The sequence below is a fragment of the Crinia signifera genome, chromosome 2 (genome assembly GCF_055691185.1).
Source record: "Crinia signifera chromosome 2, ASM5569118v1, whole genome shotgun sequence".
Taxonomy (NCBI): domain Eukaryota; kingdom Metazoa; phylum Chordata; class Amphibia; order Anura; family Myobatrachidae; genus Crinia; species Crinia signifera.
Genome location: NC_139218.1, coordinates 15,883,809 through 16,150,097, shown reverse-complemented (window position 1 = coordinate 16,150,097; position 266,289 = coordinate 15,883,809). Strand labels below are relative to the sequence as shown.

The 266,289-nt window shown below is 47.8% G+C and overlaps 7 protein-coding genes across 12 annotated transcripts; 5 read left to right on the top strand and 2 right to left on the bottom strand.

Moving 5' to 3' along the window:
* The first annotated feature begins 25,836 nt into the window (after positions 1-25,836).
* GJA8 (gap junction protein alpha 8) lies at positions 25,837-33,726 on the top strand. The gene is made up of 3 exons (XM_083170655.1): positions 25,837-27,033; positions 27,160-27,471; positions 33,700-33,726. Exons 1-3 carry the CDS (start codon positions 25,837-25,839, stop codon positions 33,724-33,726), a joined length of 1,536 nt encoding a protein of 511 aa, XP_083026781.1.
* A 5,657-nt stretch (positions 33,727-39,383) lies between these two features.
* Positions 39,384-51,878, top strand: LOC146059417 (aquaporin-3-like). Of its 3 annotated transcripts, none has more exons than XM_083171628.1 (6): positions 39,384-39,547; positions 41,382-41,508; positions 43,447-43,584; positions 48,092-48,210; positions 48,579-48,796; positions 50,939-51,878. In XM_083171628.1, the coding sequence occupies exons 1-6, from the start codon at positions 39,455-39,457 to the stop codon at positions 51,120-51,122; spliced, it is 879 nt and encodes a 292-aa protein (XP_083027754.1). In that variant the 5' UTR covers positions 39,384-39,454; the 3' UTR covers positions 51,123-51,878. The 3 variants fall into 3 exon arrangements, with proteins under 3 accessions (XP_083027754.1, XP_083027756.1, XP_083027755.1); XM_083171629.1 differs by having other exon boundaries at positions 39,415-39,547; positions 41,353-41,508; XM_083171630.1 differs by lacking the exon at positions 43,447-43,584.
* GTPBP8 (GTP binding protein 8) lies at positions 51,762-62,401 on the bottom strand. The gene is made up of 7 exons (XM_083171631.1): positions 62,271-62,401; positions 60,507-60,855; positions 58,192-58,290; positions 56,427-56,557; positions 56,249-56,348; positions 54,041-54,159; positions 51,762-52,300 (listed from the first exon to the last, which is right to left on the bottom strand). Exons 2-7 carry the CDS (start codon positions 60,828-60,830, stop codon positions 52,225-52,227), a joined length of 849 nt encoding a protein of 282 aa, XP_083027757.1. The 5' UTR covers positions 60,831-60,855; positions 62,271-62,401; the 3' UTR covers positions 51,762-52,224.
* Positions 62,402-62,573: 172 nt separating this feature from the next.
* GPHRB (golgi pH regulator B) lies at positions 62,574-92,140 on the top strand. Of its 2 annotated transcripts, none has more exons than XM_083171625.1 (15): positions 62,574-62,713; positions 63,048-63,210; positions 65,434-65,493; positions 66,100-66,203; positions 68,146-68,252; positions 71,351-71,452; positions 75,666-75,786; positions 77,503-77,583; positions 83,500-83,609; positions 83,827-83,915; positions 84,248-84,340; positions 85,417-85,512; positions 86,388-86,477; positions 87,820-87,885; positions 91,083-92,140. In XM_083171625.1, exons 2-15 carry the CDS (start codon positions 63,169-63,171, stop codon positions 91,293-91,295), a joined length of 1,374 nt encoding a protein of 457 aa, XP_083027751.1. In that variant the 5' UTR covers positions 62,574-62,713; positions 63,048-63,168; the 3' UTR covers positions 91,296-92,140. The 2 variants fall into 2 exon arrangements, with proteins under 2 accessions (XP_083027751.1, XP_083027753.1); XM_083171627.1 differs by having other exon boundaries at positions 62,630-62,739.
* Positions 92,141-93,210: 1,070 nt separating this feature from the next.
* Positions 93,211-148,509, bottom strand: PDZK1 (PDZ domain containing 1). 2 transcript variants are annotated; one of them, XM_083171621.1, is made up of 9 exons: positions 148,397-148,509; positions 117,990-118,201; positions 108,944-109,166; positions 107,185-107,318; positions 103,911-104,106; positions 101,009-101,205; positions 97,598-97,873; positions 94,515-95,006; positions 93,211-93,816 (listed from the first exon to the last, which is right to left on the bottom strand). In XM_083171621.1, exons 1-9 carry the CDS (start codon positions 148,398-148,400, stop codon positions 93,754-93,756), a joined length of 1,797 nt encoding a protein of 598 aa, XP_083027747.1. In that variant the 5' UTR covers positions 148,401-148,509; the 3' UTR covers positions 93,211-93,753. The 2 variants fall into 2 exon arrangements, with proteins under 2 accessions (XP_083027747.1, XP_083027748.1); XM_083171622.1 differs by lacking the exon at positions 148,397-148,509 and adding an exon at positions 119,525-120,146.
* A 14,608-nt stretch (positions 148,510-163,117) lies between these two features.
* Positions 163,118-238,900, top strand: BTLA (B and T lymphocyte associated). Of its 2 annotated transcripts, XM_083171623.1 has the most exons (6): positions 204,712-205,064; positions 225,889-226,221; positions 231,468-231,512; positions 232,830-232,976; positions 235,147-235,187; positions 236,910-238,900. In XM_083171623.1, the coding sequence occupies exons 1-6, from the start codon at positions 204,977-204,979 to the stop codon at positions 237,186-237,188; spliced, it is 933 nt and encodes a 310-aa protein (XP_083027749.1). In that variant the 5' UTR covers positions 204,712-204,976; the 3' UTR covers positions 237,189-238,900. The 2 variants fall into 2 exon arrangements, with proteins under 2 accessions (XP_083027750.1, XP_083027749.1); XM_083171624.1 differs by lacking the exons at positions 204,712-205,064; positions 225,889-226,221 and adding an exon at positions 163,118-163,535.
* Positions 183,280-197,209, top strand: LOC146059278 (uncharacterized). The gene is made up of 4 exons (XM_083171388.1): positions 183,280-183,319; positions 188,694-188,810; positions 190,998-191,038; positions 197,012-197,209. The coding sequence occupies exons 1-4, from the start codon at positions 183,286-183,288 to the stop codon at positions 197,207-197,209; spliced, it is 390 nt and encodes a 129-aa protein (XP_083027514.1). The 5' UTR covers positions 183,280-183,285.
* Positions 238,901-266,289: the final 27,389 nt, after the last annotated feature.

The following is a 266,289-nucleotide window of genomic DNA, read 5'->3' as shown; positions in this document are numbered from 1 at the left end:
TGGTGGGTTGTTGGCAGTAAAGTGACAGGGGGAGGGTGTAATGCATCGGCAGCCGACGAGGTTGCTGGCGGTGGCGGGGAGCCACTTAGCTGCTCATCCAATCCAGGGGGGTTCCCAGCTCCGGACTACCGCCCTCTAGTGGCCGGCGCCCTAGGCAAATGCCTAGAGCTGCCTAGTGGTGGCGCCGGCCCTGGGTATTTCAGTTTCATCTGCTATGAGAACATAACACAGTATGGGCAGTATGTACTAAGCAACCGCGGTACATCCCATCGCAGAGTCTCCTGCTGTGCCCGGCAGCCTCCTGCTCAAATGGCTGCAGAGACTGCCGGGCTCATCCTCCCTGCTCCCTGAAGGGGGATGTTCTGGTGCTAGGGAGGAGGAGGTCACAGGTGGGGGGGGGGGGGCGTCGCGAGTAGTGGGGGGTGGTAGGGGTCGGTGCGGGGCAGTCGGGTAAAGAAAAGAAGCCCATAGGCTCTAGCTGGCATAACCCCGCGCAGCGAAACCCCGGCGGTGGGGCTTTGGTGCATCTGAACATGCGGTAAAAACCCAGATAACAGGGGTTTTTTATACAGCGTTTCCAGTTTAGTACATCACGCCCTGTTTGTTTGTTTGTTTTATAATTAAATTTTGGAAATAATGTTAAAACACATATACTCTATAATGACTAACGTCTACAATTATAAATAACTAAGTAAGCATCATTAAGTGTAATTGTTCTACTGGAAGAACTTTCAAGTGTTCTTTATGATGATTGTGCCCAGTACAGTGGGCGGGATGTATTAATATACATCGCCGCCCTTTGCCACGCCCTGCCGCGATGCCAGTGCATATGTACTAACAGATGCAGCTGGCATCGCGGTGCGGTGACGGAGGCCCCCGTGATACCTGTACTCCTTCATCTCCCTGCCACCTACTCAGGGGCATAACTAACTATTCAGCGCCCCCCCACCGCACGTTTATTCGGCGCCCCCCACCTAACCTGCCCCCCTTCTTACCCGCGGTCTGCGTCGTCTCGCCCGGCTCTCTGTCGGGACCTTCCTGACGTCACGGTCCCGGCCGGCTCCTGCTGCTACAATGAAAACGACTCTTAGAAAATGGCTGCCCCCATACTGCAGACAGAAAACTGTCTGCAGTATGGGGGCAGCCATTTTCTAATTGTCAGTTTTCATTGCAGCAGGAGCCGGTCGGGGACCGTGACGTCAGGAAGGTCCCGACAGAGAGCCGGGCGAGACGCAGACCGCGGGTAACTATAGCCCCGCAGCCCCCCCGGAGGCGCCCCCAATTTCTCTGCCCCCCCCCCCCCGCCACCGCGGGGCTGCGGAGCTATAGTTACGCCACTGCACCTACTGCTCCCCTGCAGCTGGGACAACTCAGCGTGGCTGTCCCCGGCGCCTCCTCCTCCCCCCTGCAGCTGGAAGGACGTCCGGCTGCGTTGCTAGGGGGAGGAGTGGTTTACCTTCTGTAGTAGTAGTAGTACGTTTATTTATAAGGCGCCGCAAAGTGTCCGCAGCGCTTCTGGGGTCCAGGAGGACCTGCAAGAAGGTAAGCTGGAGGGAGGGGGAGAGGGGGGACGGCGAGGTGGTGGGGTTGCAGCGGAGGCGGCAAAAAGAAGCCCATAGGGTTCTATAGGGTATCGCCACCTATGCGGTATCGGTGCGGCCGGGTTTTAATACATAGGAAATTGCGGTAAAACAGGGGTTTTACTGCATTTTCAGCTTAATACATCTCGCCCAGTACATGGATGGAGGGATGTGGGGTGGAGGGGGATTGGGGTAACATATTTTAGATGGATTCCTCCGTACTAAATAAAGTTGTTGTTTTCTCGTTGTTATCCCAGGCTTGTGCAATGCTGACTTCCCGGGAATAGGCCTGCTGTGCTATAGACAGAAGAAATCATTTATACTATCTGTATATGGAGATGCTGACAGTTCTCATGAAGTTAAAAGACATTTTTGCATGATTAAGCTCTGTATATGCCAAGGCCTCCCAAGCACAGAATGGCTGCCATCCACGGGCACCACTATAGAAGAACACGCAACTGGCATTAGCCCCAGCAGCCAGCGCGGCCGCGTGGGAACAGACCAACATGGAAGAACAACCCCATCAAGCTGCCATAGGGGATCAAAGGGAATTTACCACAGTTCCGATGTTACTGATGGGTTTATTCACTAAGATGGGAGTTCTGTTGAAGTTGGGCTGTTGCTAAGGGCAACCAATAAGAACCTATTATCTTCCAGATGGTGTTAAATAAATATGAAGTAGATTCTGAAACTCCCATAATAGTATATAAATCCCGTAGAATTTTGCAGTCAGTTCTAAATCCACCCAAATTTTGTGGATCTGGACCAAAAACCCAGCCCGAATCTCCTTGGGGGATCCTATACTAAAATATTCCAGCTTCTGATCCTCCTGTGGTTGGGAATTTGGATTTTATATTGAATTTCAGGCCCTGAACTGTAACAAATACATGGTTTTAGCTGTTTTTATAGATTTGTATGAAGGATTATTGATTGCTTTCATTGATTTTTTTTTTTTGTTTAACCAAACCAGAAACCGAATCGAAACCAAAACCCGCGGGACACACAGTATATAATAGGGTCTGAGTTTGCCGTCGGTGCGGAACCAGCGCTCGGCATCCCGCACCACTGGTCACCTCAGACCCTATTACTTATGCACCTTGATAATGAATTAGAACCAAAACAAATAGATTTCTATTATCAGTGCCGAGATATAATAGTTTTTATTATTATATTTGGCTGGGGCAGGTTATGTGGCAGCTGCTATGCCAGCATTACTAGGGGCAAAGAGGTTTAAGGAATGCATCGCTTTGCTGAGTGTGTTCCTCCCTAGACCATCTACTTTTTGGGAGTCTAGAACACAAATGACTTGAACTAAGCCTAAGACGGTATGATTCCTTTGTAACTGTGGCTGCAGTGCTGCCAATGGGAGCGCATGCCAATTCACGCCTATGGCACTGCCATAACACGCCCCTTGCTGCCCCATGACACGCCCATAACACGCACACGATGCGGATCGTTGAAGCCATCACATCTAATAGTGATGTTGTACGCATTGAAAAACCACAGACATCAGAACCATCGATGTCCTGGAACCGATGTTTAAGTCTAAATTATGTTTTGTGTTGCTGTGCCAGAGTTTTCCTACAATGCCCCTACTACATGACAGAATTGACGGTTGTTTAGGTTTAGGCAGGGACTTCAGGATGGAGAATAGGGGCTTGTACTGCTGCTTTCTCTACAGCTTCCCTGCTGGCACATTTTCACTAGCCCCAGTGCTAAATTTTTCACACGGGTTACAAAGTAAGAAATAACACATCCTGTATTAATACTGCAAAGCAAGATCTTATTGGCTATCAGCTGTCACATGTTTTGGATAGCCAATAAGAACGGTAGGAACCAAGTAAATCCACACATCTCTAATTTATGTATATCCTATAATCATGTAGCATAACGATAAGTCATACTTGCCTACTTTTCCATTCTCCTCTCCGGGAGACGCCCGGAGAGGAGACCAGACTGCAGCATGTCAGGGGGGCGGGACGAGGTGGGCGTCACCAAGCGGGTGGGGGCGGGTCTAAAATGATGCAAAATGATGCAATTCGTGTCCTTTTAGCCCTGCCCCTCGTCGTGGACGCCGCAAAAATCACTATGTAGCGCAGCAGGGAAGGGGGGCTGCGGCTACAGCGTGGCTGATGAGGGAGACTTGCCCACCATCCCGGGAGGCCGCGAGGGGAACCCGAATTCTCTGAGCCTCCCGGCCATTCCGGGAGGGTAGGCAAACCTGCGATAAGCTATATCTTTGTAAATCTTTGTAAATGTGTGCAACATCTCTAAATTCTATTATCATGTAGAGTTGTTGTTAATATTATTGTTATTATTATTATTATACTGTAGTTATTTTTGCTGATACACTTGGATGAAATAACTTTGCTGGATACTGGGAAAATAAGGCCGTCCCAATGTTCATGAATAAGGCCCCCATTGAGGTGTGTGTTCATGCTGGGAGGGATCCGTGACGAATCCCTCACACAGCGCTGCGGTAAGAACCCCATAGGCTTTTGCTGGCCATTCCCTCCGCAGCGCTGACACTCTGGAGGGGCAACAGAGAATACAGAAATGCGGTAAAATTCCTGATAAGGTTTTTTTTTTTACCGCACTTCTGCTTTAGAGAATCCCGTCCAAAATCTGATTGTTTGCCATCTTCAACAGAACTCCCATGTCCATGTCCATGTGCTCCTACCTGTCATTTTTTAAACCCAGTCTGTAACATGACAGGCAGGAGCTGATTGGCTGGCTGTTTATCACTCTCCATTTTACCACTTTTTGAAGCTTGGTACATCTGTCTCTAGCATTCGGATGCCCCAAAACTTTTATGCATTTCTCTCGTTACTATATCACATTATAGAGCGCACATTCCCCGCGCCCTTACTATTTATGTCCTAACATCTTTCTTGCGCGCACTCTAAGCCCCCACAACAGGTGCTGGAGGTAATCTGCTATCTGGCGGATACCTGCTTTATGCGTCTGCTCAGATACCAGCTATTTCCTAACGCTGAGCTGCGTTCTTATCTCCCCCTGTAAATCCGCAGCGCAGACTGCCAAGCAGGTGCCCACTTTATGTCGTTTTATATAATCCTTCCAGGAAGAGAGGCCAGCAGTCCGCATCCGATGCCTCCCGGCGGGCGAATGTCTTTTCTCTGCTGTACTATATGACAGATAACGAGCTGGCACGGGGCTGGCGGTGGTATGCAGCGTGCTGAAATTATACCGCCGCCATTCATTCTGGTAACACTAATCCCAGTTACACAGCCAAGCTGATAAAGTCTTTAGGAGCTGAGGTTATTGCAGAGCACCCTGGGGCCCTTATTACTGGTCTGTAACCTTTGGAAACAAAAAAATAAATAAAATATATATATAAAAAAAGTTTGCCGTCTGGAAGTTTGTTGTTAACACTTGAGACTGGGAAGTGAATGTGTTCTGCCGGCTGGTGATAACATTGTGTACCGCGGAACGGTAGCCGCCGGCAGGTGAAATTGACTTTGAAGCATTTCCTTTGCATCTTGAGAAAGCATTTACGAGTTCGCCCACTTGGCTTCCTCCTGGGGGGATACCCGCAGGGCCACATATCCCAGGCGCAGTGTTCCGGAACGATGATGGCTCGGAATGGGGTGATGGCATGGGTACGGACTGTTACTCAGAATGGACGTAGGGCTTCCTGGATGGTAGATGCCTTCGCTGAGTCTCTTATTGTTCAAATGATTTCTGGCAAACAATTCCCACAGGCCATGGGACTTGTGATTCCTATAAGCTGCACACGCTGCCCCTAACAGACAATGGCCTGTGAGGTTATTGGGCGCGGGCGCGAAGAATGGCATTCCTGGCCATCGGAAATAAGATTAGGCGCAAGAATGCTGTTAGGGCTGTCACCCAAAAGGGCTCTGATCTTCTAGTAGGCAGTGTCATATCTATGGGTCATTGAGTCGACATGGCTTAGGTCGAAACATGGAATAAGTCGACATAAACAATGTTTAGGTCGACATGGCCTTTTCACAGGTTTTTTCCCCCAAATGTCGGCATGGTGATTATGTGCACCGTCAAAGTGTCTCACGTTCCCTCACATAGCTTGCTGCGCTTGCCATGCTTCGGGCACGGTGCCACGTTACGCTTGGCACACTATTCTATGCCCTAGAGTGGATGCCAGGGCATTAAGTACCGTCTGTCGGCACATGTAGGCTAAAAAAACACACAAAAAACTCATGTCGACCATTTTAGTGTCAACCCACCGACCATCGAATGATTTCTAAGGTGCATGTAGACGTAAGACACCTCTCTGGCGTCTTACATCTGCCAGCGCCCTGTGCAGGAAGCGGGCAGTCAGCTGCCCGCCCCCCCCCCCCCCCCCGCGTCATGGGTGCATTTACATGGGCGCTCCATGGGCACAGTTACTCGCTGCCACAACATCCCCTCCCCCCACCCGCACTGCTAGGTGCTAACGGTATGGCGAACAAGCAGTTGTCTGACACCAAGGATATAGGGCCTTATTCTGATTACATTGCTCCCCTTGTGGGGACACGTGGGGGAACGATGAAATCAGAAAAAAGGCCCTATATCCTATTACCCAACACTCCATAGCCTGCTCTAGATTTCTGCTGTTGTTGTCTATCCAATTTATTTTCCAATATAGGCTTAGAATTCTACACCCCCTGGGGGAGATGTGCTAAACTTTTGAGAATGATAAAGTGGGTGAGAGATAAAACAGCAGCCAATCAGCTCCTAGCTGCCACGTTACAGGTTGTGTTTTTTAAAAAATGACAGTAGGGGAGCTGATTGGTCGGTTGGTTGTTTATCTCTCTCTCCACTTTATTGCTCTCCTAAGCTTATTACATCGCCCCCTCTATAACACAAGGGTGCCTACAAGTGCATTATGGGGCAGGATAATACAGCGCTGAGTCACAATCACCTCTTCCTCTTCTTACATTGATTTTCCCTTGATAGGATCTTATTGCTGTGCGACTTCCTGAATGAGTTATTGAAAGTCATTTTTCATGTCTATTAGGGCGAGAGATATGGGGCGAGGTGGGTTTCCTTCCACTCTGCAACAATGCTTGTACTTGGACGCTATCGCTTGCTTTGTGGCAGGCCGGTTATACGGCCGTACAGAACATCCTTACTATTGGGGTTATGTAACGAACAGATATGGAATTAACCTTCGTTACAGTATTGTGCCCAGAGGGACTGACCTCACTCTCAGAAGGTCCCTGATGAGCTGAACCGTGCGCCCCAAGTACGTGTTGCCATAAAAGACTCATGTTGGTATTGCATGGCTCGCTATCCTCGACACACATTTCCATTCATAGCCTTGGGGGGGTTTGTTTACCTGTGGTATATCTATAATGGGTGCAAGGAGCACCACACACCCTGCATCCAGAGGCGTACCTAGATAATCGTGGGCCCATTGCAAAATTTTGTAAAGGCCCCCTATTTAGCAACTGATGGTGATAAATGTATGTAAAAACATATACTTAGACAGCAAATATGGGCCCCCTTCAGCTCTGGGCCCCATAGCAGCTGCACCCCTTGCACCTATGGTAGTTACGCCCTTGCCTGCATCCATATAATTATACTCAGTCGGTTCGGCACAAAAAAAAATGGGGAACGTGACCACTGCAGCTATTTTCCAGTAACTCGTGCATAGCGCCATGTTCCCGGAGACCTGCACATGCACAGTAGACACTGGAGCCTACAGCACTGCCTGAGAGGAGGGGGGACCATTCGGGGCTTGGACACGGGTCTCCACCTCTCTTAAAGCACCTCTGGGTAGGATTCAGTGCTGAGCTGCTGCCTGTGATCTCTCTCCCTCTCATTTTTTTTTTCAGGAGGTGAGATTGTCACAGCGCGGGCTGTACCTTTAGATATGTGGGGCGTACATCGCCCGTGTTATAAGTTGGGGCGTTTTAATCGCCGCCATTATTAACACCCATTGACCGGAGCTGGTCTCCAAGCGCTTTCCTGGCCATCCCTTCACAAATAGGGTCATACCGTTTAATAAATACCCGTGACCTTTTAACTTATGCAGTCGTTGTCCGTGTCGTTATTTTTAGGATAAGATGTGTCCGTATGATTTATTTCTGGGGGTATTATATAGAGTTAAGTTAAAGGAATGTATGGGGGCCTAAAGATTGCCGTACAGTAAGTACACACACGAGCTGGATATTAGGTTGTATCACATAGCCGGGAGTGGATCATAATGTCGACAGTAACTACGTCCACTATGGTCGACAGTGAAAAGGACCACGCATAAAAAAGGTCGACATGGACAAGCAAAAGGTCGACATCAGAATGGTTGTCACATGAAAAGGGAGAGAGCAGCCAGTTCTGTGAGGAAGGGGGGAGGGGCTGCCGAAGGGACCAGAAAGGGGCGGGATGAGCGAGGAGCGACAGAGAACATCCTGTTTGGGGGCATGGCCAGCAAAATTGCATCATCGTGGCTACGTCTCCCGCCGTGCAATGCTGGAATTTTCATGGAGGAGGTTTTGCGGGAGAATGCCTGCATTCCGAGAGACTTGCCTCGATTTCCATGGGGGGGGGGGGGGGGGCAAGAGGAGGATCCGATTTCCAGTACCCTCCCGGCCATTCCGGGAGTTCAGGCAACCCCAGCATGGAGTTTTGGTGTGCAGCTCAATCAGAAAACTACTTCTTATTTATTTAGCACATTCTAGAAGATACTAGTATTGGATTTCGTTGCCCATAGCAACATCCCATGTGAAATAGAACTCCCATCTTAGTAAAATCCCCCCCTCCCCAGGGTCACCTACAAGCAGTGTCGCCCTCCTACCCATGTTCTTCGGATGCGGGGCTGCCATTAGCTTCTGCTGCACGATCCCCGCAACAAGCTCCGCCTGTTGCGCCGCTGCCTTACCGTCACCATTGGTTTGCATGCGCACTGGCCACAATGATGGGAAAAAAATCTTGACATCGGCGGCCCACAAGCACACTGAGTTCTATGGGCTGCATCCTGCGCAGCCCATGGAGGACCCTTACGGGCTGGCGGGAATGAAATTGCACATATGCAATTGTGCCCCCATCTCTTACCTGTGGCTTATAAGGACTGCGTCTTCTGCAGCCCTAGAAGCAGAGTTGAGCTAGCAGAAAGGATTCCCATTGGAAGTTGTACCTGCCGATCAGCTGTCAGCGAAGAACGATGTCTGTGAGGGACAAGAGTAACCGTAAATCATACGTAGGCCGACAGAAGGATTTCGGGAAACGTGTGGCTGCCTTATCGGGGAGGCACGAGGTCTGAGCTGCGGAGGAAGACAAACAATATGAGGCTTTGATGACTAAATGACATTTCTCAGTAGAATATTTTGTATTTCCTTGGCCTGCTGGCATCTCTTGCTCCTTGCCCGGGCCGAGAACAATGCTATCTGCCTCAGGAAGATAAATTGCTGAGCTGTGGGGAAACAGGAACCGTACACTGGGTTAGACTCTCGTTAAACTGGGCTTGTGGGAAGCTGGGAGAGAACTCGGTTCCCACAGCCCATGGGGAGACCTGTCCCTGTACAGGGCAGCAAGGTGCGGGTGACGGGAGCAGACGTATAATGGGGCTCATTCAGTGGCAACTGCAGATTGAAATTTGTTTTAGCAAATGGCTGTGAGGGTTTCGTTTCCTCCTCCCTGCACCCGGAAGCAGTGCAGGGAGGAGGAGGTCACTGGTCCGGGCAGCACAGCAGGAGGCTGCATGGACCACAGGTGAGGAGGATGCGACGCTGATCGGCGGGGGGCGCGTGGGGCGGCAGGGGACGCGAAGGGAACCCCATAGGTTTCCATGGGGTTACGCCATCTAGAACTGGCGTAACCCCCCCGCAGCAAAGCCCCGGCCATATAAAAATGCGGTAAATACCCGAAAACTGGGGTTTTACAGCATTTTTAGATCTATATCGCAGTGTAAAAATAAAGCAGTCAGTATTTTACCTGCACAGAAAGAAAATAACTCACCCAAATCTAATTCTCTCTGCACCTGTTACATCTGCCCCACCTGCAGTGCACATGGTTTTTTCCATTTGAGAAGGGATTTGCCTTTGCGACTGAACCAGAATAAGGGCCAATGTACGCTGGTGGTGCTGCACCTACTCACACCACAGTGGCCTTAGCCTCTTACACTAGGACCCCATCTGCTTATCGAAGAGGCTGCTACATTGTGACATCAGTGTCAACATCATCTGACACCTTCCACACAAAGGATTGATATGGGAATGGTCGACGCACGAAAATGTCGACATGAGTGAAAGTGCAACTAATCCCCTTGCGGGCTCGCTACCTATTATATTCTCCCTCTATGGGGGTCGTGGGGGAGAATAGCCAGTGGCCGTTGGTATCAATTCCGGCATGAAAATGCGTGTAAGTGTAATATATATAAATGCATATAATCTGAACTAGAATGTCCTCTCCTTTGGCCCTGATGACCATGGAGTTAGATTGATAAATGACGAGCCAATCAGCCCATAACTGTCATTTATCATACAGGGTTTGAAAATAACAGTTGGGGGTTGGTTGGCTGGTTGTTTATCTCTCTTTATCACCCTCCACTTTACAATTTGCTAGGCCTTAATACTAGGGATGCCAATCCCGGGGCATTTTTTTCAATCCCGGGAATTCGAGATTGAAAATACTCAATCCCAGGATCACCAGGATTGAGTTTGTCAATGTACTTTAATCTCCCCTTGTGTCACTTACCTACAGGCCAGGCGGCGCAGAGGCCGAGAGCCAGGCACTGCTGTGGACCGGAGCCGGGCGGTGCTGTGCGCCGGAGCCAGGTGGTGCTGCATGCCGGAGCAGTGTAGCAGTTGTGAGCCGGGAAGAGCAGTTCTGTGATCCAGATCCCAGCGGAGCGGTACTTGAGAGCCTGACAGTGTGGCGAGTGGGAGCCGGCTGATGTTAGCGAAGCGGAAGGTGGGCTGCGCAGCGTGACCTGTGACATCACATCACGCTGTGCACTGCCGCAGAGCAGCACCGCCGGTGTCAGGAGCAGCTCGGCACTGCCCGGCTTTAGATTTGCGCATACGCAGGCTAAACACATAATTGGAAGGTCCAATCCCAGGATTCAAATCCTAGCAGTTTTGGGGCCAAATCCCGTGATCCCAATCCCAGTATTGGCCACCTTACTTAATACATCTGGCCCACAATAATACCCACAATAATACCCCTTTCACACCCGCAGAGCCGGGTCATACCCGGGATGCTTCCTGGGACACTACCGGGAATGTACCCTTTCACACTGCACTCACACCTGGGATCGACCTGGGACAGCCCCATTCCCACTGATCACGGGAAATCCCTGCAAACAGGGTCGGCGCCACCACTAGGCAGCTGTACTCATTTGCCACTGGAGGGCGGTACTGAGCCACCAGGCGGGTACCATAGAAAGTTTAAACAGTGCAGAAGCTGAAAGGGCCGCCTGGAACTCATCCCAGCAGGGTCAGGGAGCGGGGAGCAGGTGAGTGATACGATGCCCCTCCCTCCCCCCCAGCAATCCCCGTGCGGTACCCACTTGCAATCCCAAGGCACCCCACGACCCTCTCCCCCCGGAGCGCGGTAGTGCCACGCTGAACCTCTCGGAGCGCGGGCGGCGGGATTTGCCTTGGGCGCAGACGGTGCTTGCACCGGCCCTGCCTGCAAATACATATGCATGTCATTAGAAATGGACTCCAGGGCTCTGAAAGATGACATCAGCATTTGTGAGCCCAAGAAGGCTCCAATCAGCAGCTTTTTTAAAGTCCTGTGTACCCAATCCCGGGACCATTCACACTGACCGCATCCCGTGTCGATTCCGGAATCTACCCAGGTCAGGAGTCGGACCTGGGTAGAAATCCCGGAATGCTCATCCCGGGATATTCTTTCAAGACCCTTTCACACTGAGCTGAATCCCGGGTTCATGTGCAAAAACCCGGGATAAATTGTCAGTGTGAAAGGGGTATGACTTATCCAACTAAGCTTTTGCAGAGGAATATCAGTGTAACCTGAGTTGAGCGTAACAGGCCATACTGTAGGGATGCGCAGTCTGCAGTGTAATGTAAGTTTGCATTCAGTGGAATTTATGATCTAGGAATAGACCCAGGATCAGATCAGATAGTTAATTCTGCTGTAATGTGGCTGGGGCACGCCCAGGTACACATGAGGGTAAATCCTGCCAGCAAAACAAGCAACGTCTCTTGGTTAAATGGGATCCTAGATGAAGCTATTTAAAAAAAAATTCTGTTAGGTTACATTGGGGGAATTGGAATCTGTAAAACGTGTAGGTTGCGCCACCTGGTGTTCATTCTGATTTCTACACTATCACCAAATCCATATAGTTAATGATCTCATATAAAACATAAGGATACATCCTTATGGCTTATATCTAGAGATGGGCGTCGGGGCCGAAGTATTGGATTTGTCATCAGGATTTGGATTTTGCAAGCGGCGGTGAAAAGCTTTGGATTTTTGACAAAAATCACGTAATTTTGGCATTTTTTTTTTGTCCCTAGAGTAATATTAACCTCAATAACATTAATTTCCAGCCCTTTCCAGACAAGGTTGACCACTTTACATGTTGTTTTCATTCAATTTAGGCCAAGGTCTGCAGCAAGCTGGCTGGTTATTAACACACGGAATTTCTGACAGTATAGTATATGGTGTATACCACAGGTCTTCAACCTGTGGCCCTCCAGATGTTGTGGAACTACATTTCCCAGCATGCCCTGACAGTTTTGGCATGCTCTTATAGGAAAAAATGTGGCAATGCATGTTGGAACATGTAGTTTCAAAACATCTGGAGGGCCATAGGTTGAAGACCCATAGATTGGGGTGCAGTACACACAAAAAATAAAGAAAAGCAAAATGTATTCTTTTACTTTATTTTTTTTATGGACGGGGCTTGTATAACGCTGCGTGGAGGCAGAACAATCACACACAGAACGTCTGACAGTATAGTATATGGTGTATTGGATTGCAGTGCAGCACACCACACACCACAATGAAAAGCTGACTGACAATCTGTCTGTGTACTGCGGTTATGATATCCATCATAGACTGTCATATGGTCGACCACTAATGGTCGACAGTCACAAGATTGACAGGGTCAAAAGGTCGACAGGGGCTAAAGATCGACAGGTAAAAGAGGGACATGGTCAAAAGGTCGACATGGAAAAAGGTCCACATGAGTTTTTAATGATTTTTAGGGTGTCTATGTCGACATGGACACTGTCTAAGTGTACCGCGTCCCCTCGCTGCTCTTGCTGTGCTCACCATGCTTCGGGCACGGTACCTCACTGCGCTCGGCCCTAGTGGATGGTAGGGCATGAAATACCGCCTGTCGGCACATGTCGGCTGAAAATTTAGCAAAAAAAGCATGTCGACCTTTTCCATGTCAACCTTTTCACCATGTCGACCTTTTGACTGTCGACCATTATTGGTCGACCATATGACTGTCTATCATGAGTCAGTCTATGATCAGTCCGGATACTGTGTACTGTGCCGCACTACACTGACTGACAGCCTCTGCCCTCTGCGCACTGACACAGCCTGTCTAACACATGACCACTGACCAGTGCAATACCCAGCACACACCCCTCTGCACTCTACAACACCCCTCCGCACTGCACAACACAACACCCCTCTTCACTGCACAACACCCCTCTGCACTGCACAACAACACCCCTCCGCACTGCACAACAACACCCCTCTGCACAACAACACACCCCTCTGCACAATAACACACCCCTCTGCACAACAACACCCCTCCGCACTGCACAACCACACCCCTCCGCACTGCACAACACACCCCTCTGCACAACACACCCCTCTGCACTGCACAACAACACCCCTCCGCACTGCACAACAACACACCCCTCTGCACAACAACACACCCCTCTGCACAACCACACCCCTCCGCACTGCACAACACACCCCTCTGCACAACACACCCCTCTGCACTGCACAACAACACCCCTCCGCACTGCACAACAACACACCCCTCTGCACAACAACACCCCTCCGCACTGCACAACACACCCCTCTGCACAACACACCCCTCTGCACTGCACAACAACACCCCTCCGCACTGCACAACACAACACCCCTCTTCACTGCACAACACCCTCTTCACTGCACAACACCCCTCTGCACTGCACAACAACACCCCTCCGCACTGCACAACAACACCCCTCTGCACAACAACACACCCCTCTGCACAACAACACACCCCTCTGCACAACCAACCCCTCCGCACTGCACAACACACCCCTCTGCACAACACACCCCTCTGCACTGCACAACAACACCCTTCCGCACTGCACAACAACACACCCCTCTGCACAACAACACCCCTCCGCACTGCACAACACACCCCTCTGCACAACACACCCCTCTGCACTGCACAACAACACCCCTCCGCACTGCACAACAACACACCCCTCTGCACAACAACACCCCTCCGCACTGCACAACAACACACCCCTCTGCACAACAACACCCCTCCGCACTGCACAACAACACACCCCTCTGCACAACAACACCCCTCCGCACTGCACAACAACACACCCCTCTGCACAACAACACCCCTCCGCACTGCACAACACACCCCTCTGCACTGCACAACAACACCCCTCCGCACTGCACAACAACACACCCCTCTGCACAACAACACCCCTCCACACTGCACAACAACACACCCCTCTGCACAACAACACACCCCTCTGCACAACAACACCCCTCCGCACTGCACAACACACCCCTCTGCACAACACACCCCTCTGCACAACAACACCCCTCCGCACTGCACAACAACACCCCTCCGCACTGCACAACAACACACCCCTCTGCACAACACACCCCTCTGCACTGCACAGACCCCTCTGCCACAGACCACTGCCAGCCCAGTACACCCCCAACTGACCCAGACCCCTGCCAGGCAGGTAACACACCCCACTTACTACATGGCAGAGCTGTGCGCAGCTTGGAAGCAGGGTGCCGAATTCTGTGGACGCTGAGCCTTTAAAGACTTGTGAGAATGCGACGTGAGACTTCACCGTTCGGCCGCGCTAGTGTTTCCGAGTTAAGCCGGAACCTTGTGAGCGCGGCTGTCAGCGGGCTCGAAGGGAGGGGTTCGGAGCTGTTTGGATTCCACGGAATCTCTACTTATATCCAGTGGTTACAGCCAGAAGGGGGCAGAACTGCGTTCCGTCACTTCCATTTTGGAGGCAGAATGGTTCCTTCTCCGTCCGCTCGCCTCGCCCCGCTGTCTGTCCACCTGGTATGGTGATTATTCACCAGTCCGTTCGCATGGAGCAGTGCAGGCAGGGCGCATAAGGTGGGGCATGGCCTCGTACCGCCCATGGGAACATCTGATGCGGCTTTGACGTGGGTGCGGGGGGTGGGCAGCTGGCATCAGCGGATGTCAGCTGCTTGCCCTCTTCCGGTACAGGGGCACTGCAGATCTGAAGTGTCTTACATCTGCGAGCACTGGAGGAATCACCCGATAGTCAGCGACCATCGAACGACTTCTGCCCGGCACGCAATCTGCAAATGGATGTTCATGCAAAAGTCCATTCGTATGGGTGTAGGGAGATTCGCGGTGCGTGCGGCGGGCGGACCTTCGTGTGGGTGGCATTTACATGACGCGCATAGCTGCAAATGTCACAGCTTTGTGGGTCAACCAGAATGATGGCCAATGTGTAATAGACGTTACGGTGTGCCACGAAGCCGTGCCCGCGCCGAGGTCCATTTCTTTTAGGTGTTGGGCTGTTTTACACTCTGGGGCATAATTCAGGGTTGCCGACTTTTAGATTAGGGAGAAGCCCGGAGAGGAGACTTTCAGAAGCCGTTAGGTGGGCGGGGCTTGAGCGTGACATCATTAAGCCCCACCCCCAGGATGTAAAATAGTCTAATTCATGGATCTCTGTGATTGTGACATTTTAGCTCCGCCCTCCTCCTCTGAGACCCGCGGATTGCGGCATTTAAATGCCACGATAGGTGGGGGCGCAGTGGGGGTCCCCCTGAATCCGGGAGGGTTGCCCACCTTTCCGAGGGGCCGGGAGGGGGACCTGATTTTCGGGAGACTCCCGGCCATTCCGGGAGGGTAGGCAACCCTGGCATAATTTGAATTAGGGGTGGTATTATTATTCTTTTCATGGGTATGTGGGATACGCCATAAATGTAAAGCTTGTAGGGGCGCTGAACACCCCAGCGCCCACCCTGGCTGTGACATATGGGGAATGGAGGGAGGAAGAGGCGGGGCTACTTGTGGGTTATCACGGCTCCCATCGCATGCCATCGCATGACATATATAGTGGCATGCGATGGCATGCGATTTTTGCATTTATTTTACCATTTTTTACAAAATCGCATGCGATCGCATGCGTTTTTTAACAGAAAAGCATCCAAATGCATTGAAATTAGTATCAAACATGTTCAATGGCCCCCAAATGTCATTTTTTAGGCTGTACCACCCCCACTATCAACGCGAACCCGAAGCGTGGCGAGCGCAGCGAGCCCGCGAGGGGCGGCGGTACGCGTCCTACGACCTTTTCATACCCCCACTATCCACGTCGGCGTGGAGTTGAGAATAGAAAGTGTGGCGAGCACAGCGAGCCACCCAGCCCGAAGCGTGGCGAGCGGACACGGACACCTATGAAGCCCACGAGGGGACGCGTATACCTGTGAAGGTATCAGTGTCCGCTCGCCACACTTCGTGCTCGGTGGCTCGCTGCGCTCGCCACACTTTCTATTCTCAACTCCACGCCGACGTGGATAGTGGGGGTATGAAAAGGTCGTAGGACGCGTACCGCCGCCCCTCGCGGGCTCGCTGCTTCAGGTTCGCGTTGATAGTGGGGGTGGTACAGCCTCAAAAATGCCATTTGGGGGCCATTGAACATGTTTGATACTAATTTCAATGCATTTGGATGCTTTTCTGTTAAAAAACGCATGCGATCACATGCGATGCGATCGCATGCAATGCGATTTTTTGCTATGCGATGCACATCGTGGGAGCCGTGATTATCCACAAGTACCGAGGCGGGAAAAGTGAGTTCCGTCACCTCTCATGACCACATTAAGCACTGCCCATATCCACCTGCAAAACCCTCCGCACCCTTTTTCAACGTAAATCCTTTCACGGCAAAACACTTTTCCCAACATTTCTTTATACCCTCTAAAAAATAAGATTTGTCAAACTCACATAGGCTTCTGTGTCAGTGATGACCTAGTCGTTTCAGCTGAATGTTTGCCCCGTGAGCCACGTTTTCAGGTTCGGGAACAGAAAGAAGTCGCAGGGAGCCAAGTCGGGCGAGTACAGTGGATGCGGCTACAATTCATAGCGCAATTCATGCAATTTGGCCGCAACATTCCGGATGAGGGAGCTGAGGCATTGTCGTGGTGGAAGAAAAAACTAACCTATGAATCAATCTGAAATTTGGTATGGCGTTGTGTGAAAGATGGTAGTACATGATAGTAATGCCACCTTTCCTCAGCGACGCCACCTGTCTTCAAACACAGGTACTTATTGATCCACCCTCGTATATCCTACTATATAAAAGGCTCACAACTGTGAGGTGAAGTACCACCAGTAACCACTAGAGGCCACTCAACAGACTTAAGCTGGCCATACATCAACATGAACAGCTTGTGATTCTGATTGTGAACTCCCCTGCAGCCCTGAACTCACGAGTTGGTGCATTTTTGACACACGATGTGCATATGATAGATCATATGGGAGTGTCCGGGAAACTGGCAGTCAAATGAGGCCGGTCGTATGAGCCATCGAACGGCCGATCGCATGTGCAATAACCGACTTACAATCTGCACCCAATCGCGACTGATTAGACGTGCATCATGTGTGATCTGAGGATTGACCTCTGGACCCGCAGGGCTGTGCAAGGAACCGATATACCTCACGATGTGCACATAACTGGTCGCACGACCCATCAAAATCGTGCATTCGTACACAATATCTCAATGGCAAATTCCTTCTTAAATGGACAAAACCATGTGCACTGCAGGTGGGGTAGATGTAACATGTGCAAAATTTTTAAAGGGCTAAATGCGCCCTGCGCCTCTCGCAGCACCCCACTAAAACAGCCTCACGCGACGGCGATGGCCGGGCCCGCCCCCTTTGATGACGTCGGCGGCCCGGGACTGCCCCCAGCTGTGCCCGGTCCGCCCCCCGGCACCCTGCCCGATGCAAAGCCTAGAGTGAACACTAGACACCTGAAATACATCGACAGAAAAAATGTTGACAATGTCGACACAAGCATTAGGTCAATGGGAAGGTTGACAGTCAAAAGGTTGACATGAGTTTTTAAAAAAAATTTGGGGAGCCAACGCGCAGTACCTCATGCCCTACCTGCCAATACAGTATGGTGGGACAACTAAGCAGACATTCGGGACAGAAATGGTGAAAATCATTTTGACTGTCGACCTTGCCATTGTCAACCTAATTGCTTGTGTCTACCGTAGCCATATTTCAGGTGTCGACCTTCAGTGGTCTACCTAATGTATCCGATGATCCATACCCACACTTATACGATATGGCGTATTTCCACACAATTCCAGCCTAGCGGGTCAACAAATCGTGTGAAACGCGCCATACTGTGTGTTACCCCCGGATCTGATCCACCGTGCGGCCCTGTGCGCATCGGACTGGATCTGGAGATCGCTGCGGCTGCCACAAGGATTTGTCGGAACCTGCGGCAGTCAATGACATTGTGGGCCAGATGTACTAAGCTTGAAAAGTGATAAAATGGAGAGTGATAAACTATCAGCCAATCAGCTCCTATCTGCCATGATACAGCTTGAAAAAGCTGCTACAGACAGCGAAACGCGTAGGTGCATTATAAAAGGGACCTCTGATTACTAGCACCATTGCTACACCACTATACTCTATCCTGAGTTGGGGACCAGCACAAGTGATATTTGCCTCCTTATTCGGGACACTCACTCATAGGACAAGTGGACTGGCCCACTTTCCACCATCCGTGGCACAGTGCCATCTTGGAGGCACGCCACCTCCTAAAGAAGCCCGGTTTCAACCCTGTGGAAACAAGTGGCAACAGCACTCGAGTGTTCCCCAATCGTTTGGATTACAAATAACTTATCCAGGATCCTCTACAAAATTTGGGATAATTCCCTAAAGGACTGGCACATACATTTCTACAAATTGGGTGACTATTGATTCATTTGTCCATCCTTTTAATTCCTACCTTCTTTTACATTTCATATAATATTTTACATGCTATAATTAAATTCTTATTTTATTATTCACACCTGACCATTTCTGCTTAATTTATGTTTCATTTGTTTGTTTAAAATACTATTAGCGCAATCGCCCGCCTCTTTCTTTTTCTGTTTCAAAAATGTCAGTTGTGAGCTGATTGGTTGGTGGCTTATCACTCTCCATTTTACCACTTTTCAAGGCTTAGTACATCTCTCCCTGTATATGATACTTTGTCCGCAGTAGTGTATGGGGGCCTTGAGTTGAATGTTCCCTGCGGTCCTGTAACGCTGGAAATGATCCCCTGGTTACTGGGAGCGAGTCCTGCCGGATACCAATGATGCCAGGCTATCTGTTATTACAAGAGTCCGAGTTCTGCCCGCTCAGCACAGGCGCCAAGGACAGGAAGTGGGATATCTTTGTGGATAAGCAGATTGACAGACGATAACTTTGTTGAAGGGTGAAAGTGAATTATGCCGGGTTGCGCTTTACATAATTGGCCCGAAACTTGTCTTTATGCATGAGCTCCTCCACTCAATGGAAAGATCATGTCCCCCCCTGACATCATGTCTGTCCTGGAAATCCTCTCTGTATTCATCGTTCTACGTTCCAGCGGGACCTCTGGGCCTCGTACTATAATGACAGGCCCTGTGGCACTGCACATGGCACCCGGCACCCGGCACTCGCCCCACCTCTGACCGCTTCTCCCTCATCACAAGTAAATCCACCCTACGCCTGTGGCTTTCACAGTGCAAGCTACAGAAGAAGGGGGATTCACTGTGCGGCTCCAGGACATTAACGTTACTATTCATCGCCACGCAGGGTTAATCTCAAGTCGCACTTTGGTGAATGGGCCGCGGCCGGGTCGTTCATTTGATTTGACTGATGCAAGACAAATGACAAAAGTTTGGAGAGAGTTAAAGTGGAGAAAGCTAAAGCGCCAGCCAATCACGATGCCAGGTCCCCCCCTCCGCTAGCGCCGCTGCTGGTCCCCGCTACCGGTTCCTGCTTGTCCCCGCCGCTGATCTTGAACCCTGCTTCGGTCACATGACCGGCACATGTGCAGTTGCTTCTTTGGTATTATACATATTCCACACATAGTGATGCCCATTATACATATGCCACACATAGTGATGCCCATTATACATATGCCACACACCATGATGTCCATTATACATATGCCACATGCCGTGATGCCCATTATACATATGCCTCACACCGTGATGCTCCATTATACATATGCCACACACCATGATGCTCATTATATATATGCCACACACAGTGATGCCCATTATACATATGCCACACACCGTGATGCCCATTATACATATGCCACACGCCGTGATGTCCATTATACATATGCCACACACATGATGCCCATTATACATATGCCACACACCATGATGCCCATTATACATATGCCACACACCGTGATGCTCCATTATACATATGCCACACACCGTGATGCTCCATTATACATATGCCGCACACCGTGATGCTCCATTATACATATGCCACACCGTGATGCCCAATATACATATGCCACACACCGTGATGCCCATTATACATATGCCACACCGTGATGCTCCATTATACATATGCCACACACCGTGATGCTCCATTATACATATGCCACACACCGTGATGTCCATTATACATATCCCACACACCATGATGTCCATTATACATATACCACACGCTGTGATGCCCATTATACATATGTCACACACCGTGATGCTCCATTATACATATGCCACACACCATGATGTCCATTATACATATACCACACGCTGTGATGCCCATTATACATATGTCACACACCGTGATGCTCCATTATACATATGCCACACACTGTGATGTCCATTATACATGTGCCACACACTGTGATGCCCATTATAAATATGGAAGTCAATGTGAAAGAGCAATATATAATTTAAGAAGGCTGCACTTATACAGTGTCTGTCAAAAAGGCAGCTGCCAGTGCCAATAGAAGCACTGAAAAGTGTGGCGTTCGGATCCTGCAGAGTTTTCAACAGAGCCCAAATGTGGGAAAGGCGTCTCACCTCGCCTAAAGCTCCTCTGGTAGCCTCTGTCGATCAGGTGCCAGGAGTCAGCATCAGGAGGCGGGTCTGTAGTCCCAACACAGGCCCCACTACAGCAGCGGGGGTGGACAATAGAGAGCGGGAGCTGCACAGGCCCGACTACAGCAGCGGGGGTGCACAATAGAGAGCGGGAGCAGCACAGGCCCGACTACAGCAGCGGGGGTGGACTAGAGCGGAAGCTAGCTCTGCTCCCTTCAGCGGACAGGTGACGCCCCCTTCCAGGCGGTGGCGTAGAATGCGTGCTGACTTAGCCGCTTCACTTCCTCTCCGTACACCGGTTGGTCAGCAAGCGTGTAACTCAAAGTGTCTTGGCATGCCACGAGTGACACGCGTGTCATAGGTTAGCCATCACGGCTGTAGATCATGGTGACTTTCATTTTTCAGGACTACAGGAGGTACATTTCTTTAAGGCACAAGCATAATTTATAATAAAGTAATATTTTTGTAAAGTATCTGGGAGTGTTTATGTTATTTATGTTTAAAGTATTTGTTTTCATTTTCCTGTTTACATTATTTATATTTCCATATTTATGTTTCCGGTATTTGTTGTAATGTTTATGTATGCATGATGTATGTTTAAATGTTTACAGGATTTATGTTTTATTTTTATGTTAACATATTGTTACATTTTATGTTTACAGTATTTGTTTTAATGATTGTTTACAGTATTTATGTTTATGTTTGCATTTTATGTTTACAGTACAGGTGTATACACACTGTACACTTTTTTTGACCAACTTTTTTTTGACCAATTTCGTTCATTTCGGCCATTCTGAACGAAATTGGTCAAAATATCTTTCAGTGCGTTTGCGACGAAAGACGAATGATGATACGCATACCCGCCACATGTTCATCAAGATTGTTTGTCAACTGTGCATGCAGCTCAATTTGGATATCTTTCCAAAAGAGCCTATAAACTGTAGCTAGATCTTTCATCTTTCGTCTGTCGTCACTATCTTTCATCAACATCTTTCGTCCAGGACACTGGGTTGATACCCCTTTCACATCGCCGACACGTTTTAAAAACCGGTATTTTAAAACGGTAATTAAAACGGGTCAGAGCCTTAACATTGCCGCAGATTACCGTTTTAAATACCGGTTAAGTCTCATTCAACATAGCAGTCAAACCGTTTCAACCCGAACACGTTTCAAGCCAGAGTGTCAACATTGCCTGTCATTTTAAAGGGGACAGCCTATCACTGCTCTGTAGCTTGTGTTGTTTGCCTGAAATACCGTTTCAGACACATTGTACACATTCACATTGCTCAAAAAACGGCAAGGAACCGTGTAGGACTCTGCTTTTTTACACGGTTCGAAATACCAGTTAACTTTAAACGGTAAATCGGCTCTGGTGCATTCACAGTGCAGGCTTAAACGTTTTAAAATGAAAAAAAAATCGGCAATTTACCGTTTTAAAAGTGCGATGTGAAAGGGGTATAAGGGAAATATCTTTCAATGAAATTGGTCAAAAAAATTTGTACAGTGTGTTTACAGTATGTATGTTTATGTTTGCATTTTATGTTTACAGTATGTTTTCATGTTTATGTTTACAGTATGTGTTGTAACGTTAATTTTTACAGTATGTTTAAATCTTAATGTTTATAGTATTAGTTTTATTTTTGTTTGCATATTGTTTCATTTTTTATGTTTATAGTATTTGTTTTAATGGTTGTTTACAGTATTTATGTTTTCCTTTTATGTTTACAGTATTTATTTTTAAATGTTTATGTTTAGGATATTTATGTTGAAATTATGGAACAGTTTTAAAAAAACACGTCATGTGACGCACCGCAGCTCACTAAATAAAAAAAATATATAATTTTACAGGAAGAAATTGAACTGGTTAGAGGAAAACTAAAGTATGTTATCCAAGCACCAACCTGGAAGTAATTCTTTTCATTTTACCCTGGAATTTTCTGACCGTGGCCTTTAACAGATCAGTGTCTAACATTCCTATAAAACATGTTAACTGGCCACCAGCAGCCCTGTCTAAAGCTGTGTGCCCGCGCGGTCAGCAAAAGCATTGTCACAGCGCATCAGCCGAAAGGGAGTTAGCACAAAGCTCGCTCTCTGGATTACAAGGAACGCTGCTGTTTGTAAGTAAAGGTGGCCATACACAGGCAGATTTATCTTCAGATCTGGCTGGTTGGAGCAAAAACATGGTTATGGATGAGAGCAAATGACAGTTGACCATTTGCTTGGAAATGATGGAAAACTGACAAACGGTCACTCATCCATAACCATGTTTTTGTTCCAACCAGCCAGATCTGAAGATAAATCTTACTAGTGTATGGCCACCTTAAGAGGAAATGATCGGGGAACTTTTTTTTTTTTAGTGCACAAAATGCTAATTCTTCTACATAAAACACATAAAATATCAGCCGCGCAATTCAAGATGAGGGTCCGGATTCAGATATGTTAGCAAAGCAAAAAAGTGTGCAAATGGGCAAAACCATTCTGCACTGCAGGTGGTGCAGATGTAACATTTGCAGAGTTAAGGTGCCCATACACTAGTAAGATTTATCTTCAGATCTGGCTGGTTGTAACAAAAACATGGTTATGGATCAGTGACAGTTTGTCAGTTTTCCAGCATTTCCAAGCAAATGGTCAACTGTCATTTGCTCTCATCCATAACCATGTTTTTGTTCCAACCAGACAGATCTGCAGATAAATCTGCGTGTGTATGGCCACCTTTAGATCTGGAAAACCTGTGATCTTAATAAAGGGGTTTGTGGTGCGTTATTGTATGTATGTACAATAATAACAGATACGTACATATAATGATGCAGTAACATCATTAGGACCAGTTGTAATGGTTCAGCGACTACTAAAGGGTATATTCTGTAGGTTATGGTTGCTCTCACCTAACTGTTGAGTATATGAGAATTGACAGCCAGTCAGCAGCCACACGATGAGATAAGAAATATTATGTATGCACTGCTAACTACAGGTTTTTCTGACTCCAAGACTTCAGTCATTGCAGCAGCTCATGTTTTCAGGATTTCTCTTTGGAAACAAGTTACAAAATAACTGACCTTTTAGGGCTAAAGGCTGGTGCATCATATATACTTAGAATGTTAGCAGTTAGGAGAAAACCTGAACTGCTATATGCTCAACATTGACAGATATATATATATATATATATATATATATATATATATAGATAGATAGATAGATAGATAGATAGATAGATAGATGAAATTGCAAATATAAAATTAGGCACAGTTTTGTCCTTCTTATACGATTTATATCATATTTAAATGTGTTCCTATTACATATATTACAATTTTATTTTTTACATTTTGTTTAATCCTGTGACACGCGTGTTGCCTTCGTTGTCATGTGAAAGGTTAACACACAGCACTCTGTGACCTTTACGTATGGCCATAAGTCCACACCTTTACCTCCTCCCTCCCGTATCCCATACATTCCTACATCCCGCTGCAATCTCTACCCCGGCCTTGCCTATTGTCCACCACGTCACCGATTGTCACTCTTTCATAAAGGCAGTCTAGCTCCCGGCTTAAATATCGCAGGACACTAAAACCCACCCATCAGGGTAGATTGAGTCACATCTGCTCAGTCGTGCGGTAAGTTTGGGACTTTAGGTAGGAAAGGGCAGAGACAAAGGTTCAGTTTTGCCAGCCGAGTGCCAAGAGAGGGGACGGAGTCTTCACTGGAGTTCTCACTGTGGCAAGTTGCCCACATTATACATATTTGCAGTAATTTCATATGACTTCTTGTGTTCTCTAGTCTTTGTTTTGTTGACTTTAGGTTTTGGACTACATAGATAATCTATAGGATTGCACATGTGTCTCGGACTGAAACTGTTGTACATGTGGTTTTGTATGCACTTGTTCCTCGTCGAAGTTGGTTTAGGTTTATAATTAGATTTTATTTAAATCAATTTTAAATTGAGACACCCCATGAAGATTTACTTGAATCTATCTATTTTTGGTGTATACTTATTTGTGAATGGTGCTTTGATATTCTATGGCAAAACTGGATATTTTTGATTGGAATTTCATGCTGTTGTATAATTAATATGTTAATATGACACAGCTTTACAATTTTTTTTTTTTTATTTGGGTTTAAATGACTTGTTTAAATGCAAATTAAAAAAAAAATAGAAACTTGAGACGAGTCAGTATTTCGACCCAGGCACTGAGAATATTCAATTATCTTAAGAATGTGGAACCTCTGAATGCAAAAAATATGTTGGTGATAACTATAGATATATGTAAATTGGATATGCTGTATTAGGTATGGTATGTTTATAGTCTACTAGTTGTGGAAAGTATTAATTCTGTAATATTTACTTTTACTTTGCTGCCATTAAACTATGTGTATATGTACGTAAATATATTTCCACATGTACTGGCACTCCAATACATCAGCATCTTCAGTGCCATTAAATTATTATACATGTATATAAATACATGTGTGTATGTATGTATATATAATCCAAAGGGGATAACAGCACATCAGAGGCATAATTATTTATATATATATAATATATATGTGTTTGTGTAAAAAAAAAAATAGGAGTGTATTACACAAGCTTTTGGAGTTTAACCCCGTCATTGGGACACAATCCTAAAGCTCTATACCCAAAAGCTTGTATAATACCCTTCCATTATTTGCATCCAAATATACATCTCTGGAGTGCCGTCATTCCCTTTGGATTCAGCATGTTTCTTCAGGCACCAGGGCCGGATGTCTGATTATGTGTGAGTGCCAGCAGTTTTGGAACTGTATATGAATATATCTATAAATTATATATTATATATGTAAAATAATCATTCTGAGAGGCTGATATTTAGTTAAATTAGACTTTGTTTAAAAAAAAAAAAAAATTGCAGTGTAAATTTTTTTAGTATGTTTGTGGTTTTCTCTGAAATAATTCACTAACATTTTGTTTATGTTTGTATGTTTTTTTTTGTGTGTGTTTTTTCCTTACAGCCGCTAGATAATGGGAGACTGGAGTTTTTTGGGGAATATTTTGGAGGAGGTGAATGAACACTCCACCGTAATTGGTAGAGTCTGGCTGACGGTCCTGTTCATTTTTCGGATCCTTATTTTGGGAACTGCTGCTGAGTTTGTGTGGGGGGATGAACAGTCTGATTTTGTATGCAACACTCAGCAGCCTGGCTGTGAAAATGTCTGCTATGATGAGGCCTTCCCCCTATCCCACATCCGGCTGTGGGTCCTGCAGATCATCTTTGTCTCCACACCATCCCTAGTGTACGTAGGGCATGCTGTGCACCATGTTCGGATGGAGGAGAAACGGAAGGAGCGTGAGGATGCGGAAATGAGTAGGCAGCAGGAAATGAATGAAGAGAGGCTGCCATTGGCTCCTGATCAAGGGAGTATACGAACCACTAAGGAAACCAGTACTAAAGGGATGAAGAAGTTTCGCTTGGAGGGAACCCTTTTGAGAACCTATATCTGCCACATTATCTTCAAAACTCTTTTTGAGGTTGGCTTTGTGGTGGGCCAATACTTCCTTTATGGCTTCAGGATCCTTCCTCTCTACCGTTGTAGTCGGTGGCCTTGCCCAAACACAGTTGACTGCTTCGTCTCCAGGCCAACAGAAAAAACGGTGTTTATTATGTTCATGTTAGCTGTGGCTGCACTATCTCTCTTTCTCAATGTGATAGAGATCAGTCACTTGGGCTGGAAAAAGATCCGTCTTGCATTCCGCAGGACCACGGACCAACAGCCTCACCAGCTGCTGGGAGAAGTTTCTCAGAAGCCTCTGCACTCCATCACCATATCCTCCATTCCAAAGTCCAAAGGATACAAGTTATTAGAGGAAGAAAAGGTTTCCTCCCATTTCTACCCAATGACAGAGGTCGGATTAGAAGCGAGCTCCCTCCCAGCTCATTTTAACAGTTATGAAAAAGGCAGCACAGGCCTACTAGAAGACATCTCCAAAGCCTATGATGAAACTCTTCCCTCCTATCGTCAGTCTGAAGAACAAGAGGTGGTGAAAGTTCAAGTGGCTGAGACCTTAGAGCAAACTCCTTCTGAGCGTACCCATTCAGTGCGTGCCCCCTCTGAGCGCGCACTATCAGAAAGAGCACCATCCTGCATGGCTTCTGAGCATGCAGCTTCCGAACGGGCTCCTTCTGAGTGTGCAGCTTCTGCTAGAATACCTTCTAACAGCGCACTCTCTGAGAGAGCCCCTTCTGAGCATGCACTTTCAGAGCGAGCATTTTCCCGCGCTGCTTACAGAATTGCCCCTTATGAGCGCGCTCACTCTCGGGCAATGTCTGAGACTGCTGCCTCTGAGCGCGCACCCACAGACCGTGCTCCTTCTCGAGCAACTTCCGAGCATGCCCCTACTGAGCGTGCATCCTCGGTACGAGCTCTTTCAAGAGCAGGTTCTGAGAATGCTCCCTTTGAACGAGCGCCCTCAGAGCGAGCTCTGTCCCGAGCGACGTCTGAGCACGCACCTTCAGACCGTGCTCCCTCTCAAGCTGGTTCTGAGCCTATGTCCTCTGAGCAAACACCTTCCCAAGCAAACACTAATCACACACAGTTAGATAATCCATACTTTGAACCCCCAGCAGACACTGTTGCCCCACTTGCAGCCTCTGAAGAAGTACAAAATGAACAAGCCACTTCCCAAACACATTTTGAACAGGCCCCATATGAGTGTCCTTCATCAAGGGCTTTCTCAGATGATGCTGGCTCAGAACATACCCCCTTGCAACATGGGTTTCTTGAACCTATACCTCTGAGATCAATTGTTTGTGAACCAGAAGACCCATGCCCAAACCTGCCTTTGCTGAGTTTTGAATTGATTCCCGACTCTAGGTCCCTAAGTAGGTTAAGTAAAGCGAGCAGCAGGGCGCGCTCAGACGACTTAACTGTATGAGCATAAAGAACAAACAAAACTATAACTACAAGGAGGTACTAGGTACACAAAACAGTCAAAGCAAATTGGATGTTGAGTTGACACAGGTTGTTTTAGAAGAACGTATGGAATGTTTTAGAGAAAGGTTCTACCCAGATGGATGTGTACCAAGTGTTTATCAGACTTCTGTGCAGAATTAAATTAATGGTCATTTTAACAGCATGGATAGACACGAAAGACTGATCTAATAAGACTGATATGATAGACTGAACCATAACTAATTATAAGCACAATTAAAAAAAAAAAAACCCTATTAGCATTAAGTAAGTGCCTTGAGAACGTTGTATTTGCTCTGTGCTTTGTGAGGATTTATTTGTAGCTACACATCGCCAGTGTCGTCTGCACCACAACAAAGTTGACCGTTTAACAATTACCTCATTTAATAATGTCAGAAATCTGGGACAAGTTACAGCAGGGAGAAGTTCAATAACATAAAAACTGCAAAGCTACGGAAGAGTAGACTCTTAAAATTTAAATACGTATACCCCATAAATAAGAAGGTTTTTTTGCATGGAAACCGTTTCGGGGCTTATTAATACATTGTCCATTTCCCACATTCTGTTACACTCCATTGTGACACTCCGCATTGTTACTCCAGAGGGACATGTGTTCTGTTCACATAGATTACTGTATGGTTTTCTTTTTTTATTTACGTTATAGTCACAAAAACATTTCTTTCTTCTCAGTGGCTGTAACTTTCCTCTGGATATCAGATGTACAGTAACTTCCAGTTGCGTTCAATGTCAGTGTTTTGCAGCACAAAAGGAAGAGACAAATAGAAGAGGTAGAGGCAGACACATTCAATATTTATACACGTTAAAATGATCACAACAGGATATAAGCCGTCTACTTTTTTTCGCACAAAGAGTCAGGGAATTAAACATTTTTTTATATGTGTACAGCCCAGTGTGTAATTACAATAGGTGTAGGGAGTGCAGCTGCTATGGGGCCCAGAGCTGAGAGGGGCCACCTTCCCTGTCACATTTACATGTGTTATATACAGGGGTGTAGCTACCATAGGCGCAGGGAGTGCAGCTGCTATGGGGCCTACAGCTGAGAGGGGCCACCTTCCCTGTCACATTTACATGTGTTATATACAGGGGTGTAGCTACCATAGGTGCAGGGAGTACAGCTGCTATGGGGCCTACAGTTCAGAGGGGCCACCTTCCCTCTCAAAGTAGTATGTGCCATATACCCTTTTATATACCATTGGGTGGTACATAGGGGCCCTTTTCAAAACTTTTGCTATGGGGCCTACAAATATATACTAATACAACTGTGTACCGCTCAACTCACGAAATTGCTTCTTTGAACTGTTTTTTTTTTTACATTATAAAAAGGACATAATTTTATAGGCAAGTTTTTCCCAGTTGGAAGATGAAAGTTTTTTTTTTTGTTAAACAGCATGCTTCACAAAGTTATTCTAGAAAGATTTTGCAAGTGTCAGAACTGCCGGGGTCAAAGTTGCTTCAATAAAGGGTAGAAAATTACCAGTTTTTCAATAAGTAAGATGCTAGAGAGACACAATGGTTTAACATGCACATCTGGGAGACACAATATTTTTATAAAATAGATTTGGGTGTGCTTGAGGAATTTAATACAATAATAATTGGTAAATTAGATGTAAAAAGTCATTAAATTATATAAAATAAAAAAATAAAAATAATTAAAAAAAACATAAAAAAATATGATGTGTGGGCATAGTTAATATGGTGTTAGTACTGACTGAGATAGCGCCTCTCTGTCCATACTATGCCTGTTCTGGACTTGTAATATTTAAAAAGCATTGAGAAGCAATGAACACAATGAAATTCTTTGTTTCACACTACGTTTCTGCAAGTACCGCCTTCGATGCTAAAGATTATTTTCTTACGGTATGTTTGAAAATGGGACTACAGCTCTATATTAGAGGACTTGTTAGACACCGAGGTCCGATGCCAGTTTGAGCTTGGCAGGGTAGAAATGACTGGAAATAATAAAACACAGCACAGACTAAACATACTACAGTATAAAATATGATGGGATTGCAATGAGAAGGGCATGCCGGCTTGGTAGTCACCCACCCATATAAATGTTTTTAAAGCCCTTTGTTGTGTGGACAATAAGCTGTAGTTGGGTTGAAATACATTTGCTTGGTATGTCAGTTGTACAGTAGAGATCATGTTATATGTCACCACAATTTATAACTGATCTAATCATTATAAACTTGTTTGTTTTCCATTGTCCGAATTATACTCCTGGTGAATTATCTCGTCCTCTCCTGTGGACGGCTGTGAGCTTTATTCTTAGGTGAGTAAAACTATAACTATTTATTTTACAGTTATAAAATCTAAAATAACTTAGTTCTTTCTTAAAGTACAATGTTATTTTTTGGTTTAAGCATGTTGTAATTTATTTTTTTCCCTTAATTTCATAAAGATATAATATATAAATCAGTCAAGATGATAATGTTGAAATTAGTATATGACCTTTTTAAATTGTCTGGTAATTTCTTAGTAATAATTTTCACCAAAATGATTTTTACTAACATGATGGCTTGTTTTAAAAATATCTTACTGATTTCATTGTTACAATTTTTTTTTTTTTTTTTCAAATATTTTTTTTTTTTTTTGGGGTAAAGACAGAATACAGAACTTCAGTGAATCAATTGCTGACAATGTTAAAAAAAATAGCAATTTAAGTAGAAAGTATAGGTTTAAAAAAAGTATGTAAACTATTTCAAAGAATTAACCTTTATGTAGATAAATATAGATCAAATTTGAATATACTTATTGATATTTATGTTTACTAGTTAAATGGTGAGGTATTTATATAAAAAGTGTAGGCAACAACCAAAAAAGTAATGGTATATTACTGAAGGTAAAAGGTAAAACCACTTTGTACAAAAATGTAAAAAATTAATTTGCACTTCCATTTTTTATTTAAGGCAGAATGTTTAGTTACATATTTAAAATAAATAAAAATATTATTTAGTAGAATTAGATATAAAATTTACAAAACCAGATCATTTGAGAAACATTCTATAATTGAGAGAATATTTTTTTAATTAACATATTTACTTATAGCTATTGTACAGTGGCAATAAAAGCTTTTTCACAGTGCGTTGAGAACTTTATAAAGTGCCAAAACAATTTTAATCCAAATAGTTGTAAATCGCCCCCCCCCAAAAAAACAAACAAAAAAAAAACAAATAAAAAATAAAATAAACCCTTAAAATAACTGACTGCGTGAGCAATCAACCACCGACAGTTAACACTTGGTGGAACTAACTTTAACAATTATAGCTCAGAATCAATTTAATAAGTGTCTATCAGTATTGTAGATCTAGACATTGGCATTTGAGTCCAGTCTTCTTGCCAAAATTGCCACTACCACCAAATCTCAGAAGACATTGAGAATTTATTGTGACTGATCCAGGCCTAGTGCTTAGCATTGTGGTGGCTGGAGAGTTCAATTTTAATCTTATTAGGCCAGCGGTTCTCAAAATCAGTGCACAGATCCACAAACTGTTTGTTTTTCAGGTAATCTGTGTGCGGCATCCATTCACCTCGCGGACGGGGGCTAGAGGGGGTGCGCGGAGACTGGGGGCAGCCCAGCAGCTTAACCCAGCCTGGCAGTCCGGGTTCCGGCGCTCACATCTCCAAGCGCCGCACCCGTTTACACTGCGGGTCGGCACCGCAGTGTAAACGGTGCAAATCCCGGATCCAACCTGGCTTAGAACCACGTTCCAAATACCGGCTCGGATCAGGGATTTTGTTGTAAAAAGGGGTATAATGCAATAAGCTTTTTTTAGTTTCTTGTTCCAGATTCATTTTGACAGATGGTTGGCTTCATTTGTTTATTTTTTTTTATTTTGGACAAATTATTGAGTACTTTGTGTTAAATAAATTTCAATTAATTCCATCATGGTCCCATGTTGTAGCATAGTAAATGGCAGGATATTCAAATGGGGTTAATAAATAGCTATTCTAGTCACTGAGATTATGAATATAGGATTATTGCCTTAAAATTGGTTGATACAATGTGATTTGTGAGAAATTAATTAGTTTGTATTTTCTTTTCTTACAAATGATTAACAGATATATTACTATTTAGATTATACAACCAATTCTTGCATTTGTTTGTTTTTATTTTATTTTTTGTATAATAAGATAAAAAAAAATGTGGAAATAGTTATTTAAAATGTTATTTAAATAATAAATTAGCAGTAAAAAAAATATTAGAACATCAAACCGAATATATTGGGCTGATTCCCAGTAGCACACAAAGAGGATGCATTTACGGGCCTGGTTTATTACTTATTTACAGGTTCTTATATAGAGCAGCATATTCCATTGTGCTTTACAATTGAAAACAACAGTGACTAAATAAACTGGGTAGTAACAAACCGCGGTAGTGGTAGGAGGGCCCTGCTCGCAAGCTTACAATCTATATGATTTAGTACCTTATGTGAGAAACCATTTGCATGTGAGCATGTGGGAAACCTGTGCTGCCCATACATTTTCTCACTGGTCACATCATTAGTAAAGACGGGCACCATCCCTGTGCAAGAGATCAATCACAGACTCCCTTTCCCCGGACACTCGCACGGACTATTCGATTTATGCTCTTTGACAGTGACACTCTCACAAGTCACGGTGGTTACATGTGATCACATTGTCACTGCCCACTTCCAATCCCGTAAAACCCCTTTTCGTGGAAAGAGAGATACAGCCAAGTTCCGTCAGACTCAGAATGGGACAGACATACACAACGAGATGCTTCTGCATATGCACTGTATTCAAAAATACGCGGTATGGGTCCGTGCTAAGACATCAGTCCGACTGTATGCAACCCCACAGAGAGTATGTACAGTATTTTGTGCTAGGGATCACTGTACTCAGGGCTTAAAGTGGTCCTAGAGAGGTGGTAGAACTGATTTCCCCTGACACTGACTCCCCCCCCCCCCCAATTTGGCAGAGCCCAGGCCAGTGCCAAGGTTTTCAGCACCCTCTGCAAACTATACATTTGTGCCCTGCCTCCAATACTTTATCAAATGCCCCTTATTCATATTATACCACAAAGTAGTGCCGCTTATTCACGTTACAACACACAGTAGCGCCCATCATTCACGCTGCACAGTAGTACTCCTTATACATGTTTGCAACACAGTAGTGTCGCTTATACACAAGGGCCACACTAGTAATGCCCTTACACATAATGCCCACAGCAGTAGTAACCCACAGTAGTGCCCCTTATACACATATCTGTCTCTGTTATTCGAGTAGCTCACTGACGGTGCTCCTTCAGCAACTCCATGCCCTGTGTCCCTCAAGCATCTTCAACTCCTCTCTGTATCCCTCCAGGCCCCTCTCACCTTGTCTTAAGCATGCACAGAGCCTGCTTCTGAGTTTACACATTTCAACTAATGTGTCCCAGAAATAGAAAAACATACACAAAAAATTGTGTTGTCCATTTTCATGTTGACCATTTTTCTGGCCACTGTTGGATGACAGGCAACACATGAAAAAGGTTGACATGGTCACCGCCGCGCGCCAGCCGACAGAAGGGGGTGCGCGCATGAGATGCTCGTGAACCCCGTTCTGTCCGAGCCCTCCGCCGACCTCCAGTGCTCCCCCACAGCTCTCCCAGTCTACCGCCACTCTCCCTAAAGTGGAGACGGCCAGGGAAGCCGTTTCCCTCCGCCTTGCTGACGGGGACGCGCAAGCAAGTTTATGCAAAACTTATATGTCATATCATTTTTAAGTTTTAAGGGTATTATTCAAATAATATATATTTTCTAAGGAGCCAGGGAGGAGAGATATGGACAGGAATTGAGCAGCTTAAATAATATAACATAAATCACACCAGAGGTTATATGTTCCCTTTATTTTCCTATAATATTTTTTATTCTTGTGTCTTTTTTCCCAACAGATGTCTCAAGTTTACATCTTCTTGTAGCCTTATCCTTCCCCAGCCCAGGTGGTCAGCCCTCCCACCCCATGAAGCCTGCTCAGGGGCCGGCATGTGCTCCCCCCTTTCTCAGAACATCACCAGAACCTCGGGGGCGGGGCATATCTACACACAAGTCAGGCCCTCTCTGAAATGGGCCGATGCTAAGTGAAAGCAGAAAATGACCGTTTAAAAGACTGATAGAAACATTTCAAGTAGAACTCTGAGAGCAAACTCTGTTGTGGGATCATGTTAGCTAATCCCGGTTCTTTAGGGATCTCATTACATTATCAAAGTTTAAAAAGAGAACATTACTGTCCCGCCTCTTCCGGATGAGTAGAACAGCGCTGAGGGTGGCGTAACTGCGGAATCGTGCACGTTGTTATCCATTCCTCGATGATGTCCCTAAATTATAGTGATGTCATAGGCTGCATTATCATCAATATTAATTCACGATGAGAATACATTTACTGTACCTCTGCGAAAGCTCCTGTGTACTATATACACTGTCAGACCCATATGAAGGGCCTATCGGAATGTGACGTTTTCAGGGGTTGTTGGGATATTTTAGGACCAGGCTTTTTAACTTGAATACACACACAAAAAAATAATGTGTTTGTAAATGTTTATTAATAAACGTTATTGTTTTCAAAATTGCTTGTCCGAATCACACCTGTGCCGCCGTGATCCTTTTTATATAGGGTCCTAAGAAGTCTTGGGTTCCAGTCGATGGAAAGGCCGCGTCAAGCTAGTCAAAAGATCAACCCTAATGTATATGGCTAACATACAAATAGGTCCGAATGGTGACAATGGTCCACCTTTATCCACATGGACTACTACTGGGAAGAGTAACCTTGCCTGAAGTGTGGTTTAACTCCACCGGTGGTTCTAGGTAGTCAACCATCGGTGTACCATCATGACCACCATCCGCACTTGCATCAGCCAATCGCAGGTGTAGTGTCTTCGTTTGAACATGGCTTCTGTGGAAGAGCGGAGCCTGACTTTCACTGCAGTCCTGTGGTACTCACATAAGACGCCAACATGGCAGGGATTGTTGCCTTCACTTCGGGGGCCACCTTTCCAGCTCACAAGGTGTCGGAGAAATAAGGAGGGTCTAGTACCTCAACAGTAATAAAACAGAATCTGGGCCTGGCTCACGTGTGTAATCAGGCTCCCCCAAGCCGGTGGCTGGTGGCCTTGGGCAGCTGCCTAATGGTAGAACCAGCCCTGGCACCAGTAAGTAAAAGTTTGTCTATGCCACACATGGACAATGGCCCATACACGGTGTGCCGTGGTACAGCGTCTTCTGCCAGATTCCTCTCTGTTAATTATCAGGAACTTGGCATAATCATCAGGAACTTGGCAGAGAGTTTGCAAACCCTACACATCTGATAACAGTGAACAGTAGCTTGTGGTTGGATAAGATGACAATCAACAAGTTCTACAACATTGAGTTCTATCATTGTAAAGTATTAATATTAAATGTTTTTCATACTGAACTATCCACTTGGACATAGAGGAAGAATAAAATAGTGTGGCGAGGCCCCGTGCCTGAAGCATAGTGAGCCATGCAGACACTTATACGGTGACCATGTCGACTTATGTTGACATAGACACCCCAAAAAAGCCATGAAAAACTCAGGGTGACCTTTTTTCATTTTGACCTATTGCTTGTGTCGACTTCTTTTTTTATTCAATTTTATGCATGTCAACCTTTTTCATGTGTCATCATTTTGACTGTCGACCAATAGTGGTCCACCCTATGGTCCATACTCATACTAACATCGAGCCATTCTTGACTCCATCATACACGTCGAGTAAAAATGACAGTTCTATTATATGTATATAGGGGGTTATTCTGGTTGCGAATTTGCAGCCTTGCGAGTCCACCAAACCCCGCCTTGCGAAAGGTGGCCTGGGGCGCCACCTATTTGCAGCGTGTGTTCGCACACACTGGCCGCGAACGGATGTTTAACATAAACATCCATTGGCAGGCTGCTGGGGGACACCCACATCTTTTCATGGTCACGACCATCGAAAGATATGGTGCGTGCACACGTATATATAAAGTGACGGTACTCTTTACCTAGAAGGGCGCCCACGATTTTGATCGTGGGCATCGTTAGTAAAAAAAAAATCGCGTCGGTCGCATCGCATGCGACCAAAAAATCGCACGCGATGCGACCGACGCGATGCCCGCGATTTCCCATAGGGAACAATGTTAAATGTCCCAATTGATCCGATTTTCCTGTTCAATGTCTCAATTGACCCGATTTTCCATAGGAAACAATGTTAAATGGGCCACAGAGGCCAAATAGGCACCCTGAAGTGCGAGGGGACGCGGACAGCTGTGAAGCCCACGAGGGGACGCGTATACCTGTGAAGGTGTCCGCGTCCCCTCGCGGGGCTCGCCACGCTTCGGGCTCGGTGGCTCACTGCGCTCGCCACACTTTCTATTCTCAACTCCACGCCGACGTGGATAGTGGGGGTATGAAAAGGTCGTAGGACGCGTACCGCCGCCCCTCGCGGGCTCGCTGCGCTCGCCATGCTTCGGGTTCACGTTGATCGTGGGGTGGCGTTAACAATTGTGGGGGCCATTTCACACTTCAGGTTGCCTATTTGGCCTCTGTGGGTCACTTAACATTATTTCCTATGGAAAATAGGGTCAATTGAGACATTGAACAGGAAAATCGGGTCAATTGGGGCATTTAACATTGTTCCCTATGGGAAATCGCGGGCATCGCGTTGGTCGCATCGCATGCGATTTTTTAGTGCATGCGATGCCCGCGATGGGCGCCCTTCTAGGTAAAGAGTACCAAAGTGACTGTCAGGTCTCATATATGCGTGCCCTTTCGGATTGAAATGGGTGGGCAGCCGACATCCGGTGATTTCAGCTGGCCGCGTCACCTGGCGATTACCATGGAAACACCCAGCGTTAAATGTTCCCATGGGCGAGTCCCCCGGGCCCGCCATCCCACCACGCCCACAACGTTGGGTGCGTGACTCCGGTGAACAGTTTGTTTGCGTGGCTGCACACACCTGGCATATGCGCAGAAATGCGGCAACGCACGCGCAGTTGCAAATATCGCATGCGATTTCGCATGGAAGCATACAGACCTGAATAAGGTCCATAGTGTATGCTATATAGGCTTTATATTGTAGTATGTGTTACGTATGGCGCCTCCAGTCCAGTAGCATACTAACCCATTAGAACCATACTGTTAGAGTGGCACTATGTGCTGCACGGAGAATCCGGGTGGCTGACCGTGTGAAGGAGGACAGTCAATAGGTCATCAACCTATGGTGAACATACATATGGCTGACGTAGCCAAAAAGGTTGACAAGCATAATGTTGACATGGATTTGAAAAGTTTTTTTGGACTTTTTCATAATTTACGGCCCCAAGTGGATTATGAATGGGAATAGTAACCGGTGACTGACTGCGGTGCCACAGGAGATGGGTTCGAATCCTGGGTATATGTCAGCATCTTGAAATGGAATATAGGACAGTGTCACTCAATAAAGAGCTATCAAGTTACGTTCATGAATGTTGGCTAGGTATTATCACCAGAAGGGGTAGGGGGAAGGAGACCTGGGCTGTCAGTCGAGGCTAGGCCTCAAAGAAGAGGGTGACAGTAATTCAAACACCCTGCACCTACAGATTACATATCGCTACTGGCAGAGCATGCGCGGTCGTTTGATAAACGAGAATTACATTTATTTCATGTTATTTATATAGTGCACGTGTTTTACACATCACCTTACAGAGAATATTTCATCAGTCCCTGCTCAAACAGAGCTTACAATCTATATCCCCTTATCAGATGAGTAGGCAACCTGTGGCACTACAGATCTCAGCATGACCTTCCTCACTTTTATCATGGATTAAAAGCAAAACTGTGTCAAGAAATGCTGGTATGTGTAGTTCCACAGCATCTGGTGTCCCTACACCTGCCATATCCCATGGACACAGACACACCCTGAGTTTACACTTCATCAGAAGTCATTATGGTTGTGGATCATGGGAGAAAACCATTGGACAAAACCATGCTGCACTGCAGGTGCGGCAGATGTAACATGTGCAGAGAGAGTTAGATTTGGGTTTTTAATTGTTTCTGTGCAGGGTAAATACTGGTTGCTTTATTTTTATACTGTAAAGGTGCGTACACACGGGGGGCGATTTTGTCCCAAATCGCGGGAAATATGGTCGCTGAGCGACCATATTGCCCGCAATGGGAGTGTGCTCCGGCGATATATCGCCGGGTGCACGCTCCCGTTTTTGCCCCTGTGGTGATCGCTGGTCGCAGGAACATGCTCCTGCGACCAGCTGATTACCACTGCCGGGCTCCCCCCGCAGTTTCTTTTTCATCAGCGACCATCTCTGGTCCCTGATGTAAAGTAGAAACTGAGCAATATTATCTCCCCCGTGTGTACGGGGCTTAATATAGATATCAGTTTGAAGTACACCCCACCCAAATATAACTCTCTCTGCACAAGTTACTTCCGCCCCACCTGCAGTGCACGTGGTTGTGTCCAATAGCAAACCAAATATGCTTTGCATGCCAACCCGGATCGCCCCCCCCCCCCCCCTCCCTCCTCCATCCATGTCACTTGGGGTAAAGTCAGGAACGTTGGAAGAACGTACAAACTCTACATCCATAGGGCCTTGGTTGGAATTGAACACATAACCTCAGAGCTGTGAGGCAGCAAAACTAGCCACTGAGCCACCGTGCTTTACATTAAAGTGTAACATGGCCCCAAATGTGCATGTGTAAGTGAGGCGTTTCTGGAGACCCCTAACCTCCCAACCTGACCCTCTACTAGGGTTACCACCTAGTCCCTTTAATTCCGGACACATATTAATTACACAGGTTCTGTGGCTGGCTGACTTCAAGACTCCACTTCACCTGATTTTAAACTGCCACAGAACCTGTGTAATTAACATGTGTCCGGAATTAAAGGTCCTAGGTGGTAACCCTACCCTCTACAGCAGTGGTTCCCAACCCTGGTCCTCAAGTACCCCCAACAGTGCACGTTTTCCAGGTCACCCGGCAGGTGCACTCATTATTCAGACACATTTTGAAAGATCCACAGGTGGAGCTAATTATGTCACTTGTGATTCTGTGTGGAGACCTAGAAAACGTGCACTGTTGGGGGTACTTGAGGACCAGGGTTGGGAACCACTGCTCTACAGGAGGGACACATTGCTCTGTATCTAGACTTAACTTATGATTAACATTACCTGTGTTGAAGCACCTTTCTTATCAATTAACCTGGGACACACATGAATTACACAGGTTATGGGGCAGACTGACTCCAAGCCTGCATGTCACCTGGATTTACTCAGCCACCGAACCTGTGTAATCCATAAATGTCCCGGTTTAAAGGTATGGTAATCTTACCTGTAAAGAATATAACCTCTGTAAGGAGAAGCTGCAAAGCATTTCCAAAACTGGGTGCAAGGAAGCCCCACTGCTGCCCGTCACAAAACAAGCAGCGGTATAAATCGTGGAGCCCTATTGATCTGACCGGCATGTAAGTGGTTAATCTTATCCCAATCAGTTGGAATCTGGACTGAAGGAAGCAGCCAGTGGATCAGCTGGCCTTAATATTCCCAATTGGCTATAATGTCCAGCTGTGCCCCTGCTCTCTTCCCATGGCTACATACATCACATTGAGCTGCAGCATGAGAGAAGCCTGGACGGAGTAATCCGATGCGAGGGGCCCTGCACGAAACATGCTCCTGACAAGGCTCAGGATAAAGATGAGGACTGATAATCATTATGTGCGCTGCGGACTGGCTGAGTTTCTGGGTAGCCTCATATTAGTTGTAAGTAACTGTTGGGGCTTTAGTACATGGGGGCTGTGTTTATTGTCCTCAAATAAAACTTTGGGTGAATCTATTGCATCTATTGTTCGAGGTTGATGTGAAAATGACTGGGGTCCCAAATTTAGGATTAAACCGAAGTATATAACAGTGGCTTGCACTAAATACAATTGAATAGCGCACATCGGATGAACCGATTTTATATTTTTCCGGTTTATGTTGCTGAATAACAATCTTGCTGCATCTGACCGAATATAGAGGCTCTTGTGATAATGGCCCTTATTCTGATCGGTGCGGATATTCCCGAATTCTTACGGTGCGGTCCGCACGCCACGCTGTGCTGCCGCGTGCGGCTATCGTCCGTAGAAACGCCCACGTGTCCTCCGCATTCGGACGGACTCACTCTTTAAGAACAGGGCGTGTTTACGGACGACATACAAACCATGCGTGTGCGGGGGAAACACTCAGATTCTGCACGGTATTACAGAGTATGCACGGGAATACCGCATCCGAACGGATGGCAAGCGGTCCGTCCGCACGGAAGCGGTGTATTTACGCCAAACTACCCACTATTATGTCTATTCTGCAATACATCACATGACCCACTTATTCAATTACCTATCCTCATAAAAAAATGTTTATTTGGAATCAATTATATGCCAATATATCCTTACAACCATGCCTAACACATGCATTACACACATTAACCCTTACAGCAATTGAAGTGCAATGGTTTCAATTAAAGCACTGACAAGCGTCCTATTAGTGAGTAATGAGTAAAGGAGTCGATTGTATTGGGTTCAGGTGTTAATGCTTGTAGTCATTAGGCGTTCCGTTCGCCTACCGCAAGACCGAGTGGTTTCCGCAAAGCAATACTTGACTTATGGACACCGCACATTTCTATCGGTTTTGTTCGCGTGCATTCGGAGTGCTATCCGAATGCACGCCCCCCAACATAAGTGTACTCCCCCGTGTCCGCCCATGTTTCCTCCCAGTTTTGCCCACTTTTAAACTACGCCCATGTGTCATTCCGCATGACGCCCATAATACGCCCATATTTCCCGAATGATTGCGGTGACCAGTTTTGTACGGGATTTGGCCGAACAGGTACGGAGTCAATGCGTGGCACATGCGCGTTGCGTTCTCCACGCATGCGCAGACGCCGTAAAGACGCTATCCGAAAGTATGCGGAAAAGTACGCATCAATCAGAATAAGGGCCAATGTTACTATTGTCCTGTTTAGGTTATGGTATAGGGCAGGGGTGGGCAATTATTTCAGCTGGGGGGGCCACTTAATACTTCTAGCAGATATTCGAAGGCCGCACTCCAGAAATAGGGGGTGTGGTCACGCAATAGGGGGGGGGGGTGTCTTTGAATGTATTGTAGCACACCATATACCCCTTTTACACATTATGCAACACAATAGTATGCCCCTTATGCTTGCCCTTTACATTAGTAATGCCACACACCTGCCCCCATTAGTAATGCCACACACCAGCCCCTCTTTAGATATTCCAAACACCTGCACGCCACCCTTAAAAAATTGCGCCGATTGCAGTTGCGGCGACTCGCCCATCCTCAGCTGCGGCTGTAATGACATGCGGGGGGGGGGGGGGGGCGGTTTGTGTCCGGGATGCGCCTGCTATGCACAGGCTGAGCGTCGGCTACACAGAACTGCGCCATGGGCACACTCAGCCGCCATCTGACACACACACACAGCAGCACAGAGTGTTAATTAATGCTGGTTGTCATACTGTAATCCTTCCACTTTATTGATGCTGGTTGTCATACTGTAATCCTTCCACTAGGGGGCTGTAACGTTCCGTTTCCTTTCTAGCTGTTTGGCTGCGGTTCCGTGGCTCAGATGGAGCTAAGCGGTTTTGCCAAAGCGCAGTTCCTAAGTGTCAATATGGCGTTTGGTTTTGCAGTCACTGCCGGGGCTTATGTGTGTGCTGGCGTGTCAGGTAAGAGCTTGATATTCGATATCTGGGCGAGTTACTGTATCCGTATTCTTATTACCCAGCTTTAACCTCTATTAAGCACCAACCTATTCACTGTGATCTCATTTCTGTGCATGCAAATACATTTTATCTCTGCAGGGTAAATACCGGCGGCTTTTGCATGAAGCCCACAAACGCAGAACTGCTTTATTCTGGGTACACACTGGGCGATAAATCTGGATGGATGTGGCCATGTTGATGACAACTTTTGCTTCTGCTGACATTGTCACTGTTGACATAATCACCTAGTGTTGACCTGGACGTGGTCTACCATTTATCCCAGAACCCTATCTATTTTATAGAAGGTGCTAAATAAATAAGTATATTCTTATTGGTTGCTATGGGCAACCTCACATTTTCAGTAGAACCCCCATCTTAGTAAATGTACCCCATGGTCCCCTCTACAGACTTGTCCCACAGAGCAGCACAATTGCAGGTTCCCTAGTAACCGATCCTTAGAGGTTAATGATCCCATAGGCGTATATAAGATACAATAAGTGAATGCGCGTGTTCATTCGCTGTATACAGTAATGATGGTTTCTCCTGCTGTGGGCACATGCGAGGGAGGTGTTTACATAACACATCCCCTTGATCTTCGCAACTTAAGCCCTGTTACGCAGTGCGATTTTAGCCATTATCCATGTGTATAGGGGAACTGTCCCCGGGAGCGCACTCCTGCGACCAGCCCTGGGGTGGTCGGTGGTCACAGGAGCGTGCTGCTGCGGCCATGTCTGCTTTTCATCAGCGACCATCTCTGGTCGCTGATGGAAAAAGGGACACAGCAATATATTACATATACATGTGTAGGGAGCTTTACTGAGTCACCCAGAATCAGACTCTTAGTAATAACCCCGTTCTCACTGCAGCCAAATTCCTGGGTCTAGCACGTCGACCCGGGAATTTGCCCTTTAACACAGGATTTTTGGCAATGTGAACGGGTCGCATATCCGGATCTCATATGAGGGTAAAACCCTTCTTAGTACTTGTGTAGTATCACGGCTCCCATTGCATGCTATATGTAGTGGCATGCGATGAGATTTCTCCGGGATTTTTATGCATTTGTGTTAAACATCGCATCGCACGGCATGCGATGCCATGCCATGCGATTTTGATGACAAATGCATCCCAATGCATTTAAATTAGTAGCAAACATGTTAAATGCACCCCAAATGTCATTTTTCACACTGTACCACCCCCACTATCAATGCCAACCCGAAGCATGGCGAGCACAGCGGTACGCGTCCTACGACCTTTTCATACCCCCCACTATCCACGTCGGCGTGGAGTTGAGAATAGAAAGTGTGGCGAGCCCCGCAAGGGGACGCTGATACTTTCACAGGTATCCGTGTCCCCTCGCCACGCTTCGGGTTGGCGTTCATAGTGGGGGTGGTACAGTTTTTTTTTGTGGGAGCCGTGATACTACACAAGTACCCCCTTCTTTTTACCCGTGTCTGAGATCCGGGTATGCAGACACGGGTTGACCCGTTCACACTGCCGAAAAACCCATGTTTAAAGGCAAATTCCTGGGTAGAACTTCTTCACCCGGGAATTTGCCTTGCAGTGAGAATGGAGGTCCAGCGAAATGCCGGGTAAAAGCCGTGTCTTTCTCACTCGCAGTGAGAACACGGCATAAGTAAGCTCACAGCCAGCCAGGGCCCTCCTTCCTCATGTCAGACCCCAAGCATTACCCTTCCTGATGGTTACCGATGGGCTTGCCAGAACGAATTCTGAAGCAGAAATTTCAAGAAGGAAAATTTTAAGTGTAAAACGATTTGCCTCGATTGCCTTGGAGATGTATTTGTTGGACTTAATAGAACAAAGGCTGTACAGTAAGTAGCTTGGATCCTGCTATTCTCTACTCACAACTGTGTAATGCAATGGTCGACTTGTCCTCCTCTGCAGGTGCCCATCTAAATCCAGCGGTCTCCCTCTCCATGTACCTCCTCCAGAAGATCACGTGCCAGCTATTTCTAGTCTACTGCTTGGCACAATTCCTTGGATCTTTTGTTGGGGCCGCCCTGGTGTTTGCGCTGTATTTTGGTAAGGCCGCCCGTGTGGTTTTCAGTTCTTGTAACCAGTGTGTGATGGGGTGTCGCTCTTGTGAGTGAGATCTGGTGTCCACCTTTACCTGTCCTCACCAGGTGCCTCCTGAGAGAATCAGCTCTATAACTAACAATGGATCACAAACTCTGAAAGAATATGCCAGCACCTTAGGTCTTTCTGAATGAATTCTATTGACGGTTCCCTTATGTTCCTTGGCACAGTTGGTGATCTGGTTACCCGGCTGCTGAATTACAGGGGGTCCCTCTCTCCCAGCACCCTGTAAGACCTGCAGGTGGTCTAGAACAGCGGTTCTCAAACTGTGGGTCCTAACCTTCTCAGCATGGGGTCGCGACTCCATGTTGCTGGCCATCAGGCTAAAGGTGCCCATACACGGTATACCGATAGCACCATGCGATGTGTGCTCCCGCGGGCTTCGCACAGTATATAAAGTATGTGCTGCAAGTATGTGCTTTTTTTTTACTGCCCTTGGATCGCATTGCAATCCAGTCCATGAAGGGTGCGATCATTGCACCGTGTATGGGCACCTTAATAACTAATCTCAGTCAGTGATTCAAGGAGTTTGAAAAATCTGTTGGACTGTTATTTTAAAATCTACACATGTGATGGGTTATGGTATATTAGACTCCTCCCATCACTCTGTGCCCCCACAATGCTGCCATGTATGTGCTGTCTGCTGACTACACATGTGATGTGATGGGTTATGGTATATTAGACTCCACCCATCACTCTGTGCCCCCACAATGCTGCCATTTATGTGCTGTCTGCTGACTACACGTGTGATGTGATGGGTTATGGTATATCAGACTCCTCCCATCACTCTGTGCCCCCACAATGCTGCCATGTATGTGCTGTCTGCTGACCACACATGTGATGTGATGGGTTATGGTATATTAGGCTCCTCCCATCACTCTGTGCCCCCACAATGCTGCCATGTATGTGCTGTCTGCTGACTACACCTGTGATGTGATGGGTTATGGTATATTAAACTCCTCCCATCACTCTGTGCCTCCACAATGCTGCCATGTATGTGCTGACTACACATGTGATGTGATGGGTTATGGTATATTAGACTCCTCCCATCACTCTGTGCCCCCACAATGCTGCCATGTATGTGCGGTCTGCTGACCACACATGTGATGGGTTATGGTATATTAGACTCCACCCATCACTCTGTGCCCCCACAATGCTGCCATGTATGTGCTGTCTGCTGACTGCACGTGTGATGTGATGGGTTATGGTATATTAGACTCCTCCCATCACTCTGTGCCCCCACAATGCTGCCATGTATGTGCTGTCTGCTGACTGCACGTGTGATGTGATGGGTTATGGTATATTAGACTCCTCCCATCACTCTGTGCCCCCACAATGCTGCCATGTATGTGCTGTCTGCTGACTACACGTGTGATGTGATGGGTTATGGTATATTAGACTCCACCCATCACTCTGTGCCCCCACAATGCTGCCATGTATGTGCTGTCTGCTGACTGCACGTGTGATGTGAAGGGTTATGGTATATTAGACTCCACCCATCACTCTGTGCCCCCACAATGCTGCCATGTATGTGCTGTCTGCTGACTGCACGTGTGATGTGATGGGTTATGGTATATCAGACTCCTCCCATCACTCTGTGCCTGCACAATGCTGCCATGTATGTGCTGTCTGCTGACTGCACGTGTGATGTGATGGGTTATGGTATATTAGACTCCTCTTATCACTCTGTGCCCCCACAATGCTACCATGTATGTGCTGTCTGCTGACCACACATGTGATGTGATGGGTTATGGTATATTAGACTCCACCCATCACTCTGTGCCCCCACAATGCTGCCATGTATGTGCTGTCTGCTGACTGCACGTGTGATGGGCTATGGTAAATTAGACTCCTCCCATCACTCTGTGCCTCCACAATGCTGCCATGTCTGTGCTGTCTGCTGACCACACATGTGATGTGATGGGTTATGGTATATTAGACTCCTCCCATCACTCTGTGCCCCCACAATGCTGCCATGTATGTGCTGTCTGCTGACCACACATGTGATGTGATGGGTTATGGTATATTAGACTCCACCCATCACTCTGTGCCCCCACAATGCTGCCATGTGTGTGCTGTCTGCTGACTACACGTGTGATGTGATGGGTTATGGTATATTAGACTCCTCCCATCACTCTGTGCCTCCACAATGCTGCCATGTATGCGCCGTCTGCTGACTACACGTGTGATGGATGGGTTATGGTATATTAGACTCCTCCCATCACTCTGTGCCTCCACAATGCTGCCATGTATGCGCCGTCTGCTGACTACACATGTGATGTGATGGGTTATGGTATATTAGGCTCCTCCCATCACTCTGTGCCTTCACAATGCTGCCATGTATGTGCTGTCTGCTGATTACACATGTGATGTGATGGGTTATGGTATGACTCCTCCAATCACTCTGTGCCCCCACAATGCTGCCATGTATGTGCTGTCTGCTGACTACACGTGTGATGGGAGGAGTCTGATTTACCATAACCCATCACATCACATGTGTAGTCAGCAGACAGCACATACATGGCAGCATTGTGGGGGCACAGAGCGATTGGAGGAGTCTGATATACCATAACGAATCACATCACTCTGTGCCCCCACAATGCTGCCATGTATGTGCTGACTACACATGTGATGTGATGGGTTATGGTATATTAGGCTCCCCCCATCACTCTGTGCCCCCACAATGCTGCCATGTATGTGCTGTCTGCTGACTACACATGTGATGTGATGGGTTATGGTATATCAGACTCCTCCCATCACACTGTGCCTCCACAATGCTGCCATGTATGTGCTGTCTGCTGACTACATATGTGATGGGTTATGGTATATTAGACTCCTCCCATCACTTTGTGCCTCCACAATGCTGCCATGTAGGTGCTGTCTGCTGACTACATATGTGATGTGATGGTTTATGGTATATTAGACTCCTCCCATCACTCTGTGCCTCCACAATGCTGCCATGTATGTGCTGTCTACACGTGTGATGTGATGGGTTATGGTATATTAGACTCCTCCCATCACTCTGTGCCTCCACAATGCTGCCATGTAGGTGCTGTCTGCTGACTACACGTGTGATGTGATGGGTTATGGTATATTAGGCTCCTCCCATCACTCTGTGCCCCCACAATGCTGCCATGTATGTGCTGTCTGCTGACTACATATGTGATGTGATGGTTTATGGTATATTAGACTCCTCCCATCACTCTGTGCCCCAACAATGCTGCCATGTATGTGCTGTCTGCTGACTACACTTTTGATGTGATGGGTTATGGTATATTAGGCTCCTCCCATCACTCTGTGCCCCACAATGCTGCCATGTATGTGTTGTCTGCTGACTACACATGTGATGTGATCACCTTCTGCAGTAACGTGCTGGGGTCCTCTAATTATTTTTATTGTCTGATGGGGTCACAGAACAAAATAGTTTGAGGACCCCTGGTCTAGAACATAGGTTATGAAGGCTGAAATTTTGGCACTCCTGATGGCTCAGTATCTAGCATTGTAAATATTCTCTATTGCACATAATTCTGGTTCTTATTTATTTACAGTTTCTTATATAGCGCAGCAGATTCCGTTGCGCTTTACAATAGTAGACCGTGATAAAATAAACTGGGTAACGACAGACAGACCTGGAGGTTAGAGGGCCCTGCTGCAAGCTTACAATCTATAGGGATATAGGAGGGAAACGCAAGGACAGGCACCAGTAATAGCATAGCAGTCCCACCAAGTTAGAACTTAAATATGATAGGCTTGCCTGAAGACGTGAGTTTTCAGGGAACGCTTGAAAGTTTGGAGACTCTTATTGTGCATGGAAGGGCATTCCATAGGGTGGGAGCAGCCCGATGAAAGTCCTGTAATAGTGAATGGGAGCTAGTGATCCGTGCAGAAGAGAGACACAGATCTTGTGTAGAGCGTAGTGGTCGAGATGGGAGATATTTTGTGATAAGTGCAGAGATATATGCTGGTGCAGTATGGTTAATAGCTTTATATGTGAGTAAAAGTGTTTTATATTGAATACGGTAATATACATGCAACCAATGGAGGGACTGGCAGAGCGGATCAGCAGACGATGAGCGTCTTACAAGGAAGATCAGCCTAGCAGCAGCAATTAGAATGGATTGTAGTGGTGAGAGTCTGTTCTTGGGAAGACCAGTTAGGAGACTATTTCAATAATCAATGTGGGATATAATGAGTGCATGGATAAGAGATTTGGTAGTGTTTTATAACCCCAATTATAATTTCAATCCCAAGTACTGTCTCTGAGCATGATTTCAGGTGGGGTTGGGAGTGAGGTTACACGAGGGACACAGCACACGGCCCTCGCACCCTTAAGGGAGCGCAGGCAGCCACGATGGCGCCCGGAGCGGCATAGGGGGGCGGGGCAGTGGCGGACAGAGGTCCGAACGGCGGAAAGCACTTAATAATTATAATTGGGGTTCTCATTCTAATCCAGATGCCCTGCATGTCTACAGCGGTGGGAACTTTACCGTATCCGGACCCCAGGCAACGGCAGGAATATTTGCATCATATCCGTCAGAACATCTGAGTATCATCAATGGATTTACTGATCAGGTAAGGCACCTGAAGGTTGTCTCTATGTCCTGGGAGCATCTTAGGTAGGACCAGGTCTTCAGGATTGCTGCTTGGACCATTGGTCCAGGTTTTGAAGTATGGATCCTGTGCATTGGGCACTGTACATAAGACCAAGCATTGCTGCTAAATTATCTGTATCTCATGGCTAATGTCCCTTGTCTGGTCAGCCTGGCCACACTAGTTCTCCAGCTGTCCCATCAACATTTGCTTACAAACACAAGTCGCTTCTGCTGTACGCAGTTGATGGTTGGAAGAAGGGACAACTGATTCCAAATCTTATCCACTTGGTGCAGGTACCATAGTGTTTCTGTGATAACTACTGACCCTTGCTATATGATCTGCCCCAGGTGATTGCTACAGCGGCCTTGATGATCTGCATCCTGGCCATCATCGATGAAGCCAACAACGCTGCTCCTCGTGGTCTTCAGCCTTTTGTGATCGGCCTTGTTGTCCTACTAGTTGGTCTGTCTATGGGCTTCAACTGTGGGTACCCCATTAACCCAGCCCGGGACCTGGCTCCTCGTATCTTCACAGCCATTGCTGGTTGGGGCCTTGATGTCTTTAGGTAACATCTCCTGTCTCTTGTGAGCTTCTTTTGGGCTAAGCTAAGGGGAGATCGATCAAAGGATGGGGAGGGATCAAGTATAAACCAATCTGCTTCTGCCGCTCAATTAACAGGCTGTGTTTTAGAAATGAGTGACCAGTCCTTTCAGCCTGAAGCCTGAGCTACTGAACACGGGTTATCTGTGGCTTGTTTTTACTATGGGATGTTAGATGTCATTTCCAAATGCTTTTGAGCTAGCCAAATAGCAGCCTTTTAGGAGTATGGGTCAAAAGGTTGACCAATATTGGTCGACAGTCAAAATGTTGACATGAAAAAGGTAATCCTGCATTAGGAAGACATAATCAAATGGTCAACATAGGAAAAGATCAACATAAGTTTTCCACTTTTTTGGGGGTGACAGTCGACATAGATCATAAGTGTACTGCGCCCCCTTGCAGGCCTGCTGCACTTGACACACTATTACCGATGGCGCCACCATCATTCAGCTAGCCAGCGATGCGCTTGTGCATCCATTGCCGCGAAAGGGGCGTGCAAGCGTCACAGATGAATGGCGTGGCCAGCGCCGGCTGGACGACGGATATATATATATATATATATATATATATATATACACACACACACACGCTGGAATGTCAAAGTATGAACAAGTCTGTTCTGAAATAAAGAAAAGTTGACCTTTTTTACTGTCGACCAATAGCGAAGAACCTCACTTTTAGGAATGACCAATGACTCGGATCTGCACAGCCAGGAATAATATTGGTGGAGAAGAAAAAACAGAGAAAGCAGCGCTGTACAATTGTATCTAATAGGTAACAAGTGATTCCAATTTGCTAGAAAAGTATAACAAATTTATTGGCACATATAAATAAAATGATGATCTGGATAGGGATAAAAAAAACACACAATAAAAAAAAAACGAATTGATAAAATAAGGTGTGGTGGAATAACAACAATATAACCTGCACTGGAGCGGGTGTGATTCCTTTGAATGAGAGTCCTTGGATAAACCAATGCGAGTTCCTTCTTTTAGAAGCCGCTGGAGGTTTGAAAGCCTTTTAGGAATTAGGGTAAGGAATACCCACACTTGAAGCCACCTCAACGATATATGCGGAAGAGAAGAGTGTCCCAATTGTGGATAGGTTCTTCCAGGTTTAGGTACTCAGGTCCAGAAAAATCAGCAGGTGACAAAGTCCGATGGACGGATTAGAAGGATATGGTTCCACACAACACCACAGCACCTACGAGTATCCACAATTTGGACACTCTTCTCTTCCGCATATATCGTTGAGGTGGCTTCAAGTGTGGGTATTCCTTACCCTAATTCCTAAAAGGCTTTCAAACCTCCAGCGGCTTCTAAAAGAAGGAACTCCCATTGGTTTATCCAAGGACTCTCATTCAAAGGAATCACACCCGCTCCAGTGCAGGTTATATTGTTGTTATTCCACCACACCTTATTTTATCAATTTGTTTTTTATTGTGTTTTTTTTATCCCTATCCAGATCATCATTTTATTTATATGTGCCAATAAATTTGTTATACTTTTCTAGCAAATTGGAATCACTTGTTACCTATTAGATACAATTGTACAGCGCTGCTTTCTCTGTTTTTTCTTGTGTATCTTTATGTGGGAGCTGACTACTCCCTTTTTAGCAGCTGCTTAGCTATTGAGGAAACAGCCGGCTTCAAGCGCTCCTAATCAACTTCGGTTGAAAATTTCTTTGCATAATATTGGTGGAGACCCAGATAGTAGACCATGGTGGGATCTGGGTGCGTCTGCTTGCCCTGGCAGTAAGCTGGGTTCTGTGCTTGGTGTGACAGGTTTGTAAGGCTTCACACTCTCCCCTCCACATCACTTTGTGTGCAGGGTAAATATTGTATGCTCTGTACAGAATCTTGGGGTCCCTACCCATATGCAAATACGGGGTTTAGCACAAAATTTAACTTGGAACAATCCCCCTTAGTGATCCCATAAGCTGTGAGAGTTGCATCATATAAAACGGACAACTCGTGTCCCTTACATAGTGATCATTTCAAAGATCGATCTCCTCCACTGCAGCCGCTTTGTGACCTCCCCGACGCTGCTCCAGGTAATACGCTAACTGTGTCATTTCTGTATGCTAATAACTGTTTTGTCTCTGGCAGGGCCGGTGGGTATTGGTGGTGGGTGCCGGTATTGGGGCCGATGATAGGAGGACTGGTGGGGACGCTGGTCTATGAACTTCTCATTGGAATCCACCACCCAGATGTCCCGCATAAGGGCGGAACTGAAGAGGAGTGTGAGGACCATCACCCCCCACAGTATAAATTGGTTCAGACTACAGCATGATGTCGCTCTGGGTATTTTGTCAATGATTGGATGACCTATCCTTATCAGCAGCACCCCCCAATTGCAAAAGCTCTACAATGACTATTACCCCAGCGATGTCTGTACCAGTCACCGGATCTGTACGTGACCAGCAGACCTGAGCCCTGCACAGAATCTGTTTATTGACCCAATTATTGCACAATTGCCCACTTCAATCTTCCATATTTGGTGGCAGAACGGTGCCATCTAGTGGCCATAGCTAGAACTACTGGGCTCCAGTCACATTTCTTCATTTCAAAGTGAGCTTTTAAGATATAGAAACTGAATTTGCAGAGAAGTGAACACGTGCGATGTTCTTTATGGACTGAGGACATATTCATGCTGTCCAAACCAATGTGCCCCAGTACCACAACACACAAGCGCACCCCCAGCAATCACTTCAGCTGCTGTTTCCTAGTCATGCTTCTGAGATACTCAAGTTAATTAAATAACCTATTTTAATTCACAAATGTTTTAGATTGAAGATTATTTAGTTAGGTGCAGGGCAGCTTTCCCATGATTCACTAGTGCTAGCTCTGAGCTTGCAGATTTTGGTTCCTAGCCCCTGCAAGCCTGTGTAATACCATATCAATGCCTCTGGGGTGAAATGAACTGATGCACTTAATTGAATGGATAGTTTAATGCGGCTTTAAACCAATGTCATGTTTTTAATTTGGCAGAAGCCTCTTACAGTGTTTGTAATACAAAATTTGAATAAAGTAAAAACTTAACACAATATTTTATTTGGAGAGAAGAATCCTTATTGGTGTTCAGTCCTGGGTGTAGAACAGGTAGTTCTGGGAAGTCCAGCAGACCAGTTGGTGCACCGAGATGTGTTACCTATGAGACTACAAATGATCTGTCACGTTGCACCACAAAGGTCCCCTCTCAATCCCCGTGTAGTGTCTTGTAGAGCGCGCCGCAAGCGGTCTCAGTCCTGACTGATTCCCATCCAGCCTGCCGTCTGGTATAATAGACATTGCTGTACACGGTGAATGTACCTTTTATGCTACTCGACAAACACGTGGTCCCTGAAACGCCTCTGCTGATGGGACGGGCTCTTCATCTTCACAGCCAGGGATAATTATTTATTGTGGAAGTTTCCTGTTATATGAGCGATGAAACATCGGAGAAGGTGAACGCCTGAGAAATGCAGAGAGCTAGAAGGGGAGAAATGTGTCCCTGTCACACACATGGTACGGGTCTTACTATACACAGATAGCAGAGGGCGATACTTTCATTCCGCTCTGATCAGTGCAGGCGGGATATAATAGAGGATATTGGAAGGGGAAGAACTTAAGGCCCTAATGCAAATCTGCAGAATCTCCTATATAATTGCACAGATCTGTCACACTGTGTGTATAACGCTGGGCGGAGTCAGTGACAGATCTGGGCACATAGCCTATCAGTGCAGTAGGTACTTGTGTATTATCACGGCGCCCGACATATCGCATGCCACTAATTAAGGCATGCCATGCGATGGGACCCGATTTGAGCCTTTCCCCGAGCAGAGTAGACAATTTTAATATTGCATCGCATCGCATGCGATTATACCCGATATTACATTGTACAGGCACCCTGATGCCTGATTCCAATGTTAAATGCACCACCAGACCCGATTTTTAATTGTACACCCACCCTGATGGGAGATTACTATGTGAAATGCCGCCCCCCCCCCCATTGTTAACGCCACCCCACTATCAACACCAACCCGAAGCGGTTCGCGTCCTCCGACCTTTTCATACCCCCACTATCCACGTCGGCGTGGAGTTGATTTTATATAGCGTGGCGAGCGGACGCGGATTACTTCACATATATTCCGCGTCCTCTCGCCACACTTCGGGCTCGGTAAGTAATCACCCATCAGGGTGGGTGTACAATTAAAAATCGGGTCCAATCGCATGCAATATGATTGCATGCAATGCGATTTTTTTCCCTGCGATGAAAATATCGGGCACCCAGATAATACACAAGTACCGTGCAGTACTAGCAGAGATCGCCCCTCCCCAATCTCTCATCAGGAAAAAAGCATCACTCAGAGACTTGCAATTGATAAAGCAGTGTAAGTAAGCACCATCGGACCCCCCCACCCTGCATCCGTCACACCCCCCCCCCCCTGCAGGACTAATGCACTCACACCCGGACCTCCTAAACCCACAGTACCCCCACACCCAGCCACCCCAACACTCCACCTACCTATTCCCTCACCCGCAGTACCCACTCACCCCTCCCCCACCCACACCGCAACTACCCGTCACTCAACCGGTGCACCCCCGCACCTGACCAACCCACACAGGCCACCTACGCACGTGTACCTCCACCACCCGCAGTATCCTCAAACCTGCCACTGCCCCCCCCACCCTACCCTCACACATGCCACACCCACCCGCAACACCACCGAACCTGCCCCACCACCACCCCCGCATCCACTTGCGGTAACACCACAACCACCCCTCCCCCAACGCAGTACACCCAGATCCCCACCCATGGCACACTGGCCTCTCCCACATACACAGCATGCCCAGACCAACTGCAGCACCTCCCTCCACCCACATGTGGCACCCCCGCACCTGCAATTCCTCCACCCACAGCACACCCGACCCTCCCCACTCACAGTAACCCCGCACCTAGACCACCTCAATCCACAGTACCCTTGCACCCAGCCACGGCAACACCGGACCCTCTTGTCCCCCACCTGTAGTATCCACGCACCCATCCCTACCCACACCAGGGAATCCTCCATATAATTCTAACCATATTTCTTGCAATAAAGGCATTCACAGCTTAAGGGGGCGGAGCCCCTTACAACAGTGTGAAGAGCGCCTGCAGGGTCTGACCAATCACCTTGTGGCATGGAGACCAGAGACTGCTTTATACTGTAATCTTCCCCCTACGGTTACCTGACTAAAAAGGGCTGGGGGAAGCAGCCTTGTGTCTGGGTCCTTATGAACTCCGACGTTTTCAGTAACTCTGTGAGCAGGACGGCTGGTCGCGACCGGTCACTCTTCGTCATCACAATCTGCAGCAGAAGATCCCAGTGTTAAAGCCTGAATTGCTGAACAAAAGGATAGGAGCGTGGAGCCAAAACCTTACATCCCCCTGCAAGCCTGGTATATGGGCCGATGGTTAGCAAATCCCCCGTACACACGGGTTGATATTTTAAAAGATATTGTTTAGAAAGAAACTTCTGAACGATATATTTTAAAATATCACCTACTGTGTACACTCAATATAATCATTACTGATGAGAAAATCCTGTGAATCGTTAATGACTCCTCCCATCTACTGATCATGTGGGTCAATTCTGGCTAAAGGTCCTGTGACATCACTGAATACTGTTTAGTGTGTACATTCAATTCAATGACATCGTCCACAGCCAGGGTCCTCTAGTGTGTATGGGGAACAGACTGCAACCCATTGTTGAGGACTCAACAGAATCGGGGCTTATCTTATGTAGTAACTTATTACCATTTCACCATGTATAGCAGGGGTGGGCAATAAGCGGCCCTCCAGTTGTTGATGAACTACACATCCCAGTATGCCTTGTCTTGGTTTTGCTATTTGGCCATGCTGAAACTGATGCAAGGCATGCTGGGATTTGTAGTTCATCAACAGCTGGAGGACCACTTATTGCCCACCCCTGATGTATAGCCATAATAACTATTTGTGGACAGCGGCCTCAGATGAAGCCACCGCTTATGCAACAAAACGCGTCTGATAAACTCCGCACCATCACTGTATCTTCTCTACCCAAAGTCTGGTTCAAAGGGGTCCCCATAAAGGATACCCTTAAGCCTCAGCCCCAAGGCCACGCAGAGTGATACCCTGCTGGCCTATTCCTGTGAGATAAGCAGGACTGCACATATATATCGCACGTAGCATTTGTATTCTATTAGAATAAATTAGTTTTACACACACTTCTGTCTCATCTCTACATTCCATACTTATCACCTCTCATGTACTACGCCCAATAGGTGAGCGCTTTGTATTCCCATTTCTCTACATCTGTCCACTCAGACGGACTGAACCCCATGTAACCACGGGGCAAAGAGTCATTAAGATACAGACATGCATGTTGGCGTATGAAGTTCCTGCTCATCTATGTTCATGGCTCTCTACTAATACCGATGTGCACATCGCACAATACAAATCCTAACGAGAACATCCGAGTAATGCTGCTAATGATATATTCCCACCTGTATGTCGCTGGCTCAGGAGGTGACATATATAGCTATACATGGAGATGCAGGTATGGCCAGCAATACATATTCTGAATATGTATCCATCTGGTATTACTGAATACAGAATACACAGACTATCTAGGTCATGTGCCCACGTCCTAACCCCTCCATTCATTCTCCGTGCTGTCTAGTCGCTTAAACTGCTACAACCATAAGGTCTGTTATAGCTTTTTAAATAGCCCATTGTTGTGTTTACATTGATATATGGCCAGTGACTTTATTTACCTCTTAATGTTAGTTATTTATAAAGATGCTTTTTTCAAATCAGTTTTACCCTGACGTCAGAGGTACCAGTGACTCCTCCCATATCCGAGACAGGAAGTGTGACATTGCAAGCAGCTATGGCTCCTCCCACATCAGAGATGGGAAGCCTGACATTACAGACAGCTATAGCTCCTCCCACATCATACGGGAAGCCTGATGTTGTAGGTTGCTATGGCTCAGCCCACATCAGAGACGGAAAGCCTTATAGTGCAGGCAGCTATGGCTCCTCCCACATCAGAGACGGCAGTAAGGCCCCATCCACTAGTGCGATATGGCCACTTTTAGCCAATTCAGAGCTTCCAGAATGAGGGAGAGCGGATGAAAAGTGGCCATATCGCATGTTATTTTCCCCTAACTCCGATCCCAGGTGCGTTCCCGTGCACCTAAGATCGGAATCACAGAACGTCATGGCTTCCATGAATATCTGAGGTATAACACAGCCATAACTGGGATCACATACGATACACTGTATGGAAAAGTACCGCAAACAATGTATCATATGAGGACCAGCAGGGTGAGTTGGCGGGGTATCGCATACAATACCTTGCGCTAGTGGATGGGGGCCTGCAGACTCCCAGAATCCTGGGCTTTCTAATAACTTACAGCATAGGGAATCCCAAACTCTTCACACATCTCCACCGCGATCAAATCCGCATTCTGGATTCCGATGGAACCGTCCACCAGCAGAAACGTCCTTTTCAAACTGTAAGCGGCATAAAACAATGATAGTGAGCTTACGCGCAGCGCAAATGCGGAGCTATAACTGATCTGCGCATCGTACTTGCGTCTCTCCTGGATGTACGCTTCCACCATCTCCTCAAAGTCTTCAGGCGCTCGGTAACCGTAACCAGGCATATCCACCAGCGTGAAGGCTTTCCCCACTTTGAAAAAGTTCATTTTTTTTGTATGACCCTTAGAACGAGAGAGCAGGGGCCCAGTTATGTACTAAGGTTACCAATTCAGATATTTACATACAATTGGTACCAATGTCACATTTACTATCCGTTGTGCTTTGTGCAACTATGTTAGCTGGGAACTCAACTGTCGGTGCATCCGTAGCCTGGGGGCTCAGATCAGGGGGCACAGAATGTAGTGTTCACATTAGGCTGTTTTAGCCCTGCCCCTTTAGCAGCGCCCTACTAAAACAGCCAATGTCGGGCGCATGGCATCTATTCACATCAACCAGAGCATTCAGTGGAAGCCCAGCACCCACGGAGGTGCTGGGCATGCCCCCACGGAGGTGCTGGGCATGCCCCCACGGAGGTGCTGGGCATGCCCCCACGGAGGTGCTGGGCATGCCCCCACGGAGGTGCTGGGCATGCCCCCACGGAGGTGCTGGGCATGCCCCCACGGAGGTGCTGGGCATGCCCCCACGGAGGTGCTGGGCATGCCCCCACGGAGGTGCTGGGCATGCCCCCACGGAGGTGCTGATGGTGGCAACCAGGCCTTCCCGCCACACTCATGCTGCCCCCCGTGCCCTGCCCTGATCCTAAAACTATCACTAACAATGATAGTTGCTCAAATCAATGAATTGGTCCATCACAGGTACATGTAAGGAAGGGGTTAATCTGGGCAGTTGGAGGGTATTCTGATCCTTGTAGTACCATGTAATGCTATTACCATATAGTATAGGACCAGAGCAGAGACGCCTTTTAGTGGCTGGGGGCTGACCATACAGACGCGTCCTTCTAAATCTCACCTCAATACGCCATGCAGCGCAAGATGCCTTCCATGAGTACAGTTCTGCTAATATTGGGCGGTTTTTTTTTGCCAAAAATGGCATACCCTCCAACATGACCCATTCCATTAGGGACAAAATGCTCTGTTTCTGGACTTCCCTGCCAGTGGTAGTTACAGAGGTGGGACTGCACCACTGTCCAATATTCAAACAGGGGAGCCATACCTACTGACACCTCAAACATCACTATCCTGGACTCACTGGCAGTTGATGAGACCCCCCCCCCTTTGAATTTTGGACTGTGCTGGAGTCCAACCTCTGTAACTGCCACTGGCAGGGAAGTCCAGGAATAGAGCAGTTTGTACCTAATGGAATGGGTCATGTTGGAGGGTATGAAATGCAACTAAAGGTGGCCATACACACGCAGATTTATCTTCAGATCTGGCTGGTTGGAACAAAAACATGGTTATGGATGAGAGCAAATGACAGTTGACCATTTGCTTAGAAATGCTGGAAAACTGACAAACTGTCACTCATCCATAACCATGTTTTTGTTCCAACCAGCCAGATCTGAAGATAAATCTTACTAGTGTATGGGCACCTTTAGTCACAACGCAGTATGACTAGGATGCACCAGGAGACTGTGCTGATTAACGTGATATCGGACACTTGTATTGCAGCCTATCAATGTGTTCACTACTAGTGACATCACTGAGACACGTCCTGACTCACACAGGATGTGACATCGCAGTGTTTGCATTGACGTAGGACATTAAACTTTATTCCACAAGGGGACAATGCCACAAAATATATATATATATATATATATATATATATATAAAAAACAACATGACATATAGTGACCTACCGGAGTTTTGGAGACTCGCACTTCAAGGTCCGGTACCAGGGCGAATAAGGACTTTATCAAAGAGGACTTTCCCACATTGCTTCTTCCTATGAAACAGACCTGGAATGAAATACGTACACTGATTGACTCACTAGGATTGCTGCCCTGTGCCACCCACTGAATACCAGCAGGGGGCTCCACAGAGCCATTAGACATATATAATGTACACTGAATACAAGAGTAGCACCCTCTGGGCTCATATCCATGATACAATGTCAGTAAGGATGCAGAACCGGACGTATGGTCTTACCCACCACCGCTCTTTTCTACCCCCGGAGTTTTGTTCTATAAAGAAATCACAATCTGGCTTGTTGCTATGGGTAACCAATCAGATCCTATCTATTATCTTCTAGAAAGTGCTAAATAAATAAGTAGATTCTGATTGGTTGCCCTTAGCAACATCCCATCTGAAATAGAACTTAGTACATTTCCCCCCTTGCCTCAAACTTGCAGCATAATATATTCGGCTTCACAAGGACAGGGTGGTAACACTGATGCCTGTGCCAATGACCCTGTATAAAGATTTATCCGTTTGGCAACATTGAGGGCATTTGCAGTAACCAAAAGCAACTGGAAACTTTTTTTTATTTCACTCAAAGCAAATCTGATGAGTTGATATTGGTCAATGCACATGTGAATGTACTCAGTAGGGTTATGGTATAGCCGATCGGTGCTGTCTAGATTGACCATGTTATGGTGGAACCCATCTAGTTAGACGCCGTAAGATAGCCGACAGAGCCTAGATCGACAATGACGGAAGTTAGACACCGGCATTAGAGTGACGGGGCGCGGTCGGCGGTCACATGGTCGACATTAGTGTCCCCTCGCATGGCACAGTACTACAATCTCACTCCATGTCCATCTGGATAGGAAAGTAGCAACCAAGTCGACCTTTGACATTCGGCACCAAAAAAAAACATGAAAAACTCGACCACACTCCCGTCGCTCTAATGCTGGCCTTTAACGTCCATTACTGTCCATCTAGATGTGGATGACTATCTTTTGGCATCTAACTATAGTGTTCATTCTACCATCCACTATCTTTGAAAACCCATGCAGTTTCTCTTCCCTGCCTGGGGTGTCGCTGTCTGCTGTAGTGCTTCTAGCACAGTGTGGTCTGTATATCAGCACTGATATGCAAATCAGACCTGTGCTAAAAACACCACAGAAGACAGCGACACCCCAGGCAGGGAACAGGAACTGCATGGGTTTTGAAAGATGGCGGGTGCTAGAATGAACACTAGTTTAACTAGACTGGTTCAACAGCGTCGATCCGTGTACCGGGTACCATTCAGTAGATCCCCAGAGAAGCTGTTGCTGTGTACTTGCTGCATTACATGTAATAACGAGTCCTGTGATATCTGCAGGAAAGGACGGGAGACGCAGAGTCCCAGAACATATTTAGATACTCAGCAGCAGAACCATGTGTGGAGATGTTACGTGTTATGAGAGCGTTGCTTAGAAAGACATCCAATGACTCACACAGAGCTGGCACAGCTGACGGTAATGCAGCATCTATAGATGTTGCCAGCGGGTGTGTTGGCGCTGGCACATTCGGATGCTCGGATGGGTTTGGTAGAAACAGAGGACATGGCTGCAGTAAAACATGTCCCTGATTGAGATAAATGATCGTGCAGGGCACCATTACCTGGACAGAATCTTGGGCAATTAGCCCTGTGATGTGCATAAAGGTACTGCAACCGACAGCGACCAATCACAGTAAGGTGCTCACTCTCCTGCTGCAGCTTATACAATGAATGTCTGACATCACCAGTAGTGTCGAGAGGGGTCCAGGTACATTTCATCTGGGCCCGCGTCCCCCTCCGCAGAGAGCCAGGCAGTGGGAGTAGAGAGGACAGGCTGTCGCTGCAGCACAGCCTCTCTCCCCAGCCCAGCACACACTGCTCAGTGCCGTGTTCTAAGCAGGGGAGAAACTGCTGCAGAGGCAGCCTGTCCTCTCTCTCTCCCTGAGAAAGTGTCTCAAACACCAGACGGTCAGCCACCCGCATATCGCCAAGGGTTCCAGCATGTTCCACTACACAATACCTGATGAGGGTTATTTACTAACACTATGGGCCCGATTCAGACCTGTACGCTGTGTTGCAAATTTGCAGAACGAGCGATCGGATGACTGCGTATGTGCATGGTACACTGGGAGCTGCATTTCATTAAGAAGGAACAGAACACTTGGCTGACAGTGCCTGGCAGAAATACCCAATATCTTTCAAATAAGACCTTCTTGGAGCGGAATCCCCCTTTCAGTAGCAATCCCTAACCTCCGGTAGCTGCAGTCCAGGCGCATGATCCATCCTGACGGCCGAGGCGACATAATCTATCACGTGTTTCGCAGACGGCCGAAACAATTGCTCAGCTGCAGTGATGTCCTCGATCATGGGGTCAAAAAGTCTAAAATTGCTCCAATCAACGTCCGAGCTCATCAGCTTCTCCAGGTCCTTCAGGGGGTACACAACACTGTTCCTCTTCTTCTGCTGCAGCTTGGACACCTCCAGCATGGATGCGAGACTCGCAGCATTTCTGCGCAGTGCGCATGCTGGGAGATGGATGCGGAACAGCTGGTTGGCACGTAACACTGCCCTCATGTCTCATCCGGTTATAGGACTGTGTCTGAAAAGGAAGTGACAACAGGGGTTAAAATACGACAAATAAGATCACATATTGGCAAAAGTCATCAAGATCTGCAGTGTGGCGCAAAACGGGCAAGTCTAGGAAACAAGATGCCACAGTAGGCGGAGCACTGACACTTGCAGCCAGGGGTGCCAGCAGGTCAGCCGGGCCCCAGTAAAATGGAAAGAGCTGGGCCTCTGGGAGGGTGTGACTACACCCTGGTGAAAAGCCAGGAGGCAGCCTGTCATCTCTCTCCCCACTGCCCGGCACCCTGCAATGGGGGAGCAGACCCCAGGCCCTCCAGCAGAAAAAGTACACCCCCCCCTTCCCTTGAGTCTCGACACCACTGCTTGCAGCATCTCTACAGAACGTGATGTTACCATGGGACTCGGCCTTCACAGCTCACTCTTTCCATATCCATCAAGTTACCACTAACCCTACTATCCGGCAGCATAAATCTAACCCTTCCGTCCCACAGCCTAACCCTAGCCCTCCCCCTAGTGCCTAACGATGTATAAAAGTGATTCAGATATTTATTGTAGAGGGTTTTATTTTGCATTCTGTAAAATTTTCTGTGATTTAACAGTTTTAATGACCTGCTTAATGGTTTGTAGATTGCTAGAATAAACCTTTAAACACGATACATACAAGAAATATCCCCGCAGTAAGCAACCCCCAGCCCCACAGGCGCTCCAAAGGCACCCTAAAAGGTGGCCATACACTTGTACAGTTTGGCTCTGTTCTACACAATTTAAATGGCCAATAACGATGCGAAAAGCATCAAATCGTTTGTCGTTTACTTCTGATTCTGATCTAGGACCTTATTCTAATCTAATCGGTCTCCGCGCGTTCACGTGGGGAACCAATGTTTTATTTCTGCGCATGTGCAGATGATGCAGGGTGCGAACGGACACCCTCACACCCTGTTCACCGTTTCGTGGGCGTTCCCATGCAAAAAGCCCGGTGGTGTGGGGGGAGGGCAGCTGGCATATGGTCGTTTTAGTCATCCTTTTAAGAACATCAAGTCGACCACTGATGGCCGACACCTGAAATAGGTCAACAAAGTCGGAAGGTTGACACAAGCGTTAAGTCAACAGCAAAAGGTCAACATGATTTTTTTACATCTTTTTTTGATCCGACAGGCGGTATTTCACGCCCTACCATCCTCTACCGCGTGGTGGGAGAATAAAATAGTGTGCCAAGCACACCCAGGAGATGTGATGTGGTACACTTGTCCACCATATGCTTGTGTCAACCTTCTGTCCCTGTCCACCTATTTCAGGTGTCAACCTATCCTCCCACCCCTGCAGAGAACTGTACCCTCGGTACTACTGCTCCGCCACACATTTTCCCTCTCCCTGCCTGAGGCCGCCCTTCAGCATCAGCCGTACCCCAATAATAGTGACTTGACTTACACTGCGCCCTGCACATGGCTGCGTTCCAAGCCTCGCTATGGACTGGAGCAGGCTACTCCTAGACCAGCCAATCCCTGTCCTCTTAGTGACAGTGCGCGCACTGATTGGCCACCTCTACAACAACAGCCACAATCCGGGTACAGTAGGCGTTTCACGCAACGCGCCAATCACATCGCGCGTCACTGTGGCCTGAAGAGAACGAACACTTACTTGCATTGTGTCCCTTCTTTCGGAGCCATTTTTTCTGAGGCCAGTCTCTATTAAATGTATTGAAATGTGTCTTCACAAACATGGCCGCAGCGTGAAACTCGCCGTGCGTATTGAGGACATTTTCCAGTGCTACTGTCTGCTGTGCTGATATGACACTAGTGAGCGACTGCTGCTGTGTGTATGTGGAAGGGAAGAAGTGACAGCAGCCTGGAGATCTGCACTCTCTGTGTGATGTGAGCGAGCCCTGGTTTCCTATCTGGTACTTTGTAATAACTGCATTACTGACTGACACATTGTAATCTCTGTATGTGCAGCTGAGCTAGGGCACCTGCCTGCTGGGACTTGTAGTTCCTCAAAAACTGGAAATCCCCACAGTATGCCTAAAAAGCATGTATAATAACCTTCTGCTGCTGGGGTACCCCCATCGCCTTCGCCCTGTCAGTCTGATGAGAGTCGTAGTTGCAGCACCGGCCACTGTCTTTTAGGGTTATGTTGATACGCTAGGATCCCCAGGGCAGCATCCATTGTTCTCTGTATAATGTTTTTATATTATTTTGGATATTGTAGTGTTTACCAAGAAGCGTATCCGACATGTGAAGACGTTCTACAGCACTGACCCGATAAAGGAGAGGCCGAGGGCCGCAGAACAAGTGTTATACCGACTCGTTTATCGCTGCGACAATCAGTCATGAGCTTCCTCATCGACTCCATCCTCATGGTCATATCCCAGGTGAGGAGAACCTTTATTTTAAACATATCCAATGCCATTTTATTTCTTATCCCGATGGCCAATACTTTGGTCCACCAATGACCGTGACTTAAGAACCGTCGAGGCTTTTTTCCAACAGGAGCAGCCGCTAGGGAAGGTGAGGGCTGCTGTTTCACATATCTCCAAGTGGTTGCTAATCTCTTTAGCCACGGGGTGAAGCTGTCACTCCCATCCCGCGATCAGCAATGATTGGCTGCACAGCAAACACTGCGGGAGGGAACCAGGATGCAGTGGGGATGAGAGAGAGCTGCAGCTACATGAAGATTCTCTTCCAGTAACAGCCCAACGACTGGTTGCTTTAGATGCCACCATGTCAGGGAGCCTTGCGTCACGCAAGTGGTTAAAGCCTGACGCTTGTAGTACTCTTGCCGCACATCTGCATTGCCTCCTGTCAGAACAGCGATACCTGCTGACATAGCAAAAGCACCATGGGATGAAGGGCATCACAAATAGCTGTTATGTGTATTCATACTTATAGCATGGTTTAACTTTTTTTTTAGTGGAGTTTAGTTGATTTGCAGACCACACAATCTTCATTCATATCATGTCCAGCTATGGCTTTCTCATACATGGAATAACTTACATAATAATGTCTGTTTCTCTGAGAGAGCATCCGCGCAGTGAGCCTTTTGGAAGACATAGAAAACAGAAAATAATACAAAACAACTGTGTAAAATAAAGAAGGGACAGCTCCCACCAGACCCCTATATCACCAGTGTCCTGTATCACCAGTGCCCTATAAATAATTAAATCAAATAAGAGCATCATTAGAAGCCCACAATGTAAGTCAAGCGTCAAGGCCTTGGGGGACCCTCTGCACACAGATGATCCGATTACACCACCATGGGAACATACTGTAGCAGCAAGTATATCTTCTTTTTGTAATTATCTTTATTGCTAGCAGCATTTTCATCAGGATCCGGGCAGAGGGACACCCTGCAATGCTTTGCATCAGTATATGTGCTGCTAGTGTATCCTGACAGCAGAGGCCACTCTGCTGTATCTGCCACCAAGTCTGGACTGGAGACTCCATCTCCTGCTTCACTGCTACTGCACAGCGCCAGAAAGCAGATTGTCAGGCATAGAGGTCCTCAGGTTCTGCCTATACATACCGTCATCTACAACAGTGGATACTATAGGGGATTTTCAGTCCCAATCCACTTATCGTCAAATATATTTTCCCGTACAAATAGTTCTCCACAATGAGACACTACAGGGGGGCCTTGTAGCTGCATCACAGCCACCATGAGAAAAGAAGAAAGAGCAGGGTGTCTGGGAAAGAGAGCGTGAAAAAGAGAGTGGAGGGAGAATGAGGGGTGGTCAGGGAGAGAGGGCTTCATGAAAAAAGAGGAATGAGACAAACAGAGGTGCGAGTGAGGGTATCAGATAGAGAGGGGGAGGAGTAAGAGAGAGGGAGTTGTGCGAGCAGGAGTAAAAGAGACTCTCAAGGAGGGAGAGAGAGAAAGATGGGAGCAAGGGAAGGTGAGAGTGTCAAGGAAAGAGAGAGAGAGAGTGTGTCAGGGAAAGAGGTTAGAGACAGAGCAAGATAGGGTGTCCTAGAGAGAGAGACTGTGCCAAGTAGAGAGAGAGGAGGGGTGAAAAATAGATAGAGGGAGAGACATTTAAAGAGAAGGAAGAGAGAGAGAGAGGGGAAAGAGTCTAAATCAGGCTTGTCCAAACTATGGCCCTCCAGATGTTGTGAAACTACAAGTCCCATCATGCCTTGCCACAGTTTGCTATTAGGGAATGCTAAAATGATTGCAAGGCGTGCTGGGATGTGTAGTTTCACAACAGCTGGAGGGCCGCAGTTTGGACATGCCTGGTCTAGAGGCAGAAAGAGATAAATAGAGGTGAGACAGAGGGGTAGTGAGTGATGGTTGAGAGAAAGAAAGGGGGCAGGGTGAACAGAGCAGGGGAGAGAAGACGGTGCAAGGGGGGAGAGAAAGGAGAGACAGCAGGTGGGAGAGAAAGAGGGGCAGACATAGGGTGAGGGAGAGAGAGAGGGGGTGAGGTGACGGTAGTGGGAGAGAGGGAGTGAGGCGAGCGGGAGTTAAGTGTCGGGGTGAGGCGGGGGTGAGGAGAGAAGGGGTAGAGAGTGGGCGATGTTGCTGGGTTTATAGAGATCTGTGATATTATATCTCCATCAGATAATGTCACGGTGCCTTCTTATCTTTCTCCTCCCAGCTGCTGTTCTTCGGCTGCGGTTGGCTGTTCTTCATGCGCCAGTTATTTAAAGACTATGAGGTGAGTTTTAGTTTGATTCTCTGTATTTAAAATCTACAACAAAGAATAATTTGTGGCCTTGTTCATGAGAAGGAGGAAGTGTGTCCGGTCCCCCAGCATGGGCTGGGCGCACCGTACTGTGTCAGCAGGGGAACTATGGGGCCGATTCAGACCTCATTTAGGTCCGAATTTAACAGCGTCCCCCCTCAGTGAACGCCTTTGGCGAGTAAGGGGAAGCAAGGGGGCAGGCAGGGGGAGGAAGCAGGAACGTCCAGGGTTTTATGGGCATCCCCATTAAAAAATGCTGGGCCTACCCTTGCATATGCAGGCGCGCCGGTGCCTTCTGGAAGCGGATGACTGACTTTTATCTATGAACGAGAAAAAAAAATCATTCGATGGTCAGCGACTATTGAATGATTTTTCGCACGTGCAGCCGCATGCGAGGGGATGTTTAAGCATACATATCCCCTCACATGTAAATGTGGGGATTCGCGCTGGGGGTGGACAGGCGCCGTTTACAACCCAACGAACACGTCTGAGCCAGGCCCTATATGATATAGGCAGGTATGAGTGGTGGGAGCACGGAACCTCCGGGATATGATCACGTGACCTTGTGCTTTATTCCAGGTGCGGCAGTACGTCATCCAGGTGGTGTTCTCGGTCACCTTCGCCTTCTCCTGCACTATGTTCGAACTCATCATATTCGAGATCCTGGGACTGTTAAATAGCAGGTGGGTGAGGTTATTGTTCTATACACACGCTTAATGTAATCACCTGTCCATATATAATACCGGTCCAGTAACCGCATATTACAGCTGGGCCACATATCATGGTTTAGTGTAGATTATTGTGTTAGCGATTGGCTGGATGCACAGTAGAGGATTACATAAGATTTGTATATTTATGGCCATATAGATTGGCAGACACAGGTGCCCTCATTCATGTGGGTGGAGGCGCTATCTCTGCTGCTTCTATGGTAACAACCTACACTAATATGATAATGCCGGAGGGACTTCCAGCATCAGATCATTTCCAACACCTTCAGCCAATGCCAGACCCATGGGGTTGTGCAAGCCGCCCACTGCAGCTGCCCCTAGAGGGCTTGATATATCCATTCTCTGACCATATCTCTGAGATATTGAGGCCGTCACCACCCCACATCTTAGACACATAGATGGCAGTTAAGAACCACTTGGCCCATCTAGTACGCCATTACCACAAGCATAGACACAACCCTGCTCCGCACAGATCATTGCTCACCACGGAGGCTCCGTCACCCCATGTGTGCGGGTATATTTTTGGATTGTGGTGGAAAGTACCCAGAGGAATCCCTGATCACTGCTGTGAGGCATAAATGCTAACCCGGCCCTTATTCTGGTCTGCTTAGGTCCCCGACATGTTCGCACCGGAGTCCAATGTTTCTCTCCTGCGCAGGCGCATATTGCACGTGCAGGGCTTCTGTGCGGGCACCTTCACGACTTGCATAGTCGGCGTGGTACTCGCACTGGGCGGGGTGGGGGGATGTCCTGCGTTTCCTGGCCATACCCTGGAAACCGCTGAGTGCGCCCAGGAAAACACTGTGCGTCCTTATGCAAACGGCGGCGGGCACCTGGCTTCTGGGGGCGGGTGGCTGTCCTCATAGGATGTCAGCCACCCACCCAGTTCTCATATCAGGACCAAGTTTAAGTAGGCAGAGACTGCGTGCATGGTAGAATTAATTCGGTCCCGCGCGCTAGCAGGTGAATTTGACAGAACCGTGCACAGATCATTGAGATCTGTGCATGGTTCTGTCTTAAAAAATGTGTAAAACTTTAAATTTATTAGAAAAAAATGGCGTGGGGGGGGTCCCTCCTCCTGAACATAACCAGCCCCAGGCCCAATGAGTAGGGGTCCCCCGTATTTCTGAAACCAGCCCCGGACTTTTGGACCGGTCCTGGTTCCAAAAATACGGGGGGAAAAAATACTGAGGGTCCCCCGTATTTTGCAACCAGCACCGGGCTCCAACAGCCCGCGGTGTCATGCCACAGTCGGAGGACACTTTTTACATAAGGTCCCTGTCACAGCGCTATACAAGCTGTCATTAGCGAGGAGGAAGCCGGCACACCCTACAGTCAGTGCGGGGTGAGATGCTGCAGCAGCACGGAGAAACCGCTCGAGCCTGGATTTGTAAGTATAATGGTGTAAAATTAGTGTATGTGCAATAAAGTTTTACTTTTCTCTGTGTCTGTGTTTTTTTTTTTAACATTCTTTTTACAGATGAACTACAAGTCCAAGGGGGCCCATTAATGCCCTGCCTGCTGGGACTTATGGTGCCCCATCCGCTACCTGCCCCCCGCCCCCGCGTCATCAGGGAATGTCCAGCATTTTCATGGGAACGCATGCGCAGTCACCACAAATTCAATCAGAATCACCCCAATTGAATTATCCCCGCCCCCCCTTTAAACTCTGATATTATAACGGAGAAGCCTGTTACTACTATTAAAAATCATTGTCCTCACCAAGTCCTTTAATCATTTTTCTTTATATACATGTGGGTGAGTTGGGTGGTTTAACAATCGGTGCTGATTTAATCTGGATAAAATATCGATTTCCACTAATGTTTGTTTTGTATTAGTCCGAGGTTCCTGTGCGCCCGGAACGTAATGTAGTATATATTGTTTTTTTGTTTTTCAGCTCCCGATATTTCCACTGGAAGCTGAATCTCTGCGTGATCTTGCTGGTGCTGGTCTTTGTGGTCCCATTTTACATTGGCTACTATGTGGTGAGCAATATCCGACTGTGTGAGTACAAACCTACCACCTGCCTCAAAATTGGGGGAAGGGCTGGGGGGGGGGGAGGGGGGGGCTAATCAATGTGGTAGAAGGAGAAATCACAGGACAACAATGATCCACTTTTTCAGTTCTTAAGTCCTAGAGCAGCGTTTCCCAGACCCAGTCCTCAGGATCCCTCTTAACAGTGCATGTTTTCTAGATCTCCCCAGTCTCACAAGTGAAATAATTAGCACCAGCTGTGGATCTTTTATGATCTGTCCTCTTACTTTTCCCGCCAACTAGTAGGAATATCCAATTAGCTGCAAGATTCTTGCGGCATAAATGAAAGCGCCAATTGCGCTCAATTGCGGATTACCGCGGCTGTGTGTGCCCCCGATTTCCAAAGCATACAGTTGGAAAAAAATGAACGCGTCTATTTTTCTGGAAAAAAACAGGGTTTACTGTTAAAAATAACAGTAGAAAGGTTAGAAATTGCATTTTAAAGCAGTGAAAATGTATTTTAAATAAGTGTTTTCTATCAAAATAAATGCTGCAGTTACATTTTTGTGTCATTTAAATCCACTTTAATATAAAACAAAAAAATCTATCCGTAACGGTCACCTGAAAACCTAAAAACATCTGTTGTATCCACACAGCACCCCAGTATTCCACATTTTTTAACCCATTATTCTGCACTTTACCAAATACCACCCCAAAAAGGACATGTAATTATTGGACAAATTAAGATAATTAAAAATGAATTCATGATTAGGGGCGAGGGAGAGTCCCAGGGGTTCTGGACCCAGTCCAGATGTTTTTACCTTTAAAATACTGATTTTGCACTTGGCCGAAGCTGTGAGAAAAAAGTTGTTAAATTCTATTGAAATCGCTGCGTCTAAAATGCTCCTGGGCAATTTGCCAAACGAATGCAGTTAATAGAATATGCCCCTAGGATATCTGGAAAACATGCACTATCCGGGGTCCTTAAGGACTGCTGTTGGTAAACGCTGATATAGAGGATTTGTTTAATCGCAGATTTTTAGATCTCATTTAATAAACCCTTTAGATTGACTTCATTTTAGAAAGTTAGATTTTATAAATATACTTATCTATTTATTTATATTTATTACCAGTTATTTATATAGCGCGCACATATTACGCAGCGCTGTACACATAATATTTGAACATTCACATCAGTTCCTGCACCGGTGGAGCTTACAATCTATATTCCCTATTGCATGTAAACGCACACACACATTCTAGGGTTAGTTTGTTGGGATTCCAGGTTGAACTAGATGGACGCAAGTCTTTTTTCAGCCTTACCTACTATGTAACTATGATACGGGCAGAATTCACTTCTTTTTTAGCTATCGGCTGTCTGTGCTTGGATCAATTGTTGCTCAGGTGGGGCGCAAACAACTGCGGTGGCAGCATTTCACCTGGCAGCAGGGAGAGGGGACAAGCTAAAATTTGTGAAAAAATGTATTTTGGGCACCTAAACAGCGCTTTTTGCATTGCGCAAAAAATAGAAAAAACTCGCCCACTTAGGAGGGAAATCTGATGCTAATGCCTAAGATGCGATAACATTTAAAAGAGGTCATGTGATCATACACGGTTTAGCCAATGTCTGACCATACACTTGGTCTTTGGTCAGGCAGCAGCAGGACTCCAGCGGACTGCACACGTGATTCAGGCAGTGGCGGAATGGATGATAATTATCCATGGCCATAGGCTGTATGATAGCTGGACCAGGGGAAGCCACTATGAAACCTGCAGTTCTCTTGTCCAATGCTGGCAACTGGAAACCCCCCAAAGGTGTACACCTGATGCTCTATATCAGGCATGTCCAAACGGTGGCCCTCCAGCTGCTGGGAAACTACAAATCCCATCATGCTTTGCCACAGTTTTGCTATTAAGGGATGATGAAACTGTGGCAAGGCATGCTGGTATTTTTAGTTTCACAACAGCTGGAGGGCCACAGTTTGGACATGCCTGTTCTTTATGGAAGCATTATAGGTTTGGATAAGACTTCTTACATTTCTATAATGCCTGTTTGTGGACAGCTGGGAAATGGGAGAAAGCTGTTGAAACTGATTTAGTATTTTTCTAGAAATGATATCTAGCTCCTGATTGCTGCGTCTGTTTATTCTTCAGGAGACGTCAGGGGCCACAGGGCTTAGATCCTTATTGCTGTGTCTGTTTATTCTTCAGGAGATGTCAGGGGCCACAGGGCTTAGATCCTTATTGCTGTGTCTGTTTATTCTTCAGGAGACGTCAGGGGCCACAGGGCTTAGATCCTTATTGCTGTGTCTGTTTATTCTTCAGGAGACGTCAGGGGCCACAGGGCTTAGATCCTTATTGCTGTGTCTGTTTATTCTTCAGGAGATGTCAGGGGCCACAGGGCTTAGCTCCTGATTGCTGTGTCTGTTTATTCTTCAGGAGACGTCAGGGGCCACAGGGCTTAGCTCCTGACTGCTGTGTCTGTTTATTCTTCAGGAGATGTCAGGGGCCACAGGGCTTAGATCCTTATTGCTGTGTCTGTTTATTCTTCAGGAGAGGTCAGGAGCCACAGGGCTTAGCTCCTGATTGCTGTGTCTGTTTGGATTCTGTATATGACTGCACGTCCCCTATAGCACTAGTAATGCCTATTCTGCCTGATTGCACAGTGCCGCATATCTCTGTGTATAACTGTGCGCTATGTATAATGTACATCCTGCCTGATTGCACAGTGCCGCATATCTCTGTGTATAACTGCGCTATGTATAATGTACATTCTGCCTGATTGCACAGTGCCGCATATCTCTGTGTATTACTGTGCGCTATGTATAATGTACATCCTGCCTGATTGCACAGTGCCGCATATCTCTGTGTATAACTGTGCGCTATGTATAATGTACATTCTGCCTGATTGCACAGTGCCGCATATCTCTGTGTATTACTGTGCGCTATGTATAATGCACATTCTGCCTGATTGCACAGTACCGCATATCTCTGTGTATAACTGTGCGCTATGTATAATGTACATTCTGGCTGATTGCACAGTGCCGCATATCTCTGTGTATAACTGTGCGCTATGTATCTGGGCTGATCTGGTGTTATACGTTTATTCTCTGTACATCTTTCCCCAGTGCACCGGCAGCGCCTGCTCTTCGCCTGCGCCTTGTGGCTGACCTTCATGTATTTCTTCTGGAAGCTGGGTGACCCCTTTCCGATACTGAGCCCCAAACATGGTACGTGCTGACTATCAGGGCTGCCAAGAGAAATCCTGGGCCCCGGTACAACAGCGTCACGGGGCCCCCCTGGAGTGGCGAGCAACAGAAAAGAGGTGTGGCCATTAAAGGATATAGGGGTGTGTACCACACCATATACCCTTTATGCAACACAATAGTAGACCCCTTATACTTGCCCCTTTACATTATGCTACACAAAATTCAAATCGATTACTTGCCGCCCCGTTCGTATGCAGCAGTGTGGACAAAAGCATGGGGTGGTGGATATGGGTTGCGCCCATGGGAGTAAGGGGTCGTGGCCATGGATGGGCAGATAGCGGCAGGGTCCCTACGGAGGATAAGAACTAGGTAATAGCTCCCATCCTCCGCAAGGACCCCACTGCTGTCTGCCCATCCGTCACAGGGACCCTCTGCCCCCCTGCGCTGCCCAGACCACTATGCCATACAGCAGGGGTGGCCAGCCCACGGCTCCTCTCCCCAAGATCTGTGCCTGGCACGATCATCCCCATTTGAAGCGCCGCCTCTGGAGTATAAGGATCCCAAGCTCACACACGCAGCAGGGAAAGCGGCAACAGTTCTGGCAAGAAGCAGCAGATGTCACTACTTGCAGTATCGCCGAGCTGAGCTGCCGGTATCTGCTGTGTCCCCCAAAGCTACAGATCCGGCGCCAAGAGCAGCTGCATTGTGATGGCCAGCGGTATGTGCGGCTGGAGGGAGAGGGGGGATTGTGTCCATTAAACCTCTTTAATCTCATGTGATCCTGGGCAGTATGGTCCCACCCAGATCGCATTCCATATATGATCCGTCATAAATGGGCCCCATGTAGCCTGTTCCCTTCACACACATTGGAGGTCATTCTGATTGACCACAAAGCTGCAAAATTTGCAGCTTTGCGGATCATCTAAATACCTCAGATTTCACGCATGCGAACGGATGTTTTACATCATCATCGATTTGCAGCTTGTGTGCAGGGCAGTGCGGTCGCCGACCATCAAATGATTTCTCAAGCGCTCGCAGATCTAAGTCAGTCTCTGCTGTCTTAGATCTGTGGCGTTCCTGTACGAGAAGAGGTGGGCAGCTGACATCCGGTGACATCAGCTGCCCTCCCCCGGCACCCACGTCATGGGAGTTCCCATGGGCGCAAACCATATCCACCACCCCACGCTTCCGTCCACACTGCTGCATGCGATCTGGGCGGCAAATAATCGGTTTGCTCGCTCACACAAAGTGGCTGCACATGCACAACATCGCTCCCCTGTGTGAACGTGCGGGGGGAGCGAACCAACCTGAATGAGGGCCATAGCCTGTAACACACACACATAGCCTGTTCCTTCACACATACAGTACATAGCCTGTCACACACACATATACATACATAGCCTGTTACACACACACACACACACACACACACACACATATACATACATAGCCTGTTACACACACATATACATACATAGCCTGTTACATACATATATACATACATACAAAGCCTGTTACACACACACACACACACACACATATACATACATAGCCTGTTACACACACACACATAGCCTGTTACACACACACACACACACACACACACATATATACATACACAGCCTGTTCCTTCACACATACAGAACATAGCCTGTGTTACACACACACACACACACACATATATATATATATATATATATATATATATATATATATATATACACAAAGCCTGTTACACACACACACATAGCCTGTTACACACACACACATATAGACATACATACATACATAGCCTGTTACACACACACGCACACACATAGGGCGGGATGTACTAATGCTTGCTGCTGCGGAAGTTGTCTTTTATCTCCGCGTTCCTGCGTTCTCGAATGCACTAAAGTAGCGGTGGTTTTGTTCTGCTCTTCAGTAGCCCGTCGGGGAGTATCGCGGGACACCCGCGACGAGACTTCCTCCTCATAGACGGCTGAGTAGAATTGTCACGGCTCACATGCACTAACAGCTGCACTGTTTGCTAAAAGCGATTAAAGCAGTGGGCATTAACGCCACAATATATATATATGTAATATTGCCAGCACTGGTACTTGGTGGATGGATAGGAGTATGTAAGGATGTAATTAAGTATTCTTTCATATTGGGTTATACAGAACCCTTTGACATTTTGCAAATCCCTTAAGGTACCGTGACCATCAACAAGTGCGCACTGCGCATGACGGCAAGGAAATAAACCTGCGCATGCGCAGTACAAAAAAAAACACACCATGACGGACGCACTGTCCGCAACTCCAGCAGGGAAGTCTGAAGTTTAGAGCATGAGGCGGACGAAGATGCACCAGGCAAACATAACGCAGCGTACAACAAACGTTAGGTAGGCGAAAAAATAATAATAAATTGCGAAATTTAGTACATCCCGCCCTACGCCTGTTACACACACATATATACATACACAGCCTGTTACACACACACATATACATACATACAAAGCCTGTTACACACACACACACATAGCCTTTTACACACACACACACACACACACACACACACACACACACACACACACACATATACATACATACATACAAAGCCTGTTACACACACACACACACACACACACACACACACAGCCTGTTACACACACACACACACACACACACACACACACAGCCTGTTACACACACATATATCCATACATACACAGCCTGTTACATACATACACACACACACACACACACACACACACACACTTTTTGTCTGTTCCCCCTGTCCATAGCCATGCATTGCGGGCGGCATTACCTTTTGAAACAGGGAGCAGGAGCAGGACAGCCATCGCTGACCGGGCTTAGGCAAAATCGGGGGCGTGGCCTAATCGCGGACCCGTGGCCACGCCCCCTTTTTATACAAAAAAAAACGATTTTTTTTTTTGTGTGTCGGGACCCGGGCCCCCCTGGCAGGCCCGGGCCCAGGTAAAATGTACCCGCCCCCCCTGCCTCTCGGCGGCCCTGCTGACTATGCTATACAGCAGGCATGTCCAAACTATGGCCCTCCAGCTGTTGTGAAACTAAAAGTCCCATCATGCCTTGCCACAGTTCTGCTATTAGGAAATGCTAAAACTATTGCAAGGCATGCTGGGATGTGTAGTTTCACAACAGCTGGAGTGCCACAGTTTGGACATGTCTGCTATACCGGGTGCATCGGTGGTTGTGTGTCCTATCTGTACCCCATTATCCCGGTGCCTGTGCAGCTCGCTAATACTTATATTACTCTTATATCCCACTTACAGAGTGACCCCACTTACACCCCCTATAAACCTATGAGTAATAGGCAATGTACACCGGAGATCTCTGGGTAACCCCCCATCAGAACACACCCCGCTATTCATAGTGTGTCAGCGAGGCTGCCTATTGGGCACTTCACATGCTGGGCAGAAAAACATGACCTACACTAATGAGCATGTACGGGAGCGAAACATTGTGTCCATCAGTGGATGTTTCTGCCACAGAGGACGGATGACTTGCGAGGGGACACTGTGCATGTATACAGTGTCCACTGGGACCCCTGTGACATTTGGCATAAAAAAGAATTTTGTGAAAAAAAATTATGTCACCCGCGTGACCGTCGACCACACTCCCGTCACTGGCGCCTATCTACCGTTACTGTCGATCTAGACGCGGTCGGCCATGTTTAGGCATCTAAAGTAACATGGTCAATCTACACAGCGGTGATCCGATATACCATAACTCTCTCTGCCGCCACAGATTTTCTCTTTCTCTCCCCGTTTCTCTCTCTCTCTCTTTCTCTCTCCGCCCCCACTTTTTCTCCCTCGTTTCCCCCCTCCCAGTGTCTCTGCCCCTTAGAAGGAGAGGGAAGTGACTGAGCATGTGACTAACCCAAATATGGCCCATACGATGGTATTAGCACACTCCATCATCCACACTCCTTTCTATAATGCATATGTCTCTAGCCCCGCACAGTGGCCGCCATCTTGGCATAGACTCATGGACATATTTAATAATAGGAGCATTAATGACCCTAAACGTGCCGCTGGCAGGTGCCCATCTCTTCAGCTGTTCTGTGTTTCTGGTGATTGTACACAATCCGTATTACAGCGGGCTGTTGTCTGGTCCCCGCTGAGCTGTTGTCTGGTCCCCGCTGAGCTGTTGTCTGGTCCCCGCTGAGCTGTTGTCTGGTCCCCGCTGAGCTGTTGTCTCTTGTCTCGCAGGGATCCTGTCCATTGAGCAGCTGATTAGCCGGGTGGGAGTCATCGGGGTGACACTGATGGCCTTGCTCTCCGGGTTCGGTGCGGTGAATTGTCCCTACACGTATATGTCCTATTTCCTGAGGTAAGTCGGCATCCTGACTATTACCTGAATTACTGCTTGTGGTCTCCGGGGAGTCTGGATGTTTCGGAGATTGCAGCAGACCAGGAATATCGCAGAAGTGTTGGACGCAAGCAGCTAAACAAGACGATCTAGCCCTGCATCAGTCACTAACTGGGAACATGGATGGTGACGGTGGCTGTAACAGCAGCACAGAAGAGCTTAATATCCTGCAGCTAGTGTACATTCTACTACCCTGCACTTGGCTACCTGGGGTGGCACTGTCTGCTTTGGTGCTTCTAGCACACACTGGTCTGTCTCTCAGTGCTGAGAGACCAGATTGTGCTAGAAGCACCTGATCAGAGAGCAACATCACAGGTAACAAAGGGTTTTGAATGAGCAGGGTGCTAGAACGAGAACCAGCCTATCCTGCATGACGGAGCTTCTGTGTGTTATGTGCCAGTGATAATTAAGCTAATTGTTTATGTATATTTGGAAATGCATCACAGACTACATGACACCATTACATAAGGTGACCACCCATAAGGTGAGACATGTCTTCTTAGTGACTCGGGTAGGACCTGATAGGAGCTCGGAGGACCCTTTTGTGACTAAGCTGTTTATATCCTAGAGCCTAGACCAGCGCTTCTCAAACTGTGGGTCCGGACCTTCTCAGCATGGGGTCACGACTCCATGTTGCTGACCATCAGGCTGATGACTTTTCTAATCTCAGTCAGTGATTCAAGGAGTCGGACGGCACATACACTGCTGCCATGTATGTGCCGTCCGATGTGATTTGATGTCCTTCTGCAGTAACTTGCTGGTGTCATGTCATTATTTCTATTGTCTGATGGGGACTATATAAAGGCCCATACACACTGGGCAACTTTTTGAGCTGAAAGCAGCACAGTTTACTCGTTTGAGCTGCTTTCAGCTCAAAAGTCGCCGAGTGTGTATGGTCCTGCGTGCTCCCGCATCATCACTGGCCCTGCCTCTCATCTGCTGGTATTACCAGCGGATGGCTGGGGGGGGGGGGATTATCAGCCCAGTGATTTTTCCCCGGTGCCGGACGCGGTCCCGACAGTCATTTACCCGATGTCGGGATCCCGACTGTCAAAACTCCCAACGGCCACCCGTTATTCTCCCTCGTGGGGGTCCAGAATAGGTGGCGAGCGTAGCAAGCCACCGCGCCCGCAAGTGACTTTGTTGCGCTTGCCCCGCTGTCTGAGTCCGGCCAGTCGGGATCCTGGCATCGGGCTAATGACTGTCGGTACCCTATGCCACACCCATTTTCCCCATCATCTGTCGCATACACACTGAGCAAAAACGCCCATTGTGTGTGGACCATAAGAGGTGCCATTAATAGGGGGGGTCCTTATAATTGGAACACAGCTAGCGATGGTGGTCTAAGAATATGTTACTGCTGGAGCATACTTCCTAACTGTCCCAATTGTCATCTGACAGTCCTGTTTTTGGGTGGCTGTCCCACCCACCTGCACAGTGTCCTGCAGTGGGTGGGGGGGGGACCCATTGTAAGTGGCACCCATAGTGTAAGTGGCACTGAGTGCTGCCGTGAAACTCGGCTAATAGGGAGATTTCCGCTGGCTATATGGTCGGCTCAGGGATGGATAGGGTACAGCTGGGCACAGCGGGCAGCTCTGTGCATCTGCAGGTGGCACTGAGTGCTGATGCCAGGGTTAAACAGAAGATAATTTATGCCCTGCTTCTCTGGCCTTCCAGGAACGTGACGGAAGCTGACATCCAGGCGCTGGAGAGGAGACTGCTGCAAACCATGGACATGATCGTCAGCAAGAAGAAGAGGTAATGCTGGCAGCAGTGAGGCCACTAGAGGGCAGCAGAATCCTCTGTCTCACACAGGGGGAGATGTATCAAGCCTTAGACAGTGATCAATGGAGAAGTTGCTCAAAGCAGCCAATCAGCTTCTGTCATTTCTAGCACTGTATTTGGATTTTGATGCTGATTGGTCGCTTTGGGCAGATACTTCACTTCATCTCTCTGAGGCTTGGTACAGCTCACCTATAGTACATATTATTTCTATAAATACTTACATACTGTATGACAGGGCCACGGGGATTTTGTGGATCCAAGTTCCTGTCATTTAGAAAGTGCCACGGTTACGTGAAAACCGGTGCTGCAATGTGGCAGCTTGGGTAATGAGCCTCAGTATCACATTTCCCCAGTGATCCTCAGTATCACATTTCCCCAGTGATCCTCAGTATCACATTTCCCCAGTGATCCTCAGTATCACATTTCCCCAGTGAGCCTCGGTATCTCATTTCCCCAGTGAGCCTCGGTATCACATTTCCCCAGTGAGCCTCAGTATCACATTTCCCCAATGAGCCTCAGTATCACTTTTTCCCAGTGAGCCTCGGTATCACATTTCCCCAGTGAGCCTCGGTATCACATTTCCCCAGTGAGCCTCAATATCACATTTCCCCAGTGAGCCTCGGTATCACATTTCCCCAGTGAGCCTCGGTATCACATTTCACCAGTGAGCCTCTGTATCACATTTCCCCAGTGAGCCTCGGTGTCACATTCCCCAGTGAGCCTCAGTGTCACATTTCCCCAGTGAGCCTCGGTGTCACATTTCCCCAGTGAGCCTTGTTGTCACATTTCCCCAGTGAGCCTTGTTGTCACATTTCCCCAGTGAGCCTCGGTGTCACATTTCCTCAGTGAGCCTCGGTGTCACATTTCCTCAGTGAGCGTCGGTGTCACATTTCCCCAGTGAGCCTCGGTGTCACATTTCCCCAGTGAGCCTCGGTATCACATTTCCCCAGTGAGCCTCGGTGTCACATTTCCCCAGTGAGCCTCGGTGTCACATTTCCCCCCCCAGTACACCCAGCCACGGACACTAAACCCTTGGCTGCACCTTGTGGAATCTCTGAGGAGGCTCGGCCTGCCGGGGACTTTGATACTGGGCCTTAGTGATATCTCTGTACTGCAAAGGTTACCTGCAATTTCGCTGAGCTGGCTCCTACCTCGAGTTATGGCCATGCATCACACAGCTGATAATGGAAACGCCATGTTCTGTATTAGTGTTATTACTAGTATGGGTTCTGGGCACACATATAGGAAACATTCAGGTATTGCAGGTTATAGCACCTGGCAGCGACCATTGTCATCTGTGCACTTCTGTGTCATGGATTCCTGCTCTGATCTGTCGCCCCGAGGTTTACTCAGCATGTCTGGGGTTTATTGTAGTAAGCACAGAGACGGACACAGTGACTTCTACACGATGAGCAAATGTACGGAGGAGATAAAGAGAATACCTCAAGTGTTTATACAAGGCGCGGTGCGTTATACAGGGTCCTGTCACAGAGCGTTATGTAGTATAGCAGGTGGGATGCATGACATTTATTTTATATAGAGGCGCAACTGACCCCACAGTCTTCCATTCGTGTGACAGGAACCTCACATCACTACTCTGTGCTGTTGTAACTCTCAGTCTGTGGCTTCCTGCTGCCTCCATTCCCCTCCTCACATGGTGTCACTGCCCCTGTCACATGCAGCCTGTCCTCACTTAACACATCACTCATCTCCTGATATACTCTGTGCTGCTGGGGACCCTGCTCCTCCCACTATATAACTGTCAGTCTGTGGCTTCCTGCTGCCTCCATTCCCCTCCTCACATCATGTCACTGCTCCTGTCACATGCAGCCCTGTCCTCACTGTCACATCACTCATCTCCTGATATACTCTGTGCTGCTGGAGACCCTGCTCCTCCCACTATATAACTCTCAGTCTGTGGCTTCCTGCTGCCTCCATTCCCCTCCTCACATCATGTCACTGCCATTGTCACATGCAGCCCTGTCCTCACTGACACATCACTCATCTCCTGATATACTCTGTGCTGCTGGGGACCCTACTCCTCCCTCTATATAACTCTCAGTCTGTGGCTTCCTGCTGCCCCTATTCCCCTCCTCACATCATGTCACTGCCCCTGTCACATGCAGACCTGACCTCGCTGACACATCACTCATCTCCTGATATACTCTGTGCTGCTGGGGACCCTGCTCCTCCCACTATATAACTCTCAGTCTGTGACTTCCTGCTGCCGCCATTCCCCTCCTCACATCATGTCACTGCCCCTGTCACATGCAGCCCTGTCCTCACTGTCACATCACTCATCTCCTGATATACTCTGTGCTGCTGGAGACCCTGCTCCTCCCACTATATAACTCTCAGTCTGTGGCTTCCTGCTGCCTCCATTCCCCTCCTCACATCATGTCACTGCCCCCTGTCATATGCAGCCCTGTCCTCACTGACACATCACTCATCTCCTGATATACTCTGTGCTGCTGGCACCCTGCTCCTCCCACTATATAACTCTCAGTCTGTGGCTTCCTGCTGCCCCCATTCCCCTCCTCACATCATGTCACTGCCCCTGTCACATGCAGCCCTGTCCTCACTGACACATCACTCATCTCCTGATATACTCTGTGCTGCTGGGGACACTGCTCCTCCCTCTATATAACTCTCAGTCTGTGGCTTCCTGCTGCCTCCATTCCCCTCCTCACATCATGTCACTGCCATTGTCACATGCAGCCCTGTCCTCACTGACACATCACTCATCTCCTGATATACTCTGTGCTGCTGGGGACCCTACTCCTCCCTCTATATAACTCTCAGTCTGTGGCTTCCTGCTGCCCCCATTCCCCTCCTCACATCATGTCACTGCCCCTGTCACATGCAGACCTGACCTCACTGACACATCACTCATCTCCTGATATACTCTGTGCTGCTGTGGACCCTGCTCCTCCCACTATATAACTCTCAGTCTGTGGCTTCCTGCTGCCTCCATTCCCCTCCTCACATCATGTCACTGCCCCTGTCACATGCAGCCCTGTCCTCACTGACACATCACTCATCTCCTGATATACTCTGTGCTGCTGGGGACCCTGCTCCTCCCACTATATAACTCTCAGTCTGTGGCTTCCTGCTGCCTCCATTCCCCTCACATCATGTCACTGCCCCTGTCACATGCAGCCCTGTCCTCACTGACACATCACTCATCTCCTGATATACTCTGTGCTGCTGGGGACCCTGCTCCTCCCACTATATAACTCTCAGTCTGTGACTTCCTGCTGCCCCCATTCCCCTCCTCACATCACGTCACTGCTCCTGTCACATGCAGCCCTGTCCTCACTTACACATCACTCATCTCCTGATATACTCTGTGCTGCTGGGGACCCTGCTCCTCCCGCTATATAACTCTCAGTCTGTGGCTTCCTGCTGCCCCCATTCCCCTCCTCACATCATGTCACTGCCCCTGTCACATGCAGCCCTGTCCTCACTGACACATCACTCATCTCCTGATATACTCTGTGCTGCTGGGGTCACTGCTCATCCCACTATATAACTCTCAGTCTGTGGCTTCCTGCTGCCTCCATTCCCCTCCTCACATCATGTCACTGCCCCTGTCACATGCAGCCCTGTCCTCCCTGACACATCACTCATCTCCTGATATACTCTGTGCTGCTGGAGACCCTGCTCCTCCCACTATATAACTCTCAGTCTGTGGCTTCCTGCTGCCTCCATTCCCCTCCTCACATCATGTCACTGCCCCTGTCACATGCAGCCCTGTCCTCACTGACACATCACTCATATCCTGATATACTCTGTGCTGCTGGGGATCCTGCTCCTCCCACTATATAACTCTCAGTCTGTGGCTTCCTGCTGCCTCCATTCCCCTCCTCACATCATCTCACTGCCCCAGTCACATGCAGCCCTGTCCTCACTGACACATCACCATCTCCTGATATACTCTGTGCTGCTGAGCGACCTCAGAGTGTCCCGTCCTGCTTATTTCCCACAGACACATAACCCACGGTAGCTGATTCCTCCAGTCACTGACTAATGTCACAATATGAGAAGTAATGTGACCTCCAGAAACTGATTACAGTTATTTTATAGCTCATTAATCTGTAGGTGACAATATTATGGGATGTTTATTTCCTTGTATGTCACTACTGTTTGTTATCACTTCCTCATTTGCAATAATGCATTAATAATAATTGGAAATAATAATGTGCGTATACCAGTAGCACTGGCCATCTTATCATGTGATGGCTTCTGTTATAATGCCCGCTGCTTCTCATTAGTCTCCCGGAGTCATGTAGGTCCCCTGTGTTACACTATAATGCTGTCTACAAACCAGCACATGACCACAGATGCATGGGCTGCTGGGAGATGTAGTTCTCTAATTGAATAGCAAAACCCTGCAACTGTGGGATAATCACCACAAAATGGGGTCTTGTAAATTCCCCGCCTGCAATTGAATCTGCCCCTTAGTGACTGATTTTTAGCAGCAGAAGCCACTAATGTCCCAGAACAGAGGGTTTCCCATATACATGAGCTGTAATCTGCAATATAGAAAGCTAGGCCTTACAGAGTATAGCAATACAATAATACTATGTGATGGGAAGTTACAGGGGATGTACATTTAGGAAACTTACTAATGTTCTCTCTCTCCCCCTCTCTTTCTCCGCCTCTCTATATCTCCCCCTTTTTTTTTTTCTTTTTCTTTCTTTCTCTCTTCCTTGCTCTCTCTCTCCCCTCTCACTTTCTCTCCCCTCTCACTTTCTCGCCCCCTCTCCCTTTCTCTCTCTCTCTCTCCTCTCTCTCCTCTCCCTTTGTCTCTCTTTCCTTCTCCCTTTCTCTCTCCCCCACTCCCTTTCTCTCTCTCTCTCTCTCTCTCTCTCTCTCTCTCTCTCTCTCTCTCTCTCTCTCTCTCTCTCTCTCTCTCTCTCTCCCTCTCATCTCTCTCATCTCTCTCATCTCCCTCTCCCTTTGTCCCTTTCTCTCTCCCCCTCTAATTTATCTCTACCCCACTCGCTTTCTCTCTCTCTCTCTCTCCCCCCCTCTCCCTTTCTGTCTCCCCCCTCTCTCCCCCCCCCATTTCTCCCCCCCCCCCTCTCTCTCTACCTCTTTCCCCTCTCCTTTCTCTCTTCCCCTGTCCTTTTCCCTCTCCCTTTCTCTCTCCCCCCCTTTTCTCCTTTCTCCCCCCCCTCTCTCTCTCTACCTCTCTCTCTCTCTCTCTCTCTCTCTCTACCTCTTCCCCCTTTTATTTCTCTCTTCCCCTGCCCATTTCTCTCTCACTTTTTCTCTCTCCCTCTCTTTCTCCCCCTCTCCCTTTCTCTCTCCCCCCTCCCCCCCCCCCTATCTCTCTCTCTCTCTCTCTCTCTCTCTCTACGTCTTCCCCCTCTCATTTCTCTCTCTTCCCCTGTCCATTTCCCTCTCCCTTTTTCTCTTTCCCTCTCTTTCTCCCCCTCTCCCTTTCTCCCTCTCCCCCCCTTTCCTCCTTTCTCCCCCCTCTCTCTTTCTTTCTTTCTCTCTCTCTCTACCTCTTCCCCCTCCCATTTCTCTCTCTTCCCCTGTCCATTTCTCTCTCCCTTTTTCTCTCTCCCTCTCTTTCTCCCCCTCTCCCTATCTCTCTCCCTGTTTCTCCCCCTCTCATCTCTCTCTTTCTCTCTCCCTCTCCCTTTTTCTCTCTCCCTCTCCCTTTTTCTCTCTCCCTCTTTCTCCCCCTCTCATCTCTCTCTTTCTCTCTCCCTCTCCCTTTTTCTCTCTCCCTCTCCCTTTTTCTCTCTCCATTTCTTTCTCCCCCTCTCCCTATCTTTCCCCCCTCCCTCTCTCCCACTCCACCTCTCCCTCTCATCTCCCTCTTTCTCTCCCTCTCATCTCCCTCTTTATCCCCCTCTCCTTCTCCCTCTCCAGGATAGCGATGGTCCGGAGGAACATGTTCCAGAAGGGAGAAGAGCACAGCCGTCCCAGTGGCTTCTGGGGGATGATAAAGAGCGTGACCTCATCCGCCCCGGGCAGTGAGAGTATCCTTTTTCATCTCCAGACAACCCAAATGTCCAAAGTAGTATTATAGTCCCCACCTCCAACCCTGCAGAATGAGGCGTCTTCCCTTGCCCAACAGGGTATGCCATCTATAACCTGGCAGCCCTTATATCTAGCACCTGAGAAGGGGAACGGGAGCATTGGCTTCCCCATACACCGTGTAGTAATGGGAATTAGTGTCCTTCACTCCTCTCTCAGACCTGTCTCAGATCCAGCAAGAGGTGGACGCTCTGGAAGAACTGAGCCGTCAGCTGTTCCTGGAGACTGCCGATCTTCACGCCACTAGGGTAAGGTCCGTCCAGCCGCCCCTCATACCACCGCTATAACCGAGGTTCAGAACTGCCCTCCACCATTTAGTGGTTTGAGGAATGGGTGAAAAATATTCTGCATCATTCGGTCCTCAGACCTCTCTGATCCACCTGGCGGTCAGGCAGGGACCGGAGATGGCTTCCATACACCATGAAGTGTACAGATGACATCCAACTTTTGGAAGAAGAGATTTTTAGCTCATCTAATGGTTGCACACAACCCTCACACCCCAGCTACAATATATAGACCGGATCCCACTGTAATAATATCCTTCTGATTTATACGTGTGACCGTTCTGTTCTCTCTGCAGGAGCGGATTGAATATTCCAAAACCTTCCAAGGAAAATACTTCAATTTCCTGGGCTACTTCTTCTCCATATACTGCGTGTGGAAAATCTTTATGGTAAGATGTCCTTTTTATTATCAGACCCATAGGGCGGTATCCAATCACCTGCGGTCATTGGCTGCAGACTGCGCTGAGGGCTATCCAATTAGCTCACACAGGAAAAAACAAATCCCCAAATGCAGCCCTGTTTTCAAGTGAAAACTGGGGACAGCGACCAGTGTAAGGGCTCAGGTATCACCGAACCTGTGTGTTCTCGGGAGAAAACGTATATTTTTTCCATGTGCCCAAATCGCATTACCCGAAAGGAAATCGAAGGTCTGCTTTTCCCTCCTATTGTTTGTTTGCACTTAGGCCTGATTCAGCCCAGCCAGCTGTCGACTTTATTACTGTCGACTTGCCGACTCATCCCTTTTAAAGATGCAGGGAGCTAGAATGAACACTACTGTATGTGACAGCGCGATCTCCCTTGACCCTTCCTCCAAGCTGTTGTGAAACTACACATCCCAGCATGCCTTGCCACAGTATTAGCATTCCCTAATAGCCAATATGTGGCAAGGCATGATGGAACTTGTAGTTTCACAACAGCTGGAGGGCCACAGTTTGGCAGGCTAAGTGGTCTCTGGGTGGTGCAGGCTGGGCGGTCGCTGTGTGATGCAGACTGGGCGGTTGCTGGGTGGTGCAGGCTGGGCGGTTGCTGGGTGGTGCAGGCTGGGCAGTCGCTGGGGGTGCAGGCTGGGCGGTTGCTGGGTGATGCAGGCTGGGCGGTGCAGGCTGGGCGGTTGCTGGGTGGTGCAGGCTGGGCGGTCGCTGGTTGGTGCAGGCTTGGCGGTGCAGACTGGGCGGTCGCTGGGTGGTGCAGGCTGGGCGATCGCTGGGTGGTGCAGGCTGGGCGGTCGCTGGGTGGTGCAGGCTGGGTGGTCGCTGGGTGGTACAGGGTGGGTGGTCGCTGGGTGGTGCAGGCTGGGCGGTCGCTGGGTGGTGCAGGCTGGGCAGTTGCTGGGTGGTGCAGGCTGGGTGGTCGCTGGGGGTGCAGGCTGGGCGGCGCAGGCTGCGTGGTTGCTGGGTGGTGCAGGCTGGGCAGTCGCTGGGTTTGCAGGCTGGGCGGTCACTGTCTGTTTCTTTGTTCTTCCCAGGCCACAATCAACATAGTATTTGACCGAGTCGGAAAGACCGATCCGGTCACGAGAGGGATTGAGATCACCGTGAATTACCTGGGCATACAGTTCGACGTAAGGACGACTTTATAAAGTTCTTTAATATGCATCTAATAGAATAGTAATTATATCACAGTCTCTGTTCCTGTGAGCATTGATCGGAAGGGAGATAACACTGAAGGAAATGGACACAGTGATGGTATAATCACAGAACATTCACTGCCCTTGTCTTAACCCTTTGAGTGCCAACGTTGCTCACAACGACTGTTCTTTTACTATAAATAAATGCCAGTACAGCCCAGTCGATTAATTGAAGTTTAGTTAAATATTGCACCCAAAAAAAAAACAGTCGCTGTGAGCGGCGCCGGCATTTTTAAAGGATATTTTGAGGATCACTCACAGCAACATTGGCACTCAAAGGGTTAATAAAACCCCCCGTTTGCTTGGCACTTGTTTTCTCACCTATAATGACAAATTCCCTTGGCACTCAAAGGGTTAACCACCTTTCCTTGCCTGAAGATGGCAAAACGCGTCTGGTCTCCATCGTCCAGCAGTGGCAATAGAGGGATAGTTGCCCTTTAAATCCCATTTATACATCAGCAAAGTGTATACTGAGATAACCTTATGTAATCAGGCAGCAGGGATATAATCAGACGGTATAACTGCAATATAATGAGTCCTTTGCCTTGTACTGGAGATTATATGGGTGTTAGTATCACTTGGATCCGTACTGTGTATAGATGTGTCAGCCTGTAGGCATGTGACACCTGATAAAACCAATGTGAGTATTTGTTTGAATGGCACATGCAGCATTATTATGTATAAATCAGTGTTTCTTCCCGTCACCATAGGCCAGAGATCGTAGGGTCACACAGTGACATGTAACATGCATGTATTGTGCATCACAAGGATAGAGCACGCCTTATATATGTCCTGATTTTTCTACACAGGTCAAGTTCTGGTCCCAGCACATCTCCTTTATCCTTGTGGGAATCATCATCGTCACATCCATCAGGGGCTTACTGATCACTCTCACTAAGGTCAGTAATGTTAGAGGACAACTCCATATCTGTGCATAGGACTATGCAGTGGCGGATCCAGGGTTGGGGGATATCAGGGTACTACTGCTATTGACTCGTGGGGCAAGGAAAGCGCAAAGACTGCTGTTGCTCAGTGGTAGCATCTTCCAGCCCAGCATAGACTGCTGTGCGCTGCTGAGGTTCTGGGGCATCTTGCGTTATCCCTGCCTGATGTTTCCTGCTGTGAGCCAACAGTGGTAGTGTGCAGGAGTACTTGGGGGTCTTACATACACTCTGATAGATCATGCATCTGACCTCTGGTAACAGATAGGGCAGGACTTGTATTTACAGAAGAATCACAGGAAAAAGGGGGCAGATGGATTAAGTTTGGAGAAATGATAAAGTTGTTAGTGCCAAGAGAGGCAAGGAGAGAAAGAAAGTTTGCGTCCGTCTCTCACCAGCCTGGGTGCCGGTCAAGTGTGCACACCACGTGACATGGCAGGGTTCCCCGACGTACGTTTCGCTGCGCTTCGAGGACCTCCAGGACGAAGCGCAGCGAAACGTACGTTGGTGAACCCTGCCGTGTCACGTGGTGTGCACACATGACCGGCACCCAGGCTGGTAAGAGACGGAAGCAAACTTTCTTTCTCTCCTTGCTCTTATATCACTCTCTACCATCCCTAATCCCCTTTTCCCCATAAATCTACAGAAATTATAAAGTGGAAGGTGCTAAAGCAGCAGACTATTAGCTCCTAACTGTCAAGTTACAGATACGTGCGTTCGGCGGGGTGGAGTTAACCTGCTCCCTAAGCAGTGAATATACGCAGCCTAGCGAGCAGGTCTGAATTACCCTCTTAATGCCCAAGGCACGTGGGTGGCCGGGTGCTTGTAAGAAGGTAAATAGCACGTAACAGACAGGGCTGTACAGTTAGTCCAGGGACCAGCGGCAGGCAGGGCAGAGCCCTCGGGGTGGATGTGATACTCGCGGCACTAATGTGTCTTTCTGTTGTTGCCGCCGGCACCTTTGTGTTACTGATTTAGCGGCAGTCGCACGATACAGCGCGTAGTTGTACATTTTGGCGGGAGGATGCGACAGAGTCACCACCACTATATCACTGACACTGAGGTTGCTACTTTACTCCTCTCTCCGGGGATGTGTTGTCCCTTTACTATTATGTTATTATTACAGCACAGTTATATTATTACAGCACTGAGGTTCCACTATATAAATCATATTTATACCTTTCCCGGGGTGGGTTACTATGGACGTTTGTGTTGTCCGAGTCTTTATGGATTGCGGAGTGTTCAGAAACCGGCCTCTCGTCACATTTATTTATGCGGATAATTGTTGCTTTGTCCTCAGTTCTTCTACGCCATCTCCAGCAACAAGTCTTCCAATGTGATTGTTCTCCTGCTGGCCCAGATCATGGTGAGTAGATGGGTCTCTGTCTGGTGGTTGTACATTTGTGCTGTGTGTACGCGTGCTGTGTGTGTGTGTACAGCGTCCGCCCTGACATAACCGTACATGTAATAATATCGTACTAATGTGTCCGGGACACACAGTATATAATTATTGGTGTTTGCATGACTTTTAAACAGCCATCTGTAGGGCATAGGCGAATCTAAGGGGTGGTCCGGGGGTGCACCGTACCACCCATTAGACTGCCCGGCTCCTGTACCTTTAAATATATTTTCTGCCGCCGCTGCCCGGATTTAACATAAAAAACATGGACACAGGACCCGGGAGGGCTGCGCGCATGCCCGACTGCACGCAGCTCCTCCCATGGTCCTTTGCGGAGAGTGCACCACCTGACCTTGGGCGGCGCCAGCTCCCTTCGTGTCCTCCTCCTCCTCCGTCCTTCCATGTGCTGCTGCGGTGGGGGCTAGCGCGCACGTGTGTTTGTGTGCGCAGCAGCCAGCACAGGGTCCGGGTCACGCGGCAGCGGCGATACTGAGAGAGACTGCCCCCGAGTCCTAACTCCTCTCCCTCTGGGCGCCGGTAAGTGCAGTGAGAGTGACTCACTGACACTATGATTTCTCTCTATTGTGATTGACTTGCTTTTATAACCAAAAAAACGCTGTAATCTGTCCCAGTGCCCTGCCCAGTGCCCAGCAATGGCTTTTATTAAAAAACAACAACCGCTGTAATCTTTCTCAGTGCCCTGCCCTGAAATATTACAGGTTTTTTTTTGTTATGAAAGCCCATTGCTGGGCACTGGGCAGGGCAAAAATGTTCAAAGCAATAATAAATGAATCTGTGGACATGGCACATACCCCCACAGCGGTGAAAAAATGGGGGAGTGGCTTGTTCTGTTAAGCCACACCCCTCAAATGAGGCCACACCCCTTTTAGACCACACCCATTTTTGCGCAAAACCATTATCTCTAGTCTGGGACCACTCATTAGCATATTTCTAGATTCGCCTATGCTGTAGGGGGCAGTAAGCCCGCGTTGTCCCTGCTTTGTGCATATTTAGGCCGAATGCAAAGGCAAAACTGCCCCCCCCCCCCCCCCCCCTGCAGGATCGTACGGATGGTCCAGGTGCAGATTTAACTAAAGGAGTATGGGTTATTGGGTTGGCCCAATTTAGGTCCACATGCATTGGGTTGATCACTGAAGGTCGACACCTGAAACAGGTCGACATGGCTGTGGTTTGAAGGTCGACTCAAGCATTAGGTCGACAGTGGGAAGATCGACAGTCATAAGGTAGACATGAGTTTTTCACATTTTTTGGGGCTCGAATGTCTACACAGTTGACATGGACACTGTCTAAGTCAGTGGTTCTCAACCTCGGTCCTTAAGGACCCCCAACAGTGCATGTTTTCCTGGTAACCCAGCAGGTGCACTCATTACTCACTGACACATTTTAACAGATCCACAGTTGGAGCTAATTACTTCACCTGTGATTCTGTGAGGAGACCTGGAAAACATGCACTGTTGGGGGGGTACTTGAGGACCGAGGTTGAGGACCAAGTGTACCGCGTACCATCTCCTGGCTCGCTGCACTATTTTATTCTCCCACCGCGCTGTAGTGGATGGTAGGGCATGAAATACCACCTGTCGACCGTCCCGTTGTCAAACTTATGCTTGTCGACCTTAATCATGTCGACCTATTTTACTTGTCAACCTAAGGCCTGTTGACTTAATGCACGTCGACCTTAATACGGTCAACCTTCTGACCGTGTTCCAACTAAACCCAACTCCGTAGACTGAACAGTGACCTTGCTCCGCCCCTCCGTTACGTTACGCACCGCGCCGTGTGACCTTTTCTTTCACATTTTTGGGTTCTTTAAGCCCAAAGCTCTCAGTAGGGTGCAGGTAGGACAGGGTCGCCCTCTGGCCTACACTATCGCTGTCACGGTTATGTCCTTGTACACTACTGATGCAGTCGCATCAAACATCCCTTCTCGGCGCACCAGATCCCGAGCTATTCTGCGCCAAGATTCTGTTTTTGTGCGAATGTGCCTCTTAATCACGATGCGATGCGTCAAAACCGCTTCACGAGACTGCGCTGATAAATGTAAACTGCGACCCATGTATATCTGTGTGAGTCTGTATAGGAAGTGCTACGGTGCAGATCCAGACTCAGTCGCACACAGATGTACAAGAGTTGCATCTCAAGTTGATCAGCGCAGTCTCAGGTTTTGTCGCATTGCGGTTGAGATGCAAATTCACTAGCGAATATGTGAAAAAGGCGATCGGTCACTTGTGCCAGGCGTCTCATATTGAGGCTCGATGTATGAGGACACATATGTATGTCACATTGTCTCCCCGCATCTCCCTGTCACCTCTGTGATACCGTCTGTGACCGGTCCCCACCCCCCGATCTCTTCTGCACTTCGCCTTTGTAATCAGTAACATTTATGTTAATTATTGACTTTGAGCACAAATTTCCAGTCCTAATGGTGCAGCGGCAGCAGCCAGAACACACCCGTCCTCCAAGACCCAGGATTGCAGCACCTTACTGTCTGTGCTTCTGCCATCTGATCCTCTGATTAAAGGGCACCTGCCAGCTGCGTTTATTAAAGGGAACCTGCCAGCTTTTATTAAAGGGCACCAGCCAGAGGCCACTGAGGTGCCTCCGCTCTCGAGATGCCTTGGCGATCCCTACAGAGCACCTTTGAGTGAGGACAAGTGGAAGTATCTGCAGAGATGTCTTGGGTTAGATTTACTTCTAGATTGGTTGCCTTGGGCAACACCACTACTTTTAATTTGTAGACACTTGAGTAAATCTACCCCCTTTGTTTAAACTGTTCACGTTACCAACAACCAACCCTTTCATTCAATGCAAACTTCCTGTTATTCTCCTAACATTCTATTTGGCGCAGGCTCAGTCGCGGTGCGGACATTCTGGTCATGTGAACGAATCTGCAGGAACATTCATCCCAAAGCTGGCGTATCTGTGCCACTCCCATAGTAATGCATACAGCCTATCAGAGTGTTAAAATGTTCCAGGTCCGAGCCAATCAGAGGAGAGGACTGCCCAGAGCATTAGGACGTTAGACCAATCTGTAACTGATCGGATCATTAACAGTAATAGACTGACTGATCCCACTAACCGGCAGCCAGTTAATATTCTGCAAATCCTATGTATAAGTGTCACTGAGTTCATACTTTGTATTCCAGGGAATGTACTTTGTGTCGTCGGTGCTCCTGATCCGGATGAGCATGCCCCTGGAGTACCGCACCATCATCACGGAGGTGTTGGGAGAGCTTCAGTTCAACTTCTACCACCGCTGGTTTGACGTCATCTTCTTGGTCAGCGCCCTTAGCAGCATCCTCTTCCTGTACCTGGCGCACAAGCAAGCCCCCGAGAAACACATGGCGTATAGCTCCTAATGCTGACCCCGCACCGGGCTAACAGGTGTCTCCTGGGGCGACGAACATCTGCCCTGCAGCCCTGGCAGGAGACCCGTCCGGTGACTATGATCTGTAATCTGGCTACAGAAGAGAGACTTTGCCAGAACGCGATACACTTACTGGTTTACGCGATACACTTACGGTCTCTGCATACATGCTATTGGCCACCAGGACCGGCTGCGACTTCCACGTGTTCTCCCGGCTCCCAGTTATTTCTTAAAAGTTTTAAAACTGTAGTTAGTACAAACACTTTGCTATGCACTATACCACTGAGCTGGAAGAGTCCCACACGGGGAGCCACGGAACAGTGAGAGGACTTTGCGTGCGGTTCCCTCCTTCCGTTAGGTCACGTGGCTCATGAAGTTGTCTCACTGCGGTCGTTCACACTTGTCCAGCGTTGGACCCATCCTGCCGATTACGCCGGTACTGGCTAGGATAACATGCCTGATTATGGAATGAATCTCCCATGATCCTTAAATTAAAAACGCGGTAGATCGAAAATGAAAATGAATTGTCCCTAAGGTGCCTGGAACCGGCAGACCCAGTATCCCATCATCAGAAATAGACGGACAATCCCATTAAAGGGTTTGCAAACCATAAAACTCGTCGCACTTAATTGGCCACCTGGATTTTGATTTCTGCTTTTACCGTCGCACATACACCACGGATTTCATAAATTATATTTAGCGCTCATTAACGACCTATCAATTAATTAAGGCTGGATGTTATTTTACTTCTGAATCAAATGCTGGGATACTTGAAGGGTATTTGATCCTGTTTGTAGCAGGTTTGTTTTGTTATTAAATAATTTTGTTTTACAAATATGTCATTGGTTGTTTGATTGAGCCAGATATATGGTACCGCCAGCGTCTATAGGGAGCGGTGGTGGCAGTATTTATAGCAAAAGGCTGGGGTGATAGATCAGCTTTGGTGCTGCATGATCCTCGTATTTTTGCACACCTCTATATGGTTGCATTTGTGAGGAGGTGGAAGGTCTGTAAAGGCCCATACACTGTGGGCTTTCCCCACAGCCATGAATTCGATCATCGCTGTCCATACACGCTGGGCATAGTCGCCCAGTGTGTATGGAGCTTAAGCCTAAGCGGAGGGCTTTATGGTCATTTCCACTCTACAAAACCTCTTCAGTTTAATAGCTGCTCAGAAAGTGGCTCTTCCCTGCATTCTGTATACTACTAATGAGACGCATTTTGCACTTGGGCGGTGAAATGCGTTTTTCAGCTAATATTAAGCATTTTGATAAAACCTTTTACATCCGTAAAAAGAAACAGTCCTGATGTCCGCTTACTGGGGCTCTGTAACTTATAAATTAGAATAGGTAAGATGTAAGATCATGGATATTTTATTTAGGGAAGGGGGTATGTTATTTCTTAATTTGTATTGACAAACATTTTTCTCTGCATTTTAGACAGATTAGGACGGATCATCGCGCCTCATAAATATATGCACTGGTGCACTTTTATTGGGGATGTCACTTTTAGGGGCTGATTCAGCCCTTGTCGCTGCACTGCGAATCCCAGCCCAAACGATTATTGGTTCATAGTGCACAAGTGCCAGGTCTTTCCGTGAACAAAGCCAGCAATGGCTCGTCATTGCCGGCCGTTCGCAAGAAGATTGACAGCCGTCCGCTGTTAGTGGGGGTGTTTTCTGGGAGCGCCTCAGGAATAACGCCTGCATCTCCCGGCCATTGGGAGAGCGGGCCACTGACTTCAGTGATCATGCACCAGCCAAATCAGCTGTTTGAAAAATGGCAGTTGGGAGTTGATTGGCTGGTGCGTTATCACTTTTCTCTTTATCTCCACTTCACCTGGCTTAATACATCTGCCCCCAATGTTCTGTGGAATCTGGGGTTATATTATATGACGCACACAAGCCATAAAGGGAAACCTTGTATTTTATTTATATCTAGGAATGAAGTGATCGTATTGTACCAGGTTACATTATTACAGAACAGCTGTCCGGACTTCAGATTAACAATACAATCAGGTCAACCTCTATTTGTCGACATGCATTATACCGACACGGTCAACGTGGTCACTGGAAACATCTTATAATGGTCCGCATTAAGTTTTTCATGGTTTTTTTTTTAACTTTTTTTTTCATGTCGACCTTTCTGCGATCTTTTGCTTGTGTTGACCTTTTCCCATTGTCGACGCTATGCTGTGCCTGTCAACGTTTTGGAGTCAACCTAATAAGTGTCGACCCCATGAACACAAACCCCTTATCCACTAGTAGGGTAATCAATAAACTGGGAAGCGGCCCATTCAATTATAATCATATCGCAGCTCAGACAGTGACGCCACCTGGTGGACAATTTCTTGCGAGTCCGTCCAGGAATAGAAGTGACTGAGCGGGGATCGCGCAGAGGCAGTGCGCCATTTACACAGCGCCAGCTCCTGGATCTGTGATCTGTAAGTGGTTATAAAGCGGTGTCATCGTCACTTTCTTTCTTGGCTGGCGGATCCTGTGATGTTTTATTCTCCTGCGACATAATAATAAGATTACCGTTAGGTTATTTTACTAAGAACTACGGTAAGATCAAAGTAAACACATAAAGGGGATTTCCATGGAATGTCACAGTATAGATATTAAATATTAGGACACTAGGCTATATACTGTACGTGAGAGGGTAAATGCCGCCCTTAAATTGCTGGGCGTTCCCCCTGCTTTCCCACCATGCCCGCCCACTATTCAGCGAACGGCCTGAGTGTGCATTACAAATCCTAGTGGGCCCAGAATGCCAGGACATACTGGTGCTTGTAGTTCTAGACACCCCAGTATACTCAGACATATACACTATGGGTGGGGCTTGCTGGGACCGGTTGTAAAAACAAATCTGGAATTATAATTTAAACTATGGCACCACACCCACTGTGCCAGAGGAGTTTGGGGGGAGTGCTTGTGATTTCAGCTCTTTATTTTTGGAAGGGGCCTACATTTCTAAGGGTAATCCAGTTCTGTGCTCATCAGGTTGGGGCGGAGTGACGGTTATAATGAGGTGGATGTATTAAGTCCGGTGAAGTGATAAAGTTGTTGGTGATAACGCAGCAGCCAATCAGCTCCTAACTGTGAAGTTACAGGCTAGGTTTGAAAAATGAGAGGAGCTGATTGGCTGCTGTGTTTTCTCCTTCCACTTTATCACTTCTCCAGGCTTGATTGCAAATCGGAGCGCTTACTCACCAGTGCGATTGGCTCAGTCGCGGGCTTTGCGTTGGGCTCAGTCTTGGGCTTTGCGTTTGGTTCAGTCGCGGGCTTTGCGTTTGGCTCAGTTGCGGTCTTTGCGTTTGGCTCAGTCGCGGGCTTTATGATTGGCTCAGAAGCTGGCTTTGCGTTTGGCTCAGTTGCTGGTTTTGTGATTGGCTCCGATGCTGGCTTTGCAATCGGCTCAGTCGCTGGTTTTGCCTGGCTCGCTTGCGGTGTCAGATCAGCGACGGGAGCACTTTTGGTTGCCGGTAGAGGTTCGGCCATGGATGCTGTTATTTGGATATTCTGTGCCTTGTAGTGTTCATGACCTTCTGGTGAAACAACCAGTAGTGTGATCTCAGCTCCTGCCTGTTTGATCCTCATCACAACGTCATCGTACGCCTCCGCCATTACGTTGATGCCGTTCACTTCCAACAGGATGTCGTCTTCTCTTACCCCGGCCACGTCGGCTGGGCCGCCCTTCCCAACCTGCCAAGTGCAGAGAGATTGTGAGAGCAGAACATCTGACATTAACAAAACAATATTATTTAGGCTTCAGCCAAATGCTGACCTCTGACCCGGAGGACCGTGATAAATACCGGTTATGGTACAGGAGATCTACAGTCAAAAGTGCGACAACTATCGGTCAATAGTCAAAACGTCTACATGTTTGTTTGTTTGTGTCTATGTCGGCATAAGTGTACTGCGTACCCAAGCTTGCCATGCTTCGGGCACGCGCTCTCTTTGTGATCAGCATGCTATTATAATCTGACTCTTTGCGCATCTAGTTTTTTTTTTTAAATCATGAAAAACGCTGGTCGCCCTCTACCAACCTTTTTCGGTACTTGTGTATTATCTGGGCGCCTGATTTTTTGATTGTATGCCTTAACTTAAGGCATACAATCAGATGCCATGGACCCGATTTTTTGTGGAAAAATGTAAAAATCGCGTCGATCACATCGCATGCGATTTGGTCACATACAATGCGATCAACGCAATTTTTACATTGGATCCAATGTTAAATGGAGCGCAGCGAGCCACCGAGGGTACGTGGATAACTTAACATGTATTCCGCATCCCCTTGCGGGGCTCGCTGCGCTCGCCACGCTTCGGGCTCGTATTCCGCGTCCCTTTGCTGCGCTCGCTACACTATATAAAATCAACTCCACACCGACGTGGATAGTGGGGGTATGAAAAAGTCGGAGGACACGTACCGCCGCCCCTCACGGGCTCGCTGCGCTCGCCACACTTCGGGTTGGCGTTGATCGCGGCGTGGCGTTAACAATGTTGGGGCATTGTTAACCATCAGGGTGCTTAGACAGTTAAAAATGGGGTCTGGGGGGCATTTAACATTGGATCCAATGTAAAAATCGGGTCCATCGCATCGCATGCGATTTGGTTGCATGCGATGCGATCGACCCGATTTTTCCGACCCGATGAAAAAAATCGGGCGCCCAGATAATACACAAGTACCCCTTTTTCATGTTGGCCTTTTGACAATGTCAACTTTTTGACTGTCAACCTATAGTTGCTCTATACACTGCATATCTAATGACGCAATACCTAAATACTGAGAGTAATCGGACTGATATATTACATATACACTAACAGCGGGGCCTCCTCTATAAAAGTTTTAGTCACTTCCCAAACCTATGAGGTAAATTTGCTAAAGCTTCTGAAAATGAAAAAAGCCATTCTTATGATGTAGACCACAGGTTCTCAAAGTCGGTCCTCAGGACCCCACACAGTGCATGTTTTGCAGGTCTCCTCACAGAGGGCCTTATTCTGGTTGGTTCGGATGGCTCCGAATGCGTCCGGACGGCTGATGGTTGGTGTTTGCGCATGTGCAGCGGCGAATCTGCGCATGTCTGAATGCCGCGCACGTCCGAATACGGTGTGAATTCTGTACAATCCGAGCAGGGGGTGGAGAGGGGCGTGAAGGGATGTTTGGTCTCATTACCATATGCGGACGCCCCGCGTTTCATTGGCATTCCCATGAAAACGCTGGGCGTACATATGGTAATCCGGTGCTGACGCACGTGTGGGGGCGGACACCTGACATAGTCGGATGCCAGCTGCCCGCCCAGATCCCTGCTTTCACACTGAGAAATGTCCGAGTGGTCTGGAGCACTCGATGCGGCCTGACCGCTCGGTCCATCATTCGATGTTCGGTGACCATCGGAGGATGGGGGTGGTTCCCACAGATGGAGGAGGTGTTCGCATGGAAAATCCACTCGTGGTCCGTTCGTTCGGCGTCTTACCGCATTCGGACGGTGTGAGCGATCCGTACGGTAGGCGGGGCTAAGAACACTCGGTTCCAGTCCGCAAATACGCATCCATCCGAACCAACCAGAATAAGGCCCAGAATCACAAGTGAAATAATTAGCTCCACCTGTGGATCTTTTAAAATGTGTCAGTCACTAATGAGTGCACCTGTAGGGGGACCTGGGAAACGTGAACTGTGTGGGGTCCTGGGGTGTGGGTAAAAAAACGGACCTGGGCAAGACCCCGGAATGCCGGACTGGACATCAAAGACTGCATTCGGGAGCTTGTAGTGTCCGGTCCGGGGGGTCCTGTCCGAGGGGCTGCCTGTGACCGCTGTCACCAGGGAGAGGACGAGGGAGAGAATGAAGCCTCCCTGTATGGTCCGGACCACACGGGGAAGCTGTAATCCCCCATGTCCCTGGTAAAAGATATCACAGGCATCCCCCCCGGATGGGATGGGACCAGACACTACAAGCTCCGGAATGCAGAGTTTGATGTCCGGTCCGGCGTTCCCTGGTCTTGTCCGGGTTCGGTTTTTACTTAGTCCCGAGTTTGGGAACCACTTATGTAGATAAACCTAAGTCTTCTAAATAATAATCGGGACAGGAGATAGATGGAGGAAGTTATGAGCTTGGACCCATGCTCAGTCCTGTTGGGCAGAGGTTTCAGTACGCAAGGCCGATGTTCACGCCAATGTGCGACTATCGGTAGACTGTGCATGGGACGCGATTGCGCAGAGCAGGGTTAAAAGGACCACTGTGACGCTGCAGCGCGGACGTCATTACACAGTGAAAGGGACTATTTGGAGGACGTACCTGCTTCAGATATTGCCCCGAGACTTCTTTGATGGCGTTCAGGTTGAAACCAAAACCGGAGTTCCCTTTTTTCAGTCTGCAGAGTCTGGGCTTGTGGATTGGGTCCAGGGACGGAGCCGCTGCTGCTGGTGTTGGTGCTGGTGCTGCCGCTGCTGCTGGTGGTGCTGCCGCTTGAGTTGGTTTGGGGGCTGGTGTTTCTGTTGGTTTTGGAGCTGCTTCTTTTACTGGAGTGGGAGCCGCTGATTGTTTTAAATAGATGAAGGGAGAGAGTCCGGCCTGAATGACAAAGCACAGAAGAAAGTGTTATATAATCCATACTTATATAGCGCCGGCAAACTCTGTTTGCTGTTGGGAACAAAACTAATTAAACAAGGCTGAGTAATAACAGACAGAGAAAGAGGTAGGAGGGCCCTGCTCGTCGGCTTACAGGCATATTGTTTTCTTATACATGATGATGTACTGTATGTATCAGCATTCTTGTCGTGGCGAGATCATGCATTTATAAGATGCTCAGATGCTGCAAATATCCTCGATAGAATGATATCTATTGGCGGATCCAGTAGGGGGCGCTAAAGGTGGCAGCAGCCGTGTGTGATAGAAGTCAGTCAGCACCACAGACAACTTAACCAGGTCTTTGGTTTATTAGCCAGGCAGAACAGGTTTGCAGGATGACACTGTGTTAAGGCAGCAGGTAAGTACAACTGGTACACAATGCACATATATATAACCGATGATCCGACCAAGAAGGGAAAGGAAAGAACAGACGGTGTGCAGACAATTAGGAGCAACTACGTTTAACATTGATTGTTCTCTGAGGTATATTTACTAAGATGGGAGTTCTATTGAAGATGGAATGTTGCTCAAAGCAACCAATCAGAATGGACTTATTTATATAGCACCTTCTAGAATAAGGGTCGCCAAACTGGTCCTCGAGATCAAGCACTGGTCCACGTTTTGCAATCACCTAACTGTGCACAGCTGTAGTCATTACTAACTGTCACATGTCCCAGATCACCTAGCTAGTGCACAGCTGTAGTCATTACTAACTGTCACATTCCCCAGGTCACCTAGCTGGTGCACAGCTGTAGTCATTACTAACTGTCACATGTCCCAGACCACCTAGCTGGTGCACAGCTGTAGTCATTACTAACTGTCACATGTCCCAGATCACCTAGCTAGTGCACAGCTGTAGTCATTACTAACTGTCACATTCCCCAGGTCACCTAGCTGGTGCACAGCTGTAGTCATTACTAACTGTCACATGTCCCAGATCACCTAGCTGGTGCACAGCTGTAGTCATTACTATCTGTCACATGTCCCAGACCACCTAGCTGGTGCACAGCTGTAGTCATTACTATCTGTCACATGTCCCAGACCACCTAGCTGGTGCACAGCTGTAGTCATTACTAACTGTCACCTGTCCCAGACCACCTAGCTGGTGCACAGCTGTAGTCATTACTAACTGTCACATGTTCCAGAACACCTAGCTGGTGCACAGCTGTAGTCATTACTAACTGTCACATGTCCCAGATCACCTAGCTGGTGCACAGGTGTAGTCATTACTAACGGTCACATTTCACAGATCACCTAGCTGGTGCACAGCTGTAGTTATTACTAACTGTCACATTTCACAGACCCCCTAGCTGATGCACAGCTGTAGTCATTACTAACTGTCACATTCCCCAGACCACCTAGCTGGTGCACAGCTGTAGTCATTACTATCTGTCACATGTCCCAGACCACCTAGCTGGTGCACAGCTGTAGTCATTACTATCTGTCACATGTCCCAGACCACCTAGCTGGTGCACAGCTGTAGTCATTACTAACTGTCACCTGTCCCAGACCACCTAGCTGGTGCACAGCTGTAGTCATTACTAACTGTCACATGTTCCAGAACACCTAGCTGGTGCACAGCTGTAGTCATTACTAACTGTCACATGTTCCAGAACACCTAGCTGGTGCACAGCTGTAGTCATTACTAACGGTCACATTTCACAGATCACCTAGCTGGTGCACAGCTGTAGTTATTACTAACTGTCACATTTCACAGACCCCCTAGCTGATGCACAGCTGTAGTCATTACTAACTGTCACATTCCCCAGACCACCTAGTGGTGCACAGGTGCAGTCATTACTAACTGTCACATTTCCCAGATCACCTAGCTGGTGCACAGCTGTAGTCATTACTAACTGTCACCTGTCCCAGACCACCTAGCTGGTGCACAGCTGTAGTCATTACTAACTGTCACATTCCCCAGACCACCTAGTGGTGCACAGGTGCAGTCATTACTAACTGTCACATTTCCCAGATCACCTAGCTGGTGCACAGCTGTAGTCATTACTAACTGTCACATTATCAAACATGCTGCATTCATTCATATTATAGATCTACAGGTTGCCTTAGACCAGTGGTTCCCAACCCTGGTCCTCAAGTACCCCCAACAGTGCATGTTTTGCAGGTCTCCACACAGAACCACAGGTGACATAATTAGCTCCACCTGTGGATCTCTTCAAATGTGCCTGAATAATGAGTGCACCTGCCGGGTGACCTGGAAAATGTGCACTGTTGGGGCTACTTGAGGACCAGGGTTGGGAACCCCTGCCTTAGACACATGAACTGTAGCTAGATCTTGAGGACAGGTTTGGCCACCCCTGCTCTAGAGAATAATAAATAGATTCCATTTGGTTGCCCAGAGCAACATCCCATCTTCAATAGGAGATTAAGCGGGGCCCTCCGGCTGCCGCCATTGATGCCCACATTTTGAGTACCTTGCTCCGATCGGTTGCTGTGAATCTGTGTGGCTATCACTAGGCCAGGACCTTCCAATAACTTGTGTGCACTCTACACCCCGTCCCATTAAAATTATCCCTCCCAAAATGGCCACCACATATCTAGCCTACTTGATAATTGTCTCCTGTCAGGCGGCGGACATTTTGAGAAGCATAGTTTCAATGGAACGGGACACAGACAAGTTATCTGCAGGTTCCAGTCTAGCAGCAATTGACTCCGCAGAACCCCAATGCCCAGATGATATCCAGCACCTCCAAGCCCCAGCAGACCTGTTACGCCAGCCCAGTGATATTATGGCTAGTGGTATAGCAGTGGTGATATACCGGAACACTCAAGGTCATTGGCCTAAGGGGGAAGTCCTTCGTCTATGGAGGACAGAGCTAAAGATCGGTGTTCTGGTCAAGCAGTACCACACAGGGATTGGTGGTCGCTCCTGCGGCAGGCTGGTGGTCAGTGATTGGACAGTGGGGAAGACACATTCATCTTGCAACGCGCTGATGTGTCCATGTAAACCTATACACACATTTCCAACAAGTACCAGTATCCCTCGTAAACCCTAATAACAAAAGACTCCACTTACTCAACGCCCATCTGTCTTTCCCCCTATTAGGGACACCTCACCTTAGCGTACAGTTCATCCGTTGCTTTGTCCGCCAGCAGCAGCGTGGCCTTGTTCCCTCCCTTCTGAATGGCTTCCACCACCTGCTCGTGTTGCACCTGCTCCACGCATTGCCCATTGACAGCGACAATGCGGTCATAGTCCTTCAGGTTCGCTTTCTCTGCCGGACTATTCGGATCAATCTCCACAATGAAATGACCTGTAAGCGACAGATTTGCAACAAAGATATTGGTGTTGGAACTTCCACCCGCCATTTACAGTGCATCACCATTGTGCTCTGGAAAATGTGACAGTTGTTAAACTCTTCGGGGTTAATTTACTAAGATGGGAGTTCTATTGAAAATGGGATGTTTTTTCACCACAAGCAGTAAAACATTTAACTGAAACTTAAACGAAAAAACTGGGTTTTTTTTGTCTACATTTTAACCATGTCGGCATAATGCATGTCGACATTTTGAACATATCGATATTGTGACTTTTGGCCAATAGTGGTGTGTATTTTGACTGTCGGTAAATCATACTGAACCCTTACACAATACAGGGGGCATCCTCCTAGTAGATATACAGTACAATGCAGATAACATTCTAATGAGCAATATTAATATCTGGAACATTCTAGTGATATACAATACAGGGAGCATGATATTGACTAAGATACAATACAGATACCATTCCAACGACCAATAAAAATACCTGGAGCATTCTAGTGATGTACAATACAGGGGGCATGCTAGTGACTGAGATACAATACAGATGACATTTCAATGACTAATAACAATACCTGGAGCATTCAAGTGATATACAATACAGGGAGCATGCTAATGACTAAGATACAATACAGATACGATTCTAATGACCAATAACAATACCTGGAACATTCTACTAGTGATATACAACACAGGAAATACTTTAGTGACAATAAAGAATACACAGAGCATTCTAGCTACAGATATACAATGCACGGAACATTCCAGTGACACATACAATATATGCAGAGTCTAGTTATTAATAAGCTGCATCCCCACCGCCAGCTACAGATGTGTCCACATACTGTACACCTAGCCTACTCAAACAGACCTTCTAGTTGCGTCATGCCATGGTGTGACTCTATAGCAGTGATGGCTAACCTTGACACTCCAGCTGATGTTGAACTACGCATCCCAGCATGCCCTGCATCAGTTTCAGCATGGCCAAATAGGATAACTGTAGCAGGGCATGCTGGGATGTGTAATTCAACAACAGCTGGCATGTCAAGGTTAGCCATCACTGCTCTATAGCACTGGGCATCTTTGCATGCAAGCTTTTATTATTAGGTGCACAAGCAGACCCTGCTGATTAAAATGATATGCAGCATGCCTATATTATGTGTGCAGCCGTGGCTGAATCTGCAGATGAAATGCCACATTACAGTGAAATGTACACAGAAATGAACTGATAAATCACATATTAGTCTGCAGTATTCAGTGACTGGTATGGGAGTGAGCCCATTTTAACCTTGTGCGGCCCCTGGACATTTGCCAGTCTAGGCACCCTGTAGTTACGCCTCTGCACAGTATTAAATCACAGCTACTGGGAAATGTTATACAGTTACTGATAATGTGCAATAGCCCATATCTTTTTTTAACTATTTAAAAGGGAGCTTCACACACTTTCCTTTAGTTCCCAGCTGGTAGTACAATGTTTAGCAAATTATTACTGTTGAACTCTTTGCTCTTTCGGCATAATGAGGACATATGGAAGTTCTCTAGCCTATTAACTTCTGAGCTAATCGTTTCAGCGTATAAGGGGCTCTTTTGTGTGGTGTAATGTGAATAAGAAGCACTAATGTGTAGCAAAATGTGTGGCATCGATTCAATTGGGGGGGTACTATTGTGTGGCCACACCCCTTCCTCATGAGACCACATCCCTATTTTTTGGATGCGTTAATTCGGCACGCGATGTCCTTATTAAAATTAGGGGTGCGGCACCAAAATGTACACTATAAGGATGCACACTATAATGGACCAGTAATGAGATTTACATTCTGTAGGATAGCAGCAATGCGGAGATCCCAGTAACGTATATTTGCATATATATGGTTAGGACACCAGCCGCTGCAAGCGGTATCTCCGATATGGTGGTCCTAACACTATATGATAATAATTCCCACTTATTGCTGCATAATAATAGGGTTCGGGTATAGTGGATCGACAGTGTCTAGATGGACAATTACGTGGCTAACCACTCTTGGTAGAACGTGTCGACAAGAGTTTTTCATGCTTTTTGGTGTCTATGTTGACAAATAAGTGTACCGTGTCCCCTTGCAACTTTGTAATATAACTCTATGCACACTTGGATGGTAAAGTGTGAACAAGTCGGTGTTAAGCAAAAAAAAAACCATGAAATACTTGTGTGTGTGACTTCGCTGATGTTCCTGACGATCAAACGCTTGCGTCTAACTTTCGCTACTGTCCAACTAGACACCTTTAGGCGCCTAGCTAGACGCATTCGGCCAAGAGTGGTCAACTACGTCATTGTCATTGAAGACACCGGCGATGGGCGTGCCCATAAAAATGCTCAGCATTCCCATGTTACCACAGTTGAGTCGATTCCTGACGTCAGCGCCTGACCCGAATTTGGCTATCTCCGGCCAAGATAAAAGTCAGTTCAGACTTATTTTTATCTGTAAGCACGGGGATTCGTGCGGCGGTGGGTGGCGTTCGGAAGGCCGGCGCGGGCAGTGTTTACCGGTTTGCTAGGCTGCGAAGATACGCAGCCTAGCGAAGAGGTCTGAATTAGACCCATTTTGTAATCTGTAAAACAGGTTTAAATCCAGTTACTGTAGTACACACCCAGCTACACTCTGGGCAGGTCCATTTTTATCAGTAGGTGGTATAAGGGCGCACCATTCATAGTCTGTATTACCTTTGCGGACTTTCTCTTGTCTCAGGTAAAAGCCGTAACCATCTGGGTTCTTAGTCATCTCCACCGTCCTGGGAGGGTTGGGCAGCAGCTGTACTGAAGCCTGGTCTGCAGTGACTTTCACTTTCTTTTGCTGGAAGTAATTATCTGTTTCCTTATCAACTACCAGGAACATCACCGAATCTCCAGACTCCTTTATCTGCAGGAAATGTGAAATAAAATCAGGGAAACATCTCAGACTGATATTCCCACAGCTGTTATTAGACAGTTTGGAGCACATCCCAAAAAAAGGGACAAAGTCTCATGGGAAAGGGGAATGGCTACTCAATAGTGCCCGAAATAGCAATTACGCCACATAGTTAGGCAAATGTATTCACATTACGCTACACAGTAGTGCTGCTTATTCACATTACTCCACCCCAAAAGTGCCCCTTATGCACATTACACAACACAAGAGCGTCCCTTAAACACATACCACACACTAGAGCCCCTTCTTCAGGTTACGTGGCACCGTAGAACTCATTATACACATTGTACCATACAGTAGTACCCCTTATAAGCATTATGCAACACAGTAGTAGTGACCTTTATTCATGTTATGCTGCACATTAGTGGACCTTATACACATTGTACCACACAATATTACCTCATAAACATTATTCCATACAGTAGTATCCCATATACACATTCTGCCACACAGTAGAGACCTTATTCTACTTATATACATTGTCACACAGTAGTATCTATTATTTATGTTACACCACACAGTCGTGCCCCATATACAAATTATGCACAGTAGCAGTTCTTCATATATAAATGATGCACAGTTGTAGTACTCCATATACATGTTACACCACACATAGTGCCCCTTCTTCGCATTATATCACAAAGTAGTAGTGCCTCTTAAACTTTGTGCCAAACATTAGTGCCCCTTATACACATTATGTTATACACAATTTCCCTTATTTATTTTACACCACACAGTAATGCCCCTTATTCACATTATGCCAGACAGTAGTAGCTCCCGTTACATATTATGCCACACAGTAGCACTTATTAAACTCATTACGCAACATAGTATTACATCTCATAATCATTATGTAATGCAATAATACCCCTTATACACATTATGCAACACAGTAGTATCCCTTGTACACATTATACAACACAGCAGTACCTCCTGTACACATTATACAACACAGCAGTACCTCTTGTACACATTATTCCACACAGTAATACCCATTATACAAATGATGCAATACAGTTGTATCCTTTATGCGGATGCGGTAAGAATGCAGATGTGGTAAGAATCCCAACAGCGGAATCTCAACAGCCAAAATCCCAATGGATTCTGACAGTAAATACTGGTATTAGGGTTAGGCTTAGGTACTAGAGGAAGGGTTAGGCTTAGGCTACGAGGGGTGGGGGTGTGGGGGGGGGGGTTAGGGTTATACTGTGGGAGATGATGGTTAGGGTTAAAATATTACCAGGATCTTATGGAATTCTGAGTGGTGGGATTCCGTTATCAGAATTCTAACCGCTAAGATCCTGAATGTCAGTATGCAGATACCATGTACCCCTTATACACATTACGCCACTTATTGACAATAAAAATACTAGTCCTGCTGCTAGTTTATTTGAAGTATAAAGTGAAGGCTATACACCAGTGGCGTACCTAGATATTCCTAGGCCCCATAGCAAAAGTTTGTAAAGGCCCCCTATTTAGCAACTGATGGTGATAAATGTATGTAAAACATATTACTTAGACAGCAAAGATGGGCCCCCTTCACCTCTGGGCCCCATAGCAGCTGCACCCATTGCACCTATGGTAGTTCCGCCCTTGCTATACACATTCAAATACAACTCCCTTGTACTGTTACTGTATTTGCTTTAGCATATATATACCTACTGGTCAACTTCCCTGGGATGTCAATGTTTCAGTGAGTTTCATCATAACTCAGATGCAGCACTCAACCCCACGCCAATAAATCTGTGATGAAAGCTCAGCCAGAAACTGACATTGTGACACTGCTGCAGGATACCACTCTCTCTAGAGATTTACAGACTCATACCACCTTCTTGTGCGCCCAACAGCTCCTGGGCGCTTTGTGAGTCTGGAGAGATTATGAAGTTCCTGCAGACACTGCTCTATACAATGTATTTTAGTACTATAGCAGTGCAACCACCCACCAGAGAAGGAACTGGTCGCACCTCTACTAAAAATATACATGCAGCAGGCACCAGTCTATTAAAGATTGTTATGGGAACATTTTTTGACAAAGGGCATCTGTGCTCTGTGCGGTGGTACTGACCGTGCCGCCTTAGTTACAGTTCTCCATATTCCATTATCTTTATATTACTAAAGGTATTACTCATTAGGTTAATTGATGTGGCCTGGGTGCACCCAATAATTAAGTATCCAACTAGGTGAGAGTAACTGCGGTGTATCCAAAGCACCGGTTTAATCCAAAGATCAACTGTAAATGCATTTGGTGAAATTTAGCACTGCCAAGCGGGTGCATCGGTGCCAATGCTATTGGGACCCAGACTCAGCAGTTTTCCAAATTCCCTGAATTGTCCGATAAGCAGTTGGCTTTGTCCCGATGCCCAGCCTGGCATTTCATTTTCAGCGAGTGACGTGTGTGTGTAGTGCATGTTAAAATGGTAAAGGGACACTGACTGTAATGTGGCATAATCTTAACGGGGCATTGTCATTTTGACTAATATGAACTGGAGGCACTGTAGTGTACAGTAGCTTAATATGAGCTGGGGGCAATTTAATGCGGCGTAATATCAATGGAGGGCACTGTAGTGTGGCATAAAATGAAGCCGGATTACTACAATATAGCATACATTATGAACTTGTGGCACTAAATTGTGTCATGATATAAACCAGGGGCACTGCAAGGCATAATGTGAATTGGGGGCACTGTGCGGCATAATGTACACCGGAAGCCCAATAATGTGGCATATGGTAAATAAGGCACTACAGAGAGCAAGTTCGCACAATGTCCTGATGATGGGCGCTCCCGTCAGCAACATCCTCCTTCATCTGTACATACAGGATGATGGATATATCTCTAGGGCATCCTATAACGGAGTGACGCTGTGAGAGCTCTTCTGCGCGGCCCATTCTGCTGCTACTGTGTCACCATGGAGATGGCGCGGCTGGGAATTATTCTTGTTCCTTACAAGATAAGTTTTATGAGACTCTCCTGATGTTGTTATATAACCTGGTTCCGCCGGCATCTGCGATACAATGAGTTTTTCGCCTTACCTGCGCGACTACTTCATCGTAGGAGTTGCCCTCAACATTCTTGCCATTCACTTCGATGATGCGATCACCTTGCTGGATGCCAGATTTAGCAGCGGGGCCCCCAGGAGTCGTGTCCAGGTACACACCAATGGTGCCTAGAACAGAACAGATAAGTCATTTGGAAGAGGACAGGCTGAATCGCAATATTAACATTATGCAGACGCACATTTTCCCCCACTGGGGGCGGCCAATTTGTGGGCTGGCCAAATGCGCTTGTTTATCTGTCAGTTTATATATGGTGGGGGAATTTTACTAAGATGGGAATTCTATATCAGAAGGGATGTTGCTATAGGCAACCAATCAGATACTATAGATTATCTTCTATAAGGTGATAAATAAATAAGAAGTAGATTAGGTACTTGTGTATTATCACAGCGCCCGAATTTACTATGTACGCAAACGTAGTGAAATCGCATTGCATGCCGTTATGGTATGGTATACGATGCAATGCGATTTTGATGCTTATAATGGCATTTAATGTACTATAGCATTAAATGACATATAATGTAATTTATTAATCCCCCCCCCCCCCCAATATCGACGTGATCCCGAAGCGTGGCGAGCGCAGCGGTATGCGTTCGACCGACCTTTTCATACCCCCACTACCCACGTCGGCGTGGAGTTGTTTTTATATAGTGTGGCGAGCCCGAAGCGTGGCGAGTGCAGTGAGCCCCGCGAGGGGACGCATATTATTTTACATGTATTACGCGTCCCCTCGCGGGGCTCGTTGCGCTTGCCGCACTTCGGGCTCGGTGGCCACTATATAGAAACGACTCCACGCCGATGTGGATAGTGGGGGTATGAAAAGGTCGGTCGGACGCGTACCGCCGCTGCTCGCCACGCTTCGGGATGACGTGGATAGTGGGGGGGTAGGGGTCCAAAATAAATGACATTATATGTAATTTTACCATAAAATGGGATTATTCAAGGTTCCATCAGAACCGATATCTCATCACATCGCATGCCATAATAGAATGCGATGCGATGGGATGCAATTTTTTTAATTTCGGGTCATTTTAGCCCCTCCCCCATCCACGGACCCGCAAATTGAGGCTGCTGCCAGTCATGTGGGCGGGGTTTGGTGACGTCAACCTCGCCCCGCCCCCAAAACCTAGCCTCTCCCCGCCCCCCTTTCACTCCTCTCCGGGCTTCTCCCGGAGAGGAGTTTTACAAAGTCGGCAAGTATGATTTAACCCTATGTTCACTTGGATGGTAACTATGAACAAAAAACCCATGAAAAATGTATGTCAACCTTTTTAATGTGTCGACCTTTGGCCTGTCGAACAATGACTATTGATTGACGATCTTATTTATCAGCTTACTGCATCCTCTCTTATGTATGGGTACTGTGGGCCTGATTCAGACCTGTTTGCTAGACTTCGTATATTTGCTGCCCAGCAAGCAGGTAAACTCCGCCCACCACCCCACCATACGTCCATCCCCCCGCCTCTCAAATCCACTCACGGACTGATTTATATATGGGATCAGTCCGCGTTATTCACGGAGGCATCTTCATAAGGAAATATTAAGAATATCTGTCATTTATCTAGCACACACACTGTAGAATGGCAGTTAGGAGCGGATTGATTGGTTTGGAATAGTTCTCCACTATATCTCTCTCCAGGCCTTGATACGGCTTCCACTTGAAGCTCATAATGTACAGAAGTACAAAATATTAATATTTATATTTATAGCAGATGCGACTGTTCTTATATCTGACCTTTTATTGTCTTTAGGGAGAATCCGAAGGAGCCTTTATCTCTCGCCAGATAGCTGAGCCTGGGTTTTGGTGACGCAGCCGCTGCGTCAGCCGTTGCGTTAGCCGGAGGTGCGCTGTTATTTGTAGACACGTCAGCCACATTTTTCTTGGAATTTAAATAAGAAGCTTCGTCCAAAACTGACAGCAACACGGAATTTCCGCTGCTCACGATTAGATTCACCACCTGTCGGAGAGCAAACATTAATAACGTGAGTTGTGTCTTTAGTTGTACAGTTGCTAAATCGTAAAGGAACGTCTAATTTTGTGTCGCCTTCATTCCACAAAAACTCTACACCCGGTTTACTCATTTTGGGGCAGATTTATTAAGCTTGGAGAAGAGATAAACTGGAGATAAAGCAGAGAAAAGGTAAAAGGAGATAAAGCACCAGCCAATCAGCTGTGTTTGAAAAAGACAGTTAGGAGCTGATTGGCTGGTGCTTTATCTCCTTTTACCTTTTCTCCACTTTATCTCCAGTTTATCTCTTCTCCAAGCTTAATAAATCTGCCCCTTTTATCTTTAATACATTTTCTAGGGTTGTTTTTAAATAATACAATTCCTATTTATTAAAAACCTTGACCAACTATCGGGGTTATTCTGACCGGGTATGGATCGTTAGGTCGAAAAGTTTTAGGTTGACAGTCACCACTAATGTTAGACATGCATTAGGTCGACATGAAAAAATGTCGACGTGTTTTTTTTTTTTGCAAGCCCCCATCCACTAGGGCGTAGTATCTCATGGGCATCCAATATCCCGCCAACTCACCCGGCAGCTGTTGGGTGCTAGGATCGCGTACGATACATTGGATCCATCCTTTTGCGTATGATGTATCGTATGTGATCCTAGCAGGGGCAACGGGCTTTGATAAATATTCATGGCAGCCCGTAGGATCTGCGACTGCGAAGTCCTTTTTTGGAGAAAAAGAAAACGTGAAAAACTCATGTCGGCATCGACCTGATGCAAGTCAAAATTTTTCATGTGTTGACCTACTGCCTGTCCAACAACAGTGGTCGAGCTAATAACTGTCAACCTAGACACTGTCATATCAATAATGCCAATCAATAGACTGAAGGACTATACATGTTAAAATTTCCAAATAAAACAATCGCATCTGAACGCTGATTACAGCGCTGCTCCAGCAGTCATTCGCAGCTGGAAATACGGCTGCGCATGCGAATATGCAAAACATCCGTCCCCGTGTGAACGAATGCCGCCTGCTATACACACGTGTATGGGCGCTCAGGGACTCACCAGTCATACTGCCCATGTGCATGTAATGCTGCTATACACACGTGTATGGACGCTCAGGGACTCACCAGTCATACTGCCCATGTGCATGTAATGCTGCTATACACATGTGTATGGGCGCTCAGGGACCCGCCAGTCATACTGCCCATGTGCATGTAATGCTGCTATACACACGTGTATGGGCGCTCAGGGACTCACCAGTCATACTGCCCATGTGCATGTAATGCTGCTATACACACGTGTATGGGCGCTCAGGGACTCACCAGTCATACTGCCCATGTACATGTAATGCTGCTATACACACGTGTAGGGGCGCTCAGGGACTCGCCAGTCATACTGCACATGTGCATGTAATGCTGTTATACACACATGTATGGGCGCTCAGGGACTCACCAGTCATACTGCCCATGTGCATGTAATGCTGCTATACACACGTGTAGGGGCGCTCAGGGACTCGCCAGTCATACTGCCCATGTGCATGTAATGCTGCTATACGCACGTGTAGGGGCGCTCAGGGACTCGCCAGTCATACTGCCCATGTGCATGTAATGCTGCTATACGCACGTGTATGGGCGCTCAGGGACTCGCCAGTCATACTGCCCATGTACATGTAATGCTGCTATACACACGTGTATGGGCACTCAGGGACTCGCCAGTCATACTGCCCATGTGCATGTAATGCTGCTATACACACGTGTATGGGCGCTCAGGGACTCGCCAGTCATACTGCACATCTGCATGTAATGCTGCTATACACACGTGTATGGGCGCTCAGGGACTCGCCAGTCATACTGCCCATGTGCATGTAATGCTGCTATACACACATGTATGGGCGCTCAGGGACTCACCAGTCATACTGCCCATGTGTATGTAATGCTGCTATACACCCGTGTATGGACGCTCAGGGACTCACCAGTCATACTGCCCATGTGCATGTAATGCTGCTATACACATGTGTATGGGCGCTCAGGGACCCGCCAGTCATACTGCCCATGTGCATGTAATGCTGCTATACACATGTGTATGGGCGCTCAGGGACTCACCAGTCATACTGCCCATGTACATGTAATGCTGCTATACACACGTGTAGGGGCGCTCAGGGACTCGCCAGTCATACTGCACATGTGCATGTAATGCTGTTATACACACATGTATGGGCGCTCAGGGACTCACCAGTCATACTGCCCATGTGCATGTAATGCTGCTATACACACGTGTAGGGGCGCTCAGGGACTCGCCAGTCATACTGCCCATGTGCATGTAATGCTGCTATACGCACGTGTAGGGGCGCTCAGGGACTCGCCAGTCATACTGCCCATGTGCATGTAATGCTGCTATACGCACGTGTATGGGCGCTCAGGGACTCGGCAGTCATACTGCCCATGTGCATGTAATGCTGTTATACACACGTGTAGGGGCGCTCAGGGACTCGCCAGTCATACTGCCCATGTGCATGTAATGCTGCTATACGCACGTGTAGGGGCGCTCAGGGACTCGCCAGTCATACTGCCCATGTGCATGTAATGCTGCTATACGCACGTGTATGGGCGCTCAGGGACTCGGCAGTCATACTGCCCATGTGCATGTAATGCTGTTATACACACGTGTATGGGCGCTCAGGGACTCGCCAGTCATACTGCCCATGTACATGTAATGCTGCTATACACACGTGTATGGGCACTCAGGGACTCGCCAGTCATACTGCCCATGTGCATGTAATGCTGCAATACACACGTGTATGGGCGCTCAGGGACTCGCCAGTCATACTGCACATCTGCATGTAATGCTGCTATACACACGTTTATGGGCGCTCAGGGACTCGCCAGTCATACTGCCCATGTGCATGTAATGCTGCTATACACACATGTATGGGCGCTCAGGGACTCACCAGTCATACTGCCCATGTGTATGTAATGCTGCTATACACCCGTGTATGGACGCTCAGGGACTCACCAGTCATACTGCCCATGTGCATGTAATGCTGCTATACACATGTGTATGGGCGCTCAGGGACCCGCCAGTCATACTGCCCATGTGCATGTAATGCTGCTATACACATGTGTATGGGCGCTCAGGGACTCGCCAGTCATACTGCCCATGTGCATGTAATGCTGCTATACACACGTGTAGGGGCGCTCAGGGACTCGCCAGTCATACTGCCCATGTGCATGTAATGCTGCTATACGCACGTGTATGGGCACTCAGGGACTCGCCAGTCATACTGTAATGCTGTTATACACACATGTATGGGCGCTCAGGGACTCACCAGTCATACTGCCCATGTGCATGTAATGCTGCTATACACACGTGTAGGGGCGCTCAGGGACTCGCCAGTCATACTGCCCATGTGCATGTAATGCTGCTATACGCACGTGTAGGGGCGCTCAGGGACTCGCCAGTCATACTGCCCATGTGCATGTAATGCTGCTATACTCACGTATAGGGGCGCTCAGGGACTCGCCAGTCATACTGCCCATGTGCATGTAATGCTGCTATACGCACGTGTATGGGCGCTCAGGGACTCGGCAGTCATACTGCCCATGTGCATGTAATGCTGTTATACACACGTGTATGGGCGCTCAGGGACTCGCCAGTCATACTGCCCATGTGCATGTAATGCTGCTATACACACGTGTATGGGCACTCAGGGACTCGCCAGTCATACTGCCCATGTGCATGTAATGCTGCTATACACACGTGTATGGGCGCTCAGGGACTCACCAGTCATACTGCCCATGTGCATGTAATGCTGCTATACACACGTGTATGGGTGCTCAGGGACTCACCAGTCATACTGCACATGTGCATGTAATGCTGGTATACACACGTGTATGGGCGCTCAGGGACTCACCAGTCATACTGCCCATGTGCATGTAATGCTGCTATACACACGTGTATGGGCGCTCAGGGACTCGCCAGTCATACTGCCCATGTGCATGTAATGCTGCTATACACACGCGTATGGGCGCTCAGGGACTCGCCAGTCATACTGCCCATGTGCATGTAACGCTGCTATACACACGTGTATGGGCGCTCAAGGACTCACCAGTCATACTGCCCATGTGCATGTAATGCTGCTATACACACGTGTATGGGCGCTCAGGGACTCACCAGTCATACTGCCCATGTGCATGTAATGCTGCTATACACACACACGTGTATGGGCGCTCAGGGACTCGCCGGTCATCCTGCCCATGTACATGTAATGCTGCTATACACACGTGTATGGGCGCTCAGGGACTCACCAGTCATACTGCCCATGTGCATGTAATGCTGCTAAACACGCGTGTATGGGCGCTCAGGGACTCACCAGTCATACCGCCCATGTGCATGTAATGCTGCTATACACACGTGTATGGGCGCTAAGGGACTCGCCAGTCATACCGCCCATGTGCATGTAATGCTGCTATACACACGTGTATGGGCGCTCAGGGACTCGCCAGTCATACTGCCCATGTGCATGTAATGCTGCTATACAGACGTGTATGGGCGCTCAGGGACTCACCAGTCATACTGCCCATGTGCATGTAATGCTGCTAAACACATGTGTATGGGCGCTCAGGGACTCGCCAGTCATACTGCCCATGTGCATGTAATGCTGCTATACACATGTGTATGGGCGCTCAGGGACTCGCCAGTCATACTGCCCATGTGCATGTAATGCTGCTATACACACGTGTATGGACGCTCAGGGACTCGCCAGTCATACTGCACATGTGCATGTAATGCTGGTATACACACGTGTATGGGCGCTCAGGGACTCGCCAGTCATACTGCCCATGTGCATGTAATGCTGCTATACACACGTGTATGGGCGCTCAGGGACTCGCCAGTCATACTGCCCATGTGCATGTAATGCTGTTATACACACGTGTATGGGCGCTCAGGGACTCGCCAGCCATACTGCCCATGTGCATGTAATGCTGCTATACACACGTGTATGGGCGCTCAGGGACTCGCCAGTCATACTGCCCATGTGCATGTAATGCTGCTATACACACGTGTATGGGCGCTCAGGGACTCACCAGTCATACTGCCCATGTGCATGTAACGCTGTTATACACACGTGTATGGGCGCTCAGGGACTCACCAGTCATACTGCCCATGTGCATGTAACGCTGCTATACACACGTGTATGGGCGCTCGGGGATTCACCAGTCATACTGCCCATGTGCATGTAATGCTGCTATACACACGTGAATGGGCGCTCAGGGACTCACCAGTCATACTGCCCATGTGCATGTAATGCTGTTATACACACGTGTATGGGCGCTCAGGGACTCGCCAGTCATACTGCCCATGTGCATGTAATGCTGTTATACACATGTGTATGGGCGCTCAGGGACTCGCCAGTCATACTGCCCATGTGCATGTAATGCTGCTATACACACGTGTATGGGCGCTCAGGGACTCACCAGTCATACTGCCCATGTGCATGTAATGCTGTTATACACACGTGTATGGGCGCTCAGGGACTCACCAGTCATACTGCCCATGTGCATGTAATGCTGCTATACACACGTGTATGGGCGCTCAGGGACTCGCCAGTCATACTGCCCATGTGCATGTAATGCTGTTATACACACGTGTATGGGCGCTCAGGGACTCGCCAGTCATACTGCCCATGTACATGTAATGCTGCTATACACACGTGTATGGGCGCTCAGGGACTCGCCAGTCATACTGCCCATGTACATGTAATGCTGCTATACACACATGTATTGGTGCTCAGGGACTCGCCAGTCATACTGCCCATGTGCATGTAATGCTGCTATACACACGTGTATGGGCGCTTAGGGACTCGCCAGTCATACTGCCCATGTGCATGTACTGCTGCTGTACACACGTGTATGGGCGCTCAGGGACTCACCAGTCATACTGCCCATGTGCATGTAATGCTGCTATACACACGTGTATGGGCGCTCAGGGACTCACCAGTCATACTGCCCATGTGCATGTAATGCTGCTATACACACGTGTATGGGCGCTCAGGGACTCGCCAGTCATACTGCCCATGTGCATGTAATGCTGCTATACACACGTGTATGGGTGCTCAGGGACTCGCCAGTCATACTGCCCATGTGCATGTAATGCTGTTATACACACGTGTATGGGCGCTAAGGGACTCGCCAGTCATACTGCCCATGTGCATGTAATGCTGTTATACACACGTGTATGGGCACTCAGGGACTCGCCAGTCATACTGCCTATGTGCATGTAACGCTGCTATACACACGTGTATGGGCGCTCAGGGACTCGCCAGTCATAATGCCCATGTGCATGTAATGCTGCTATACACACGTGTATGGCACTCAGGGACTCACCAGTCATACTGCCCATGTGCATGTACTGCTGCTATACACACGTGTATGGGCGCTCAGGGACTCGCCAGTCATACTGCCCATGTGCATGTAATGCTGCTATACACACGTGTATGGCACTCAGGGACTCACCAGTCATACTGCCCATGTACATGTAATGCTGCTATACACACGTGTATGGGTGCTCAGGGACTCGCCAGTCATACTGCCCATGTGCATGTAATGCTGCTATACACACGTGTATGGGTGCTCAGGGACTCGCCAGTCATACTGCCTATGTGCATGTACTGCTGCTATACACACGTGTATGGGCGCTCAGGGACTCCCCAGTCATACTGCCGATGTGCATGTAATGCTGCTATACACACGTGTATGGGTGCTCAGGGACTCACCAGCCATACTGCCCATGTGCATGTAATGCTGCTATACACACGTGTATGGGCGCTCTGGGACTCACCAGTCATACTGCCCATGTGCATGTAATGCTGTTATACACACGTGTATGGTTGCTCAGGGAATCGCCAGTCATACTGCCCATGTGCATGTAATGCTGCTATACACACGTGTATGGGTGCTCAGGGACTAACCAGTCATACTGCCCATGTGCATGTAATGCTGCTATACACACGTGTATGGGCGCTCAGGGACTCCCCAGTCGTACTGCCTATGTGCATGTAATGCTGTTATACACACGTGTATGGGTGCTCAGGGACTCGCCAGTCATACTGCCTATGTGCATGTAATGCTGTTATACACACGTGTATGGGTGCTCAGGGACTCGCCAGTCATACTGCCTATGTGCATGTAATGCTGTTATACACACGTGTATGGGTGCTCAGAGACTCGCCAGTCATACTGCCCATGTGCATGTAATGCTGCTATACACACGTGTATGGGTGCTCAGGGACTGAACAGTCATACTGCCCATGTGCATGTAATGCTGCTATACACACGTGTATGGGTGCTCAGGGACTCAACAGTCATACTGCCCATGTGCATGTAATGCTGCTATACACACGTGTATGCGCGCTCAGGGACTCACCAGTCATACTGCCCATGTGCATGTAATGCTGCTATACACACGTGTATGGGTGCTCAGGGACTCAACAGTCATACTGCCCATGTGCATGTAATGCTGCTATACACACGTGTATGCGCGCTCAGGGACTCGCCAGTCATACTGCCCATGTACATGTAATGCTGCTATACACACATGTGTGGGTGCTCAGGGACTCACCAGTCATACTGCACATGTGCATGTAATGCTGCTATACACACGTGTATGGGTGCTCAGGGACTCACCAGTCATACTGCACATGTGCATGTAATGCTGCTATACACACATGTGTGGGTGCTCAGGGACTCACCAGTCATACTGCACATGTGCATGTAATGCTGCTATACACACGTGTATGCGCGCTCAGGGGCTCCCCAGTCATACTGCCCATGTGCATGTAATGCTGCTATATACACATGTGTGGGTGCTCAAGGACTCACCAGTCATACTGCCCATGTGTATGTAATGCTGTTATACACACGTGTATGGGCGCTCAGGGACTCGCCAGTCATACTGCCCATGTGCATGTAACAAAGTTTATAAAACTGCCATGTGGGATCTAATGCTTGTGGAGGGGACTTTGGTTTTAGGCTGCCCGGCCGGTGCTGTAGCATAATGTACATAAAGGAGTTAGTGCAGTCCTAGTTGATGCTAGGCAGATTTAGCACTGCTCTGATCTGGTTCTCGCATTCTATTTCTCTGTTGTGTGTGTGCGTAGGTACGGCATTGCTATAGAGCACTTAAATGAAGAATGTGAACTAATACCAGGGAAATTCCCTTGTAATAGGCTTTTATTATGAAGAAGTCACTGCACCATGTCTGGAGTCACACAACGTAATAAAAACTAAATGAGCCAACCCCGGTGTGGTGGGAAATATGATTATAGTACCACAACTTATGTGCAGAGTATGTTTTACTGTCACCATAAAATATATGACTTTGTATTGTCTGTTTCGTGACAAATCCATTTTTACAAGAATCATATATGTATTAACGTAGGGACAGAGCAGGGGCACTTTTCTGTGCTAATGCTCATAAAATATTTAGAAAGTGCCTCGTGCCTCAGTGATGCCTCCAGTTCCTGCTGAATTACTATCCTACATTACTGTTAGGGCCATCTTGGTCGAATCTGACAGAAAGACAGTGAATGGCTGAATGCTTGCTGATTCGTGGAGGGTTTGAGCCATCCACCAATCAGAGTGCAGCATTCTCTAGCTGCCTCCAGCCAGACAGTGATTGGCTGTCAGCTTGTTGGTTGGCGGATGACTGAAGCTATCAAGCAAATAGGAGTGCTGACACCAATTCAGTCAGCATATACAGTATAAGCATATAAGACAGAACCTGTGTCTCTACATATAGGTAAAGGGGAAGCCAGGCTGTACCTCAGGATGCTCCTTGTCATCCACAAAAACCCCATTGACCTTCAGTACACGGTCTCCATCTTTTAACCCCGCTTTTTCTGCAGCGCTTCCGCTCTCCACAGTCCGGACAAGGTGGCCGAGTTCATCCTTTTCTACGCGTAGGAAAAACCCGTAGCCCTTGCCGTCTTCTTTCGTTATGGTGCATTCACGAGGCTTGGCGTTGGAGGACATTGCTGTGACAGAGATAACAATAGATAATAATGCAATGGGAGGGGCTTAACAAGTGGGCGTGATGACACCAATGCTGTGGTTCCCTGGAAACCCCCCCCCCCACCCCATCTCTTGGCAAGTGGCACAAATTATGACAACAGAAGCAATGTTACACAATACGATCACTAGAGCAGCCACCACATCTTGCAGTGTAAGGGACAGAGCTCCTGCATATGCCCTGAGGTAGCAGCTTCTTCTACCAAGTTTGCTGTGTGTGTGTGTGTGTGTGTGAGTCCTCAATCAGTGGACTGGACCAGAGAGCAGCTATCAGGAAGAAGAGACAGGAGCCTGACCATGAGGTGGGAGAACGTGAGCTTAGAAAGTGCAGTACTGGTTCTATTTAGTTTATGGATGTATTTATTATGGTATAGTTAACCTTTTCCTGGCCATTTATTTATATTATTTAAATACTCTGTACAGTATACAGTATATACAAAGACCAATGTGTACATTCATTTCTGGGGTTGTTAGTAGGTTCTTTTACTGTTCCTTCAGACTCCAATGTTCCGAATAGTGGGAAATTGTGAACTACATTTGGAACCCCCCTCTAGAAATCCTGTGTATGCCACCGGGTATACATTATTATGCCCACTACTCATAAAGCAATATCTTTTTACGGATAATAAATTCTTATTAGCTGACTCGAAAAATCCTTTGGCAGACAAACTGCTAAGTAGGCATCCTTCAATGATTAATCAGCGCCATTGCCCCCCCCCCCCCCCCTAATGTCAGTAAATAAGGCCCAAAATAATCTACAAAGCTCCAGAGCAGTTACATGACAGTACTGAGTGCAAGTCCTACACTCAGAGCGTAGCCATGGTACACTTCTCTGGTATAGAAGGAATTGGACTATTAGTACTGCGCTACTGTGCTGTGGCCGCACCAGAGTCATACAGATGCAGTAGATGGCATTCTTCAAAGCTCTGTACAGGACACTGCATTGTACACCGTACATTATACATGACCAAGGCTCTCATACATATATCCTGACCAGCAGATACTTTTCTAAGCCACCAGAGATGGTCAGTTATATATCAGAGCTTTAAAAAGGACAATATTGCATAAACAATGACAACCGACTTCCAAATTGGTGCAATTTTCTGAATGCAAACTGCTGCATTCATTCTTTATCTCTTCATGTGCACTTGAAACACAAACACTACGCACCAGGCCCCCAACGTTGCACTACACTGTATGGACGACACACTATAACACACAAACGTGTGAATAAATCAGACACACACTTTGCATGCACCGCAGTAAGCTCTGCGGATGAGCTGCCTTACCTTACAGATGTGGCTGGGAAGGCTGGCTTGCTGTCCTCTCCCCCAGGATCAAGTCTTACCTTGGACTGGCACAGCTAAGCCGGACTTTGGTTGGGCAAAGGTTGAAGTAAAAGATGATCTATTTAACTCTGCTCTAGTGGATAAACAAGGAGATACAGTATAGCTGCTCTGAGGTCTGTTATGCAACACTTCGCTGTATACATGGTATAATACAGTATGTGATGTATACAATCCAGTAACGATGACAGAGCCACAATTAAGCACGCCAGTTACTGTACAGTGTGGTTGTCAGTTGCAGTGAAATAGTCTAATTAAGGCGCCCGATTCAGACCCAATCGTAACGGGCCAAATTCACACTCGCCGGGCCGTTCGCTACAGGAGGGGCGGGCAGGGGGTGGAAGCACGGGAATACACAGCGTTTTGTGGGCGTGCCCATAAAAACACTGGGCGTACCCCTGCAGATGCAAGCGTGCCTATGTCACATGACGCTAACACCCTCCCCGAATTTTGTGATCTGCGGCCATAATAAAAGTCACGTTAAGATGGGATTCGATTGACGAGGGGGAAGGGGGGCATTCAGTGGGGTGGCGGGCATCGTTTACACGATCGCTAGGCATGTGCAGGGGTGCCGAGAGGGGGGGGGGGGCAGGTACAATTTACCCGGGCCAGGGCCTGTCAGGGGGGCCCTGGTCTGGACACACAGTTTTTTTTATTTGGTGGCAAGACCCACTGAGTGTGCCAGAGTCAGCTGTTCAGCGGCGGCATTGGTAGTGCGGATGTGGGCGGACGTGGGCTGGCGTGGGTCAGCAACATCACAGAGGTCCTTCTGAGCGTTGTTCCGCTCTCCGACTCCAGGGCCTGCTGAGAGCTAGCCACGTGGCTTTGGAGTTTACCGTGGCTCGACGACAGGAGGATACTTAGGGTAGGTAGTACCCTCCAACACGACCCATTCCATTAGGTACAAAATTCTCTATTCCTGGACTTCAATGTCAGTGGCAGTTACAGAGGTGGGACTTCAGCACAGTCCATAATTCAAAAAGGGGGGTCACATCAACTGCCAGTGAGTCCAGGACAGTGATGTTTGGAGTGGCAGCATATGCATACCTCCCAACTTTTTGATGGTGGGGGTCGGGACTCCCACGTGGCTTTGCGCTCCCAAAAAGGGGAGTGACCTTTGATAAGGGGGCGTGGCCTTGTGGGATGACACGTCCTCTGGCCGCGCCCCTGTTTTTCGACACTCTGCGGCGCTGAATAGACTCTGTGTGCATGCAGTATTCAATGTGGCCGGCGAGGGGGTTAAACGGCTGAAAACAAGTGACCCTTGCCGTTTAACCCCCGTGCCGGCCGCTCACCATATTCAATGTACAGAGGAATTCCCCCAAACGGCGAGGCTCGCTGCTAATGCAGGGAGCATGCTTCACTTAGCCGCGAGCCTCGCTGTTTTGGCGGCCCTCACACTCTATTTCCACGTCACTGCAAAAACCCAGCGAGGTGGAAACGGCGTGTGCAGGGGGTCCATTGAATACTGACTTACGAACTGTGACAGCGAGCTGTTAGCACTGCTCGCTGTCACAGCTCGCAAAAAGCATTGAATATGCCCCTATGTGTTTGCATGTGCGAATTTTACCCCTGCTTTTGGCATGCAACTACGTGGATTTCATTCGCATTATGCCCAGGACGGCATTCTGTACAGACCATTCAATGGAGAACCTGACTCCGGGATAGTGACTGTTCACAATTGCTGTAGATAAGTATTCTTGATCTTTAAACCTGCCCCTGTCACTGTCACATCATGTTTTTTCTTCTGTAGCAATGTACCACGTTCCTGACATTCTTCTGTTCTACATTGCAATGCTGCACAGCCTTCATAACTCCTCCAGGCCACAAGATAATGCTGGAATAATATCCTGGATATATTACCATGCTCTCTATAGGAGCTGTGTGTAAAAGGAATACGTATTTATCACCGTAACTGGACCAGTATACTATGAAAGAGCGTTATAAAATTAGTTTTGTGGGTGCTTCATCTTTTTTCTTACTTGGAGAGGTGGCATACCATGATGGTTGGCCAACAATGGCCGCTTGCTTTCTAGTGCCACCGCTCTTCCATCCTTATAGAGGGCTTCTTGTCAGGAGGTAACATACTCGTTGCCAGGGAAATCCGCACTTCGGGGTAACACTGTACATGCTTTCATCCTCTGACAGATGCTAAAGGTCTAGTCGGACCTTCTAAAATGTCTACCATCACTGTCTACATAATGAATGTCAACACGGTCAATGCCAACATTATATACCCAGCCAGAGGCGTAGCTAAGGTGGCGCCTGTGAAGCTTGTGCTCCGGGCGCCAAAGTTTTGCAGGGCACCCCCCCCCCCCCTGCTGTGTCCTGTGCGCCGTCGTGTGTATGTGCCGGCCAGGATGAGCTTGCAGTGAGTCATCGCTGCTCACCGCCGCGGCTGCCCGCCCGCAGGTCTCCAACCTCAGCTGACCGACAGATGAAAGGGAACCCCCCCTCCTCCAGGTAACAGCGGGCTGTTGGCTGCACAGTGAAGAGTTCACTCCAGCCATTACACTGCAATGTGTGGGGGGATGGAGGGGGGGGGGGGGTAAATGAGAAGGGGGGGGAGAGAGAGAGAGTGAGGGGGGGGGGGTGCCATGACATGGGCCTGCACCCTACACCACTGCCATCTTTATACCTCCCAGCTGTTCCGATTTTCACAGACAGTCCCATTTTTCTGGGACTGTTCCGCTGTTGCACCCACAAGCTGCAGTGTACCGCAGTGGGGAAGGGTAGGGGAGGCTTTGGTGGCCTGCTTATTAGTAGTAGGTGTTTCATATGCCTCCAAAATCGGGCGGTTGATGTGATATTCGATTCCAGTGAAAGTTCTCAGCAGCGACACTTATCATTACTGGTAAATCTGTTCTACATAATAGCTTATTTATTATTGCACTTAGGGAATGGTGTAAAACTCTCTCTAACTATCCACCTAATTACAGTTAATGATCTGTGGACAGCATCTGAAAGGTCTCAAGAATGCACCGACCAAATAACGGACAGATGGAGCTCTGCAAAAAATGTTTTAGAGTGGAATCGGCGCTCACAAAGTCTTGTATGCAAACGGTCTTCCGCACACCAAAGTTGATGGTTTTTTCTTTCTCGATGATGATATTTCCTCACATGGGGCCTTATTCTAGTTCACTCTTTCTGACAAAATCCTTCTTAGATGGACAAAACCATGTGCACTGCAGGTGGGGCAGATGTAACTTGTGCAGAGAGAATTAGATTTGGGTGGGGGTTTTACTTCAAAGTGAGATCTATATTGCAGTGTAAAAATAAAGCAGTCAGTATTTACCCTGCACAGAAACAAAATAACTCACCCAAATCTAATTCTCTTTGCTCATTTTACATCTGCCCCCCTGCAGTGCACATGGTTTTGTCCATCTAAGAAGGATTTTTGTCAGAAAGAGTGAACTAGAATAAGACCCATGGTGCAGATCGAAGATATATGTCAAATAATGAGAAATAGATATAGTGTAGAAAGTTTTAAACAACAGTCTTAATAAATCAATACGCCAACCAAATGGTCCTCGGTTCCCTTAGGTATACCACAGTTTCCTATCACCCACCACATATGGGGGAAAGAAACATGTCGGTGTACCGAATTCACACGTTTAGTCGAAGTTCCTTGCACATTAAAGTATCCGAGCATCACAGACGGTGTAATGGTTAGCATTACTGCCTCACAGCGCTGAGGTCATGGACCGATTCCCACCATGGCCCTAACTGTGCGGGGTTTGTATAATCTCCCCGTGCTTGAGTGGGTTTCCTCCGGGTACTCCGGCTTCCTCCCACAATCCAAACATATATTGGTAGGGCAATTGGCTCCCAACAGAAATTAACCCTAGAATGTCTGTGTGTGTGTGTACATGTGGTAGGGAATATAGATTGTAAGCTCCACTGGAGCAGGGACTGATGTGAATGTTCCAATATTCCCTGTACAGCGCTGTGGAATATGTGTGCGCTATATAAGAAACTGTTAATAAATAAATAAATAAATAAGGTATCTTTATGGTATTTCCGTCACCCCACGTTTTTTTCCTTGTAGCAATACCGGGATATACTGGGGCAAAAGGAAATAAATGGAGGCCCGAATCAGGAATGGGTATAGTAACAAATATATGTCTAAAACAGTTTTTTCACAATAAAATGACGGTGTGTGACTTTCGCACTGTATTGCACATAGAAATTATGTTATAAACAACCAGTACGATAGCAGAATTTATTGTCCAGGCTACGAACTTCCGCCCAAACAAGGTGTCTATTCCCAGTGCAAAAACAGGAATCACACACATACCTTTCTCCACCAACGCGTTTCGACGAATGTCTCCCTCAGTTGCCCCCTGCCTGCACACTGCCCCCTGCCTGCACACTGCCCCCTGCCTTCATACCACCACCTGCCTGCATACCACCCCCTGCCTTCATACCACCTCCTGCCTGCATACCACCTCCTGCCTGCATACCACCTCCTGCCTTCATACCACCCCCTGCCTGCATACCACCTCCTGCCTTCATACCACCCCCTGCCTTCATACCACCTCCTGCCTGCATACCACCTCCTGCCTTCATACCACCCCCTGCCTTCATACCACCTCCTGCCTGCATACCACCTCCTGCCTACATTCCAGCCTACATTCCACCTCCTGCCTGCACGCCACCCCCTGCCTTCATACCACCCCCTGCATTCATTCTACCTCCTGCCTGCATACCATCTCCTGCCTGCACAAAGGAAATGTTTTCCTATGCAGATACAGTATACAGGTAAATTGGTCGTAATACTGATCCATTATAGGACTTCCTATGCAGAACTACTTATTTATTGATGCTTTTCCATATCTAAATTCACAACCTCGATAATGTATATGGTATTATTTCCTGTTGAATTACAATTATTTTATGAGTGGTTAGTTATAACCCATTATCTATCCGACAGTTACTAATTGGATGATTAGTTAACAATTAACATAATTGCAACTTACTTATGTATTTGAATGTTTGAACTCTCAGGGACAAGAGTTAATAAGTGACCTATTATTAAGTGAAAATAATTGCAATAAATATAAATGTGACAAACGTGCAATAAAGTGAAACAGAGCGATGTGTTATTTCATTATCTAGTGGTGACTTTCTTTCAACGAGACGGAGTAGATGTCCCTTGTATTTTGACCAGCACCAGGCACAAACAGCCAGCAGGCTAATGCTACAGCCAGGGATACTGTTTATACAAGGACCCCAAGCAAAAGCATCAACCTGTGGCTGGTCAGCCCGGTCCGGGACCCTGGAGGAGTGGGGACCCCCATCATAAAGGGGTCCCCCCTCCAGGGAACTCCAAACCCAGGCTAAAGCCCAGGGCTGTCCCCATTGCAAAGAAAGACAAGTGGCTGTGCGCTTGAGAGACTACTTAGTGTAATTAGTAATTGGTAATTATTTTCTCATCAAAACCACAGCGATAAAATGTGGATGCTCAGGCCACAAAAAAGGGAAATACAAAAAAACACTGAACACTGCGCTATGAGGAAAAATCTTTTACTGCTAAACCTTGAATACATACAGTACTAAAACGATGATCACAGTGTGTGATCAGTGAACGGGATACGGTCACTTGGTCTACACAGCATGATGGTTGACAGTCATTAGGTCGACATGGGTCTAGGTCGACATAGGAAAAGGTCAACATGGTTCTAGGTCGAAAGGACATTATTTCGACAGGTCGTTCGTTCGACAGGTTATTAGTTCAACATTGTCTAGGTCTACAGTCAAAAGGTCGACATGAGCGGCAGGTCTGCCCGCACCTCCCCTCTGCCAGCACCCCACCCCGGACCCCCGCAACCCCCCTCCTGCGATTCACGGGCCCCCCGCGCCCCCTCCCGCGATTCATGGCCCCCCTCCCGCGATTCGCGCCCCCCCCGCTCCCCCCTCCCGCGATTCATGGCCCCCCTCCCGCGATTCGCGCCCCCCCCACTCCCCCATGTCGCGATTTTTGGCCCCCCCCCCTCCCGTGATTTGCGCCCCCCCCACGATTCACGGACCCCCCCTCCCATGATTCACGGCACCCCCCTCCCGTGATTCGCGACCCCACCCTCCTGCGATTCACGCCACACCCCCCCAATTCCCCCTCCCTCGATTTGCGGACCCCCGCCCCCTCCCGCAATTCATGGCCCCCGGCTGCCACGCTGCAGGTTCCCCCACTGCCAGAAGTGTCCCCACGGTCCTCTGCACCAGCGCCACAACTTTTATCAATGTCTTGCCCACATACCACTATTATACATCCTCCTGCTCTCATTCACCCCCTTACTCTCTCCCAGTGGGAGGAGACGCTCATACTGCATACTGTTCCCCACCCTCCTCCAGTTCTAGGGATGCCCATCGACCATCAATGATTTCAAATCATCGATGGTTTATGGCCGATGTTGAATACTTTTGCCATCGATGTGGGAGGACCAGATGGCATCGATGGCAAAGGAGAACCGATCAAGTTTCAAATTTTGTTATGGAGCCGGGACACGGAGCACAGCTACAACAATCGATGGTTATCCAAGTAATATTTTACTACTATCGATGGCAGGGTGCAAATTCACCATCAATGCCAACCATCGATGGCGTCTGCAGCAATGCCCATCCCTACTCTGCAACAGGCAAAAACTTTTACTACCCCTCATGCCCACACACATCTATCACTGCCCTGCCTCCTGTTCTCCTGCCCCGTAAATTCCGCCAGTGGGGACTCGCTCACAATGTGTTGCCCACATTCCCCTATCATGCTTTACCACCCAGCCTCCTGCTCTCATACACCCTAACTCCCACCCAGTAAGAGGAGACACTGACTCAGGGCCACCGTCCTGTACTCCTGTGCTGCCACGCTGGACCCTCACCCACTGGCAGAAGCTGCACAGTGTCCCCCATCCTCCTCTTTAGTCCCCCGTATGCCCACACACCCCTATCACTACCCAGCTTCCTGCTCTCCTGAACCGTAACTTCCACCACTGGGGAGTCCCTGACGCTGTGTTGCCCACATTCCCCTATCATGCCTCATAGCCCAGCCTCCTGCTCTCATGCACCCTAACTCCCACCCAGTAGGAGGAGACACTGACTCAGGGCCACCATCCTGTGCTGCCACGCTGGACCCTCACCCACTGGCAGAAGCTGCACAGTGTCCCCCACCCTCCTCTTTAGTCCCCCTTATGCCCACACACCCCTATCACTATCCAGCCTCCTGTTTTCCTGTGTGGTGACCTCCGCCAGTGGGGAGCTGCTGACTCAAAAACACCCTACTATAATACTATCACACTTCTGATCTCTTTGAAAAAGCCGCTGACAGCAAATAGCAGGCGGGGAAACGCGTCAGAACTAAGGAAGCATCAGAATCTTTCCACCTTCAGCACTACGGGATGCAGTTTAAATCCCGGAGGTCGGGATCCCGACGCTGGAATCCCGACCGCCGAAATGCCGACACTTTCTCCCTCCGTGGGTGTCCACGACACCCCTGGAGGGAGAATAAATTAGCTTGCCGAGCGTAGCGAGGCACCGGGCCCGCTGCGTGGCGAGCGCAGCGAGCGCACGTCCCCCCCTTGTCGGGATTTTAGTGGTCGGGATTTTGAACGCCGGGATCCCGACCGCCGGGATTTCATACTGAATCCAGCACTACAAGCGCCAGAAAACACCTAAAGGGGACACGGTACACACCATCCGGATAAAGCTGCAGGAACCTGGTAATTCGGCACCAGCATCTGGGAGACAAGTGTTACAGCCTACGTGTCAATACCACAGGTACTATACAATAGATAATGCAAAAAAAGAGAAGAAAGAAATCAGTTTATTTGGACGCACTCCTCATCCACACAGTTATTAAAAACACTGTTGTGTAATACCTTAATGGTGTATATTTTATTAAATTATTACAAATAACTCTTTAGCCAACAGGCCATCAGCTGTAATATTAAATATGCAATTTTATTAATTATATGTGACCTGATAGTCTAATTCCCTGTGACAGAAATTAATATGGCGAAATTTATTAAAAAAAGAAGATAGTGGGTATAGAGAAAAAGAAAATTAGAAAGATAAAAATTAGTCTCTGTAATCCGTTTATATTTATACTGAACAAAGGCTTTTGATGCCTTATCAAGCTAGATGTGCCAAGTGTACGTGTTCGTGTGTAAGAGCTATGTTGCTCTATTCACACAGGAGTGTAATGTAGGGTACACACCAGGACGACCCGTGTGTAGATAAGAGGTGTGTTTGCCGCAAAGCCTCCCACCCTCCCTTTTATGTCTGATCTTAAGCTCTGATTCAATGCATGCATATAAAGCATGGACCAAAGGTAATCCTACTGCTCATCAATAAAGTGTACTCGTACTAGACACAATATCAATTACTCACACTGTACAGCACCGAAACAGGATCTGTCTTAATATAAGACTGACAGAAAGACCAGTCAAAAGTAACACAGGATATGATTGTACTTGAAATAGACACTTCTTTGCAACAGTTATAGAACACCCTGGCTGTACATAGTTACAAACATAGAAACATTAATGTAGCAAATATCAAGTGTACACACTGGTCACATCAGAAGATAAGCTCACAGAGAGACCCATATTCATCAGAAGAATTGGGATCAGACCTGACTTATGCTGCTTTCCCACTGCAGACCAGTTTAAAGTACTGGTAATCTTAAATGGTATTTAAAACGGTATTAGCATTCCCACTGCAGCAGATTACCGTTTTAAAAACCATTTAAGTACCATTCCCATTGCAGTGAACCGTGTAAAATGTAGAGTGCCTAACCCACCCCCCCAGTGTAAAGAGTGCCTAATCCCTCTCCCCCCCCCCAAGTGTAAAGAGTGCCTAACCCCCCGTACCTGCCCTGTGCCCCCACCTCCTTCCCCTTGTACTTACCTGCACGGGGATGCAGGGCAGTTGGGAGGCAGCGGGGGTCCATGCGGGGTACAGGCAGTCCCAGTTAACTACTGCCTAGTAGTTCTCACTTTGCGCATATGTAATGAGTGCACGTGCATACTAATGAGCCGCTCATTACATATGCGCATATGTAATGAACGGCTCTTTATTATGCACGTGCACTCATTACACATGCACAAAGTGAGAACTACTAGGTCTCATCAGGCACTGGGACTGCCTGGAGGCTAAATAACGGTTAAGAGGCATTCCCACTGCCTCTTATGCTGCTTTCCCACTGCCTACCCGGGTAAAGACCCGTTTTTTTTAAACGGGTCTTTACCCGGGTAATAGCCACAAAGACCCTTTCCCACTGCAGCTTTTAAACGTTAAATTACCGTTTAAAAGCAGTTTTTGTCCCATTCACACTTACCCGTGTAAACCACAAAGCAACACGTTTAAACTCTCTAGTAAACCTTGCCTGTCATTAAAAACATCACATGCACCAATCATGTTCTTAACCTTTATTATTATTTCTAAATACCGTTTAAAACCCTTTCCCATTGCCAAAAAAACGGCTCTTACACGGTAAAAACACTGCTTTTTACCCGGTTAACAAATACCGGTATTTGTTACCCGGGTAAAGCAACCTGGAGCTTTCCCACTGCAGCTCTAGCCGTTTAAAAAGGCTAAAAAACGGCATTTTACCGTGTAAAGCCTGCAGTGGGAAAGGGGCATCAAACGTTATTTTAACGTGTAGGACTCTGCTTTAACCCCTTCCTGACACAGCCAGTTTTTGCCTTCCTGACAGAGCCCTTTTTTTCAAATCTGACATGTATCACTTAAGTGGGGATAATTTTTTTTTGCTTTTACTTATCCCAGTGATTTTGAGATTGTTTTCTCGTGACACATTGTACTTCAAATTAGTGGTAAATTTGGGTCGATACAGTCTGTGTTTTTTTGTGAAAAATACCAAAATGTCGTAAAAAAATGGAAAATTTAGCAATTTGCAAAATGTTAAATTTTCTGCTTGTGAGACAAATAATCATACCACTCAAAATAGTTAATAACTAACATAGACCATATGTCTACTTTATGTTTCCATCATTATTTCAACTTCCTTTTAATTTTTTTGGACACTAGGAGGCTTACAATATGAATAGCAAATTCTCAAATTTTCAAGAAAATTTCAAACACTGATTTTTTTAGGGACCAGTTCAGTTCTGATGTGATTTTGAGGGACTTGTATGTGAGACACCCCCATAAATGATGCCATTTCAAAAACTGCACCCCTCACAGTATTCAAAACAGCATTTTGGAAGTTTGTTAACCCTTTAGGTGTTTCACAGGAATTAAAACAAGTGTAGGTGAAATTTCAAAATTTCATTTTTTTTGCAGATTTGCAATTTTAATACATTTTTCTAAGGAACACAGTAGATTTTACTAGAGAAATGTGACTAAAAATTGATTCCCCCAATTCTTTTGTTTTCATAAATATCCTATATGTGGCCCTAGTGTGCATGTTGACCAAACCACAGGCTTCATAATAGAAGGAGCACCTACTTGATTTTGGAGCCTCCTTTTTATGAGATTATTTTTTAGGCACCATGTAGGTTTCTAGGCACCATAAGATGCTAAAATTTAGGAACCCCCCCACAAGTGACCCCATTTTGCAAACTACACCCCTCAGGGAATTCATCTAAGGGTATAGTGTACATTTCAAACCCCCAGGGGTTTCACCAATTGTGGTACAACTGGGCAGTGAAAATGAAAAATAAAATTTTTTACACAAAAATGCAGTTCTGGCTCAAATTTTTCATTTTCACAAGGAATGAAGGAGACAAAGCACCCCAAAATCTGTGCCCCAATTTCTCCCGAGTACGGCAATGCCTCACATGTGACCAAAGAATACCATTTGGGTGCATGGCAGGACTCAGAAGGGAAGGAGTGATTTTTGGATTTTGCAGCTCAGATTCTGGTGGAATGTTGGTGGGTGCTATGTCGCATTAGCAAGACCCCCCAAGCACCAATACAGTGGAACCCCCCCACAAGTGACCCCATTTTGCAAACTACACCCCTCAGGGAATTCATCTAGGGGTATAGTGTACATTTCAAACCCCCAGGGGTTTCACCAATTTTGATACAACTGGGCAGTGAAAATGAAAAATTACATTTTTTTACACAAAAATGCAGTTCTGGCTCAAAATTTTTTATTTTCAGAAGGTATGAAGGAGAAAAAGCACCCCAAAATCTGTGCCCCAATTTCTCCCGAGTACGGCAATGCCTCACATGTGACCAAAAAATACCATTTGGGTGCATGGCAGGACTCAGAAGGGAAGGAGTGATTTTTGGATTTTGCAGCTCAGATTCTGGTGGAATGTTGGTGGGTGCTATGTCGCATTAGCAAGACCCCCCAAGCACCAATACAGTGGAACCCCCCCACAAGTGACCCCATTTTGCAAACTACACCCCTCAGGGAATTCATCTAGGGGTATAGTGTACATTTCAAACCCCCAGGGGTTTCACCAATTTTGATACAACTGGGCAGTGAAAATGAAAAATTACATTTTTTTACACAAAAATGCAGTTCTGGCTCAAAATTTTTCATTTTCAGAAGGTATGAAGGAGAAAAAGCCCCCCAAAATCTGTGCCCCAATTTCTCCCGAGTACGGCAATGCCTCACATGTGACCAAAAAATACCATTTGGGTGCATGGCAGGACTCAGAAGGAAAGGAGTGATTTTTGGATTTTGCAGCTCAGATTCTGGTGGAATGTTGGTGGGTGCTATGTCGCATTAGCAAGACCCCCCAAGCACCAATACAGTGGAACCCCCCCACAAGTGACCCCATTTTGCAAACTACACCCCTCAGGGAATTCATCTAGGGGTATAGTGTACATTTCAAACCCCCAGGGGTTTCACCAATTTTGATACAACTGGGCAGTGAAAATGAAAAATTACATTTTTTTTACACAAAAATGCAGTTCTGGCTCAAAATTTTTCATTTTCAGAAGGTATGAAGGAGAAAAAGCACCCCAAAATCTGTGCCCCAATTTCTCCCGAGTACGGCAATGCCTCACATGTGACCAAAAAATACCATTTGGGTGCATGGCAGGACTCAGAAGGGAAGGAGTGATTTTTGGATTTTGCAGCTCAGATTCTGGTGGAATGTTGGTGGGTGCTATGTCGCATTAGCAAGACCCCCCAAGCACCAATACAGTGGAACCCCCCCACAAGTGACCCCATTTTGCAAACTACACCCCTCAGGGAATTCATCTAGGGGTATAGTGTACATTTCAAACCCCCAGGGGTTTCACCAATTTTGATACAACTGGGCAGTGAAAATGAAAAATTACATTTTTTTACACAAAAATGCAGTTCTGGCTCAAAATTTTTCATTTTCAGAAGGTATGAAGGAGAAAAAGCCCCCCAAAATCTGTGCCCCAATTTCTCCCGAGTACGGCAATGCCTCACATGTGACCAAAAAATACCATTTGGGTGCATGGCAGGACTCAGAAGGAAAGGAGTGATTTTTGGATTTTGCAGCTCAGATTCTGGTGGAATGTTGGTGGGTGCTATGTCGCATTAGCAAGACCCCCCAAGCACCAATACAGTGGAACCCCCCCACAAGTGACCCCATTTTGCAAACTACACCCCTCAGGGAATTCATCTAGGGGTATAGTGTACATTTCAAACCCCCAGGGGTTTCACCAATTTTGATACAACTGGGCAGTGAAAATGAAAAATTACATTTTTTTACACAAAAATGCAGTTCTGGCTCAAACGTTTTCATTTTCAGAAGGTATGAAGGAGAAAAAGCACCCCAAAATCTGTGCCCCAATTTCTCCCGAGTACGGCAATGCCTCATGTGTGACCAAAAAGTGGCAGGACTCAGAAGGGAAGGAGTGATATTTGGATTTTGCAGCACAGATTCTGGTGGAATGTTGGTGGGTGCTATGTCGCATTAGCAAGACCCCCAAAGCACCAATACAGTGGAACCCCCCACAAGTGACCCCATTTTGCAAACTACACCCCTCAGGGAATTCATCTAGGGGTATAGTGTACATTTCAAACCCCCAGGGGTTTCACCAATTTTGATACAACTGGGCAGTGAAAATGAAAAATTACATTTTTTTACACAAAAATGCAGTTCTGGCTCAAACGTTTTCATTTTCAGAAGGTATGAAGGAGAAAAAGCACCCCAAAATCTGTGCCCCAATTTCTCCCGAGTATGGCAATGCCTCATATGTGACCAAAAAATACCAGTTGGGTGCATGGCAGGACTCAGAAGGGAAGGAGTGATTTTTGGATTTTGCAGCTCAGATTCTGGTGGAATGAATGGTGGGTGCTATGTGGCATTAGCAAGACCCCCGAAGCACGGTGAAATGATGAACCTAATAATCCATAGATGTGTGGTATATTTTAAAACACTCCTTTATACATAGGCCGGGTTTGTCGGGGCAAGTTTCACAGTGGAAAATAGTTTCCTTTCTTATTCCCTTTTTATAGCAAACTTTGCACCTTTTTTGTGTCCTGCCCTTTCTTGCAGTGGAGGGGATTTCGTTAGGAAAATGCTGCCCTGGTACAATACGGGGGCCAGTACTAGAAGTACTGGGGCCCTCTGCCTGCTGGTTCCCAAATATTAGGCCCTTTATGACTTCCTCTTGAAAGTGCATAAATGTCCCCCTCTGGCTGGTAGAACGGAATAGCACGTAAGCGTTATACAGTGCCATCTGGATGATATACACGGCCAGCTTCTTGTACCAGATTTTTGTTTTCCACAGGGCACTGTACGGCTTCAGTACCTGATCTGAAAGATCCACTCCGCCCATGTACCTATTGTAATCTAGGATACAATTAGGTTTTGAGGTGTGGGTACTGGTACCTCGTACAGGGATGGAGGTGGTACTGTCTCCATGAATTATTGTCAGTATAAGGACATCCCTCTTGTCCTTATATTTGACCAACAACATATTTTCGGTGCATATTCCCCTGCTTTCACCCCTTCTCATTACTTGGGCAATGTGCGTTTTTGGGAGGCCTCTTTGGTTCTTACGCACAGTACCGCAAGCTGCTGTACCTCTTGAACCAAGGGCCTTAAACAGGGGGATGCTAGTGTAAAAGTTATCCACATAGAGGTGATAACCTTTATCCAGGAAGGGGTGCACTAAATCCCAGACAATTTTTCCACTAACTCCTACGAGGGAGGGGGGGGCATTCTGGCGGTTCAATTCTTGAATCCTTCCCTTCATATACCCTAAACCTGTGGGTGTACCCTGAGGTGCTTTCACACAGCTTATACATTTTTATGCCATACCTTGCCCTCTTACTGGGAAGGTACTGGCGGAATTTAACCCTTCCTTTAAAATGTATAAGGGACTCGTCAATACAAATACATTTTTCAGGGATGTACATCTCTGCAAATTTGGCACTGAAATGATCAATGACCGGCCTGACTTTGAATAGCCGGTCAAAGGTGGGATCATCTCTGGGTGGGCACAGTGTATTATCGGTGTAATGTAAAAATTTAAGGATTATCTCAAAACGAGCCCGAGTCATGGCCATACGGTAAAATGGGGTGCTGTACAGAACATCTGTACTCCAATATTGCCTAATTTCTGGCTTTTTTACTATGCCCATATGTAACACCAGACCCCAAAACGTCATCATCTCTACTGCATCTACAGGGGTCCACCTAGCAAATGATGACGTGGGGTTTTGAGCAATAAACTGCTGGGCATATAAATTACTTTGGTCCACCATTAAATTTATAAAATCATCAGAGAAAAATAATTTGAAAAAGTCAATTTCTCTGAGACCTGCTGAATCAAATTGGATTCCTGGGATGGCCAAAAACTCAGGAACCTGGGGCTCAAAATTGTCTGGTGGTGGGGTCCATACGGGATCAATCATTTGGGGAAGGGGTCTCAGCTGCTCTACGGGGGCGTCTTTGAGGGGGTCCCTCATCAGCAGAGGAGGAAGAGGAGCTTAAGGCGAATCCTTCAAATTCCCCGCTTGCATCACTGGCTGTGTCAGAGTCAGAGGCAAGCATGGCATATGCCTCCTCCGCTGAATACATTCTTCTGGATGACTGGGATGACATTTGGGATGCCATTTGGGATGCCATTTTTATTTTTGTGTTTCTGTAAGTGTAATGTTTCAACACGTGTATAGTGTAGGGGGGGTACAAACTTTATTTCAACACGGGGGGTATGTAGTGTGTAGTGTGTATGTAGTGCAGAAAAAAAAAATACTTTATACAGGAATTTGATCCCAATAAAAAAAATTAAAATTGAAGGGGTTAAAAAAAAAAAAAAAAGGTCCTGCGCCAAAAATTGAGCACAGATGTTGGTCAGTAACGTCCGTCACTGAACAGCGCTCAAAGGCAACAGGACACCCACAAAAACAACGTGGGTGTAAAAACAAAAAAAAACAATTTAAAAAAAACTGCAGAAAAAAAATGATATCAACCTGTGCCAAAAATGCTGTTCAGTGATTGTACGTCACTGATCAGCGGCCACAGGACACCCACAAAAGCAACGTGGGTGTAAAAACAATTTAAAAAAAATTTCCACAGCACTCTCCAAAAAAAAAAAACAATTTAAAAAAACTGCAGAAAAAAAAATTATATCAACCCTGTGCCAAAAATGCTGTTCAGTGATTGTACGTCACTGATCAGCGCTCAGCGGCCACAGGACACCCACACAAGCAACGTGGGTGTAAAAACAAAACCCCACTGCACTCTCCAAAAAAAAAAACCCTGCAGATCAGTGATGCAGTGATGCACCACTGATTAGCAGTGAGGGGCAGCAGACACACAACCTGACAGGGTATATATATAAAAAAAAAACCCTGGACCCCCAAAAAGTTGCTGATTAATTAATTTAAACTGACCAGCACAAAAGGGGGGGCAGCAGGGGGGGCAGCAGTCAGTTGCACACGCAGCACAACCTTTGGTGCAACTGACAGGTATATATATATAAAAAAAAAAAACCCTGGACCCCCAAAAAGTTGCTGATCAGTTAATTAATCAGCACAATCAGCACAAAAGGGGGGGGCAGCAGGGGGGGCAGCAGTCAGTTGCACAGGCAGCACAACCTTTGCTGCAACTGACAGGTATATATATAAAAAAAAAAACTCTGCACCCCCAAAAAGTTGCTGATCACCTCAGATATAGTGATCAGCACAAAAGGGGGTGCAGCAGACACAAAATATAGCACTCTCTATCACTCTCTATCACTCTCTATCACTCTCTGTCACTATCTGTCACTATCTCTCACGATCTGTGACTCTATGACACTGCAGCAGCAGCACACACAGAAGTCACAAGATCTAGGAAGTATCCAGCTGCTGGCAGCACGCTACCAGCGGTGATCAGCGGTGATCAGGTAAGTTTCAGGCAAGGATCAGGTATGTATCACGACAGATTGGCACGGTGACCGCTCTGCACGCAATTCCAGACCGGAATGGCGTCTGCAGTGCAGTCACCGTTAGTTTAAATCACGCGCCTTGGCTGTGATTGGTCCGTGGGTCCCACGGACCAATCACAGCCTTGGGGGCAGGTGGGGTGAGGTGTCGTCGTCACCGATGACCCCCTCATGCCCCCTGATGCCCGGCGGTGATTGACACCTGTGTTACCGAGCGTCTGATTCGCCGGTAACACAGGAAAACGCTGTGAATGGCTGTTCACACTGAACAGCCAATCACAGCGATCGCCGACGGGGGGGCGGCATCGCAGGCCCCCCTGGGCATGCAGGGACATGTCTGCTGTCAGGGACAGCAGACATCGTCCCTCTGTCCCCGCGTCTATAGACGCGGGGACAGTTTAAAGTCATGACGTATATATACGTCATGTGTCGGGAAGTACATCCCGGCCATGACGTATATATACGTCAAATGTTGGGAAGGGGTTAAAAACGGGTTGAAATACCATTTAACTTTAAACGGTATTTCAACTCTGGCACTTTCCCACTGCAGCCTTAAAACGGTAAATTGCGCTGAAAATCGTCAATTTACCGGTTTTTAGCTGCAGTGGGAAAGGGGCATTACACCCCTGTGTGAATAGAGCAATATAGCTCTTACACACTAATACGTACACTTGGCACATCTAGCTTGATAAGGCATCAAAAGCCTTTGTTCAGTATAAATATAAACGGATTACAGAGACTAATTTTAATCTTTCTAATTTTCTTTTTCTCTATACCCACTATCTTCTTTTTTTAATAAATTTCGCCATATTAATCCCTGTCACAGGGAATTAGACTATCAGGTCACATATAATTAATAAAATTGCATATTTAATATTACAGCTGATGGCCTGTTAGCTAAAGAGTTATTTGTAATAATGTAATAAAATATACACCATTAAGGTATTACACAACAGTGTTTTTAATAACTGTGTGGATGAGGAGTGCGTCCAAATAAACTGATTTCTTTCTTCTCCTTTTTTTGCATTGTGTACTATAATCCAAATCAGTAGACAGCACCCTAAGCCAGTAAGGGGAATATATATGTTGAAATTCCCTCCTGACTGACAATCTTGCCATCCACAACTTGCAAACCTCGAGTATAAGTGTATGGTGCGGGTTTCCTCCTCTCTCGTACTATACAATAGATGTCTGACCAGACATAAAAGGACGGCCTTTATTAACCCCTTCTCTGCCGGAATAAACCCACTAACCCTTTTGCATCAACTAAAAGACCTGCAGTATATTGCTTATACTAATTAAAGCGTCTGTAGACTATAAACTAACACTGCTTGACTAACACTGCATGGCTAACACTGCATGACTAACACTGCTTGACTAACACTGCATGACTAACACTGCATGACTAACACTGCATGACTAACACTGCATGACTAACACTGCATGACTAACACTGCTTGACTAACACTGCATGACTAACACTGCATGACTAACACTGCATGAGTGCACTTCCATCTATGCCAGTGGTTCCCAAACTGTGTGCCGCGGCTCCCTGGGGTGCCTCGGGACACATGCAGGGGTGCCACGGGTTGGTGGTCCAGGACCAACTCAAATTATTAATGGTTAATTATTTATGAGCAAAACCAGTGCTGGTGGCTGCCAATCATAGAATGTGTACAAACAGAAGCAAATCCTGCCCTTTACCACATAACTGCTGCTAAGAATCGCATATAAACCCAATCTACTTAATTTTTTTTGGGACCTAGGGGTGCCGTGAAAAAAATTCTGATTCTCTAGGGTGCCGTGAATCAAAAAAGATTGGGAACCCCTGATCTATGCCATTAAAGGATCAATTGGGCTTCACATCAATACCGGTTGTTTAAAATTGTCGACAGAAAAGGGCTGATTATGATATATGGTCTATTTAATATATTTATATATCTAAAATTCCTTTAAATAAATGAATTGTATTTTATATATATATATATATATATATATTTTTAAATTAAATTTAACTGTGTTAATTATCAATTTGACCTGTGCAGTTTTTTCCTTGTACTACTATACTATTGCACACACACACACCTAAACAACATGCACACACAGCCCCCCCACACCCACAAATGTCACTATACAGATGGGTCAGGTCCCATCTTGGCAGGGGATGGCGCTGGCGTCGCCAGCCGCCATCCCCCGCCAGCGCCATGGCGATGGTGAGAAGGGGACGCGCGCACACGAGAGGCGCGCGCGTCCCCTTCCGACGGCGCTTCCATCCGTTCCCCCGGGTCCCCGCCGGCTTGCCGGCGGTAACCCAGGGTCCCCGCCGCCTGCCCGCATCCCCCCCTAACCCCCCCTAACCCTGTCCGTCTCCCTGAGGCGGAGACGGACAGGGTTTCCGTCGCGCTGGCGACGGAGACTGAGAAGCGCGTGCGCGTGAGACGCACGCGCGTCTCAGTGTATTCGCTGGCGCGGCTGCTGGCGGGTCGCCAGCGCAGACATTCTGGCGATCCGCCAGCCAGGATGGGACCTGACCCATCTGTACCCTCCACACTATCAATGTACATCTTACTTTGTAACCGCTTTTTAATTAAACAAAACAATACACACCCCCTTCCACATCATATGCTCTCTATTTAACACATTTCACCTATAACTCACGTTGCAATACAGGCTCCTCCATCTCCCTGCATTTACCAGGTTCCGCATCTAGGCCCTTATTCTGATCGGTGCGGCCGGAGCCGATTATGCGGCCAGGACCGTGCGTGCGAAACCCCGCCTTCCATACGGATCGCCAACTCCGTCCGTATGCGGTAAGAAGCTGGCCGAACGGACCGCACGTGTATTTTTCACGGAATACGCCTCCTCCATCTAAGGGGACCTCCCCCATCATTCGATGGTCGCAGGACCGAATGCTCCACCAGCACCCGCAACCTCAGACCACACGGACATTTTTCAGTGCAAAAGCAGGGATCTGGGCGGGCAGCTGACATCCGGCGATGTCATATGTCCGCCCCCTACACGTGCGTCACGGCCGCATTACCATACGTACGCCCAGCGGGGCGTATGCATATGGTAATGAGCCCAAATAGCCCTTCACGCCCCTCTCCACCCCCTGTTCGTAGTGTACACATATCATGCGGGATTTGGCCGTACGCCCCGCTCGCACATGCGCAGAGACGCCTCTGCACATGCGCAGACATAAAACATCGGCGGCCCGAACGCACGCAGATATATCCGCACCGATCAGAATAAGGGCCCTAGTGTTATAATGTTTAATGATTTTTTATCTCATTTAAATTAATAGGTAAGTAGGTGTATCGGGTTGGCACTCGTGGCTTCAATAAAAATCCGGTGCCAGGAACATAATAGAGCAATAAGAGACACTTACCCCCTCAGAGAAAGGATGGATCCGGCACACGGTAGTATAGGTGAAGAAAAAGAGGTTTATTAAGAGTGCAACATTGCACTAAGTGACAGCTGCTGACCTGACAGCCGTTTCAACTGCTGGGTGCAGTTTTCATCAGAGGTCAATATGCATCACACCCCCTATATAAAGGGGCACAGGTGCCATTTTGACCTTTGAAAGGTAGTAAGGAGCATGGAGAGGAGAGGAGGAATGTATGGGAGAGGAGTGGCAGTGAGTGCAGGTGGCAGAGGAAGCAGTGGGACAGTCACAGGCAGCAGCAGCGCCAGAGGAGCCAGGGGGAGAGGCAGCAGAGGCACACTGAGAGGCAGCAGTGTGAGAGGGAGAGGCAGCAGTGTGGCAGGCAACATCGCCACATCAAGGCCTGGGCCAGGCCGGACCCCAGAGGAGCAGGCACAGCAGAGCAGGAGGAGGTGGAGGACTCTCTTGCATCCCGATCCACTCACACAGGACCTGTTCAGCACACAGTCCGAGGAGGAGCTGCAGGAGGGACACATCTCTGAGGTCAACTGGCCAGAGGTAAAGGAAAATGGAGGTGATGAGGAGGAGGGTGAGACTGCCCTGGAGGAGGAGGGGGACATAGCCGCAGAGGAGGTGGAGGCAGAAAGTGGCCGCACCCAATGTGGCCGTAATGTGCGGATTTCCTATGAGGAAAATGCTGCCCTTGTCCGCGCTATACTCCTTGTATATGACCGGCTGCTGGGCAAAAATAGCAACAGGACAACAGAAGAGGCCATGTGGGACTATTACAGGGGCCATGAACGCAGTTAGCAGCCACAAAAGGAGCGTCAGGAATGTCAAGAAGCGCTTCAATGACATTAAAAGGCAACTGAAACCCAAGATGGCCACCGAAGTCAGAGAGGCCACAAACACTGGAGGAGGCACCACCCAACCCGTCACATATACCTCCTGTGAGAGAAAACTACATATCCCAGCAACGGGAACTTAGGTAAATGCAGGGGCGGATTGGCTAGCCGGGAAACCGGGACACTTCCCGGCAGGCCGCCCCATAAGCTTCCAGAACCGGCCGCTCTTCCTCACTTAGGGCTGCTGCGGACCTCAAAACGACCTGAGTGGCATTTTGCCAGAAAGCAAAATGGCCGCTGGAGGGCTGCTGCGCATGTGCGGCCGCCGCAGCTCCTCCTATGGTGCTTAGCAGAGGCAGAGCTACAGCACAGTCACAGGCAGCTCCACCTAGGCTCAGATCCCCAGCAGGCAGCGCAAAATGTTCGTGCGGCTGGGGATCATCATCAACAGAATGGCATGGGCAGCGGCAGCATACAGCACAGTTTAGAAGAAAGACCAAAGCAGGGTGAACAATGGGAGGCGCCAGGCAGTGGAGCCAGCGACTGGAAAATCCTCGGGAACAAGTCCCATTAAGCAACAGGCAGCATGTCCCGAAAAGGGGCGGAGCTACTCGGCACCAATGGGCGGAGCTACACAAGGGAAAGTTGGTGTATGTCACAGCTGCTGCCAAGCACTCTTAAGTAAGTGGAGTGACAAGCAAGCGGTGAGCCAATCAATGTGTGTGATGTCAGTCTGTGTGGGTGGGGTGGGGGCTGCTACTGGGGTGGCATTATGCATGTAAGCAGTCCTGCTACTGAGAACATTGGGGGTTATTCTTATTCCTTCGGTCTGACCAATGTTGCGCATCTGAAGGAATAAGAATAACCCCCAATGTTCACAGTAGCAGGACCGCTTACGTGCTTAATGTTCCCACGGCGAACTTTCGGTTCGCCGGGTGCACGCACTATAGGTGGCGTGCGGAGGGCAGGGGGGCGCCGGGCTACCCCATTACATTATGGGAACACCCAGCATTCCATGGGCGTTCCCATGAGAATGCTGGGCGTTGTCATGGTAATGAGGCGGTGACGTGGGTGCGGGGGGCTGGCAGCTGACATTACCGGATGTCAGCTGCCTTCCCATATCTGACCCAGCCCAGCATTCTCATGGGAACACCCATGGAATGAGGCGGTGACGCGGGTGCGCCCATAGCCGACCAGCATGCACGCATATGTAAGTGACTGGAAAGTCACTTTTATATGCATGTACCTTCCACGTCTTTCGATGGTCGGTGACCATCGAAAGATGTGGGAGGTTACCCGCGGCATACGAATGGATGTTTATGCTAAACATCCATGTGCAGCCTGTGCGGGCAAACCCACGTTGCGAAGGGGGGGCGGGTGAGCATTCATTCGCCGGGTGGGGTTTGGTGGATTTGCAAGGCTGCGAATTCGCAGCCTTGCGAACCAACCAGAATAACCCCTATTATGCATGTAAGTGGCGCCTCCACATGAGACATGTGTAAGCAGCACTTCTACCTAGGGGGTGCACTACTGGGGGCATTATATGTGTAAGTGGCACTGCGGGCATTATGCATGTAACCGCTGCTACAGTGGGCATTATCATGCATTTAAGTGGCGCTACTACTGGGGGGGGCATGGATCATTAGGTCTCAACAATGTTGGTCGACAGTCATTAGGTCGACATGAGTCTAGGTGGACATGGGTAAGGTCGACAGTCAAAAGGTCAACATGGGGTTTTTCACATTTTTTTTGTCCCGAATGTCACACATGGACACTGAAATGTAGCACCACGTCCTCTTGCATGGCTCGCTGCACTCATCATGCTATTTTATTCTCCCACCACACCCTAGTGGATGGTAGGGCATGAAATACCTCCTGTCGGCACATGTCGGCTCAAAAAAAAAATTGAAAACCCCATGTCGACCTTTTGACTGTCGACCTAACCCATGTCGGCCTAATGACCCTGTCGACCTAATAACCTTGTCTAACTCATGTCGACCTTTCTGCATGTCGACCTAATGACTGTCGACCCTCATGCTGGTGACCCAATGACCGTATCCCTACTGGGGACGTTATGCTTGTAAGTGATGCTGCTACTGGGGGTATTATGTGTTTGAGAGGTGCTGCCTGGTGCTTCTACTGGGGGCACTATGTATGTAAGCAGCGCTGCTACTGTGGGCATTATGGCCCTAATTCAGATCTGATCGCAGTACAAATTTGTTCTCAAAATGGGCAAAACCATGTGCACTGCAGGTGGGGCAGAGGTAACATGTGCAGAGAGAGTTAGATTTGTGCGAGTAATTTTGTTTCTGTGCAGGGTAAATATTGGCTGCATTATTTTGACACTGTAATTTAGATTTCAGTTTCAACACACCCCACCCAAATGTAACTCTCTCTGCACATGTTACATCTGCCCCACCTGCAGTGCACATGGTTTTGCCCATTTTGAGAACAAATTTGTACTGCGATCAGATCTGAATAAGGGCCTATGTGTGTAAGGGGCGCTGCTAATGGGCACTTTATGCATGTAAGCAACGCTTCTACTAAGTGGAGCTACTACTGGGGACATTTTGTGTTTAAACAGCGCTGCTACTGCAGGCATTTTGTGTGTAAGCGGCACTACACGGTGATGCTACTGGGGGCAACGTGTATGTAAGCAGTGCTGCTACTGCGGACATTGGGCAGGATATACACATCACGCTGATGTACTGACATATGCGGTGATAAGAGCTGCCCTGTGCGATCCCCGATGCTGCTTGGACTTTCTCCTTTCTGACAGAGAAGTCCAACTGTGTATACATTGCGGCCGCGGGGCATGCTGGGAGGGATGTTGGATCCCTCACACAGCAGCGCTGCGAAGAGAAGCCCATAGGCTGCAGTGAAGCTCCACCGGGCGAGGGTTTGGCGGGGCTTTAGTGCATTTCAAAATGTGGTAAAAACCCAGAAAATGGGGTTTTCACTGCATTTTTTGTTCAGTACATCCTGCCCATTATGTGTATAAGGGGTGCTACTATTGCAGACATTATGTTCATAAGGGAAACGGTAATCTGTCAGACCACACTTAGGTCGACATTCATTAGGTCGACCCCGGAAAGTTGACTGGCCACAAGGTTGACAGGGTTAAAGGTCGACATGGGTCAAGGTCGACATGACTTAATGTCGACATGGGCCAATGTCGACCTGGCTTTAGGTCGACAGTCATTAGGTCGATATGAGTTTTTCACTGTTTTTTGAGCCGACATGTGCCGACAGGCGGTATTTCATGCCCTACTATCCACTAGGGCGTGGCGGGAGAATAAAATAGTGTGCTGGGCGTAGCGAGGCACTGTGCCCGAAGCATTGCGAGCAATGCGAGGGGCTGCGGTTCAACTCCAACTGTGTCCATGTCGACTGTGTCGACATTCGGGTCAAAAAACAGTGAAAAACTCATGTCGACCTAATGACTGTCGACCTAAACCCATGTCGACCTTAAGTCATGTCGACCTTGACCCATGTCGACCTTTAACCCTGTCGACCTTGGGGCCAGTCGACCTTCCGGGGTCGACCTAATGACTGTAGACCTAAGTCTGGTCTGACAGATGTACCGATTCCGTTCATAAGAGGTGCTTCCCAGTGCTGCAACTGGGGGCATGATGCGTGTAAGTGCCTTTACTGCAGGTATTGTGTGTAAGCGGAGCTGCTACTGTGCGTATTGTGTGGAGGAGGAGATAATACTGTAGGCATTATGTGTATAGAGGGTGCTACTACTGCTGGCATTATTATGTTTAGAAGGGGAGCTACTATTGCAGGCTTTATTATATGTATAATGAGTGCTACTTCAGAGGCTTTTTGTGTATGAGACACTACTATCGTGGGTATTATTATGTGCATATGTGGCTCTGCTACTTGTGAGTGTTATGTGTATAAAGCGTGTTACTACTGTGGACATTATCTGTGTATAAGGGGTGCTATTACTGTAGCCATTATATGTAAAGCGCACTATTGTGTAGTGTAAAGTGAATAAGGGGCACTACGCGTGTTGTTTAATGTGAATAAGATTGTGCTACTGTGTGGCATAATTTGTAATTACGCCACAGGCATTTTTCAGCACATGCCTATGGCATGCACTGTCCCTTTGTAAAGAATGGAAGGGTGCAAATTTATAGTTTGCAGGGTGGCGCCGAACACCCTAGCACCGGACCTGGGACCGAGAACAAGCCTGCTGAGGTGAATAAAATGAATATCTAATGCAGCCATATGCGTGCACACGGGGTGGGGTGGGGGTTAGGGGGAAGAGGGGGGGGGGGGGTTGCTGGTGTGCCTAATGTCCAGGACACTCATTTTCTGGCTCCTGCAGTGATCGCCGATAGGACTGACTAATGATCGATGCCGCTCTATTACATTGCCTGTTACTCAGATATTTTAATAACACTGAGGCTTATAGACAGCTTTGGATGTGCCCGCATCTCCTCCATTGTCTGTCTTCCCTGATGTCAGTGGGGATCTGTCAGCACTGCAGTACACCTGCCTTGGCCCTAGGAGTTACCCCTCACTCTCCCTAAGGCAGGCATGTCCAAACTATGGCCCTCCAGCTGTTGTGAAACTACACATCCCAGCATGCCTTGCAATAGTTTTAGCATTCCCTAATAGCAAAACTGTGGCAAGACATGATGGGAATTGAGGTTTCACAATAGCTGGAGGGCCATAGTTTGGACATACCTGCCCTAAGGTACAGCTCACACTTCTTCCTGTCCCCGGCTCCCTTACATTTTAAAACCCAGCATCCTGCCTCTTTCTTTTAACCCACCTTTAGTCTTCTCCTGGCTCCTGAGGATGGGCTGAGACTCATGGGCCGGTGTTGTATGAATGCCCCCAGGCTAAAGTTTGCCAGCCAGCCCCTGAATGTAACCGCATAATGTGACTCGATGACATCACGCTGTGCACACACGTGCCCTCTCTCTCCTGTGCCATGTCATTAGTGAGAAGGCGGAGGATTATATAGCATATAGCCTTCCTCTTAGAAGGACATGTTCAACACTGGCAGGCGGAACACTGACCCAAAAAGCGAGGGGGTTAGGGGAAATATAAGTGATCATAATTCAATATTTAAAATGGCAAAAATATTTTTTCAGCAGTGCACACCCTAATGTAATGCACTGCACACGCCTATGAATGCAGTCTGTCCTCCCCCTAGCCTGATACTGTGGCAATGGACTGGTACAATTCTATTTATGGGCATTATGCTGTGTGGCATAATGTGTAATGGGCATTACAGTGTGTGACATAATGTATAATATGCATTATGGTGTGTGGCATAATGTGATGGGCATTAAAGTGAGTGGCATAATGTGTAAGGGGCATTATGGTCTGCGGCATAATGTGTATTGGGCACTACAGTGTACAAAATAATGTGTAATGGACATTAGGGTTTGTGGCATAATGTGTAATATGCATTATGGTGTGTGGTTTAATGTGATGGACATTACGGTGAGGGGCATTATGGTCTGCAGCATAATTTGTAATGGGCACTATGGTGTACAACATGTATAATGGACATTACAGTGTGTGGCATAATGTTTAAGGGGTGTTACGGTCTACCTGGTGCAGTGTGTATAAGTGGCACTGCATTGTGGTGTAATGTGAATTACGGACATTACTATGTGGTGTAATTGGTACTATTATGTGGCCATGCCCCTTCCCATGAAGCCATGCACCTAAACTTTTGGTGCACTGGCCTAGGGCGTGCACTATGCCTATTTGTGTATGTGAGGGTGGAGGGGAGGGGGTTTCAATTCCCCTTCTGGTACGAGGCACCAGAATGTCTAGTTATGGCATTGTTGCACATGGCCATTGCAGCCAGGGAATGGAAAGAACATGGGCTGCGCCAGACAGAAAGTTAAGGCCCTTCTCCCACCCTGCACCCCCCTCTCACTCTGAGTGCTCTCCCAGTACTAGATAGTCTAAGGCAGTGGTCAGGGAACTCGGTCCTCATTACCCCACGCAGTGCATGTTTTGCAGGTCTCCTCACAGAATCACAAGTGAAATAATTAACTCCACCTGCGGACCTTATAAAATGTGTCTGTGAGTAATTAGTACACCTGTGCACCTGCTGCGTTACCAGCAAAACATGCACTGTGTGGGGTAATGAGGACCAAGTTCCCTGACCACTGGTCTAAGGGATCCTACTTTAGTGTTATAAGGGGTATATGGGGTGGTACACTACACTTTAGGACACCCCCCCTTTTCCAGAGTACACGCGCCTTTGGCGTGTGCATAGTTACGGCCTTAATTTTTCCATACCCCCACTTCATTATTTCCACTTCCACCACTGCACATATCAGACTCCGCCCCTCAACAGACCCCGCCCCCATTAGGGCTGGTTCCAGAAATTTCCTGGGCTGGTTTTCCATCCCAATCCGCCCCTGGGTAAATGTCATGCTCATAGATAGAAATTGTTGGTGATGCTGGGCCATGTAGTTCCACACCTGCTGGTTTTGGTCAAATGTCTAACAAATAATGTTACAGGTTTAAATTGCTCTGGGCCCAAACATAGTTGTCATTTTGTCATAGCTAAATGGCCTCCATGCAGCATTATTGCAGCCATTTTGCAGACAAATACACTTTGTAAGAATTTTTTTAATAATATATAAAACAAAATTGTTCATAAATTATTGGTCACCGTGAACCATGTGTGTCCCAGGAGAAAAAACCCAAAACATTCATTGTGCATGCTGGTAATAAATTGTTTAACATTTTTATTAACAATATTGGGATATCCATCTTTGCGGACGATACAAAACTTAGCAAAGTCATCAAATCATCAGAAGATGTCACCATGCTTCAAAATGATCTTGCAATTCTAGATGAGTGGGCAAAAAAATGGAAGATGAGGTTCAATGTAGATAAATGTAAGGTTATGCACCTTGGGAGACACAACCAGTGTGCAAGTTACAACCTTAGCAGAGAGGAACTGGGTAATTCCATACTTGAAAAGGATCTAGGAGTCCAAATAGACAGCAAACTGGGATGTAGTGCCCATTGTAATGTAGCTACAAAAAAGGCCAACAAAATTCTGGCATGTATTAAGAGGGGAATGGAAACTAGGGACTCAAGGGTAATTATGCCACTGTATAAAGCATTGGTGAGACCTCACCTCGAGTACGGAGTGCAGTTCTGGGCCCCACACTATAAAAAGGACATCATAGAATTAGATAAAGTCCAAAGGCGAGCAACAAAGCTTATTAGGGGAATGGAGAATTTAAGCTACGGGGAGAGATTAAGCAATTTGGGACTATTTACATTGGAAAAGAGATGTTTAAGGGGGGACATGCTCAACATGTACAAATATATCAAGGGCCAATATAAGGAACTGTCACGCACCATCTTTTCTACTAGAAAGGAATCTAGGACGCGAGGGCATGAGTATAGATTAGAAGAAAAAAGATTTCATTCAGCTAGTAGAAAGAATTTCTTTACGGTCAGAACAGTCAAACTCTGGAACTCTCTTCCCAGAGAGGTGGTAACGGCTGGCTCATTAAATGCGTTCAAGGCAAAGTTGGACAAACATTTACTGGAGAAAAACATCCATGGGTACAAATAAGAAATATAATCTGTCTGTAAAATACCAGAACCTACCAAATCAGCAATGGATATCTATACCAGGTTGAACTAGATGGACGCAAGTCTTTTTTCAGCCTTACCTACTATGTAACTATGTAAATGCTGTCCATGCCAGGTCTGTAACGCCTGTCCACCATTTTGTTTGCAGATCATCCATCCCGAAGTGCTCACGCACCACACAGAGGCTGACGCATTGGTCCTGATGCAGAGGCTGCAGGTAAGCAAAATGAATGTGACACCATTACACATACAGTACACACACCCATCTACCATGCACAATAGGCTACACTACAATCTACTCCTGCACCCTATTGTAAACCAAATATAGGTTCTATGTCAACAACATTGTGTAAAGACCTTTATGTAGCATGTTTAATATTATTACATGCTCATTGAACCAATGTCATATTGCCTAATGCCAAACAAAACAGCACATTACAGTGCTGCCAGACATGCTGGCCATGCCATGGACTCATTGAGACACACTATGTACCAATGGATATTAATTTAATGTGAAACAGCCATCAGACGTATTAAAAATCTACCATTCAATTTATTGCAGGGGTACATGTGTTACTGAATAGTACCCATTGTTATGTGGCATAACCCACAAGACACATTAAAATCAAAAGGACACATACTGCACTATTAAGGTAGGATACTTGCCCATTTCTTTTTTTAAACAGGATCACCACACCTACTGCTGCCACCGACAGATTCAGCTGAAATGATGGACGCAGATATGGAAATCATTCTACAGCCCATAGACGCGTTCTCACCTGAGGAAGAAAACACTGCAACAGTGGGCAGTATTCAATGAGGATGTTTCACGGCGAATTTGTGCTATTTTCGCGTTGGAAGGTGATTTTTTGGGTCAGAAAGCGAATCACCCTATTCAACGTGCACTTCTCGCCGTCTTTCTAAGTGATTTTCGCCGTGTGTCTCCGTGTAGAAAATCGCCATCTTTTCATGGTGAAGTTGTTGTTGGTTTACATTTGGTGTAAAAAAATCAGGAATTTTATTCTGTGAAGGGGCATGCTATTTTTATTCATGTGCTTATAGCACATGAATATATATTTAATTTAAAAAAACATTTTTTACACAGAGCAGCCAGCAGGGGGCCGGGAGCCGGGAGCCGAGAGCCGCTCATTATATATTCATATATACACTGCACCCGATCATTACATATGCACGATCGGGTGCAGTGAATACCTGGTCCCCTGCTGGCTCTCCCAGGGGCAGCCTGTGCTGCCTGGCTCCCGGGGAGCCCACCTCCCCCCCACATACGTTCTGGGGCAGGCAGGGAGACTTCCATCTCCCTGCCTGCCACCGTCCTCAGGCTCGGTTCACACTGCCGTCAGGGGCAGCGAGCCCCAGCGACGTTGAATAGGGGGGACAGCGAGGCTCCAGAACACGGCGACTGTGCAGGGAATCCTAAACAGGATTCGCTGCACGCCGTGAATATTCTCATTGAATACGGCCCAGTGACTGAAAGGGCAACAACTGTGGTGACTCCCCACCAACCCACACCCACCAGAAGAGGTAGCTCGCTCATTGCACACATTTAAAAACAAACAGATAGAATTCATGGCAATGCAAAACCATGAAATGGGCAATATGCAAGGCTACCTGAGAAACATATTTCAACAACTTAAAAAAGTGGCCACCAGTGTCTGTGTAAGTGTGGGCACACAAGTCAGAATGGCTACCACCTTGGACACACGTCTGTCCGAAATTAGCCAGGCCCTACGGGTACAAAACAATAATATAGCCATCCTAAATGAAAGTGTACATGGTCAAACACAATCTATATCAGCACAGACCAATGCCTTGATTGCCATGCAAGCACAGTTAAATAGTCAAGAATTAAATTTATTAGGAGCAGCTACACCCACTATTAGTAGTGTGTCCAGTTCACCAATGAGTGGCTCACCCACTTCACCACCACGTAGGAGTGTGCGAACCAGGGTTGGGCTGGGCTCAGGGGCAAAGGGGCGATGTGCATGTACACGGTACCTAAAAAATGATTTTACAAGTTGCACATGTCTACTGTTGTTCTTATACACTTAAAATATTTTTGTGAAAATGTATGGCCCAGTAAAAAGAATTAAAATATTTTTTTTGCATTAGTAAAGACGTTCCTTTACAGTAAAATGTGTCTGTGGTTTATTTTTAACAACTTAAATGGTGTAACCCACTATGGTAATGTAGAGTTAGGGTGTTGAATTCATTTGGTGGGTTCGGTCATTTTTATAAATGGCTTACAGCATTGAAAAAATGTACTTACCAAGTAGCCAGCCCTGCACCATTTGGTGGTCCTGGAATCAGTCTCAGAGGGCTGAGAGAATATAGGCATCATGGCAGTTCCCTGGGTAGCCTGCAACCACACTGAGTATTTTGAGGTTGGCATCACATACCACCTGCATGTTCAGAGAGTGACGCCCACGCCGATTGACGTAGACATGTCCCATCATGTGCGGTGTCCGATGCCCAATGTGGGTTTAATCTAGGGCTCCCAGCACGTTTGGGAATGCTGAGAGACGAATAGAAAGCCACCTTAAGGTCTTGCCACTCAGACTCACAACATGGGAATCTGATGTATGTCCGCCACAACTACTTGAAAGCAAGTAACACTTGAGTGAAATGCTTAGAGAAAGTGGGCTGTGATACCCCCAAGGACCATGAGGTCACAGACTGATTGGAGCCTGTGGCCAAGAAGTAGAGGGCACACATTAATTTGTGCAGCCCAGACATTGCATATTTGGCACCCCCATAAGGGTCCAAATCATCTCTCACCTGCTCATTTAAGTTCAACAGGTTATTGTGGTTCAGCCTAAACATCCCCACAACCTGTTGATCCGAGAGGGAGTCCAGGTACAGCCTAGCATGGTACCTATGTGAAGCATGCAGTAATCGGGGTACCTGGTCTGGCGCGCAGCTTCCTCCCTCCTCCTGCGCAGCTCCTCCAAATGCTCAAAGTCACAAACAGCCAACTCCACACCACTCTGCACAATCTCCATCTCTGAAACCCTCACAGGTGTCCTTAATGATGTTGGGGTATATGTAGGGGAGTTTATGATTAAAAATGAGGACCCCTGTGTGAAAACTAACCATTTCTGCACTTGACCAAAGTTGCTTCTGGGTCAAGTCGCCCATCAGGAACTGGTCTGCACCAGTGGCGAATTTTAGACACTTTTGAAATGCAAATTCAGTTTGCACATTCCATTAAATAAGCGATTTGTATACTTTTGTATGGGAAAACATCTGGATGCGATAAAAATGCGAATTAAAACCGGCAAGTAAGAAAGTGTGAGTTATCGCACAAAATGTGCGAATTACGGGACTTAGCGCACCCTATTAAGTATGCGATTTTGGCAAAAAGTGCGAAAACACCATTTTGCTGCCTAAAAGTCGCAAAAAATCAACAATCGCATTCCGTTAAATGTCACCCGAGGTCTCTGGGACAGGAAGTCAGCCTGCGGTGAGACTGACACGTCACTATAATACAATGACTATGTTCATGCTGACTTAATGCAGGATAACTAATATATAAAGTTACAACCATTAAAAAAACATGGCCGACACAGAACACACTATGCGTTACCTTTACCTAGTAAAATGTTGGTTTGCTTTTAACCCTTTACTGATTAACCCTTTGAGTGCTAACATCTCTGTGTGAAATGTGCAAAATATCGGCTAAATATGCCAGCGTCTCTCACATTTGTTATATAAATTCAAATAACAAATGTTGTGTAAAAAATGATTATATTTCCTATATAAGTTAACATTACAGGTCGTTATGAGGAATAACAATGTTTGTTTGGCAATTTTCACACCTAGGGGGTTATTTTGGTTCACTCTTTCTGACAAATTCCTTCTTAGAGGGACAAAACCATGTGCACTGCAGGTGGGGCAGATGTAACATGTGCAGAGAGAATTAGATTTGGGTGGGGTTTTACTTCAAAGTGAGATCTATATTGCAGTGTAAAAATAAAGCAGTCAGTATTTACTCCGCAGAAACAAAATATCTAATTCTCTCTGCACATGTTACATCTGCCCCCCCCTGCAGTACACATGATTTTGTCCATCTAAGAAGGAATTTGTCAGAAAGAGTGAACCAAAATAACCCCTCTAGTTTTGACACTCAAAGGGTTAAGCAAGTGCTCCTGCTCACACCTATTACTGATACTATGCATAACGGACAAGTGAGAACAGAAATACCAGAGGAAATAAGGGCGGTCAGAGCATTGAAAGCAAATGTAATACAATTTGTTGTGGTGAGGGGGGAGGAAGGGGGGGGGGGGGGGCAGTGTTGATTGGTTGATTCTCAACATACAAAGTTTATCATTAAAAGTCTGCAGCCCTGTGAGAAACGTACAATCATGTCCATTTGATGGGAGGAGGAGAAGAAATGGATTTGTATAATACAGCTATGTGGATAAAGTCTGTTGTGTTCCTTACTGTGTTACCTCTGACCTTTCTGTCCAACCATGTGCATGGTAAGTAAAACTACTGACTAATAATAATAATGTTATTTATATAGCACTTATCACCTAGTAGGGCTCAAACATCTTTACATTGGCCTTTATGATACAAGCTACCAAACAAGTGTAACAGTAGATATTAGTGAAACGCGTAGATACCAGAAAATCTTGAGTCTGGTATTGAAGGATTCTAGAATGGGGGCTTCTGGCATGATACGGTGGAGAGAGTTGCATTGAGTAAGAGCCACAAAGTTGAAAGCTTGATCCCCCAGATTTCTGGGAGATTCTAGGTACAGTTGATAGTCCTTCCGCAGATGGCAGTAAGCGAGTGGGGCAGTACAGAATCAGAAGCTGCTTCCAGTACCTTGGGCCTTGATCATGTAAGGATGGTGCAGTCAGTAAGCCAGTGTTCAGAATTTGAAAGGTAGTCAGTGGAGGTAGTAGAGAATGGGTTATCTTTAAACTCCTCACCACCACCTACAAGGCTCTCTCCTCCTCTACCGCTCCTTACCTCTCTTCACTGATCTCTATCCACACTCTCTCCCGTACTCTTCGCTCCGCCGCTGACCACCGACTGACCTCTCACCTAAACACCTCCTCCCACTCCCGTGTCCAAGACTTCTCTCGCGCTGCCCCCCTGCACTGGAACAACCTCCCACCACCCATCAGGATTTCTGATTCCCTTACCTCCTTCAAGCGCTCCCTCAAAACCCACTTCTTCCGACTAGCCTATCCCTCCGCCTCCTAACCTCTTTCGCTCCTCCTATCCTGCCTACCGTACCCCTCCAACCGTTCCTACTTATCCTATTGTTTTTCGTTCCTCCACCCACCTCCTTTTAGTCTGTAACTCTTATAAGTAGGGCCCTCCTTCCTCACATACTCACCCTACCTCTTTACCTCACCTGTGCTCCTGTCCTGTTCTTCCCTTCCTCTACTTCATCTCCAGTCTCCTTGACAATTTTCACACCTACTTCAGAACTGATGCTGATTTTAGTTCTACCAACTATATCCCTATTTATGCTGTATTTTATCAACACACCCTGTAAGTTACTTTGTAATTTGTTTTTGTGTTTGCTATGTATGGCGCTGCGGACACTTTGTGGCGCCTTATAAATAAACACACCACTATTACTACTCCTGTGAGTGTTTGGAGCCCAGTGGACAGGGAAACGCGGCCCCACCGAGCTCCATCTCCACCCTTGTGCATGGCTAAGAATGCATTCGCTGCCATGCACACAGGGGGATAATCACTCACCATCGAATGATTTTTCCCTGCTCACAGCGCTGAGTGCATCTAGTCTGCAAAGGCCGCGGGGAGAAGGAGTGGACATCATGTCAGTGGCCCGTCCCTCCCAATGGCTGGGGAATGCCAGCGTTTTCCATGGGAAATTGCCAAACGGCCGCAGGGTGTCAATCACCCAGCAAGCAGACAGTGAACACTAGCCTTCACTAGCTGTCTTTGTGTAGATTTCTCGCGCAACATAAACCTGGGTACACATATATAAAACTAGGTGATTCATCGCGCCCTACGGGCGCTCTTCACACCGTCGTAAGGGGCTATGCCCCCTTAATTTGTGAACATTTATATGAGAAAGATGGTTAGAATTGTATGTAAGATGGCCTGTATTGCAACTTGAGTTATAGGTGAAATGTGTTAAATAGAGAGCATATGATGTGGAAGGGGTTGTGTATTGTTTTGTTTAATTAAAAAGCGGTTACAGAGTAAGATGTACATTGATAGTGTGGATGGTACAGTGACATTTGTGGGTGTGGAAGGGGGGCCTGTGTGTGCATGTTGTTTAGGTGTGTGTGCAATAGTATAGTAGGGTGTTTCTGAGTCAGCGGCTCCCCACTGGCGGAGGTCACGACACAGGAAAACAGGAGGCTGGGTAGTGATAGGGGTGTGTGGGCATAAGGGAGACTAAAGAGGAGGGTGGGAGATACTGTGCAGCTTCTGCCAGTAGGTGAGGGTCCAGCGTGGCAGCACAGGAGTACAGGATGGTGGCCCTGAGTCAGTGTCTCCTCCTACTGGGTGGGAGTTCGGGTGCATGAGAGCAGGAGGCTGGGCTATGAGGCATGATAGGGGCATGTGGGCAAAACAGCGTCAGCGACTCCCCAGTGGTGGAAGTTACGGTTCAGGAGAGCAGGAAGCTGGGTAGTGATAGGGGTGTGTGAGTATATGGGGACTAAAGAGGGGCTTAGGGGTGCCGTGAATTGCGGGAGGGGCACGGGGGGTGCCGTGAATCAAGGGAGGGAGGGGGCGCAGGTGTCGGCGAATCGCGGGAGAGGGCGGGGGTCCGCAAAGCGTGGGAGGGGGCGTGAATTGCGCGAGGGGGGGTGTTGCGAATCGCGGGAGGGGGGATGCGTGGGGGGTCCGTGAATTGCGGGAGGGGGGGGGGCACGGGGCGCGATGAATCACCTAGTTGGTTATATATTCTTGTAGAAGGATGGTAGGATGTTGCTGTCATTCAGAATGCATTTACATAAACAGTAATAGTAGCAGTAAAAGGTCTGACTTAAAACACCTACAGTAAAACAGAACAGGTGTTATATATTATACAAAGAATTGGTTGATGATGTGTAGGTTGACGTGCACATAGTTCATAGTTGTCACTGGAAAAAAATTGCTCCAAGAAAAAATCAACACAGAAAATTCAACACATGTAAATGTTGACATAAGTGTGGCACTTCATCGGTGTCCATGTCAACACATGAGAATGAATATGAAAACATTCAAAAAAAACAAAAAATAAATCTTCAAAAACTCATGTCAACCTTTTTCATTGTCGACCATAGCCGTGCCAGTGTTTTGCATGTGCCATTTAATCCTGGGGTTGCCGTGAATCACGCGCGGGGGTGGGGAGGGAGGAGGTGAGGGGTGTCCGCGAATCACGGGAGGAAGGGTCGTGGGTGGATGCCGTGAATTGCGGGAGGGGGGGTCGCGGGGGGGGGGGTGTGTGCCGCGAATCGTGGGATGGGGGGGGGGCGCGGGGGGGGGGGTAGCAGTGAATCGCAGGAGGGTGGGTCGCGGGGGCGGGGGGTTGCCGCAATGACAGGAGGGGGGGTCAGTGGTGGGGAATCGTGGTAGGGGGGGTTGTGGGGAGCACCGTGAACCGCAGGAGGGGGGGCCCGGGGGGTTGGCGCGAATCGTGGGAGGGGGGGTCGCGGGGTGCCGCGAATTGCAGGAGGGGGGATTGCCCCGGGGTGGGGCCGCGAATCGCGGGAGTCACCGAGGGTGCCGCGAATTGCGGGGGGTGTGCTGCAAATTGCGGGAGGGGGGTCGTGGGGGGTGCCGCAAATCGCCACAAGAAAAAATCAACACAGAAAGGTCAACACATGTAAATGTTGACATAAGTGTGGCACTTCATTGGTGTCCATGTCGACACATGAGAATGAATATGAAAACATTGAAAAAGTGAAAAATAAATCTTGTCAACCTTTTTCATTGTCGACCATAGCCATGTCAGTGTTTTGCATGTGCCATTTAATCGTGGGGATGCCATGAATGGGGGGGGGGGGGGGAGGGAGGGAAGTGCATACCCAACAATACCCTCTCCAGGAGGGACAGATTGCTCTGTTTCTGGACTTCTTAATTTATGGATTACCATCACCTGTGCTTAAACACCATTCTTATCAATAACCCTGTTTAAAACAGGTGATGACAATCATAAATTAAGATGGAAGTCCACAAACAGAGCATTCTGTCCCTCCTGGAGAGGGTCATGTTGGGAGGTTTGGAGGTGTGGGGCGCTCACCTGGTGTGTCTGGTGAGTAGCTGTGTCTTTGCTGTGTAACGTGGAGAGGCAGAGTGTGTCTGGCACTGTCTGTGGGCTCACTGGGCTGGTTCTCTGTCATGTGAGTCAGTCATGTGAGTCAGAGGCTCCACCCAGGGTTATATCTCCAGACACACTTTGAGTGACAGATGTAGCCAAATATATAAGAGATCGTCGGGCCGTTCTTCTGTCCTGGGATGAACGGCTGTCCAGATTGTATAGGTGTGTACGCTGTCCCGATTCCTGCTGTGCGATCGATAAACGGCCAAAACCGGTCTTGTCCGTTAATACTCGGTCGGTCGAAGGTTCAGTGCTGATTAATTTTCATCCGACCGGACGGGCACATATCGGAACAAAAGTGCAGTGTGTACGCATGTTCGATCGATATGCTGCCGTTCTTACGACTATACTGGCAAAATTGGAGCACCCATGTGAGCGTTCCATAGCTGCATGATGTCTCCTACAGCACAAGAAGCGTTCACCTCTCCCTATAGCATTTCAATAGGGAGTATATATAAAATATATATATATATAAATGTATATCTGCTATGATTTGTTATCAGATACCGCTCCTCCCCCCTCCCATCCCATACCTATCCTGACCACTCGCCCCCGCACCCCCACCCTCCCAACAATGACCCCCCCTCGCTTCTGCAATCCCAAAAACCTTATCCACATAAATACACAACCCACCCCCTCTCTTTCCTGTGCACTATGGAATGCCAGATCCATCTGCAACAAACTCCATGCCATCCATGACCTATTCATCTCTAGAGCATTCCACCTCCTTGCTATCACCGAGACCTGGCTCTCCACCTCTGATTCTGTCTCTCCAGCTGCTCTCTCCAACGGTGGCCTCTCTTTCTCTCACACTCCCAGGCCTGACGGTCGCCACGGTGGCGGCGTGGGTTTTCTCCTCTCAGCCTCATGCACCTACAGTGTCATTCACCCTGAACCCTCTCTCCTTTTCTCCTCCTTTGAGTCTCACTCTATCCATCTATACTACCCCTACCACCTCCGTGTCGCTGCATTCTACCGCCCCCCTGGCCCTATCTCCCAATTTCTTGACAACTTCGCCGCCTGGCTTCCACACTTCCTCTCCTCTGACCTGCCATCTGTCATTCTTGGTGACTTTAACATCCCCTTGGATAACCCCGCTGATCCTGGCACCTCCAAACTCCTCTCTCTCTGCTCCTCTCTTGGCCTATCTCAGTGGACTACCTCTCCCACCCACATCCAAGGACACTCCATCGATCTCGTCTTCTCTCGCTCTTGTTCCCTTACTGACTACACTATCTCGGCTTTTGCTCTTTCTGACCATCGCCTCATCTCCTTCTCCCTCACTGCTTCCCCCTCTCCCACCCCCCCTCCCAAGCGCATTGTCTCACGGCATAACGTCAACACACTTGATCTTGCTGCCTTCTCAAACACGCTGTGTCCCCTTCTCGCCCCAATCGCCCTCATGTCCTGCCCGAACCTCGCCGCCTCCCTCTATAATGACACCCTATCTTCGGCATTGGACTCTGCCTGCCCTCCCTCCTCTATCCCCCTTCGATGCTCCAACCCCCAACTGTGGCACTCGCCTATCACCCGATTCCTTAAAAAGTGCTCTCGCACTGCTGAGCGCTTCTGGAAGAAATCACGCTCCCTTGTGGATTATCTCCATTTCAAATTCATTCTTTCCTCCTCCAGCTCTGCCCTTGCTCTGGCCAAGGAATCCTACTTTAAGTCCCTCATCCTTTCCCAATAATCCAATCCCCGCAGGCTCTTCGCCACCTTCAACTCCTTGCTCTCCCCCCTCCTCCAGCTCTTCCGTCCTCCATCGTAGCCGCTGATTTTGCTACCTACTTTTCAACCAAAATCTCCTCTCTCAGGACTGCCATTACTGCTGCCATGACCTCACCCTCTCCCTCCTTCCCTCCTACATCTCCACTCCCCTCCTTCCAACCCCTGTCCTCATTTTACCCCACCACTGCTGCTGAAGTCCACTCTATCCTTCAATCCGCTTCTCCCTCCACCTGCCCGCTCGATCCTATCCCCTCCAATATTATCCATCGTCTCAGTCCGTCAGTCTGCTCTCACCTGGCTCACCTCTTTAATCTTTCCCTATCCTCTGGGATCTTCCCTTCCTCCTTCAAACACGCTCTTGTCTCCCCAATTCTCAAAAAAACAAATCTGGACCCCAACTCTCCATCCAACTACAGGCCCATCTCCCTCCTCCCTTTTGCCTCCAAGCTCCTAGAACGTCTGACCTATAATCGTCTCCTGAGCCACCTTACTGCTAACTCCATTCTAGACCCCCTCCAATCTGGGTCCCGCCCTTTACATTCCACTGAAACTGCCCTGACCAAAGTCACTAACGATTTACTATCGGCTAAATCCAAAGGCCTCTTCTCTATCCTCATCCAGCTTGATCTGTCGGCTGCCTTTGACACTGTTGACCACCCTCTCCTGCTCAACACCCTCCGCTCCTTTGGCATCACTGGCACGGTCTTCTCCTGGTTCACCTCATACCTCTCCGATCGCTCCTTCTCCGTCTCCACTCCGAGCTCCTCCTCTCCTACTACCCCGCAGTAAGTTGGTGTTCCCCAAGGGTCAGTCCTTGGCCCTCTCCTCTTCTCCCTCTACACCACATCTCTGGGCACCCTCATCAGCTCCTATGGTTTTCATTACCACCTTTATGCTGATGATACCCTAATCTATCTCTCCTCCCCCGAACTATCCCCATCACTCCTGTCCAAGGTCTCCGAATGCCTCACGGCCATCTCAGCCTGGATGACCCAACGCTTCCTGAAACTAAACATGGCTAAAACTGAACTTCTAATCTTCCATCCCCCGAACATCCCCTCTTCTCCCACTATCTCCATCAGCATTGGTGAAACCGAGATCACCTTCACCGACCAAACGCGCTGCGTCGGTGTCATCATTGACTCCTCCCTCTCTTTCACCCCCCACATTCGTGCTCTCTCACAGTCTTGCCACTTTCACCTACGCAACATCTCACGCATCAGACCATTCCTCTCCACTGACGCGACCAAAATTCTCATTCACTCTCTTGTCATCTCCCGCCTTGACTACTGCAACATCCTTCTCTCTGGGCTACCTCTCACCCGCCTCGCACCTCTACAAACCATTCTTAACGCTGCTGCTAGGCTCATCTTCCTCTCCCGCCGCTCTACCGCCGCCTCCCCCCTCTGCCTATCTCTTCACTGGCTCCCCATTCCTTTCCGCGTTCTCTTTAAACTCCTCACCACCACCTACAAGGCTCTCTCCTCCACCGCTCCTTACCTCTCTTCACTGATCTCTATCCACACTCCCTCCCGTACTCTTCGCTCCATCGCTGACCGCCGACTGACCTCTCACCTAATCACCTCCTCCCACTCCCGTGTCCAAGACTTCTCTCGCGCTGCCCCCCTGCACTGGAACAACCTCCCGCCACCCATCAGGCTTTCTGATTCCCTTACCTCCTTCAAGCGTTCCCTCAAAACCCACTTTTTTCGACTACCCTATCCCTCCTCCTAACCTCTTTTGATCCTCCTATCCTGCCTCCGTTCCTACTTATCCTGTTGTTTTTCGTTCGTCCACCCACCTATTATTAGTATGTTAACTCTTATGAGTAGGGTCCTCCTGCCTCACGTACTCACCCTACCTCTTTACCTCACCTGTGCTCCTGCCCTGTTCTTCCCTTCCTCTACTTCATCTTCAGTCTCCTCGACAATTTTAACACCTACTTCTGAACTGATGCTGATTTTATTTCTACCAGCTATACCCCTATTTATACAGTATTTTTCAACACACCCTGTATGTTACCTTGTCATTTGTTTTTTGTTTACTATGTACGGCGCTGCGGACACTTTGCGGCGCCTTATAAATAAACGTACTACTACAACTACTAGATGCGGGCGGTAAGCATCTAAATTTTAGTCAGCCGGCAGGGTGACTATGGACAGTCTCGCCTCAGAAGCCAGTCTCTGGTCCAGCAGCTGCGATTCTTTCTCCTCTTTTTTTGTTTTACTGCAATGTTGTGGCCATAGCATCTCTTATATATTTGGCTACATCTGTCACTCAAAGAGTGTCTGACTCTCTAACGCTGGGTGGAGCCTCTGACTCACATGACTGACTCACATGACAGAGAACCAGCCCAGTCCACAGTGCCAGACACCCTCTGCCTCCCCATTTTACCCAGCAAAGACACAGCTACTCACCAGACACACCAAGTGACACACCCTCAGGCGATTCGCGGCACCCCCCCCCGTGACCCCCCCTCCCGCGATTCGCGGCACCCCCCACCCGCGCCCCCCCTCCCACGATTCGCGGCAAAAAACCTCCCCCCACAATTTGCGGCACCCCCCCGCGACCCCCCCGTCCTGTGATTAGCGGGGCCCCTCCCACGATTCGCACGCTCTCCGGCCCCCCCGCGAACCCCCCAACTGCAAATCGCGGCACCCCCCCCCATGATTTGCGGCAACCCCAGTCCCCACGACCCACCCTCAGGCGATTCGGGGCACCCAACCCCCCTTCTCCCGCGATTCGCGGCAGCCCGCCCCCGCGTCCCCCCTTCCGCGATTCGCTGCAACCCCCCGCGCCCATCCCCCCCTGCACCCGCCGCGACCCTCCCGCAATTCCCGGCACCCCCCTGACCCCCCCTCCCGTGATTCGCGGCAACCCCCCCCGGCCCCGTGCCCCCCCTCCCGCGATTCGCTGCAACCCCCGCGCCCCACCTCCCGCAATTTGCAGCACCCACCCCACGACCCCCCCTCCCGCAATTCATGGCACCCCCCCCCGCGACCCCCCTCCCGCGGACATCCCCCACCACCACCCCCCCAGCCGCCTCCATTCAGAGCAACCCGAGGATCAAATGGCGCATGCAAAACACTGACACGGCTATGGTCGACAATGAAAAAGGTTGACATGAGTTTTTGAAGATTTATTTTTCACTTTTTGAATGTTTTCATATTCATTCTCATGTGTCGACATGGACACCAATGAAGTGCCACACTTATGTCAACATTTAATGTGTTGACCTTTCTGTGTTGATTTTTTCTTGTGGCGATTCGTGGCACCCCCCCGCGACCCCCCTCCTGCGATTCACAGCACACCCCCTGCAATTCGCGGCACCCCCCGCGACTCCCGCGATTCGCGGCCCCACCCCGTGACACCCCCCTACTGCGATTCGCGGCACCCCGCGACCCCCCTCCCACGATTTGCGCCAACCCCCTGGGCCCCCCCTCCCGCTGTTCGCGGTACCCCCACCCCCCGCGACCCCCCCTACCGCGATTCCCCCCCTGACCCCCCTCCTGTCATTGCAGCAACCCCCTTACCCCGCGACCCACCATCCCACGATTCACTGCAACCCCTTGCACCCCCCCCCCACGATTCATGGCACCCACACCCCCCCCGCGACCCCCCTCCCGCAATTCATGGCATCCACCCATGACCCCTCCTCCCGTGATTCGCGGACACCCCTCACCTCCTCCCTCCCCCCCACCCCCCCCCCACACGCAATTCACGGCAACCCCAGGATTAAATGGCACATGCAAAACACTGATACGGCTATGGTCGACAATGAAAAAGATTGACATAAGTTTTTGAAGATTTATTTTTCATTTTTTGAATGTTTTCATATTCATTCTCCTGTGTCGACATGGACACCAATGAAGTGCTACACTTATGTCAACATTTACATTTGTTGACCTTTCTGTATTGATTTTTTCTTGTAGCAATTTTTTTCCAGTGACAACTATGTGCACGTTAACCTAGACATCATCAACCAATTCTTTGTATAATATATAACACCTGTTCTGTTTTACTGTAGGTGTTTTAAGTCAGATCTTTTACTGCTACTATTACTGTTTATGTAAATGCATTCTGAATGACAGCAACATCCTACCATCCTTCTACAAGAATATATAACCAACTAGGTGATTCATCGCGCCCTGTGCCCCCCCTCCCGCAATTCCACGGACCCCACTCACACCCCCCCGCGATTCACGCCCCCCTCCCACAATTCACGTCACCCCCCCGCGCACCCCCCCTCCAGCAATTCGCAACCCCCCCTCGCGCAATTCACGCCCCCTCCCACGCTTTGCGGACCTCCGCCCTCTCCCGCGATTCGCGGACACGTGCGCCCCCCTCCCTCTCTTGATTCACGGCACCCCCGTGCCCCTCCCGCAATTCATGGCACCCCTAAGCCCCTCTTTTGTCCCCCGTATACTCACACACCCCTATCACTACCCAGCTTCCTGCTCTTCTGAACCGTACTTCCACCACTGGGGAGTCGCTGACGCTGTTTTGCCCACATGCCCCTATCATGCCTCATAGCCCAGCCTCCTGCTCTCATGCACCCGAACTCCCACCCAGTAGGAGGAGACACTGACTCAGGGCCACCATCCTGTACTGCCACGCTGGACCCTCACCCACTGGCAGAAGCTGCACAGTATCTCCCACCCTCCTCTTTAATCCCCCTTATGCCCACACACCCCTATCACTACCCAGCCTCCTGTTTTCCTGTGTCGTGACCTCCGCCAGTAGGGAGCCGCTGACTCAAAAACACCCTACTATACTATTGCACACACACACACACCTAAACAACATGCACACACAGCCCCCCCCCACCCACAAATGTCACTGTACCATCCACACTATCAATGTACATCTTACTCTGTAACCGCTTTTTAATTAAACAAAACAATACACCCCCCCCTTCCACATCATATGCTCTCTATTTAACACATTTCACCTATAACTCAAGTTGCAATACAGGCATCTTTCATACAATTCTAACCATCTTTCTCACAATACAAACGTTTACAAATTAAGGGGGCGCAGCCCCTTACGCCGGTGTGAAGAGCGCCCGTAGGGCGCGATGAATCACCTAGTATTTTTGTATGTCCTTAGCCCAGCCCATTATGATAATTTTGTTTATATATATCGTGTCAATAGCCCAAATAGAGAGAGTGTGTACGGTGGTACAATCTTTTTCTTGCGACTGTTTGGACTGGAGTAGATCGGACATCGCAAGTAAAATTGTACAGGTGTGTACGTGCGTATCGGCTGTGTTTCTGGACAGTCGGTCGCATCTATGGTCGGTCGAACAGTCGCAAGAAAACAGGGATTGTATAAATGTGTACCCAGCTTAAGTGTGTACAGTATACAGGTAACTTCTGACCAGTTGTGTGTTAATGGTACTAAATATATCTTTGGCCATCCCTACAGGAGACAGCCCATCTTGTACACTTTCTGTAAACGTCCCAAGAAATACAATGTTTAGTGTACCAGAAGGAGAATCTCTCACCCTACAATGTTCAGTGAGTACCTGCACCCAGGACTTACCGCAAGTGACTTGGTGTAAAGTAGGTGAGCGCCTCCTATGTGGTGCAGTGATACTCGGAGACAGGATCTCCTCTGCATGGGGAGGACAGGATGAACACACTGCTCACCTTCTACACTTTCTCTATGTGCAAATAAATGACACCGGATTCTATCGATGTTCAGCAATCCACCAGGAGTTACAAATAATGAGCGGTCAAATAGAAGTGAACGTCAGAGGTGAGCAGGGGCGGATTGGGAAGGAAAATGCTGGGAAGTTTCTGGAAGCAGTGCTCATTGGGTGGGGTCTGTTTAGAGGGTGGGGTCTATTGAAGGGGTTACAGAGGGGGTTATATAGAGTTGATTGCTAGTGTGCGAATTTGCAATCCTATTGATTATCAAACAACTGCGCATGTGTACATATCGTTGCATGCATGAGTCAAAATAGCGACAGAAATAGTGAAAATATCAGGTCTGAATTATGCCCAGAATATGGAAATTTAACAAGATTCCTTTCTGCAAACACACTCATGAACTCCCTGTGCTGGTGTGCGATCACACCCACACCCCCACCGGTGCCTGCCCCCACAAATTAGGTATTTTTTTACTTACAGGGGTGTGGTCATGCCCCTCCCAGTAGCCAATCCCCTCCCAGTAGCCACGCCCCTCCTGTCGGCTCCCCTGCTGGGTTCACACACCTATAGATATATCTCTAGAAGGATCTGGCACTGTGCTCCACTGCCCGACTGGTGTACAACTGAGCGGATATTTACATGCACATGCCCAGTTGTGCTGTCAATCACTGCCAGCTTGTGCAGCGGGTGTACGGGCGGTTGGTGCATCACTCGTACACACAGCACTCTACACAGCCGACTTGATGGGTGAAATTTACTAAGATGTGAAATACACTTCTTCACAGGTCTTGTTGCTATGGGCAACCAATCACAACTATCTTCTAGAGGGTGGTAAGTAAATAAGAAGTAGCTTCTGATTGGTTGCCCATCGCAACATGACCTGTAAATTTCACCCGATATGTCTGTTTATCTGCAAATAAATTGCAAAACTACAGTATCACACATCTCTATCCACTGGCAGATCTACTGTATACGCAATTCCTGAAAAATCAAAAGGACTTTGTCGCCTGTGACTGATACATGAACGCTTTTTCTGTCGCTACTGTATTTTCCCTTGCTCGTGTGCTATATGTACAGAACGCATTTGCTCAGTAATTGCTCAACTTGTGAATTCTTTAATTAGCGATCTGCAAAATACTTCCACTATTTAGGATGGATGGCAGTGCTCTGGACCACAAGCTGTAGACAAACTGTACAATCGTATCACTAAGATGCTGACTAGGTGACATACAAACTAAATGCACCCGGGGGTGTTAGTCAGAGCTAGCCCTAGCCAATTTGATACCCTAGGCAAGATTTTGGCTGCATCCCTCACCCATCAGCACAAATCACATCTGCAGCCGGAAACACCCATTACCCCTCACCTATCACCTGGCCAGTACACAGCATTCCTCACCCATTAGCACAAATCACATCAGCAGCCGGAAACACCCATTATCCCTCACCTATCACCTGGCCAGTACACAGCATCCCTCACTCAGCAGCACAGATCACATCAGCAGCCGGAAACACCCATTACCCCTCACCTATCACCTGGCCAGTACACAGCATCCCTCACTCAGCAGCACAGATCACATCAGCAGCCGGAAACACCCATTATCCCTCACCTATCACCTGGCCAGTACACAGCATCCCTCACTCAGCAGAACAGATCACATCAGCAGCCGGAGACACCCATTACCCCTCACCTATCACCTGGCCAGTACACAGCATCCCTCACCCATCAGCACAGATCACATCAGCAGCCGGAAACACCCATTACCCCTCACCTATCACCTGGCCAGTACACAGCATTCCTCACCCATCAGCACAAATCACATCAGCAGCCGGAAACACCCATTATCCCTCACCTATCACCTGGCCAGTACACAGCATCCCTCACTCAGCAGCACAGATCACATCAGCAGCCGGAAACACCCATTACCCCTCACTTATCACCTGCCCAGTACACAGCATCCCTCACTCAGCAGCACAGATCACATCAGCAGCCGGAAACACCCATTATCCCTCACCTATCACCTGGCCAGTACACAGCATCCCTCACTCAGCAGCACAGATCACATCTGCAGCCGGAAACACCCATTACCCCTCACCTATCACCTGGCCAGTACACAGCATCCCTCACTCAGCAGCACAGATCACATCTGCAGCCGGAAACACCCATTATCCCTCACCTATCACCTGGCCAGTACACAGCATCCCTCAACCATCAGCACAAATCACATCTGCAGCCGGAAACACCCATTACCCCTCACCTATCACCTGGCCAGTACACAGCATCCCTCACTCAGCAGCACAGATCACATCAGCAGCCGGAAATACCCATTACCCCTCACCTATCACCTGGCTAGTACACAGCATCCCTCACTCAGCAGCACAAATCACATCTGCAGCCGGAAACACCCATTATCCCTCACCTATCACCTGGCCAGTACACAGCATCCCTCACTCAGCAGCACAAATCACATCAGCGGCCAGCAACACCCATTACCCCTCACCTATCACCTGGCCAGTACACAGCATCCCTCACTCAGCAGCACAGATCACATCAGCAGCCGGAAACACCCATTATCCCTCACCTATCACCTGGCCAGTACACAGCATCCCTCACCCATCAGCACAAATCACATCTGCAGCCGGAAACACCCATTACCCCTCACCTATCACCTGGCCAGTACACAGCATCCCTCACCCATCAGCACAAATCACATCTGTAGCCGGAAACACCCATTATCCCTCACCTATCACCTGGCCAGTACACAGCATCCCTCACCCATCAGCACAAATCACATCTGCAGCCGGAAACACCCATTACCCCTCACCTATCACCTGGCCAGTACACAGCATCCCTCACTCAGCAGCACAGATCACATCAGCAGCCGGAAACACCCATTACCCCTCACCTATCACCTTGCCAGTACACAGCATCCCTCACTCAGCAGCACAGATCACATCAGCAGCCGGAAACACCCATTACCCCTCACCTATCACCTGGCCAGTACACAGCATCCCTCACTCAGCAGCACAAATCACATCTGCAGCCGGAAACACCCATTATCCCTCACCTATCACCTGGCCAGTACACAGCATCCCTCACTCAGCAGCACAAATCACATCTGCAGCCGGAAACACCCATTACCCCTCACCTATCACCTGGCCAGTACACAGCATCCCTCACTCAGCAGCACAGATCACATCAGCAGCCGGAAACACCCATTACCCCTCACCTATCACCTGGCTACTACACAGCATCCCTCACTCAGCAGCACAAATCACATCAGCAGCCGGAAACACCCATTAGCCCTCACCTATCACCTGGCCAGTACACAGCATCCCTCACTCAGCAGCACAGATCACATCAGCAGCCGGAAACACCCATTACCCCTCACCTATCACCTGGCCAGTACACAGCATCCCTCACTCAGCAGCACAGATCACATCAGCAGCCGGAAACACCCATTATCCCTCACCTATCACCTGGCCAGTACACAGCATCCCTCACTCAGCAGCACAGATCACATCAGCAGCCGGAAACACCCATTACCCCTCACCTATCACCTGGCCAGTACACAGCATCCCTCACTCAGCAGCACAGATCACATCTGCAGCCGGAAACACCCATTACCCCTCACCTATCACCTGGCCAGTACACAGCATCCCTCACTCAGCAGCACAGATCACATCAGCGGCCAGCAACACCCATTACCCCTCACCTATCACCTGACCAGTACACAGCATCCCTCACTCAGCAGCACAGATCACATCAGCAGCCGGAAACACCCATTACCCCTCACCTATCACCTGGCCAGTACACAGCATCCCTCACTCATCAGCACAAATCACATCTGCAGCCGGAAACACCCATTATCCCTCACCTATCACCTGGCCAGTACACAGCATCCATCACTCAGCAGCACAGATCACATCAGCAGCCGGAAACACCCATTACCCCTCACCTATCACCTGGCCAGTACACAGCATCCCTCACCCATCAGCACAAATTACATCTGCAGCCGGAAACACCCATTACCCCTCACCTATCACCTGGCCAGTACACAGCATCCCTCACTCAGCAGCACAAATCACATCAGCGGCCAGAGACACCCATTACCCCTCACCTATCACCTGGCCAGTACACAGCATCCATCACTCAGCAGCACAGATCACATCAGCAGCCGGAAACACCCATTACCCCTCACCTATCACCTGGCCAGTACACAGCATCCCTCACTCATAAGCACAGATCACATCAGCAGCCGGAAACACCCATTATCCCTCACCTATCACCTGGCCAGTACACAGCATCCCTCACTCATAAGCACAGATCACATCAGCAGCCGGAAACACCCATTATCCCTCACCTATCACCTGGCCAGTACACAGCATCCCTCACTCAGCAGCACAGATCACATCAGCAGCCGGAAACACCCATTACCCCTCACTTATCACCTGCCCAGTACACAGCATCCCTCACTCAGCAGCACAGATCACATCAGCAGCCGGAAACACCCATTATCCCTCACCTATCACCTGGCCAGTACACAGCATCCCTCACTCAGCAGCACAGATCACATCTGCAGCCGGAAACACCCATTATCCCTCACCTATCACCTGGCCAGTACACAGCATCCCTCACCCATCAGCACAAATCACATCAGCAGCCGGAAACACCCATTACCCCTCACCTATCACCTGGCCAGTACACAGCATCCCTCACCCATCAGCACAGATCACATCAGCAGCCGGAAACACCCATTACCCCTCACCTATCACCTGGCCAGTACACAGCATCCCTCACCCATCAGCACAAATCACATCTGCAGCCGGAAACACCCATTAGCCCTCACCTATCACCTGCCCAGTACACAGCATCCCTCACCCATCAGCACAGATCACATCAGCAGCCGGAAACACCCATTACCCCTCACCTATCACCTGGCCAGTACACAGCATCCCTCACTCAGCAGCACAAATCACATCTGCAGCCGGAAACACCCATTACCCCTCACCTATCACCTGGCCAGTACACAGCATCCCTCACCCATCAGCACAAATCACATCTGCAGCCAGAAACACCCATTACCCCTCACCTATCACCTGGCCAGTACACAGCATCCCTCACCCATCAGCACAGATCACATCAGCAGCCGGAAACACCCATTACCCCTCACCTATCACCTGGCCAGTACACAGCATCCCTCACCCATCAGCACAAATCACATCTGCAGCCGGAAACACCCATTACCCCTCACCTATCACCTGGCCAGTACACAGCATCCCTCACCCATCAGCACAAATCACATCTGCAGCCGGAAACACCCATTACCCCTCACCTATCACCTGGCCAGTACACAGCATCCCTCACTCAGCAGCACAGATCACATCAGCGGCCAGAAACACTGATTACCCCTCACCTATCACCTGGCCAGTACACAGCATTCCTCACTCAGCAGCACAGATCACATCTGCAGCCGGAAACACCCATTATCCCTCACCTATCACCTGGCCAGTACACAGCATCCCTCACCCATCAGCACAGATCTCATCTGCAGCCGGAAACACCCATTATCCCTCACCTATCACCTGGCCAGTACACAGCATCCCTCACCCATAAGCACAGATCACATCAGCAGCCGGAAACACCCATTAGCCCTCACCTATCACCTGGCCAGTACACAGCATCCCTCACCCATCAGCACAAATCACATCTGCAGCCGGAAACACCCATTACCCCTCACCTATCACCTGGCCAGTACACAGCATCCCTCACCCATAAGCACAGATCACATCAGCAGCCGGAAACACCCATTACCCCTCACCTATCACCTGCCCAGTACACAGCATCCCTCACCCATCAGCACAGATCACATCAGCGGCCAGCAACACCCAGAGCCAGATTAAGGTCTAAATGGACCTGGAGCTGAAAATGATCAAGGGCCTATTATGCGCAATAATAGGGGTTGTGGCCAGCACCTAATAATGTGGGGTGGCATGACCAGTGTTCTGCTCATGGGTGTGTCTGTATTTGTGTAAATAATTTCAACTCATTATATATGCCTGGAAAAGGCAGGGGTCTGGCATAGGAAAAATGCAGGGAGATATTTCGGCGGGTGCACTCCAAAGGTGCACCCGCAGGACGCCGATGTCCTAAGATACTTGCGGGGTGAGGAGGCACTCCAGTCATAAAAAATACTGAAAACCGAAACTTGGTAGACAATACGTCAGCACCTTTTATGTGGTAACCTACGTTTACCACACCATATACCCCTTATACAAATCATGCAACACAATAGTAACCCCCTTATACTGTACTTGCCTCTTACACATTATGCCACATGGAATGAGACAAACTTCACACCGATTGAGCAAAAATTCACACTATGGCACACAGATGGAGTCAAAATTCACGTTATGCCACACAGATTAAGGCAAACTTCACATTTTGCCACATGGATTGAGCCAAAATACACTCTATGCCAGGCATGTCCAAACAGTGGCCCTCCAGCTGTTGTGAAACTACACGTCCCAGCATGCCTTGACATAGTTTTAGCACTCCCTAATTGCAAAACTGTGGCATTGCATGATGGGACTTGTAGTTTCACATCTTGAGGGCCATAGTTTGAACATGCCTGCACTATACCAAACAGATTGAGCAATATGCTTCATAAATAGGGGCATTGCGCGCCAAAGGCACACATTAAAAATTTACACCATAATGCCCTCTACATGTTAAGCCTCACACCATCATCTCCATTATGTATTATGCCAAACACCATAATGCCTATTAAAAATTATGCTACATAAGTGTTGCTTACCTACATGTTCATTGCCAGGGGTTCCATGCTCATTGCCAGGGGTTCCATGCTCATTGCCATGTGGAATTACATGCTCATTGCCAAGGGGGAATACATGCTCGCGGTAACTGGGGGACAGTCGCCGCCGGGCAGAAATGACAGCCATTAACAGTCGGGCAGAGAGCAGGGGGCTGCCCGGCTGTATTCAGAGCACTGCATATCCCGGCTATTTGAAATAATACCCCTTTCATACCAGAAAATGCAGGGAATATGGTCCAAGGATCATGCAGGGACATTCTCGGACTGGCCCCTTTTACACCAGCCTAGTCCCTGCATTTTCTGGTGTGAGGGGGAGAGAAAACCAACCCCGCCCCCCTTTAAACAACCAGCTATATCTTCGGAACCAACTGACCCATTTACATGTAGCCTTCGAATGATTTTGGTCCCGTGAAACTGGGCCGTTTGGTTCCAGAGAAATCTGTCCTCAAACAACATGAGCAGCCATGAAATTACATTTCAGAAATGAAAAAAAAAATAGTTTTACCTGCAATATCTCTAGAACCAATACACCCATATGGACCAGGTATCAGATTAAAGGCCAAGCAATTTGGGTTCGACTGAGATCAACCTCGAGTTTCTGTGATGCCAGAGGGGTAACTGGCAGCAGTTGGAACCGGGTGGAGGTCGGAATTAGCGGGTCCCATGTTATCCTATGGGGAAAATGTTCCAGGTTTGCCTGTCGGTATCTCCGGTTCCCGGGGGGCTAGCGGCGCGGGGCTGGTCTTGTTGGAAAGCCCTGACCCTCAGCTACAAAATGGGCCTATTTGGAGAGTGGGCCTGGAGCTATAGCTCCATCAGGCCCATTGTTAATCCGGCTCTGGCAACACCCATTACCCCTCACCCATCACCTGGCCAGTACACAGCATCCCTCACCCATCAGCACAAATCACATCTGCAGCCGGAAACACCCATTATCCCTCACCTATCACCTGGCCAGTACACAGCATCCCTCACTCAGCAGCACAGATCACATCAGCAGCCGGAAACACCCATTACCCCTCACCTATCACCTGGCCAGTACACAGCATCCCTCACCCATCAGCACAAATCACATCTGCAGCCGGAAACACCCATTACCCCTCACCTATCACCTGGCCAGTACACAGCATCCCTCACCCATCAGCACAAATCACATCTGCAGCAGGAAACACCCATTACCCCTCACCTATCACCTGGCCAGTACACAGCATCCCTCACTGAGCAGCACAGATCACATCAGCAGCCGGGAACACCCATTACCCCTCACCTATCACCTGGCCAGTACACAGCATCCCTCACTCATCAGCACAAATCACATCTGCTGCCAGAAACACCCATTATCCCTCACCTATCACCTGGCCAGTACACAGCATCCCTCACCCATCAGCACAAATCACATCTGCAGCCGGAAACACCCATTACCCCTCACCTATCACCTGGCCAGTACACAGCATCCCTCACTCAGCAGCACAGATCACATCAGCAGCCAGAAACACCCATTACCCCTCACCTATCACCTGGCCAGTACACAGCATCCCTCACTCAGCAGCACAGATCACATCAGCGGCCAGCAACACCCATTACCCCTCACCTATCACCTGGCCAGTACACAGCATCCCTCACCCATCAGCACAAATTACATCTGCAGCCAGAAACACCCATTACCCCTCACCTATCACCTGGCCAGTACACAGCATCCCTCACTCAGCAGCACAGATCACATCAGCAGCCGGAGACACCCATTAGCCCTCACCTATCACCTGGCCAGTACACAGCATCCCTCACCCACCAGCACAAATCACATCTGCAGCCGGAAACACCCATTACCCCTCACCTATCACCTGGCCAGTACACAGCATCCCTCACTCAGCAGCACAGATCACATCAGCAGCCGGAAACACCCATTACCCCTCACCTATCACCTGGCCAGTACACAGCATCCCTCACCCATCAGCACAAATCACATCAGCAGCCGGAAACACCCATTTTCCCTCACCTATCACCTGGCCAGTACACAGCATCCCTCACTCAGCAGCACAAATCACATCAGCAGCCGGAGACACCCATTTTCCCTCACCTATCACCTGGCCGGTACACAGCATCCCTCACCCATCAGCACAAATCACATCTGCAGCCAGAAACACCCATTATCCCTCACCTATCACCTGGCCAGTACACAGCATCCCTCACCCATCGGCACAAATCACATCTGCAGCCGGAAACACCCATTACCCCTCACCTATCACCTGGCCAGTACACAGCATCCCTCACTCAGCAGCACAAATCACATCAGCAGCCGGAGACACCCATTATCCCTCACCTATCACCTGGCCAGTACACAGCATCCCTAACCCATCAGCACAAATCACATCTGCAGCCGGAAACACCCATTAGCCCTCACCTATCACCTGGCCAGTACACAGCATCCCTCACCCATCAGCACAAATCACATCTGCAGCCGGAAACACCCATTACCCCTCACCTATCACCTGCCCAGTACACAGCATCCCTCACCCATCAGCACAGATCACATCAGCAGCCGGAAACACCCATTACCCGTCACCTATCACCTGGCCAGTACACAGCATCCCTCACTCATCAGCACAAATCACATCTGCAGCCGGAAACACCCATTACCCCTCACCTATCACCTGGCCAGTACACAGCATCCCTCACTCAGCAGCACAGATCACATCAGCAGCCGGAAACACCCATTATCCCTCACCTATCACCTGGCCAGTACACAGCATCCCTCACTCAGCAGCACAGATCACATCAGCGGCCGGAAACACCCATTACCCCTCACCTAACACCTGGCCAGTACACAGCATCCCTCACCCATCAGCACAAATCACATCTGCTGCCAGAAACACCCATTACCCCTCACCTATCACCTGGCCAGTACACAGCATCCCTCACTCATCAGCACAGATCACATCAGCAGCCGGAAACACCCATTACCCCTCACCTATCACCTGGCCAGTACACAGCATCCCTCACCCATCAGCACAAATCACATCTGCAGCCGGAAACACCCATTACCCCTCACCTATCACCTGGCCAGTACACAGCATCCCTCACCCATCAGCACAGATCACATCAGCAGCCGGAGACACCCATTACCCCTCCCCTATCACCTGGCCAGTACACAGCATCCCTCACCCATCAGCACAAATCACATCTGCTGCCAGAAACACCCATTACCCCTCACCTATCACCTGGCCAGTACACAGCATCCCTCACTCAGCAGCACAGATCACATCAGCAGCCGGAAACACCCATTAGCCCTCACCTATCCCCTGGCCAGTACACAGCATCCCTCACTCAGCAGCACAGATCACATCAGCAGCCGGAAACACCCATTAGCCCTCACCTATCACCTGGCCAGTACACAGCATCCCTCACCCATCAGCACAAATCACATCAGCGGCCAGCAACACCCATTACCCCTCACCTATCACCTGGCCAGTACACAGCATCCCTCACCCATCAGCACAAATCACATCAGCGGCCAGCAACACCCATTACCCCTCACCTATCACCTGGCCAGTACACAGCATCCCTCACCCATCAGCACAAATCACATCTGCTGCCAGAAACACCCATTATCCCTCACCTATCACCTGGCCAGTACACAGCATCCCTCACTCATCAGCACAAATCACATCTGCTGCCAGAAACACCCATTACCCCTCACCTATTACCTGGCCAGTACACAGCATCACTAACCCATCAGCACAAATCACATCTGCAGCCGGAAACACCCATTACCCCTCACCTATCACCTGGCCAGTACACAGCATCCCTCACCCATCAGCACAAATCACATCTGCAGCAGGAAACACCCATTATCCCTCACCTATCACCTGGCCAGTACACAGCATCCCTCACTCATCAGCACAGATCACATCAGCGGCCAGCAACACCCATTACCCCTCACCTATCACCTGGCCAGTACACAGCATCCCTCACCCATCAGCACAGATCACATCAGCAGCCGGAAACACCCATTACCCCTCACCTATCACCTGGCCAGTACACAGCATCCCTCACCCATCAGCACAGATCACATCAGCAGCCGGAAACACCCATTACCCCTCACCTATCACCTGGCCAGTACACAGCATCCCTCACTGAGCAGCACAGATCACATCAGCAGCCGGAAACACCCATTACCCCTCACCTATCACCTGGCCAGTACACAGCATCCCTCACTCATCAGCACAAATCACATCTGCAGCCGGAAACACCCATTACCCCTCACCTATCACCTGGCCAGTACACAGCATCCCTCACTCATCAGCACAAATCACATCTGCTGCCAGAAACACCCATTATCCCTCACCTATCACCTGGCCGGTACACAGCATCCCTCACTCAGCAGCACAGATCACATCAGCGGCCGGAAACACCCATTACCCCTCACCTATCACCTGGCCAGTACACAGCATCCCTCACTCAGCAGCACAGATCACATCTGCAGCCGGAAACACCCATTACCCCTCACCTATCACCTGGCCAGTACACAGCATCCCTCACCCATCAGCACAAATCACATCTGCAGCCGGAAACACCCATTAGCCCTCACCTATCACCTGGCCAGTACACAGCATCCCTCACTCAGCAGCACAGATCACATCAGCAGCCGGAAACACCCATTACCCCTCACCTATCACCTGGCCAGTACACAGCATCCCTCACTCAGCAGCACAGATCACATCAGCAGCCGGAAACACCCATTACCCCTCACCTAACACCTGGCCAGTACACAGCATCCCTCACCCATCAGCACAAATTACATCTGCAGCCAGAAACACCCATTACCCCTCACCTATCACCTGGCCAGTACACAGCATCCCTCACTCAGCAGCACAGATCACATCAGCAGCCGGAGACACCCATTAGCCCTCACCTATCACCTGGCCAGTACACAGCATCCCTCACCCACCAGCACAAATCACATCTGCAGCCGGAAACACCCATTACCCCTCACCTATCACCTGGCCAGTACACAGCATCCCTCACCCATCAGCACAAATCACATCAGCAGCCGGAGACACCCATTTTCCCTCACCTATCACCTGGCCAGTACACAGCATCCCTCACTCAGCAGCACAAATCACATCAGCAGCCGGAGACACCCATTTTCCCTCACCTATCACCTGGCTTGTACACAGCATCCCTCACCCATCAGCACAAATCACATCTGCAGCCAGAAACACCCATTATCCCTCACCTATCACCTGGCCAGTACACAGCATCCCTCACCCATCGGCACAAATCACATCTGCAGCCGGAAACACCCATTACCCCTCACCTATCACCTGGCCAGTACACAGCATCCCTAACCCATCAGCACAAATCACATCTGCAGCCGGAAACACCCATTACCCCTCACCTTTCACCTGGCAAGTACACAGCATCCCTCACTCATCAGCACAGATCACATCTGCAGCCGGAAACACCCATTACCCCTCACCTATCACCTGGCCAGTACACAGCATCCCTCACTCAGCAGCACAGATCACATCAGCAGCCGGAAACACCCATTATCCCTCACCTATCACCTGGCCAGTACACAGCATCCCTCACCCATCAGCACAAATCACACCTGCAGCCGGAAGCACCCATTACCCCTCACCTATCACCTGGCAAGTACACAGCATCCCTCACTCATCAGCACAGATCACATCTGCAGCCGGAAACACCCATTACCCCTCACCTATCACCTGGCCAGTACACAGCATCCCTCACTCAGCAGCACAGATCACATCAGCGGCCGGAAACACCCATTATCCCTCACCTATCACCTGGCCAGTACACAGCATCCCTCACTCAGCAGCACAGATCACATCTGCAGCCGGAAACACCCATTACCCCTCACCTATCACCTGGCCAGTACACAGCATCCCTCACTCAGCAGCACAGATCACATCAGCAGCCGGAAACACCCATTACCCCTCACCTATCACCTGGCCAGTACACAGCATCCCTCACTCAGCAGCACAGATCACATCAGCAGCCGGAAACACCCATTACCCCTCACCTATCACCTGGCCAGTACACAGCATCCCTCACTCAGCAGCACAGATCACATCTGCAGCCGGAAACACCCATTACCCCTCACCTATCACCTGGCCAGTACACAGCATCCCTCACTCAGCAGCACAGATCACATTAGCGGCCAGCAACACCCATTACCCCTCACCTATCACCTGGCCAGTACACAGCATTCCTCACCCATCAGCACAAATCACATCTGCAGCCGGAAACACCCATTAGCCCTCACCTATCACCTGGCCAGTACACAGCATCCCTCACCCACCAGCACAAATCACATCTGCAGCCGGAAACACCCATTACCCCTCACCTATCACCTGGCCAGTACACAGCATCCCTCACCCATCAGCACAAATCACATCTGCAGCCGGAAACACCCATTATCCCTCACCTATCACCTGGCCAGTACACAGCATCCCTCACCCATCAGCACAAATCACATCTGCAGCCGGAAACACCCATTAGCCCTCACCTATCACCTGGCCAGTACACAGCATCCCTCACTCAGCAGCACAGATCACATCAGCAGCCGGAAACACCCATTACCCCTCACCTATCACCTGGCCAGTACACAGCATCCCTCACTCAGCAGCACAGATCACATTAGCGGCCAGCAACACCCATTACCCCTCACCTATCACCTGGCCAGTACACAGCATTCCTCACCCATCAGCACAAATCACATCTGCAGCCGGAAACACCCATTACCCCTCACCTATCACCTGGCCAGTACACAGCATCCCTCACCCATCAGCACAAATCACATCTGTAGCCGGAAACACCCATTATCCCTCACCTATCACCTGGCCAGTACACAGCATCCCTCACACAGCAGCACAAATCACATCTGCAGCCGGAAACACCCATTAGCCCTCACCTATCACCTGGCCAGTACACAGCATCCCTCACTCAGCAGCACAAATCACATCTGCAGCCGGAAACACCCATTACCCCTCACCTATCACCTGGCCAGTACACAGCATCCCTCACTCAGCAGCACAAATCACATCTGCAGCCGGAAACACCCATTATCCCTCACCTATCACCTGGCCAGTACACAGCATCCCTCACTCAGCAGCACAGATCACATCTGCAGCCGGAAACACCCATTACCCCTCACCTATCACCTGGCCAGTACACAGCATCCCTCACCCATCAGCACAAATCACATCTGCAGCCGGAAACACCCATTATCCCTCACTTATCACCTGGCCAGTACACAGCATCCCTCACTCAGCAGCACAGATCACATCAGCAGCCGGAAACACCCATTACCCCTCACCTATCACCTGGCCAGTACACAGCATCCCTCACTCAGCAGCACAAATCACATCAGCAGCCAGAAACACCCATTAGCCCTCACCTATCACCTGACCAGTACACAGCATCCATCACTCAGCAGCACAGATCACATCAGCAGCCGGAAACACCCATTACCCCTCACCTATCACCTGGCCAGTACACAGCATCCCTCACTCAGCAGCACAGATCACATCAGCAGCCAGAAACACCCATTATCCCTCACCTATCACCTGGCCAGTACACAGCATCCCTCACTTAGCAGCACAGATCACATCTGCAGCCGGAAACACCCATTAGCCCTCACCTATCACCTGGCCAGTACACAGCATCCCTCACTCAGAAGCACAAATCGCATCTGCAGCCGGAAACACCCATTATCCCTCACCTATCACCTGGCCAGTACACAGCATCCCTCACCCATCAGCACAAATCACATCTGCAGCCGGAGACACCCATTACCCCTCACCTATCACCTGGCCAGTACACAGCATCCCTCACCCATCAGCACAGATCACATCTGCAGCCAGAAACACCCATTATCCCTCACCTATCACCTGGCCAGTACACAGCATCCCTCACCCATCAGCACAAATCACATCTGCAGCCAGAAACACCCATTAGCCCTCACCTATCACCTGGCCAGTACACAGCATCCCTCACCCATCAGCACAAATCACATCTGCAGCCGGAAACACCCATTACCCCTCACCTATCACCTGGCCAGTACACAGCATCCCTCACCCATCAGCACAAATCACATCTGCAGCCGGAAACACCCATTACCCCTCACCTATCACCTGGCCAGTACACAGCATCCCTCACCCATCAGCACAAATCACATCTGCAGCCGGAAACACCCATTAGCCCTCACCTATCACCTGGCCAGTACACAGCATCCCTCACTCAGCAGCACAGATCACATCAGCAGCCGGAAACACCCATTACCCCTCACCTATCACCTGGCCAGTACACAGCATCCCTCACTCAGCAGCACAAATCACATCTGCAGCCGGAAACACCCATTACCCCTCACCTATCACCTGGCCAGTACACAGCATCCCTCACTCAGCAGCACAGATCACTTCAGCGGGCTAGCGATGCGGGGCTGGGCTCGTTGGGAAGCTCCGGTCCTATTGTTCAAAATGAGCTATGGCAGAAATGAATCCACCGCTGAATGCACCTGTTGTTCTCGGAGTAATGTTCCCTTAGCCAAATTCAGTTACTGATTTATTCTGCTTTGCTTCCAGCTGTAAATATGAAGACTACATCTGGGAATCCGACGACGCCCAGTAAGTGCTCTTTCAAGGTCTTTTTGGTTGCCAGAGTATTTAAGGTGTTTGAAATACTGATGTCGGAAACCTGACTCGCAGCCAGAAGACGGACACCCAACCGACACCCGATCGGAAGTATGCCAGGGAGGGTGAGGTCGGGGAGGGAGAGGGATGGGAAGGCTTTGGTTTAGGCACTAGGGGGTGTATTAGGTTATGGGTGCAGAGCGAGGGTTAGGGTCAGGCTGCGGGGCGAGAGGGTTAGGCACTAAGCAGGGGGGGTAGGCTATGGGGGAAGAGGGTTAGGCTGTGGGGGATAGGAAGGTAAGGGTAAGGCACTTACAGGGAGGGTTACGGATAGGCTACCCCATGAGGGTTAGGTGAAGGCAGGAAGATGGTAACTATACTTACAAGATGCCTCTTGAGATTCTCTCCATTGGGATGCTGCTGTCGGTTTCTGACCGCCGACCCTCCATATGTATTCCAAATGATGGATGTAAAGTTCTGCATTGAAATGATTATATAATAAGGTGGAACACCTCTTTAAATCATTCCACACACAGATAATATATCTTATTTCATATGTGTGTTGTATTTGCTGCTATCTTCATAACTCCCTCCCCTTTTCTCAATATATCACTTTTTTCACATGACTTCCCCTATCTCCCTTGTCTCATGCCCCTCTCATATGTCTCTCCAGTCTCATACCACCCCATATCTCTCATCTCATGCCCCTTTCATATGTCTCTCCAGTCTCATGCCTCCAATACCTCTCTCATCTCTTACCCCTCCCATATATATCTACAGTCTCATGCCACCATGTCTCTCCAGTCTCATGCCCCCATATCTCTCTTATCTCATGCCCTCACATGTGTCTCTCCAGTCTCATGCCCCCCATATCTCTCATCTCATGCCCCTTCCATATGTCTCTCCAGTCTCATGCCCCCTATATCTCTCCAGTCTCATGCCTCCAATACCTCTCTCGTCTCATACCCCTCCCATATATATCTACAGTCTCATGCCACCATGTCTCTCCATTCTCATGCCCCCATATCTCTCTCTCTCGTCTCATGCCCTCACATGTGTCTCCCCAGTCTCATGCCCCCATGTCTCTCCAGTCTCATGCCTCCCATATCTTTCTTGTCTCATGCCCCTTTCATTTGTGTCTCTTTTCTCATGTCCCCCTTGTCTCTGCAGTCTCATGCACCCAAAACTATCTTGTCTCATGACCCTCCCATATGTCTCTCCAGTCTCATACCCCCATGAATCTCCAGTCTCTCTCCTGCCCCTAATGTCTCTCCAGTCTCATGACCCTCATATCTCTCTTGTCTCATGCCCCTCCCATATATCTCTCCAGTCTCATACTCTCAATGTCTCTCAAGTACCATGCCCCCATAACTCTCGTCTCATGCCCTCCCATGTGTCTCTCCAGTCTCATGCCCCCCATGTCTCTCCAGTATCATGCCTCACATATCTTTCTTGTCTCATGCCCCTTCCATATGTATTTACAGTCTCATGCACTCCTTGTCTCTCCAGTCTCATGTCCCCATAACTCCCTTGTCTCTTGCCCCTTCCAAATGTCTTTCAAGTCTCATGCCCTCCAGGTCTCTCCAGTATTGCCCCTATATCTCTCTCCTCTCATGCCCCACCCATATGTCTCTCCAGTATTATGCCCCTATATCTCTCTCCTCTCATGCCCCACCCATATGTCTCTCCAGTCTCATGCCCCGCATACAGATGTAGCGCCTCTCTTCTTTGCACGGAACCCGCCAGATCCCTTTCACTGGCGAGCGTCGGTGAGAGGGACTGGAAAGCGTGTGCATCTCACGCGCACGCACGTCCTGGTATCACGGCGTCTGGGCAGCATCTCCCTGCCGGTCTCCGCTTCAGGGAGACGCTGCCCAGTCTCATGCCCCGTCCATATGTCTCTCCAGTCTCATTCCTCTAATACCTCTCTTGTCTCATACCCCTCCCATATATATCTCCAGTCTCATGCCCCCATGTCTCTCCAGTCTCATGCCCCCCATATCTCTCTCTCTCTCGTCTGATATCCTCACATGAGTCTCTCCAGTCTCATGCCCCATGTCTCTCCATTCTCATGCCTCCCTCATCTTTCTTGTCTCATGCCCCTTTCATTTGTGTCTCTAGTCTCATGTCTCCCTTGTCTCTCCAGTCTCATGCCCCCAATCTCTCTTGTCTCATGACCCTTCCATATGTCTCTCCAATCTCATACTCCCATGTCTCTCCAGTCTCTCTCATGCCCCCAATGTCTCTCCAGTCTCATGCCCCCCATATCTCTCATGCCCCTCCCATATATCTCTCCAGTCTCATGCTCCCAATGTCTCTCAAGTCTCATGCCCCTATAACTCTCTTGTCTTATGCCCTCCCATGTGTCTAATACCCCCATGTCTCTTCAGTCTCATAGTTTCCATATCTTTCTTGTCTCATGCCCCTTCCATAGGTATTTACAGTCTCATGCCCCCCCTTGTCTCTCCACTCTCATACCCCATGTCTCTCCAGTATCTCTCGTGCCCCCATGTATCTCCAGTGTCATGCCCCCATATCTCTCTCCTCTCGTTCCCCTCCGTTATGTCTCTCCAGTCTCATACCCCCATGTCTCTCCAGTCACTCTCATGCCCCCCAATGTCTCTCCAGTCTCATGCCCCCATATCTCTCATGCCTCTCCAATATATCTCTCCAGTCTCATGCTTCCAATGTCTCTCAAGTCTCATGCCCCTATAACTCTTGTCTTATGCCCTCCCAGGTGTCTCTACAGTCTCATGCCCCCATGCCTCTCAAGTATCATGCCTCCCATATCTTTCTTGTCTCATGCCCCTTCCATATGCCTTTCCAGTCTCATGCCCCCCATGTCTCTCCAGTCTCATGCCCCTATACTTCTCTCCACTCATGCCCCACCTATATGTCTTTTCAGTCTCATGCCCCACATATGGCTCTTGTCTCATGCCCCTCCCATATGTCTATCCAGTCTCATCCCCCCATGTCACTCCAGTCTCATGCCCCCCATATCTCTCTTGTCTCATGCCCCTCCCATATATCTCTCCAGTCTCATGCCCTCAATGTCTATCAAGTCTCATACCCCCATAACTCTCTTTTCTCATGCCCCTCCCATGTGTCTCTCCAGCCTCATACCCCCATGTCTCTCCAGTCTCACACCTCCCATATCTTTATTGTCTCATGCCTCTTCCATATGTCTCTACTCTCATCCCCCCTTGTCTATCCAGTCTCATGCCCCCATAACTCTCTTGTCTCATGCCCCTTCCATGTGTCTCTCAAATTTCATGCCTACAATGTCTCTCCAGTCTCATGCCCCCATTTCTCCTCTCATTCCCCTCCCATTTGTCTCTCAAATCACATTACCCCATATCTCTTTCTTCTCATGCCCCTCCCATTTGTCTCTCCAGTCTCATGCCCCCCCTTTCTCTCCAGTCTCATGCCCCCATATCTCTCTTTGTCTAATGCCTCTCCCATATGTCTCTCCAGTCTCATGCCCCCCATGTCTCTCCAGTCTCATGCCCCCATATCTCTCTTGTCTCATGCCCCTCCCATATGTCTCTCAAATCACATGCTCTTATATCTCTCTCCTCTCATACCCCTCCCATATGTCTCTCCAGTCTCATGCCTCCCATATCTCTCTTGTCTCATGCCCCCAATGTCTCTTAAGTCTCATGCCCCCATAACTCTCTTATCTCATGTGTCTCTCTGGTCTTAAACCCCCATGTCTCTCCAGTCTCATTGTTTCTATATCTTTCTTGTCTCATGCCCATTCCATATGTCTCTTCTATCTCATTTCCCCTTGTCTCTCCAGTCTCATGCCCCCATATCTCTCTTGTCTCATGCTCCCAATGTCTCTCCAGTCTCATGCCCCTCTCATATGTCTCTCCAGTCTCATGCCCCCATATCTCTCCAGTCTCATGCTCCCAATGTCTCTCCAGTCTCATGCCCCCCATATCTCTCTTGAGTCATGCCCCTGCCGTATGTCTCTCCAGTCTCGTTCCCCCAATGTCTCTCCAGTCTCATGCCCTGAATGTCTCTCCAGTCTCATGCCCCAATGTCTCTTCGGGCTCATGACCCCCCATGTTTCTCCAGACTTATGCCCCCCATATCTCTCTCATCGCATTCCCTTACATATGTCTCTCCAGTCTCATGCCCCCAATATCTCCAGTCTCACACCCACCCCCCATATCTCTCTCATCTCATGCTGTAGACAAACTGTACAGTCGTATCATTAAGAGGCTTCTCTTTGTCTCAGTCCTTCAGCAACAGGATGCTGACCAGGTGACATACACAATAAATGCACCTGTTGTTCTCTGAGTAATGTTCCCTTTGCCAGATTCAGTTACTGATTTATTCTGCTTTGCTTCCAGCTGTAAATATGAAGACTACATCTGGGAACCTGACGACGCCCGGTAAGTGCTCTTTCAAGGTCTTTTTGGTTGCCAGAGTATTTAAGGTGTTTGAAATACTGATGGTCGGAAACCTGACTCGCAGCCAGAAGACGGACATCCAACCGACACCCGATCGGAAGTATGCCAGGGAGGGTGAGGTCGGGGAGGGAGCGGGATGGGAAGGCTTCGGTTTAGGCACTAGGGGGCGTATTAGGTTATGGGTGCAGAGCGAGGGATAGGCACTCAGGGGTGTATTAGGGTCAGGCTGCAGGGAGAGAGGGTTAGGCACTAAGCAGGGGGGTTCAGTTAGCTATGCAGATAGAGGGTTAGGCTGTGGGATAGGAAGGTAAGGCTATGGCACTCACGGGGAGGGTTATGGATAGGCTGCCCCATGAGGGTTAGGTGCAGGCAGGCAGGGCAGTCGAGAGGAATGCCGGGCCCCGGTAAAATTTTGGGGGCGTGGCCTACGTGTGGGAACCTCCCACACTTAGGCCACACCCCCAAAATGTTTAGAGGAGGGTGAAAGAAAATTCTAAAAACTGTAATCTCACACGCTGTCAGTGAGACACTCATACTAACCCTCCCCCCCCCCTCTCGGCTTCCCTGCAGGTAGATGGTAACTATACTTACAAGATCCCTCTTGAGATTCTCTCCATTGGGATGCTGCTGTTTGTTTTCTGACCGCCGAGCATCCATATGTATTCCAAATGAAGGATGTAAAGTTCTGCATTGAATGCAGAGCCAGCTCACCCCACACTGACAGTGGGGTGAGCCAGCTTTCTCCTGCGCAGATCCAAGTCCCAGTATGCGGGGGAGGCCTGCTGGCACTTGTAGTTCACCTGTATAAAGCAATATTAGGAATGATTGGTTTAACCCTATCAGGCCGGCGTCCAAGGCCCTGGGACGCTGGTGACAGCCCCAGGCTTCAGCCCTGGACGAGTGAAGCCTGGGGAGGGACCCCTTTATTGGGGGGGTCCCCATTCCTCAAGGTACCCTGTCCAAGGCTGACCAGCCACGGTGCTCATGTTTCAGCCGGGGGACCTTATGTAAAAAGTGTCGCCTGGGTGTGGCACGACACCGCGGGCTGTTGGAGCCCGGTGCTGGTTTCAAAATACCGGGGACCCCCAGATTTTTTTGAACCCGTATTTTTGGAACCAGGTCTGGCTCAATGAGCCTGGGGCTGGTTATGCTCAGGAAGGGGGACCTCACACCATTTTTTTTTTAACACAAATTCGCACATATCCTCAAATTTGCATTTTCACTACATGATAATAGAATTCAGAGATATTAGTTACTTATACTGTACCTGCGCAGGTATTTACCAAATTTAGGGTAATGGTGGTGTGGGGTGCGGTTCCCCTGGACTGGTTGGGCTGGGAGGCTCTAGTGCGACATACCCTTACATTCTATTAACACTTTTTTTTTTCCTCACTAACACTATTTCTTTAATATTTTAATTACTTTTCTCTCTCTCTCTCTCTCTCTCTCTCTCTCTATACATAGCTTCGGCTTCTTATCACTAATATTTATTCACACTATAGTTTTTCACTGGTGTGCCGCACTGAGCTTTCTAGCTTATGCTAGTTTTTTGGGGTGCTGCACCAGGCACTGAAATATAGCGCTAGGGACCCCCAATATACAGAGAAGACTTGAAGTGGCTTGGGGGCATATCACACACCTGCGCAGGTATATGTTACCAATATCTTCTATTCTATTACCAATATCTTCTATTATCATGTAGTGTTCATAATTGGTTACTAATACCATTCAGTGAGCTGGGGAAACAATGTCTTATTTTAGTTACATATGTCTTTCCAGTCTCATGCCCCCCATGTCACTCCATTCTTATGCCTCCAATACCTCTCTTGTCTCATGCCCCTCACATCTGTGTCTTCAGTCTCATGCCACCATGTCTCTCCAGTCTCATGGCCCACCATATCTCTCTCTCGTCTCATGCCCCTCGCATGTGTCTCTCCAGTCTCATGCCCCCCATGTCTCTCCCCTCTCATGCCTCCCATATCTTTCTTGTCAAGCCCCTTCCATTTGTCTCTCCAGTCTCATGCCCTTATAACTCTCTTGTCTCATGCCCCTTCAATATATCTCTCCAGTCTCATGCCCCCATGTCTCTCCAGTCTCATGCCCACATATCTCTCTCCTCTAATGCCCCTCCCATATGTCTCTCCAGTCTGATGCCCCCATATCTCTCTTCTCACATGCCCCTCCCATATGTTTCTCCAGTCTCATGCCCTCCATATCTCTCTTGTCTCATGCCCCTCCCATATATCTATCCACTTTCATGCCCACAATGTCTCTCCAGTCTCATGCCCCCTTGTCTCTCTTGTCTCATGCACCTATAACTCTCTTGTCTCATGCCCCCCATGTCTCTCCATTCTCATGCCTCCCAAATCTTTCTTGTCCCATGCCCCTTCCATATGTATTTCCAGTCTCATGCCCCATTGTATCTCCAGTCTCATGCCCTTATAACTCTCTTGTCTCATGCCCCTTCAATATATCTCTCCAGTCTCATGCCCCATTGTATCTCCAGTCTCATGCCCTTATAACTCTCTTGTCTCATGCCCCTTCAATATATCTCTCCAGTCTCATGCCCCTATGTCTCTCCAGTCTCATGCCCACTTATCTCTCCTCTAATTCCCCTCCCATATGTCTCACCAGTTTGATGACCCCATATCTCTCTTCTCACATGCCCCTCCCATATATTTCTCCAGTCTCATACCCTCCATACCTCTGTTGTCTCATGCCCCCCATCAGAGGCGTAACTAGAATGATGTGGGCCCCATAGCAAAATCTTGGACGGGGCCCACCTAATGGCACTACAATGACCGGGGGGGGCTTGCACCAGAAGAAAGAGTGAGTGTCAGGAGAGAAACAGTGTCGGGGAGAGAGAGAGAGAGAGAGAGAGAGAGAGAGAGAGAGAGAGAGAGAGAGAGAGAACAGGTAAAAGAGGGGTTGGAGACTGCTAGAGAGAGAGAGAAAGAGGAGATGGAGGAAAGAGAGAGGGGGAAGCGTGGGGAGGAGAGAGGACTAAGACTAGGGCAGAGAGACAGGTGGAGTGAGAGTTTGGGCTGATGTGCAGTAGGAAAGAGAGCAGTGAAGAAAGAGGGGGAGAGAGAGAGAGACTGATGGCGCTATATAACTGCTACCTTACCCCATTACCTACAGGTGCACCAGTGTAATTACAACCCCCCCCAGAACAAAGTAAAGGTGCCGCTGTGTAAAGCCCCAGGGCAGATGACGGTACCTCTGGCACCCTGCCGGGTCTCCGCACTGTCGGGGCTCCACAGCACACCACATGAGCTCCACAGTGCCGGGTGTCTGCATCATGAGCCGGGAGATGCACCCACACTGTGTCTCCCGCGCCTTGTCTCCCCACTGCACATCAGTGCCGGAAACTGCGCAGGCAGCTGGGTCTCCCGAGTCCTCATCACCGCGCCGGTCTGCACACCGGCGCACATCACCGGAAACTGTGCACAGGCGCTTTTGTATGTTGCGCTGGGGCTGGTTACTACTAGAGAGTGATGTTGAGCCCCAGGACCGACTAGTTGGAGTCTGGACGACCACTTTCACAGTGCTGCGCTGTCCCTGGGACACGGGACAGCGGCGCTGTCAGCCTGCCACTGCCCGCAGCCTTACTTAAAAATTAAAACGGTGCAGGGGATGTTTGCTTGGCCCCAGGCCCCCCAGCTGCCAGGCCCCATAGCAACTGCATCCCCAGCACCCTCTATTGTTACGCCACTGCCCCCTATATCTCTCTTGTCTCATGCCCCTCCCATATATCTCTCCACTTTCATCCCCACAATGTCTCTCCAGTCTCATGCCCCCTTGTCTCTCTTGTCTCATGCCCCCATAACTCTCTTGTCTCATGCCCCCCATGTCTCTCCATTCTCATGCCTCCCAAATCTTTCTTGTCCCATGCCCCTTCCATATGTATTTCCAGTCTCATGCCCCCTTGTCTCTCCAGTCTCATGCCTCCATATCTCTCTCCTCTCATGCCCCTCCCATATGTCTCTCCAGTCTCATGCCCCCCATGTCTCTCCAGTCTCATGCCCACATATCTCTCTTGTCTCATGTCCCTGCATTTTTGCAGATGACACAAAGGTATGCAACAGGGTAGACACACCAGGAGGGATAAAACAAATGGTTGAGGATCTAGGTAGATTAGAGGAATGGTCAACAGCATGGCAACTACAGTTTAATGCCAAAAAAGCAAAATCATGCACTTGGGTCTCAAAAATCCAAAGACTAAATATAGAATAAATGGCACTATAATGGAAACTACTGAGGAAGAGAGGGATCTAGGTGTCACTATTTCAGGGGACTTAAAGGCAGGTAGGCAATGTAACAAAGCAATGAAGAAGGCAAGTCAGATGCTTGGTTGCATAGGGAGAGGTATCAGCAGTAGAAAGAAAGAAGTAATAATGCCACTGTATAGGTCATTGGTACGACCTCACCTAGAGTATTGTGTTCAGTTCTGCAGGCCATATCTCCAGAAGGATATAAATACATTAGAGACTGTACAAAGAAGGGCAACTAAAATGGTGCATGGCCTACATCACAAAACGTACCAGGAAAGACTAAAAGATCTTAATATGTATAGTTTGGAGCAGAGAAGGGAAAGGGGGACATGATAGAAACTTTCAAATATATCAAGGGTTTTAACAAGGTACAGGTGGGAGACATTCTTCACAGGAAGAGGAGCAGCAGAACACGAGGACATGCGCTGAAACTAGAGGGAGGAAGATTCAGGGGAAATCTGAGGAAGAATTACTTCACAGAAAGAGTAGTAGATAAGTGGAATAGCCTCCCATCAGAGGTGGTAGAGGCAAATACAGTAGTACAATGTAAACATGCTTGGGATGGGCATATTGATATCCTTACAAAGCAATAAGGATCAAATATGGTTTGAGGTAACATGTTTAAAAAAAGGGGCAGACTAGATGGGCCAAGTGGTTCTTATCTGCCGTCACATTCTATATATCTCTTCAGCATCATGCCCCCCCCCCCCCCCATATATCTCTTGTTTAATGCCCCTCCCATATGTCTCTCCAGTCTCAGGACCCCAATATCTACAGTCCTCCAACTGTTGTTGAACTACACATCCCAGCATGTCCTGCCATAGATGTTATATAATGGATTGGTAAAACTGTGGCAGGGCATGCTGGGATGTGTTGTTCCACAACAGCTGGAGGGCCATGAGTTTGACACTACTGTTCGAGATGAGAGATGGGTTTTTAGTTGCAGTTATGACTCCATGCTGTAGATGGCGAGCTTGCGTTGCAGACTTGGAGACTCATGTGAATTACACAATGACTTCTAGGTAACAAATAGCAGACTCACAGAATTTCCGTGTAATCTTTATTTTCTTCTGGTCTTTCAGATCGCATTATTCCATCCACAAGTAAAATAGGGACCCTGTACTTTTATACATCTGTTCGGATATTTATCGTCGTTGTGGTTTACTCCCTGATATATTGTTATCTCGTAAGAATCAAAGGTAAATGGCTCTCTCTACAGTTAATTACATCGCTGCAGCAGCATGAGTTATATTCACGCAATCTCACTTTATCATTACATATCTGCGGCTATTTCCACAGAGTCAGCCACAAATATAAGCCATTCCCTGTATGTATGAAGGAGGGACCACAGGAGACATCTCCAATGGGATGCAGTTAGTATCCCGACGCCAGAATCCCGGCACTTTGTCCCTCTATGAGTGTCCACGTCACCCATAGAGGGAGAATAAATTAGTGTGCCGAGCGCAACGAGCAGTCTCCTCTCTGGGAGAACCCCGGAGAGGAGACTGTCAGCATCACTTCTGGGGGCGGGCCCTGATGGAGACATCATCAGTCCCTGCCCCCAGTGATGCAAATCCCGCAATATGCGGGTCCCCAACGAGGAGGCGGAGCTAAATATGCCAGATTTGCATATTTAGCCCCGCCCCTTCTGCCGAAACGCCGCAAATCGCGGTAATTTCAAGCTTCTGCCCCCAGGTAAATGAGGGGGGAAGGGGACCGCCAGAATCCGGGAGGGTTGCCCACCTTTCCGGGGAGCCGGGAGGGGGACCTGATTTTCGGGATCCTCCCGGTCATTCCGGGAGGGTTGGCAACCCTGATATATATGGGGTACCTGTGGAAGGAAACTATACTCACCAGGTCCTCCGGTGTAGATCATGTCCTCTTCAATCCAAGTAGGCATCCAGTGGTTTGGTAAAATAAAAAAAACGCTGTATGCGATACCATGTACGGACTTGGGAGAAGTCGGATAATTTATGTGTTTACATCCTGCGCCCCCCCCCGAATAGCACTATCGGCAACCTAGCGGCCAATTAGCATTTTTTTATTTTGCCAAGTCCCTGGTGCCTACTTGGATTGAAGAGGACATGATCTACGCTGGAGGACCCCCGTGAGTATGCTTTCCTTCCGCAGGTACCCCATATCCATAACGAACTAGAGGAGCCCCAAGTGTGTTTACACTTGGGGCTCCTCCACCAACTGGGGGATTTGCCAGTGACGTCAGACACCGGGTCCTCCCCCAGCCAATCAGCAGTGGGCTTCGGGGGAGCTCTTGGTGGCTCCATAGAATCCCCTGTTAAAGTTTAACCTGGGTATAACAGATCAAATGGGTACAAATTAATGCATTCATACCCATTCAATCTTAGTAAATTTACCCTTGAGAGTCAGGCATATTCAAGTAGATGTAGGGGGAAATTTACTAAAGGAAATTTGTAAAAAATAGGTGTATTTGTATCCAGAAACACATTTTTGACATTTACTATCCCGAAAATATGTGTGTGAAAATACAGGGCCGAAACTAGGTGTTTCGGCGCCCGGGTCGGCAGTCATTTGGACGCCCCCCCCCCCACACACACACAAAAAAAAAAATCACTGCCTTGGGGTCAGGCAGCGGGGGGGGGGGTCCGGGGACTGAAGAAGGTTAACTCCGGCTCCTAGCGCTGCCGGGCGGTGGACGGGAGGCATATTTTGAAAAGACTTGCTGGACGCTGATTGGCTGAATTCAGCCAATCAGCGTCCGGCAAGTCTTTTCAAAATCATCAGCGCTTCCCGCCGCCAGGCAAATAGCGAGCGGCTGTGTATATGAAAGCTGCCGCTACACCAGTCCCTGGACCCCCTCTGCCAACATACCTGTGTGTAGCGTCCAGGGGTCCAGGGACTGGTGTAGCGGCAGCCGTCACTCACTCCGTCTCCTAGCGCTATCTGCCTGGCGGCGGGAAGCGCTGATGACTTTGAAAAAACTTGTCGGACGCTGATTGGCTGAATTCAGCCAATCAGCGTCCGGCAAGTCTTTTCAAAACCTGCCTCCCGCCCACCGTCCGGCAGCGCTAGGAGCCGGAGTTAACCCACCAGTCTCCGGGACCCCGCTAGGACATGGCCTTAACCCACCAGTCCCCGGACCCCCGCTGCTCATCCCAGGGACCACGCTGCCGGGACACCAGACTAGCGCCCCCACCCTCCAGCGCCCGGTGCGCGTGACCCCCTAGCCCCCCCCTAGTTATGGCCCTGGTTATAAGTGTGTTATGGATACAAATACACCTATTTTTTACAAATTTCCTTTAGTAAATTTCCCCCGTATTTTCATAACACTGCTGGCTGTGTCCATCGATTGTACATAACTACTTACCTCATTATAACGGTCATAGTCACCCTTTTACCTTTCCTTTCAGCAGGCAGCAAGCCACCACAAAGCCCCCCCAAATCTAGCCAGGTAAGCTTCTTCGTGTCCTGCAGACATTCTATGGCATATTTATCAATAATCTGAGAAGTTGACTGTGAGTATAAAACCACCGCCCAGACAGAAACAGTAAATGCCGCGTGCAAATCTACAAATGAATTGCAAATGGATCGCTAAAACCTATCCAAGGGTTATCCAAGGGAATTCGCAAATCACGCCTAGCGCATGACTTGAATTTTCTGTATCACGGACAGGCAGGATCCACCCTCGGCATATGGGGAACCTTCAGTCTCCTTTCCTAAGATTTATTGGAATTTACTTAGTGTTTGTCATCACTTCTGATAACAGATCCTAAACCAGGGTTGCCTACTTTTGAAAAATCATTTCAGGGAGAAAATTAAAAGGTATGGGGCGGGCCTTGCATTTCTAGGGGCGGACCTTGCGTCGCTGGGGGGGCATGAGTCATCAGGGGGCGGGTCATGTGTCATCAGGGGGCGGGCCATGGCTGAGACAAAGGTTACATAACTCTTATATAATTGGTAGTAAGCCTTCTGTGCAGCAAAACTAAATATTTTATTATAGTTAATTCGGAATCCTTGGGGGAATACTGAGAATCCGACAACAAAAAACACAAAGGGCATAATTACTTTTTTTTTAGTAAACGCATAACTAAAACATATTCCAGGTGTGCATATTAGCTCAGGAGATGGGCACTTTGGTGTTTTTCTACTATCACATTGTGGGATTAGAGGACCAAGCAAGTGTCAGTAAGGCCCCTCAGTCCATTCACATTGCACACTTGTACCCCAAGATTTACTGAATCAGAAGTTGGATGCATATTACAGTATATCAGCGCAGAAGTTTCCCCCACTAGGGACAAAAGAACAGAACCAGTGGTGTCAGAGGCTGGGAGACACCAGGGAGAGATGCAGGGAGCAAATCCAATGCCCCGTGTGTCACCGCTCAGGAGCTTCTCTGCCGCGCACCCTGCGCCACCTACACTGCCAGCAGCAGCATCTTCCCAGGATATAGCCAGGAGCTGCTGCAGCGGCCGCCGTGTGCTGGAGCGTCACGCTGTGCTACATAGCCTTGCTGGTAAGCCGGGAGTGAGCGTGACGGGTGAGAGTACTACTTACCCGCAGTTCTTCAGAGCAGTCACAGCGACATCGCGTTGTCGGCGTCATGGGGACAGCGGCGTGATCAAACGCATATGTACATTGCAGAAGATCACGCTGCGGCTGCGGGAGAAAAGGGTCCTCTCCCGGGAGTCCGTGAGATGACCCAGGATTCCGGGAGTCTCACGGACATTCCGGGAGTGTCGGCAACCCTGTCCTAAACTCATGATCCAACCATAGGGATTTCCATCATCTTTAGGGTATTATCATCTGTGCCACCCCTGGCAGAGAATCCAGAGAATGTACTTGAATTCTCCAGCTGATGAGGGGTGCCTGTATCTTAAACAGGGCAGGATTAAAGCAGGGGCAAAAGGGGTCAGTACCCCTGGGCCCCCCTCTACCTAGGGGCCCACATCTGCCAATGTGACAATGATTAATGGTGCTGAGCATGGGGTGCCAAGGCACACTGACTGCACAAGTGTACAGTGCATTACTGGGAGTTGACTAAGTCCCATGACACTGCATAAGAGGGCAGAGGCTGAGAGGTATGTGCTGAGCTCTGATTGGTGGAGCTCATTACATGCTTCTCAGGCCCATGGAGGACAGCAGCAGCAGCCTAGTCATGGGAGGGTTTTTAATCAGAGGCAGCAGTGGGACTGTGAGATCTTCTACAGTCCTCCAGAGTAAGATGCAGAGGGACAAACCCAGGCTTTTTATGTGGTATGTATGTATGTATGTGTATATATATATATATATATATATATATATATATATATATATATATATATATATACTTTATTATTTCTTTATTGGAGTTGATTCTACGCAATAATTTCCTCATCTATAACAATGACTATTATCTGCAAATACAAGGCTGTTCTATGGGTTCATCAGTGGCACCGGCGTATGCCAATATTTTTATGTTTATTGTTGAGATCGATGTTTTCTTTTCAGATCCGGCTGTAGCTAATGACATAATCTTCTTTAAGCGCTTTATTGACGACCTGTTTCTGATATGGGGGGGTGACCGTCTGTCTCTGACTAATATGATTGACAACCATAATAAATCAGACAGTACGATTAAGTTCACCTATGAAATCGACACTGAACAGGTGCACTTTCTTGATGTAAATGTGTCCAAGAGTGGTAACAAATTGGTTACCAGCATTTACATGAAGGAGACTGACCGTAATTTATTTATTTATTTATTTATTTACAGGTTCTTATATAGCGCAGCAGATTCCGTTGCGCTTTACAATAGTAGACAGTGATAAAACAAACTGGGTAACAACATACAGACTTGGAGGTAGGAGGGCCCTGCTGCAAGCTTACAATCTATAGGGATATTGGTGGAAACACAAGGACAGGCACCAGTAATACCATAGCAGTCCCACCAAGTTACAAGTCCAGAAGGGTAGCTATATACAGTAATACATAAGTGCCTCAGAGGGTTATGCATGTAGAACTTAAATATTATAGGCTTGCCTGAAGAGGTGAGTTTTCAGGGAACGCTTGAATGTTTGGAGGCTATTGGAGAGTCTTATTGTGCGAGGAAGGGCATTCCATAGGATGGGAGCAGCCCGATGAAAGTCCTGTAATAGTGAATGGGAGCTGGTGATCCGTGCAGAAGAGAGACGCAGATCTTGTGCAGAGCGGAGTGGTCGAGATGGGAGATATTTTGTGATAAGTAGAGAGATATATGCTGGTGCAGTATGGTTAATAGCTTTATAAGTTAGTAGAAGTGTCTTGTATTGAATACGGTAAGATACAGGTAACCAATGGAGGGACTGGCAGAGCGGATCAGCAGATGATGAGCATCTTGCAAGGAAGATCAGCCTAGCAGCAGCATTTAAAATGGATTGTAGTGGTGAGAGTCTGTTCTTGGGAAGACCAGTCAGGAGACTATTGCAATAATCAATGCGGGATATAATGAGTGCATGTATAAGAGATTTAGTAGTTTCTTGTGTGAGATACGGTCGTATTTTGGATATGTTCTTTAGATGCATGTAACATGATTTGGAGACAGATTGAATGTGGGGAAGAAAGGACAGGTCAGAGTCGAGGATGACCCCTAAGCAACGAGCTTGTGGGGTAGGGTAGATGGTCGAGTTGTCAACAGTGATGGAGATATCAGGATGGTAACTGTTCTTAGTTGGCGAGAATATAAGTAATTCTGTTTTTGAAATATTGAGTTTGAGTTGGCGGGAAGACATCCAAGATGAGATGGCAGAGAGACATTCTGAAACTCGGCCCAAAACCACTGGTGACAAGTCTGGGGTTGATAGATAGATTTGAGTATCATCCACATATAAGTGATACTGAAATCCGAAAGAGCTTATTAGTTTGCCAAGAGAGGAAGTATAGATGGAGAACAGCAGAGGACCTAAGACTGAGCCTTGCGGAACTCCGACTGACAGAGGTAGTGAAGAGGAAGTAGAGTCAGAGAAGCGAACGCTGAAAGAGCGATCAGATAGGTAAGATGTGAACCAGGAAAGGACTGTATCATTAAGACCTAGGGAGTGTAGTGTTTCTACAAGAAGAGTGTGATCCACAGTGTCAAATGCAGCAGATAGATCTAGAAGAATAAGTAGTGAGTAATGGCCTTTAGCCTTAGCAGTTACCAGATCATTCACCACTTTAGTCAGTGCTGTCTCAGTGGAGTGTTGAGAGCGGAAGCCTGACTGAAGCGGGTCTAATAGGGTGTGAGAGTTAAGAAAGTTTGTGATGCGAGAGTAGACAAGTCTCTCCAGTAGCTTAGAGAGGCATGGGAGCTGAGAGATAGGACGATAGTTAGAGAGAGAGTTAGGGTCAGAATTCTGTTTTTTAATATGTATAGAATTCTGTTTTTTAATGTAATACCTTTCTCCAACCTCAGAGCTGTCACCCTAAGTCACTGGTCAGAGGACTGGCGTACTCCCAGATGATTAGGTTCAGACGGATCAATAGTGATTTAGCGACATGTTCAGAACAAATTGACGATCTGATAGTCAGACTTTGCAAAAGGGGTTATGATCTAAAGCATTTACAAGCGTGCAAACAGAAAATGGTGAACCTTGATCGTATTTCATTACTTACCCCCAAAAGTAAAGTCGACACTACCAATGCCGGCATCCCCTGGGTCAATAAATTCAATGTCAACTCTCCTGCCATCACGAAAGTAATTAAGGCCCAGTGGCCCATTGTACAAAATGATAAGTCACTTCCATTCGCTAACAAGCGCATTATGCCCTGTTTTTCCAGGGGTAGCAATTTGCGCGACAAATTAGTAAAGACCAATGTGATATTTCAACCTGTGACCCCTGATCGTAATTGGTTAATTCCTAGCAGAAAAGGATGTTTTAGATGCACATGTGTCACATGTCAATTTTTATTAACTGGTGACACATTCAGTCATCCACACACTGGTCATCAATTTAAAATCCAGCACCATTTCACTTGTACTTCTACATACGTTGTATATCAAATCATTTGTCCATGTAGTTTACAATATATTGGTAAAACTACACGTATGTTTAAGGAACGCATGGCCATGCATCGGTGTTCCATTAGGCAAGCACTGAGTTCAGGTAAGAGCGAACAGGCTGTGGCACGGCACTTTGCTGAACTTAAACATCCATTAGCCAGCCTTAGATATCGCATGATCGACTGTATACCTGCATCCATTAGGGGTGGTGATCGTGCCCTAAAATTGCTCCAGTGCGAAGCCCGCTGGATACACTGGCTTGGTGTTATTGCTCCACGGGGGTTAAATGAGCAAATTGCTTTTCTATCTTTCGCTAAATGTATACTTGCTCTGATCTATACTTTCTTTTATTGTCCCATTGTTATCCTCATGCCATTAACTGTAATATAATTTTATTGTATTGAATTTTGTAACTTTTACTTAATGTGTCTCTATTGCACGTACTTGTATTGTATATATTTGTTTCCACAGCAACCAGCTCGTCACTGTTTGCCGACGCCATTCTGTATGACGTCAGCCCTTACCTGGGAGGGCGTGTCTACACACCCCCCTCATCCGACACACCTTGTTTTTTACCTATTTAAACCCACTGTTGTATGCTCACTGTATCCTGATGACAATTTTTTTCATAAAATTGAAACGTTGACCACAAGCTGACTTCGTGTGTCTTATTATGCCAAGAGTGCCGCACCACACCTGCCCATATATATATATATATATATATATCCCCCTGCAATTACCCATTGACCAGGTTTATACTGCCTTTACTCTGTTTTTTGACAGAGTAATGTTCTCCCGTGCAGTTTGTGGCCAGTAAGGTCTAAAGTGCCCCGGGGCCCCCTAAGGCTTAAACTGGCACTGATCTTAAAGTCTGTATATCTATATAATAAAAGCAATTGCTGATAAAAATGAGGTCATCATGTTTAAATGTAATGACAGTTGGTGTGAGCTCTGTCCCCTCCCATCGATGTCATAGATGGTCAGGAGAGAGGGCGAGGGTGGAGATTAGGGTAAATGTATGATGCTTGGAGAATGCACCAGCCAATCAGCTCCGATATGTAAATTGGCAGTTATGGGCTTATTGGCTCACCATCGACTGGTTTCTACACTGGTCACCGGTCATCCCAGGCTCAGAGCAGCCAGAGATTTACTTGGTGGTGCGATGGATACAGGCATATCCGGCCTGGAGCTGACGGCACACACAACGTCACGGACATTCTCAGCATTTTCCTAGGCACGCCAGGCTGGCATACCACCAATCGCATCCGATTCGCAAGGTGGAATCTGGTTCACTCGCATCCGATTCGAATACGAGCAAATCACCCATAATAACCCCCCTAAGCCTGCGATGACCGGCGCCTTCCTATACCACAATCCCCTCCTTTGCTAAATCTCAGTGCAATAATAATGGTGGTTAATGTTTTGCAGCCAAAATCTGGAGCTTCTTCGGAAAACGTTGCTGTAACTCCTGCACAGCGTCACAATGAGATCTGTTATCACCATGACGGAGATCCACCTACAGAATCCTTTGTGATGATCGGTGTGGACTCGGACACTTGTGCATATGAAGTGGTCGTTACGTTACCCCAAGACCGAAATGATAGCGCGGCGGAAGTAGAACAATGACAGAATTTCAAATGAAAAATGTGCGAGATTTCCACCAACAGAACCTGGTTCCGCAGCTTCTCCCCGTTACACCGACTCATCGCCAACTAATTATTCACTATTATACCGGGAGATCTGCCATTAAGCTGAGAAAACATCAGAATAAAACACTGTACTGCCGAAAATAATACCAAATACCTGGTCATGGAAAACAAGGGCCCAATTCAAACCTGCTCCCTAGGCTGCATATATTTGCTGCCGAGCAACCAGATAAATGCTGCCAGGGGCGGATTGGATCTTCACTCCGGCCCAGGAGCGGGGGAGGGTGGGGGCGGCCGTATGTACTGCGTGCCGGGGGGGTTGCTGGTGGTGTGGCAGCGGTATGTAATGCACACGCGGGGAGAACTTTGGGGGCGGCTCACCTGCTGCTGCTTCTTTCTGGGAGCCTGGTGCTGTGCAGCTTGAAAGCCCTGGGAGGTGCTGTGCGCGCATGCGCAGCAGCTTCCCGTGGCCATTTTGGATTTGGGCAGAGTGCCGTGGCCCAGCCAGCCCAGGGGGGATCGAGGCCGGCCCCTTTTTAAAGAGTTTTGGGCTGGCCCACCGTGAAATGGCCCGGTTTACCAGTGGGCCAATCCGACCCTGAATGCTGCCCCCACTGAACGCATTTAATAGGATGAGAGATTCAGAAAGTGAGAGATTTGGTGATAAAGCTCCAGTTTATTTAAAGCGGCAATCATTTACACTGCAAAACCAGTTTGATTTTGAAATTTAATGATTGCCGCTTTAAAGATAACTGGAGATTTCTTACCAAATCTCTCACTTTCTGAATCTCTCATCCTATTAAATCTCACTCGTACTGTTCTAGCTGCAGTTTTAGTGAATACAAATGTATCCTGCGTTTTGGCGAACAAATATGAATACTGTATTTTATTACAATACAGTTACAGCGCCTTAAAGGGTTATATTCATTTTTTGTTACATTTCTGTTAATCTTTTGTGATCTTCTGGCATTTAAAGAAATGCTCGTTCTCAAGCTTTTCTGTGGGAATTGGTTCATAAATTTAATAACTGAATTTTTTTTTATTTTTCTGGCTAAAAAACCCCAAAATATCTTCCAAAAGAAACAATCTGTGCTGAGAAAATCAACAAAATCAACCAGAGACTGTATGAGTTGTTAGGTTAAGTGTCATTTCTGTGTCGGAATGTCAATGTGTAAAAATAAAATGAGCTTTAAGTGACACTTCCAGTATAGTGACAGATTGGTGAGTCAAGAAAAAAGGCATAAGAATATCCACAAAAAGGCGCTGGTGTATGTGCTATCTGATATCTGTGCCGGGCTGTCTTTAGGGGGTGGCGTACCTCCAGATGTACTATTGATGCGGGTGTGGGGGACGGGCAACTGATGTCAACGAATGACAGCTGCTTGCCAGCTTCTCGCAGGGTGTCCACAGATCAGATGCACCACAGAGGCTGCAGCCTTGCGAGCCAACCAGAATAAGTACCAATGTCTCTTGTAGATGTTGGAGGCCCGGTGCAATGATGGGTAATGATTATGATACAGTTTATAGAGGAGCTGTTATAAAACCCGAACACATTTGCAGTTTGGGGATCCGAGTTCTGAATTGGGAAGAACCAGTTGAACAATGGGGCAGATGGAACTGCAGCTCCTGGCCACCACCTGAGAATAGGCCCATCGCCATGGCAGCAGTATGGCCACCAGACAGACACCAGCTGCCACATGTTTGGCCAAAAATTGTCAATATTAAAATATTAAAATTGCATTTCTATTTGACAGATGTGTGATAAATGTATGCAGTGTATGGGTTCTAGATGCCTACCTGACATTGGCCTCACCTCAGGAGCGGATTTAAGGGGACGAAGGGGGCGATCGCAACGCACCCCCCCCCCCCTAGACTGGAACCAGTCCCTCTTCCACTGACGGGTGTTAGGTTCATGCTGACTTTCTCATAGTGGTCACAGTGGTGGCCGGCCGCTTTGACCGCACTGTCTGACCGCTGGGGGTCATCTGAGACTTGGCTCCTCCCGGGAAGCTGGCTGAGAAGGTGGTAAGTTGGGTGAGGGCAGGTGGGAGGCAGATAGCGGGCATGAATGGCAGGTGGCCGCCGGATGGCATCTTGGCAGTGCAGGAGCACAGCGTAGAAGCGGGAGCATGAACTGCAATGTCCCTGTAATGTAACTGTTCCCACCCACCTGGTGGCTGTGGGCCTATTTCCTTGACTGCTTGCTGTTGTCCAGGGCACCCTAACGACCAGTGTTGAAGGAGAGTGAGGCAAGATAATTAGCAAATACCCATTTATTTAGAGATGCAGCTCGGAGCTCCGCCCCTCACTGGCAGATTGTTGTGCTACCAGAGGAGGGGGCGGGACTGGGAAGGGGAGGAGTCAGGACTGGGAGAGGGGAGGGTCAAGTTTGATCAGTAAACTGCCCCCCCCCCCCCCCCCCTAGAGTCTAGATCTGCCCCTGCCTCACCTGGTAATAGGCCCTTAAACATATTCAGCTCCAGGCCCATTAAGTCCTTAATCCGGCCCTGAAGTTTGGTTTTCTCTTGAATTCAGAACTCAAAAACAAATCTGGGGTTATGAATTGCATTTGAGTCCCCCCTTGTGCTTCCAGGTTCCCATCTCACTCAGGAGACTGTGTGGTTGGGAGGGCAAAAATGACTGGACATGACAGGAAATATTATTGATGTTGATAATCCTATAGAAACAAAAAGAAGTCCAAGTTACATGATTTTATCTGTTTTATCGATGTTTTTAAAATAATATTTGATCAAATTTAAAAAAACAAAAACAAATTCAAGACACTTTGCAAAACCAAAACCCAATGATGATTTATACTGCTTTCACATTGCAGAAATGGGTAATGACACGGTATTCTTAAATGGGACTTTAAAACGGGTCTGAGCCTTGAGACCTTTCACATTGCAGGTGAAAACCGTTTTAAAAATCATTTAATACCATTCAAACATTCAACCCGTTTAACCCCCAAGGGACACGTTTTAAGCCATTGTAATAGAGCTGTTCAAACTGCCAAAAAACGGCTTTGAACCGTGTAGGACTCTGCTTTTTAACCGTGTTGAAATACCGGTTAACTTTAACCGGTAAATCAACTCTGGCACTTTCACATTGCAGCCTTAAACGTTTTAAAATGGAAAAAAAAAACGGCAATATACCGTTTTAAAAGTGTGATGTGAAAGGGGTATCAGAAACAAGAATCAATACACAGGAGTCTGTGCATATCTTTAATACTGTTCCAGGTAACCAATGTGTTTTGCTGTGCTGGCAGAATGTGTGCATTCTATACAAAAACCATGGGTGAAATGTAATAGGATGAGAGATTCAGAAAGTGAGAGATTTGGTAAGAAATCTCCAGTTTTTTTAAAGTGGCAATCATTGACACAGCAAAATCACACTGGTTTTGCTGTGTCAATGATTGCCACTTTAAAAAAACTGGAGATTTCTTACCAAATCTCTCACTTTCTAAATCTCTCATCCTATTACATTTCACCCCATGGGTTCTTTCACCGCTGGCACATGATCTGTCAAAACCTCCAAATAGGCATCTTCACAGATTTGAGTATGGTTATGAATCAGGCCCACGGTACTGTGGCCCTTATTCTGGTTCACTCGCAAAGGCAAATTCTTTCTCAAAGGGAAAAAACCATGTGCACTGCAGGTGGGGCAGATGTTACTTGCGCAGAGAGAGTTAGATTTGGGTGGGGTTTTACTTCAAAGTGAGATCTATATTGCAGTGTAAAAATAAAGCAGTCAGTATTTACCCTGCACAGAAACAAAATAACTCACCCAAATCTAATTCTCTCTGCGCAAGTTACATCTGCCCCACCTGCAGTGCACATGGTTTTGTCCATTTAAGAAATAATTTGCCTTTGTGAGTGAACCAGAATAAGAGCTTGTATTTGCATTGGTTAGCATTACCGCCTCACAGCACTGAGGTCATGGGTTCGATTCCCTCCATGGCCCTAACTGTGTGGAGTTTTTACATTCTCCCTGTACTTGCGTGGGTTTCCTTCGGGTACTCCTGTTTCCTCCCACAATACAAAAATGTACTGGAAGGCTAAATGTCTCCCAACAAAATTAACCCTAGAATGTCTGTGTGTGCGTGTACATGTGGTAGGGAATATAGATTGTAAGCTCCACTCGGGCAGGGACTGATCTGCGGAATATATGTGTGCGCTATGTAAAAAACTGGTAATAAATAAATAATACCCGGGCGATATGAAGCATATAGAATCCCCATAGAAGAGAAAGTCCCTTGTGGTCATGAAGAGAACTGAGAAACTTCTTACTTCACACAGTTCTTCAATATTGGTCAGGTATGGGAGGAAGCAATTGGGGGGATTTTCCACTCTCTCCTTAACCCTTTGAATGCCAAGTGAATTTGTCAAAATAGGGCTAAAGTTTGCCAAGCAAACTCTTGTATTCCCCATAATGACCTGTAATGTTTCCATTACAGATGAAGCACCTGTCAGCCAGCCTGCAGGGTCACCAGATGTCCTGAGCTGTAGCAGGCTGGCTGACGGCAGCTCCACCTGATGAGGACGCGCTCTTATGTTCCCATCAGCAGGAAGCGGATATGGGCAGGGCGAGTGGGGGCCACGGGGGGCTGGCGGAGGGCGGTTGTGGACATCGACAGAATAGGGCGTGCGAGCCCCCTTCTGTCAGATGGCACGCAGCTGCGATTGGCGATTCTAGAGCCAGGAACAGATCCATTGAGAGCTGCACTATCTGTATATAGGAAATCGAATGTTTTTTTACACAACATTTTTATTTGAATTTATTTAACAAATGTGAACGCTCTCTCACAGAGATGTTGAATACATCATCTCCAATCAACAGAGATGTCAATTTTTAACAGTTGTTTTAGTTAGAGTAGAGAAATTTTTAAATTTTCTGCACAGGCGACTCGAATGACCCTTCATGACGGACACTAAGGGGTTAATTTAGTAATGTCATTTAGATTTGCTTCCCATTGAAGTGCAGTGGTGCTCCAACTCAGTCCACAGTACCGCACACAGGTCATGTTTTCCAGGTCACTTGTGGATTTTAAAATGTGACAGTTGGTGATACACAGCGTCCTAGCGGGGTGACCTGGAAAGCGTGGACTGTTAGTGGTCTTTTCGGGAACTAATGGTATCAAAATCGATGCTCATTTATATAAATACTTGAAGTACTTAAACACTGGAGGAATACACACGCAGAATTCCACCTCTCTGGTTTACGCTTCAGTCTATTTGCGATTACGCAGTTTTTACGTTACACCAAGTCCATTGGATTTTGTAATCAACTTCAAAATTTGAAGAGCCCAGGTTAAGGGACCTTCGCTGAAAATCCCAAACTAATTATATGACAGTTTAGAATCCTTTCCCCTGATGAAGTCATTATAAGGAAACGCGTTGGGTTTCGAGTTCTTTTCCATCAAGATCTGACTGCGTATATGACTCTTCATTGTTTTAAATTATGTTTTAATAATTATGTCATTATATAATCAAATTGTGTGAGATTGTTCCACTGGAAAATGAAAGTCACTACTTTGGTGGTGGCGTATCCAGACCGCGCTCTGTTCTTCATTTACGCATTTATTAAATCAATATAAATTGATGAAAACAGCTCAAATCAGTTTGCAATAAAAAAAACTGAAAATAGGATTTAGAATCTCAATTCTGAATGGGAATATCTGGACAGGGACTCGATTTGCATTGGATCTCCTCCATCTTCCTGCCCCCTTCCCCCGGCACCACTAGGACGGCCCCTCTAACACTATCAGAGACCTCTGGGTTCATGTTATGTAATCTGGAAGGGACCATCCAAAACCTATAACGTGTCAGTTGCCAAGATCAGGGAATGACCTATCTGTTGATGGATTGAGCAGATGATCTGGACAGTACACCTAGGGGTACATTTACTAAAGATTTAAAAAAAATTAAAACAGATAATGTTGCCCATAGCAACCAATTAGATTCTGTCTGTCATTTCTTTATTGCATTCTAGAAAATGATCTGATTGGTTGTAATGGGCGACATCACCTCTTCATTTTTTAGAAGCTTTATTAAATGTACCCTTTACATACCACATGAAAAGCCTGTGTTTGTCCCTCTGTACCTTACTCTGTAGGGCTGTAGGAGACCTCACAGGCTCAGCGCTACCTCTGATTAAAAACCCTCCCATGACAAGGCTGCTGCTGTCCTCCTTGAGTCTGAGAAGCATATGATGAGCTCCACCAGGCACAGCTCAACACATGCCTCTCAGTCTCTGAGGTCTTGTGCAAAGTCTCATGGGACTTAGACAACTCCCAGTAATGCACTGCACACTTGTGCAGTCAGTGTGCCCTTTCTCCCGATGCTCAGCACCATTAATCATTGTCAAATTGGCATATAGGTGAAGCTGCAGCACTACCCCACTCCCATGTACAAATCCTTTAGCTAAGAAAAAAAAATGCTGACCACAGGGGGCCCCTAGCTAGTGGTGGGCCCAGGGGTACTGACCCCCTGCACCCCCCCCCCCCTAATCCGGCCCTGCTTTTCGTGTTGCCTGATGCCCAGCATATTACCGATGTGCAGCCATAAGAAAGGCTCATTCTCAGCAGCAGACCGGACATATGCACCATACTGTTATATCTGCCGATTATGATTTTTCGGGTAACTACTTTTATTCACTCACTAGAAATAACTATTTGTATTTGGACTGAAATAGGGGAACGTGATTCAAGTACACAATGGTCCAAGATAGGGTTAGGTTGAAGTGGGGAGGGGAGGGTTAGGCTGCAGGGGTAGGTTAAGGTTAGGCTGTGGTCAGAGGTGAGGGTTAGGCTGCAGGGGGGGAGATTAGATGAGGGATTAGGTTTAAATCTGCACTAGAAGTGACTTCACAGCAACACCGGGACCTAGAGGAAGATGGTGGAGCCGCCGCTGCCCCTGGGAGAAGTAAAGAGACCACCGGGTCAGTTTGATGACAGTTCTTTATGCTGCTCACGTGCATGTAACAAAGCTTATACACCTGGCATGCAGGATCTAATGCTTGTGGCGTGGGAAGGAGACTTTGGCTTTGGGCTGCCCGGCTGGCACTGTAGCACAATGTACATAAAGTAATGGTTCCATCAGTAGGTTACATTGGCACAGCCATCTGGCGGTCAGTCAGATTATTGGTTAATCAGGCACTGTCATCCTGGGTAGACAAGATGATTGTTCACATAACCACTGTCTGCAGCATGTCGACAGTTCGATCACATCCACATTGTCACGTCAAGCTGATGATTTATTGACACACTGTCAGCAAAGCACATCACAATCCTAATCACAAATTACGTGAAAAGAAAACAAATTAAAAGCAAATACAATCGACACGAGTCTCTGGCTACTGCCTCGTGGGCGACACGCCGAGTCTGCCGACATCACATAGGTGCAGCCTTAGTGCTGAGGAAGTCACCAGTGACTTATGTTAAGCAGAAAGACATTTGTCTGTCAGCCAAAGTGATGAAACGGAGAACAGGAAGCAGAACACATGATGTGTCTCCAGATAAGGCACCATATACTGTAGTGAGAGCTGGCACTAGTACATAGACCCGTGTACCACCAGGGCACCACCTGCAACCAGCTGCCTTATATATCACCAGCACACTAGAGGGCATTAAGGGTCTTCTATAAGAACTGCGTCTGATCAGCTGAATCTTCCTCTTTTACTCGCACAAGGACAGTGAAAGGATGAAACTGTGCATCACTACTGACAACTGCGAGACAACAACATAGCCACCATGGATATCTGTGCTCCAATCCCCTGCAGGAACTGGCTCGTATTGTACATGGCGTTTGCGCTGAGTCTGGGGTTCCACCCAGTAGATGGTGAGTACATACTGACCTATTATATCCCGCCAGACCTTCCTGGGGGTACATTGGGCAGATTCTGTTTGGGAACTTAGGCAAAAAACTTCACAAGTTCAATTTACTAAAGGACGATATTCTTCTATTCCAAATCAACAAATTTCTAAATCAATGTTGTGTTTCGGGGAATATGCGGATAAAGAGTCGACAGTGACCAGGTTGACAGTCAATAGGGTTGACATCAAAAGGTCGGCATGCACAATGTTGACATTAACAAATGGCCAACACATGCAAACGTGATACTCAGGACTGGTGCAGGTTTCCTGCACCATAGAAAAAACCTCAGTTGAACGTGTGGATGTGGAGTCTTAGAATTTTTTTTGGGGGGGGGGGTGCTTAATTGGTGAATATAGCTTGGTCTCTCCAGCTAAGGCCACCTTCTGATTGCGTTAGTCTTTGTTAATTATGTGCTACTGTCTGCAATATTTTCCAGGAGAGGGATTCTAAGGATCCCTCCCCAGCAATGGTGCTTGCACATGTGTGGTCAGACCACGGTCCTGAAGGGAAATCCTGAAATCAGAAGCATCCGTCTGTAACACAAATTGGAGCTTGCAGGACAGGCTCGGTACACAAAGCTCATCTTAAATCCTGCCAAGCAGTTTCCACTGGTCAAAACCACGTTATCTGGGGACTGTTTTTTAAGACAATCGGTTAGTGGAGCCGCTCTAGTGGTGAAATCTCAAATGAACCTACAAAAATATCCCACACGACAGAGAAATGTCCTAAGTTGTGACTTACATTTAGGATTAGACCAGGTGAGAACTGCTTCTACCTTACTAGGCTGATGTTTAACCTGTCCTCTGCCCACAATGTACCCCAAATACTTGGCTTCCACCATACCACTGGCACATTTCTCAGGGTTGGTGGTAAATCCGTGTGCCCGTAGAGACTTTAAAGCAGCTTCTACCTTTGGTAGGTGTGACTCCCAGTCAGAGCTGAAAAGAACAATGTTGTTTAAATATGCAGCCGCATATTCCCTGTGGGGCCGCAGCAACTTATTCATGGCCCTCTGGGGTAGAGAAGGCTGTTTTTGCCTTAGCAGCTTATGTTAACGGAATCTGCCAATAACCTTTTGTCAAATCAAGTGTAGTGAGATACGGACCAATGGCTAATTTTCTACCAACCCGGGGTATAGAGCACGAATGAACCCCGGGAAACTAGATTTTGTTTACGGAAGTCATTGCAGAACCTTAAGCACCTGAAGGTTTAGGTACCAAGACAATTGGATTATTCCACTCATTGGTGGATTCCTTTTATAACCCCTAGGCGTAACATCTCTTCCACCTCCTGCTTTATCAGTGCCCGCTTTGCTTCGGGTATACAATATGGCCTTTATTTAATGACCACCACAGGTGGAGACACATCATCATGTTGGATGATCTGTGTCTTTCCCGGAATGGCAGAAAACACATCTTGGTAGCGCTTTACCAAGTTCACCACTTCCTGTTTCTGTCCAGGAGTCAGTATGACTTAAATGGGCACCTGGCATTCTGGAACCTTTTTAGCTACCAAAGAGGGCTGACTGGCTCTTTCCTGCCAAGGTTTTAACAGGTTTACATAGTAGATTTGTACCTCCCTTCTTCTACCCTCCTGTCGGACCTTGTCATTGACTGGTCCCACCTCCTCTATGATCTCATAAGGGCCCCACCATGGTGCATACATCTTGCTTTCGGTGGTGGCTACCAGCACTAACACTTTGTCTCCCAGGTTAAAGAACCGATTGACTGAGGTAATGTCATAACTTTGTTTCTGGCATTGTTTGGCCCTGTTCATGTGTTCGTTCAGGAGTGGCGTAATCTCCTTAGCCGGCCACAGGGCCGCCGATAGGGGGGGTCTAGGGGTACAGGAGTCCTGGGCCCGGCTAGAATTGGGGCCCGGATGGCAGCATTGTGATTAGTACTGTGCATGCTGCCAGGGAGTCAGGGACGTGGACAGCAGTAGTGCATTACGAATGCACTAGCCGCCAGCCAATAGGAGCTTCCTGGTTGGCAGCCAATCAGGAGTGCTTTCTGTCTGGCGTGTCCGCGTCTTTGGCTGCTTTCTGTCCGGCGTGTCCGTGTCTCTGGCGAGGTGGTGCATGGACGAGCTCTGCCCGACAGGCGAGGAGGGGGAGCTGCTGGGTAGCTGGCAGCATGAGCTGCCACATCTCCCACTCCTGACCAGTCCCCGCCATCTCTGCAGCTGCAGCCTGACAGGTGAGCTCCTGCGCTGCATTGTTTTTTAGCTAAACACCCCCAGCTCCGGAGTTCAGGAGGCGGCATGAGGATGCAGGACGGGCGCAGACTACCCGCACACCGCACATAAGCCAGCAGAAGCCGCTGGCTACATCCTGCTGTGCTGCCTGTACCAAGCTGTGCTGTACAGTAAACCGCTGTGCAGCTTGCTGAATGTGCAGGTAATGATGGCCTGTGACTGCACAGGAGAGAGGAAGGCATTGAGAGGTTTATTGAGTGAGAGAAGGAGGGAAGGAGATAGTGTAAGTTATACGGATGAGAGATAGGAGGTGGAAGGAGGGAGAAAAAGGTACAGAGTTCAAGGTGGATATATGTGTTTGTGTGTGCCTCTTACGCTGTAGCACCCCGCCTTTCCCCCTTGGGGGCCCTGCCCATTCTGTCGGTCCTGGGCCCCACGATTTGTGATGGCAGCCCTGGCCGGCCATATAACTAGGCCACAAACTGAACAATGTTAGGGTCCTGGCACAGTTGTTCTTCCCATCCTTCTTTCAAGAGATTTAGAATACCTCTGGGCTGTCTCCCATAGAGGAGCTCAAAGGGACTAAACCCTGTAGAGGATTGGGGAACCTCTCTGACCGCAAACATCAAGTAAGGTAGGAGCAGATCCCAATCCCGTTTTTCTTGTGATATTCCCTCTTTATCATTTGCTCAAGGTTTTTTTTTAAATCTTTCTACCAGGCCGTCTGTTTGCGGGTGGTACAATGAGGTGGTAATCCTCTCTACTTTTAACAATCGGCATAAATCCTCCACGAGTTTAGAAACAAAAGGTGTAACTTGGTCCATTAAGACTGCTTTTGGTATCCCTAAGCGGGTTAGTAGCTCTCTGGCAATGATGCCAGATTTCCTATTACGCAGGAGTATAACCACCGGGTACCTGGTGGCAAAACCAACTTCCACCAATATGTACTGGTGCCCTCGAGCAGACTTTTCCACTGGCCTCATCAGATCCATACCAATCAGCTCAAACAGGTATGGATATTGTAAGGAGGGTTACCAGTGGAGCCCTAAACTCTGGCCGTGGGGCTGTCCTCTGGCACACTGGGCATTCCTGACAGTAGCTTTTAATATAGGCATAGATGCAAAGTAAAGTAGCAGCACAATATAGCAAATAATTTTCAATACAAAATATGGCACACCCTCTGATGGTAAAGCATTAATTACACTACCAATAACCATGTTTAGAGTCTCAAAGGCGTGTACCAAATTGCAGTCATCGCGTTGATCTCGCACAAAGTCCTGCAGTGATATCTTCTCACCAACCGGTTTTCAGTCGGCCTAAGACTCGATCTCCTGGGGTGGTTCTCCTGGATGCCAAGCTTTGGTAGTCACTGGTCTCTGGCCCCTGAGTTGCTTCAGTGGCTAATGGATTGTTGGTGTCACGCCAGGTGACCAGCTCCTGCAGCAAAGTCGCAGCCCAGGATCAATGGTTAAGGTGGCCGAGAGGTCACTGGTGCTACCACCTTTAATGGCCAGCCTTGAACAGTCAGGGGAAGTACACACGTGGCCACTCCTCAACATCGCCATGGATGCACAACACTCTGACAAGAGGCAGGACCTTGTCAGCTACTGAAGGAACCACAATGGCAGCGACAATGGTGAGCTCTCTGCCGGTATCCACCAGTGCCCAGATCTCCCAGCCTTCCAGCTGTACCAGTAGCTGGAACAGGGAGGACTCTGCTTGGGAGACACCCACAGTCACCATGCTGACCAACGGCCAAGCTGTTTTCCCGCACTGCAATCCATCGGCTCAACCTGTTTTTTGCAGTCCCACTGCACATATCCAGTCTTGCCGCACTCAAAGCACACCATGGGAGGCAGAACCTTTGGCTTTATGAGTTCTGGGCTTTGGTACTGGCACTAACCCTAACCTGACTTTACTCTACCAGGTCAGGTGCTGCTCGGTGACCATTGCCAGCTCCTCATATTTCTGGGGGTCAGTCTGTAGGGCCCACTGCTATACTGGGCGGTCTAACACTTGCATTGCCCGGTCCAGTGGGACTATCTCCACAATTCGCACTGCAAAATTTTTAATCAGCTGCAATCAGGCCCTTGCCAGTCAGGCTACTTTGACCAGCTGAATCCTGGGAGGCTCAGAGCCCTCCAGCCCATAGTGATGAAATTCCTGGGCTTTGCGGGGCCATGTCACTCCAAACCTGTCAAGTACAGTAGAGCCTTTTTAAGTATTGGATATGAGTGTGCCTCAGTTATATTCATATCCACATAAGCTCACTGAGCATTCACTGCTAAACAGGGAACGAGCCTGTCAGACCATTTATCCACAGCTTGGCCGTGTGCTCAAATGTGCATAGGAATGCCTTACGTCATCAGCTGGTAGCCTCTCTCGCTCCTTTCCACTCTTCCTCAGATCCTTCAATTATACCTCCCAACATGACCCTCTCCAGGAGGGACACATTGCTCTGTTTCTGGACTTCCCTCATAATGTATGATTGCCATCACCGGTTCACGCAGGTTAATTGATAAGAAAGGTGCTTCAACACAGGTAATGGCAATCATTAATTAAGGGAGAAGTCCAGAATCAGAGCAATGTGTCCTTCCTGGAGAGGGTCATGTTGGGAGGTATGCTTCAATTCCTCATGAAATACAGTAACTGCATCTGAGCTTGCGGTCTTTCAGCCATATTCTGCTGACCAGCTGCCAGTTCAGCAAATTTTTCCAGTATTTCCTGCATATTACCCTGTACTTCCCCTTTAAGGGTAAACTTAGGAGGTTTTATGTACTGTGCCAGACTCACTTAATCATGCAGTGGCCTTTACTGCTGCCTCTCTTTCACTGTAGATTAGGCTAACCAACTCACTGAGCACACCACAAGTGAAAACCTTTACCTGGCTTCGGGGCCAGCTGCACAATGTGTAACCAGAGAAGAGGGGGAAACAATTGCTTGTTTAAATCTAGTAGCTGTCTTACCCAGAGTTCTCTGCTGTATGTAGTGTCCAGCTGAGATGTGTCCTTGCTCAGATTCTCAATCAATTGTGAAACGAATCACATCCACAGGGATTCAGATGAAGACTTTGCTCTTTATTTTATAAAGCAGGTCACAGCATACCCCATTTATTCCATATGCAAGCGTATTACAGGCAGCAGCATACAGGTAATCCAGCATAGAACAGACTCTTGCAAACGCTCCAGTGGTCCCTACCATAGCCCACAGCCCGGCCTATCGCTTGGGCAGCTAGTTCACAATCAAGAGCATTTACCCTGTGCCCTTGATATGGATTCAGTATGAAATCCCGGCGGTCGGGATCCCGGCGTTCAAAATCCCGACGCTGGAATCCCGACCGCCGAAATCCCGACAAGGGGGGGAGTGGATCGCCCCCCCCCCCCCTTACGGGTTCGCTTCGCTCGCCACGCAGCCCAAAGCGTGGCGAGGGGACGCGGATTACTTAAAATGTATTCCGCGTCCCCTCGCTGCGCTCGCCACGCTATATAAAATCAACTCTATGCCCACTTGGATAGTGGGGAAATGAACAGGACCATTTTAACATTGAACCCTAGTGAAAATCGCGTTCATCGCATCGCATGCGATTTGATTGCATGCAATGCAATGCAATTTTTCGGTACTTGTTTCCTAGCACGGCGTCCGTCATGGTAGATCGTATACCTTAAGTTAAGGTAACTTAAGGTATGCGATCAATGCGATGGACGCGATTTTCTCTTAATTAAGTGGCTTTATTGCCGGCAAAGAGAAAATCGCGTTGATCGCGTCCATCGCATGCCATTATAATGGCATGCGATGCGACCGACGCGATCAATGCGATTTTCCATAGGGCTCAATGTTAAATTAGCTTTCAATGCTAAAATCGCGTTAATCGCGTCCATTGCATGCCATTATAATGGCATGCGATGCGATCGACGCGATCAACGCTATTTTACATAGGAAACAATGGGAAATGGGCCAATGTGCCCAAATTTGATTGTATATGCACCCTGATGGCTTTTAAGTATGTGAAATGTCTCCCCCTTGTTAACGCCACCCCACTATTGACGCCAACCCGAAGCGTGGCGAACATAGCGAGCTCGCGAGGGGCGGCGGTGCGCGTCCTCAGACCTTTTCATACCCCCATTATACACGTCGGCGTGGAGTTGACTTTATAAAGTGTGGTGAGCGCAGCGAGCCACCGAGTATACCTGTGAAGTTATGCACGTCCCCTCGCGGGGCTCGCTGCGCTCGCCACGCTTCGGGCTCGGTGGCTTGCTCCCCACACTTTATAAAGTCAACTCCACGCCGACGTGGATAGTGGGGGTATGAAAAGGTCGGAGGACGCGTACCGCCACCACTTGCGGGTTCGCTGCGCTCGCCACGCTTCGGGTTGGCGTTCATCGTGGGGTGGCGTTAACAATGGGGGGGGGGCATTTCACCCATGAGGGGGGGTATGCAATTAAAATTGGTGTTTGGGGGGCTTTTTACATTGGCCCCAATGTAAAATTGGGTCTCAGGGACCATTTTACATTGATTCCAATGTAAAAATCGCGGCGATCACGTCGCATGCGATTTTTTTGGTCCCGATGCTTAAGATAAAAATCGCTGGCGCCGTGCTAGGAAAAAAGTACAGATTTTTCCGACCCGATCTCAAAATCGGGCGTCCAGATACTACATAAGTACCGGTTTTTTTCACTGTTTTTTGTTACCCAAATGTCAACACAGTTGACATGGACACAGGTTAAAGTGCACCACGTCACCTCGCATGGCTTGCTACACTCGCCATGCTTCGGGCTCGGTGCCTCGCTGCGCTCGGCACACTATTTTATTCTCCCACCCTAGTGGATGGTAGGGCATGAAATACCCCGTCGGCACATGTTGGCTCAAAAACAGTGAAAACCTCATGTCAACCTTTTGACTGCAACCTAACCCATGTCGAACTAATGACCATGTTGACCTAATGACCCTGTCAACATAACCCATGTCAACCTAGACTGATGTGGACCTTTATGCATGTCTACTCAATGGTGTCGACCTAATGACTGTCTAACAACTTGCTGGTGACCCAATGACCATATCCCATATATACATATACTGTATGTGTGTGTTCTAATTTAAGAAGAATTAGGCAGAAACAGGAGCAGGCTCCCCCCCCCCCTGCCACTGGCCTAATGTGACACATTAAGTAATACATACACTATAAATAGAAGGTTCCGTGGGAAAGTTCTGTCACTATACTGACGTACTGTAACTTCCACTTATTGAGTCTGCAGCGATGTCTGCGTGTTCTCTGTGCCGGTTTCATGTGAGAACAAATTTGCTGAAACACAAACACGCAAAGCAGCGTATGAAAACGAGCGACCCTACGGTATGCCTGGTGCCAGGGCAGCCGAGAGGGTGGTGGAGGGTACTAATTACCCAGGCCCAGGCTTGCTGGAGGGGCCCTGGTCCGACCCCTCCCTTCCCCCTCCGTCCCTCCCGGGTAGCAACAGCAGCACACAGTTCTACAGCATGTGCTGTGCTGACAGCCGGCTCTGCATGAGTGTCTCACTGACAGCGTGAGAGCTCCTGCTGAGCCTGCTGTCAGCACAGCACATGCTGTAGGTGTGTGCTGCTGCTGAGATTACAGCTTTTAGAGTTTTCTTTCATCCTCCTCTAAACATTTTTGGGGCGTGGCCTAAGTGTGGGAGGTGCCCACCCCACATTTAGGCCACGCCCCCAAAAGTTTACCCGGCCCGGAATTCCTCTCGGCTGCCCTGCCTGGTGCACATACAGCAGCTGGCTGGGAGCGATATATGGGCAATCCTGCCAAAGCCCCAACATGTGACACACAGGGGTATACTGTAGTTAATAAAAGTTCATTTGGAGATGCATTTTTCTAGCACAGATTAAGAATTTAATCATTTTGAAATTGATAAAATCGAACAAACATCAGTGTTTTGTAAATACACCCCTCAGTGTTCAGGTGTAGCTGGCGATAAGTCTTACAAGAGTTATGGTCGAGCGCACAGGTTCTCAAACTCGGTCCTCAGGACCCCACATTGTGCACATTTCCAGGTCTCCTCACAGAATAACAAGTGAAATAATTAGCTCCACCTGCTTAAAATGTGTCAATGAGTAATGAATGCACCTGTCGGGTGACCTGGAAAACGTGAACTGTGTGGGGTCCTGAGGACAGAGTTTGAGGACCCCTGGTATAGCAGATCGATCTAGATTGACAATCACGTGGTCAACCGATAATAGTTGAACATGTCCAGTTAGGAGCCCAAGACTGGACGGCAGCATCTAGTTCGACAATATCAGAAGATTGACGCAAACAAAAGGTTGAGGGGAATGTGATTGACAGTGACAAAGTCGACACAAGTTTTTTGTGTCTATATCGACATAGGTTGACATAGACACTGTCCAAATTCAACCCCGTCCAACATGATGGGGGTCTGCACATGCGCACACCCCCACAGTGAGCGCCTTTGGAAAATTTTCCATTCGCTGGGGCACTTGCTGTATGATTGACAGGCAGGGGGCGTGCTGGGGTGGGCACCCGGTGTTTTATGGGCGTGTCCACAAAAAACTTTGGTGTGCCCATAGAAACGTTGGGACGGAACCCGGCAAATGCAGGCCTGCCCTGCCTGCTCGGGGAGGGCAAATGACTTCACATGACTTCAGCACCCGCCCCCAATTTGCAGAAGACCATCCATCCCCCCATTTCTTACTGTCTCTGCACCTGGTACATCTGCCCCACCGGCATGGGTTTGCCCATTTGATTGCTTTTTGCTTTACTAGCAAAGCCGAATCAGACCCTTTATTTAGGGTATCGGTGTCCACGAGGGTACTGGAAATGTAAATGAGGCACCCATCGCGCAACACTCCCCCATGATCCGTGACCAGTCCTTGGGCTAGATGATATGCTTTGTGGCAAATTCCATCACCACGTCCCTGTGGCTCGCTGCTTAATGATCCAGGCCACAACTGCATCTCTGTGTGTGTGTGTGTGCACGCTGCACAGATGCATGCAAGGTGTGACATAGATGTGTGTGCGCTGCACAGATGAATGCATGGTGTGACTTAGATGTGTGTGCGCTGCACAGATGCATGCACAGTGTGACTTAGATGTGTGTGCGGTGCAGACACACCGCTCCCCAGCCCACATCCACCTACTCTAACTACTTCCTGTACAATAATGCTTATTTTGGCTACTGGTGCACTAAACTCACCATCGGGTACCATTAATGCATGACACTTCAAAATCACTTAAAACTTTAAACCCTTAACAACTAAAGTAAGACACGGACACAAGTGCTGGCATTTCAAAGTAATGTAAAATTTATTCATTGACAAGTTGACTCTTAGATCTATGGACTGTGGGCAGTATTCAATGAGGATAATTCGCCCTGTTTCACGGCGAATTTGTGCTATTTTCGCGTTGGAAAGTGATTTTTTTGGGTCAGAAAGCGAATCACCCTATTCAATGTGCACTTCTCGCCGTCTTTCTAAGTGATATTCGCCGTGTCTCACCGTGTAGCAAATCGCCATCTTTTCATGGTAAAGTGGAAAGTGAACTTTTAAAATAAAGTTTTTTTTTTTTTTACATTTGGTGTAAAAAAATCAGGAATTTTATTCTGTGAAGGGGCATGCTATTTTTATTCATGTGCTTACAGCACATGAATATATATTTAATTTAAAAATATATATATTTTTTTTTACACATAACAGCCAGCAGGGGGCCGGGAGCCGAGAGCTGCTCATTAGATATTCATATATTCACTGCTCCCGATCATTACATGTGCACGATCAGGAGCAGTGAATACCCAGCCACCGTCTCCCGCCATGGGGACGCGCGCCCCGTGGCAACGGAGCTTCCCCCGGGTCCCCACCACTTCCCCTGCCGCCGGTCCCCCTCGCCACCCCAACCCCCCCCCCCCAAACCCTGCCTGTCTCCCTGAAGCGGAGACGGGCAGGATGCCGCTGCCCCACCGACGGAGGATTGGGACGCGCGTGCGCGTGAGACTCATGCACGTCCCAGTTCAGTGTAACCCCTGTCCGCCGGCACTCGCCAGAGGGGAGGCTCTGGCGAGCCCCGGCCAAAGATGACAGGGGCTACATCTGTAATACATATAACAAGCGACTGTTCTTTACCACCGCCCAACAGAAAACATAGGGATGGGAGGGAGGAAAAACACACAGGGCCAGATTCTCTAAGCTTCAAAAGTGATAAAATGGAGAGTGATAAACAGCCAGCCAATCAGCTCCTACCTGCCATGTCACAGACTGTGTTTGAAAAATTACAGACAGGAGCTGATTGGCTGGCTGTTTATCACTCTCCATTTTATCACTTTTGAAGCTTAGAGAATCTGGCCCAGAAAGAGGCTGTTACATCACTTCCTGCCCACTCCTCCCCGCTTGCACCCCATTGGCCAATGCTCCATCATCAGATCTCACAGTAAAATAACACTAGCTCAGTGGTTCCCAAAGTTTTTTTTAAATCACGGCACCCTAGAGCATCAGAATTTCTTTCATGGCACCCTTAGGTCATACTTGCCTACTTTTAAAAGCTAGTTTCAGGGAGATTATAGTTGGTATTTAAATTTTGCACAGCGCCCCATTGAGGGGGCGTCATGCTCCATCCATATGGCGTGTCTAGTTCCATATATGGAGAGATTGTGAAAAGAGATTGTGAATGCGGCACCTAGAAGTGTGGGTGTGTACTGCTACATCTGAGAGTTACTGTAGTAAGAGATACTATACTATAAAGTGCTGGGAAATGGTGCTGAGGATTCAATGTAACTGTATCTATTTCTCTTTCCTTTTTTCCCAAAAAATGTAACATTGTAATGTGGGCAAGGTGAAATGAGGGAGATAGCTAGACTAATGAGGGAGAGAGGGAGATTGCTGCTATTTCAGGGAGTCTCCTGTAGAATGCAGGAGGGGAGGTAACTATGATGTAACAGTGTAATGTGGGCTAGATGACATGAGGGAGACTGCTAGACTAATGAGGGAGAGAGGGAGATTGCTGCTATGTCAGGGAGTCTCCTGCAGAATGCAGGAGGGTAGGTAACTATGATATAACAGTGTAATGTGGGCTAGGTGACATGAGGGAGATTGCTAGACTAATGAGGGAGAGAGAGATTACTGCTATTTCAGGGAGTCTCCTGCAGAATGCAGGAGGGGAGGTAACTATGATGTAACAGTGTAATGTGGGCTAGGTGACATGAGGGAGATTGTTAGACTAATGAGGGAGAGAGGGAGATTGCTGCTATTTCAGGGAGTCTCCTGCAGAATGCAGGAGGGGAGGTAACTATGATGTAACGGTGTAATGTGGGCTAGGTGACATGAGGGAGATTGCTAGACTAATGAGGGACAGAGGGAGATTGCTGCTATGTCAGTTAGTCTCCTGCAGAATGCAGGAGGGTAGGTAACTATGATGTAACAATGTAATGTGGGCTAGGTGACATGAGGGAGATTGCTAGAATAATGAGGGAGAGAGGGAGATTGCTGCAATGTCAGGGAGTCTCCTGCAGAATGCAGGAGTGGAGGTAACTATGATGTAACAGTGTAATGTGGGCCAGGTGACATGAGGGAGATTGCTAGAATAATGAGGGAGAGAGGTAGATTGCTGCTATTTCAGGGAGTCTCTTGCAGAATGCAGGAGGGGAGATAACTATGATGTAACAGTGTAATGTGGGCTAGGTGACATGAGGGAGATTGCTAGACTAATGAGGGAGAGAGGGAGATTGCAGCTATTTCAGGGAGTCTCTTGCAGAATGCAGGAGGGGAGGTAACTATGATGTAACAGTGTAATGTGGGCTAGGTGATATGAGGGAGATTGCTAGACTAATGAGGGAGAGAGGGAGATTGCTGCTATTTCAGGGAGTCTCTTGCAGAATGCAGGAGGGTAGGCAAGTATGATGTAACAGTGTAATGTGAGCTAGGTGACATGAGGGAGATTGCTAAACTAATGAGGGAGAGAGGGAGATTGCTGCTATTTCAGGGAGTCTCTTGCAGAATGCAGGAGGGTAGGTAACTATGATGTAACAGTGCAATGTGGGCTAGGTGACATGAGGGAGATTGCTAGACTAATGAGGGAGAGAGGTAGATTGCTGCTATGTCAGGGAGTCTCTTGCAGAATGCAGGAGGGTAGGTAACTATGATGTAACAGTGCAATGTGGGCTAGGTGACATGAGGGAGATTGCTAGACTAATGAGGGAGAGAGGTAGATTGCTGCTATGTCAGGGAGTCTCCTGCAGAATGCAGGCGGGTAGGCAAGTATGCCTTAGGTCAAAAGTTTCTTATTCAGAAATTTTGAAAATAATTAAGTAAAGTGTTTTATATGTCATACAAAGGTTTATATATGGATGAGGAACAGGATTAGCTTCTGTTTGTCCACATAATTTATTATTGACAGCCCACGACCAATGTTTTTTGCCTTTTACATTGACCATAATTAATTTGAATTGGTCCTGACCACTTGCACCCCTCCAATGCTGCTTTCAGACCGCAAAACTGGCTTTGACCCTGTATTTGAAAACATTTCCAAAAACGGGTCTGCCAGGTAAAACCCCTTTCACACCGCATCTCTTGAACGGTATATTACCGTATAAGTGCGTTTTATTTTACACTGGCAGACCCGTTTTTGGAAACTTTCCAAAAACTGGGTCAAAGCCAGTTTTCAGCGTGCGCCCCCGCGGGTTAACACAACCCCCCCCCCCAGGGCTAACAAAACACCCCCCCTCCCCAGGGCTAACAAACATAGGAAAACCAGTTTTAAAAAACTGTCTTTCGTACGGGGGCAGCCATTTTCCGAAAGTCACTTTTCTTATAAGAAACAGGTTTTTCTATGGGGCAGCCATTTTCTGAAAGACACTTTTTTTCATGAGTGCATCTGACCATGCTGAACTGCAGGGATCCGCAATTACGGAGGTACCGGCTGCACAGGGGGTGGGGGGTGTTCTTAACACACTGTGGCGGGTGGGTGGGGTTAGTCCACCCACGCGCGGGGCGGTGGGGGGCAGCTCCAGTGCTGTGAATATTTAATGAGCGCTCATTAAATATTCACTGCGCTGAATTTAGGATAAATACCGTTTCAGACCCGATTTTGATGCCAAAAAACCGGGTCTGAAACGGGTAGGACCCTCCATTTTAACCGTTTCACAAAATCGGCTTTTGTAAAACGGTAAAGTGGTCCTGCACCTTTCAGACCGCACAGATTACCGTTTTAAAACGGTTACAGATCGGCAAAATACCGTTTTTTAAGTGCGGTCTTAAAGGGGCATAAGTGTCCCGAGGCACCCCTGTTTGCCACGGCAGACAGTTTGGGAACCACTGCACTAGCTACTTAAAGTGACAGCATCTCCAGAACCCTTCAGTGGTTTATGTAACCTCTGTGCTTAGACAGCCACCAGTTTTCCGGAGCTCTCCAGTGGCTGACTTCCTCTGTGCTGCTGATTTGTGGAACAATCAGCTCAGTAAAAGACACAGCGCTGAGACAAACGGCTACAAATCTGAGGCCCTGATTACAACATGTACGCAATTCCGATGTTCTATGTACTGTAATAGAACGAGTTTCTGCCAATGCTCCTCAACAAGCACTGCGCTCGCACAGCGATTGACTATAGAGAGGATTAATTAGGAAACTGAATGACAGGCACTTAGAGTTTGGGGAGGCAAGGGGGGGGGGGCTGGGTTAGCTACTGGGGGAAGGGGCAAATTCAGCTAGCTTGCAGGTGAAAAGCCCTCGGCTTCTTAGGAGAGCCGCTCTGTCTGAGACAGCCCAGACTTAGGGGGCGATTCACACCTGGTCGCTCAGGTCAGGATTCGTTCTCCCACCTAATGAATGTTGGTTTGCGCATGTGCAAACCCCCGGAAGGTTCTGTAACACCTTTGTCAAGTTTCACACTCACTGGTGGATGGGCAGGGGGTGGACGCAGGGGACCATGGAAATGCTTGGCGTACCGCTGCGAACGAGGCGTGCCCATACATCATTGGGGCGGGCGGCTGACCTCACATGAATTCAGCAACTGCCCCCAATGTGGCAGACAGCGCCGTCACTAGTAATTTTGGAACTGACCTTCAGTCCGGGCCCTCCCGCTCTGCTCCCGCAACACCCCCCCCCCCCTTCCCCTGAACTCACCTCAGCTGACAGTGACCTCGCTCTCGGTGAACAGTGCACAACACAGGCACAGTGCAGCCTGCAGAGCACCGAGCCCCTCTGTGTCCTAGGCTCGGCACTCTGCAGGCTGCACTGTGTATCATGCATGCCTGGCTGGGGTGCCGCCGGGTGGGCGAGGCGGTGTGCGGGGGTGGTGTCACTGTGGGTAGCTGCCCGGGCCCATCCAGAGGCCAGGGCCCAGGAAAGCTGTACCCACAGCACCTCCCTGTTGGCGGCCCTGATGGTAGATAACGGTTATCTTAAAAGTAAGTATAGGCTGGAGAAATCCTTCCCATGCGAGACTGTCCCCAAAAAAAAATTGGACTGAACCGCCAAAATTGGGACAGTTGGGAGGTATGGGTTAATGGGTTCTGTGCAGGGTAAATAATGGCTGCTTTATTCTTACACTGCGATTTAAAGTTCAGATTGAACACACCCCACCCAAATCTAAAGGTGGCCATACACACGCAGATTTATCTTCAGATCTGTCTGGTTGGAACAAAAACCTGGTTATGGATGGGAGCAAATGACAGTTGACCATTTCCTTGGAAATGCTGGAAAACTGACCAACTGTCACTCATCCATAACCATGTTTTTGTTCCAAACAGCCAGATCTGCAGATAAATCTTACTAGTGTATGGGCACCTTAACTCTCTCTGCACATGTGACATCTGCCCCACCTGCAGTGCAGCATGCTCATTTGTATTACTTACACACATGAATCGGGCCCTGCGTGTGTAATACTAGGAGATTGTACTGTAATAATAGACGCCCACGAGCTGCTGCGGTGACCCTGAGTGGCCTGAGGAGGAGGATACTGCGGTTGGTAAATTGCTCAGGTAAAAATAGACAACAAAGTGTGAAGTAGGTCAGATCGCTGTATGCGAGGGTGACAGAAATAGGGCAATGGGCCTGATTCAGAGTTGTTCTCTAGGCTATCGAACAGGTAAACCCCGCCCACTGGCTGACCAAACGCCTGTTGTCCCTGCATTTGCATACAAGGGGATGTGTACGCACCGACACATTCCCATTCACAAATAAAAGGCAATCTGGACTGAGTTATTTCTGCCGAAAAGGTAATTATATAACTTTGAATCTCAGTGATTCTGACTTGAGATGGGGACTTGTACAGTATCTAAAATTAAGGTACAGGTGATGTATCCCATTTTTTATAGCAACCCTCTTTATTTTGTATTATCACTGAGCCAGTTACTATTATCTACATAAGTATAATGTATAATGTATATAATGTATAATGTGTGTGTGTGTTCGTGTGGATGTTCCACGATAACTCTCGAACACTTTAACAAATCGTATTCAAACTTTGCACACTACCTTATCATCTTAAGGGACAATCTACAGTAGGTTCCGAGATGGGTTTAATCTGACGACCCTTAAGGGTGCTGTCATAAGGGTCCGTGCTATTTCTGTTGTTTTCATGCATTGTGATATGTTGTTGGAAAGCTTATGACTTTCTGAATACAACACAATAAAACAGACTCCCTTAGGTGGACCCGTAAAGGCTGATAAGGGTCCATTACATGAAAAACATTTCACTTTAGTAAACGTTTGACAAACTGAAATTAATAATCGACTCATCGGCAGAGTGGTCTGTGAATCGGAAACTGTAGATATTGTTGTGAAATCCATGTTAGAACGGTCCCCAGTCAGCTCTTTATTCTCTTGATTGATTGCTTATTGATCAAGGGTTTTCAGGATCTTCTGCTCCTGTCCTGCTGTAGTTAGGAAGGTGGATAGTTGGAGACTTGCTCTGGCTGCTGCAGCAGCTTCTGCCCTGCTGTGGTTGGGAAGGGTAGGTGGATAGTTAGAGACACACTCTGGCTGCCGCAGCAGCTTCTGCCCTGCAGTGGTTGGGAAGGGAAGGTAGATAGTTGGAGACCTGCTCTGGCTGCTGCAGCAGCTTCTGCCCTGCTGTGGTTGGGAAGGGAAGGTGGATAGTTGGAGACCTGTTCTGGATGCTGCTGCAGCTTCTGCCCTGCTGTGGTTGGGAAGGGTAGGTGGATAGTTGGAGACACACTCTGGCTGCTGCAGCAGCTTCTGCCCTGCAGTGGTTGGGAAGGGAAGGTGGATAGTTGGAGACCTGTTCTGGCTGCTGCAGCAGCTTCTGCCCTGCTGTGGTTGGGAAGGGAAGGTGGATAGTTGGAGACCTGTTCTGGATGCTGCTGCAGCTTCTGCCCTGCTGTGGTTGGGAAGGGTAGGGGGATAGTTGGAGACCTGTTCTGGCTGCTGCAGCAGCTTCTGCCCTGCTGTGGTTGGGAAGGGAAGGTGGATAGTTGGAGACTTGCTCTGGCTGCTGCAGCAGCTTCTGCCATGCTGTGGTTGGGTAGGGTAGGTGGATAGTTGGAGACCTGCTCTGGCTGCTGCAGCAGCTTCTGCCATGCAGTGGTTGGGAAGGGCTGGTGGAACAAGAATTGCATAAGAATAAACCTTTGCCCATTCGGGCAGACGGTCCTTAAGACTAGTCAGATGTAATGTGTACTTCTGAGCTAACATGACTAGAGATGATAAATAACTGTAGATTTCTCTTTTTTTAACTACTTTTGGTTTTTCTTCCATACAAATTGACAACAAATTATCTAATTATAAGATGGAGATTTTATTTATGATTAGACCTTTCTCCAACTTACAGTAGGAGCCAATCTCATCTATCTTCCTTAGGCCATGGCTCAGCATGGCTAGCCATGGCTACCCTATTGTTCTCAGCTGCAATACAATACATAGAACAATACAGTAGGGTATTAGCAAAGTAATTCAATTATTCACTTAATCCAAGGGATAGATGACAGTGGCTCCATCTTTATTTTCCATTTTCTTTATTTTTCTTAGACCCAGCTTGGACAGAGCTTTTGGTCTAATTCTGATTCCAATGGAGATTACCAAAAACAACTACCCACATCCCATTAAACTGTGGTTGCATTCAGAAAAATAGACTGTAGTCTAAGGGCCTGGGGCGTGGTGACATGGAGTCGACAATGAGGCGTTGCAGGGGTGATGACACAATGTGGTTGGGGCACAGTCCAGACAATGTGGGTGTGTCTGGATCATTTGTCCGGTGGGCTGTGGTGGCTGCATGATGTCACACCCAGCCACTGTGGGCCAAAACACGGTGGCCCGGCAATTGCCTTTGCAGCTTGACTGCACAGCTAGGTGACTAATCTAATAATGTGAGTACTTTGGTAATATTGAAGAGCTCACATAAGACTGATGCGACTGCAAAACTTGTAATTTGTGCTGGGCACCACCGAAGGGAGTTGTAGTTTTGTGATTATTTGCAAAACTGCAACTCTTACTGAATTAGGCTCTTTTACGCAAGGCTTTTGAATTGAATTAAGGGGATATGCCTGTTCTTCTAAAGAAAGTTTAACAGAACAGTTGGTACTTGTGTATTATCACGGCGCCCTTGTTTCCATCGCATGCCATTGTACAACCAAAAAATCGCATCTCATCGCATTGCATGCCATATGATCGCATGCGATGCGATGAGATGCGATTATACCCGATTTTAAATTGTACATGCACCCAGACCCGATTTTACATTGTACACCCACCCTGATGGGTACTGACAATGTTATATGCCCCCCCATTGTTAACGCCACCCCACTATCAATGCTAACCCGAAGCGTGGCGAGCGCAGCGAGCCCGCGAGGGGCGGCGGTACGTGTCCTCCAACCTTTTCATACCCCCACTATCCACTTTGGCATGGAGTTGATTGTATATAGTGTGGCGAGCGCAGCGAGCCACCGAGCCCGAAACGTGGTGAGAGCAGCGAGCCCCGCGAGGGGACACGTAATACTTGTGAAGTAATGCGCATCCCCTCGCCACGCTTTGGGCTCGATGGCTCGCTGCGCTCGCCATACTATATAAAATCAACTCCACGCCGACGTGGATAGTGGGGGTATGAAAAGGTCAGAGGACGCGTACCGACGCCCCTCGCGGGCTCGCTGCGCTCACCACGCTTTGGGTTGGCGTTGATAGTGGGGTGGCATTAACAATGGGGGGACATTTAACATACTTATTACCCATCAGGGTGGGGATACAATTTAAAATCGGGTCTGCCTGGGCATTTAACATTGAAATCGCGTCGCGTTGCATGCCATGTTAAAATTGTACACTCTTCCCGGGAAAAGCCTCAAATCGGGTCCATCGCATGCCATCGCATACCATCGCATACCTTAATTAGTGGTATGCGATGCGATGGGCGCCGTGATACAAGTACCGAACAGTTTTGTCTTAATCTAAAATACTGACTATTTGGAATATTATTTAACCATAGTCAAGGTTAACAATAATTTAAAAACTTTTTTATTTCTTATAGAAAGAGGTAATTATATTCTGATTATTAATTTGGAGAGCAATATCCAAAAGGTGATTTCAGTGTTGTGAATAGTATGGGTGAACTTTAAAACAAAGGAATTTTAATTCAAGAGATTAAGAAACAAAGAAACAGATCCCAAATAATACACAAGTCATCAATGTATGGAACATAAAGCACGAGGTTCAACCAAACTTGGTCGCCTCAGAAATGAAGTTCTTCAAAGTGATTAAATTAGCAAAACTTGAGGCAAACCTGGTGCCCATGGCGGTACCCTGGGTCTGTAGATAACATTTATTTAGAAAAGTGAAAAATTGTGAGATAATATAAAGGTAACCAAATACAAAATAAATAGACATCTTTCCTTACTCAGACCTATATCAGAAGCCAAAAGTATTTCTAGAGCAAGATCTCCCTCTATATGGGGAAAATTGGTATAAAGTGATTCAAAGTTATATTAACTGTCATACTTCCTATGTGATTTATGTAATCACATGCACTTGTAAGTTCCAATATGTAGGTAAGACCACTCGCACATTAAAGTCCAGGTTTTTAGAACACAGGAGGTATGTGATGAATCTCTCCATAGTTTAGCACAACATGTTAACTAGCTATGCATGAGATATTTATGTCCTTAAAATAGTCCAAGGCTTAGTAATTAGACCCCTTAATACAAATCCTCATGCAGAGTTCAGCTTTACATCAAACTAATCTAAAGTAGAGTCTGAATCTCACTTTTAAAGGACCCACATATGTACAACTGTACATAGCATAAGCACATGTAGCCATTTAATGCCAATAGTTATTTGAAGAGTTCCTATTTCTGTTACAGCGCCTAGTGTTCATTCTAGCACCCGCCATATTTGAGAACCCATGCAGTTCCTCTTCCCTGCCTGCTGTGGTGTTTCTAGCACAGGTCTGGTTTGCATATCAGTGCTGACATACAGACCACACTGTGCTAGAACCTCTACAGCAGACAGGGACACCCCAGGCAGGGAAGAGGAACTGCATGGGTTTTTGAAATATACAGTAGCGGGTGCTAGAATGAACACTAAGAGCCTCCCTATAGAGTGGAAATGATGGTTAATACAGCCTGTTATTTATGTAAAAAGTGTTATATCCATTTAATGTACATAGAAATAAGTTGCTCAATATGTGTCTTATGTTAGCTTACAGCTGGCTCTATGCTTGACCTTACCCTGTACCTCAGCGCATATATCAGCCGCAGGCGTTTGACACATTCGCTGGCAAACATGGCATTTCACAGCTGAGATCTGGCTTTGGTAGGAGTCAGCCTGTTTATGTTTTCCTGTAAGAATATACAATTCGGGCGGTATTCAATGTGAATAACTGCGAGGTGCAGCGAATCCTTTTTTGGATTCGCTGCACATTCGCCACGTTCCGGAGCCGGCGGGCTCCGGTATTCAACGAGTCAGGGGCAGCGAGCCCCTGACTGGCGAATATGAGCTCCTGCGGCGATTGCCGCAGGGAGCCTGAGGACGGTGCCAGGCAGAGAGATGGTAGTCTCTCTGCCTAGCCCAGACCTTTGTGGGGGGTTAGGTGGGCTCCCCGGGTGCCAGGCAGCACAGGCTGCCCCCCCCCATGCCAGCAGGGGGGCGTATATTCACTACACACGATCGTAATGATCATGCAGTGAATATATGAATATGTAATGAGCGGCTCGGCTCCGGCGCCCCCTGCTGGCTGCTGTGTAAAAAAAAAAAAAAAAAAAAAAAAAAAAATATTTTTAAAATTAAATATATATTCATGTGCTTACAGCACATGAATAAAAATAGCATGCCCCTCCTCAGAATAAAATTCCTGATTTTTTGACACCAATTGTAAAAAACAAAACACTTTATTTTAAAAGTTCACATTCCACTTCACCATAAAAAGATAGCGATTGCTACTCGGTGAATCATGGCGAAAAAAACCTTCAAATGTATTCGCCATGTGGTCATTGAATAGGGTGATTCACCGTTTTTGTCAGAAATTCGCCAAACAGCACAAATTCGCCATAAAAACCTGGCGAATCAGGCTCATTGAATACCGCCCTATGTGTCATGTACTTTTGGCTCACAGATTTAGTTTTTCTATATCTACAGTACTGACAATGTCTTTGCTCGTCCCTACAGGAGACAGCCCACCATGTACACTTTCTGTAAACGTCCCAAGAAATACAAAGTTTAGTGTATCAGAAGGAGAATCTCTCACCCTACAATGTCCAGTGAGAACCTGCACCCAGGACTTACCGCAAGTGACTTGGTGTAAAGTAGGTGAGCACCTCCTATGTGGTGCAGTGATACTCGGAGACAGGATCTCCTCTGCATGGGGAGGACAGGATGGACGCACTGCTCGCCTTCTGCACTTTCTCTATGTGCAAATAAATGACACCGGATTCTATCGATGTTCAGCAATCCACCGGGAGCTACATATAATGAGCGGTCAAATAGAAGTGAACGTCACAGGTGAGTCTATTGTCCAACTAAAATGCAATGAAATGCTTTGTAAACATGCATTAAATGTCATCTGCGTGATTTACCGGTTACCACCTTGTAGAGGGTCCCAGAACTCTGTGGCCCCTGCATTGTCCATTGTACCTCACCTTTCCTGATACAGGTCACCATGCTGGGCTGCAGCTCCTCCAAAAGCCAGCAGAGCACATTGCAGGGATGAGCTCCTTTCAAAGCCTCTTTCCCTGCTTGTACCCAATAATACATGCTGCCAATGGGATTGCTTATTGCAGTGTGATCCTGGGTGATAAGATCCCACCCATATTGCATTGAATTTGCAATCCATTATAAATGGGTCCCAAAGGAACCGGATGGAAGGTGTTGGACAGGGAGAGCCATCTCTAAACAAATTTGATGCCCTAGGCTAGATTTTGGCTGGTGACCTCTAGCACCAGTGCTAGTTCTACATCTGACCCAGTACCCTTTTAGCAGCATAGAACATATCACACTGCATCCATAGCAATCCTTATTTTGCACTCCATATTTTAAACAGATATAGTGCACCACCAAAGGTACAAAGGCCAAAAAAAGGGATGTGTTCTTGCTGGGAAGGAGCATGGCCACATAATAGTACCCCCAATTCAAATCATGTCACAAAAGTAGTGTAACCTCATTCACATTATATCACAAAATCATGTCCCTTATTATAGTTCCCTTACACAGTAGTTATTCACATTACACTACAATTTATTGTATTGCTCCTTATTTAAATTACACCACAACTTATTGCTCCTTATCTACATTACACCACCCCATATCGCCCTTTATACATATTACACCAGAACTGGGACAAGGGATCTACAGCAAAATGATAGACAACCATTAGGTCGACACCATTAGTTCGACAAGCAAAAAGGTCGACATGGAAAAAGGTCGACATGCAAAAAGGTTGACATGAAAAAAGGTCGTCATGCAAAAAGGTAGACACTACCATTAGGTCGACAGTGTCTAGGTCAACAGTCAAAAGGTCGATATGGGGTTTTTAACTTTATTTTACCCAACTGTCGACACAGTCGACATGGACACAGTTTGAAGTGAACCGCAGCACCTTGCATCACGCACCGCTCACAAAGCTTCGGGCACAGTGCCTCGCTGCACTCAGCACACTATTTGATTCTCACACCTTGCCCTAGTGGATGCTAGGGCATGAAATACCGCCTGTCGGCACATGTCGGCTCAAAAAACAGTGAAAAAACCCATGTCGACCTTTTGACTGTCAACCTATTTGCATGTCAACCTTTTTGCATGTCGACCATTTTCCACGTCTACCTTTTTACATGTCGACCTTTTTGCTTGTCGAACTAATGGTGTCGACCTAATGGTTGTCTATCTTTTTGCTGTAGACAAATAGTCCGGATCCTATTACACCACGCCGTGTAGATCCTTATCACCATTAAATAACACTGAATTGCTTTTTTCAAATTACACCACACCATATTGGTCCTTATTCACATTACACGGCAGTGTATTGCTCCTTATTCACATTATACCACACTGCTTTGCTCCTTATTCACATTACACAGCACCATATTGCTCCTTATTCACATTACACTGCACCATATTGTTCCTTATTCACATTACACCACACCATATTACTCTTTATTCACATTAGACCCCAATGTAATGCTCCCTGTTAACATTACATAACCGTATAGTACTCATTATTCACATTACACCACCGCTATCTCCTTATTCATATTACACTATATTGTATTGTTCCTTATTCATATTACACCACCCTGTATCACTGCTTATGCATATTGCACTACACCATTTTGCTCCTTATCCACATTACACCACACTGTGTTGCTACTTTTAAAATAACACTGCACCATATTGCTCCTTATTCACATTACACAGCACTGTATTGTTCGTTATTAACATTACACAGCAGTGTGCTGCTCCTTATTCACATTACACCACACCTGTTGCTCCTTATTCATATTACACAGCACTGTATTGCTCTTTAGTCACATTACATGGCAGCGTATTGCTCCTTATTCACATTACACTACAACATATTCCTCCTTATTCACATTACACCACACCATACTGCTCCCTGTTTACATTACACCACACTGTACTGCTTCTTATTCACCTTAAACCAACAGTAGTGCCCTTTATACTCATTACACCACACAGTAGTGTCACACAGTAATAATGCAGCATATACACACATTGTCACACAGTAATAATGCTCCTTATACACATAAATCTACACAGGAATAGTACCCATTACACCGTGTTTTCCACACATTATTACATCTGTAGATAATCAACTGATTGTATAGACCATTTTTTTAAAAACAGAAGCTGGTCAGAGAGGGATGGATCTGGTGGGCATATGGGATGGAGGGCTTGGCCAAGGGGAAGTGCAGTACTGGACTTAGTAGAGGCATAGGGATAACTAGACATTGGGAGGGGATTTCACAGGACAGGAAAGGATGGAGTGGCAGGGGCACAGGGAAGGGAAGGCTGGACCTTTGGATGGCATGGAACAGGAGATGCTGGACCCGGAGCGGCTCAGATCAGAATGGGCTGGATCTTAGCATTGTGGTGAAGGGCATCCACTGAACTACACACCTGAGATAGGAGGATCGGCTGATGGTGAGAGGTGGATGCTGCTGTTGATGCTGCTGCATATGCTGCCTGCAAATACCCCCCGCAGCTCACAGACCGGCTGCTCTTATTTGGCTGCTGGTCCACAAGCTGATATTGACTTGTGGCCAGCACCGATTAGAAATGACATCGCTGTTTCGCTCCTTGGCTAGCAAAAACAGGTTTACTTTTAAAAATGTCCCAGTCCTGACACCGCACATGGAATTCTTCCCTGTCCCAGAAACACAGTCCCCCCATTGCCCCCCGCTGGGAAAACAGTGGCAGTTAAAGATACAATAACACAGAGCCTGATGTAGGGTCTCTCTCCTTCCACGCAGGGCTCTCCGGCTCCTTTTCAGGTAGCAACTGGAGTAGCGGAAGGCACTGAGTCCTTATGCCCTGCAATCCCATGCTGCCCGCTGTTAATCTGAGCCTGCCCTAGGCTTGGGATGCCCCTTGGCAAGTGCCCTAGGCATTTGGCTGGCTCTGGGGACAGGGATCATTAGAATGTCTCCATAGGCTCTGTATGTTGCTATGTTCTTTTTGTCGACATTGTGCATGTCGACAATCAAAATGTTGACATACTGTATCATTTTAGTGCTCCATTTATGTTATAATGGGCATAATTCAGACCTGATCGCACAGCTGTGAATTAACACGGTGGACGAATTTCAATGAACTGCGTATGCATGTAGCATATAGCAGCTGAGGTTGAAGAAAGACATGCTGTACGTCCTTCAAGTTCACCCTTTGTACAGGATCCATTATAGTTTATGGTCTAGATATGATATCCCCATTTGAATTTATTTACTTTGTTCCAACTTTGGGCTAGATTGTGATTATCGGTTGTATACCTGAATGTTTTCTTTTCCAATAAATGTCTGTCTAATCATTGTGTCTGCCCTTCTTCTGGAAGAGAGTTCTATACCTTTACTGCTCTAACTGTAAAAAAGCCTTTCCTTCTATGTAACTGTTGAGGGTTGTAACCGGCCATTTAGTGAGAGTGCTAAGAAAAACGCAGAAGTGAAGTGCCTAGGAAAATGCTGGAGTGTCTGGGAAAATGCAGCGTGCCTAGGAAAATGCTGGGAGTGTACAGAGAAACACAGGTGTGCCTAGGAAAATGCTGGGAGTGTTCGATGAAACACAGGCATGCCTAGGAAAATGCTGGGAGTGTACAGGGAAACACAGGTGTGCCTAGGAAAATGCTGGGAGTGTCCGGTGAAACACAGGCATGCCTAGGAAAATGCTGGGAGTGTCCAGTAAAACACAGGCGTGCCTAGGGAAACGCTGGAGTGCCTGAGAAAATGCAGGCGTGCCTAGGAAAATGCTGGGAGTGTACCGGGAAACACAGGCGTGCGTAGGAAAACGCTGTGAGTGTCCAGGGAAACACAGGTGTGCCTAGGAAAATGCTGGGAGTGTCCGGTAAAACACAGGCATGCATAGGAAAATTCTGGGAATGTTCGGGGAAACACATGTGTGCCTAGGAAAATGCTGGGAGTGTTCGGGGAAACACATGTGTGCCTAGGAAAATGCTGGGAGTATCCGGGGAAACACATGTGTGCCTAAGAAAACACTGGGAGTGTCCGGGAAAACACAGGCGTGACTAGGAAAATGCTGGGAGTGTCCGGGAAAACACAGGCGTGACTAGGAAAATGCTGGGAGTGTCCGGGAAAAAGCAGGTGTGCCTAGGAAAATGCTGGAAGTGTTCAGGAAAATGCAGGCATGCTTAGGAAAATGCTGGAAGTGTCTGTGAAAACACAGGCATGCCTATGAAAACGCTGTTAGTGTCTGGACAAATACAGGTGTGCCTGGTAAATGCTTGGAGTGTTCAGGGAAACACAGGCATGCGTAGGAAATTGCTTGAAGTGTCCGGGAAAATGCAGGTGTGCCTGAGCATTTTATAGGAGGGTGTGTGACGTCAGCTCTAGGTCGGATATGCCTTTTTCCAGCACATCACTGAGTAAGTCTCTGACTACTCTTAGCATGCAAAGACTGGTGCCCAGTGGAAAAAGCCTCCAATAGTGAGCCTGTTACAATGGGTTTTGGACATATTCCCATTCCGATAGATCATGGGTCCTGAAACTATTTTACTGTGTGACCCCGTCAAACAATAAAAATAATTACAGGACCTCAAGTTACTGCAGTAGGTCATCACATAACATATGTAGTCAGCACAGACATGGCAGCATTGTGGGGGCACAGAATGATGGGAGGAGCCTGAAGTAACAGACAATTAAACAGATGTTTCAGACTCCTTGAATCACTGAGGGGTATATTTATTAAACTTGGAGAAGAGATAAAGCGGAGAAAAGGTAAAGGAGATAAAGCACCAGCCAATCAACTCCCAACTGTCTTTTTCAAACACAGCTGATTGGCTGGTGCTTTATCTCCTTTTACCTTTTCTCCACTTTATCTCCAGTTTATCTCTTCTCCAAGCTTAATAATTGATCATCTGATGATCAGCAACATAGGACAGATTTAACAATGAGTGATATTCTTGCTACGTTACAAATGAGAAATGTTTCTCCAGTCAATCAGCTCTTGTCATATTACAGTAATTGTTATCTGATTGGTAGCACTGACTTGTTCTGCTTTGGTTCCAGCTAGAAGTACGACTGATGCTGCATCTGGGAACGTGACTGTATCCGGTAAGTTCTCCCTCAGCAGCATCTCCAATGAATGGCCATAGTACAGAGCTTTAGGCTTATTATAAGGTTAATGTAACAATGGCTGCAGATTTGTTACTTGTGATGATTGGAACATTCTGCATTAAAATTAAGATGTTCTTAGTGGCGGCGGGGGGGGGGGGGGGAATGAAAATTTTTGCCGAAGGCGCTCACTGCAGGATCTACACATTGGCATTAGCACCTATGCGTGTGTGCAGACCCCCACCATCGGGGACGGTGCCCAGTTCGGTGTCCCATTGAGGTGGGTGTCTCTCCCTCCCTGCCTCCCCAGTGGCAGCTGTTACAGACACCCACCCGGACGGAACGTGTACAGTACCGCAAGCCAGACCGGATATGGACCAGCACTACAAGCTCCAGAATGGCAGAGTTTGCTACAGGGCCAGTCCAGCATTCGGGGGTCCTGGCCGTTCTGCCAACATTCCATAAGCAGAAAATCTGATATATATATAATCTAAGTGTCAGTGCCCTCAGTCTCCGGGGATTTCACATATTAGCGGGAAACTCGACCTGTCGGGATTTGGCAGATCATTTTCTCCATTTAGTGTAATAAAATTTCCTCTATGTCGCTACAGATGTACCCAGTACACAGTACACAGCCTGTAGGCTACCTATTGCCGTATCCCCGGGCAACAAACAAACTCAGAGTCCTTTGAAGATGAGCCCTTTTTCTGAGTACTGAATATGATCTAGTAATGAACACACCTGCGCTCCCCGTGGGCGCCCTTACTAGCTGACACCACTTTTTCCACTGATATTCTAAACTAGTAGACAACTTACGAGTCTATGTACTTACCCTTGGAGAGAGATAAGTTACCAGTTAATCAGCCCCTAACTGCCATGTTACAGGCCAAGTTGGGTTGGTACTTTCTCTCTCTCCACTTTATCTTTCTTCAATGCTTGGTACATAGACCCCTTAGATCCCCCAAATAATATTACCTGAACATATTGCGCAATCAATTAAGCATATTGATAATTAACCCTTTGAGTGCCAAAGTTGATGTGAGAGATGCACAAAATATCCGCTAAACATTGCCGGCATCGCTCACAGCAACTGTTCTCTTTTCGGGACAATATTTAACTGAACTTCATTGAATTGACTTCAGATCGTTTGCCGGCAATAACTAAGGTGATTTGCGTTCCTTGACTCCAGCCCTGGGATTTTTTAGCGGATATTTTGCACATCTGTCACAGCAACGTTGGTACTGAAAGGGTTAAACTTGCTAGCGGGCGTCATAAAGAAAAATAATGCTTAGTTTTTGTATTGTTCTTCGTTACCAGGTGACACCATTTCCACAACCGCATCACCGAATCCTGTACTTTATAATTATTATAAATTGTTCTTATACATGGTGATCTCGCTGGGATCGCTCAGTGTCCTCATCATCGCGCTCTCGCTGCTGGCGGTCTGTCTGACAAGATATAGAGGTATGTTATCCAGTATGTAATGTATGTAATATATGATCAGCGCATGGGGGTAGCATATTATGAGCATTTTAGTGGAATTATTATCAAAATAATAATTAGCAACATTGGGACAGATTCAGTAAAGAAAAAAAAAAGTTACTTTGGGGGAAATTTACTAAGATGAGAGTTTTAGTTCACATGGGATGTTGCCATGGGCAACTAATCAGACACTATCTATTATCTTCTAAGAAGATGTTAAATAAATAAGAAGTAGATTTGTCGTATTCTATTCACTGGGAATTATAATAAGGGTATCTGTATCATAGGTCGCCATGTATATGGATGCAGTTTCGGAACTTGTGAGTGTTGGGTCCAGGTGCAAAAATGTAATTTGGACCCCCCTTCCACCCCCAAGTTCACAATATAACATAGCAGTGGGGGCCAGGGAGAGGCAGAGGAAGCCAGTGGGTAACAGTGAGAGGCAGAGGGTGTCAGCATAAGGCAGGGAGAGCCAGTGGGTGACAAAGAGAGGCAGGGGGGCAGTGGGTGACAATTAGAGGCATGAGGTAACAGTGTAAGGTGGGGGAGCAGTGGGTCGCAGTGAGAGGCAGAGGGTGTCAGTGTAAGGCAGGGTGAGCCAATGGGTGACAGTGAGAAGCAGAGGATGACAGTGGGAGCTAGAGGGTGAAAGGGAGAGGCAGAGGGTGACAGCGTAAAGCATGGAGAGCCAGTTGGGTGACAGTAAAAGGCAGAGGATGACAGCATAAGGCAGGGAGAGCCAGTCAGTGACAGTGAGAGGCAGAGGGTGACGGTGTAAGGCAGGGGTGACAGTAGTGTAAGGCAGGGGGAGACAGTTGGGTGGGTGAGAGGCAAAGGGAGACAGTGTAAGGTAGGGGGCCATTGGGTGACAGTGTAAGGCAGAAAGTGACAGTGTAATGCAGGGGGAACCAGTGGATGACAGTTAGAGGCAGAAGGTAACAGTGTAAGGCAGGCAGAGCCAGTGGGTGACAATTAGAGACAGATGTTGACAGTGTAAGGCAGGCGGAGCCAGTTGGGTGGGTGAGAGGAAGAACGTGACAGTGAGAGGCAGATGGTGACAGTGTAAAGCAGGGGGAGCCAGTGGATGACAGTAAGAGGTAGAGGGTGACAGTGTAAAGCAGGAGGCACTAGTGGATGATAGTTAGAGGCAGAAGGTGACAGTGTAAGGCAGGGGGCCAATGGGTGACAGTGAGAGGCAGAAGGTGACAGTGTAATGCAAGAGGAACCAGTTGGTTACAGGGAGAGGCAGATGGAAGGCAGAGTAATGCAGGGGGAGTCAGAGGTTGACATATAGAGGCAGTGGGTGGCAGAGGAAGATGGCGAGGCAGTGGGTGACAGGGATAGGCAGTATGTGGCAGGGGTACAAGAACATTGTCCTGCATGGTGCAAAGAACAGGGGGCATGTACCTTGGTGGGGGCAGGAACACAGTGGTGTATGCTCTGTCCATAACAGGGGCCCCTGTCGGTGTGAGCTGCCTCTAATTCACAGACCGCGGTGACTGAGATAAAATGTACAGCGGCCTATTAGCTAGGGGCAGTATATGGCTGTGATCAGTGGTGCTGATAGGTGGCAGGGCTCCTCTATCCCCTGGCACAGAGAAGGTCAGCCCTGCCATCCTAAGGTGAGGGCCAGGTCCCTCAGGCCGTGGGGACCACCCTGCTCTCTGCACTGGGCCATTCATCTGACATTGCTCAAAATGTCCTGAGGGGGGGCCCAGGGGATCACTCATTGTCCTCAGTGACCCAGGTGCAATACACCTGCTGCACCAATGGTAGTTACGCCTCTGGGTCAACATAGGTCGACACATTAAAAGTTTTTTTTTTTTTTTTTACTTTTACCATCCACGTGGATTCTGGTTTGGCATGGTACAGTGTGGTGAGTGCAGTGAGGCACCTTGCACAAAGCATGAGGCGGAACACTAATTTGGGGTTCACGTGCTAAAATGTACAAACTGACCCCTGTGTTGACCATTGCCGTGTCAATCTTTTCTTGTGTCAGTCAACCTTGTGCCTATAAACCTGGCAGCTGTCATCCCTATGATCCACACCTGATGAAATAATTCATATAATAACAATCTGATGTATATTCATAATGTCACTGACACGTATGTCCGCTTGTTATTGAAACTATATCTATCATATTTATCCGCAGAGAAAAGCCGATCATCCCCAAATCCTATGGCTGCTGAGGAGGTACTGATTATACATTTCTATATGTTCATATGTACTTAGCGCCTGATTCAGACCTGAATGCGCAGTTGTGATTTTGGCCAGTGTTCAGTTAAGCCATCGCCCCACTACAGTGAAATCGCGCCTTGCAAGTCTATGTGCTTGGATCCACAACCATTCACAGCCGTACAAAAATATCCAAATCCCATAGTAACAGGTTCACCGGACACTCCCAGCATTTTTCAAGACACGCCTGCATTTTTCTTAACACTCCCACTAAATGGCTGGTTACCACCCCCCAGACGTCTACTTCCGGTTAATCACCTAGCAACCACTGTCCTATTTCCTGTTAATCACCTAGCAACCACCATCCTACTTCCTGTTAATCACCTAGCGACCACTGTCCTACTTCCTATTATTCACCTAGCTACCACCATCCTACTTCCTGTTTATCACCTAGCGACCACCATCCTATTTCCTGTTAATCACTTAGCAACCACCATTCTATTTCCTGTTAATCACCTAGCGACCACAGTCTTACTTCCTGTTAATCACCTAGCTACCACCATCATATTTCCTGTTAATCACCTAGCGACCACCGTCTTTCTTCCTGTTAATCACCTAGCAACCACCATCCTATTTCCTGTTAATCACCTAGCGACCACCGTCTTACTTCCTGTTAATCACCTAGCTACCACCATCTTATTTCCTGTTTATCACCTAGCGACCACCATCCTATTTCCTGTTAATCACTTAGCAACCACAATTCTATTTCCTGTTAATCACCTAGCGACCACAGTCTTACTTCCTGTTAATCACCTAGCTACCACCATCATATTTCCTGTTAATCACCTAGCGACCACAGTCTTATTTCCTGTTAATCTCTGAGCAACCACCATTCTACTTTCTGTCAATCAAATTGCGACCACCGTCCTCCTTCTTATTAATCACCTAGCGACCACTGTCCTACTTCCTGTTAATCATCTAGCGACCACCATCCTACTTTCTGTCCATCATCTAGTGACCACCATCCTACTTCCTGTCAATCACCTTGCGACCGTCGTGCATTTAGAAAAAGTAAAAGGACTTTGCCGTAGGATGGCCTCTCTCAAGTATACTGTAAACCATATGAATGCACAGTGTATCGATAATCAGCCACTGTGCGAATTCGCAGCTGTTTGTTCAGGGTTGAATTGGGCCCCTAGTAAAATGTTTATGGCAAACAGTAATAATTCAATGTCCACGCATTTCTTTCTAAACCAGCTAGGTGTTCCTGTGACCTGTCACTGACACTGGTTACCTAGATAGTGTCCGGCCAGCTAGTCCAACATTGATTGCTCCGCCCCCAACACAGGACAGTCTATTTATACCCCCTCCCCAACCACCACCCCCACCACAGGACAGACCATTGATTGATACCCCTTCCCCAACCACTCCCCAAGGTAGCCCTTGTCTGCTCATGATGTCAACGCCCACCCCCAATTCGCAGAAGACCGTTCGACTTACTTTCGGCTGCCAACAGAGGAATAATCATGCGATGGTGAGTAACCATCAAAGGGTTTCTCCTCTGTGCGGGCGCGTGCGAGCAGAGGTGTAAACATACACATCTGCCCCCAGATAAATAAATAAACCTCCGAATATATGCATCCTAGCCAGCAGATCTGAATCAGGCCCAGAATCTCTACCTGTTGCCTCTACCTTGCCTGAATTTCTCCATGTATAGAATTCTTGTACGTTTTTCGGCAGGTCACATTTGTCGCTGCACCAGGAAGTCCCAAGAGCTGCGCACAGCAGACAGACGTAGACTACTCCGGTCTGTTGGAGGCTGAATATCCAACCAATGAGGTCACCTACACCAATGTTCACCTGAGTGACAGCTCCACCACGCTTAGTGCTCCGGAGACGCCAGCAGAGGAGGACTCTATCGTCTATGCCTATCTCAACCATGAAGCCAAAATGGCCACTTTTCAATGTGAGGATGACTGTAATGTTGAGTATGGTGCGATGAACGTGAGAATGCAATGATAGCAAAAATCATTGGACACGTGCTTTGTATTGGTGCCCGTGGCGTTCCCAGCTAGCAACGTTCTTCCTGCAGGGGGCTCCTATGTCCTAAGATCTAAGTGATGGACAAAGAGGGTGATTCTAACCTGGTCGTTGCGTGCCAAATTTGTTCACCCATCCGATGGCCCGATCGTGAGCCACGCCTCCTGCTTTCACCACTATGTGGGCATGGCCAGCGCTCTGTGAGCTGCTGACCATGCCCCCAGTCCCTCTCATCCAAAGAACAGATGCACCGCAACTAATCATCGCTGGGAGGTGTGTGACAGAACCCCCCCCCCCTCCACGCCGCTCGTACCATGGGACACTGCAGCCAGAGGGTGAGAGAGAGGGACAGTGCCAGAAAAATGGGACTTTCCCACAAAAATTTAGGACAGTTGGGAGGTATAAATATGGACAGCACACGTGCCACATGCACACTCTGGCATTCATATGACAGGCTGGATTGCCACCATCTTGCCCCATGCCATATTTACCTGCTCTGACACAGCATGACAGAACCCCGGGTGCCACCACCAGTTCTAGTGGTACCGGACAGAACTTTATAGTAGTAATAAACTGTGCTGCCATCTCAAAGCCTTTACCTGCAGGACTGTGCCATGATGCCATGTGCCATGTGTACCCTGGCAAGGTCCTAAGGTACCCGCTCACCTGTGTGCGTCCAGGAACAGATCTGCAATGTCCCATTGTTACAGTATATTTATTTTTACAGAGAGTAACTTTATTCTTAACTTTGATCGATGCGAATGATTGTAATGTAAAATACTAATAAACAACCGATGATTGTAACTTACATATAGAAGCAACGACAAGTGCGTAATATACTCTATGCAAACCTTGTATAAACGTCAAAATAATGAGCAGGGATTTAGGGGTCTATGTACTAAGATGCACAAAGTGGATGGAGATACAGGGGGAGATGCATTGGATGTGGATTGATAGATCTACAGTGTCTAGATAGAAAGTCAGTAGGTCGACAGCAAAAGGTCGACATTCAAAAGTTCGACATGGTCAAAAGGTTGACATTGATTTTTCAAATTTTTTGGTTGTCAATGTTGACACCTGTCAACATGCACCCTCCATTATTGTGACGTGTACACTTTCACCATGTCGACCGTTTGACCATGTCGACCTTTTAACCCTGTTGAACTATTCCAGTCAACCTATTGTGGACACTGTAGATCTATCATCCGGATACAAATGTTACTAAGATAATACACAGTGTTGAGATATATTAACTTCTCAGATGCGGAAGTGGGGGAGCCCCCCTCCGGCGTTCGCTCTCAGACCCCCTTCACAGTACATCAGCAGCTAACAGCAACCCGTGTGTACAGATGGATCAGCTCTCATTAGAGTTGCTCCTGGTGATTCTATCACCAATCGCCATCCGCCAGAAGGGGGCGCGTGCGCGCGAGACACTCGTGCGCCCCTTTCTGATGGAGCCCGCCGCCGCTTCCCCGCTGCTCCCCGCACTAACAATAGCTATCTCCCTGAAGCTGAGACGGGCAGGAAATCTGCTCCCCACCGTGTGAAAGGGACGCGTGTGCGTGTGAGATGCTCACGCATCCCCATCAGATACAGCGCCTCTCCGCCAGCTTGTGTCAGCTATGGTGATTATATCTGGCGATTCCCAGTGCTGGCTGAGAGGCGCTACATCTGTATATCTTATAACAAGCCCACCAATCACGGATCAATGGGGCAGATGTATTAAGCCTTAACAAGACATAAATGCCAGGGTGATAAGGAGAGATAAACGCCCAGCCAATCACCTGCTAACTGCCATGTTACAGGCTGTATTTGAAAAAAGTCAGTAAGGAGCTGATTGGCTGGACGTTTATCTCTCCTTATCACCCTGGCATTTATCTCTTGTTAAGACTTAATACATCTGCCCCAATGATAGATATGACGAAGTACAATGACGAAGTACAAGGAGATTAGCCAGTCATTGCCTGTATGTAATCAGACTGCGCTGGTTCTTGTGAGCGATAATCAGCAAATCCCAGTTTATATCCTTGCTCAACCAACACAATAACTAGCCCCAGTACACTACGTCACTTGCCAAACCAATACAGCATGGAAAACAGCCTCTGGGTCCGCTCTTTATTAAATAGTCCTGCTTTTTTAGAAGTTGAAAGGGAAAAACTATTTTCGGTTCACCCTTAACGGGACCACTTTAGCACGGATATGAAATTCTGTACATATGTATAACACATATACAGCATACTTGCCTACTTTTATCTTCACCTTTCCGGGAGAATCCCGGAGAGGCAACACATCAGGGGGGCGGGAGCAAGGCTGACATCACTTGGCCCCGCCCCCCATGACGAAAACCTCCGTGATTCGCGGGCCGAGAGGGAGGGGGCGTGGCTTAAATGCCGCGAAATGACGCGAAATGCCGCGATCGCGTCATTTAAGCCCCGCCCCCTCCCCGCGTACCCGCAATTTCATGTAATTTTAACCAGCGGGCAAGGATGGAGCGGGGCAAATCCCAGAATGCGGGAGACTTGCCCACCTTCCCGGGGGGCCGGGAGAAGGACCCGATTTCCGGGAGGCTCCCGGCCATTCCGGGAGGGTAGGCAAGCCTGATATACAGTATTTGGTTTTAATGAAGCATATTAAAATGCAGGGGGCTCATCTCCAGTCCTCAAGTAACTGCAGCAGGCCATGTTTTCAGGATTTCTGTTGGTGAGGGATTGGGGAGAAAACTCATTGTTGAAGTCTTAAAATAAGCATCACTAATAGCGATAGTAAGTGTTCGGCAAATGATACTGCAGTGTGTTACTGTATCACAGAATGTTTCAGTGTGGACACACTCAGTGGAGATGAGAGAAGTGTAGGAAACAGTGCAAGTGATCATTCTGCAGGGGGAAGTAGCCATAAATAGATACACACAGTCACCCACCCGTCTTCTAACAGAGAGTTTCCACGCCCAGCACACCACAGTAATCTCGCCCCCTCATCCTCACATCGCTGGGTCCCGAACTCTTATACATAGTTCTGGAGAGAAGAGAACCTATTGTATTCTGTGTCTTCATGTCATTATATTCAGGAGCGGATGACTGTGACTCGCTCATTGTGATTCTGAGTCTGTACAAAGTGGCTGAGGTCGCAGGAAGAAGTGGCGTAGCTAGGGGAAAATATTGCACCCATAGCCGTGCCACTTATTTGTAGCTAAAAATGATTGTTAGAAACAAAATAAGGATGTATAATAAAGAATTTAGCCTCTAAAATAATCTTTCTTTAAGTGTTTTTGGCTGCTTTCCAGTGATACCCTTTTCACACCGGCCACCCGGTCATTTTTTTCCCTTGCCCCAATTCACAGCAGAAGCAAAACACCGGGTTAAAACTTTTCAACCCGGGAATTTGCTGAAAAATCTGGATTTTTCTGTGGTGTGATTTGGTACACACGGGTCTTAAATCCCGTCACTTTGAACCTGCACTTGATCAGGGTCAGAGGGCTGGGATTTAAGACCTGTGTTGACCCAGGGCCGGCGCCACCACTAGGCAAATCTAGGCATTTGCCTAGGGCGCCGGCCACTGGAGGGCGGTATTTCGCCCCCCCTTGCCGCCCGGGTACCTGTCCTGCGGCGTATATGTGCGTAAAAGCTGGCGGCAGCAGGGGGTCCCTGCAGTCAATAAGAAATAACGAGCTCTATCCGCCGGGCTATGCGGAAGCGCTTCTGTTTTGGAAACACTGGCCGCACGCTGATTGGCTGAGATTCAGCCAATCAGCGTGCGTCGTGCGGCCAGTGTTTCCAAAACAGAAGCGCTTCAGCATAGCCCGGCGGATAGCGCTCGTTATTTCTTATTGGCTGCAGGGACCCCCCGCTGCCGCCGCCAGCTTTATAGCGCCGCAGGACAGGTACCCGGGCGGCAGGCACCAGGGCGCCCCCACCTGACTTGCCTGGGGCGCTCTGGTGCCTTGCACCGGCCCTGTGTTGACCCCTTTCACACCAAAGAAAAACCTGGGTTTTTCAGCAAATTTCCAGGTTGAAAAGATTTAACCCAGTGATTTGCTTCTGGTGAGAAATGGGTTTATGCAGGACCTGGATTGCCACAGTTACATGTCTAAAGGTGCCCATTCACGTACCAATTACCCGGTACTTTTTGTGCTAAAATAGCATTGCATCGCATGCACAATGCATGCACAACAATGCTATTTTAGCACAAAAAGTACCGGGTAATTGGTATGTGAATGGGCACCTTTACGCTGGGGATTGGTTGCATTGCAGGTGTAATGCCCGGCCAGGACAAGGTAACCCTATAAATGTGATAATGTATGGAAATACATTGTATTAATGTAAAAGTCAATGTGAAATATCAAAATGGAATGAACGCTGACAAGGTACACTACGTGGGGCTACGCATAGGTACGCCCGTAGTTAGAAATAACGGGTAACAGTTTGCGGAAATATTACGCCCATACGCGATGATGTTACAGTAACGTCTGAAATGCTTATTACAGTGATCCAGGCACGGTGATAATAACATGTGACATTTGTAAATGGAAGGTGTTCTCATAGTGAGAACCACAGAGGCTTCCTGTTACCTGAGTTGTCTGTGTATTGTATCCTGCACCTCCCCAGCCCTGGTCGGTAGAATGGGTGGTGTAGGAAACATCTCTGCACGCACCGTGCCACATCATGCCCCGACACCGAACCTCATCCGCCAGGACAGGATTAGCGCTCCTCGTGTCTTCATTACACGTGGACTGTATAACTGCCCGAGCGCCAAGCTCGGTCCCCAGCATGCCAGGCTAGTTGAATATAGTTTTTACAGTTATTTCAGTTGGGAATTAAGGGCCTTATTCAGGCCTGTTCGCTAAGCTGTGTATACTCGGAATCAAACAAGCAGGTAAACGCCGCCCTCCACCCTGCCTAACGTCCACCCCCCCCCCCCCCCTTCACTGTCCGAATTTGCTAACTAGCATGTGCACATAAGCATTTGCGTGCACATCGGCTCACATGTGGCAGAGAAAAAAAAAATTGATGGTCTCTACTAAAAGCGGAGTGTGGTATAGGGGTCCGACAGTCGGGATCCCAAATGCCCGGACTCAGACAGCATGGTGAGCGCAACTAAGCCCCTTGCGGGCTCGCTGCATGAGCAACCTATTCTATTCTCCCTCTATGGGGGTCGTGGACCCCCACGAGGAAAAATAGCGAGTGGCCGTCGGGCACCCGGCCGTCTGTGTTTTGACAGTCGGAATCCCGACGTCGGGTATATTCCTGTCGGGACCCCGTCCAGCACCCCCAGGGCGGCACTGCGCTACATCCCTCCTGCACACCAGCCGCCCCCCCCGCGTATTTCATGCCCTACCATCTATTAGGGCGTGATGGGATAATAAAATTGTGTGCCGACGCACCGTGGCACCGAGTCCGAAGCATGGCAAGCACAGCGAGCAATGCGAGGGGATGCGGTGCACTTAAAACAGTGTCTATGTTGACTGTGTCGACATTCGGGTAAAAAAACTGTGAAAACCCCCATGTTGACCTTTTGACTGTCGACCTAGCCCATGTCGACCTAAAGAATATGTCCACCTAGACAACTGTCGACCTTGTCCCATGTTGACCTAGACACCTTTTGACCATGTGCCATGTTGACCTAGACCCCTGTCAACCTTGCAGTATGTCGACCCAAAGGTGTTGAAGTTTGTACAGGGGCAAACGCAGGATTTCCCAAGGGGGGTTTACAGATGGGATGCGGTCAGGATGCCAGCATTCACTTTACCGACCCCAGCATCCCAGCTTCCATAAAAAACACCCGGCACTGGAACTTCAAAAAGATCAGGATGCTCATCCCAAACGTAAGTATGCTGAGGGTTAGGGTCAGACAGGGGAAGATCGAGTTAGGTAAACGATAACAATGTCCTGTTGCAGTGCACTATATCACACATAAAAATATAAAAGACAGATAGAAGTGTGAGATAGATAGAAAAACACACAGTGGGATTCCAGTGCTAGTATTGTGTTAATGACAATAATAAAGTGTCAAGTGTTTCAAATCTCTGAGTCTTAGGGCTGGATGTATTAATCAGGGTTGCCGACTTTTAAAAGCTCCTCTCCAGGAGAAGCCCGGAGAGGAAACTTTCAGCAGGCATTCGGGGGGCGGGGCTTAAACATGACATCATTAAGCCCCACCCCCATGAAGGAAATGACGCGTTTATGACCCTTTAGCCCTGCCCCCTCCCCGGAGATTTGCAGATTACGTAATTGAAATGCTGCGGTCAGGGGGGGGGGGGGGGGCGAGCGGGGGTCCCCCAGAATCCGGGAAGGTTACCCACCATTCCGAGAGGGTTGGCAACCCTGGTATTAATATACATCGCCACCCAGGGCCGGCGCTACCCATTCAGCAGCTCCTGAGGTGCCATGCTGAAAAGGCGCTGTCTCCCTCCCTGCTCTGCTAATGCTGCCTCAGCCCTCACTGTCACTGCCTCCTGCACGCCGCCCGCAGCGCCTGGCTGACAGCGGGCGGCAGTATGGAGAATTTTGGAAAAAGTGGGATATATAAACCAGTGGCGCAATAAGTGATACTTATAATTTTTATATGTCCAGACTCTTCCTGATGAGATGATGGTGGTTCTCAGGTAGGTTGGATTTTTTCCCAGGTGAAGGTGTTCAGCGTGGAAAAATAAATGAAAAAGCAGGAGTTAGATTAATGTGTCTGTGTCTATTTATTATAAACGCTCAAGGCGTAGTGTTCAATGGTGTGTATGGAGGTCGTTTAAATGCCCCTTAGGCGTACCAGAACTCACGTGGGTTCAAGGCGGTACTCCTCTTGTAAAGGTTTCTTTACTGGGTTGATCAAAAGGGGAAAATGGGACTTCTCCAAGTGGATATGTGGACTGATCCCGACGTCTCCACGGTTACTCGGGAAAAAGAAAGAGTGTCTGAGATCTATGATCTCCTAATATGTGCCCACAATAAGTGATGTGAGAGCTGTATAGGTATAAAGACTAAACAGCGTACCTCACTTACTAAATAAATCAGAGGGATACACACGTAAAGGTATCTTTATATGCTTGAGGGAAAGCGTACCCCTACTCACGATGTTTCAAGGAGTCTTCAAACTCATAAAGGTTTCTTTTCTTGTCTGGTATCCCACTGATTAGATAACACCGGTAAGTGCGTGAATCCCGATGTTTCCGTAGTTACTCGGAAAAAAGGAAAAATGTGTGAGATCTATAGTCTCATCTTATGTGCAGGAAATCATAAAGTGAGGGCTGTATAAGTACAAGGAGCCTAAACAGCGTACCTCACTTACTGAATAAGAAAAGGTAATACATATGTAAAGGTATCTTTTAAGATGTTTTTGAAGGAGGGCGTACCCCTACTCACGGAGTTTCGGGAGGTTTTCAAACCTATAGAGGTTTCTTTTTTTTTATGGGCTGTTACACTGGTCTGATGTCACCAGAACAATATGGGTCTCGTGTGCAAATATTCAGTTATGATGATCCCGGATGCATAGAACGTGAAGAAATATACACCAACGTAAGGGACACTTTTTCCAAAATTCTATGTATTGAAGTAAGGGTGTATCTTCAGGGATTGGTAACCTAAAGGCCCCCATACATTAGGCCGACTTGTCCTAGGGACAAGTCGGACCCAATTTACCTGCGAGCCGCCCGGCAGCTCCCCGGGAGGCTCACATACAATTTGGCACTTGATGTGCCATTTTTTACATGGGATAAATCGCATGCGATTTATACCATGTAAAAAAAAAACCCGGGGAGCTGCAGGGCGGTGAGGAGTAGTGGGGGCGGACAGCGGCGGCCAGCGGTGGTGGGGGCGGGCGGCGGGTGCGGTGAGCGCTGCTGACCTGGCCGGGCAGTGTACTTACACATAGCAGCAGCGGGGACGGGACGCGTAGTGGCGGCTATTAGATTTTTAAAATATTTGTCAAATGACCGGACGCTCTCTGATTGGCCGGAGAGCTCTCAGCCAATCAGAGAGCGGCCGGTCATTTGACAAGTATTTTAAAAATATAATAGGCGCCACTGCGCTGCCCGTCCCCGCTGCTGCTATGTATGAATGGGCAGCCTGTGATTGGCTGAGCGCTCTCTCAGCCAATTGCTGACTGGCTGAGAGAGCACTCAGCCAATCACAGGCCGCCCATTCATTGTATGGGCTTTTTTTTTTATTCCGTACTGACAGCTCCCGCCGGCTCCCCCTGCCCGGCTCTATGCCGCATGTGTCCCCCGCAGCGTCCCCAGCCCCCCCTGCTCCCTCTACCGCCGCGCCGCCCCACTAGGTCCCAAGTCGGGTGGTCGGACGTGCAGCAGGTCCGACCACCCGACGCAGATCCGATGCGCACGGGACCGCGCATCGGATCTGAGGGGACATCAAAACTAGCCGATTTTGGTCCGATTTCGGCCAGATACGACTGATCTGGCTGAAATCTGACTAAAATCGGCTAGTGTATGGGGGCCTTAAGGCTGCACTGCGCCACGTACAATCTATAAATTTTTGTTCTCTTGGGCAGTATGGAGAGGCTGAGCAGCTCCCTGCACCGCGCACACACCGTCCTCCTCCTGCGACCTGCCCCCTCTTCCTCACGGACACTTGCGCTGAGGCATGTAGCGCTGTCTGTGAATGCCTGGATGACATGTCATGTCCGGATCCGCCCCCTACCCATTGCTCCCTACGCCTGTCAGCTGTCAGTCAAATGATGAACAGGCAGCAGCACCGCCTCCCCTTCCTTCCCTCTTCTCAGTGTGCTGTGCCAGTGCCGCTACCAGTCTTCAACACACCGCCCCCTCTATCTCCTCCCCTCTCCTCCCCTCTTCTTCCATCTCCTCCTTCTCTCCCCTCCTTTCCCCCTCAGTCACGAGTGGGGTGTAATGGCTTCCTCCTCAGCGTCCTGCCTACGCAGATAGAAGAGGAGGTACTGCACAAGAGTTAAACAGCAAAAGAACAGTGAGTCTTTTTATTATACATGTTTATAACAAATGTTTTAATAATTGTAGATTTTTTTATATTAATTTAGACACTTTTTAAATAATGGGCTGGGTTATGTGCCTAAAGGTGGCCATACACGCTGCAATAGCAGAGTGTGATGCGATGTGCGCTCCTGTGGGTATTGCATCGCACAGTACAAAAAGTGTGCTGCACATACTTTTTGTACTGCTTTCTGATCGCATTGCACACACATTGCATGCATGCCGTGAGATGCGATCTAGCCCATAACGTATGCAATTCTTGCAGTGTGTATGGGCACCTTTAGTCCCTGCAACATTTTGCGGACACAGCACTGAGATGGTGTATGCATACATGTACATGCACCCGTGATCCTCCATAGGATCGCATGTTGCATATGCTCCCACAATCAGGCTGCAGCTTGTTGCAATAGCAATTGTTTGCAGGAGGGCGCCGGACACCCTAGCACCGGCCCTGTCGCCGCCCTTCGCCATGCCCCTGCCGTGATGCCAGCGCATATGTACTAACTGGCTGACATTGCGGTGCAGTGACGGAGACCCCCCGCGATACCCCTACTGTGGTCTGCGGGGGGTCTTCGTCATCTCCCTGCCGCCTGATTCTCCCCTCATGCCGGGGACAGCTAAGCAGGCTGTCCCCAGCGCCTCCTCCTCCCCCCCTGCAGCCGGAAGGACGTCCGGCTGCTTTACTAGGGGGAGGAAGACCTTACCTTCCGGGGTCCTCCTGGACTATGGTAAGCCAGAGGGAGGGGGACGGCAGGTTTGCGGCAGAGGCTTCGGGCGGCGAAAAGAAGCCCATAGGCTTCTATAGGGTATCGCCACCCAAAAGTGGTGATACCCTACAATGTTTTAATACATAGGAAAATGTGGTAAAACAGAGGTTTTACCGCATCTTCCCCTTAGTACATCCCGCCCTTATACTTAACTATTGTAGCACAGTATTACGTTTACACAAATAAAAGGGGATACGGTCATTTGGTCTACAGCATGATGGTCGACACCATTAGGTCGACATGGGTCTAGGTTGACATGGGGAAAAGTCGCCATGGTACTAGGTCAAAAGGTCATTAGTTTGACAGGTCAACAGGTTGTTAGTTCAACAGGTCATTAGTTCGACAGTGTCTAGGTCGTCAGTCAAAAGGTCGACATGCGTTTTTTTACTGTTTTTTTTGAGCCGACACGTGCCGACAGGCGGTATTTCATGCCCTATCATCCACTTGGGCGTGGTGGGAGAATAAAATAGTGCCCGACGCGAGCGATGTGAGGGGATATGGTGCAGTTTAAACTGTGTCCATGTCGACTGTGTTGACATTTAGGTAAAAAAAACAGTGAAAAGCCCCATGCTGACCTTTTGACTGTTGACCTAGACATTGTCGAACTAATGACCTGTCGAACTAACGACCTATCGAACTAATGACCTTTCGACCTATAACCATGTCGACATTTTCCCATGTTGACCTAGACCCATGTTGACCTTTTGCCATGTCGACCTAATGGTGTCGACCATCATGCTGTAGACCAAATGATCCCAAACCAATAATAGCTCCTATGGTTTGTAATACTGGCAACCATTGTTGCTAGATAGCAGTGTAATCTGAATAGTATATGATTAGGGTGGCCAATCCCGGGATCGGGATCGGCGGGATCCCGGGATTTGGCCCCTAAAACGCCGGGATTTCAATCCCGGGATTGGAGTTTCCAATCCCGGGATTTCGGGATTAGACTGCGCATGCGCAGTCTAATGCCGGCAGCGTCTGAGCAAGTGCTCAGACGCTGCCCGGCTACTCCCGTCCCGGCGTTGTGGCTCTGCGCAGCGTGACGAGGCCACGCTGCGCAGGCCAAGAAGCTGCGCAGCCCCGTCCTGTCATCGCCCGGCCGCCCGCACACCTCCCTGCCCGGCTCCGGCAATGGACCGCCCACCCTCCCAGCTTCACCGAACACCCGCCCGGCCGCACTGCACATGTAAGTAAATATGCGGGGCGGCCGGGGCGGGTTTTTTTTAATTAGGGAAGCCAATCCCGGGATCCCGGGAATCCCGGGATTGGGCATTTTTCAATCCCGAATTCCGGGATTGAAAAAATGCTCTGGGATTGGCTTCCCTATATATGATGTATCAGTATTACAAAGCTGTGCAATGCAAGTCTACATACAAGTAATAGTGTGTACACATGGTACAATATGCCTCCCGATGTTGATGATATCGTCAACATTGTGTCTGCATCGCATGCAGATCGCAAGGGTTTTAACCCTTGTGATCAAGATGCGCGCTCCCGTATCGCATGGCAGAAAGTCTTGTCTGCCTTGACTATATAGTGCAGATCTGCACTATATAGTCAAAATTGTATGCACATCTCACTGTGTGTACACACCATAAGAGGCTGTATCACATAAATGTACTATATACAGATGGAGTGGGTCATCCGCCATCCCCCGCCACCCGCCATCTGTATTTGCAAAAGGGGACGCGCGCGCACGAGATGCACCCCCGGGTCCCCGCCGCCTCCCCGCACCCCCCCTAACCCTGTCAGTCTCCCTGAAGCAGAGACGGACAGGTTCCCGTCGCCCCGGTGCACGGACACTGATAGTGTGTACACACGGTTCAATTTGCCTTCCAATGTTGACGATATAGTCAACATCGGATCGAGTTTTAACCCTTGCGATCCCGATGCGCGTTCAGAAAGTCTTGGCTGCCTTGACAATATAGTGCAGATCTGCACTATATAGTCAAGATTGTATTTCCATTCGGATGTGCCTTGTGATCCGATCCACGATCTGTTCTGATCAGATCGTGGATCACATCTTAAGGCACATCTACCGTGTGTACACACCTTGAGACGTACGTGCGCGTGAGACGCACGCGCGTCTCAGTCAGATGGCGAGCGGGGCTGCTGGCGGATTCGCCAGCAAGAGGGAGCCTGGCTCCATCTGTAGATTTCTGTGTCTTAACTCGCAATAAATGCACTGGAGATTATATAGATAAAACACTACATATAGGTCAGCTCCGATAATTAAGGAGCAAATAAATAACACCAAATCCATTTAATGTTGTAAAAATGTATACGGCAGGCAACTCTGTTAGATGTGAAGCTCAAAGTTATGTCTGTGTAACACAGCTGGATCCTGAGCACTGTGTATCATACGCCCTGCTAACCCTATGTCCATCAGCGTATATGGATAAGTGGTGTGGTACAAGGGTCCGATAGTCGGGATCCCGACAGTCTTTAGCCCGACGCTGTATCCCGACTGGCCGGACTCAGACAGCATGGTGAGCGCAACTAAGCCCTTTGCGGGATCGCTGCGCTAGCCACGCTGTGGGAACGGTTTGCTCGCTAAGCTCGCCACCTATTATATTATCCCTCTGTGGGGGCCGTGGACACCCACGAGGGAAAATAGCCGACGGCCGTTGGGAACCCGGCTGTCAGTGTTTTGACAGTCAGGATCCGAATGACCCCGTCCGGCACCCAGGGATAAGGGGGGGTTATTTTGGTTCATTCTTTCTGACAAATTCCTTCTTAGAATAAAAACCATGTGCACTGCAGGTGGGGCAGATGTAACCTGTGCAGAGAGAGTTAGATTTGGGTGGGGTTTTACTTCAAAGTGAGATCTATATTGCAGTGTAAAAATAAAGCAGTCAGTATTTACCCTGCACAGAAACAAAATGACTCACCCAAATCTAATTCTCTCTGCACATGTTGCATCTGCCCCCTGCAGTGCACATGGTTTTGTCCATCTAAGAAGGAATTTGTCAGAAAGAGTGAACCAAAGTAACCCCCAAGGTGCTCAGTTAAATTAATCAATCACAATCACATAGTAGACACTAGCTCTGGAAGCACCTGCACGGAGTAGTCTCTTCTGGAGCAGCTGACTGCCCCCTCCCAAGCTGCTGCCGAGTGACAGGTGCTCCTGATGTCCTGTAACTTCAGAGACAGAGATGCCTCCGAACTTGCAGATGCCGCCATTGCTGATATCCCGCTGGCCGCCACTGCTGCATCTGGGTGCTCGCAGCTGCTCTCCAAGCACAGAGAGCTCTCGGCAGCAGTAAAAAAAAACAAAAAGAAACATGGCTTATGCTAATTAGCCGCGACCTCATTTCCATACGAGAATAGACGCTGTGCGCATGCGCACAGCGTCTATTCTACTAGATTGGGGGGTCTCCCAACTGCCACCCCCCGCAGCGGGACAATGCCTGCCGCGGGTGGGACAGCGGAACAGGACCCGAAAATCGGGACTGTCCCGCTGTAATCGTGACAGTTGGGAGGTATGGTGCACCACTGTTGTAGGTCCTGATCCTCCAAACAACCCTATGGTGAAGCTAGGGGAAGAGGAAAAAGGCGAGGTGGATGACCTCTGGAAAGTGGTGGAGGGCTGTGTACCCGGTCAGGTGATACAAGTAGAGGTGGGCGAGGCAGAAAGATCACCTGAAAATGTGTTAGCTTCACCAGGGTGGTTGAATCTAAGGGTAGGAGGAGTGTGGCAGGGACAGGATCTTTACACATGAAAGAAAGCAGCAGCAAGAAAACTGATGTGATCAGGGTTGGGCTGATTAGCAGCACCTGTGGCTTCCTAATAATAGTGGTCCTTATTCTGGTTCACTCTTAGAGGCAAATTCCTTCTCAAATGGACAAAACCATGTGCACTGCAGGTGGGGCAGATGTTACTTGTGCAGAGAGAATTAGATTTGGGTGGGGTTTTTCTTCAAAGTGAGATCTACTGTATATTGCAGTGTAGAAATAAAGCAGTCATAATTTACCTTGCACAGAAACAAAATAACTCACCCAAATCTAACTCTCTCTGCACATGTTATATCTGCCCCACCTGCAGTGCACATGGTTTTGTCCATTTGAGAAGGAATTTGTCTCTAAGAGTGAACCAGAATAAGGCCCAGTGTTTCCAGGGCAGAAGGTCATTGCTCCTGATGGAACAGCTTCCCAAGTGATAGGCTGGGATGTGGTCTATGGTAGAGACTACTGGAGCATTCTGAAGAGTTTGAACCATGCTGTCATTACCTGTATGCTACTTGCTGTAACTACACTTGCCTATGCTGTGTACCTGGTATGCTGTGACCGGCCTTAAACATAAATTGCAAGGCTTCATCTGGATCCAGTGTATGTGATTCCTTGTCACACTACCTAGAAAGTGGTAATGACACCTGGAACGTTTCTGATGTGGTTTATGATTTTTGTTGAGTGTTGTAAAATGCAATGACCAAGTGCGGCTTTCTGCCTGTTGTAAAACTACAAGTCCCAGCAAACACAAATCTTACCATGACCACTGTGTCTGTACCGCGAGTGTTACAATAAAATAGCTTACAGTATAATGGTTTAGCTGATATACAGTATACAGTGTGGTGACCTAATGACTTCAACCTCTTTACCGCATGTAGCATTATGTATGGAAATACAGTATACACCACAGGTCTGTGAGTTGCCGCCCTCTCCCCACCACAGCAGGTGATGGTACAGGATATGATGAATACACTTGTTATAAAATCCTCCAGATAACACTTTTTCTCCGTAGTCTTGTTCACCGCAAACCGGTTCCTGTCTTTTACCTTCTCTTCCTGTTCCCCTGCAAATTGACTGAATTTACTTCCATCGTATTCGTGCCGGGGACAAATGGTGCGGCTCTGCGCACGACTCAGAGATGTGCAGTGAGGTAAATGGCTGAGGAGTCCCTGGCAAGTACCAGAGCATGAGAGGCAGTATACACTGCTGGAGATTCGATGAGATTTTAATAAGAGATGTGCAGAAAAGGTGAAAGAGTACAGTATTACCTGTATAGAGCGCTTGTCAAGGCTGTCTGCGCAATGAGAGCTGCTGCAAGAGGGGATAGTCAGACCACTTATAAATGTATGTAAAAAAGAGGAGAAAAATATGCAGTGCTCAATTTAATGATTCAAACAATTATAATAAAAAAGCCATGCTGAATCACCCCCATAGACTAGAAAACAGATGTTGATGATGCTGTCATTCATTCTCCCCAGGCTGACTGACATCATCCCTCGTCCCCACCATCCAGCACCAGGTAAAATAAACCAGACTGTGACTATACTAGCAGGGCATTTATCCGGAGATCAGACGTGGGCACTAGATGGCGCAAGAGACGCAGAAGTCGATGTGACAGGATGTTGGGTTACTAGTGTGGAAGTAACAGCAGAGCCAGACACAATGAGGAAACGGGGATTGATGAATTTAGGATGTGCTTCCAAACCCAGCAACTACAGCGAGTGAGGCTGACGGCAGGCACCCCCCAGGCTGTACGCGCTTTATCAAAGCTCAGAGAGAGATAATTACTATTATTATTATTATTATTAACAGTTGATTATATAGCGCACACATAATCCGCAGCGCTGTACAGAGTATAGTTGAACATTCACATCAGTTCCTGCCCCAGTGGAGCTTACAATCTATATTCCCTACCACATGTACACGCACACAGACATTCTAGGGTTAATTTTGTTGGAAGCCAATTTACCTACCTGTATATTTTTGGAATGTGGGAGGAAACCGGAGTACCCGGAGGAAACCCACACAAGCACGGGGAGAATATACAAACTCCGCACAGTTAGGGCCATGGTGGGAATGGAACCCATGACCTCAGCGCTGTGAGGCAGTAATGTAACCATTACACCGTCCGTACTGCCCCGTATATATAACACATGGTGGGGATAGAACCCATGACCTCAGCGCTGTGAGGCAGTAATATAACCATTACACCGTCCGTACTGCCCCATATATATATATCACATGGTGGGGATAGAACCTATGACCTCAGTGCTGTGAGGCAGTAATACTAACTATACACCATCCGTACTGCCCCGTATATATAACACATGGTGAGGATAGAACCCATGACCCCAGCGCTGTGAGGCAGTAATGCTAACCATTACACCGTCCGTACTGCCCCGTATATATAACACATGGTGGGGATAGAACCCATGACCTCAGTGCTGTGAAGCAGTAATGCTAACCATTACACCGTCCGTACTGCCCCGTATATATAACACATGGTGGGGATATAACCCATGACCTCAGTGCTGTGAGGCAGTAATGTAACCATTACACCATCCGTACTGCCCCGTATATATAACACATGGTGGGGATAGAACCCATGACCTCAGCGCTGTGAGGCAGTAATGCTAACCATTACACCATCCGTACTGCCCCGTATATATAACACATGGTGGGGATAGAACCCATGACCTCAGCGCTGTGAGGCGATAATGCTAACCATTACACCATCCGTACTGCCCCGTATATATAACACATGGTGGGGATAGAACCCATGACCTCAGTGCTGTGAGGCAGTAATGTAACCATTACACCATCTGTACTGCCCCGTATATATAACACATGGTGGTGTTAACGGTGATTAAAATATAACCAGAGTGACAATAAGTGGAAAGCGCAGGTTACGTAATGTGTCCGTAACCTGCTTACCCTTTATACCTAGCTACGTGCGAACAAAACGTAGCGCAGCGTAGCGTACCTTTTTAATTGTATGTTATACACTTAAGAACCAATACCTTGATAAGAGATCCCTTCGCAGGACTTTGTCTCTAATTCTGCGAATATACTTTAAAGGACAGAGTCCGCAATGTACCTTATCGCTATTATGCGAATAACCAGACACGACCACTGAATAGAAGTAAGGAGGTTAGAACTCCATATAAAAGGTTGTATTAAAGTCCCTAATGGACAAAAGGGGGTTACAGAAATAAGAATAAACAGGTATAACAAGTGATACAATATACTAACAATGAATACTAACAATCTCTGCTAAGGGGAAAGAATACAATAATACAAGACACAACCAGCCAACAATACTTTAAGAATAAATACCGTGAAAATGCAACCGTTTACCGTGGTCATCTAGTATGCGAAGCGCAGTCCGGTCAGAGCTCACTATCGTTCAGGAATGAGCGATAGTCCGGTAGGAAGGTCCAGGGAAGGTAGTTGTGCCGAAGAGACCCTGGCTGCTCTGGGTCGCCTATCTTATAGGGTCAGAAGGGGGAGGTCAAAGGCCATTCTCATTGGCCAGAGATCATATGTCCGGTCCACAGTGATTGGGGGTTAGACGTTGTACCTGGTCTGACCAGGTGCAGGGGAGTGAACTTTAAGAGTCCTTTGTTTGGTGGTTTCGGCGTCAGCAAGGATAAGAACCGGTTTGAGCTAGTTTCCTTTGTTAACTACTTATAACAGAAACTGTCTCTGGAATATGGATTATATCCATAACTATCGGACAGTGTACATTGCGAAATATTCGCAATGACCGGAATACTTTGCATGATGAGCTGAGCGGAACGGTACTAAACACGATACAATCAGGTGTGTGCAGGGCTAACTAAGCTATGTGTGGCGTTCTAAACCTTTTAACTATATATCATTTCGTGTAAGTGTGTTATTATGAATTTATGTGTGATAGTATGTCTACTCTTCTGGTCCACATTGTCACACATACTCGGGTATGGAAACTTTATTTGCGCAACTCTGCGAACCAAAATGGCGGCCATACTATCACAAAATGGCGTGTGTGTACCTAGACTTCCACAGTCCACCCTTTAACAGTAAATATAAAACTGTTACATTACAAAACATTTCACACGACAATACAGAAATTCATAATCCAAACAAAGAAATTGGGATCCATGAAATAAACATATAAGGGGAGTAAACCATCTGCTCTCGGCCGATCCAGGATCATGGATAAACGATGGGCCGCATTTATCGAACAATCTACTCAGGGTCACGAAGGATAATGTACAATTTTGGGATAAAAATAAAAACAGGGGTGGTTACAACATATACACGTTCACAAATATGGCATCCTTTGGTAGGTATTGTTTGTGACAACAGACCCTTGAACTCTTTGTTGTCTCTCTTTTTTTGGTATGCTTTTAAGTATGATGGTATTAAACATCCGGTCCTGGGTAAGGTGTCAAGTTTATAGATTCTACCTTAACCTAAGCTGGGACGGGTAACACACTCTCAGAACTCTGTATCGTCCGTCCAATGCCTGGCAGCAGGGCGGCGGCGGTATCCTTGATTTGGAAGATGAGAACGGATAGTGGGGGGGGAAAGACAAGAATAGGACCCACAACAGTAGAGAAAACTGAGAAAGGAAAAATTTTGTTAGTGATCCTTTCAACCTGTTACCAGTGGGGTGTGTCACAGTCCCTTTTGTAGCTTGTACAGGTTGCTTGACCTTAGCTGCTCTCCAGTCCTCCCGAAATGGTGCCTCTTAGCGATTTCTTTCTTTCGCCCTCGAGTGTAGGGACCTTCCGGTTTTCAGTTCTTTCGGCAGTAGGACGAACGTACCCGAATCTCTCTCTGCGACTTTGTTATTGAGGTAGTGCTGGTCAACAAGATTTGGGGTGGTTCTTTCCAAAGGTCTATCAAGCAACCTGTATATGGCAAAGCAGGGGAAACAACAACAACATCTCCTGGTTCATGGTTATGACAGTTCACAACAGGTGTCAACAAAGTCCTTTTGCTGCAGTTTTCCAGGTGTGGATACATCACTTGCATTTGTGGTCTAGGATCTCCTTGTGGGATTTCCATAACCTGTGGCTGCCCGCCAAGCAATGTTTCGATGGGGACCAATGAGGTGGAGTTCTGAGAGTGATTCTACTACTATAAAAAGAGATTATGGGGTGTACCATCAGTCCCTAAAGGTTCACACATGACTTAAACCTTTTATATATATATTTGCATACTCAAGGGTGCTTCTGGGCTGCCATATCTATACACACAAACGTCAACACCTACATATATATATACATAAAAAACTAATAATAAATAAATAACTATAATGATTCTAGAGTGGACTGTGCAAAGCCAATTTTTGTATTACCTGCAGAGGATCCTGCTGGAGGAGGGATGTGGAGATGGCTCTGTGGGAACAGCCGTTGCAGTTTCTTTCCTCCAGACAAGTAAGGCATGATTCTGTCGTCTTACCTGTCTGTGGCCACACCAGTAATTTCGGACTAATTTTTCCACATACCTTCCCTGTCAAGACAAGTCAGGCCATGGGCTATCTCTGTCCTGACAGTTTGGCATGTTCTCAGAGTCACTGGTTTTCCTTGTCCATCTTTCTATTCCTGTCCACATCCCTTCGGCTTCCAGACTGCTTCTCCTGCAGGGGACACAAATCTTGTATTACTATGTGAATATACTGACATTTATAGGGGGAACACAAACATTATCCGCAGAGCGCATGGCTCACCCAGCTGCCTTGCCAGCATGTTCATTATCAAGTGACACTGAATCCTCATTGAGGATGTGGTTTTTACACTTGATAACAGCCACTCTGTCCGGCAGCTGTATGATTGTCAAGAATCTTTTAAACTTACAACGCTTGCGCCACTGGAGTGCCAGCTACTGAAACAGAACATCTGAGGCGCCATAGGGCCTAAGATCTTTTGTATTACCCCAACAAACATACTTGGAGTCGGCATGAATATTTGACTGTTTTTTTTTTTTTTTTTCTCTCAGTTCGCAGTACTACTAATGAGACTGCTGTTGCTGAGTGAGCCGTCCAATGGGTTCAGCCTCTACTATGCCTTTTCCATCTATTACGGTATAGCCAGTGTACAATTTTCCCTCTCTGTGTTGTGGAAAGAACGAGAAAAAAACAAAAATGAATTACCTCTTCCAATGGGTTGTTACCACCCTTTGGGGGCATGCTGCAAAGGTCTGATTCAAACATGTCATGCAATCATATTCATCTCGGCTCCCACTAAATTCCACTATTCCAGCAACCTCAGCACCACTCCACCCTTTGTGCCTTAGTGGGCACACCTGGTAAGAGTGTTGCTGGGTTTACAATATTACCCATTTTTCATGGTAACATCAATGCAAGTTCCCCTTTAGTGAACTTGGCTGATGAATATTTTTCACATGTTTTGGCAGAATTTTAGGAGTGTCCAGACTATATGAGGAGCATAAACAGTTAAAACACACCCCAACACCACATTCTCCGTTTTGTTTACCAGTAGTGCTATGGCAACTACACTGTGTAGACAAATATGAAGTGCTTAAGTAATAGGGTTTTAATTGTACACTGCAGTACGACATTGGTCAGGCTGGCATCACCAGGTTTCTTACGTCACTATATCTGTCGCCCCCTCAGCAGGTCTAATACTCTAAATCACATGGTCTCTTGTGTCAGTTTTACCCATGGCAAAAAGCTGTAATCAGGCCTGTTTCTCCTTCTTTATTGTCCACATCTGTCTGTGAAGACATGGGTATTGTGATTGCACCTATTTATATGTAAATGCGTTTTACAACCCTTTTCATTCTTTGTAGAAGGGAAATGCTTTGTGTATTACTTGGACTGCTTTTCACAAGATGGTGGCTGTGGTTGCCCTGGGTAACATTTGGAGTAATGCTTAAAGTTATTGGGACTTTGTTCAAAATTTACTGAAAAATATCTATATTGTGACTACTCGCTTTACAGGGTACCGCATATTCACAATGGTATTTCTCTGCTGGGGGTGCGACAGATTCTTCGAACTGTTTTTCTATGATTTGTGGGTTTCTGGAACAGAAGGGTAGGGGAAGGAGAAAAAATTGGAAAAAAGAGAGAGAGATAAACTAAAAAAAAATAGAAGATATTAATGACAGTAATGTGTACATTTATTTTCAACAGAAACATTTTTCTTTTATTTTGAGGACGCCAGGATTTAGCACTATGGGGGAATTGGCTCTCAACTATTTGGTTCTTACCCTTTTCAACTCCTGTTCTGCTTCTTAAGCCCTCCCTTTCTTTCTGTTTCCCAGTGTGGTTGTGACTATGGGCTGTGTCTAGGGGTATTTAGCTAAAAGTTCTCTTTTGGGAACCTTGTTATTTCACTGGGTATTTTCCCAGCTCAACCTCAGGTTTCGAATGGTGAAGCTGTACTTTGGGGCGCTATACTTTCTGTTTTTAACAGGGTTTCTATTGAAGCTATGGTTGCCATTGATCCTGTGTCCTTCCCATCTTTAGTTCAAAGGGAACTCGGTATTTGTGCTGTAGTTTTTAGCTACCTTAGATGGATTTGACTCTATAACAGTGGAATACAACATTAGCCTCTGAGGACTGTCCAGCATATCTTGCACTTCTTGTGTAAGATTTCTGGGAGTGTCTAGGAATACCCCATCGGGAGTGCAATAGATGACACATCCCATTTTACATAGTAAATCTCTACCCAGGAGGTTAGTCGGGCCACCGCAGCCAACAGAAAAGAGTGTTTGGTATGCAGAGGCCCGCTTGTAACCTCTGCTGGTTTCGTCAGTGGGTAATGTTGTATTTTTCCTGTTACCCCAATTGCTGCTACTAATTGCTTGACACAACCTAGACCAGGAGGGAATGTTGTTAACGGGTTAGGTACAAAAAAAACTTTATATTTAAACTATTCCACTTACCCATATCTGAGGCTCCTCCCTCAGATATTGTCTTATGTTACCTGGATGTGGGGTGTATGTGTGTCCTACTCCTTGTTTGCATATATGTGTCATGCTTAGGGCGGCGTTGGCTACTAGGTGGGGCTATGGCTATGGGTTGAGACCTACCTGTCTTCTCCCATTGTGTCTCTCAGTTACTTACATATGTGTTATGTTTTCTATGGTTATTTACCCTGCAATGTTTGGCTATGTGTCCATTGTTTCCACATTTGAAACATACTATTTGGTTTTGTCTTTCTGTCATAAATTGTTTGTCCAGATCAACAGCAGATTTCTTTAAAGTGCGTACTGACATCTGTCTGCAGTTGGGGTGAATGGTTTCTATGTTGGTTCTCAGATTTTTCCTAGGACCTTGTATCAGCACAGAGACAATCCCTCCCTTAAGATGTATGTTGTCCCTGGGGCTGTGGATACCAGAGTGTTTTGGCAACGCCTGTAAAGCACGGTTGAAATATCCGCTGGTGGACTCACCATCTTTCTGTGTGATGGTGAACCCTAGGGTATTTTCAACTGTCCCTGGGAAATATACACCCAATTGTATATTTATTAGGCGTATATTTTCCTGGTTGCCCTGTTCAGTTAAGATCTTATCGCCCTCCACACCACTGTCCCGAATGAACTTCTGGACATCTATATGTGAAGGGAGGCAAGCTCTCAACATGTATCGCCAATCCTTATTGGTGGGCTCATCTGAATTTCCTCGCTCCCTTACAAATTTCTGACACTTTGCCAGATCTTTGCTGGGATCAGGGAAATTTTTGATGATTGAATGACGTTCCAATCGTGTCCATGTATTGTGTACGTCACTATCCTTTACAGGCATTACCTCATCCTCGTCTCCCCGTCCACAAGGAGGTTCCACTGTGTGCAGAGGGTGGATCTGTATTCCCCCTGCACCATTGGACAACATCCCAGGAGCAACTATCTCTGTGCTGTGTTGTGTGTACTTACCTGTGTCTAATACTATGCTGTTGACATCAGCCGTCTCCTCCTCCTGTGCTGGGACCCCAGCAGTGGGTTGCGCCTTTCCCTCAAGCATGTTAAGGGCATGGGAGACGGCCAGTGCCAACAGCTGCTCGTTCTCCTCTCGGGTTTCCTTATAAGGGGGTAAGACAGGGTACAAATTAGTAACAGATACCTTATTACTTATGTCTTTCTTATAAGTCATTAACCCCTTCGGCACATATGGGGGTGGGGGAGTTGATTCTATTGCGGCAACGGTTGCATTTTTATTGTGGCTGATTGTGTCCGATATTGCCAGACCTTTGATTCCCCATTGTTCCTGTCCTTCCTTCTGCCACAATTTAAGAATATCTATATGCTTCACTCTCTCCTTACGGCTGGAGAGTAGGCATATTTCATCTTTTACTGCCGATAAGATTTCTGGATCGAAGCTACCAACACTGGGAAATTCTAACTTGCTGCCTTGTGTCATTTTTCTCCATTTATTTTGGTAAACAACTGCGAGTTCACCGTGCTTCCTGCACATAATAAAAGCAGCCGATCCTCTTGGCCGGCTTGCTTCCTCCCTATCCTGCACGTTATCATAGCGTGACCCGTTATTACCCATAATTACAGGAATAAACGTTCACAGCTTAATAGATAATCGGTGGGTTATTTCTTATCTGAGAGCTCCCCAACCACTCACTTCTCCACACAGCGACACTTCAACGCAATCAAGCGAAGAGCCCACAATGCGAGGTATGATACTCAATCACCAAGCTCTCAACTAGCAGCGAACTTCTAGCCAACTTGCTTGATGCGGCACAATTTTTCCAGGGTATAACAAACTTGCTTTCCTATACCCCCAAAAATCGGATTTCTAAAGTAGCTAATCGGAAACAAGTGCGTTCCGATATATCTTCTTGTACCCTCCTAGCGGAATCAATTCCACTGAAGGGGCAGTTCCTATGGGCACGTCGTCACGTGAACCCGGTCCTAACTGGACTGTCCTACACTGGACTACACTGCGCTGAGTCGTGTCGTCACACACCCGTTCGCCTCAGTTATGTTTCACACTGGGCGCTAGTTACACCTTGGTCTTATGCTTATTTTTGAAATATTTCTGTACAGAAAATTTTTCCAGGCCGGTAGCTTTTCACTAGATTCTTATGCAGGTATAAATCCCTTATAATAAGCTATAGGAATCTATTAAAATAATGCTTGAGTTGCTTGCTTATGAGAAAATGAACAAAAAGAAAAACTTATTTTCTTTTATTAATCACCGCTTCATTCGCAGTATATTACTATACTGTTTAAATAAAGCTAGTGGTTTAATACTGTTCACTTCTTAATTCCTATGTGTGCTGCGTGTGCAGTACCAATGAACATCCACGTGTATACGTGTGTTTGTTCACAGGCCGCCGATGAATCGGCCACCCACGTGTTCTATAGTGTATTTGCAAGGTTGCGCTCGGGTTTCGCTATACGCAGTAATTGCGTCTAAATGTGGAATAAGTCCCTTAACTCTGTCCGAGATTTACGTACCAAGATGCGAAATAAATCCCGCACTTAATCCGTAAATCACGTACAAAGATGCGAAACTTTCCCGATGTGGGCACGTGCGCGCGCACCTTGCGTAATACACAATAGACGCTTTACGTTACTGCAAAAGGCCCAGGACTTGTCGCCACGTGGCGGAGTCCCTGTTTTTGCGGTAACTAACAATAAACAATTATAGTTTTGCACAGAGGGGATCCTCTATGTACTATAATAAACACAGATTCCACGTGTGCGAACCTTATCGCACGTGGTACATATACTGTAATGAACAAGCAACTCAAGACACTATACCCCGTTAAACTACTTGTGGCAGGCAGAAGTACAGTTTACTACACACTTAATATATGCTTTTAAACACGTGGCTTTCACTTATTGTGCCCCGGGTTTCAACGCTAGCACTTCCCGAACCCCGCACCGCCGCGGACCTGGCCTATCCAGCAATGGATAATACCTCCACCCTTTTGCTGGTATAGGTCGGGCCGCACGCCTGGTACTGAGTTCTGGAATGTGAAACGACCGGACGATGCCCCCAATTGTTAACGGTGATTAAAATATAACCAGAGTGACAATAAGTGGAAAGCGCAGGTTACGTAATGTGTCCGTAACCTGCTTACCCTTTATACCTAGCTACGTGCGAACAAAACGTAGCGCAGCGTAGCGTACCTTTTTAATTGTATGTTATACACTTAAGAACCAATACCTTGATAAGAGATCCCTTCGCAGGACTTTGTCTCTAATTCTGCGAATATACTTTAAAGGACAGAGTCCGCAATGTACCTTATCGCTATTATGCGAATAACCAGACACGACCACTGAATAGAAGTAAGGAGGTTAGAACTCCATATAAAAGGTTGTATTAAAGTCCCTAATGGACAAAAGGGGGTTACAGAAATAAGAATAAACAGGTATAACAAGTGATACAATATACTAACAATGAATACTAACAATCTCTGCTAAGGGGAAAGAATACAATAATACAAGACACAACCAGCCAACAATACTTTAAGAATAAATACCGTGAAAATGCAACCGTTTACCGTGGTCATCTAGTATGCGAAGCGCAGTCCGGTCAGAGCTCACTATCGTTCAGGAATGAGCGATAGTCCGGTAGGAAGGTCCAGGGAAGGTAGTTGTGCCGAAGAGACCCTGGCTGCTCTGGGTCGCCTATCTTATAGGGTCAGAAGGGGGAGGTCAAAGGCCATTCTCATTGGCCAGAGATCATATGTCCGGTCCACAGTGATTGGGGGTTAGACGTTGTACCTGGTCTGACCAGGTGCAGGGGAGTGAACTTTAAGAGTCCTTTGTTTGGTGGTTTCGGCGTCAGCAAGGATAAGAACCGGTTTGAGCTAGTTTCCTTTGTTAACTACTTATAACAGAAACTGTCTCTGGAATATGGATTATATCCATAACTATCGGACAGTGTACATTGCGAAATATTCGCAATGACCGGAATACTTTGCATGATGAGCTGAGCGGAACGGTACTAAACACGATACAATCAGGTGTGTGCAGGGCTAACTAAGCTATGTGTGGCGTTCTAAACCTTTTAACTATATATCATTTCGTGTAAGTGTGTTATTATGAATTTATGTGTGATAGTATGTCTACTCTTCTGGTCCACATTGTCACACATACTCGGGTATGGAAACTTTATTTGCGCAACTCTGCGAACCAAAATGGCGGCCATACTATCACAAAATGGCGTGTGTGTACCTAGACTTCCACAGTGGGGATAGAACCCATGACCTCAGCGCTGTGAGGCAGTAATGCTATAACCATTACACCATCCGTACTGCCCCGTATATATAACACGTGGTGGGGATAGAACCCATGACCTCAGCGCTGTGAGGCAGTAATGCTAACCATTACACCATCCATACTGCCCCGTATATATAACACATGGTGGGGATAGAACCCATGACCTCAGTGCTGTGAGGCTGTAATACAACCATTACACCATCCGTACTGCCCCGTATATATAACACATGGTGGGGATAGAACCCATGACCTCAGTGCTGTGAGGCTGTAATACAACCATTACACCATCCATACTGCCCCGTATATATAACACATGGTGGGGATAGAACCCATGACCTCAGCGCTGTGAGGCAGTAATGCTAACCATTACACCATTCGTACTGCCCCGTATATATAACACATGGTGGGAATAGAACCCATGACCTCAGTGCTGTGAGGCAGTAATGTAACTATTACACCGTCCATACTGCCCCGTATATATAACACATGGTGGGGATAGAACCCATGACCTCAGTGCTGTGAGGCAGTAATGCTATAACCATTACACCATCCGTACTGCCCCGTATATATAACACATGGTGGGGATAGAACCCATGACCTCAGCGCTGTGAGGCAGTAATGCTAATCATTACACCGTCCGTACTGCCTGTATATATAACACATGGTGGGAATAGAACCCATGACCTCAGTGCTGTGAGGCAGTAATGCTATAACCATTACACCATCCGTACTGCCCCGTATATATAACACATGGTGGGGATAGAACCCATGACCTCAGCGCTGTGAGGCAGTAATGCTAATCATTACACCGTCCGTACTGCCTGTATATATAACACATGGTGGGAATAGAACCCATGACCTCAGCGCTGTGAGGCAGTAATGCTAACCATTACACCATACGTACTGCCCCATATATATGTTGTCCTCATATGTGTTAACCCAACGACTGTATAACTTACAAGCTGTGTTTGAGAAATGACACCCAGGAGCTGGTTGGTACTTTATTTCTCTTTTTTTCTTTCTTTATTTTCTCTACGTTGCACCGTACTTTCCTTGCTGTTAGTTTTGTTTTTCAGTTTCTTTTCACGGTTTCATAATTATTTTTAACTTTATTTTCTCACATTGTCTCTCACATCTTTTCTTGAACTGTTTTCTCCATTTGTTTTTTACTCTCGTGTTTCCTGATGCTCTCTCCGTCTTCTTTTACCTTTTAGAAATAATGTTTATATTTCTACCGACATCTTACTCTGACTTTCTCTTCCAATTAAACTTTTCCTCTCTCATGACCTCATTATTTAATTTACTGAATGCAAAGACTGTCTCGCTGTCCCTTCTGCAGGTCGTAGTGTTCTATGGGCAGGAAGGAGGCAGTTGGGAGGAGCCAGTTATCGGTGAATAGATGCTTGGGGAGCAGGGCTGCCATAAGAAATTGTGGGGCCTGATACTGACAATTTAGGCAACCCCCCCCCTCCCCTGTTATAGTGTCAACAGGTAAGGCAGCACAGTGGTGCCGACAGGGTCGGCAGCATGGGAGGCATTGTTCTCAGCTCAAGGAAAGAGAGTGCCGCCATCTTCCACAGTTTGTCCCATTTAAGTCAATGGGGAACTGCTGATTAGCTGAAAGCCATGGTAGACAACTCTCTCAGCCAATCAGCAGTGGCCACCCACTGATTTCAATGGGACATTGATTGCAATTACACCACTCTCTCAGTCCCCTGCCTGACACGGTCTGTTCCTTGCCTCTCCTCTGTGCCTCTCCCAAATTTGGGGGGGGGGAGCTAGCTGCTCCCTTGACTCCTCCCCCATTCTGCCACCCCTGGTAGTCACTTAATATTTAGTATTTGTTACAGCATGCACACACAAAATCAGCAGGCAAAAGTATTACAGCCCCCAGCCCCCAATTTTTCTCCCTCTTGCTATTGTAGAATTACTTTTCACCCATCTTGGTAGTGTCGCAGTCTCAGTGCTCCTCAGCCTGGAGGCTCCTCTGCTCTCTTCACTTGCTAGGCGTGATGTCATTATGTCAACCTGCACTGTACAATACACTTTATTGTACCGGCTGGCTAGCCTTCTGTGGGGGCTTTCTCTGTGTCCTTTGGCTTGCCAGCTCCACTTACTGTTTGAGCGAGAGGCGGCTGGCACTAATGAGAGAAGCGGGATCTGAGGCTGGTGGGAAGTGTGTGGCAGGCTGCAGGCAACCCTATGGTAGATAAGAGAAGGGGACTCCAGGGCTGATGGGCAGTTGGGCCCTCCCCTCTGTCAGAGTGACCGGGCACGGGACAGTTCTTCCCATAGTACCCCCCTAATGGCGGCCCTGTTGGGGAGCACTGGTCAAGCCCCCAAATTGCGGCGAATGGGGGTCTCAGTGCTGGGCCACGCCCCCTCTACTAGAGACCAAACCCACCTTAATTAAAGCCACGCCTCCTTTACAGGTTGCGCTGCAGTTTCCAAAATGAAAACGTTGCGAGATAGGGATTTGGGTGAATTGTGTTTAAACTGAAATCTAAATTGCAGTGCCAAATCAAAGCTGTGTAACATCTGTGAGCTACATGCAAAAGCAGCCAGTATTTACCCTGCACAGAAACAATATACATGTATTTGCCTCCCTTGCATAATAGTGTGCTTTGTTTTTGCTTTACTGAATCTGCCCCTCCTTCTGATGTAGGGGTTATTCAGACCTGATCGCTGCTGAGCTGCTACACTGCAGTGCCCTGTAATAGCTGTTGAAATCCCGCCCCGTGCCAGCTTGCTAATGGCTTCCAAAAATATTGCCGGCCGGCAAGTAGCTTCAAATTCAACTCACCATCGAATGATTTCCCAGAGTGCGCAGTGTGTGTGTTGCTTGCTCGGCAGGTGCGATAGAATCAGGCTGATGCGCTGTGTGACTATCTACTGCGCACAAGATCAACGCTGCGTCCATTTCTGAATCCGGACCCTCGCTCGCAACCCTTAATTCCCTTAATAACCATTGACATTTCTAATGTAATTTTATTTCCTGACCCATTAATTGCACAGGTGGTATACTGTTGGTTGGCATATCCAGTTGGGTATTTTCTTTCCATTGTTGCCTGTGGCAACCGCACAGTTTTCTTTCTATCAGATCCTCACATACTTTGCGTCCTTTGTTCTGTGGTTTCCGGAAAGTGGGCACAGGTTGTTTAGACTGGTAGGTTAGGGATAGGGTATCTTTATATTCGGATGTGGAATTACACCTTCCTGGCTGCAGGATTCTGATAAGCCATTGTTCTACTACGGCTGATAATAAACATGGGAACATCAGCTGTAACATTCCCCGTAATGATCGTCCTTTATCACATAGAGTATTGTGTGTTCCAGTGCCCAATTGGGGTGTCACTGACAGGAAAATGTCTCATAACTAAATGACCTCACTTTCTGCCTTTATCAACGCCCGTTACACCCAGTGCGCGGTAAC

Bases quoted from the DNA above. Each gene is read 5' to 3' on its own strand.
- GJA8 (XM_083170655.1), top strand. From the start codon at position 25,837: ATGGGAGACTGGAGTTTTTTGGGGAATATTTTGGAGGAGGTGAATGAA. The intron at 27,034-27,159 runs GCACTCTCTGAG...GCTGCCTCTGAG, and splicing joins CTAGAATACCTTCTAACAGC to CGCGCACCCACAGACCGTGC. The intron at 27,472-33,699 runs GTACAAAATGAA...TTTTCCCAACAG, and splicing joins CACTTGCAGCCTCTGAAGAA to ATGTCTCAAGTTTACATCTT.
- LOC146059417 (XM_083171628.1), top strand. From the start codon at position 39,455: ATGCTCCTGACAAGGCTCAGGATAAAGATGAGGACTGATAATCATTAT. The intron at 39,548-41,381 runs GTAAGTAACTGT...TTTCCTTTCTAG, and splicing joins TGGGTAGCCTCATATTAGTT to CTGTTTGGCTGCGGTTCCGT. The intron at 48,797-50,938 runs GTAACATCTCCT...TGTCTCTGGCAG, and splicing joins TGGGGCCTTGATGTCTTTAG to GGCCGGTGGGTATTGGTGGT.
- GTPBP8 (XM_083171631.1), bottom strand. From the start codon at position 60,830: ATGAGGGCAGTGTTACGTGCCAACCAGCTGTTCCGCATCCATCTCCCA. The intron at 56,558-58,191 runs GTAGGTCACTAT...TCTCGTTCTAAG, and splicing joins TGCGAGTCTCCAAAACTCCG to GGTCATACAAAAAAAATGAA. The intron at 54,160-56,248 runs GTAAGTTATTAG...CTTCTGCTGCAG, and splicing joins AGTTTGGGATTCCCTATGCT to ATTGTGATGACGAAGAGTGA.
- GPHRB (XM_083171625.1), top strand. From the start codon at position 63,169: ATGAGCTTCCTCATCGACTCCATCCTCATGGTCATATCCCAG. The intron at 66,204-68,145 runs GTGGGTGAGGTT...TTTGTTTTTCAG, and splicing joins CTGGGACTGTTAAATAGCAG to CTCCCGATATTTCCACTGGA. The intron at 84,341-85,416 runs GTAAGATGTCCT...TGTTCTTCCCAG, and splicing joins GCGTGTGGAAAATCTTTATG to GCCACAATCAACATAGTATT.
- PDZK1 (XM_083171621.1), bottom strand. The intron at 109,167-117,989 runs GTACAGCCTGGC...GCTCTCCGACAG, and splicing joins ATGACAAGGAGCATCCTGAG to GTGGTGAATCTAATCGTGAG. The intron at 97,874-101,008 runs GTGAGGTGTCCC...TTTGTCATTCAG, and splicing joins CGGATGAACTGTACGCTAAG to GCCGGACTCTCTCCCTTCAT.
- LOC146059278 (XM_083171388.1), top strand. From the start codon at position 183,286: ATGAAGACTACATCTGGGAACCTGACGACGCCCG. The intron at 183,320-188,693 runs GTAAGTGCTCTT...CTGGTCTTTCAG, and splicing joins TGGGAACCTGACGACGCCCG to ATCGCATTATTCCATCCACA. The intron at 188,811-190,997 runs GTAAATGGCTCT...CTTTCCTTTCAG, and splicing joins TTATCTCGTAAGAATCAAAG to CAGGCAGCAAGCCACCACAA.
- BTLA (XM_083171623.1), top strand. From the start codon at position 204,977: ATGGATATCTGTGCTCCAATCCCCTGCAGGAACTGGCTCGTATTGTAC. The intron at 226,222-231,467 runs GTGAGTCTATTG...CTTTGGTTCCAG, and splicing joins AATAGAAGTGAACGTCACAG to CTAGAAGTACGACTGATGCT. The intron at 231,513-232,829 runs GTAAGTTCTCCC...CTTCGTTACCAG, and splicing joins TGGGAACGTGACTGTATCCG to GTGACACCATTTCCACAACC.